General features: G+C 40.4%; 2 protein-coding genes across 6 annotated transcripts; one reads left to right on the top strand and one right to left on the bottom strand.

Moving 5' to 3' along the window:
• The first annotated feature begins 10,502 nt into the window (after window positions 1-10,502).
• On the top strand, window positions 10,503-159,934 carry ADCYAP1R1 (ADCYAP receptor type I). Of its 5 annotated transcripts, none has more exons than XM_067292001.1 (17): window positions 10,503-10,657; window positions 11,429-11,536; window positions 44,016-44,173; window positions 69,608-69,713; window positions 106,652-106,759; window positions 119,220-119,255; window positions 119,913-119,954; window positions 121,699-121,802; window positions 122,376-122,473; window positions 122,925-123,057; window positions 124,867-125,020; window positions 128,487-128,547; window positions 132,781-132,850; window positions 134,710-134,801; window positions 155,244-155,373; window positions 155,589-155,630; window positions 159,649-159,934. In XM_067292001.1, exons 3-17 carry the CDS (start codon window positions 44,123-44,125, stop codon window positions 159,835-159,837), a joined length of 1,416 nt encoding a protein of 471 aa, XP_067148102.1. In that variant the 5' UTR covers window positions 10,503-10,657; window positions 11,429-11,536; window positions 44,016-44,122; the 3' UTR covers window positions 159,838-159,934. The 5 variants fall into 5 exon arrangements, with proteins under 5 accessions (XP_067148102.1, XP_067148098.1, XP_067148100.1 ...); XM_067291997.1 differs by lacking the exon at window positions 11,429-11,536 and adding an exon at window positions 31,682-31,952; XM_067291998.1 differs by lacking the exons at window positions 10,503-10,657; window positions 11,429-11,536 and adding exons at window positions 11,226-11,300; window positions 31,682-31,952.
• A 15,702-nt stretch (window positions 159,935-175,636) lies between these two features.
• On the bottom strand, window positions 175,637-205,185 carry LOC106500110 (vasoactive intestinal polypeptide receptor 1-like). Its single transcript, XM_013961783.2, has 13 exons — window positions 205,153-205,185; window positions 196,000-196,099; window positions 192,155-192,262; window positions 191,300-191,409; window positions 188,069-188,166; window positions 186,854-186,986; window positions 186,244-186,397; window positions 184,267-184,327; window positions 182,138-182,207; window positions 181,213-181,304; window positions 180,098-180,227; window positions 178,634-178,675; window positions 175,637-175,825 (listed from the first exon to the last, which is right to left on the bottom strand). The coding sequence occupies exons 1-13, from the start codon at window positions 205,183-205,185 to the stop codon at window positions 175,637-175,639; spliced, it is 1,320 nt and encodes a 439-aa protein (XP_013817237.2).
• Window positions 205,186-288,358: the final 83,173 nt, after the last annotated feature.

Here is a 288,358-nt window from a genome sequence, read left to right on the forward strand (position 1 = left end):
ATTGTGTATTCTGTGTTAGTCTTGCCCTCATCTTTAATAATTAGGGACTGATTAAAGCTTTCAAGTAATAGCTTTAATATCTCCTATTAAATTTATTTCATCATTATTAATGTTTTCTCTGGATGCTTGTGATATTTTCATTATTTTCCAATTTCATCTATTCTGAATTGTACTCTCGGTCTCTATGATTTCTTATGGCAAGGTATTCCACCACTGTAATCGTGTCTTACAAAGAAGTATTTCCTTTCATTAGGGTAGAGTTCCCCAAATGTTTATTTATCTGACCATCATAAGCTACTAAATTTAATTAGATCACTGAGATCAATGATTTATGTTTGGGTAAAGCACCTCCTCAGAGTGACAACTGGACTTGTTTTGTAGACAATTAGAGTGGGATTCATCTTACCTGTCTTTAGATGATGACTACATAATTAATTACCTAAGTCTGACCCAAGGATCCTTCACAGTTAATGGAGAGAAATGACACTTTTAGGGTGTGATTTTCTCATTTATTTTACATGTCTCCTCGAGGTTGAGATGAATCATACACTGATTCTGCTGACTGTATGGACTAGACTTCCATCAGATGGAAAGGGAGCCAAGGATTAGTTCAGCTACAGACATTGCAGGTGTTCATCTAACTTTTGATTAGATTAATCCCTTAGAGATAAAGAATCTTCCCCTTCCTCTGGTATCTTATTCCAGTGGTTAATTTTCTTCCCTATTTAAGAAAGTACTTCTTATGTCTTAAGTGAATTTGTCTGGCTTTTGCTTCCAACCACTAGCTTTAGTTTTTCTTTTCTCTCCTAGATTTGATAGACCTTTAGGAGCAAGTATATTCTTGCTGTGAAGATTTAATCTAATTTAATATTTTCTTGTATTCATGTTAAAAGAAAGGAGGACAGAAGTTTCTTATGAATCTGCCGTGATTGTTTGCATTGTATTGTCATGGTCAGAGAAGGGAAGTGATTTATCTGGGATAATGGAATAGCCAAAGAGGCTATATTCTCCTGTAGGTGATCAGATTTCCTATCAATGTCTACTGGACTACAGAGAATGTCATGAAATGTGTGGACAGCAGACGAGAAAACTTCTAGAAGTGGAGAGAAGAATTTTATCTTTGTGATATTTGACAAAGACAGTTGGCTTTCAGTCAGAAGTAGAACGAAATAATTTAAGTAGAAAAAGAAAAAAAAACAGTGAAAAGGCAGGGAAGAAAATAACATATCCGAATACAATTGCCATTGATAGTCCAGCAACAAAGTATATTTGTCATTACAGAGTCTGTCTTACTAAAGTGTGGCAATCTACCACTAGCAACACATACAGCTGTTCCGTTGATGCAAGTGCAAGTGGGAGAGATTTTGTAATGGTTGAAGTCCCATCTTTGTCCGCTGCTAATGACTTACACTGGAAGGTATTATTTCACATAATAAACACTGTATAGCACCTAGGATCTGAGGTAACATAACAGGAAAAGCAAATATATGTAATAAAAGAAGTAGGGAAATGAGGCGGTGAAGATGTTCTGAAAGAAATATGAAAGGATCAAACTTTATTCTTTAGATAAGTGATGGTTTGTTTGTGCCAAAAAAAGAATTTTATCAGTTAAAACAACAAAAAAAAAGGCATAAAAATGGCCTCAGATGAGAAAACCTTATGAACTGCATTTGTAGATGTAGTAGTGAGCTGCTTCTACTACCACCTTTTCATTATGGCTTGTCTAACATGAATTTGCTGCTCACACTAATCATACACCTTCTGTAGCCCACATTACAGTGGTATTTCCTTCCAGATTATCCTATTCTGAAGGAAAAGAGATGCATTGGTCTTCTTCTATAGCTGGATTTTCTTTTTCCAGCTGTCTTCCTTCAGCAGTAGAGAAGAATCTGCTTCCAAAAGTCTTTCATGCAAAAAATGAACTCCAGATGTCAGACTTAAGTCATTTTGAGTGCCAGAATCAGGGACTATGACCATAACATTGGGATGATCTTCACCTTGCAAGGAGGAGGGCAGTAAGGATTTTAACTCAAAACATCCTGTCAGACAAATTAGTAGAAAATCATTTGAGTGCAGGGTTAGGAGAGCCATCTATACTTACAGATGAAAGAAGACAGAATGATCCAAAGTGACAAAAACACCTTATAAATCAAGATAATTCAGATGGGAAGTGGGATCTTTGAATTTAACGACAAGCTGGTCATTAATAACTCTAGCTGTCTAGGGCATCTTCCAGCCACTGCAAGAGAAGACCCAGTCTGAAAGATGAAGGAAGCTCAGTGTCAGCTGAAGATGGAAGCTGGATAGATCAGTGACTTCTTCCCCAAATCTGCTTCACTAGTGTCTTTCTTGTGTTTCAATAAAGGAGAAATTGTCTGGATCAGGGCTTACGCCATAAGTCCTCAAGCCATCATTTGCGAGATGAGAATTTTCTTCTGTACTCACCTTAAACCATCTTTCAGGTTTGAAGATTGAGGTGAAAACTTTCTAGAGTGGGTTTGATTTTAAGAAAAACTTTAAAAAGTATTGATATCCACAGTGTGGATATCCAAATGTGGAGGTATCCACACTTTTCATCCTGATAAAAGTCCATGAAAGTTTGCATATTTGTGGGGGTTCTTTCCATTTGTTGGAAAACATGAATAACTGACAACATTTCATCTCCAGGGGACACCTATTTCTTCTAACAGCTTATGGACTTTATCCCACTATGATACCCACTGCCCTAAGGTAAATATTGATAGAGAATACTCCTTACACTTGTTCAGTTGTGGGTACTACTTTTCTTATTTATAGTTGCCTAGCTTCCTCTGAAACAACCACTTTTTTATTAAAAAATACTATCAGTAAAAGCTTTGCATATGTTGAGCTTCTTTAAATAAATTTTAGAGTTGGAAACACAGAGTTATCAACGAATCTTTCTGCAGACCACTAGCTACTTATATCTAGATTATCAGTAGAGACAATTGTATACTTTTGCTTTGCTGTACTAATGTTGCTTTGTCTGACTCTTTTAGTGGATAGTCCAAATACTTGGCTGCCAAATCTTTTATGATAAATTTATATATTTTTTATTTTCTCTTTGAGAAATAGCACACTCTCTCCCCATTTCTCCAATGCCATACTAAAAAAAACCCCAAAAAACAGAAAAAACAATTCCCTTCTCAATAAATAAAACAAGCCAAAAGAAACCCAAGAATATATCTTTGAAAATTGCAATCTTCTGCTCCTCTAGAAAACCTGTTGACACTTATGAGTAGTACATAGCTCTACTGCTCTGAGCAGACTCACTAAATTGGTGGGATGATTCATGACACCCTACCAAAGTAAAGGACGTGAGCAAGTGTTCTCAGGACTGTGACCCTAACAAAAGTCTTTATAGTCACGGTGATCCCCTTTTTGTCTCCACGTAACACCTTTTGTGCTGCAAGCCAGCCTGCCTTGTGTGCTCTGAGATGTGCTTGAGCAGGACGTGAGTCACAGCGCAGAGTCTGTCCCTAAGAGCTTCTCAGCGCTTGGTTGCTGACTCCCAGGTCTGACCAGAGCTAGCAATGCACAATGCATTTTCTTTCCTGACTTCCTAGAAGGCAGAAGACTTAATTCATCTATGATTATATATTCTTGGCTGCAAATGGTCTGAGAACCAGACTTCCAGGAACAAAGAAAATGAAATCAGTAGACTGACTCTCATCTCAGCTGAGCAGTGCTAATGTCAGCCATTGCCTTCTATTTGAAACTGGAGTCTGACTTCACATATGACAACAGCAGGTTCACAGGCTCATCAAGACAAAATCCAGAGCCCCAGCCAGAGCTTAACACACAGTTTGAACACAGCCTCTCTCTGCATCCTCCCTGTTGTGTTGGAGGTGCTCCTCCTTAACCAGTATCAGCTTTGCATCCTGTACAAAGTAATACAACTTTTTGTGTCCTGTGCTTTCTGAGTCATTATGTATCTATTCCTCCTGCCCTCTGATAAGGAAAACGGTGCTGTCAGAACATGATATCTGTTTCCTTTGCCAGATATGGAAAGTGAGTGCCAGATATGGAGATGAAGTGTAATCATTACTGGTGTCTTCTCCAATTCCAGTCATATCTAGGTCTGGGAAGGAAAGAAGCTCCCAGCTGTTTCTTCAAGGACCTGGGAAAATGTCCTCATGGAGAGCTGAGTGGTAGAAGGTGGATATCATCTCTTCAGATTGTTCATTTCAACTTCAACTCCCTTTAGCACCATCTGAGCCAATGTTCCTTCTCACATCAGCATAGTGTGATCACATCTGCATGATTAGGCAGCTCTTACTATTTAGAACAAGAATGCATCCCCATCTGGTTGTTTTTTATTTATTACACACGTTTCTCATTCATACATTCCCCCCTGAAAAAATCAACACAAGAAAATCAGTAAGGAGGAGGAGGAGGAGGTAAAGCAGAATTTAGCAAGCCCTCAATATAATTGTTAGCAAATAATTTATCTAGACAGCTTGCATTTTGCTTTTCCAAAGCTCAAAACTTTTTTGCTTTCTTCAGACTTTCTGCAGACTTTTGGTGGGTCAAATTTCAAGATTGTTTTGCAAGTCAGCATAGAAATTGAACCTTAAATACGTAATCAATGTTTGGTTATCCAACCAAGGAGCAGAAACATTATTGCATAATTCAACTAAAAATCAAACAAAGTTTTCTTATGAATGTCTATTGACTGAACATAGACATCTGAAGGCCTTCCACTCACAGAATACTTTAGAAAACATAATTATAAAACTGGGTAAAATAATGGACTACATTCAAGGAACTGACTTTGAGAGAGGCATATATCTGAGAAGGGGATAGCCCAGCTACCAAGAATGCCACCAGTAGAACTATTACTTGACATTTATTTGTTCAGGTTTTAAATAGTAAGTAAGACCATCTTTTAGAGATGATACTTTTGCAAATCATTTTCTCCTAAATAGCAATATCTTAGGTCTTTATACTATAAAACTGAAAATACTAATTAGGTTGCATATGTGATATACATGTATTACACATTCATCTCACATAACTAGAGGTACTTTAATGACATTAAGATTATAGCCACTGTGGGCTCCTTCTTATAGTCAGGGGACAGACGCTGATATCTCAGAGGTATCCCAACACTCACCTGAGGGGATCTGTCTATAGAACCAAGGTGCCAGGAAAAGTTAAAGCAAGGAAAGTCCTAAAAAAATTCACTTATCTAAGTGCCTGAAATGAGATAGGATATATCTTGGCCACATAACAATAGAGAGGTTGCAAGTAGGGTGTGAGAGTGCTGGAGGTTTTCAGTTTAGGTCTGAACAGTAATTGAAAAAAATATATATATATTTTTTTCTCTCTCTCTCTATAGATATATATTTAAAAATCAATTTGTGTCAGTCCAAAGCATCTTTTACCCCACACTATCCGAAAAAAGTACAAAACTTCTTTCCAGATTGCCTCAAATATTTTGCTAAACATGTCAAAAAGGAAACCAAACTGTCAAAACACTTTGTTGAGAAAGCACTGAAATGAAACCTCTCCATCCTTTTTTTCCCTTACTCATCATACCCAACCTGATCCCACTACAGATTTGTTCCTTGAGACTGCTTAAAAAAAAAAAAAAAAAATCATTGCCCCAGTTGTGAGGGAAACTCCTGAACAGAGAAAAGTTGAATGTCAAGGTACTTTGCGTGAGGACATCAATGGCATTATATATTTCTGAAAGATGTCTAATGAAGCCTGTGCTTTACGTATCCTCTAAAAATAAAATGGCTGATGCATAAAGTGTCTCTTGGTAGGCTGTGGCTGGTCACTGTATGGAGAGGTAAGAAGTTACTACCTTGCAGTTGTCTACCTGGGTCTTCTGTTAGAGGTAACTGCCCTTATAGATAAGTCATTCCGTATATTTGATCATCTTGATGACCTCCTACTGTGTCTTGTTCATTTTGCCCATTTCCTCTATATCAGAGAAGCTGATGCACATTCTCTTCCCCGCAGTGGGAATGCAACTTCCAATGGAGGGGTGATTCACCCAATGTAATTTCTTTAATCATCCGACTGTGAATCACAAGAGCTTGTCAGAGGACATCTTTAACAAACAGATTCTGCCCCTCTGTCAAGAGAGGCTGGGACTCCAGAGAGAGGGAAAATTTCGGATAGGAAAGATAATTTTGACTTTAATGAAAACTGACTTCAGGAAGGGTAGAATTTCACACCGGCACAGGAACCTTGCATTTGTCACCTTAACTGTACTCTGCGTTAGCAGACCTAGTGCAGCTAAGACATCCCCTTGGGACTGTCAGATATAATACAGGAGCTACCAGAGACCCATGACCCTCCTAGACCTGCAGCTGGGGACAGGAAAGATCCTCCAGCGCATCTCAAAAAGCGCTGGCTTAGGCAACTGATTGCTCCCTAAATCTTACCTAAGTCATAGATACGCAGTGAGCCAAAAGAGTACAAGGAGCTGCTGACCACATGGAAGTATCTATTTTAAAGTGAGCTGAATATAACTCTAGGGTTCACTGACTATCCTGACTAGATCTCCATTGACTATAATGGGAGTGCAACTGCTTAGCTCACATGTGGACACCTACATTTACCTTTCTTAATCTGCAAGCTGAATGCCACCTTTTGCCCTTGAGATGTTATGCGTTGTTGTGTGGCGGTCTGCGAAGGCAGATCAAGGTAAGGTGTGTCTGCCACAATTCAGATAAGTACGTTCTTCTTTATAGCTGACCTGCAAACTAGCTAGCAGAGCGTGTTTTTCTATCGTGCCTATCTTCTGGTGGGTGATCTCTGCCTTTGGAGAAGCTGGAGTCAGAGGCAGGTTAGCCTAACATGCACGCACTGTAAACCAAGCTTAATATATATCTTCTCCCATTGATTTTTCAGTGTGGCCAGCTGCAGTATCTCCTGCAGCAGCATGTGTGTGAGGAAAAAGCGAGGAACTGATGTGAGAAGGTGCAGTTGTTCTCCAGTAAACCTCCTTGCAGGGCCAGGGGAGGGAGACAAACGGAAGAAGACCAGACACCAGGACTGAGGGCTTTGATTCAGTTAGATTCCCCTTGAGGATGGCCATATAATCAGCCTCCTGTCCAGTCAGGAGCGAGTTTACAGCACCTCAACTCCTCAGCGATGTCTGCTCTCATGCCCACCGCTACTTCCAAGCCTCCTAAGGTGAACATCACTGTGGGCTAAGCTTCCTTATATTTACTACAGAGTAGAGTACACACACAACAAGATACATAACGCTCTTTAACTTCAGACCTTGAAAAACCTCATCTAATGCCCTATTTAATCAAACCAGGATATTTAGCATTATGCATTTTCCCTTTCTGTGGGCATGGTTCTACTAGTAGAAATGTCTCAAACTACTACAGATCACTTCTGTAGCCAGAAAGGGAATAAATAACTGCCTTTGGTTGCATAATAGTTGCGTTTTCTCCCACTCTCTACCTCCACCAGATCTTACCCTTGGAACTAGGTGGGATCTACTGCTGACTGTCAGTCCCTCATGCTGGCCATGATAATGGCTGTCATACTTCACACACACTTAAATAATGAAGATTTATTTAATAGACTGCTAGTGAGCATAAAAATAAAGCACCACAGTCTTAAAATGGCTTAATTGTTTTATCCTAAAGAAATTCATATTCTCCGGAGAGCAAAGTTCTTAGACAGACTCTCCTGCCTATTTCGGTAGGAAACCTGAAAAGGATATCAGCTGAGATCATCTAAGGCAGTGCAGTCCAACTGCAGCTGGATTCGAGCCACTAGATGATTCTCTTGGCCCATTGCCCCTCTCCTGGGAAAGACAGGGAGCAGATGTTGGAGCAACACATAATAATTGAACAGCTGGGAGCCTTCTTCCATGCTTAGCATCCCAGGGGAAAATTCCGTAGTGGGGCTCCTGGTTTTTGAGGTAGCACTGCCATAAATTCTGGAAGTCTGGAGGGAACATAGCTGAGAGTTTTGTTTTGTTTTGTTTATATATATATATATATATATCTCTACGGGGTGAGCATAGGTGCTCTTCTTGGGAAGATCAATCGCTTTGCTATGGAGGTTTCTTTGTCCTGCATCTTACCCTTTAGGATGTAGTAAAATAAAACTTGTTGTGATACATCTGAGTAAGTGATAGATGTCTACATCTGATTTAGTTGGCTCTTGGCTCCCTTTATAGTTTTTGGAAATCTGGTCCTTAAATTAAATGGGATCTTATCCTAAGGTAGACATATAAAGTAGGTTTGATAGATAACAAATTTCTCTCTCTCTGCTGTCTCTAAAGACTGCAGAGGGTTTTTATCTCAGCTGTTTGATGTAGACATCTAACTCTTTTTTTTTTCTTTCATTCAGCAAAGTTGCTAAAAACCGTGAGATGTGACTGGAGAAGCTGGCATAACCGGAGAAGGAGAAAGTGCGAAGGAAAGCTTTGAAAAGTCCAGCTGATTCTCTGGCCTGCTCCATGATGCTGGAATAAAAAAGCAGAGCTGGATGCATCCACACTGTGTCTGCGCATGCATTTCTCAGGAGAAGGTGGCTATGCAGCCACGGGGCTTTTACTGTGCCAGGGCACCGGGAACATGCATGCTGCCTTGTCCAGTTGTTCTGCTGTGGAGCTGCATCCCCCTCAGGCTCCTGCACCTGCCCTGGGAGTAACATGCAAGTGACCACTGGACTGGTAACCATTTTGGTTGCTCTTGTGACCGAATTAATTTGGTTTTCCTTTGTTTAATCTGAAAACAAGGTAAAGGCAAGGAGAATGTGAAATGTGAATGAGAAATGGAAGGTGGAGGATACTTGGAAGGGAGATGCAGAAAATGAAGGGGAAGGGGTGAAAGACAAGTGAAGGGAAGGGCCTCCACATTGGGAAGAGCCACAGTATTGGTATCTGCGGGGCTGTGAAATTTCAGGGTGAAGCAGGCAGGTGCTCATGCAGCACAGGTCTCAGGGAATTTGGATAGGGATGCAGGCTTTCAGCATCTTCAGTTTCTGACATGGATCTGCAGGACCTGGGAGCAGTATGGTTGTAGCGGCAGAGGGCTCCTCTAGGCCTGGATCACTGTCCCTGCTGAAGATTTTTAGACTCTTCGACTGATCAGTTCCCTGGGTCTGAGAGAGGGTTTTACTCTCTGCCGAAGGGAGAGGAGACTGGATGCTTTTGAGAGATTCCCTCGCGGGGGCATGAGCCTCCTTGCCACTATCCAAACACCAGGCAAAGGACCCAGCTGGACAGCCCTTCTCTCACCAGCCACTTCGGTCCTCTCTACAGCTCCGCTCCTGTTCCAGCTACAGGTAGCCCTCTTGCACCACTTGTTGAGGGGGAACCTCGTGCTGTGCAGCCGCGAGATGAAGTTCATGCGGCTGCTGTTGCTCCTGTGCAGTCGCTTCCTTTCCTGGATGTGTATGTCTCTGGTATAGGAGGGGAAGAGATGTTTGCCACAAGCTCAGAGAGCTCATCCTGGACACAGGCCACCTGCTCACCTGCAAATACCATCTGCAAAATAATGCTTCTAGGTGAAATTCCTGCTCCGCTTCCCCTCACTTCTCCTCCCTGCCAACTTGAGCTACTTTGTCGCTTTTCTTTGCCACCAACTCTTCTGCAGCTCCAGGGAGAAACTGCCTCCCCTCCTCCCTCCCACACCCCCTTCCTCCTTCCAGCAGTGATGCCATCCTCCCTCCATCATCTTGCTTTGCTGACTCTGTCTCACCAATTGAAAAATCTGTGGGGCAGCAGAGATAGTGTTTAGGGGACAGGGGGAACGGGCAGTTGGGGGGGGGCAAAGGGGGGGAAAAAAAAGAAAAAAAAAGAGTTTGATTTAAGCAACTTCATTTGCATAACCCCCTCCTCCCCCTCGTCCTCATTGGGTTCTTTCTCCCTCCTCCATATTAATGAGACTAGCCAAGGAGAAGCGATTGGCTCCGTGTTGCCTTTCCTTTCCTCAGGCACTCGGGGGAGGAGGTGTTTGCATTTCTCCGCAGGACTAGCTCGCTTTGCAGAGCATTGTCTGGGTATGGGAATCACACACGCGCACAGAAATACAGAGGCGAGCGCACCATCGCCCTGACTCGCGGGCGGAGCGGCTGATCCAGCCCGAGCCCCCTTTCTCCTCCAGCCTCTTCTCCTCCCCACCCCCGCCACTTCCGAAGCCGCAACAATTTCCAAAAAAGAAAAGAAAAAAAAAAAAAACAGAGAGAGAGGGGAGGGAAAAAAAGTTTGCAAATCTCCTACCCCCCTTCTTTGCTGCTTTTTTTTTTTTTTTTTTGGATTTCGCGATGGCACATTCCTTCACGGCCAGGACGTGGCCCATCATCCCCCGTGCACGGGCAGCCTGGACATGAGCGGCGGGCGAGGGAGGAGGAATTTTGCTTTCCCTCGGAGGCGCCGACCCCTCCTCCGCCCGGTGTGAGCGAGGAGGAGGAGGGGGAGGAGGAAGAGGGGAGGAGGGGGGGGAGGAAGGAGCCGGCCTCTCTCTCCTGGTCAGTTTCACCTCGGGACCAGCTGGTCAGTTTCTCCGAGGGGAGGGGGGGGTGTCGGGGGGGAGCTGGTCAGTTTCAGCTCCCGCCCGGCCGCGGCTCGGAGCCCATCACCGCCCCGCCTCGCCCCGCCGCCTAACGCAGCATCTCCGGCGCCGCGACGGAGCCTCCCCGGCCCGCAGCCGCGGTAAGTGCCGCTCCTCTGCCCTCCGCGCCCCGCCGCCCCGCTCCGCTCCGCTCCGCTCCGCCGCCGCCGCCCCCGGCAGCGCCGAGCATCCCCCCGCCGTGCCCCGCTCTTGCCCAGCGCGAGGAGGGCAGTCTCCTGCAGAGCGGGCTCCGAAGATGCGGCCGCGCCATGCGTTCTTTTTCCTTTTTTTTTTCTTTTTTCCCCTCTGTTCCAAGAAATACATCTCCCCTCCCGCGCGGTGACAGGTTAACGCGCTTGGTATGGGAAGCACGTCTGTTTTTAACACAATATGGCTGGTAAATAAAACCTGATTGCTAACAGACCCGGTGCTGCTGTTGGCATTCTCAGGCTCCAGGCTCCCTTTGCAGCTCTGCATCTTCACCTGCCGCAGAAACTCTGATTCACCCTTCCGACCGGTGCACCAAGGCAGGACTTCTCTATTTTTACTGTAGGGTAGTAGTCAAAATTGACGTTAACGTGCCTTTGACCTCTGCTTGCACGCCTCTGTGCACTTCTCATCAGTATTTGAACAGCTGGCTCTAATATTACCGTCCCTATGCAAAGCACATCTCAGTCAGAGGGCTAGCATACAGGACAGACTCTTCACCGCTATGCTGTGAATTTAACATATGAATGGGTCCAGGTATGTACTGGAATCTTAACAGCACTGCCAGCATGAGAAAGATGATGCAGCGTGGTGTTCAGGAGCGGAAAAGGCACGGAAAAAAGCGAAGCAGATTTGTTTAGTGACATAGCGGTGTTTATGGCTAGATGATCATCCCACTTACAGAGAAGTTCATCTGCAAGAACTCCCTGGAAGTCGGTGGCTTTCCTCTGCGTTGAATCTGCTGGTAAACAGAATCTGGCCGTTAGCTTGAGGTAGCACTGTAAGTAATTATAATAATGATAATTTAAAAAATGTTAACTGAAATGGATAGGGCAGCAGAGTGACTTGGTTCTTTCCTAGGGAATTATGGATTACCATCCATCTCATTTGTGTATGTTAATTAGAGTGCATGTGTTGGACTGATATTGCAATGTGCGATGTGACTGAAGTAGTTGTTTGTTTTTTTTTAATCTGCTGGGATCAACAAAAATACAAATAGTTTTTCATTTGATGTTGTTTGGGTACACAGGCATCTCCCTTCTGTATTCTTTCTATGCAACACCGGTGAGGTACAGTGGGGAAACGTTTCCATGGCTAATACATTCTAATCAAAGGGAATATATGATTTGCTTAAGGTTACTGTCAATGATAGCAGGAAGGCAAACTGCTTAAAATGATGCAGGTATAGCTGCAGAAAAAGAACGCATTATGCAAGCATCCTTGCTTGGCTAATGCAAAACACACTGGGACTGTCTCGAAAGAAGTTGTCCTAAAGGATGAGTAAAACAACACTGCTCCAGTCTAATGAACAGCTAAGCAGTGCTGCTCGGTGCAGTAATGGGAGCTGGATTAAAGTTGGTGACTCCATTTATAACTCAGTCTTAGTTCCGGATTTTATATATTATGTATTTTAAATATATAGATATATATTTTGGTCCTGTTTTTATGTGCTGGGGGCAGCAGTTGCTGCTTCGTTGTCCGTTCAGGGCAATGACAATTGATCTGTTATTGTAATCTATCCTGGACGTTGGGGAGTGGAAAGCTTCTCTTGTTTTGTTTTCTCAAACCGAAGGCATGTGTGCGGTGACTGGAAAGATAACCGTTGGCACCAAACTGACTCAGAGGTCATGGGGGCTCCTCGGGAAGTCGGAAGGAAAGCCCACCAGCCCAGCGCATTGATCTTTAAGTAGGCAACTAGCGTTGCAGTCGCTCCTTGGCTTGAGCCCTCCGGCTTTCGTTGGTGTCCCCACAAGTAAACAAGAGTGCTCCTTCCTCCCTGTACATTTAAGATGTCTGCTGTTCGCGCGGTGGTGTCACAGCCGTATACAGCGCTGTAGATCCCCCGTTGTCTGTGTATACATGAACCTCATAAACACGGAGGCAGAAGCTTTGTTGTAGCTCTGTTTCTACCAGGGAGAAAAGAAACAGAGATGTCTGAGATTGTGGGCTGTGCCGCTGATCACGTTCAAACCTTTGTTCATCACATCTCTCTTGATTTGGCTGACTGAGCCGGCGTCCCCGAGATATATATATTTATTTTTTCTGGGGTTGAGTTCCATATGTGCCTACGCCTTTAATCAGTTGGGACCTCTGTCCCCAAGCTGATTCATTTGAATAGAGCAGATTTTGTTTTTCTTTCCTTCCTTCTGAGCACACTTAGTACAAACACTCTAATTCCTAAATTAGCTCAGATTATCTTCTGATGAAACCAGCAGTATTCAAATTAAGAATCACAGAGGGAAAAAAAAAAGAAAAAGAAAAAGTAAACTCAGGGCAGGATCATGCTGCAACTTAGATCAGGGTGAAAGACTTGCAGGAATAAATCAGATCTTACAGTTTCTCTCGATTTAACAGAAGAGACATTTACTTACCGGGAGGCTCAGGGGAGTTAAGCTGATATCAGGATATAGAGGACAGTGGAGATATTCAATTTTACATCACCCTGCTACCTGGCCCAGAGACAACAGCCTCAGCCTTTAAGTCAGCAACGCGCGTTCTCCTGTCGGTTTGTGTCCCCTTGTTTTCTCCTTTCGTGTCTGAGATCCGGTCGTCCTGTGTCACCTGTGAGGACAGCAGGGGCTGGACTCGGTGCACACCGCGTTCCCCAGGACTTTGGAGTGAGCCTTGGCGCCAGTGCAAAACTGGAACAACCCTATCGAAAGGCGCATAAACACACCGGCGAGGGGCTTTCTCTTTTGCGCCATCCGCAACTTTTAAGCCGTCTTTAGTGGTAACGTGTTGGCAGGGACAACTTTAACACCACCGTGGTTCGGAGTACTCCTACTACCCGCTATATACGGCATCCCACGGTGAGCTACTTTTCCAGTTCCCTCTGTGCTGAATTCTTAAGAAAGGCTTTGCATGCAAAAAAAGTATTTGGTAGTTGTCCCCAATCAGTAATAAATGCTAAAATTCATAGGCGTGTGGTGGCTATTGGAAACTCTGTTTGGGTACCAATTGTACGTACATGGCAAGAACGGCAGACTTTTCTGCAAAACGTTTTGCGTTTTTTGTTTTGCCTGTCTTTTATTCTCTGACCACCTTTTGCAAATTTGCTCTCTCAGTTTAATGACCTGTTTTCTTTGGCTTGAACTTTTATCTCCGAAAGGCAAGCAAAGCGACTCCTGTAAAACAGGCCAGATTCTTAGAGTCTTGTTTAGGTAATTCACTGTAATTTGTTGATTGTACCTCTGTACAAACTGATGGGCTGATCTGTAGAGTAATCTGTCTAATAATTTCAGGGTATAGCTCCTGAGGAGGCACCAAATCGTTCCAACTCCCAAAGAAAAATAGGAGTATCATCACACAGAGCATTCAGAGCTAACATGGCTTTTGTGCTGGGGAATATTCCCTCAAAAAGAATTCTGCACCAATACGCGGACGCAGCTGCTGGGACTCATTTGCTGCTTTAATTCTGTGCTGCTGCTGTATCCAAATTCTTCCAGCGTAACTGTCCCAGGAAATGAGCTGATTTGCATTTGACATCCAAGTTTGTCTGCGCTGGAGTCATTCTGGCAGTCTCCTTCCCATTCATTCAGGTGTCAGCCTTTATCCTTGGATGGGGTGAAGTATTGCTACTTGAACCGTTTTAATGCTTTGTTTTCAAACTGTAGGACCATGATCTTAAACTGCTCTGATTTATACATTTAACATATTTTTAAAATGTTTTAAAAAGTGTGAAAACCTCTACTTAAAACCATTGAAATATTTTATGTATAAAAAAAGCAAATCAATAATTCCAGTTTGTGCTAACGTAACTCATAATTACCCTAAAGATGGCAGAAAAGGGAGCAAATACTTATATGGCCTAATTCCTTTTCTTCTTAACAGTAATGATGATAATAATGATAATAACAATGTCTGTTTATAACATGCCGGAACCTTTAAAGTCCAACAGCTCCTTCCTGACCGTACACCATTACACTTCTGCCGTATCCGTTGGGAGGTTTGTCTGTCTGTTGTTGAGGTATTTCACAAAATATCTAAATCACAATGGTATTTGCTTTCCATTTGGGATTCTTGGGTCACAACTGCTCAATAGCTGCGAATGGAAGGATGATTATAGTCCCTTATCTGGGATTCATTGGGCCTGCTAAGTGGAGCTGAGGGTTAGGACAGCAAAAGCTCTTTTGATCTGCATGCTGGGTCAATAGCATAGATTTTTATTGCTCAGTTCCTCCAAATCCTGCTATTTTTTTCCTACGAGGGACCGCGTACTGTCCTATCTGATTGAGTGGGAATTCTGACGGGAAATTTTCTTATTTAAAGGATATGTGGCAGAATTGTGCTTTTTTTTGTCATAGGTAGCAGACATATCATAAGGTCCTGCAGCAGCTGGGGGAGGTGTGAATTGCCCTGTTCTCAAGGTGAAATCTTGACTCCGAGGAATCCCCTGGCAAAACCCTCATTCATTTCACCTGGAAGAAGGTTTTCATTCAGGAGGGGTGTTTGGCATACTAGAGTGACCTGCGTGTACTCCCACTTAGGCATCTGAAAACTAGATGGACACCTCTGGGCAAATCCTCCCTGAATCCCTGTATTATCCAAGCGGAGGGTGGTTCATCTCATCCTGAAGTGGGTCAGATGAATGGCTCTACGGGGGTTCCTACAGTAACTGGTGCAAACCTTCGCATCTGAGTTTGGTGAGATGAATCCTGAGAAGCATAATCCCTCCCTTGCTCCCATCTTTGCTCAGGGGAAGACTAGTAATTTTGTGCTAGTTCATAGCGATGGCAAACCATGATAGGTATCCAGTTTTCTAAACTGCCTAAGCCTGCTGTGATGGCTCCACAGCTTCATCACTGCCTTCTTCCATTTACCCAACCAGCAGCAGACTCGGCCTGTCCCTCACAGGGAACATTCATGCCACATGTCCCAGGCAACACCCTATATATTTGTGTATTTTATTCCTTGATCACTTTGGATCTCAGAGGCTTCCTCACTGTATCAACACTTCCCGTCTTCAGAGCACGTTCGATTCCTTTGAGGGATTTGCCAGCTGAAGCCTGTTTGTCATTCTGCGACCGGGTGGGGACACATCCACACGAGAGCACGTCTAGGACAGAGACATGATTTTCCGCAGGCACACGCAAGCTCGCCGTGCCTGTTCCCTGAGCCAGCCAGAAGCTGTGCAACGCTCCAAGCCTGATCTAATACGCCCGACTTGTGAATAGCTACACTGTACGTTGCGAGAAGATGCAAATGAATGCTGACCAGATCGCATTAGCTTAGGGTTGGCACCCTGTGAAATACGTTTTGGCCAGCTTGGAGCACTTGACATGCCTAGAATTAGGTGACCTGAAAGCCAGCTTTTTGCCATAAATCAATAGCTCAACGCTTTCTTATTATAATGCACCCTCTGTCCTAAGCTAACAAAATCCAACTGTCAGTTGATAAATGGATTTAACTAACACCTTTCTCCTTAACTATGGCTTTTAAAAATATTTACTGAAATCCGAATAATGAAAAGGAAATAGAGACAAACCTCTCACAACACAATTATATGTAGACTGGAATTAAAGTTGCAGAAGTAAAAGTTATACCTCTCTACAGCTGAAAGAAATTATATTTATTTAGAAAGGCAATTTGAAATAGGTGAGATATTCTTAACTGTTAATTCATTTTTCTGGAATGCTTTATTAGACTTTAATAAATCATAACATTTCTGTTTCTGCTTTTGCTGACACTTTTTTGAAGTAGGTTTATAAAAAGACTTTTCATTTTTTGGAAAAATATAAAATGAGACATTTGTACTTATAAGTAAAATAATTTATTTTAAAAAATCCTGTAATAATGATATTTATAGCCACATATAAATATTTAAATAGGTACAACTTGTGTAGCAAAATCCAAATATAAGCATGGACTTAGTACAGTGTATTCACATTTCAAAAACGCTGGACAGACAGCAGCACGTTCTCTCGCAAAACTGGCCTAGAAACAAATTGTATGAAGAAGCCAGTACAAGTGCATTATATAAAGGCCCAAGTTAAAGTTAGTAAAGTTACTCATTTCCTGTCTTTTAGAGAACTGGATCTTTGGATTCTTTCCATCCTAAGATGCAGAGGAGATGAGAGAGCATCAGAAATACGGCAGATGCTTAAGCTCATCATGACTAAGGCTGTGAATGTGTCACAGCTGTCACCGGAGCCTTGAATTCCACAATCCACATTCATTCATTCGAGTTGCATTAGGTTTGACAGCTTGGATGGTGTTTTTGTGCTAGTGAATGGGTTAGTTAGCCGAGATGATTATGTACAGTGGGCGAACAGCTGGAACAAACTTTATTTGGGAAAATAGTACTTGGTGATTGCGGAGGAGAGACCAGCATGAAAAGCCATTATTAGCTGTGTTCAAGCTGCTTCTCCACAGCATTCAAGCCCCTAGACATCGCTACGTATTCTTTAGCTTTTTCTTCTCTGACTTGCCTTTTACACCACAGCTGGATGCAGTAATGATGGTGATGCAAAAGAGCTTTCAGAGGAGACTACCAAAGCCTGAAAGTTACTCGGGAGAGGAGAAGAAATGAATATCACAACCTTTTCGGTTCCCCCAGCAAGTGCAGCCCCGACATTTTCCTCTCCGGTCTTCATCTCCTTTTCTTTCCTCTGCATGGAAGTCTTCCAGGTCCCTTTTGTTAAGATAGTTTCTATCCTAGTGACCAGAAATGGGATTCAGCTCACAGGTTAAGACATTGAAGGAGAGCTGTGAGCTAAGTGCCTAAGCTCCTCTCATTGTCAAAGGAGATTTAGGACAGCTTCAGTCACCTAAACACAGGTATCAAGTGCCATCTGAGATCCCCTAGGACATCTAACATCCACTTGGGGCTAGGAGGTATGATGCTGATCTACACCAGATTTTTTCCCTTCTATATGAGAGTAGGTAGGTACCCTGGGGCATTAGTGACACTGAATACCAATGCGTAGGCTACTGACTTTGGCCCCAGACAAAGCTCAGAGGGAGAGGTTCATCTAAGCAAATATAGGTATCCACTTTAGAGTGAGCTGCCTTACTCTTTAGTCTGAAGAGTCCTGAACAAACACTACTGAGATGATTTAATTTAATCCTGCCCTGGGTTTTCGACCCCTCCTGATGATGCAGAATGAAATTCTGATAGAATCTTGGAGAACGTCAGGTATGCATCGGCTTTGGCGAAGGCTTCTGTTGCTTTTCTTTGCTTTTTTTTCAGGCAAGTTCTCTGTGTCCAGAAGAAACGGAGGTGGGTCTGAGATAATTAAAGCAAAGCATGACCTGTTTAGAACACAAACACTTCAAAGCACCAGTCCTTAATACTATTCTGAGAGGCCCAGCTCCTTCAAGCTCTTTTGGGTAGTTTATCTTTGTGTATCAGTTTGGAGAACCTCTGACATAACTCTTCCTTGAAGAAAGTGATTTAATTTTTAAAAATCCATTTGATCTATAGCTTCCTGATCTGGGAAAGCAAGTCTCGCATCTTCCTAGCAGGCAAAATAAAGGATGCCCCAAACTAAGTGCCTCTCTATTGATTCTATTGTCTTGATTTTTTTTTTTCTGATATACTGACCTTTTTCTCATATATTGACCTCTTGCTTTTCTTCCTGCTATCCTCACTGGGTTAGAGTAACAAGGGCATATTTTAAATTCTCTACTCTTCACAAACAGATTCTGAGACAGACCTCAATAGTTATGTATATGCTTAAGTTATTATACAGAAGTTCCATGAGCACCGTGGCTTCATTGTATACCCCGACCCGTTGTCAGAGCTGTTCACAGACACAGGAAGTTTAGTGGGTGAAATATGGATAAGATGCTTATGAAAGCAACAGTGTGATAGCTTAAGCATGTGACTTAGTTCAGATAATTTGTACAACAGGGCCATTTTCTTAAAAGATGAAAAGGAAGCTCACTTGAATGTTAACATGAGCTCCATTCCTTTGGTAGCTGTCTGGAGAAACTCTTACCTGATATTTCTACCTGACAGACTATCCCACACTGTACTTCCTACAACGAAATGTTATAATTTCATTATCTTTTTATTTAAATCAGAAAAATAAGATTCTGAATTTTTAGACAATGGTAACATATGTAATTTTATGTAACTTGGCTTTTGCTTCTCTTATAGTTATTTGCTCTAAACATAAATCATTTTTGAGTTTGCAGATTCCGGAGATGGACTAACTGGCTATTCATTATATGCTCTCTTTGTAGGTAGTGGAGTCCAGATTGCAATTCTTTCCATCACAGAGTAGGTTTCTAAAATAATCCAGGTGAATTGGACTTTTTTTTTTCTTTTTTTTTTTCCTTTCTCTCCGTTAAATCTAAGGAGACACTGGGCAGGGAGTCCTGTTGAAGAGCTAGGAAAGATAGGCAAGATAATTTAAAAAAGTGAAATTTGATCTAACCATTTCATCTAAACTGACCAGATTCAAAAGAATATGCAGGCACTTCTTTCTGCATGTCCAAGATGATCCATATCACCATCTTCAAAAGCATGTTCAAACTTGCACTTTATATATCAGCTTTGAGAACTTTAAGCCAAAATCTCACAACTTGTGGTTCATGGGCTGGTTCCAGCCTGCCAGGTATTTCTACACTTCCTGCTGTGCCCTGCCATTTCCAAAGTGCATCACCCCAATATGCTACCACTTCTATATGACTCTGAAAAAGAACCGGCTTTAGTACCTCAGTAGTCACACTCAGACTACAACAGGTAAAAAGATCAGACCCCAGATCATGACCTATATATAATACAGAAAATTTAATATACATGTACATCAGGACTGGCAAAGGCAAAGAAGATAAACTCTGAAAAGGCTGAACCTATCTTATTGTTTCACATCTGTACAAGTTTTCACAATGTATAATAATCTCCATCTTTCCTTACAATGCATTTCAAGACCTGGCTTCCTAGGCTGGCGGAGCAACTTAGCGCAGAATGTGATCCCATCATCCTCCTAACTTGACTTCCAACATTTGTAAACATCGTACTAGCCTTTGTGCCAAATTATTCCTTTCTAAAATCAAAAAGACTAAGAGAAATGATTCATGCAAGAGAACATGAAGAGGAAAAAAAGCCTTTCATGCTCTAAACTGAATGGGTAGTAGTGGTGTCTCCTGAAGCTGACCTTAGCCGTCAAGGAAGAGCTAATCTCTAAAAAGAGAAAAATTCCTTCCTACCCAGCAAAATGAACCATACTGATCTGCCAGCCTATGAAATAATCAAATGAGCAAAAGAGTAAACAAATATGCATTCTTCCAATGACATTCTGCTTCCCCATGTGCTATGAATTGTTCAGTACCGTTTTTGCTATGTGTCCTCTTTGCTCAAAGGGATTCAGGATCTTCTTACCAATATCATGACTTCGGCTGACATTAGGAAGATCAGCTCCTTGACTAGCGGTTGTATATTTTCATGTCTGGGTTTACAGACTGTCCTTTATGATTCCACCTCTTATTCTTTATTGTCTGTATCAGTAGACTGCTATCTTTAGTGATCATAAGTAACAATACATAGTAGGTCAATACAGCAGGACTTTGCTCTACCTGTTGCTTTGAGTTTTCCCTTCTTAGTTTCCTGTTAGCAGTTTTAGAGGAGCTTCTAAACGATGCTTTGCAATGAGCTAAGGGAAGGAACCACCATCATTAATGTGGGCAAGGCTGAAATGTTTGTCAGATAGATTCTTCCTGCTTGTTGCAGCCTGACCTTCCTGCAGTACCATTGAATCAGTAAGAGGTGATCCTGCTTTCTTAATATATCTCTTAGCAAATATCTTATCAATGTTCTTTGATTTATTTTAAAATAAACCATTTAAATGAATCAGCCAATATGCTTAAACTTGTTTGTTTATTTGGTAATTTCTTCAGCATGCCACTCCAGAAGAGACCAGAGCTCGATTGTGAAAGCACAACAAACACTCTTCCCATGAGACACTTGGAGAGCTTATAGTTTTAAAAGATTTCTGGAAGATATCTAGGCATAGATCTGGGCATAATAATGTAGAGTGCAATTCATTTTATCCTGAAGCAGGAATACAAAATAAATCAGATGAACGGTGCCCCCGTATTGCCTGTTCCCTCCACTGGCCATCAAGAGAGCCTGGGATGACTTACTTATCTGTAGACATCTACAAACTATATGCCTGAAGTTACTGGAAGGAAAACCACTCAGATTTGCCCAAAGATGTATAGAAAATCTGAAGTTGCTATCATAACGTCATCACAACTCTCCTCACAGAGTTACAGAATAATACCTTCCAAGCACATAGTAGGGTTAATAGATTTAAAAGAAAAAAAAATCAAAATATTTCCTTTTTTAGATTCATAGAATTTAAGAGTGAATACTTACTCTTCTTCTCCCAAAGGATTTCTTTCAAGGATTGTTGCCATTATCCTAAATTGATAGTTAGTAAGGAATGATCTGTTGAAAACGCAGAACCTTAGAGCTCTTATATGCTCAGAGAATCAAAGTATTATCCTCCAACATTTATCAGCTGCTTAGGTTTTTCCATATGTCAGCTTATTTTTACAGTATGCGGCGAATGAAATTTCTGTTCTCTTTTCAAGGTAAAATACATCTCCCATGATGTGGAAGAGACTACTTTCAGTAAGATCTGTTTAGCAATAGTACGACTGCTTGACTCAGCATTGCATGAATGTTAATTAGACTAGAAATAGTTGGGAAAATAGATAATCATTTACACTGCTGAAATAGGTGGAAAAAAAAAGACAAGAAGGATCTGCTGTAGCCTGGAAGAATATGATTTCCAAGTGAATTGCCCTCTATACAACTTTTAATAAATAACATCTTTGACAAATAAGAGCTGACAGCACCCTTTTAGAGAAGGGTGGTTCATGAAATACCGTGACTCAGAGATTGTTCCCAAATGCAGTTTGGATGAGGCCATTCCCATTTGGGGCAAAGCAGTTTAGGAGAGTGGATACATGTGGTGCCACATCACTTGGCCTCAAGGCCAAAGAAGGATCCCTGACCTGTTTTATTTTGCAATATAGGTGTAATGTTAATGTCCATTTCTTTTTCATGACCCTGCAACGAAACCTCCATTGGTGGTTGTTGGCTACTCAGTTGCTTCCTCATGCTCCTTTTCGATCGCAAGCAAGTAGCTGACAAAACAGTTCAAATACCAAGGTGATGAATTTAGCATAAAAGCAGAGGCTCCTGGCTGGCTGGACAGATAGATTTTTTACTTTGGTAGAGGATTGCTCAGTGGTTATTGAATTGCTGCCATTGACAGATGGATTCACTGTGGTCCAGCTGTTTACTTGGACAGAACGGCTTTGCTTTTAGACCTTTTAAGCATTTTTGGTCTAGAAGCTGCACAAAGATGATTTATAGAGAGTCAGATTATGTTTGTACATGAGGGGAAGGCAGATAGAAGACTAGAGCTAGGGACACATCAGAGACAACCCTGTCTACAGGGAGATGTTGTTGGCTCTTGTATAAACATCGCAGCACATAAGTTCTCTTCACAAATGCCAAGGAACGTCAGGAGGCAGAATCTGACACGGACACCTGTCAGTGGTAACGATAGAGAATTTGCAAAGCTCAAACGTTCTGAGATTATTTTATATTAGTGGAGTCTTTCCATGTATTCCATTTGGCCCCTTGTCTGCAAGACTTGGCTGAGTCCCCACTGGTTAAAATAAATCATTCTTTTCCATAGTTGCAGCCCATTATAAGTTGTATCTCTTTTAAAATAATTCAGCCCCAACAATTATTGCTAACATGTTTGTGACTCTGCAGCAGAACTGGTGATAGGGGATATCTGCATGCACACCACTATCCGAATTTGTTTCAGCAGAACACGTTGTTTATCAAGTCCTTTGGGGTACAAGGGACTCTACAACTGTGGAACACACTATTTGTGCCTATACTGGCAAATTGAAGTGCATCAGGGAACATCCTGCATCACTGGAATTTGATCATTAAATTGTTAATAAATTATTATTAAATTAATGTGAAATTATTGTCATGGCATGTCGCATGGGTTTGGGGACAGGCCAGCTAGCATCCTTCTTTACAGTGCCTGGGCACGGTTCAGAAATTATCAAAAGGCATGCATCATTGCCAACAGGCAGTTCACAGGTGGCCACCCTATTTGAAAGGCTAAAAAAGTTCAAGAGTCTATAGGTAGCCTGTTCTGTGCCAGCTGGTGTCAGTGCCAAGAAAAATTGCAAACACCTTATTAGTATGCATCTAAATTATAGGGGAAAAAAGTACGGCTGAAAACAGCAAAACAACTGAATAAACAAAAAAATGGTCCATCTTGTACCTCCCATATTCCTTAGCTCTACGTTATTCTAGGTTTCTGGGCACTGCCGTTGAACCCTAGAGGGGGGAATCCTAAGGCAAAAACCCTTGGCTTAGTCATGACTCTGTGCTTTGATATCTCGTGTTGTGGCAAGTTTGGAGTGTGGCTTTTCCAGAGCATCAGAGTTCAGCTTCCACGTGAAGCAAGGATGCTGCTGGGATGGAGCAGGAGAGCTCCCACTTGGAGGCAGACCAGATTTCCCGGAGAGCCAGAAAGTGTGTTGGAAGAGGGAGCTGGCTGCACATCAGAGAGTTTGTGTACTAAATTTGCAGATTCCTAGGGAGTCGTTTCCTTAGTGACAATGACAACATGAACAATTTTAACATATTTTCTTCATATCTGTTTTCAGTGGCTTGGATATATTCAGAAGTCAGAGTACAATTGGCATTTCCCAGCAGAAAAGTTTTTTTTTTTCTTTTTTTTTTCCCTTCTGTCTTTGGGAGCTCACACGGGCACAGAGATCATGTTCATAACAGTCTGTCTTAATATTGTTGGCATTTCTAAATCCACACAGTGATAGCTGAAAGAACAGATCCTCCAGAATTCTTAACACATCTTGTAAATGGTAATGAGTTGGGAGGTTATCTCTACACAGCGAGTGCTGTGGGGCTAGCAGGTAGATATACTTTAAAGCCTACCCAGCTCCAGTGAGGAGACACCAACTGTCAAAACCAGGCTCATAATGGGAAAGAGTAGGCAAATAAAATGGAAAAAAACAGCAGAAAACTGTGTTTAAGAAACAAATCTTGACATAAACCAGGGCCCTCCATATTTGCCACTATACACAGCAGGTTTGGAAAACAAATTACAGACCTAGATTTAGGGGGAGAAAGATGTCTTATTAGCTGCAGAATTGGCTACTTAGCAGTGAGAGTAATTTTTTGTTTTAGTGTTTGCTGAAGAAACCTTGCAGAATGAACACCCACTCTATCTCCTGACCCTGAGTACAACCAGAGGAGCAAAGCTTTGATTTCCAGGAAAACATGATTTTGACTGAAACTGGCACACAAGTGTGCAGTCTGGAAGCTTGGAGAGCTTTTAGAGGTCACCAGGCACAAAGGAAACAGAGGAATAACTAGGAAAAAAGTGAAAGGGCTTACAAGCTGTGACAAGAGGAAGTCCTAAGAAGTGAAGCCCTGAAGTTAATACTGAAGAGCAAATTCCATTACCATGCCTGAATTAGGCGTGCAGTCAATACAGGCTTCCTCCATAACCTGTGAAGAGAGCTAGGCAACTCCAAAGACTTTCTGAAGTCAAAAAATATGGTTCATGCTGTGTAGGTGCTTAGCTCTCTTCATTAGCTATAGAAGGAGATTAAAATAGCTGGGCTTACAATTTAGAAGCTAATAATTAAGTGGGGAAACCCAAGTCCTGGTTACCAGGAACAGTCCAATCAGTTCACTAATACCACGTAAAACTTCCCTTGTTCAGGACATCACATAATTATAAATAAAATTCAGTGTCCTGAGGAACCTTATTTTTCCTTCTATAGTCAGGGTAGTGGGTGTTAAACATGGTGGGGGGGAGCGTATGTTCAAATGAGTCAGTGCTGCCACAGTAAATCATGATTAAAATGTGATTGTCATAAAGTAAATCATAATGCGTCATATGACAGTCTAATATAGCAAAACATATTAAAGTAATAACTAAAATAGATGCCTACTTAAAATCTTGTTTACATATATTCCCCAGTTATCAAAAGAATTTCACAACTGTGTCCCAAATCAATTTGCAGCAGCCCTTCTTTTGGGAAAAAAGCTAAAAATATATATGCTGAATGGAAATGGCACTTATGACTAAAATGCAGATTTCCCATTTGCTATTTTAATGTTTTGATTCAAACCGTTAATTTAAAAGGAAATCACTGATAACTATTCAGCAAGGTTAATTAAACTTAAAGTCCTGCTTTGGATCACTTCTGCTGATATTTACTTTCCACATCAGTGGTTTTGGATGTTACTTCAATCTATCCAGTAAACTGTTCTTGCTCTTATGCAACTACTTTTTTCAGTAACTCACCATTGTGGTGAGTGGTTCCAGTCTGGCCCTGAATCTTTAGTCTTTCATCAAAAAGCTGATCAGGATTGAATCAGCTCTGTCATGAGTGGATGATAAAATCGGGGATCACAAACTGTGCACTGCATGTGTATTTTACATTAAATCACCCAGCAGTATCCAAGAAAATGAAAGTGATTTTTCTAAGCTTCAGCCTTCTGGTTCTTTCGTGGGAGAATGTATCAGAGCAGAATACCAAATTAGGAATTAAAAGATTTACTAGGTTAAATCAGAGAAATTCCACATGGGATGCAAAATGATATGTTGGTTATGCATTGAGGGAGGGGGAAGTCAAGGGGAGGAAAAAGGAACCAAAATAAGAGTTTAATGAATTAAACTGACAATGCACCATTTAATGTGCATGATAGGAATACATGGATTAAGTGGCAAAGGAAATGGCAGGAGAATTTACTGTATATTTTCTTCCTGAAAAGTGTTTCTAGTCACAAAATTAGGATAGGTGCATTACGACGACCCTTTTTCACCTGCTCTGTCAAGAGTGGCAGAACGAATGTACCAGTAGGTAGTTGAAGCAACGAGCACCAGCAGTGAGGAACAGTAGATATAAAAATATCAGCAATTGTGTCATATGACTACTAGTGGTTTAGGAGCTCTGTAGCCCGAAGTATATCCAGCTGCTGCAAAGGACCCTGACCAGCAACCCAGCTGGTCACCAACCGGGCTCAGCCCATAACTGAGGGCATCACCACCTCCAGCCCACCCCACTGTCCTGTCACCGTCCCGTGAATCTGCCAGTTGAGCTGCTCGCAAGAGTGCTCCCAAACATGATTGAATCAGATTGACCTTGGTTAGTAAAGTCTTATTATTTAAGCTAACCCAATTTATCTGGAGTGAATTGGGTTAGGCAAGGCTCATGCGATCCGCTCAGCTGGCAGATCGGAGGCGGTGCAGCACGGATTAGCAGCTTTAAGCTGACTGGGAGTAATGTTCTTTTCAGCATGGCTACAGCTGGAAAGAGATATGTCCACAGCCTAATGCAGATGTCAAGAGCTGACAGTCGCTTGAAGCATTCATATGGGATTTATACAGGATGATGGGTATCTCATTTCTAGAGAGGGCCAGCAGAAGAAAAGAAATGACAGTGTTTTCATGAAGAAATCTCAACTACTTTTCAGCTAAAACAAAATCAAACAAAACATCCTGACCATCTGTATTAACTATCTGGAAAATTGTTAAAAAGGAAAGCACTGTGAGTGAATAATAAAGCATATTTTTTGTTACCACCCACATTGGCCATCAGAGGAGATGCAATTGGTTGTCTGGGTAAATTAATCTCAGGTATATCTGTAATACTGAAGTTATGTGGATATGAAGTACTGAATGCCCTCATTTCCCACTCAGGTCACTAAGGGCAGAAGTTGCTACTCCTCTCTAGAAATACGGGACATTCATTTGCTTTATGGATTCATTGCTGTGCAAACTATGAGGGGTAATCCTAGGGCAAATATGCATTATATCTTCAACAACAGTGTATATTTCTTTGTAGGTGAAATAACTTTGAAGACTAGCATTGCCTGTCGAGTGTGTTTATTTGTGTGAGCCCACTGGGGTGTTTGGCTTGCTTTGAAAAGCAGATACACACCAAAAAAAAAGAAAAAGAAAAGAAAAAAGACATGCTTTCCCAATTTAGAGACGTTTTGATCTGTTTTAGAATACAAGGAGGATTCTGGCCTCTTGGATTTGGGTTGGATGACTGACACTGAATAACAGATTGCTGGATTTAGGTTTTATTCACCTACATATTTATGACCTCTGAGCCTTAACTTCTAGTCTTTTTTTTTATTATTTTGTAGAGTTGTTTTATTGTAACTCTGCATTTTTTTTTAATTATGATTATTATTTTCATGACTGGCTTGAAGATAACACAGAATACATCCACTCCCTCGCAGAAGATGAGCCAGAACAATTTCTGTAAAGTTTATGATTATTGCCCATCAAGGAAGCAGAAATTGCACCCTGCAGATTTTGTGACCAGTTGCAGCCAAGCTATGCTGGATGAAATTAAACGATCAAAAGGACAGCTAAAAATATGTCACAAAATTTTGGTTTCTTCTAAGTGGGAGACATGCACACGCACAAACTGTATAAAATATTATAAGAAAAATTATTCTCTTCCTCTCATACCTTTTTCATTTCATGGCCGTTTCCTAAATAATCCTCGATAAAATACCTAATTCTTTGGACAGGTCTAACTGCAACGAAGACGTGCTTTGGAGAAGCCAGTAGTTCTTTGTACAGTGACTGTGTACCATCCTACGCAGACCCCATCACACAGTTTATCCTGCTTATCCAAAACAGCTTCACGTTGCATTGACTTCAGGCTATTAGACATTCAATTTTATCTACTGAGATGCAATTCTTCCCACCCTTTCCCTTATGTGCCTGTACCCTGATCTCCCCAGTGAGCGATGCATTTCAACACAACATACAAATTCATCTCATACTTCATTTATTCCAGCTGGCTACAAACTCTAGGGACAGAAGTGAACTCTGGGACACCTTTTCTACTGTGTGTGGAGGATTATTTCATGTTGTTTTTCGTCTGCCTGGTGCCTCAACTGAAGCGCTGCTTGCAGCAGAATACATGCCCAGAGCGCAGCACCAAAAGGCTCTAGACTGCCCCTTCAAGGGGATTTCATATCAATGAGTCAAATGTAGAGAGAACTCAGAGTTATCCAGTTCGTGAGATTGCTTTCACGTTGAAGGTTGTCAGGCTGTTAGCCTATGCATAGATGCGCCATTAAACTTTGGCCTGTGTTTTGCTAGCTGACCCTCACATAACGCTAGTGGTGTCTCCTTCTTTGCTTTGCTCTCCTGGCCCAACTTTAATTCTCCACCTTACTGGGGAAGGGAAAAGCCAGAAAGGCTACTTGGATACAGCTCTTCACCATCTGCAGGCTGCGAGGACCATTAATAATGCAGTGGGTGGAAACTAGGGCTTTGGGATGTGTATATTCCTCATCTTAATAAATTGCATCCTTTGGAGACTGCTGAAGTGGATCTCCCAGTGCTGGAGATCAATAATGTTTTCTCTGTCTTAGGTTGCTTTTCCTTTTAAAATGTTTTTGTCAGATGCTGACTAGGATGGGCAGGTGCTGTGTTTCTGTGTGAAGGCTACCAACCTGTGAAGCAATGCCTGCCCACAGCGATGTTACTGTAGTTGCTTGAAAAGATTAGTGGGAAACCTCTTTATGGAGCATACGAGAAAAGAGGGGAAGAATGGAGAACTGCTGTGTTATACACTATGGTAAAATCACAAAATCTTTGGGAAAAGTCCCTTGACCTAATGGGTTTCTGAAGGGCCAAGGTTTCACCCCCAAAGAGTTTGAAAGGCACAGGTTGATCATCTATTCCCTGAGCTCAAACACTTGGCAGACATTGGGTAATGCTGAAGGTTCAGGATAGTTGTGGCTCTTGAGATCTTTGAACAGTACTACTGGAAAGCAGGCTGCAGACCCTTGTGGACCATGTCAGCACTTTTAAGTCTTACTAGGGGAGTTTTCTTTTTCAGAACAATTAACCTAAATAATCTTTGCCTTACATGACTGTTCTATCTCCTTCTTAAGCCAGTGTTTCTTTGGTGTCATTTCTGCTGAGCTGGAATTACATATTAAACTCAGAAGGCAGGCAAATGCAAACCTGGACAGGATTTAGGCTTGACCTAAAGTGAGGAGAACAAAGGAAGGTTGCAGTAAAAAGAGAAAATTTCTATTACTAGGCACTTCATATTATTAGACTTTAATATGTTTCCCATTATAAGATGCTACTAGTCAATTGAGTGTATCTTTGGTAAACTTTGTTTGGGCTGAATTTGTATCCTGAGTGTCTGTCTCAGGTCCCTCTCTTCCTGTCCTCCCTCCCTTCCTCCCACCCTCTAAATCAGTTGAGTCTAGGATCAAAGCAAAGCCAAATGCTTTGCACATTCTGGTGACTCTTTTAATTAAGATTTTCTAATACCTTCAGGATTTGGAACTGGAATTGAAATTTCACAGGACGGAAAGGATAGCTTTGGGGATCAGTGATATGTCTTTTCTTATCTGTCTCAGGTCAGTATTTTTCTAAATTGAAAGTCTTTGGAAATGCTCAGAAAATGTTCAGTCTTGCTAGAATATGGGAGCTGCAGTCTCTGAACTTTCAATGTGGACAGAGTATGCCTCAGCTTGGGTGTGAGCTGTTTGTCTGAACACAAAGGCATGCTGAACGCCCTGAAAAAAATCAGCTTGTGTTTTATATTTTCTGCCCAAAATGAGTGAACCCTTTTGACATGAATATTACTGTATTGGATTAAACTTGCCTGCCTTCATCTGTGTATGGTGTAGACCTCTTCGGTCAAACTTGTCAATTTAGGGTCTTTTTTTGTAGTCAATAGACAGAAACAGACAAACTTAAAATATGAGCAATCAATCCTGAAAAAGATAAGCTGCATTTCTTATCCATACCGTCATAGTACACAGGAAGCACAGCCTTGGTCTGTAACCTATCACGATGGTGTTCTACAGGTAGAAGAGAAAGACAGTCTCTGTCACGAAAATTGTATGATTTAAGAACATATTCTCTGCCCTTAGCTATGATTGTGTGCTCTATCATAAAGATGAATTTAACTGTAGGCTGCATTTTCAGCAAACATAAACCATTGGCTTAAGTGGTCCTATGCCCTTAAAGAATTTTCTCTTCCATGTTTTATTGACTGTGAGTGTGAAATACAGAAAGTAGCTTACCTAAAGTTGTGTGTGCTAGGATAAAATTGCAGTATGTCAGAGAGATCTCTTATCTTCCTTGATTAGCACTTGTGAATTGCACAAGGCAAGTATTTAAACTAATAGCTGGGCTGAACGGGTGGGATTAATTTTATTTAACTGTAAATGTTTCTAATAAAAAAACAAACCCTACTACCAATCTATTCACTCAAGCCTTCCTTTAAGCAAATGGAGAGAAATAGGGAAAAATTTATCTGATGTTTTAAGACACACAATTTAGGATGATCTGGCCTGTGCTCTGAACTCTGCTGGCTCTGCTGGCTACGAATCAGTGACTACAAGAGAAGTCTGCAGAAATTAGCTCAGTTTTAGGTGTATACATTTAGCAGAACGACTCTCACCCAAGGACCTGAAAGAATAGCAATGGAGGACAGTCATTTTCACCATGGCTTTGCAACAACTACTTCAAACTGAGCAGTGGGCATTTCGAAGACAGGGAAGTTCCAGCCTGATTGAATTTACATCCTTGTATCCCAGGCTTTGCTGGAATGAATGAATCTCAAAGCAATCCAGTGGAAAGCAATAACATTTTAGTTGTCTTCCAGACCACATTGAATATCCAGATTTCACGTGATTTCTAAAGGAAAATGTGAATCATAGCAAGTTCATTTGCATCTGGTCTCAGGAACAGCCTGTCAGTTTGTAAACTTCAGTGTCACACACCTCAATATTCATAATCAGAGTTTTTAGCCCTCAGCACAGCAGCTGCACTCAATACAGCAGAATAACAGTTTTATAGAACCCATTGACTCCTGTTCTCATGGCTTTTAAGCTTCTGTATATCAGAATTCCACTGTAATAAATTGGAGTTCCACTGACATTAAAAAAAAAAGCAATAATGGAAACAGCTGATCTCTGCTAATTTTCTTTCTTTTTTTTTTTTTGACTCCTGCTGCAGAAATTAAAGGAGAGAGTATATCATATCTCAGCCAACAAATTTTGCATTTCTTCGTGTTTGTTTATATGTATTTATATTAACCTGTTTTGATCCTGCATTGTTTAAACCTTCCCAGGTGTTCACTTAGGGCCAGATTCTGCTGCTGTGTCAGTTAGAATTGTCCCATGGAAATCCATGAGCAGATCATGAAGATGCATACAGAAATCATTGAGTTTTACAGGCTAATTACAGGCTGAAGGGTTGATTATGTGGGAATGAATCACTCCCGTTTGCTTTTACATTTACGTGTTTTGTAAAAGGACAGCGGTAGTCCTTCTCTGTTCAGAAATGGTGGTGCCTTTTGGAGGATATAGAAGCACTTCCATGGGACTGGTTCTTCTGTCAAAAATAACTAGCCAACTGAGGGTGAAGTTTCAAGGCTGATCCAAGTCTGGGATGATTAAAGAATGGCTTTTCCTCACCCCTCCAGCCCCTCTACCCCTCATATTTTCCCTGTGAACAAAGCAAATTTGATGAATGTGTTGGGTCACACGTGCTAGGGCAAGTGCATAGGAGGAGAAAAGAAGTTGAAGTCAAGGGTGTGAGCGTGGGACTACTTCGTTCAGTGACCTCTCAGGCTTCATCCAATTCCAACTCATGAAAAAATCACAGCTTGAGTTATTTTGCAGATGTGTAGCCATTGGTATTCTTCCAGCTTTGCTACAGAATACGGGGAAGAAGAGTAAGCACCATGGCTTGGGAAATGATTTTCATAGCATTGAATAATTGTGCAGTGCTACTCAGGACAGTAGGGTTCTCAGCTTCTTCTAGAAGTATTTGCGGTGGCTGCTTTATTTATTTATTTATTATTAATTTCTTTTTTCCCCACATACAATCTAGAGACAAGCTAAGAGAAGAAAATAGCTCCAAGACACTTCTCTCAAATGGCTGGGATTGCATGCAACATTATCCTTGTGTCATCGGATGTGTCCTTGCTTTGTGAGCGAGAGTGAAAAGGCCTTTTTAACTTGCTGAAGTCAAAAAAAAAAAAAAAAAGGCGAAAAAGAAAAAGAGAAAGAAAAAGAAAAAGAATCCCACAACACTTTCTCTAGACTCAATTTCATTTCTCGCTATGTCAGACTGAAGGAAAGACTCTTGGACTGCCCTTTATGTGAGTAGGAACATTTCTGCCAAGGCCTGAATGTCTCCTGTCTGTCCGTCTGTCTAAGCTATAATCACACTCATCACCCATTACCAAGAAAAGCTCAGCAGCCTTGACTGCCTCTAAACTGGTGGAAACAGAAAAGGCTAAGAACACATTTCGGTCTTTCTCCTAAAACACAAGTTCACCCAGTGCTTTAAGGTGGCTGGATGGGAGCCAGCTGAGTCAGAGGCCATGTGACTGGGAACCTATGTGCATTAGCACTGCTAATAATCCAGATGTCAGAGAAAGTGGTTTACAAAATATTCACATTATATCAAATCCTCTTACAATTGTAACCTTGTTTGCCTCCCCCTCCTCCTTCTGGAAAGCAGTTCTAGGGCCTCTCTCTGCTGATGGTTAGAAGTTTTCCTCTAATTCCCAGCTTAAACATATTTTTCTGCCAACAGTGACTTTAATTTCAATTGCTTTTCTAACCTCCTTTGTTTATACTTCTGCTATACTCAGGGATCTCCCTGTTCAACACACATTCTTCTAAGGTAATCAAACTGGGTTTACTACTTTATTAGCTCTCTGCTTACCAAGATGAGTAGCACGTTGTTCCAGTGCGATAATAACCCATGTGATGCTGAGGGGAATTGCCCATCCTTTATTCACCAAAAAGAGAGACTAGCTTGGATGTAGACATTTCACTTCTAGACGGATAAATTCATGTGACATGAATTTCATCCCTGGTTTTGCAAGAACACATGCTGTGGAAGGTCATAATACTGTTGAACTAGGGTATGCAAATAATGAGATAATTAACTGCAAGTTGGGATATAACTGGGCCAAACTTAGACCTTTCGAGGTGCAATAGAAATAGGTGGCAACAGGAAATGTGGGTGGAAAAAAATGAATTAAGCAACTTGCCAGTTCTCCTGCAGTGACTTAACCTTATCATTCAGTGTAGGAATTAAACTCTTATAATAAAGCATTTTTTTCATCTCTATAGAGACAGAAGTGACAGCATTGCAGTCCCAGGCCTGCTCTGGGATACGTTTCTCTGACAGCTGAACATTCTGTACTTGAGGGATCTCAGGACTGGGGGGAATCATTTTCTCTACCCGTTGAGGAATCAGGAAAAATATTATATCTATTTTTCTTCATCAAGGTAATCTGAACTTTGGCCCATGTTGTTCAGATCTGTGGAGGAGGCCAACGGATAGTCACCTGGGACATCGGTGTAGATTGCCAAGTCAGAGTGCTTACTGAAGTATAAGATATTATACTCAGAATGGCTCTGCTGTCTGCGTGGGAAAATAACAACAAGGAATTGTACATATAAGGCAAGGAAAGATCATTTGGTTGCCCTTTCTGAACACCCTGGCAATTTTGCCAGAGTTCCAACATCCCCGGAGTGCCAAAGTTGTATTAAACTGCTTTCTGCACACCAAAGTCACATATTTACTTTTTTGGTATGAGGCAATTGCTCACTGTATTTACTGCTTCCTGAGGCAACAGATAACTCCCTTCCTTTGTTTATTTTCTTACTTTGATCCTCTTTTGAGATGGGAAAGGCATATTCCCCTGTTTCCCAGAGACAGCATGAGCTGAGCATGCTCTTGCTGGATCTGAGAGACTGGTTTCTGCCCATGGGTCCATTACCAACTGCACAATCACTCCTTTGGAGTGTGTCAGTGATTTACAGTGCAGTGCCATATTAAAGACACCCATGATATTTCCTCACAGCTGATAGCGTGCAACACCTTGAACAGAGACTAGCTTGGGTCTTTGGAGCATGAGATCTTCATAATGTTAACTTTGTGCTCGAGGTAATCACTTCAGCTAATTAGCCTAAATGTGAATACACTCAAGTGAATATTCACTCAAGTGAATACACTATTTTCAGTTCAGGAGTTTGCACGTACCGCAGAAAAGCTACACATGGAATGATCTTCAGACACAATGGGAACAATGGTCTCTCTTCCAGAGCTTCATTTTTCCACTCCTAGTCTTTCCTCTGGTCTCTTCTTTATTTTAGGTGTTCAGGACTGGAGTTAGATGTAATATTCCAGATACATTGACAAATGGATAAGCCAAATCAGATTTTGCTTGCAAATCAGGTAGAGCTTTGGTTTATAAATATATCATTTTCTTCACCTTTTATGTCATAGGGGAGCACGGAAAAGTCATCTGATTTGTCTGATTGCATTCTTATGTGAGGTCCTTAATTCTTCACAGTTTTTCTATTTTATCAATCAACAATACATGAAAGAGAATCTCTCTAGTGGCTAACCAAAAAAAAAAAAAAAAAAAAAAAACCAAAAAAACTGACTAACAGAAGTGGGTAAATGCTTCTTAAAATATAGGTTCAGGAGGATTCTCTTCTTACACCTTAAGGTGTGCAGTCACATGTAATAATGATGAGCACATTGGATTACGGCTGGGGCATGCGGCAATTTGGATCTCCTGGTTTCCTGTAGGGAGATTGTAAGCACTGCATTGGTCTTCATGTTGTAGACTGTGAATAGGTGTGGCTGAGAAAATCAGAAATTTCTCATCAAAGATTTTTAAATGTCATCAAACTTCCCATGAGAAATGTGAGGCTCCTCAAGCTATGGATGGCAGCCTTGTTAGGACTCAGTTCCTGACCAGTCCTGAGCTGTATTTGTCTTCTTGACCAATTCCCTTACGACATACTCAGCTCTAAAGTTGTCAGACACAGAGAGAAGGAAACTAAAAACATAAGAAATGAAGTAAGTCAAGTAACTGATGCAGTTGAGCAGACATCTAGCCAAACCAAACGTGTTCAAAGAGGAGACGGATGGCAATGTGGACTGACAGTTAACAGTCCTTGCAAGCTCCTATGTAGTACTGCAAAACAGTGCGGCTACACCTATGACCAGGGCAGGAAGTACAGGTGACCACTCAAGGAAAGGAAATTAATCAAGTAGCTGTTGCAAAACTTAGATATGAAACTTTGATATGCCAGCTGGAAAACACATTTTACTTGTTGGTGAGTAGTATTTTCACAGGATCTTGCCAACAAGCACTTACAGTTATGCTGGAATGGAGCAGAATGTAGTTACCTTTATGATCTCGTATTAGATGCATATTAGCTATAAAGTGCTGCATACATTATAGATGTTTGAAAAGGGTAATGAACCTGCCTAAAAAGATAAAAAGAAAAATTTTCATACCATGTTTTACTTTGCCTACTAATGCTTCTTAAATACACTGTAGTTTATAGATATTTCCTTGCAACTGACTGTTCATGATCTTTAGTTAAAGAAGTCATGCCATTTTGTCAGTCCTCTGAGGAAGTCAACAAAATAAGGGCAGAGGAGAGAATTGATCGATAATACAATAGGGAAAGCAATCCCTGTCAAGGCAAGAACTGATGGATAAATTTTATGCGTGATGTTATATGGGACCCTGTCAAGAACGGCTATCCTAGCAGCCTATATACATACAGTTATCAATTATATTCCACACACACTGCTTTCATAAGTCTCTAGCTGCTATAGTTGCAAAGGTAAGCTAGAAAAACTTGACCTATGGGTAAATGATCCACCCATGCCCATCGGAGGTTGCAGAAGGCCTGAAGCAATGGTCACAATAGACTTCCAAAGTTATAATGTCTGCATACTCAGATATCCAGAACAATCCTTTAGACATCAATATCTTTTGATATTTTATTGTTAATTCATGCATGTATGGGTGAAACACCATAATATGAAGAATAAGAATTACCGTATCATGAAGATATCTTTCACTCATAAAAGCCAGGCTTTTTAACTAGAGTTTCTCAAAAGAGTTGAGGATCGCTTAGTTTTATACTTCATCTCCTGAAAGGGCATAAATTTTCAAAGCTCAAGAAAGGCTGTGCTTTATGAATACGGATATGAATGTGCAAAATATACTGGATCTGGATTTTCAAAAAGTTTTTGATAATATCCTTATTGAAGAAGGAAAGCAGCCATCGGCTGAGGTCAGAAGAGCTGAGCAGCTCAGGCATATGATTGAGTTACCTTAACTTAAAAGGTTCCTGCACATCAATTGCCCTGTGGTAACTTCCTATGTGATCTTGCCTATGATAAATGCAAGACAGTGAAACTTAGCTTATTGACAATGAAAGAGGACTAAAATTAAATTGCACTGCCTTTAATTTGATGTGAACCAAGAGGCATATGTAACCTTACTGCATATCAGCTGAGAGATAATTACTGGGTAAGTTGTAAAAATCTAACTGTATATCTGAGCCTTAAACAAAGAGAAAACAAAGCAGCAGGAATATATGACCATTTCTCAGCCCGATAGAGAATTAATAACGAGCGTCACAAGGAGATATGCTAAAGTATCCTATGGAAGGTCTGAAAAACAGTGAACAATATATTAGAAAAAATTACAGATGATCAAAATTTGATTCAGATCTTCAGAAGGTGTAAATTGGCATGTCTTTCTTGAATTGGCTGAGTGACACTTATTAAAATCTGTTCCAGATCTGGCCTATTTAGAAGAGTTTTGAGAGGATTCTTTGAAATGTTAGGAAAATTCTGTGAAGTTAGAGGACTAGGAAATACAAGAGCTGACAGGTTATATAGAAATGATAAGGGGTGTACTTTGTAAGGACCAATTATAATACTCTTACGTCTTCAACGGATTTCAAGTTAATTGAAAACACTCAAAGGAAAAGAAAAAAAAATCCCATAATTATAATCAGGAACAGCTGAAATAAAGTATGCACGGAACTTATTAGGCTGTGTTAAAAAAAGGATTGGAGATAGTACTGAAAGTATGAAAAGGCTATGACATAAGTGGAATTCAGTGCTCGGTGTTGCTTACTATCAGCTCTTAGGAGGCGTCTTAAATTTAGGAGATGGAATTTTCTCTGCTCACCCTAGTCTGCCTCAGTAGACAATGGAAAAAAGTTGACACTTTCAAAGAAGTAACTCACTTTGTCTAAAATTAAACACCTAGCATTAGGACAGAGAAATTGCTCCCTGGAGATACTTACGTCTTCTCCATTGCCTATAAAGGGAGCCTAGATAGACTGTGTTGAACTGTAAATGTCTAACATTTGGATGTCTAAAGTCAGGTGAGATCCTGAAAACAATTTCCAAATATATTAAGGACAAGAAGGTAGTCAGCATGGATCATCCTGATAACTTTATAAGAGAAGATGACCGGCTTGGTGGATGAGGTTAGAACAGGGGAGTTATTTATCTTGACTGCAGTAAGGCTTTTGACAGTGTCTGCCATAATATCCTCATAGTCAAACTGAGGAAATACAGTCTAGATAAGAGGGTGGTGAGGGGGACTGAAAACTGGCTGAACTGCTGTGCTCAAATGGTTGTGATCAGCAGCATGAAGTCCAGCTGGAGGCCAGTCACTGGTCATGTACTACAGGCATTGATAAGGGGACCAATACTGGTTAACATCATCATTAATGACCTGGACGATGGCACCAAATGCAGTCTTAGCAAGTCTGCTGATGATACAAACTGGGAGGAGTGGCTGATACACCAAATGGTTGCTCTGCCATTAAAAGGGACCTCAACAGTCTGGAGAAATGGGCAAAGAGGAATCTCATGAAGTTCAACAAAGGGAAATGCAAAGTCCTGCACCTGGGGAGGAATGACCCCATGCACCAGTACAGGCTGAAGGCTGACCACCTGGAAAGCACCTTTGCAGAGAAGGATGTGGGAGTCCTGGTGGACAAGTTGAACATGAGCCAGCTGTGTGCCTTTGCAGCAAATAAGGCCAACAGTATCATGGACTGCATTAAGAAGAGTGTTGCCAGCAGGCTGAGTGAGGTGATCCTTCCCTCTACTCTGTGCTGGTGAGGCCACACCTGAAGTGCTGTGTCCAGTTCTGGGCTCCCCAGTACAAGAAAGACATGGGCATACTGGAGTGATTCCAGTGAAGGGCCACAAAGATGATTAAGGGGTTGGAGCATCTCATACAAGGAGATGCTGAAAGAGCTGGGACTTTTTAGCCTGGAGAAGAGAAGGCTAAGGGGGATCTCGTGAGTATAAATACCTGATGAGAGGGGTAAAGAAGACAGAGCCAGACGCTTTTCAGTGGAATCAGTGAAAGGATGGGATGAAAGGATGGTCACAAACTGAAATACAATTTTTTTACTGTAAGGGTGATCAAACATTGGAACAGATTGCCCAAAGCCATCATGGACTCTCGATCCTTGGAGATATTCAGAAGCTGACTAGACACACCCTTGAGCAACCTGCTTTGGTTGACCCTGCTCTGAGCAGCGGGTTGGACTAGAAAATCTTCAGAGGTGCCTTCAAACATCAGTCAGTCTGTGATTCTATGAATCTCCCTTATCAGTTATTCTTTTTTCTTGCAAAACCTCATTGCTATGATTTCTTTCTTCCATAACCTAGGGATACAAGTCCTCCAGACTTTCATCTGCATATGGGAGTCACAGCATCAGAAATTTACCATTTTCTGTTTTTGTAATTACATCTTTATCTTTACTTTTTTAAAAAAAGTGTGCTAGTAGAATTCATAGGTGTTTCCTGCATTCGAAGCATGCAAAAAGAAGTCAAAGCATAACATACATCTATTCCTCTAGTTAGAAGAAGGACTGCTACTGACAGTTTTTTTTTTTTTTTCCATATCAAAATGCCTAAGCCAGGCAGCAACATGAATATATTACTTTCAACTATTTCCATGCACAATGACTGTCAGAGTTGTGTCAGCTCCTTGTTTTAGTTCTGTTCTCTGAAACTGAAAGCAACCATTCTCCTGAACAGTGAAGACATTGGATGTTAGAAGAGACTACATGACTGCATCCGTAAGTGACCTTTACCTCAGTCCAAATGTTAGAATGATAGCTAGATGTCCTACAGGCTGCATCCTTCTTTGGGCACAATCCTGTTACAAAATCCATGTTGCTCCTTGCCAAGTCTTTCAGACAAAGCTGTGACATTTCTTCTTGAGGCCCCAAAGACATTCATGAATAGCTGGAAAGGACTGACCTGTACCTTGTAGCAGTAAATCCTTTCTGAAAATCTACCTCTCTCATTAGAGCTCCTGATGCAATTTCCCTTCAAAGCCTATTCTTCTGTCACTGACAACAGACATGGTGAGTGGAAACAAGAACATCAGAGACGTTTCCGGTTAAGCGTGCAAGGGGGAATAGGTGAATAAATGTCGTCTTGGTGTTTAAGGGAAAGATAGGGCCAGATTCACAGCTGCTGTGAATCCACATGGACCCTTTAAATTCAGTGAATTTGCAAAGATTAAAGCAAGTAAACCAAAATAACTTAAAATAGTTAAAGCCCACGAAATAATAAGTGGTATATCAGATATACTAGAAAAGTCATGATGTTGTCATTTGTGACTGTCGGTGTAGGATTGCTCCTTACTGACTACTTTCTATGAGAGAGTTTAGAGCTCTTGCTGCCTGAAAGAGTCACTTGATATTCAGCTAAATTTCCTTTTAGTTTTTTTCAGTTACCTAAATATTTCAGTATCAACATACTGACACCCTAAACAATCTTACTCTTTCTCAGGCCTTTGTGGTAGGCCAGACTTTGCTGTTTTGGGTTTCATATTGCTGATCCACATACTTCCAAAGAGATTGAGGGTGGATTATTCTGTCCAAATTTAGATATCCACAATATAGATGTCAACGTATGAGCTAGCTGTTAAGAATTCCTTTACACTCAAGGGAGAGAAGTAGGAATGTTTAAAGTAGACAGCTAAAATAGGTCAGACAAATTGCTTTCTACGTATGTCTCCTTCTTTCCATTGATTGTATAAAAAGAGACTTGACAACAAGCTCATATGTGAAGATCTGTCTTCCAGGTTTCTAAAATTAGGTGACATGTCCTAGGTCACTGACTCGCTGCTTCCCCAACCTTGCTTATTTCTTGCTACTAAGACTCTCAGTTGATGTGGGAGAGGTACACCGTGCCCTCTAATATAAATTGTGAAGTTGGTATGCTTCATTCAGGATGTTTTGGGAGGGAAATAATGAAAGGCGCTGGATTCCACACCCTCTATTGAGATCCTAAAGAAGATGAACAGATTATCAATTACATAACTCCTGTTGCTATATAAGTCAAAGACATCCAGCTGGCAAACTTTGTGCCTGTGGAGTTCCCTTTCCTGGGGAGAACTTGGAAATGCAGAGGGACTGGTCTGTGAACCAGGCGGATTGGTGACAGCTGGAGTGTACTCCTTGGCACTTTCTGTCTTTTGCACCCCTTCATTCTCCATCCATATTTATTCTGCATAAGGGAATATATTTAGTTCTACTAGGAAGCACTGGAAAATTGTGCATGGACTAGAAGACTTTGCTACAACTCAGAGTATTCAGCCTGCACATGCTCAGTTGGTCCTGCACGTTCTCAAAAGCCTTTGGATTTCTGCGCTTGTGCAGTAGTTCAGTCATGATGCAGGAAAAGGATGTGGTGGGAAGCTCTGGCTAGACACTGAATTAAGATTAATTAATTAATTAATTCAAATTTGGTCAACACTGATCTAAGCCACTAAAAATCCTTTTTCACTCATCCTACACAAGTTCCACTTAGTTCTAGATATTGTATGTATGGTGAGGAGTGAATCTTTTAGGCAGTGATTCTTTCATCCCTCCCTGAGAGTAGGAACACCCATCTTGGAAAGGTCTCACTATCTTTCTGTTGATTAGTGACATCATATTTCACTTACTAAAAAGATGCTCTTACCATACGCACTTGGCACTGACTGCCTTCTCCTGGTGGGATTCTTCTCACCAGCTGCCAGGCCTCTACAACATATAGTCCACAGATGAGCTAAGCACTCCAGACTCCCTTTATACAGAGGGGAAAGAAGCAGGAACCAAGAGCAAAACATATTTTATCAGAGCTGCTCCAGCCTGCTCATGAAGGGCCTATTATTCTCCACTGAGTGATATAAAGAACCTGCTCTGCCATGGAAGATGTCTACAGTGGAAAGATGAATCTTCCTTTATAGATGATACATGTTTTTCTTAAGTCACCAGGTGGCCAAAACAAGCTTTTTTCTTTTTCTTCCTATATTTCAGCCATGCTTGAAGCAATGCCCTGAAGACCTTGTAGGATGTCCCACTCCATTTCAATAATAACTGGTTTTCAGATTCTTAGCCACTTCAGCAACCTTCCTGTTTTACCAGAGATATTTGAGGATCTTGTTATTTTGGGCGGCTGTGTTTTTCTCCTTGAAGGGTGCAACCCCTGTGCTGCTGACTATTCTGGCTGTACTAATTTTAATTACTGTAGCCGATGCAGATACAACAAAAGGATGAAGCATCAACATCTCTAATTTACTAATGAAATTGTGGGATTTGGCTATCAGTGGCATCAGGAGTCTATTCAATAATCCAATTGTACCTTCCAAATCCTGTATCCATATTTTTATTTCTTTTCCCAGTATTGAAATGGAAGTGCTTTATAAATATTGCCCTTATTTTAAAAAGTCCATCTTTTTTGTAAAACATATTTGACTGTACCTACTTGTGAGATAATTAGCCATTTATTGGTAAAAGGAGGACTCTGCACCTGTTCAGAACATACATGTTAGGAGTGACCGTGAAATACGTGCAGATTCCTCTGCAGGTCCAGGGAGCAGGATCTTCAAGACTGGTAGCTGTTATTACCTAATAAGCACTTGGGCCTCTGTGGATGATGTGAAAGCCTCAGTCCAGTTTGTGATTCGGGTTTCCATGACTACCTTGAAAGCAAAAATGAAGTTGATTCTTTTACTTTCTCTGGAAAATGTCAAAGAAAGGCAGCAAAATAGTTAGCAGATGTTCTCCTTGTCTGTTTAGAAGTTCCTCTGAAACTAAAGTAAAAGGGAAAAACTTCCATTCTCTGTTCTTCAAGCCTGGTGCATGCTAGGTTAAACCAAAGCAGGGTCTTCAAATACTGGAAAGAATGTATTCTAAAAGTTACCATTTTCCCACAGGATATTTGTCCATTCATTTAGTCAGTCATCTCCCATCCTTCCATTGCATTTATATTGTATTTCTGAAGCATAATAGTGGCAGAAGCTGAGGACACAATTCAATCTCCACACTACTCTTTGGCCTTTCTGGCCAGGCCTGTGCATGGGAGTGCCAATTATCAAGAAATAATTTTAAATCCAATGTCTGCTGATGTGTCTGTCTGGTTTTCTGTTCCTTCTGCTAATGGAGTGACTTTCCTTTTCCATCTCTCTGCTGCTGAATGTCACCATGGATGTTTTCTGTCCTCCTCAGCTGAGATCTTATCAGTCCCTCATTATTTGATAAACCATCAGAAATACAGTTAAGTAATTAAATTCAGTACCAGAGCAGAGCGAGAGTGAATGATCGAGTAAGGATAGAAAAAGGCAGACCAGTTCAGAGGGAAATTTATGAATCATTGTCCTTCATTTAGTCAGGGTCTGGATAGAGAGAACAGAAATCTAGAGATGGCTTAATATTCCTTTTTTATTTTTTAACTGAAAGACTCTCTCCTTTCTAAATGCTGATGTCTTGGCAGTACCCTGCAGTCTGTATAAAAATTGAGTGTCCCCTGATCGTAACGTTCCTTTATATTTCCCTTTGTCATTCCTTTATTTACCTTCTGCCTTTAGTCTGTTTTCTTTTTAGTTCTTCCTCCTTTGTTGTATTTCCTCACATTTTCTCTGATTTTTGTTTTGCCATATTTTCCCAATATACATATTCTCATTATTTTATTTGTTCTTTAATTTTCTTCATTGTTTCTGTATCCTTTATTTCTCTTTTGTTATTAACTGTGATCACTTTTTTTTCCTTTCATATATTTATTTATCTGTTTAAACATTTCTCTAGTTGTGAAGATACATGTCAGTCATATTTATGCCCACAGAGATGATAGGTGGTGGAATGCAGAAATCCTACATCAGACAAGAAGTTTTTAATAAATAAATAAATAATAGTAAATATATAAAATGGATGAAGGACAGTTCTCTGGCTCTGAGACAAGCTGGTGTGGCAGAGTTTATGTCCATGGGGTTAAACTTCCCTAGGCAGAGAGGTCACATCTTCACTACTATAAATATAACCAAAGGACCTTTGCCTGACCTCATTTTGGAGGAATAAGGTCTAGCAGGCAGAGACAAGATGAAGGGGAGCCATCTCAGGTGAGGGGTGATTAGGGAAAGAAAACAAATCTGAAAGTATACCTCAGGGATAGTAGCCTGCCTGTAGGTAAGAGGTCAAGTGAGACCTCTGTGTCACCAAGGTATGAATATCTTAGGCAAGATAATGTTTAAAAAGGTGACACTGAGTAATGTGGTTTGCATCCAGCCGGAAACTGAGACAGAGAGGTTCTCTTGAATATTATATAACTATTTTGGGATCATCATGACCCGGACTGGGTGGGAATTTTGAAATACTAGGTCATGGCAGGAGGTGTTTGGACGGAACTAAAGTCAGGGGTGTAGTTCTGTTGACGTCCTGATCACCTGTTTAACCCCTTGGCTGAAACCAAGCAGTAAAAGTCACATATATGCATGACATTGTCACCAAGGTAAATCAATCCTGATTTATGTCATAGATGAATCTTCAGGCTTTCTGAGGGCACATTTCATTCCTTTGTGCCTCTATTGTTAAGTGCCTAAAAAGCTATTAGATTAACAGCTCTGAACATGGATTTTGGTATCTGGACAAGTGATCTCAGGGAGTAAATCATCAAGTCATACAATCTCTTAAAAAGCCTTCAGATAGTCACAATTTTAAGCCTCTGCTGAAAATCATGAAGGTCAAATCATGGCTTCAGAAGGGAAGCAGACATTCAGGTCCTTTTTTCTGGTTAAAAATGCTTTATCCTGCCTTTCCTTTGGATACAATTTAGATCTTTGCTATTACAAAATCTGTTTCAGTAGTTTCTATGATCCAAGTTATTGATCACACAGCCATGTCCTTGGGCTTTAAATTAAGTATCCAAGATCAGCTATAATAGCTGCAAAACAGACAAATATGGTTGATGTCTAATATATACAACTCACAGCTGAAGTGCTGTATTCTCTGTTTTATGTCCACTTCTTTCTCATTCTCTTCATGTTTTCTATATTTATAATCATTATCCTGTTTCATTGCAGAGATCTGAGCCTTGACGTGAAGACATTGACAATAGCATCTGCAGAGAGTGTGTGCTTCGGCCCTAATAAAAAAAGCAGAATTTGACTAAAGATCAAAATCAAGAGAGATGGCCATCAATTGGAAGACCTGCTTCTTCAGTCTTGTGTTGCTTCCTCTGGTAAGGAAAGATGACTTTGTTTATGTTATGGTCATTTAAATGCATGTTCTCAAGGCCAGCATTTGCTTAGGGTGAACGATCTGTCGTTGACACTGATTCTAGCTTTTTTCTGTGTGGCTCCATACCTTTGGTTAGGTCTTTTCCAGCTTTCTTCATGGATGCAGTAGAACTGTGATCATGTGGCTGGGGAGGGGCCATGTAACTTCATTCTTGCCCGTTGTCCCCATCTACATTGTGGCTGCACCTAGCCTCACACAAAAGCCGTAGCACCACTGAAAAAAAGAACACTTTTTCCCTCTGTAACCATAGGCAATAGTATACAACCCCTGTAATTAAATCATCTTGCATTTCAGCTCAGTTCTTGCTAAACCATTGTTCATAACTGCTTTTCACCACTTCTGAATAAGCATTTTACTGAGGAATATTGTGAGAAATAGCACTCTAAAATCGTCTGTCTTGTTCTTATTAATAGCTGTCTATAACTTTGACAAAAATACTTTACAATTGTTCAATATACAGACATTTGCATGTTTCTACACTTAAAAAGCCAGGAATTTTAAAGGATTCTTAACATATATTTTATTTTTATTGTTAAATTAAAACTATTTAATATGAGTGACGTGTTCAGAGTATTTTTTAGTATTTTTTAGAGTTGCTTGCTGATGTATATTGACTGTGAAACATGTCTTTTACAATGCATAGCAGTCAGTATATAGTGCTCTTCGTTATTTTGACTCACATAAATACTCATTCTTTCCTCTTAGCTCTTATTTAGAGACCACTTTAATTAACAGCATGTCAAAAATGTAGCATTAGTCAGCTAAATTCTGTAGAATGGGAGTGGAACTGGCAGTATATTTCTGTTAATCCATATAATATAGCCTATCTCTTACCATACAAATACATGGTCTTTGGATTCATTTCTAGTTCATGATGATTGTGACTATTACCTAGCTTTTCTGGTCAGGTAGAAAATATTATTTATAAACAAAGTGGGTATGTTTAACTTGTATATTGTATGTCTGAGCTAGTCACACTAGACTTCCTCTAAGCTAAAGGCTGTTGGTAGGGAATGACCCATCAGTGAACATATTTTAGACGCTTATGTTAATACGAGGTGTTCCCTCGGCTGGAGGTGCATATATCTCTCCATTAACAATAAAGGGAGGTTAGCTCACATTTGGATGTTGTGTTTTTAGACATAAATTTGATTACATAACCCCACCTTGTCATTTCTGGTTTGAGACCCAGATATGACAACAGTGCTCTTAGGAATTACCATCAGTCTCACTGACACTGCTACTGGATGCTTATCTTTCGGGTGGATAGTACCCGTGAGTCTCATGGTACACTAGGTGAAACTGGAAAGCATATTGGTAGAACAGTTGAATTCCTGGGTATGAAAGCATGTTTTTCATACTGGAAAAAAAAATAATTACATGATCATATGAAGGGAAGAGCAAAAGATATTTTTAAGTGACCAGCGAACTTGAACATTTCAGAATTTTTGGTGTTCAGCTTAAGACATCCAAAAGGTGTCTTCTTTTTTAGAGGTGAACTGCTTTTAATTAAAGAATATAAATGTGACTTAACACATCTCTTGAGCTTTCAGATGACCTTCCTGGCAAATGTAAAAGGACAGCAAGTCACAGTTTCCAAGTCGTAGCATTTCAGGACATAGCTGTGATCACTGAGCTGGATAATTAGTGATCAGCTCTAGCTTTTGGAAAGAACAGCTCTCTAATGAAATACTGTGAAGCAAACCAGAGTTAATAAGAACAAATATGCTTTTATCTGTGTTGTTTTTGCAATGGTTATGAGCTTGTTTATGAGTGCAAGATTTTATTATAGTCTCCTGCAGGAATACAGGCAATAAAATTAGCTTTTTTACACACATGAGCTTTTTTGTATAAGCACACATACTTTGGTCAGTAAAGAGACTTAGGCCCATGACAGCGATTGTACTGTAAATTGTATACACTGAATTATTCATTCTTTATTTCCTCCCTAAAGTTTCTTCTCATGGACTGGAGCTCAAGGAATAGTATTCTATTTACAGTCCTCCCCTTGCTGGGACTGTTTTGTAATGCTTATGGTAACAGATTCTCTCTCCACTGGGACAGACTTGCTCTTCAAACCACCTCTTACATGCTGTGTTGATGTTCTCAGATTGATACTTTCCTGTCATGTAGACATTCAGACTTTCTTCCAAGGGAGTGGATGTGACACTCCAAAATACTTAGAGTAAGTTTAATTGTTCTGCTAGATTCTAAAAGGTCCCTGAAAAATTCTTCTTCTACATTGCTTTTCTCTAAACACAGCTGGTACTGTTCAAGAAATTCCCATTTGCTTTCAAGGAGAGCTACTGTTTTCAGCTGTGAAAACCACATGCCCGTTTTGTGGAGCACTTCTCCATCCTTCACAGTCATTGTGGAAGCATTAGCTCCTGAATCCGTACACCTGCATGGATGTGCACCTTTTTGGCTTAACAGTCCTCTGTGATTAGGCACCAGTCCTTCCTCTTCCAATTGTGTGGATGCACCAGGATTGGCTCCTGATCCTAAGCTCTTCTCATGTGCAGCAATGATAGAAGTTATCTAGATATTGAATATGAGATAGGAAGGAGCTAATAGTCCTGTTTTATACACAGAAGACCAGAGCGTCCAGACTAAGGTCCAGATCCACAAATGGCTCAAAAAAAGGCAAAGAGAGGACAGAGGATTCACTTTCCTAACCCCTTGGATTATGGACATTTTTAATCTGGCCTGCAATGTAATTTATTTTTGACAATCCAATCACAGAAGTGCTTTTCTACACCTTCTCTACTCGCGCCATCAGGATCCTATTGCTGTTGGCACTGTATGGCTCCCATACCCTAAATCAACTGTTGGTGGAACTTGGGTTGAAAACACTTGCGTTCTCAAAAAGACTAGGACAAAACACCAAGTTTTTGCAACTGTCATCCTCAGAATATGCCTTTGTAATAAGCTGGTAATGTACCTGAGAGCATGGGTTTAACATGATATATTAGTGAATGATTTTTATAATAGGTGATTGATAGAAAAACCTTGTGTTAGTCCGTCTTGGAGAAGATAGCTGGAGCTAAATTTCCTGCAAAGGAAAAAAAAGCAAAAAAGTGCAGTGGGAGGACAGTAAAACTCATAAAATATGTTGAATAGAAAAGGTAGAAACTCCCTGGATAAACTATTAATATATTGTTTGCATATAATCAAAGACTGTGTCTGAGTTGTAAGGGAAAAACACATGAACCATTAGCCTGCAAAGACTGATCAACCTCTGCAAGAACTGAAATCTTCTTGAGTTAACAAAGCACAGAGAAGGAATGCTATTATTAAGTATAGGCTAGCTGTATGTTATTTTCTCTTGTAGTCTTGTGCTTCCAAACCTTGAGCCTCCATCAGTAAATGTTGTCTTTGTCCCACTGCTAAATCCGTCTGGGTTTGGGAGGCAGTAAAAAAGGGAACAAAACTGATGAAGAAGCCTAGGTGTGTCATCTTCGGTGAGCTGAGAGATTAGTATAGCTCTGTGTGCAGGGGTGGGACCCAGCCGTTCTCAGACACGTAGTGTGAGGGGTTGTGCTGCCAGCTGTAGTGTCGTGCGGAGAGGTCACTCTCAGGGGACATGAATGAGTTCACCTTCTACAAGATGGCAAAGAGAGACCAAAGGTTCTGAGTAAATTCTGTGGTGCCATCCGTTTGTTGCAGAAGCTCCACCTTGACTGGAAGGGGCATTACTTTGAGACACATCTTCTAGGAATTGGAGTTCACAGCTGAATTTTGACATCCATATGGAACATGCTGAACCAATCTCAAGACACTCATATATGTGCATTCATGGAAAATTCTAGGTGGCCTCAAACCTAAGTGTCTATGTTGCTATTTTAGCTGTTTAATCTATTTGTTGTTATCTAGACCATTTGTTTTCAGTCTCTCTCATTTTTTTTGTCTTGTCTGAACATCCCCTGCTTTCATTTGCACATCAGTTCTCTTTACCCTACCCACTTTTCCATTCTGAATTCACTTACACTGCCATTTGCTTGATTTCTTATTCCATTCATCCGTGATAGCAATAGACTTTTTTTTTTTTTAATTGGAAATATTAACAAAAGTCATCATAAAATTATTGAGGAGATAGGATCCTGAAACATGGTTCCTTTGTCTGGTTCCAAATGTACTTGAGAAACAATGAAATTCATGACTCACAAAGTTGGCTTAGTGTATGTACTGAATTTAAATGTAACTGCAATGCAGGTGTTCTAACTGTCTGTAATAATTCAATCAGATGTATTTCTTGAGCTAATGCTTGGAATGTCTTGTGGATGCATATTTAATATTGCTAAGCTTAAATGTTTCAGATGGTAAAATATTCTTTGTAGTGTTTCATTAGCCAGGCAACTTATGTTCAGCAACGTTCTTAAAGAAAAAAAAAAGAGAGAGAGAGAGAGAGAGATGAAAATGAAAGGTGAAACTGATGTCTCTTGTATACTAACATCGAGGTGTGATTACTGAGTGAGGGTCAGGTAAGTAAATACAAATTTGGATATGCTGGCAGCGTCTCACAGATCAGAGAACCAGATCTCTGCCTGGCTGCGTTCAAGTTTCTATTCATTAAGAGATGAGGAGAGAAAATAGATCTGTTTGCTCAGATCCTGTTTGCTGAATGGGAAAATATTTCTCAGTCTGTTAAGTGTATATCTCTGTTGAGCAGAGAGGTATCTGTATTCTCTGTTATTCATGTGTAGCTGTCATTGCCAGTACCAGGGCACATTCAAATAAGATCATCTATGTTTCAGTCTCTGTCGGTTTTTAAAGACAAGAGACAGTATTTTCAGATGCATTGTTCCACTAGTTTCTCCCCTTCCCTGCTATATTTATGAGGGTATCCATTTTCTGTTGCAGCCCAAATGTGATGGTCCTCAGCCACAAACATAAATGGTCATGTTATTCCCTGAATTTTAAATAAACTATTTTTTTCCCTGTAGGACTTAATGAACCGATTTTTAATGAGTTTTTCTGCCTTATGGTTCATAAGATCTCATAACTTGACTAGAAAAGTCAAGTTCTCTTTAGAATTACAATAGTCTTTAACACAATACAAACTTATATGGGATTGCCTGTTATTTGTGCAACACCACAGAAGTTCCTGTACAAATATGACTAGGGACCTCCTCCAGAAGAGAAAAACCTCAGCAAGCCAAGATGTTGCTGTTGCTGCAGCTTTTCTTTTTTAGCATAAGGAGATGGTGCTGGGGAAAACCAGCAGAACATAAAGTTGACTTAAAAGCCTATGCCTTGTTTAAATATATATATATATATATATATGTATAAGGATGTGTAATATTGGGTAGTTTCAAAGAGAAGGTTAAGAATTTCTGGTAAGGTCTACCACAAAGACCATCTGAGGCAATCTGTGTTGCAAAATAATTCCAGTGCCCCTTGATACTGCCCAACCTCAAGTGCCTTTCTGAGGCACAAAAATTAGGATCCCCATTTCCAGATGATACTTAGGCTCTCAGCAAGGTGATATGGGCACTTCCAGAGGGTGACTGAGTCCAGCTGAGATCTCTGCAAGTCCCGGTGTTTCTCAGAGAAAGCCTAGTATGTTGACATGTCTGTCTAAGATGTTCAAAGCTGGTGGGAGACCCTGGTGTTGTGTTGGTGCTCTGTCTAGTGCACTGGCATATGTAATCTCAGCCTGGGGACTTCAGGTGTCAGTTATGATTACAGTGGAAGCCGCAGAAAGACACACACTCAGTTAAGATCTTATTAAGCTTTTTTTTTTAAAAAAAATACTTTTACATGAATTGCAACCAAAAAAGAAACTCTATAAATAAACACGTTCTACCAACACTTGGTTCACAATGCTACGCACACACATAGGTATCTGCATGTAACTTCCCTTATTTAGACCGGCAAGGTATCCAGGTCTTAGAAATGCATGGTAGCAGATTACAAAGCAGGAAATGGTTGCCCTGCATTAATGTCTTCACTTTTTTACCCTCCGGTAGTAGTAATAATTTCTGTGTCAGACAAATAATATGATGACAACACTGATTTATGGACATTAATATGATTCTTTTCTCTGCTGGTTTTGTATTCATGAGCATGGAGGAGCATTGGATGAGCAGTCAAATAACAAATTAGGAAATAAAAAAGATCTCTTAGAAAATGAGCCTGTAAAAAAACTCAGAATCAGTGATTTTTCATGTTGCTCAGCTATTAATATCCAGCACCTGGAGGGATATTATTCTAGTCTATAGCAAGTGTGCTGCTGGCCTCTTCTTCCTTGGGTTTGCTGAGTCAGCAGCCTAGGAAGATTTACTGTAGAGTCAGCTTGAAATGAGCTAGCTGGGATGCAGAACCAAAGCTGCATTAAAGGGAAGTGGGGAAAGGAAGCAGAAGAGTACGAAGAGAGGAAAAAAATATGAAACATTTGCATCACTGCCATGTTAGGGTCTGGTCTTTTATATGTCCTCCTGCCCCTCTCTCCATAGCTTATAATAAATAGCTAAATCTTTATTTTTGCTTCTCAATCTGTAAAATAAATGATTCCCTGCTTCTCCTATAGCGACAGCTGGGGCCTCCCTGAGGACCAAGTAGCTACTCCATAAACTACCCTTGTGGAGCATGCAGGATCAGCGCTTGCCCAAGGGTTACACACCTTAAGGCCTTCCAGATGAGCGGTCTGCAGGTTGTCTATGAATTAGCCATAGGGAAAGGAAGTAGATGAGAGGCAGAGTGCTGCTTCCAGGGCTTCTTCTTCAAAGTAGTAGAGACATGGCTATTTAATCAAAAACTGTGAGGCCCATTAAGGAGAAAACCACTGCCAACCATGAAGCCTAAGTGTTGCTACCACTGCAGTCCGCAAGGGCAAAGTCCCCAACTCAACAAAGTCCTCTTTGTTCCTCTGGGCAAGGGGTGAACAGTTCTCTCCAGGCTACCTTGTGCTCATGTTCCTGAAAAGAAAACAGTTTTTCTCAGAACTTTTTTTTTTTTTTCCCCCGATGTGGATATTGCTTAGAAGAGAAGATTTGGGAGATATGGATCCCCTTCAACTCTAAAACATGTTGATCTCTGTAGTATGATTATTCCGTGCTATATAATGCTAATAATGTGATTGAAACAGCAAATACCACCTTCCTAACGAATGGAACCTGCCTCTGCACTTCTCTGTACCTGTTAGAGCTGAGCCGTGTACATAAATGGTGTCAGCAAATGCACTTAGGCTAATATATAACCACTTAAAAGCTGGATGTCTAATCTAGGATATCTATTAATATTAGTATCTACCAAAAACTCTGCTATAGTCAATGGAAATGGACAGGCACTTCCAGACAATGGTATATCCCATCTTAAACATCCCTAGTGTTCTTCTCACTGCAGAGTCAGTAGAAAATTAGCTTAGACTAGGCTTTATTTTCTTTAGCTTTTAGGCATCTCATCTTTATTGAGTAGTAAGTTACCTTTTATGGATGTCACGTTGATGTTGATGAAGGTAAGTCCACCTTGCCCAGTGATTCAGCTGTTGATTGAGTTGTGTTTTCGGTATTCTAGAACCCACCATCACAGGGTGGTTTCTCACGGTGTCACACAAAAGCTGTTTATTACCTTTCCTGGTATAATCAAGTTCTGAATGTGTGTACTTGTTTGCAGGAGGGCAGGTGCCAATGGATTATTGGGTCTCTAGTCAAGAAAAAGAAAATAAAATCCATTCTGTTAAATATTTCAGCATCTTTAGAAAAAGAAAGATCAATTTTAGAGAAAATAGGAAAATGTTTTTTCCCCCAAAATAATATTTAAAAAAATATTTTTAGTAGGATGATCAGAATTTTTCTTTCTACAAAAGTTTGAAGCATTTCATTTCAATTTCAACCCCTTTTTCTCTCTTTTTTTTTTTTGTACCGAACAAAATAAATTTTCAAATAAATATCCTTTTCAAACAAGGCATTTACAGAATGGAAAAGAAATATTTTCTACCCCCTCTCCCCTTTCTAAAAATGAACAAATGGCAACATTTTTTTTTGTCATTGATACGGCTTAGACTATAGGCTTAGTCAATATGTTGTTTCCTAAGGGAAAATGGTCTCAATGAGCATCTTTCGGTCAGATTTTGTTGTGTCAGTTGGTGGGTTTAACGGCTTGTCAGCCTTTGTATGCCCTCAGTGGCTGTGTTCACTGTTCAAATATACTTAATATATATGTACGCTTGCTCTAAACTGCTAAAAAGTTCTGCTGGAGATTGCAAAGTGACAAAGTTTTTACCGTGCCTGGCCTTTCCAATAACGTATTTGTGCAATGTTCTTTTCCATCAAACATTGCTCTGCAGGCTCCTTTAGGAGACTGAGATTCTTATTAAGTCTCCAAGAGCTTTACACAGAAAAAGAAAACGCTTTAACTTCTGTGTACTCTTTTCAAAGGCTTCGGGTCTCTCAGTCTCTGACTCAGCATCTGTGGCCAAAATGTGTTATTTAGGCTAAATACAGGCTGGTGATTTGGTCTTCTGAAGACTCTTAAAACAGTTTGTAAATAATCTGAGCTGCTGGTGTTTGCAGACTTGGGGAGGGAAAGTACAGAGGGTTTTTGTTTGTTTGTTTTGTCTTAGATGATAGCCGCACCTGAGCATTTTACATATTTTAGCTTAAAACTGTTCTGACCATTACTTTGGCTTTGTCATTTGTTAAGTGCTTGCCAGATAATTGATAATGCAAAACACAGGTTGGATGAGATTGGAGATCTACTGAAGCTCAAGGGTATAGGTTTGTGTTTACTCCTTCACAAATATTAAAATGTATTTTTTCTTGCTGCCCTCTGGCTGAGCTCTTTTTATTTGTTTTATCTCTGTTAGCCAGTTTTCTGATAATATGCTCCATTACTTAAAAGCATAACAGAATGCATGACATGTTTGCACTGTGACATATACAAAATTTGGAAGTAATTACAGGCTAAGACGCTCCATTTTAGTATCTCTTCCAGCACTGTAGATGTGCAAATTCTAAACATTTTTGCCCATCACATGTTGCCTAATACGTCTGAACTAATGACAGGAAAACCAGATGAATGTATTGTGTGCTAATTTAAAATAACTGTTGAATCTGACTGCATGTTTGCAGCCATCTCTGACATCAAACATGATTAAATTACTTCTCCCCACATAACCTAGTTTATCTTACCTGTGCCATTTGCAGAGCAACTGTGGTAGAGCCGGGAAGTTCATAGAGGGAGGCAACATCAGTGGGAACGTGCAGTAAGATGGTGAAGGGCCTTTGATATACTAAGGAAGGCAGACTTATGTGATCACATCTATGCATATGTATTTTTTTCTATTTTCCCTCTCTCTAGGGCATCTCCCCCAAAATTCTGAATGTGGTGGGTGGTTTGAACTATATTTGACAGAAGAGCTGAGGTCTCAAATAGTTTAAGTTTCTAAAAGTTTCAAGCGAATAAACTACTTGGGTAAAGACAGAGATTTTGTTAATTCCCCAGGGAAAAATGAACTTCAGTATAAACCCAAACCTTGTTAGACATCAGAGTATCCAAACAGGAGCCCGCTCAGGAGACACTAATCCATGAGATCAGTGAGTAAAGCCTTGTGCTACTGCTCACGAAATGAGTTAGCTTTGTTTTTCAGAACATCTTACAGCCAATTCACGTATCTCTGGATAAAAGGCAATTAGAGCAATAACCTAAGACAGGAGAGCTTAAAGTTCAAAACCCCTCTGTGCCCCAGATTTAGTGCTTGATTTGAGCAATGCCACAGCTTCTTGTTCCTCAGTTCTCTACATGTCAAACGAGGTCAGCTGCACTGCCCTGTCTCTGAGGTGTGGACAAGATAAATCCACTTAAGGCTAAGGTGTGATCAAGTATTAGAGTGGTGGTGCCAAAGAGAGATGTTTGGAGATATCAGATGGTTTGTTAATCTCAACGCTAGGCTACTAATGAGCTGCCTGGAAATCTGCATATAAATACAGGGCTTGGGAGCTCTGTGAAAGATCTGGCTTTCAGACTGCTGAGCCCTAGACCTTCAACTAACCCCCCAAAATGTTGGGTTCTGCATTAGGTCTATTTTGCTGGTCAAATTGTAAGCAAAGACAGCAGTCACATCTGAGTGAAGCATGATGACATTATTTCATCAATGCAATATATTTCCCTCTTCTTTCATTTTCTGCGGTATTTTACACTTTTTTGTACCTTACCTGCTATCTAGCTTAGTTTCACCCATAAAATCCATGTACTTGGAACCAGAAGTTTGTCTGCAGTGGCATCCTTGTTGTGGACTGAGAGTACCTGGCATGGCAGTGAAGGTAGTGCTGGGATCTCTGGAAAACCAGAAATGGGGATAGTCAGTGCACACTGGAGGACACTGCAAAGCAAGCTGTGACACCAGTTTGCTAACATTAATATGAAGCCTCAAGTAGATCTGCCTTCATCTTGGAGTTGACCTACTTATTCTGTCCCAACTCCACAGGAGTTTATTTGTTCTGATTATTTAATCGTGTTTACACCCTGCATTGGAAATTTTTAGGAATTTTTCTGCGAGTCAAAGGAATAGATGGAGACCAGAAATAAGGTTGAGTCTGCTTTGGTGTTCTCGCTGTTAACTAGTGGTTAAAGTAGATCATTAATTCTACAGATATTTAATTATAGGAAATAAAGATGGAAATTCTAATTTTTTTCCCTTTTGTGTCCATGGATTTTTCCTCTATCCCTGCTAACACAAGCCAAAATAGCTTGTTGTGGACCATGAGTAATATTAGAGGGGCAGGTCATGTTGTATGGAGGTCAGCTCCTACCACATAGCACAGCTTACAACTGGAGGCCCTTGGATGTTGAGCAATTTAATGCTACCACTTCAAGGGCTTCAGATCTACATCTCTTTTCCATATAAGCCACATTGCAATTCAGAAATAAGTGGATTTATGAGACTCTAGAACATTTACATTTGAAAAAAAAGCTTTGTACTCTTGCACCTGTAAGGATATAGGAATGGCATTAAGAGGCCAGAGTCCCTGAGAACTGAAAATAGGATACATCATGGGACTGAGTTTTCTCCTATAACTGGGAATACATTAGCAGAGGAGAAATGAACTTTTGGGGAGGACAGGATAAGATTAGGGAGTTGTAAATGAAAGTAATAAGGTCAGCATTTGAGAAATGCTGGTCACTTCAGGTTCTGGGCAGGCTTTCATGTTGGGGTATCCATCTGAACCTGAGCACCAACGTCCTCTGAGACTCTTCTGTTACTAAAAGGAACCACCAAGAGAAAGTGATAGCCATGAACTCCTGGCAGGCAGGCAAACCAAGGTCTCTCTCCTGAGGTCATCTGCAAGTATCATGTGACTCTCACACCAGCTAGCAATGTTAACTTTAGAGGTGAGATTTGCCTTGCACTGCTGGGAAGTGTACTACATCAGGACTGTGGGGATCCAGGATGGCTGAAGACTTCAGAAACCAGTATCAGCGGGGCTACGATGTAGTCAGAGTCACTGAGGAAATCAGCATTTTCAAGCCCAGAAAAATTAAGGTAGGCTCTCTTAGTCAATAAGGACAATATAAGGACACTATTAAAGGTGGCATACATAAATACCCTAGCAGAACCCTTCCCTCTTTCTCTGGGATGCCAATTTCCATTGATTTAGCAAACTATGTTTGGGAAGAGAGGATTTCTTGACACAGGTGGTGGAGGAGCCAACAAGGAGAGGTGTGCTGCTGGACCTCGTACTAACAAACAAAGAAGGACTGGTGGAAGATGTGAAGGTTGGGGGCTGCCTTGGCTGCAGTGACCATGAGATGGTGGAGTTCAGGATCCTGCGAGGAGGCAGCAGGGCACCAAGTAGGATCGCAACCCTGGACTTCAGGAGAGCAAACTTTGGCCTCTTCAGGGACCTACTTGGAGGAATCCCATGGGTGAGGGCCCTAGAAGGAAGGAGTGTTCAAGAGAGCTGGTTAATATTCAAACATCACTTCCTCCAGGCTCAAGAGCGGTGCATCCCTATGAGTAGGAAGTCAAGCAAAGGAGGCAGGAGACCTGCATGGATGAGCAAGGAGCTCCTGGCAAAACTCAACCAGAAGAAGGAAGTATACAGAAAGTGGAAAGGGGGACAGGCCACTTGGGAGGAATATAGGAATGTTGTCAGAGCATGCAGGGATGCAACGAGGAAGGCTAAGGCCCGTTTGGAATTAAATCTGGCTAGAGATGTCAAGGACAGCAAGAAGGGCTTCTTCAAATACATCAGCAGTAAGAGGAAGACTAGGGAAAATGTGGGCCCTTTGCTGAATGGGGTGGATGCCCTGGTGACGAAGGATGCAGAGGAGGCAGAGTTACTGAATGCCGCCTTTGCTTCAGTCTTTACTGGTCAGGCCAGCCCTCAGGAACCCCAGACCCTGGAGGCAAGAGAGAAAGTCTGGAGAGAGGAAGACTTTCCCTTGGTGGAGGAGGAGTGGGTTAGAGATCATTTAAGCAAACTTGACACCCACAAATCCGTGGGCCCTGATGGGATGCACCCACGAGTGCTGAGGGAGCTGGTGGATGTCATTGCTAAGCCACTCTCCATCATCTTTGAAAGGTCATGGAGAACAGGAGAGGTGCCCGAGGACTGGAAGAAAGCCAATGTCACCCCAGTCTTCAAAAAGGGCAAGAAGGAGGACCCAGGGAGCTGCAGGCCAGTCAGCCTCACCTGCATCCCTGGAAAGGTGATGGAGCAGCTCATCCTGGAGGCCATCTCCAAGCATGTGGAGGACAAGAAGGTGATCAGGAGTAGTCAGCATGGCTTCACCAAGGGGAAATCATGCCTAACCAATCTGATAGCCTTCTATGATGGAATGACTGGCTGGGTAGATGAGGGGAGTGCAGTGGATGTTGTCTACCTAGACTTCAGCAAGGCTTTTGACACTGTCTCCCATAGCATCCTCATAGACAAGCTCAGGAAGTGTGGGTTAGATGAGTGGACAGTGAGGTGGATTGAGAACTGGCTGAATGGCAGAGCTCAGAGAGTTGTGATCAGTGGCGCAGAGTCTAGTTGGAGGCCTGTAGCTAGCGGTGTCCCCCAGGGGTCAGGACTGGGTCCAGTCTTGTTCAACTTCTTCATCAATGACCTGGATGAAGGCACAGAGTGCACCCTCAGCAAGTTTGCTGACGATACAAAACTGGGAGGAATGGCTGATACACCAGAGGGCTGTGCTGCCATTCAAAGAGACTTGGACAGGCTGGAGAGGTGGGCAGAGAGGAACCTCATGAAGTTCAACAAAGGCAAGTGCAGGGTCCTGCACCTGGGGAGGAATAACCCCATGCACCAGTACAGGTTGGGGGTTGACCTGCTGGAAAGCAGCTCTGCCGAGAAGGACCTGGGAGTGCTGGTGGACACCAAGTTAAGCATGAGGCAGCAATGTGCCCTTGTGGCCAAGAAGGCCAATGGTATCCTGGGCTGCATCAGAAAGAGTGTTGCCAGCAGGTCAAGGGAGGTGATTCTCCCCCTCTACTCAGCCCTGGTGAGGCCACATCTGGAGTACTGTGTCCAGTTCTGGGCTCTCCAGTACAAGAGGGATGTGGCACTACTGGAGCAAGTCCAGCGAAGGGCTACAAAGATGATTAGGGGACTGGAGCATCTCTCTTATGAGGAAAGGCTGAGAGAGCTGGGCCTGTTTAGCTTGGAGAAGAGAAGGCTGAGAGGAGATCTTATCAATGTGTACAAGTATCTGAAGGGAGGGTGTCGAGAGGATGGGACCAGACTCTTTTCAGTGGTGCCGAGCGACAGGACGTGAGGCAATGGGCACAAACTGAAACACAGACACTTCCATCTTAACATGAGGAAAAACTTTTTCACTGTGAGGGTGACAGAGCACTGGAACAGGTTGCCCCGAGAGGTGGTGGAGTCTCCTTCTCTGGAGATATTCAAAACGCGCCTGGATGCAATCCTGTGCAGTGTGCTCTAGGTGACCCTGCTTGAGCAGGGGGGTTGGACTAGATGATCTCCAGAGGTCCCTTCCAACCTCAGTGATTCTGTGATTCTGTGATTAAAAATATTGGCCAACATAAGTTTTTTAGTGCATAGTAGTATCTGTGCACACTGGAGCTTTAAAGTTATTTTTCTTTTCCCCCCCCCTTTTTTTTTTTGGACACTGAAAAATTGTCTCTTACTTAAATACGCAAAAGATTCTGAATCCTAAATGTCTGTGCATTGCAGTCAGCTGCAAACAGGACAGCTGAAGCATCTGTTATCTGTGGAGAGAGCCCCTGTGCCACCGTGTTCTGCATTAAAAATGTCCTTGTACCTGCCAGCCGGCATGGTTGGTTTAACACTTTAGATGTCTGCTGTATGTTGTTGGGGCTGAACACAACATGGGATGTACCACGGGGGAAATAAAATGCCTCCCGATTCTGTCCTTATCCAGTAAGGTCTCGCTTCAGCTATCTGAGCAAATTTCTTTATTGTGATAGAGCAGAAAATGCTGGAGCAGAATCTGGGTCAGAACAGGATTCTGCAAGCGAGACCTGTGGCTTGGTTGTCAGGGTCTGAAAAGGATCCAAGTCCTGCAGGGTTTTTTGGAATAAAATCATTCTTTGAAGGGGAGATCTGCTCTTAGAAGATGACCATCTCTCTCCCTGCATACTGTCCCTCCTTGGAGTAAATCATGTCCTGTAATGATAAAAGAGCAAGATAGGAATCTGAGATGATGATATGCAACCTGGAACTTTGTGGATTTTTTTTTAGTAACTTTGCAACTGTATTTTGTAATGCATCGTATATCAGAACTTCTTGAAGCCTGCTTGAGGATCTGCTCATGTAGTATAGTGGAGTTACAGGTAACATTTTATAAGAACACCTCACAAGTAGGTCATAGCACAGCATGTTAGAAAAAAACAATAATATTAAAACAGGAGGTTTCAGGGCTGGTTTCTAGGATTTACTGAGTGTTAGAAGATTATAGCTGCCCCAGTGGTACTGCGTAGCACACAGTGTACCCTGCCTAGTGTGTGATGTGGGACTGGCCAGGACACTTCATCCCCCACTGCTAGTCCATCTCTCTGCTCCCTATCCATAGTGTTGTTGCTCCCAGCTCTTCAGAAAACGGATTTAGATTGGTGGGTCAGGATTTTTTTTCTTTTTCAGTGTATAAAAAGAAAATGCTACTATGCGTCACACTGAATCCCATCTAAGATGTTTTGGAGTTCAACTCCTGTGATTAAGAAAAGAATTGGGTGGATTTTTTTATTTGTGTGGAGTACAGATCTGATTGCACACTGGTGGGATTGTGTTCCTGTATCACTTAAGCGCCTTTGAAAATCCCAGTTATTGCTGTCTGCCCATTGTGTTTTTATTGTGGCTAATACATGGGCCACAACTGATAGTGAGTCTGGGCATATGCTTCTATTTAATGGAATATGTGAAAGCCATATTTTTTACTGTTCTGTTGTGATATCAGGAATCAGAAACTGAGGTCCAATATTGCACTCTGTCACCTGTTCACTGCATGTGCGTGAGTGGGGCACACTCGAATTGCATTCAGATCACAAGGCATGAGCCTATTTCAAAGCTGCATGTTCTCAGGTTCTGAAAATATAGGTAATGGGATTAAACGCAAATCCACATCTCCCAGGACAAAGCTTTATTTGTCAATATACATTAGCTGAAGTGCTGGTTCCTTTACTTTAACGAGATAAATACTAGACCACAGGTAACATGACTGCTTACTTTCAGTGATGTCTAGGGCATCTTTAAAAATGTATCATTTTTGAGTTTACAAATGCCCAAGACAGAAATGTTGCATGTGGCTAAATTACTATGAATCACAAACATACTGACTACTGGCTGCTGCGTCAGTGCAGGGAATTGTGTTGGTGGAGCTGATCATGCCTTTGGCAATGGTTTGCCTACCCAGAACTTGGTAATTCTCTATCATGACATAACGGCATATCACCAGAGATTATGTTTTCTGAGAATTAAATTTAAATGTAACTGTCAAAGAGCTCTTGCTGATCAGGTATGATTAAATCCCATACGCAATGAAAGTTTAATACTTCTGATGGCCAATAAAAATCTGAGATGTTGAAGGTGGAAAAACAGCACACAAATAACGGCTTCCAAAAAGAAGGATGGGTATGAGATTCATCTCATAAAGTTTTCAGCAGCTATAGTACAATGCCCAGGCCTGCACAAGTCACCCTGGGATCTCATTTTGATCATTAGCGAGAAACAAGCACTGATGCTGCACGTCTGTTTCCATACCAAGTTTTTCACCCAGATAGCTTAGGCCAGAAATATTCTTCAGCACTGAGTGCCCAAACCATTCACTGGCTGTGAGAGGAGTTTCTTCTGATGCTTCTCAGCAGCATGGCAATGAAGCAATCCTAAATGTGGAGATAAGGTAGTGATTATTCAGGCAGTCATGACAATAGTATCCCTATTATATTAGGTCATCTGATTCATCTCTGTAGTAGCATTCTCCGTGGTACAAATCCGGACAGAAGGCTTATAGTGGTTGATAACTTTATATAGGCAAAATTTGGAATTTTCTATCATGTGGAAAATTCGGTTGTTTCAATATTTTTTTCATCCTGATCCGACAGGGATATATTCATATATCTAGACTTTTTTTTTTTCACAAAGTAAATTTCATCACCTTTGAAAACTTTAGTTCCAAAACGGTATAATGTTTCATTATTGACACCTGTAAGCAGAGTAAAAGCTTTCATTAGTCCTGAATGAACTAGACCACCTGAGTGACACGTCTGCTCCTCAACTGATTGGTGCAACATCTTGTATTGCTGGTAGCTGTCTTTGAACCTCATCAATGCTAAATGAGTGTGAATGTAACAGATGCACGGGAAAGCATAATTATGTCATATTCTTCACAGTCATAACTTGGGACTGCAGAGGAACAAGGTAGATCACGTTCCACAGCTTTACCAGCAATATCCTGCAGCCACCACTGTGCATTCCTCCATGGAAGTGCTTACAGCCCAAGGGCAACCAAAGCCCCATCTTCATGTTTCTTCCTTATTTGTTCGTAAAAGACACTTAAGCCGACTCTTCTCTTTCCCTGAGAAATGGTAAAGTGTTGTTAGTGATGTTGCTTTTCCTGCGTATGGTCTCGCTGTTTATCATTAGGAAGTTTTTCTATACTGTTTCTCTTCCTTTCTAATACTCTCTGCTCAGCAAAATGCCGACTCGTTTCACTGTGTTGGTGCTCTGACACAACATTCAGTCTGCTCCTTCATTTCCTTCATGAATAGGTACTTTATTTCCCCCCTTGAGTGTTTGCAGTGGAACCGCAGAGAAACCTTCCAGAGACAGGAACACGAAAGAAGGGCTTACTGAGAAAGATAGTCTAGGCTCATTTTTTTGTGTAAAGATTTGATTCCCTGTGGGATTTGAGTTTTTTCTTTGTTCTTTTGTTCCCCCCCCCCCCACCATGACCACTTTGGCACAATATCTGAGCCAGCATCTCTTAGGGATGAAAGGAGGAGTGAATTTGAGAATGAGCTTGAGTACTTCACATTACCATCGTTGTAATGAGCTCTTTGCCTCCGTTCTTCAGTGTTCTTCCCCAGTCCCAAAGCCCCTTTTGGGAATATTAGAGTGAGAGCTACAGCAAGATGCACTTGTTGGAACTGTTTGTAGGGAGGAGTGAAAGGAAGGAATGTGTGTGATAGTCGAGGGCAAATAGCTTTAATTTAATTAGTGGATTAATTAAAGCTTTCTCCCTTGGGTAGGATATATGTGTGTGTGTGGAGAAAGTGTTTCTGCAGCCTCCTGTAGCTGTTCATCACACATCTCTGTTCCAAGTGTGACTCAGATGAGGTTTCTATTGAACTTGCTGGGAGCCTGCACAAAACAAATTTCCTGTCTAAGATCTTTTCTCCCTGGGCTTTTGTTTAAATGTAATGAAGTATAAATGGGCAAATAATAATGAGTAATAACAATAACTTGCCTTTCAAACGAATGTGGCATCCGGTAGCATGACAAATGAAGGACTCCTAAAAGCCTCTCTGTTTCCCAATGTCCTCACAGTGAAAGAAGTCTTACATTAGCAGAGATTCCCTCTGCCTTAGCCAAGTGAAACTCATCAAGAGTTCTTCACTGTGATAATCCCTTCAGCTATTTGGTTGCCTTGATTCTGGGACATGTTACAGAACGGGAAGCTGTGTAGATCCTGAGGAAGTCAGATGAAGGCCAACAGCGTCCTGGGCTGTATTAACAGGACAATAGCTGGTAGATCAATGGAAGTGATTATTTCCCTCTGCTCAGCACTTGTTAGACCATATCTAGATTGTTGCAGCCAGTTTTAGGTCCCTCAATACAAAAAAGGTGATGATCAGCTGAAACAAGTTCAGTGGAGAGCCACCAAGACAGCCTATGAGGACAGGCTAAGGAAACTGGGCTTGTTTAGCTTGAAGAAGGAAGGGCTTTTGGAGGGACCTAACAGCAGCATTCCAAAAGCTATGAGAAGGTCATCAAGAAGATGGAGCCAGGCTCTTCAAAGTGGTGTGTGGCAGAAGGATAAGAGACTATGGGCATAGGCTGAAACAAGAGAGGATCAGAGTGGATACAAGAAGAAACCCTTTTCCCATGAGGACAGTTAAACGTTGAAGCAGGCTGCCCAGAGCAGTTGTGCAGTCTCCATCCTCGGAGGCTTTCAAAGCCCTGAGCAATCTGTTCTGACCCCACTGCTGACCCTGCTTTGAGCAGGAGGTTGGACCAGAGACCTCCTGAGGTCCCTTCCAACCTGAATTATCCTGTGATTATATGATTCTGTCTAAAAAGTAAATGTCATATACGTAGCTAGAAAATAGCTTTGGGTTATCCTGATCTCACAGCCTCCAGATGAAAGCAGAGGTGTATGAGGGCCTGGAGCTCTAAACACAAAATCAGGACAACACAGAAAAAGAAGGTTAACAGCTTCAGACTATCTTTTATGCCCTCCTGGTTTTGGGTTGCTCTGACACCAAATGCAGCCTTCAAAGGCTATTTTTAATAGGGGACATTTCTGTATTACCAGCACTGTCTGATGAGTGAAATAAAAGGTGTGCTTCTCCCAAGAATCCTCTGGAGGGAACAGGAGAGGGGAACAAGCCCTTCTGTCTGTTGCTACTGCTCTCAGAGAGGACAGCTCTAAGGATGTGGCAGGACTATGGCCAGAGCCCTTCTTATGGACCAGCTGGCAGCAATAAAACCCCTTATTTAGAGTTCAGCTAGGAGCCTTTATGCTCCAAAAGAGACCAGACTACAACCTTCCTGCAAAGATGGGGGACTGATTTAGCACAGCACATCTGGGAGCTGGACAAGCAAAATCATTGTCACCTAAATGATTATTCCGTTGGATCAGCAGTTCCCCAGATGAGGTGAGCAGTGTGCCCTGGAGTGGTCAGAGATGAAACAGTTAATCTCTTTCTGTCCCTTGCTTGCAGGTGTTCATTTGACTCTGAACACTTTATCCCAGATTTCTTTAAATATGACTCTCATTTTTCAGCAGGACACAATACTTTAACAAAGATAAAGCCTACCCTCCAACTTTCACTCTAGTCATTTCCATTTATTGATCTATCTGAACTCTTCTGCTGAATCCGCATAAAATATGGCTGTGTGGGTCTGAAGCAGAGTAACCACAGAGTCCAGAAAAAGAAAACTTATTGTTTTCCTCTGCCAAATACAAATTTCACCAATTTACACATGCATTATTTTCCTGCAACTCCCATTAAATGCATTTTTGCTTGTTAAGACAGACACTTTTGGAGGTTTGGATAAAGTTTGTATTTACACGGGATTGCTCTGCACCTAACGGCTCTGCCCAGAATCTGAGCCGTGTTCCAGGACTGCCCTGCCATGGCCTGTACCAAAACTTGGAGAGTGTCCAGGGAGCAATCTGTGGTGGTCTGCACAAGGCTCGCACCTCCAATAGGCTGCAGTTAGGTCATTCCACTCATGTTTGCTCAAGGAGAGGCGAGAATCTTCCCATGAAGGTTTAGTCAGATTTACAAAGGGCTAGACACTTCAGACACTTAAATCCCATTGTTATTGATTACTTTTGAAAACCAGTGGGAATTACAATGTTGGTAGGTGACTGTCATCTTTTCAGGCCTAGGCTGACCTCCAAGGAATGAGGGAGGAAGGCATCTAGCATGTGTTATTGGGAGCTGAACTTTTAGAAGCTGAATCTTTAGAGGAGAAAGTCTGAGGAACAACAGAAGAAACCCATTTTACATAGTGCAGTTGCAACCAGAACTGGTCACTGAACTTTGAAAATTTACTTCAAGTACATTGGGTCTAACAGGATTTCTAAATACTTTTCCAGCGAGTGGTTCTTCCCCTCCAGTAAAAGGCTTCATGAGCCTCTCATTTGGGATTGCCCGCTCTTAGAGATAGGATAAAGGAACGTATTGGTTTAACTCAAGATGTCAACTCCTGCAGAAGCCAGAAACTGTACGGAGAATGCCTTATCATGTTCAAAGAGAGGTTTTACTGCTGATCTCCAGGATGAAAAGCCAGTTAAGGCAAACTCAGAAATAGCCCATGTTGTCAGAAGTACCCCATGTTGCACAACACATCTTTTGTCCAGACCCACCAGTTGAGAAGGTATCCATCAAGTGAAGGGAACTGCTGACTGCACTGCAGCTATTTTCTAATCTGCCGTGAGACATGCATCTCTCGGGGAGCCATATCTTAAATTCATGTAAACCAGCTTGAAAGGCATCAGTGCCCTAATTTGGCAGTTTGCTCTGTCTTTTTGTGTAGAATTTGCTTAAAGCATCATGTCAAAACTAAGCTGCAGACTGTACAATTGTGCCTCAGTTTGAATAAGTTTCTAATCACTTTACCCTTTCACTTAGTCTGGAGTGCTTCGAAATTACAGTAGTTTGGGTGCCATTTAGACAGGCAGACAAAGATGCAATCAAGTAGCAACGTAAGGCCTTCCTGGAGACAACAATTTATTTAATGCCAAGCCAGTGCTGTGGGGACCAGCAATGATGTAAATCAGTTCTGAAAAAATCCAGACAATCAGAGCTCCTTCCCAAGCACCTATATTTTTAACATCATGATTTACAAGCCTTGGCCCTGGTTTGACCTGTTGAATCACTGCTTGGTAGGAATAGGGCTAAAATCCAGTAATGTTGTTCCCATTGCAAAGTAGGCTTCCTTTCTGTAATCCCCACATGCTAATGGATTTTATTTTATTTTTTTTTAGCTAACTTTTTAAAACTGATAGTCATAATGGAATTAGTACCAAGTGTAATTCAGTACGAAGTGGGTGATCTGATAAGCCTAGTGGATTAAACTCCTCTCTCATATTACTTTAGAGACAACACATAGACAACAGATGAATCAGAATCTGTTTATCTTTATAGCTTATGTTGATGCAAAAGACTGTCCACGAAGGACTTAGTGAAGGGGTTTTTTTGTTTGCTTGTTTTTCCCCTGTTTTTCTTTGTGTTTTTCGTTATTAACATGGTGCCTGAACAGACACATCCTGAATGGAATGGAAATATTCATTTTGCAGAACTCTGAATAAGGCCTTTACAGGTAGAATACAGAAACATGACAGATGAAAGAACAATTAACAGTATCGAAATGCTATATTTGATCAGGTCTTTGTAGAAATGAAAATGGTTTTACACGAGGAGACCTGTGTCCACTGGATGTAACTGAAGAAATGACTCAAGTGCCAAAATTTAAGTGCCTTTTGCCATTGAAGATGCCATGCAGTGTCCAGGACATCCTGACAGGGGAAAATTCCCCCCACCTGATTCCTTCCCTGGAGCATCTGTATGTTTGAGCAACATCTTGCTCAAACTGGTGACTCTTAAATCTGCTAATCCAATTTACGTGTCTGGCTAGGTCAGGTCTGGAAGCAGCACAGGTGCATTAACCTGGTGCTCTGCTCAGGTTTATGGACTAGCAATGACTTTCTTAATGGAACAGTTCACAATAAAGCAGCACCTTGAGACTATGTGTGAGAGAATTTATTTAGGTGTAAACATGATTACTATTAATATTGCTATAATGCCAAGGGAACCACAAAGAGTTAGGTACCATAAGCTATGCACAGCACATGTCAGTTTATTTCTAAAATAACCACCTTAATAAAAATAAATGAAGAAAAAGAAAAGCCATCAATTTGTTGCACAGAGTGTCTTTACTAGCTGCTTTTGTCTTTTTGTATATTCTCACAGCTGAAAAGAAACATTGATTGCATTTATCGTTTTAAAGCATTCATCTGAATATGTTTGTCAGAATTTGATTCTTCAGTGTTTTTAAGTAAAATCTTTTGATTGATTTTGTGTTATCTGTAAGAATACTAGCTTTTCAAAATTGCTGTGAGTCAAAGTCCTTCACTCCTTTGGGAGTAATAATAACCAAAAAATATGAATTTCATACAATTTCCACCTGGTTTCTTGATTTTTCTAGTATGTGTCAAAGTATTCCTTAACTGCACATGTCACTGATATCTTCTGGGAAACTGAAACCAGACTGTCTCTGCTGAATTCAGGAAATTGCAAATGTCCTTGAGGCAAAAGAAGCAAAATCAGGAGGCCATGAAGGATCATGCTTACACTTCCATTTGAACTGTGCTCTGCTGTTCAGTTGTTAGAGACCGACTCAAGAGTTAAAGGCACAAGCTCTGTGTTCAGTCCATAATGAAGGAGAAACATTAAAAATATGGATCCTTTGAGGAAATCATGACAACCTTATTACAGCTCTGCATTCAACGGAGAAACCTTTTTCTCTAAACAATCTGACTGAGATTTTCTCAGGTAAAAGGCACTGATAATTAGTGCAGAAGGCAGGTAGCTCCTATTCTTTCCTCCGATGCTGAGGCTACGGTTTCCTGTCTGTCCTTGCCTTCTGTCTCAGCATCCTCATTCCTTGATAATTTTTTTTTGAAGACTGTTGATGGAAAGTGCTATGCAACAACATAAAGAAGGTTATAGCGGGTCACATTCTGCCAATAGCGATAGCTTGGGGAAGGCTACAGGGGCAGGTGAAGCATATCACTCCAGTGCTCTCTCCCTGCCTCCGGCAGTCTGCATCTTAAATACTTCCTGGACCAGACTTATTCATCTGACTAAACACAGCTGTCTATGATGAAAACAATAAAATCTGAGCTATTCAGCTTAGGCTCTCTTTATAGTCAGGCAAGTCCTGGCTGTGATTTACCTTGCACTAATGAAGATGACAAAAATAGAATATAAATCACTTTCTTTTGTCCTTTGACTATAAACTGAATCTAAATTGAGTATCTTAAAGGTCTATGACTATCTCACAGGATGTCAACAGTTAGGCAAGGTGGATTTCTTTTTTTTAAATATCCTTTGATGGACTTTATATCCGTAAAAGTCCTATAAGCATCTAACATCCACAATATCAAGCTTCAAAGAGTTCCACAGGTAAACAATAAGCATGTGAAGAAACATTTCCTCTTGTTTATTTTTAACCTGCCTGCTTAGACCTGGCAAATATAAAAGGACAACTTTTGTAATCTGCACATGCTGAACAATATAGAAACTGCTATACTCATATACTCAGACGGTCCGCAGAAGACACCCCTTTCGGGACTGGGCAAGTGTGAAGAGTGAGCCAGTATTTGCAGCACAAGCCTTGTTTATTTGCTATTTCTCTTTTCTCTCTCTCTCTCTTTTTTTTTTTTTTAAGATATTCTCAGAATTTGAATGTTGGCCAACACAATTTTCCCAGTCTTCCATGAGATTTAGGGGATAATGTAGCAAAAGCCTTTATGTTCTTGGGAGATCCCAGAGATTTGTGACAATATACATTTTCCAAGCCCTTGAGAGCCCTTAGGATGGAACATGGTTTGTTTTGAAGACAAACAAACCTAATATGGTTATGCCTGACGTATCCCACTGAGAAAACTGCTGAAATTTATTCCTGGGAAAAACAGCATTTAAAAATGGCTCTGGATCTTTGAGATGAAGCTGTGTAGCATTACTGGTTCCTGCAGATGGAGAATGAAGCTTTCCTGGAGAGACTCATTCAGAAATCCTCTCTGTGTTTGAAATACTGTTAGGGATGGCATCTCATAGCTGTCATAATGTCAAACGTGTGCAAATGGCTCCCTCCCTCCTAGCATGCACAACACAAGCATCACCAAACTAGGATGATGCGTGCCTTGGCGTCTGTTCTAAGTGGATATGAAGTGTGTTGTGGCAGGTCAACGGATTAGCAACCCAAACTGTTCCCCCCATCATCTGCTAGAGACTATCACCCTTTCCTGAGAAGTAAAGTTGACCTATGTGCATGAAGCCCCCAAAATAACCTGAAGTACTAGTAGATCAAGTTCAGGTATTGCTTATTCTATTTATTTGCTCACACTTAACCAGTGAGGGAAAACAGACCACTTGGCAGGTACGTTCTGCTACCGCTGTAGTTCTCCATCCTTAACAGTGATGATCCTCAACAAAAAGATCTTCTCTCTATACTGGGTATGGGAAATATGCAACAGGGGAAGATTACTTGTGGCGAGCAAGGATGACCTATCCCACCTTCAACAAGTGCACTGATTTTCTTTGTGTTTTCCACGGAGTACAATTTGGACCTTAGCATTGTCCCTTTAAATTGATCTAGCGAAATCTGAGATTGTATTTCCCTTAAACTGATATCCCCTGGACATTCGCTGCAGTGGGAATAAAATCTTGTATTGTTTTCTGGGAACAGGTCCCATTCTTATTTTGTTGCTGCTTTGAGATTGCTTGCATGCTGTTGGCCACAACATTCCTCTTATAGACTCATTTTTCTTTTCTTTTTTCTTTTCTTTTCTTTTCTTTTCTTTTCTTTTCTTTTTTTCTTCACTTTTTTTTCTTGTAGTGGACTACCTTAAAGCTGTAAAGATAAAAAAAAAAAAGAGAGAGAGAGAGAGATTTGAATCAAGTCATCTCAGTTTAATTGGCATTGCATTCTCTTTTGGCAAGAAAGCTGCCTTGTATTCACTGGGAAGAAAGGAAGAAAGAACCATTAAGGAATAGACAGGGTGAAAGACTGCGAGAAAGAGCTTTTAATTTAGCTTTGAGTCCTGAGTGAGGTTAAAGTAATGCCTAAGACTCATTAGAAATTGATGGAAGTTCAAACTGAGTCTCAATTGATTTCTGATTCCCCTTTGAATGATTTCCTTATTTAGAGGTCCTTTCCTTTCCGCCTTATATGAGGAAGAACTATAATAAAAGAAAGCAAACACACTAGAAATTACACTTTTACAGGTAGAGCAACGTGAAAAACCTTATGAGCACTCTAATTCCACAGTTTAGCCTGAAGCCTTCTGAAAAAGATAAGGAGTCCTTTGTAGTTTCCTCTTGCCTCCTAAGGATGTTTTGTTTCTTTTCTTTTCGGGGACCTCAAAGCTTACTAATATTTCCTCACAAGCTCCCCAGCTATTTTAAATTTGTAATTGTTCTTTCTTCACATTTCAGGTCACAGCAACACACTCCAACTGCATCATTAAAAAGGAGCAAGAGACTTGTCTGGAGAAGATACGAAGGGCAGCTGCCCTGAACCCTCTCAATGACTCTTCTCCTGGTGAGTGTCAGCCTGGGCCAGCACGTGCACTTTGAACTGATGGTTTCTAAACTTATCCTGTTATGCGAGCACAGGATTCAACTACTATCAGTGCAAAAAGCTTATTGTAATATGTAATGTTGCAGTTAATTTAACTTAGAGAGACATTATAAGGACAGTGAATCAATCCATGGGGATGTACCAGTGCAATTGCCGGTTACTATCTAAGGTCAGGAGCTGGCTTCCTTATATGAGGTGATACAGTAAGGTGCATTAGTAAGACTAATCCAAAAAATACAGATGTGTCTGGGAAGGTCTTGATAGGGTTTATGCTTTCTTCTGGTCCAGCTGGCAGCAGCTGTTGGGGACTGGACATAAGACCAAGTGCATCATTTTTCTGTTCTGTAACAGCAATTGCTCTATCCCTTTCACCATCTCAGCAATGATTTGTGCCACTCTCTCACATGGTCTGAAGACCTTTACAGGGTTTAACATTGTGGTGACTGTAATCTTGATAAGGAATAGCTGTGCTATTGCTGAGATAAGAAACTGAGGCAGCAAGCAAAGAAGAAATTAATAGTTTAATATCCTGTCTCATTTTCTACTGACTGCAGCAGGACCTGCATGTGGTCAACAGTAAATGAGAGAAGGGCAAAGAATGACAAAGAAATTAATTGGAAATCAAGGTCCATTTTCTGAATCTTGTCCAAACCGCTTGTACTGTGACTTTAATTGGTAAAACTTCAGAAAGCTGCAGATAAAATGCAGTAGGTGTGTGATAAAATAGTAGAGGCATCTGTCCCCCTTTCCGGGCTGTATATTCTAATCTGGAAGCAAGGGAGGGAAAGGTGCAGAAATCTATGCTACCAGAGCATCCTCTACAGCAAGCCATTTCTTCATTTCAACTGTCAGAAATATTCCCATCAGAGTCCTGTTGTTCAGCTCACACATCAGCTCATCTTTGCTCTGCTTCCCAGCTTCTAGCAAATGAACCTTGTGGTCTGGTAGAACCGAGGAAAACATGTACTTCAGGCAGTTCATTTCAGCCCCAGGGATGCTCCTGTGTGTTTGAGAACCTCTTTGTTCGTTACGGAAGAGCTTCCCGATTCTTCCTCCGCTCAAAAGTGTCATAAGCAAGGACAGAAGGAGAAAAACAGTTTCTCCCCCACAGAATGATGTCAGAATCTGATCATGATCCATGTTTCTAAGGATTATGTCATGATTATTATTTTGACTCAAGAATTCAAAGATTTTCCAAGGTCAAAAGAGACCATTCTATCAGCTGGTTTGTTTTTTATGAGTCAGATCCAGAGTATCCCACTTTATTTTGATAGTTGGGGGACTATTCAGAGACACTCTTTCCTCTCGTCTGTTCCAAATTCAAAGAACACAGCTCAGACGTAGAGGAAGTCCAGAGCCATTGGGAGATAAGGATTTCTAGCATATTTCTTGTATTCTTGTATAAAAGCCATTTCATTCCTTTGATCCTCTTCGTTGCTCTTTCTCCATACTTTTATTTTCTTTTTTTTTTTTCACATTATGTAAACATGTTTTACATGTATTGGCCATCATCTCTAATAGACTAATAGACCCATCTCCTGGGTCTGTTAGTGGAATGGAGCACTATTCACCATGGCTGAACCTGACTCTTAAATTAACAGTTACCAAGCACTGTTTGGAGAAGTTTGCTTCTGAAACTCCCAAAAGAAGTGGTAACTGCCCAAAGGTTAAGGCAGTCATATCTGCGATGTGTTGATCCCTCTCAGTTTCCACCTGCTCCAGAAAAGTTACTTTTCACTTGGGAGAAGTGAAAATTGCCAATATTTTGGATTTTTTTTGTTATTCATCTGAAACAATAAAACTTATTAAAGATGACAGGTACTGGAGAAATATACTCTCAGTTTGTTTCCCTTCAAAGAAAGCGTAGCATAGGAAATAACTCCCCTGCTGGTCAGACACAGCTGGGAGAAAAAAGACATGCCTTCTGGCTGGTGAGTAAACTTCTGTTTATGCAAGAGCAAGGAGGAGCATAAAACTATGTCTTCCTCCTTTTGACTACCTCTCTGTGCAAAATTCCATAGATAATTTCATATGTAAATTCACTGAGGATTTATTTCTCCTCAGAGGGGCTGCAGAACACAAAATGGGATGAAGTTTTAGGGAGTATAAGGAGGCTCAGGCACATGTGCAAGTTACTGTGGCTTAAAAACTTCTTGCACATCAGCTGAACTACAGTAACCTCTGTAGGCAAGGCAACTACTTTCTTTTGTTTCAGGTGACACCAAGTCAAATAACCCTGTATGAAACTTGAGTCTAGGACATGGACAGTCTTTCTGGTCTGTTTTTCTACAGTACCTAGCACAATAACGTTGCAGATCATGAATCCTACACCGAGGTACCCCCATGGCGCAAAAAGTAATACTAGTAATAGTAGGTTCTCTGGTCCTGTTTAGAGACCTGGTCTTCTGCACTGATATTTCTTCCAGCTAAAAGTACTTTACAGAGAGCATTGCACTTTGAAATTAAAAGTGGAGGAACATCTTATGGGTGCCCATTTTCTGCATTAACTCAGCTGTCCTCCCTTTGCTTTGCCCCCTTGCTGTGTTCAGCATCTGTGAACACAAACATGAACTAAATGGTTTCCTAGAGCTCCTCTGGGTGAGGTCCAACGCAAGCACAATGTTGATGCTGGAACTCTAACTGCAGGTCTTGAAGAGCAGGGCTAGCACTGTATTATGGAAAGCAAACAGCCCACTGAAGTGTTGGGGCTCTGACATTTTCCCCTTTCCTTCCCCCTCAGGCTCTCATCCCCAGATGTTATGTTCATTACTGTTTTATTCTTCACAGCAGTTTTCTCTTCCTCTGCTGCTGTGCAATACCTATAATGCTTCAGAAACAATGATTGCCTTGAGATTTTCTATTTGTTTTATGTGAGCTTCATCCTGACTTCTTCCTCTTAAATGCTTTAAACTTCTTCAGGAGCATTTATAAGAAAAGAAATAAGGGGCATATGCTGACCCGATGTCTCCATCCCCTCCCAAACATCACCTACAAAGTCTGGATAGAAAAGAGAATTTGAAGAAAATGAAATCTCAGTAGGACCCAGAATCTGACTCTTTTGCTCTGGAGAGGGAATTAAAGTGACAAAAGAAAATAATGAAAGCTGAAGACAGAAGAGAAAGAAAGGAAGGGAATGATTACTTCAAGCTCAACTCTTATCAAGACAGGGGGACCGGGTTATTTCTTGCAATAGTATCTCTTTGTTTCAGTTTTTGTCCCTATTCCAATGTAAATCTGCACTGAGTTCCTGCTGGAATGTCTTCTAACTGTCAGTTGTCCTCTTCTGGCTGTCAACTGTCCTTGAGGGTTTTTCTGCCACCGTACAATCATTAAAGCACACTGCTGATCTGTACGCACCCTTCTTTTTTTTTTTTTTTCCTTTTTTTTCTATCCAGCTTCTCTTGACCTTTTTCCAGCCCTGTGGCTGGGAAAGAATGGCACAGGAGTACTCAGATGCTGACTGAGAGTTTTTTGGGCTGTGTACACTTATGGGACTCATCTAATTAAATGTGGATATCCACAAATGTATCTACTACAACTGAGCAATTCAGCATGTTCGTTCTGTAGGTCTGGATATCTAATAAGTGGAGTCTGGGGCATCATTCTTCTCACCCTCAAAGTAGATTAGATGGGTTGTGCCCTAAACATGCTACTTTTCTCTAGGGATGTACATGGAAGTGAGGGTGACCACCTCAGCTATAGATGTTTACATTGTGTATGTCTACATTTTTTCAGATGAATCCTTTAGCGTTTGGCTGTATAATACTGACTAGGTCATGCTAGAGGTCTAAATTACTTGAGAGAATCTGGACCATGATTCTTACCATGGAATATTTTTAAATGTAGATGTCAAATGCTGGATATCTCATGTCATCCACCTATTTAACTGCAGTAGAGATACTCACGCTTGTGTGACCAGTTTTTGCAGTTAATTATTCCTTAAGCAATGACCTCAAAAGACAGGCTGGTGCTTAGCACCCTGCAGATTCACACCTAGTTAGCTAGTCCCATTCCTCCAGCCCTTCCTCTGAAATATTTTGAAGGAAAGTAACATGTTGCCAGCCAAGAAAAGAAATTCAAATGAAATAAGTATTTGGAGGGATAAAGTGCCTACATCCTTCTTAAGAGGGGAACTCTATCAGGAAGTACCCACCTGATGTGGGTGCCAGCAGGGTAGGAGGTGGTATTTAGAAGGTAATGATGGTAATGCAGGGAGAGAGAAAATCACAGCAGGACTTTGAAAAGTGTTTTCTTCTTCCTGTGATGATGAAACACAGTTTCTTTGTTTTAGATTTTTATGGAGTCCCTCATCAGCCTCCTGTTATTTCATAGCCTTTTAGTTATGTTCTTATTTCCCTTGGCAGCATTGGGAAGAATTTATGTCATTATATGCCTCTGTATGCATGCTTGTGCCTCCCATGTTGATGCAGCTGTACATGGGAACAATAGGACTATGATCATTCTTCTCACGCTCATCTTTTAAAGCTATTTAATCGCTAGGAGCTGGGAAGGTATAGCTCATGGAATATGTCTCTATACCTAAATCTTCTCTGCTTGGCTCCTATTCGAGACAGGATACTGATCTAGATGACTCTGGGCTGACTGAATATGTCTACCTTAGGTCACAGATGCTTTTTTGTGCTGCTGGATTTGTCTACATAACACTGCATAGATTGTCTTCTGCTAACTTAACGTTAGGGATGGTAGAAACAAGCAAGAATTTCAAGATAGAATTGAGGGACCACAAAAACCCAGAGTTAGGATACATGTTCATTTCAGATATCTTTATCATAGAGATCTCCATCTGAACAAGACACCTGAGTAAAGCTCAATAACTGAGCTATGATCAAGTTTTACTCCTTCTTGGGCAAATGAAACAAAAAGAACTTCCCTGATTTCTGTTTTCCAGGCATTGACTCTTTCTTTAGCTCTTTTCTGAATGCCTCATGTCAATAGGCTTTTTAGAAGTCTGATCATCAGATACGATGGATGGCTTCATGTCACCTAATTCTGGTTGTGTATAGTATAGAGGCTTTAATGATAGTTATTTAGAGTGTGTTTATGGTCAAAGGAAGGAAATAAATACTTACAAGTGATTCCCTTGTCCTATTTTAGCATCCAACTTGTATTGATGAGACTCTAGAAGTGCATATTTCTCTCCATTATACACAAAGGCAGTTTAAATGTAGGTCAGATGTAGAAGTCTACCTCACGGATGGCTGAAGCAGTGGGTGTGAATCCTACTGATAATAGCGCAGTAGTACTGGAATGAATAAAACCTTCACAATTCGGGCCTAAACCAAGCTGTAGGTGCTGGGAAATGGTATTCAAAAAAAAAAAAAAAAAGTTCTCAAATGGAGTGACATGGAGGTAAAAGGGTTGTTGCAAACCCACCGTAAATTCAGTCACAGTAGGGAAGTTGAAAGTCTGGTAGTGGGATCAGCTTTGGTAGGGGAAAGAAAGGGCTTTGTGTCACGCATAAACTGGTTTGGAATGACCTACAGAAAAGTTTCTTGCCAGCCTCTGCTGGAGGCTGGGCAAACCTCCACTGGGTGAACCACCAGGAAACTACCAGTTTGTTCCTGTCTCTCAGAAAAGCCTCTAACATCCCCATTCATGATCATAAGTGCTTTTTTTTTTTAATTCCTTTACAGCCAAGCTGTACTTACAGGGTCATGGCCTGCCCAGGAAAAGAAATAGTATGGTAACAATCATTTTGCAAGTGAAGGATTGATAGTAACAGGGATTAAAAGCACATCCAAGTTGTATCCTAGACAAAATATGGAGAAGTAAATATTAGTGCCAGTCGAGCTGGAAGAGTCCATTGCAGCTCCAAAGTGAGATCATAGCTCTGGTCCTGGGAACAGAGGAGTTGGCTGCAGGGCGGTGCTGTGCTAGTGCAAATCTACAAGTTTTGCTTCCAGATCTAGCTGGGTTGCCATTAATCTGGGCATCTCTGTACTATACTTCACTAGAGTCTTTGGTAATCCCACAAATTCTAGTGTCAAGAAAATCCATCCTCAATGTACTGCCTCTTTTGCTTCAGTATCACATGCTACCCACATTATAGTGCCAAGCCATGGCAAATTGGTGGAGTGTGTAGGGCCATAGGTGCATCACGCAGAAGAGAAATATTCACACAAGAGAAATATTTTGGCATGGATTTTCTGCAGCAGATATACTTTGGTGTCTTTCCTAAGAGTTCCAGCCCCAAATCCTACTAGTATTTCTTTTTATCCACTGTTTTGTCTGCAGGGATGTGATTTGTCTTACTTGATTTTAGTAACTAAAAAGTCAGATGTCTAGTCTAAACTAAGACTAACTACCTAGTGAAGGACTGTGGGTCCTTGCTCAGGACTATTCCTCTCAAACTGGCATGGGTTCCGGACATATGTGGGATAAATTGTTCTCTGGAATAGCCTTTTTCTCTCTGCTGACTCTAGAGGAAAGCAGAAGAACAAGTTTAAAATGCATGGTACGTCTAAGATGTTTAAAACTTAGGTGAGGTGATCACCAACCTGGGAAGGGTCAGTTAAGATGACTCAGAGAAAGGATGCAAGAATTGCTGTAATGGAGCAGAAATTTCTATTAGCTCCTTGGGCAGCAAAAACACGTTTTGCCAACACGATCAGCAGTGTTGTAGTAGTTTAAGTGAGGACTCTCTCCTTTGCGAGCCTTGCAAAGGTTCAGTCATCTTCTCAGTATTTGCTGGACTTCCACGGAGATGGGTAGAGAAGAAAACAAAAGGTATTAGATTTTAATACCCGCAGCTCTGAAGATAACATTCAGCTAAGCCTGTGTATGAGCTAGACTATTCCCATTCCATAATACACTTAAAATAATTTCTAGCTGGCTCTGTCAAAGATATTACTTAAGTAATCCCCAGAACTACTGGGGAGTTCTTCTTCAGTAATGGAGGAACATGATTTAAAAGAAAATAAAAGATGCAATGGGTTTTGTCCACGCAACTTGGTAAGATATTGGCTCATATAATATTAGTTTCTGGGAGTGGGACTGAATAAAAGTATTTTTATGCAAACAGTTTATTTACTGAAAAATGCAGCTTCATGTTGAGAAATAATATTCATTAACAAATTTGGAAAAAAAAATGTATTGGCATTTCACTAGGGAACATTGTTTCCCTTCAGAAGTATTACTAATTAAATTTAATTGGAGCTAAAAATAAAAGAAATGTTGCAAATAGAAATAAAAAGCTAAAAATAAAACTTCCTGTCTATCCGTCCAACCCTCTATAATTCATGTCAGCCAAAAAGAATGAAAAAAATCTTACTAAATTGAATGGATTTTTTCCCCCTTTTTTTTATTTTTGGTTTAGCCATTGAAACAAAATATCAATTATTTACACAGCTCCACTTGTGAGTTCCTTGTTTCTATGGTGACAGTTAGTTCATTAAACCACACCACGTCTCTTTTTTTGTCCAGGGTTAAATAGAATCAAGAAGCCTTGTCTTACCTTCTGCTGTATGGCATACACGATGGGCAAAGAGAAGCTGATCTGGGGTAAATAGGGGCAGCTTCTTTAGAGTACACTCGCAGGCCACCAATAAGTGAGGGTTTTCCCCCTATACTTTTTTTTCTTTTTAAGGACTATATCCATTTTCAAATGCAAAGTGGAGTAGAATCATTTGGGATGGTTTTTACCTGTGAGCTGGCTAGACGGGGGGGGACTGTTTGCATTCATGTTGCCCTGAGCCATAATTGTGAGCGTAGTATTCTTGAAAGATATACTGGGTCACTGCAGTTAAAAAATGAATGATGAGTGTCAGCAAAAATTACGCAAAGAAGTGAGTGACGGTCATATCTGTGCTTCTCTGAGCTATCACTACTCTCCGGTTCGCTAGAAGATGGAAGCTGTGGCTGCTTATGGTCATTTAGGTTTTTTTTAAGTCTACAATGCTGTGTCAGAAAAAAATAATAAAAAAAAGATTATTAACATTTCATCACTATAGCTGTGTGATCATATGTCATTTCAGTACGATTTTAATCAGATCTTTGCAGCCCCTTCTCAACTACGTGCTTGTGCTGTCTCCTGTAAGGCAGCTGCTGCATCTGCTCCGGAATTAGATTTATTTCAGTGCTGAATTCAAGTGTTCCTAATCATGCAAACTGTGTTTTCATGAAGGTCCTGAAAAACAGCTTATATTTCTGTAAAACAGGTGAGTCAGTTGTCAGATAACTGGATATTCTTTTAAAGGGCCATCTTCCCCCCCCCTCCCCCCCAGTATGTTCTGTGGCTCTCTGCTTTATTTTCTAACAAAAGTGAGTCTTTATTGCTCCTTTAGCCTGTTAGTCTCACTGAGATAAACACAGCAGTGAGAGAGTGAGTTCGATTCTTGCTAGAATCAATGGCACAGCTGACTGGTTTCTAGGATCTTTATTTCTGCTGATAGAACACACGCTAAGAGAACACTGATTGACTTTGAATTTCTCTGCACTGGCAGCGACTACATTTCAGAGAAATCCTAAATGAACCCTAGAATTTGCTTGTAAACTGCGTTCTAGTATCCAATAAGTTCTTAAACCAAGGACTTTTTTTTTTTTTCCTTTTGTTCCATACTTATAGAGAAAATAGCTTGGCTGATGATTGAGGCTTCTAACACAGGGCAAACAGTAAGGACAATAAGTTGGAGTCCAGCTGTTCTTTTAGAGAATAACCTTGGAGAGATTTAGGGCTTGATCCAGATGCACACGGTGACGGGCGAGTGAAGAGTTAACAGGACTGAAGTTTGTCAATTGATATGCAGAAGAACTGATAGCACAAGAGCTGACGTGCACAAAGCTGCTGAACAGAGGACTTAACAGGACTAAAGAAGTCTACCAACCGATATGCGCAAGGACTGATATGCGCAAGGCTGCGGAATGATTAACAAGACTGGAGAAGTGAAGTCTGCCACCTGGAATCTGCACGGACCCCCGGGGAGGGAAGAAGCAATACGGAGGTGTTGTGGTCTTGCCTCGCTAGCAGGGTCCTCCCAAGCAGACAAACAGACAGTCCTGTGACTGCGAAACTCGCAAAAGTCAGCAAAAGCAGTGTTTGCCCAGAGCCCCAGCCGTATAAAAAGAGACTTGGGAGCTAGGAGAGTTTGAGCAGGGACGGGAACGTGACCTGATCATCCTCTCCGGCTGGACCGTGAGTATTCCCCCCCCTCCCCTTTTCCTGGGACGCTGGGTTAAGGTAACTCCTCGAGGTTGAGAGCCCTCTCACTAGGAGAGTGAACAAGAAAGCTTTCAAGTAGGGATAAGCAGTCCTTCCAATTAATAACGCAGTAATCGACGGTTTCAGGTTATCCTTTCTAAATTAGTAACTGATGGTTTTGTGTTATCCTTCCTAAATTAGTAATCGCATTATTTTAATGGATGTTACTAATCCAAGAACTTGTGTGAGGAAATAAACATCTTTTTTATTATTATTATATTACTGTCTCAGTCGTTGCTATCGAACCTTCATAGCATGACAGCGTGACAGTTTTTGGCGTAGTCGGCAGGATAGGATAAGGATAGGATAGGACACAGACTTAGTGGATACATAAGCTGGGGTAACCAGATAGAAATATTTTTGAACTATGTCGCTGCGTGAGTTATTGAGAAGGCACGGAAGCGGACCCTCAAGCCCTGGGATTGACTGGGCAAATGATAATTGGGAAAATGAAGCCTCTGTTGTGTGTAGGATAGAGGAAGTCAGAGGTAACCAAAGAGATGGGAAAGGAAAAGGTGGTATATGTGCCATCTTAGGGGCCTGTTTACTGGCAGCCCAACAAGCCAATCGGACCCATCAAAAAACTAAGGAACAGTTACAAGAAAAGGTGCAGGAGTGTGTAGATCTTGAAAGAAAATTGAAATTAGAGAAAGAGCGAAATCAGAAATTACAAAACAAGTTAGAACTCGTCCTTTCAACAGCAAGGAAGCCCCCCACAGCAGCTCAGATTAGAAAAATGCTGGTGGAGGACCCGGACGACTGGGACGGAGATATATGGGGAAACAGCAGTAGTTCAGAGGACGATGGTGATTTGTACCCTCCAGAACCCTCACCTCTGGATGTGCGGCCAGTTGTAAAAACCGAAACCGCAACAGGACCCCATGGGGGTAATGCTAGAACCACAGTTAGAACTACCCCTTACTCAGGAGACGAGATGGGAAAACTGCAAGAGAAATACTGCAGGCAACCTACAGAAACAGAAACTGAGTATTTGTGGCGGGTATCCTTAACAGGAGGTGATCGCATAATACTAAGTGAAGAGGAGGCATCAGGATATTGGGGACCAGGAGTTTTCCTGACGGGTAGAGTTGGGAATCGCTCCCTCACCTCCCGAGTAGCCTACTGGGCAGGGGGACAGGACCCGAGGAACAGAGGAGAACCTTTGAGAATAGGTATAAATACCCACAGTGAGCTTACAGAAGCCATACAAAAGGCAGCTTGCGTACAGCAGATATATGAAAGGGGAGCCTATGACGTCCCCATGCAAGCCCCAGTAAGCCCAAACAGCCTAACGCCTTTAATACGGGGATTGCCTACAGTGTTAAAGCTGAAGCTACAAGCAATACGAGATCGCATTGTAGCTGCAGAGGCACACAATCATAATAACCTCAATGCCCCCCCCATGCCAATACCGACATGGGCGGATACCTTGTTAGAAGTGCATCGAACTGCGCAAGAGATGGGGATGGATACCAAACCACGGGAAAAGCGCATTAGACAGGCTACTGCCTCATATGCCCCGAGGAGAGGACATTCCCCCCCCAGGCGGCACAACAAGGAAATGGGAACTAAACAAGAAGACAGGGAGAAAAGAAATAGACTGTGGCGGCATGCCCTGGCATTAGGTGTCCCACGATCCATGCTACATAATCAGAAAACAGAGGACATAGAACAGATAGTGAGCAAGCTGGAACAAGCGAAAGGGGTGACTCTGCCATCCGCCCCACCTGGCTCACAAGATAGTAAACAAGAATCTAAACCTAGTAACCCTTTCTCAGAGTTACGAGAAGAGTTGCATGATCTAAAAAACTAGGTAGCGCTGGTCGAAAATCAGGCCAACCGACCCGAGTACTATCAATAGCGCAGCGGCCTGAAAGTTTAGAACCCCGGATTGTGATTCCGGTAGGACCTAGAAAACACAAAGTTTCTTTTTTAATTGATACTGGTGCACAGATAAGTGTTTTGGACAAACAGACAGCCAATAGGTTAAATATCAAACCATCTAGACGATCAATTTTTATAAAGGGAGTTACAGGAATTGCTGAATCTTGTCCTTTGGCAAAACTTTGTGCCTGGCTCCCGGGAGACAAACGTCTTACCAAATTTGAGGTAGTAATAAACCCAAAGGGAAATGACAACATTTTAGGGTTTGATGTTTTACGAGGAAGAAACTGGATACTCCCAAACGGTACCCGGTGGAGCTTTGGAACAGCTAACATCAAGCTTTTGCAAACCTCCCCCGCGCTGCCGCCTAGTAAAATAACTAATGTTAAACAATACCCTTTAGCATCTGCTGCACGATCCGGGATAAGCAAAGTCATTAGAGACCTAGAAGAGCAAGGGATTATAGAACGCACCCACTCCCCCTATAACTCCCCGGTGTGGCCTGTCAAAAAACCAAATGGAGAATGGCGATTAACAGTAGATTATCGCCGATTGAATGCTAATACTGCTCCCCTCACGGCTGCGGTCCCCAATATAGCAGAACTGGTGAGTCAGCTTAGGACTGCAGCCCACCCCTGGATGGCCACACTAGATGTAAAAGATATGTTCTTCATGGTCCCGCTAATAAAAGAAGATAAAGACAAATTTGCTTTCACCTGGGAAGGCATTCAATATACCTTCACTCGGCTGCCCCAGGGATACAAACACTCCCCCACCATCGCTCATAATGCATTAGCAAAAGTCTTAGATTCGCTTGGTACAACCCCTGGAGTAAAAGTCTATCAATATATAGATGATATACTAATAGGGGGACCTGAAAAGGAGGCAGTGCGACAAGAAGCCCACTTAATTTGGGAAAAACTGACTGAGATAGGGCTAAAGATACCACAAGAGAAATGTCAAGGACCTGCCCAAACAGTGACCTTCCTAGGTGCCAAATGGATAGCAGGAGCAGAAGCAATCCCTGAAAGGGTGCTCGAGACTTTAGAAAAATCCAAAAACCCAACTTGTAAAAAGGAGTTGCAACAAATTATGGGTACGTTGGGATATTGGAGAAAGCATGTCCCAGGATTCTCGATAATCGCCAGACCTCTTTATAACCTTATGCGAAAGAATAGCAAATGGGAATGGGACAACACCCATGAACAAGCATTAATGCAAATAATGCAAGCAATGAATCAGTATCAAAGACTAGGTCCCGTGCATCCCAGTAACCCTCTTGATGTAGAGTGGGGGTTTAGCACACATGCAACTTATTGTGCCATCTTCCAATCACCAACAAGTGAACCTAAACGGCCAATTTTATTTGAATCCACTGCTTTCAAGGAGGCAGAACAAAGATATAGTGAATGGGAAAAAGGAATCTTAGCCATGGTAAGGGCTGTGAAGGCCACCGAAAAAATAGCGACCCAACAGAAAGTAATCTTAAGAGGGCCCTTCCACATTTTAGATGCTGTGAAACGAGGAACACCACCCCCTGAAGGTATAGCCCAGAGACAAACAGTTCGTAAATGGTATGCATATCTATCAGGAATCCAAGATAGCCTGGAAATAGAGGAGGGACCAGTAAAGATAACCAAATACCAATTACCCCTAACTAGCCTTGTACCAGAAACAGTACCAAGCTACCCAAGATCTCCCATTGCAGTAGCTGAACCACTCACTGAAAAGTCTGACCTAAATGGGGTATGGTTCACCGATGCCTCCTCACATAGGATAGCCACGGGGTGGCAATACAAAGCAGTTGCCTTAGAAATAAGCACAGGCCATACGATAATAGAAGAAGGCGATGGCAGCGCCCAAGTAGGAGAACTCAAGGCTGTCCGACTTGCCATAAGAAATGGAGCAACAACAGTGTATACCGATTCGTATGCAGTATTCAAGGGGGCCACAGACTGGATAGGATTCTGGGAATGTAATAAATGGCAAATAAATAGGTGCCCAGTATGGCAGCAAGCAGACTGGGAAGAGTTGTTGGAAGAAGGAAGGAAACGGTCTATTGCAATAGGGTGGGTGAAAGCCCACAGCTCAGACGGAAGTCTGGCAGCTAAATGGAACGGGATAGTTGACAAGTTGTCGAGGGTAAGAGGAGTAACAGTAAGCGAAGTAGAGTGGGACAGAATAGGAGAATGGCTACATATACAGCGAGGACATTCAGGGGAAAAGGATTTAGTAAAAGAAAGTATAGCTCGAGGATGGCCCATAGATATAACAACTGCACGACGAATCATAACAGCCTGTCCTCAGTGCCAACTAAGATTAAAAAGGGATCATCCAGAACAGCAAGCTCCACTACATATCAGTAATAAAAAAACAATTATGGCAAACCTGGCAGATTGATTATATAGGGCCTCTTAAACCATCAAGTGGGAGAAAATATATATTAGTGGGAGTCGAGGTGGTCTCCCGTCTCCTCCGAGCGACAGCTGTCAGAACTGCGAATGGAGAAACTACCATTAAGGTATTACAAGAATGGTTCAGTGTATTACCGGTACCAAAGGAAATACAAAGCGATAATGGGACTCACTTTACAGCCCACGTAGTCCAGGACTGGGCGACACAAGAAGGGATTAGTTGGACATTCCACACCCCCTACTATCCCCAAGCAAACGGGATGGTGGAAAGGGCCAATGGCTTACTTAAAAGATATGCTCAAGTAGAAAAAGCGAGTTGGGACCTACGCATTAACCATGCTGTGCATCTACTTAATAATCGATGGGGAACATTTGGTAGTCCCAGAACCCAGGCCTTTTGCCCTATCGATACGGGCATCGTTAAGGATAATCCTGACATTGATCCTGCACGTGGTAAACCAGGACAGCCTGTGATGGTAAAACTACCACAAATTGGAGTAGTCCCGTTAACATTGTCTAAACCCCGAGGACCCCTTGCATGGGAAGCACTTGATGCCACAGAAAAAACCCATCGAATCAGTTCTCGGTGGATAATTCCTGATTATTAACCACTTATTCCGAGGCACCCTGCCTCGAGGAAAACCTAAATGTGTTCTCTTACAGGATACCATGTGGAGACTTGTGCTCCTACTCCAGACGGCCCGGGTGACAACATTGATCTCAAACCCATGGGGCAGCAATGTCAATATTTGGGAAAAGTTAGCTAGGGAAATACTAAATACCACTCACTTTTGTCTAGAAGGAGGAACTTCGGCGGCCCAAATTTACACCACTTGCACTATTGGGTTCCCTACACCCCTAGAGACAGTGCAAAACAAGGCAATACTAGCAAATTTCAAAGTAACTAATACGTTTAATCAGATGTCTTGATGGGGTTCCGCCACAACACAGTATAACAAAGCAATGATAGAAATTAAGGTGAAAGGAATGTTTCCTGCGGTTGAGTGTGCTATGATGGTAAATTGTACCAGCAAAACCCGACCGTGCCACAATTTTACGGAAGATGGGCCTCCTCTTAAATGTAATCAGACAACCAGTGTAACCTTTAACTATGCACATATTGTGCTCCCTACAGGAATGTTTTGGCTATGTGGGGTAAAAGCTTACTCCTACATTCCAGCCAATGCTACTGGTGGCCCCTGTACCATAGGTCGCTTGAGCATCTATATGCCAAGCAAACAAGAGATTGAGGAAATAGCTGGGAATCAAACACGAAAGAGGAGGGAGGCCTCATCCCTCAACCCTGAATGTAATTCAGAAGTAATCTTATTCTCAGCATCACAAATCTCAGCTGCAGCATTCCTTACACCTGGGGTGGGAGTTGCTATGAACTATCAAGCTATAAAAAAGATTGCATGTTCTTTAGCTAAAACTATCAACACCACTTCTGCTGCCTTATCAGCAATGCTTAGAGATGTGCAAGCCTTGCGTGCCGGTGTATTAGAAAACAGAGCGGCAGTTGACTATCTTCTTTTACGACACAACCATGGATGTGAAGAATTCAAAGGCATGTGCTGCTTCAATCTGAGTGACCATTCGACCCTGATTGAAGGGGAGATCACAAACCTTAAACACCTAGCTTTGGACATTAAACAGCATAATGATAACGGGTTTAATTGGCTGCAAAAATTGTTCCAAAATTTCGGACTGTCTGTATCAGCTTGGCTCGCGTCGGGCTTACAAACTGTCATAATAATTGTACTCATGATAATCATTATATGTATTGCTTTTGTCTGCTTGAAAGCTTTAATATTACGCACAATCTTTGCTAAGGTAAATGCTTTAAACACAGGCTACTTGCCTTTGCAACAAGATCAAACCCATGATTGTCCTTGAGGGGCAAAAAAGGGGGGGGTGTACGGCTGTGACTCTGGTCACGGGGTGGACTGACGGGCGAGTGAAGAGTTAACAGGACTGAAGTTTGTCAATTGATATGCAGAAGAACTGATAGCACAAGAGCTGACGTGCACAAAGCTGCTGAACAGAGGACTTAACAGGACTAAAGAAGTCTACCAACCGATATGCGCAAGGACTGATATGCGCAAGGCTGCGGAATGATTAACAAGACTGGAGAAGTGAAGTCTGCCACCTGGAATCTGCACGGACCCCCGGGGAGGGAAGAAGCAATACGGAGGTGTTGTGGTCTTGCCTCGCTAGCAGGGTCCTCCCAAGCAGACAAACAGACAGTCCTGTGACTGCGAAACTCGCAAAAGTCAGCAAAAGCAGTGTTTGCCCAGAGCCCCAGCCGTATAAAAAGAGACTTGGGAGCTAGGAGAGTTTGAGCAGGGACGGGAACGTGACCTGATCATCCTCTCCGGCTGGACCGTGAGTATTCCCCCCCCTCCCCTTTTCCTGGGACGCTGGGTTAAGGTAACTCCTCGAGGTTGAGAGCCCTCTCACTAGGAGAGTGAACAAGAAAGCTTTCAAGTAGGGATAAGCAGTCCTTCCAATTAATAACGCAGTAATCGACGGTTTCAGGTTATCCTTTCTAAATTAGTAACTGATGGTTTTGTGTTATCCTTCCTAAATTAGTAATCGCATTATTTTAATGGATGTTACTAATCCAAGAACTTGTGTGAGGAAATAAACATCTTTTTTATTATTATTATATTACTGTCTCAGTCGTTGCTATCGAACCTTCATAGCATGACAGCGTGACACACGGATAAACAGACCATGCCTTTTAAGCCTCCTAAACTCCTTAGGGTATGGAGACACCCTGACAAAGGACCTGCAGAAGATCTGGGCCTATCTGTAGTGGCAAGTGGAAAACAGTTAGGATTCCCTACAGCATCTCAGGTGGCACCAAACGCCTATCTTTGTGCAAATAAATCCTTACAGAGGATGTTTTTAGCAGAGAAACTACTGGATTACTATACACACACACAAACATACCCCTCCACAAGGCTATAAGCTAGTTTGGTTATATTAGTAGAATTATCCAAAGGACAGCACATCAATAGTTTGTGATCTCTGAATGAACCTATAGAAGCCTAGAAGGATGGAGAAGATACTGATGCATATGCTAAATAGTTCAAAGACAAAATATAAATGTTGATCCCGTCTGTGATATCTCAGGTTTGGTATCTTCTGTTGTTAATGAATTCACAAAGTACTGGCACTGAATATAACAGGATCTACCAATACAGACAGAAAGGCAGATTCTTGGCTGTGTTGAGGATATGTTTTATCACTCCGGTGCTATGAAGGATCTGTAAAATATCTGCTGATTCCCATTCCATCCCACAGTAGTTCCCCACATGTAATGACGTGTCCTGTTGATGGTCATGACAGTCTGGACCTTTGCTCCTTCTTCTGACTCCATGTTGGGAAGAAGCACAGAAGGGACTAGAGACGGTGTAGCAGAGACCCAATGTGTGACACCAGTTTTCATCAGCTGACAGGACTATGGACTTGGGGACTGCACAAGACTGTTCAAAGCAGTGTGTGGGGGGGAGCAGGGCTCCACTCGCTGAACTGCTCCGGGAAACCATGATCATACACGTGGTCATTAATTTACATGGCGACTGCTCGCCTTGTCAGCCATCTACACCACATGACAAGGAGAGTCATCAAGCATCATGCAGTGACCTTCCACTTCCGCCTTGTCTCTGTTTGATCCTTAATCTAGTCTATCGTTAGAGATAGCTTTAATAGACTTAGCAATGGCACAGCCCAGGAAGTGAGCTGGTTGGACCTCGTTGTCCAGGGTACTATGTGACTATTGTGACCCTGCCATAAAGGTGACACTGTTTGAACTTCCTTGGTTATTTTTCTATAGCTTGATGAGATGATGAGAAATATATAAATAATAAAATATAAATAATATATGTTATATATAAAAAAATATATAACATATATAAATAATAAAATATATATATTTTTTTTCAGAGAGACAGGATGGAGTTTATCTCATGGAACTTTAGATTTCTATGACAAAGACATTTTTATCTGGGCTACTCTTCCCAGGCTGCCTTCACAATCAATGGACAGAAATTTTTTGAGGGAATGAGTCATCAGAGCTATTTCAGATGTCTGCTTTCAGATGAGAAACATTATTCTCTAGGATTGCCTATTTCTATTTATTGCTACAAAAGTTTTGAGGACTATTCAAACATAGATGTTGGCAGTTGGTCAGATGAATAGCGCTCCGGCAAACACATTTCTCGGTTACTGGTTGCTTTGTTAATGGGAGTGGTTACCTCTACTTAGACCACGGGTGGGAGATCACTAAATGCGGTGGGAACAAGAAAGTGTTACCATCAAGCTCAGTGGCTTTACTTCATTTCAAACTTCAGTTGGAAGATTTTCTGCACGCTGTTAAGAACTACTTCATTTCCACCAGTGTATGGGCTTCTGGAGGAACTTGCTGACGTGCTGGTTTGGGATATTTGGAATCTTTCCTCTCCTTATTAATGTATACTGTAGGATTACTTGGGAAGCTGTAGTCATGTATAAGATGTTAGACCAAAGACCCAAGAGATAGTTTGCAGCCTACTCTTTACCTTGAATTTTTTTGTTGTTGTTTTTTGGTTTTTTTTTTCCCCTGACAAGTGTTCACCAAGCACTGATATTCTCACACAGGTGACCTGGGACTAAAATTGCCCAACTGTACAATTTCATTTTTTGTTTCAACTCATTCTGAGCTACATCCACTACTTCTTAATATACCTCCCTTACAAACTTAAGCCAAGAGCTTCATTATATGAAACTGCCTACTCAATAATATATGTAATTGAATAAGTGTAATAATTTGGACTCCTGACAGATTTTGCATATTGATTTTTCCTCAGCAAAATAAGACTGAAGAGCAGTAAGTTAAATCATCTTCAGACAGATGAGCAAGCTACAGCAGTATAACAAGTTATTAACAACTCAGTCTGCTAAGCAGCAGAAAAATATCTGCATGCACTCTTCTCAGCATGGCAAAAATGAGATAATTCAGTCTTACTTCCCTTCAAGAGCAGAGAGGCAAAGAAGCTTGCATGCATAATAATACCTTATACACCAGTATCTCCAGCCCTTTCTCTGTATCTCAGCCCTGCTTTTCCACAATGTTGTTTGTATTCTACATCACTGGGAACTTAAGCTATCCTTTCTTTTTTTTGGAAATGACTATGGGTCAGATGGCATTCTCCTCTACATGACTCTGAAGAGATGTAAGAAGTGGACACAACCAATATCTGCTGAACTTCAGGGCCTCTTCTGTCACTGGATGAGCAAGGCATCAGGAACTACATACATGTCCAGTATTCATTATATGTTTTTTAGCTTCTGGGCAAGGGAGGAGGTGGGTGGGGAGAAGGAGATCTTTGGCTTTGCCCAGGAGCCGCTAGCTAGCACTGCTAACTCAGAGCGTGCATGGCAATTTGCTCCTCTCAAAAATGTAGAAAAGAAAACGTGCAATTCCTTCCCCAAATTTCTCAACTGAACAGAGAGGTTTGTGGCCTGCTGGGGGCTCGTGTGAGAGATGTCATGCAAAGACTGCCAAGGCTCGTCCATTCTTCGGACTATTACCCACTGCTGCTCTTCCATGTGGGCGCCAATGACACCAAGGGCAAACTGGAGACCATCAAGCAGGATTTCAGAGCTCTGGGGATGGTGGTCAAGGGTCTGGGAGCCCAGGTCATCTTCTCCTCAATCCTGCCAGTGAGGGGGATGGATGAGAGGAGGAGGAGACGGACTTTCCAGGTTAACGACTGGCTGCGCCGCTGGTGTTGGCAACAGGGTTTTGGTTTCTACGACCATGGGACTCTGTTTGAAGATCGACAACTGATGGCGAGAGATGGGATCCACCTCACGAGGCGGGGCACGCGGGTCTTTGCCAACAGGTTGGCCAACCTGGTAAGGAGGGCTTTAAACTAGGAAAGATGGGGGAAGGGGAGAGTTATAGTGCCAGGGTAGTTGGCAAAAGACTGCTCAAGTCAGGATGCCTCCAACAGGTGAATGCAGCCAGGGAAGTGCGCATGGGATGTGGCTATGGGGGATCCTCTTGTATCCCTCCTGGGAAACCTGCATGCTCGATCACCTCCCTGAAATGCCTGTACACCAATGCACGCAGCTTGGGGAACAAACAGGAAGAACTAGAGATGTGTGTGCGGTCGCAGGGCCATGATCTCATTGCCATTACAGAGACATGGTGGGATAGCTCGCATGACTGGAGTGCTGTCATGGATGGCTACGTGCTTTTTAGGAAAGACAGGCCAGGAAAGCGAGGTGGTGGAGTTGCTCTTTATGTGAGAGAGCAACTGGAATGTATTGAGCTGTGCCTAGGGGTGGATGAAGAGCGAGTCGAGAGCTTATGGGTAAGGATCAAAGGGCAGGCTAATAGAGGTGACACTGTTGTGGGTGTTTACTACAGGCCACCTGATCAGGATGAGGAAGTGGATGAGGCCTTCTACAGACAGCTGGAAGTAGCCTCACAATCCCAGGCCCTGGTTCTCATGGGGGACTTCAACCACCCCGATATCTGCTGGAAAGACAACACAGCTAGGCACAAACAGTCCTGGAGATTCCTGCAGAGCATTGGTGACAACTTCTTGACCCAGGTGGTGGAGGAGCCAACAAGGAGAGGTGTGCTGCTGGACCTCGTACTAAGAAACCAAGAAGGACTGGTGGAAGATGTGAAGGTTGGGGGCTGCCTTGGCTGCAGTGACCATGAGATGGTGGAGTTCAGGATCCTGCGAGGAGGCAGCAGGGCACCAAGTAGGATCGCAACCCTGGACTTCAGGAGAGCAAACTTTGGCCTCTTCAGGGACCTACTTGGAGGAATCCCATGGGTGAGGGCCCTGGAAGGAAGGAGTGTTCAAGAGAGTTGGTTAATATTCAAACATCACTTCCTCCAGGCTCAAGAGCGGTGCATCCCTATGAGTAGGAAGTCAAGCAAAGGAGGTAGGAGACCTGCATGGATGAGCAAGGAGCTCCTGGCAAAACTCAACCAGAAGAAGGAAGTCTACAGAAAGTGGAAAGGGGGACAGGCCACTTGGGAGGAATATAGGAGTGTTGTCAGAGTATGCAGGGATGCGACGAGGAAGGCTAAGGCCCGTTTGGAATTAAATCTGGCTAGAGATGTCAAGGACAACAAGAAGGGCTTCTTCAAATACATCAGCAGTAAGAGGAAGACTAGGGAAAATGTGGGCCCTTTGCTGAATGGAGTGGGTGCCCTGGTGACGAAGGATGCAGAGAAGGCAGAGTTACTGAATGCCTTCTTTGCTTCAGTCTTTACTGGTCAGGCCAGCCCTCAGGAACCCCAGACCCTGGAGGCAAGAGAGAAAGTCTGGAGAGAGGAAGACTTTCCCTTGGTGGAGGAGGAGTGGGTTAGAGATCATTTAAGCAAACTTGACACCCACAAATCCGTGGGCCCTGATGGGATGCACCCACGAGTGCTGAGGGAGCTGGCGGATGTTATTGCTAAGCCACTCTCCATCATCTTTGAAAGGTCATGGAGAACAGGAGAGGTGCCCGAGGACTGGAAGAAAGCCAATGTCACCCCAGTCTTCAAAAAGGGCAAGAAGGAGGACCCAGGGAACTACAGGCCAGTCAGCCTCACCTGCATCCCTGGAAAGGTGATGGAGCAGCTCATCCTGGAAGCCATCTCCACGCATGTGGAGGAAAAGAAGGTGATCAGGAGTAGTCAGCATGGCTTCACCAAGGGGAAATCATGCCTAACCAATCTGATAGCCTTCTCTGATGGAATGACTGGCTGGGTAGATGAGGGGAGAGCAGTGGATGTTGTCTACCTAGACTTCAGCAAGGCTTTTGACACTGTCTCCCATAGCATCCTCATAGACAAGCTCAGGAAGTGTGGGTTAGATGAGTGGACAGTGAGGTGGATTGAGAACTGGCTGAATGGCAGAGCTCAGAGAGTTGTGATCAGTGGCGCAGAGTCTAGTTGGAGGCCTGTAGCTAGCGGTGTCCCCCAGGGGTCAGGACTGGGTCCAGTCTTGTTCAACTTCTTCATCAATGACCTGGATGAAGGCACAGAGTGCACCCTCAGCAAGTTTGCTGACGATACAAAACTGGGAGGAATGGCTGATACACCAGAGGGCTGTGCTGCCATTCAAAGAGACTTGGACAGGCTGGAGGGGTGGGCAGAGAGGAACCTCATGAAGTTCAACAAAGGCAAGTGCAGGGTCCTGCACCTGGGGAGGAATAACCCCATGCACCAGTACAGGTTGGGGGTTGACCTGCTGGAAAGCAGCTCTGTGGAGAAGGACCTGGGAGTGCTGGTGGACACCAAGTTAAGCATGAGGCAGCAATGTGCCCTTGTGGCCAAGAAGGCCAATGGTATCCTGGGCTGCATCAGAAAGAGTGTTGCCAGCAGGTCGAGGGAGGTGATCCTGCCCCTCTACTCAGCCCTGGTGAGGCCACATCTGGAGTACTGCGTCCAGTTCTGGGCTCCCCAGTACAAGAGGGATGTGGCACTACTGGAGCAAGTCCAGCGAAGGGCCACAAAGATGGTTAGGGGACTGGAGCATCTCTCTTATGAGGAAAGGCTGAGAGAGCTTGGCCTGTTTAGCTTGGAGAAGAGAAGGCTGAGAGGAGATCTTATCAATGTGTACAAGTATCTGAAGGGAGGGTGTCGAGAGGATGGCTCCAGACTCTTTTCAGTGGTGCCGAGCGACAGGACGCGAGGCAATGGGCACAAACTGAAACACAGACACTTCCATCTTAACATGAGGAAAAACTTTTTCACTGTGAGGGTGACAGAGCACTGGAACAGGTTGCCCCGAGAGGTGGTGGAGTCTCCTTCTCTGGAGATATTCAAAAGCCGCCTGGATGCAATCCTGTGCAATGTGCTCTAGGTGACCCTGCTTGAGCAGGGGGGTTGGACTAGATGATCTCCAGAGGTCCCTTCCAACCTCAGTGATTCTGTGATTCTGTGATTCTGTGAAATAGAACAAATAGGAGAAGAAAAATGGAAAGATCTCTCAATTTCACACAGTTTTACAGCCTTTTGTTTAAGAGTAGAATTTACATTAAAGAATGTGATGTTTTATTTCTTGGGTCATATAGCTTGGTGTCCTGAAGTACTACATCCTAGACAGAAGAATTTTAAATATTATACTAGAAAAAAATGGACTTGGCCTATGGATCTCAGCTGTTATGCTTCAGAGCATGGCTCTGGATTTCACTTTCTAATAGAAATCCCACCACAGAAATGCATTATTCTTTGGTGCAGCAATACTTTAGTCTGAAGGTGGTACTCATCTCAACACACATTAGCAGCCTGAAAACAGAATATCTAGTTAAAGCTCTTCATGTAGGCTCATGTAGCCAAAAAAGAAAGGTGATTCAACCAATGTATCTCTGACATGTATTTAAGGTAATCTGATGATTTCACGCACTTTATTAGTAGGATATCTATATCTGATGTCCTACTGATGTGGAATTCCTGATATGCAATTTCTCGCATTTCACAGCTAAGGGAATATTGAATGTTTTACAAGTTATTTTTTGCTTTTGTTTTCAACTACATGCATTGTTCCTGCCAGATAGTAGGAAAACAGTAGAATTTAGGAAAAGGATTTAATAACTAGCCATCCAGACTTCAGAGTGATCAGGACTGAGTTAAAATAAATGCTTTATCTGCTTCTTTTCATGTCTGCATTTTGTTTCTGGATGCCATGATGGCTCGTGATTTTGACAGCTTGTTGAATCTATGGTGCCTTATATATTTAATGATGAATTAAAGTAATTACCTGCCTCTTGCACCATAACGTAGATGTGTGTTTTAGATGCACTTTCCCTTTTAGCACAAGTAATTGTGAGCCTGCAGCCATGTGGAAGTGTCCAAACAGACTTGCCTCCCAGCCCATAGTATATTTATAGCTATAGCCAGCTTGTTTTTCCCAAAAGATCAATTACACTTACAAGATTTTGATAATTCTTAAACGTTCCTTTTACCAAAATAACTGCAGCAAACGAACAGGCCCTGTGACAGTTGTGTGGTCAGCACCAGGAACAGCTCTTGTTACCTTCCAGATTTAATTCTGTTCCTGTCAGCTTGCAACCTAAAACTCCCACTGATTTCAACAGGCATTTTCAATACGTGTTCCAGCAAAGAAAACTGTGTTAGGCTTTGTATTTAGGAGAAAATGGCCTTCTTGGGGAACAATTGCATCACCAGATGTTAGACATCTAATTTATTGACTGAGTTAGCTGACTAGTCCTCCTAGACTCTTTATACAGTTGATGGACAGATACTGAGATTCATCTTGCATGTTAAGACACTTAATTTAAGGTGTCATGATCTGCAAGCTGAGTCCTACCCAAGGTGTATCCACAATATCAGACAGCTTAGCTTCCTATTTTACTTCCAGGGCCTTGGTTCCCTGTTTCTACACAATTCACATATATCCACTTCTTCTCTACCTACCATCTAGTTTTGCCAGGTAAAGGCACATGTCTGGAGTTTGATGGTGCAATTTTCACCCTTCAGGAACAGATTGCTGAGTCTTGTGGACAAGCACCTGGAGGTGCTCCGTTCAATAATCCTTTCCTCTGCCTTTCTGATTGCATTAAGGGTCTGATTTTCAGACTTCCTGAATGCCTGCCTCTCCCACAGTAGCAGCTTGACATCTTTGATAATCAAGCCATGCATTTCGTGCTCACACAGTTGCTAGAGTTGATTGATTCACTTTCTTTACAGAAAAGCAAATCAAAGCATGCACAGTGAAACAAAGCAACTAGAGATCACAACCAAAACAAAAGGCAGTGTTAGAATAATTTTTAATTTATGAATGAGGGAAAAGCTGCAGGTAGTATGATTTAGTGAATAGCCAGGCCCAGTATGAGAAATTACTGGCAACAGAAGTCAACACACAATGAAGTTCTTTAGAACAGAAAAATGATCGTTAGGGTATGTAACGAGACTACCAAACCATGTGACAACAGCAAAGCCAAACAGGAATAATGACCACAAACAATTAATTAAAATGTACTGAAAGACTGTTGCATATATTTTGAGAACATGTCTGAATTTTGTTCCCAAGACATAAAAGCACTTGAATCCACTCCAGCTTTTTGGTCATACAGCCAAATGACTAATATAATTCTACCCCTTTTCTGCAAACCTGCAAACTACTTTAAAACAGAACCCATTGTTATTGTAACTGAATAAGCTGGAACAAAATTAAATACAGTACTCTCAGGGAGTAGAACTATTTCTTAATCATCCTTATACAGGATATATCAGAATCTCTCATTTGTGTCCTTCAAGGACCAAGAACTGATAAAGAAAAGTTCAAATGGTATAATTACAACAGCTAATCACTCCTGTACGCATGGAAATGATTTCTTGCTTGGGTTACAAATGATGCAATTTCTGTGCACTTTCTAAGTTTTTTTTTTCTTATGTGTACTCTAAAGGGTTAATCCTTGGACAGTGACTAACCTATCTGAGGGTATATGTAAATATATATCTGTACCCTATACCTATATAAATATATACCTATATCTATAAATACTTCCTAAACTCTAGCTTGGTTTTTCAACAGGGGTGAGTTTTTTGTCTGCTTAGTAATTCGACACCTGTTCATGCTCAGAACACCATGAAGAAATTTATCATTTTTATATATAACATTGAAATTACCACAGTCCCTGCAAATCAAAATCCATCCAATGGGTGAAATAGAAAGAAGTATCTGGACCATTGCTATATATCTCACGAATGCAGGCTTGTGCCTTATAGCATGCTTTTCTAATTCTTTGTCCAGATAATAATATCATAGACAAAGAGAATTCCTAAACTTTAGATTTTAGTTATAGTTTATCCTGCCTGTGTGTAGGAAACGATTTTGACCTCCGCTGGTCCCTCTAGTGTTGTTTTCTATTTTTCCATGATTATTCCAAAGTTCAAGAAATATCACCAGGAGGACAGTATTAATGATATGAATGCAAAATTTCATAGTAATTTATTATTTCATATGTAAGTGTAATTCCCTGCCCACACACTTTTGCAAGCAGCATCACAAAACAATTTCTTTTCCTACTAGGACTTTAACCTCCTCTAGTGAGAAGGGAGGGAGAGGGATTAGCATACTCAGCTGTCTTAGTTCTCCTTCATATTTCCTTTTTAATTCATCTTTCTAGCACTGCAGCAATTTTTCTTTCTAAACCTCTAAATTTTCCAAAATGATTACTCCTCAGCTTGTAAGAGGTTCATACATGGAGAATCTCATTGACTTTTGTTAGAATTAAGTCCTCATTTACAGAAGTAGACAAAGGAAAAGGAGGATCTTCAGACACTTTTTTCTCAAATATGATTAAGATACGCATTCTTCCCAAAATATCATTTCTCGCCATGACTGCTGATACAAAACTACCATCTTCAATACTGGTTTGATGGAGACAGTGAGTAAACCAGCAGTCTTGGAGTTTTGATGCATTTCTATATGTGTGGAAACTGAAGCTGATGTTATCATTCCTCTGCCATAAATGGTCTAGTAGTGATGGCAGCTTCAGTGCTCTTTAATCACTGTCTCCCATTTCTTTCTCTATCTCCCACTCCTTAGACAAGGAAAGATAAATCCACCAGGCTTGTTCACAAAGGACCTGATCCAAAAGCTGTCACAATCAGGGGAGTCATCTTGCCTCTAGCAGTTCAGCTTTGGGGGCTTTCCTGTGTCCACTTCCTACGGGCATTTGCATCTAACACATTCCTCAGTTTCAGGGATCTAAGCCACTGAAAGTGTCTTTGATCTCTTTTGCTCTTCCTGGGTCTCATTATTTTTATTATTATTTTTTTAATATACTTTACTACAAGTTGATGGGAGAGCAATATATTTTAGCTTACTTAATATACAGTTGCAAGCACCATGTACACTTTTTTTTTTTTTCTTCTTCTAGATTAAACATATATGACCTGAGTTTGCTGGTGATAGAGCTGGTCTGGATGTGAGGGTGGTTGTCTCTCAATATATGTCCCGTTCCAACTCTTCCTAACCTCTCTATGCAGAAAACCTTTCCATCATACTGTCTGTGAGAAGCTAATGTACAAAATGTGAAATGTGTTAATGTAAAAAAGTGAAAGCATCCACTCCTCATCACCAGGGTAATGAGAATGATATATCTTCAAGTTTTAATAAACATCTCCTTTGTCCTTCTTGGTCATGCACTCCCCCCTCCATTTTCACCTATTGACACCCATCACATTGCCTTTTCAGTGACTTCAGGTGTAACCTGGTTAGATCATGATGTTAAGCTTCACTTTTGACTGGAAGACATCTAGTAACTGGGAACTTAATGAAAACTAGTATCATTTCCATTAGTCTCTTTCATATTGACCAAAATTTCCTAGGTGCACGTAAATCTTTATAAGGCGGGATTGGATTTATTTTTCAGTATTGTTTTTCATTGTTCACTGAATCCCTTGTGGGCGCAGTCAGAGAAGGTCAGTATGAGACAGGAGAGAGTCTTCCTTAAACTCTGCCACTGTGACTGAATCAGGCCCTTGCTTTGAGATTTCTTTCTCAGTTGCTCCAAAGGCTTCAACAAAACGCAGCTTCTCTCTTCCTGTTCAGGAGTATGAAATGGAATGTGTCAACATGCCTCTTAAATACTTTCAAAAAAGCCAGTTCATACTCTCTGTTATTTCCTTTGTTTCCTCCACCAGATCACTGAGTCCCATGGGTTCTAACAAGGAATTGCTTGACTCACCACTAGAACAATTTCCAGGGGAGATTATGGAATTTGCACACTGAAAGAAATTAAGTTATTTAATTCAGTCATTTCTCATTCTCAGAAGATTTGACGGAGTAAACAAGGAATAAATGCCTCTCAAGTGTATCCACATTGGCGTCACTGTAGTTACATCAGGAATGAATTTGGCCCAAGATCTGTTATAAGTTATCGTCTACTACAGAAATGGCTTTTCCATTGAGATAACTCTATTTATAAATAGTATAAAAGCAAGAAAATGGGGTGGAGAGGTGCCTGAATATGAAGGGGCAGCTTCCTTCTGAGCTGTGTTACAAGTCTTGCTCTGGAGAGTGTTTAGCATTTGACGTCACCATTTATTTTGTTTGTTTTGTTTTGATTTTTCCAGCTGTAAAAAGAGCAAAAAATTTTCTTACCCTTTGAGCTACCATAAAACCTAAATAACAATCATCTGTAAAAGCCTTTGAGCGAAGTTAATTTATGTGCAATAGAATTTAATATAAATTCTGAAATTATAAGTTATATAGCCCTTAATGTCATTTGTTATTTTCAGTTGTTCAATGTCTGCCTGTTTTGCTTTGTCTATTTATCCTTTAAGAAACAAGTCCAAATTCTTGACAAATGTCTGTGACTAGGCAACTGTCAACCTCAGGCTTTGTCTGAGTAAGTTCCATTAGAAATCTTGTTTTACTATGGCTGGGATTTTTTAGATTGAAGCACAACCCCATACTGAGACATTCTTCCAAGAACTGCGTCCTATTTTAGCTCCACTTCAGCATTATTGTGAGACTTCTTAAAAATTTGCAAAAAAGAGGAATGAGTTATCTTTTTTCTCCATTAGTGACAGAACAGATTTTAAGCCCTGACTTCATTACCAGGAGACCTCAGTACTGAAGAGACCTGCTGCCAGATCCTCTCCTCATTCTCTTCCATACAACCAAATCCGCTTCCTATGTTCAAAGGAACAGAGACTCTAAAAAGACCATAAAAACATGCTGATGATATTTCTACTTTCTCTGTATCCATGGCAACTAGTAATCCTACTGATCTTTACAGATGTCTTCTTCACAGATCCATAAGTCTCATAATGGGCCAAATATCAGCTACACCTCATGGGTTGCAAATGTGGCAATGAAGAGATTAGCTACATAGGTTAGAAAAATCCCTTGCCTACAGTCCTAATTCAAAGAAAGGATTGGCTGCGAGCTACATTAACTCTTGTGAAAATTTTACATGCATGTCAGTTTTACTTAAAAAATAAAAAATAAAAAAAACGAACATAGAGATGTATATTTCTATCCAGCTCTTCTGCAAATAGTCAAAAATAGGTATAGGGAATGTTTGTAATTGAAACTTTTAAAGGCAGGACACAGCTGATAGCACTCCACCCTGTCATCCTCAGTCAATCACTCTTTATGGGCAGATTGTGTCTGTGGAGGGCAAGATCTTTTGGGGCAGGATCTGGCAGAGGAACACAGGGCTTTATGAAAAAAGAACATGTCTTTGTTCCTTATTCCATTGTTTTCTTCTCAGACTCTGTGGAGCTCTGCAAATTTCAGTCAGTAAGTATTTTTACCACACTCTTTCCATAAATGAATTTGATCCCAATGACGTAAGTTTTAAGATTTCTACCACTATGATATATGCAAAGCCTTCTAGAGAAAGGTGGAATATCCTGTCTTTTCACATCTCGCTCTCAGGGTGGAGAGGTAAAAGAAGATAGGGTGAATCAAGAAAAGTGCATTACCTCTGCTTCTCCTAGGAAAGGAGAAGCTCAAGCCAGAATGGCCTGGTGATGGGAGAGGAGGGCAATAGCCTAGGCTGCTTTGGCTGCCACCAGCAGTAAAAGGAGTGAGGGATATCAGCTGCTGCCAGGCCAGGCTGCCTGCAGCAGTACCCCATGATCACACATAACCCATGCCCTGAGTGATGCCAGATCATCTGCAGCTGGCAAGCTTGGCACTGTGTCTGGTTTTGGCAGCTCGTCAGTGGCGTTCTGTCCTCCAGCAGCGTTGCAATAAAATCCCCCAATTTTTGGTGCGGGTTCACAAAGTATTTCTGACTCCAGTCTTGCAAAGTGGGGACTTTCTCATAGATAAATGACCAATCCTTTTTGTTATATTTAAAGAAACTTAAAACAAAACAAAAAAACCTCTTAATTTCCCAGATTATTGGCATTTTACTCTTTTGTGTAATTAGATGAAGAAATGTTCCCAAGATTTTGCCAAACTGCTGTTTCCCTTTAAAACTCTCCAAAGCTCACCTAAGGCCAATTGGTTGGCAGCACTTAAAGGATTGTGGAGATTTTCTTGGATGATGTTTTCTTGGCAGGTAACAATGCAAGAACAGCAGTAAGCATGAGCTTAGAATAAATATCCAGTGACTGTAAAAAATTAAATAGCTTTAAGAGAAGAAAAAAGGTTTGTACCTCTCTAATTATAGATAACAGCTTCTGTCATCTAAAAGCTGATCCTTCCCATATGTAAAATGCTCAAGGAAAGAAAAATGGTATTGGCCATTCCTTCTGAAGCGTGTTTAATACAAGAAGTAGACAAGAACCTTTCACCCTTGTGAGGAGAGATGTCCTGGTGGTTGACTTGCCAGACAAATGAGAAGACCTAGGTTCTTTTCCCAACTCTGAGACAGACTATGGGCAGACAGTGATTTGTGTTTGTGTGTGTGTACTTATTTCCCTGTCTAAGCAATAGGCATAATGATAGACATCTATTTTATAATTGGTGAGGTTAGCTCCTTAAGTAGCTGGAAGGTGAACCAAAGCACTTGAGTGACACAGAACACCGAAAATGGATGAGATTCTCTGCTGAACAATGAAATAAACCAGTTCCCAGTTCTAAAAAATACAATTTACTTTTGGTAAATGCAAAGCATACGTACTTCAGCTCTTGAAGGATAAAGCCTACTATCTTCAGCTCATCTTTTTCTGCTGATATGCTATAAAACCCATTATTATATTCAAACAAAACCCAGAGTGTTTGTTTCCTTCACTTCTAATTTTTTGTACAGCCCAGGATTAGTTTGGTAGATAAGAGCTAAAATATCTCAATCTATTTTTCCAATAATTTCATTCAAAAATTAGGCTGATATTTTTAATAGTTCTTTGAAAATATTGTTGCACTTAAGTCTCAAATCTCTGAAAATAACATCCTATAAAATAATTAACTTACTGATAATGAAGTATCAGTAGAAAATACTATCATAGTTTTAATTATCATTATATAAACAATACATTTTAAGTGGTCACAATACAGTGCTGGATGATTTCATACCAAGGGACCAGCAGTTATCTAGAGAAAGCCGACAGAAAACATTAATATGGGCCAACTGCTGGTAAGCTTGACCAGTTTATTTTTTTTTCACATAAAGCCCTAGTCGAGTCACTTGGAATGTACATGTGGAATTCCTCTGTTCCAAATCCAGAGAAGCCTAAGCTTAATCCCTCTTGGTGCCTTTTCTAATCAGTGGAAGAAAATAAGGATCTCCAGAGAATAATTTGTGTTAGAAACCCTCTAGCAAGGCCCTCTGGAGGTGTCCATTCCTCTTCATGTGCTGTAAAAGAAGGCTAGAAGAATTTAGCTCAGATTTTGATATCTAAATTATAGATTCTCAAGGTGAAAGAATACCTGATTAGACAAAACAAGAAGCTACTTGGTGCAACAGTAGCAGAGTTTTACAGTAACAAATTCCTGTTATAATAGCTGGTCTGGATGGCATATGCTGAATGAATATCTAGACTTTGTTCAAATAATACAAAAACTATGAGGAATGAGTAAAAGGTGGTAGGGGAAACAAAAGATTATTATTTTTCTTCTTCTCTACTCCTAGCTTCCACCTGTACTTGGTCTTTTAGGTCTCTCTTGTATTTAAGGATGATTTTTTCTTTTTTTTCCCCTTGGAAATAATAACGTATTCTCTTCTTCTACCTAGAATGTCTTCCTTCAGTTGTTTTATTTATTTGGTTGTTTTTTTTTATAATATATTTTGGATTTTTAGTTGTTTTTTTGGGGGGGGATTTTTAGTTGTTTTTTATTTACTTAGATTTATGAAAGAACAGGAAGCACCTATCTCATATTCTCCCTCTCTGTGAAAGCCTTTATATGTTGTATGCCCTTTAAAAGTTATTGTGCATCACATAATTCAGTTTAATATGCTGGCTTGTAACATTACATTTCCTTTGATATTACTCTCCTGAAGGCAATATGACCTTGAAGGTGATATTTTAAACTAATAAATGAGGAGAGAAGCTGAAAATCAAACTGAACGTTGTAAGTCAAATGGATTGATTTTTACCTCAAGCCTTTATTTCCATACATGAAAAACACGGAAGTATCCTATTTATGTATTTGCACTTGTTTCTTAATTTCCCAAGGAATTTTTTTTTTCAGATGTATTATCTACTCCCTTTTGCTTCTGTATCAGTCCATAAATCTTTTTCTCTATTTTTCGATCACTCTTCTCTTCACTCCTCCCTTCACTCATTAATTTTGAGTTGCATGTTGTGCTAGGAGTGGGATTAGGACTTGGGAGGATGTTATGGATACTGCAAGGGGGATCTAAATATATAGAGTGTAAATGAGGGTATTACAGTAGAAACACCATGGGAAAACAAGACACACACCTAGAAAGAACAGTGCATACATAGTTCTGGTGACATAATGACTCCGTCTTGGTTGAAGATAGGCTCTATATTCAGCAGATTTAAAGTGAGGTCCATTCCTTGAGCTCGGGGGACTTCATCCGTGGACCTGCCTGAGATCTGGCTTTATATCTGCCACTATCAAAACTGGGACTCTTAAGACAGCCCTTTGACAGAGGCAAAAAAGAAGATAAGGAAATTTAAACTATTTCAGAAGAGCTCTTTGTCACTGTGGAGTCTTTGGCTTTTATACTGTTTTCTCTTGGGGCTTGCCCAGACGTTTCAGGTGGGAAGAAAGCCTTTCAGCTCCCAGGAACAGCGGAGCAGAGAGGAGGCATTTTGCTCTGAGAGGCTTCATTTGGAGCTAAAGGCAGGAACAAAGCCTGTCTGAGCCTCCGTGGAGGGGGAGGACTAGAATAGTTTTAATGCTGTACCTTGGGTTTAATTTTAAAGAATATCAGAAGACTTTACAATGATAAATATCCATAGTTTTCTCCTTGTCATGAAGTTAGGCCTGTCTCCAAGAGAGAGCTGTTTTTCCAGTAGCTGTCAAGTCAGATTCATCGTTGGTGTAGCCCCCTCAGATTCAATGGTATTGAATTTAAACTTATTTGTCACAACCTTCAAAGGAAATTCATATAAAAATGCATATTGTACTTCAGATAAAATCAGGACTCTGCTTTTTTTGGGTAAATTTCATAAGAACACTACAAGGTGGACCCAGCCATGGGGAGCTTACAGTCTGAACAAGAGTTTTATCTCACTTTTACGCAAAGCAGCTGGAGACAGAGATTGACCACGTGGCTTTTTATATGCAGCCACTGCGGTTTGCCAGTGGTTTGGGTTGCACAGGAGCTGCATGGTTGTGCTGGCACCGCTCACAGCCTGGGGTAAAATGCCTTGGTCCTCAGCGGGACTCCTTCAGTCTAGGTGAGAAGATGGTTAACTGAGGCTGCATAGCCACCGGTCAGAGGGTAGAGTTGATTTGTGTCTACACCAAAAGACCACACAGATCCTAAGGGGAAAGCACATCATCTAGCTTCAGCCATTTAAAGTGCAACTGTCTCAGCTAAGCTAGTTTTTGGCCTCTTTCTATTCACTGTAGTCGATGGAGAGATGGAAGTACACTAAGAGGGTAATTCACCCCCACTGCCAGCTTAAAATGGGATAATCACCATCTGGAAGGTCTCTCTCCGTGGACTACAAAGCAATCTTCATTTAGCTGAGTGAGGGTAAATGGGTAAGTTTTAGCCGTCTAAGGTTAAACAATCCTGACTATACACTAATCAACCACTTCACGTTTCCTCAAAAGGCAGTTTCAAGGGATGTAGGCCCTCAGAGGGTCATCCATCCCATCAAAAGGGAGGTGACTAGCTGAAGAAGATGAAGCACACTTCTGCTCATACTGTAAAGAGGGCACAGGTGGCTAACTAAGACCACACGCAAAGCTTTTACACCACTTAACATTACCTGACATGAGTCCCAGCCTCCATTTCTGACAGAGAAGTTTAGCAAACATGATTTTCAGTCTGCAGGTTGTGGTAGTCATGGGAAGGGATGGCATGGCTTGTACTCCTCATGAGGTGCCTCGGTTGCAAGTCGATCCTTCTTGGATTTTTTTTTTTTTTCACTCTGGCCCACACAAAAACTTATGTTTTAAAGCTGTGTTTATTCATTTATTTATAACATGCTAAGAAGCAGATAAATTAGCTCACAAGGAGCTGCACCTTGCTGCTTGAAGTGTCTGAGCTACCTCTTTCAAAGCGAGCTTGGGTATCCCTGCCTCGCTGCAGTGGAGACATGCCGTCAGTGCCGGAGGAGAACCCCACTGGGCAGTTTCACACTCAAGTCACGTTGGTTTCCGTGGGCAGATTTTACCCAGCAGGAGTTCCTGGCTGTATTGTGGTTTACAAGCGCATGCAAGGAATTTGCACACTCTGGCCTTTACCACGTTTAATCTTTTGGTAATTGTTTGCTTTGCTCTTCTCAATTTTTTTAGTTCAAACATACTTTTCCAGATGGGATCAGGCAACATTCTCATTGATGGTGAATTCTTTTCTGTCTCCATTCCTCACCTATTTTAGTAACTTGGGGGAATTACTTGGCTCTCTGCTTCTCTGTCTTTCTGTTCCAATGTCAGCTCATCAGGGTAAGGATGCTTTCAAGCACTATGATCTTGCAGTGCCTTTAAATGGGGTTATTTTTCAGCTGTGCATGGTACTATCACAGTATAAAAACAGACCTCTGGTATCACCGAATTTCATACACAGTGCTGCAAAGTATTTATTTCACTTTTTCTTTTTTCATTTCTTTTCTGCAGTATAAGGATTTTCTCACTTTTTTTTTTAGGTTCTTTGCTATTCTATTGCTGTCTCAGTGTTTGCAAGACAACCGATGCTCAAGTAGTGATAAGAAATAAGAAAGCTTTCCTTACTTCTACCAAAGGCATTTAATTTAAAGGAGCAAGACTAGCAGGTGGTTTTCAGAAGATCTCATTACCCACTTTGATTGTTTATGACACTTATTGGAAACAAATGTCTCATTACCTTGGATATTTACATATACTTTGCTTTTGTACAGAGTGCCGTATATCCGTGAACTATAAACCTATTACTAAATGTCTTCAGATTTAAAAGGTAAATACATTTCCTACTAGGCGGACAGACACTATCTATCAAGGACAATAAAAGCTATTAGTGCTCAATTTGATCTGTGTTTCCATCTTCAGTATGCTGATTGGATCATTAAACTTTTCAAATCGTGTTTTTTGAACCTTTTGGAGATGTTTTAGTGAATCACAATATTCATACAGTGAGATCCTCATCTGGTAAAGTAATCAGCCTAGGGTAGGAGTGCAAGAAAGAGAGGAGAAGAGAGAAACATAAAGGATTCTTTTTCTTCCATCTCCTGCAGTGATTTAACAAGCATTTTTGCAGTAATATTTGAATTTGTTGTGGACTGGCAAAGCTGATGGATTTTTAACTAAGAGGATCAGGATTTTTATTATTTTATTTTAGTAATCTGATGCTGCATCCTTTAATTTGAAAGGATGATTATCACCAGCTTATCATATGCCATCAATATAACTAGTGTTGTTTGACACTGACCCAGTACTTCAAACACTGCACCACTCAGAACTGTCCTTGGTTACCCATCCACCGTCTGTGCTAATATCTGGTTTGTATTTTGTGAGAAAACGTCAGGCTTGATTCTCTGTCATTGAAGCTGGTGGAAAGAGTGCACAAAGCCCAGTCCTGTGAGCATATATTCTCCAGTGATGGAAATCTTTTACCATCACCAAAGTTAATAAAGCTTCCACTTTTTCTACCGGTTGATCACCTGGCCCATATTATGTTGTACTTGTCCCAATCTGAAAATGACATTCTGAAGAATTATCTGCTTTTACTGAAGATCTTATTTTCTCTGGCACATACTCAAAGAGAGAGAGAGAGAGAATATCAACATAAAGCCACTTACGAAAGCGTGGAGCTTGCTGCTCTTAACAGTTGATAAGATAACGTGCTTGATCTCAGCATCAAATGCAAAGGAACAGTGGAGATATTTAGATTTAGTATCTCTTTCTCTTCCTGCTGAGGTAGAAGATGATTCTCTTTTAAGAATCCTTTGCTAAGTCATTTTGTGGATGTTATTGGGAAACTTGAAGGATTTCTCTGAGTTTTTTTACTACACTGGTAAAGCCTTCTAGATTTATGAGCTAGTAACGTGGTGACTTCTGGTTTGCAGAATTGCAGGAGGGGTCATGCATAGAGAGTTGCTTCTTCAAAAGCAGTTATGGTTTGTCATGTTTCTGATGTCAGTGCTCAGAAAGAAGCAGAAAGTGACCTCCTGCACTTCATTTACAATAGCAGATGGGACTTTTTCCTCTACCTAAGAAAAGAAACCTCCCCTCACCAGTCTCATCATCACCTGGTTCTGCATGCTTCTGGTTCTGGAAGTGTTTTGACTCCGTATCACGTAAGGCATGGACAAGCACCATTCACCTGCGTGCTTTGTTTCCCACAAGAATAAAACCCACATGTGTGGGCTGGAAGGGAACGGTGGTATGCTATTACTTCCTGACCTGAAGAACTGAGAGCCAAAATAGAGCCAGATCTATACAACAATGACTGGAAATTGGAACTACAAAATATCAGGTTAGAAATAAAAGCCACAGTTTTGTAAGAGGAGATTGGTTCTCTGCCACATCAAATCTTTAATTCAAGGCTTGCTGCCTGAAACCTAGTCTATGAAACAGTTGTTAAGGGCCTGATATTGCATGTGCAAGATTAGATTCTGTCTTTAGCTTATGCAAGAGAACGTTAGAGGTCTAAATCATCCTTTTGACATTATGAGTTTATATTCTTTAGAGTAAAGACCACAGTAAATGTAGTGAAAGATATTATGATGGTTCCATTGCTAATGGGCAACTCTTCTATGCTTAATATTTTCCCAAGAAAATAAGCAAGGTGAAAAAGAAGAGCTTCCCTCAAACATCTGCAAAGTTGGATATAGGACCAAACTGAATCTCTTCTTTTGTTTCCATTCATCTCCCTGGGTGAAATTCCAATATGTGCCAGTAACCCCTCTTTGACAAGGACTGGAATCATCAGAAATTCGCAGAATTTAAATCAAAGATGTGATCCATAAATAAAATGCCTAAAGATTTGACCAAGCACTGCTGAATTCCATGTGCAATGAGAAAAGTAATTTCTGATGTATATTGGAGTGATTTAACTGTGACTAAGTAATGTTAGTTTCTGCCAGAAGAGAGTTTGGCCGCTACTGCACCACGTAACTGCTTAGTTTTTTATGCTATTACTATCAATGTGTTGTGTGTTTTTTGTTTTTTTTTTAATTCCAGGAAAGTTTATCAGAAAATGATATGATTAATCATTTTAAATAAGCACACATTTAAGGATAAAAGAAAGGGCCAACTATAAAGCACTACAGCAGTGTGAAAAAAGAACTGGGTTTACATCACAATTCTATTTTTCTTTCTTGTCTTCTATAGGTTGCCCAGGAATGTGGGATAACATCACATGCTGGAAACCTGCAAGTGTGGGTGAAATCGTCTTTGTCAAGTGCCCTGCACTGTTCAGATTTATCATCTCTGAAGACGGTAAAGTACTTTTTCTTTCCTTGCATCCATCTGCTACATAGCTACAAACACCTCCTGCTGCAAGGCCAGCAGGAATATTCAGCCTGATTGAGGTGCCCACTATAAGAGGGAAATCAAAAACTCCTCAGTGGTCCGGGGTTGGTTGAGCTTCAGTTTAAAAAAACATAGTAGAAAACCAGGACGTTTGTGGGTATGTGTGGGTGTAGGGAATGGAGATGTGTGAAGAAAACCTTCACAGACTGAACAATGTGAAAACATCACCAAGTCTAATTGCTACAGGAAATGTTCTGCCCTTGGGTCTCCACCGAAATCAATGAGAACTAAGATTGTGCAAGGGTCAATGCAATTCAAACCTGCTTTACTAAGAAAGCATCAGGTCCTGATGCTAAAACTCAGGGCTTGGTTCTGCTCATGTCTAAGGTGAACATAGGCACGAGATGACCAATGTGAGGAACTCCCCTGTTGAGGGGCCCTGGGAAAGGTCAGTGGCAATCACAGACTCCTGGAGGGATGCAGAAGCTCCAGCATCGCTCTTTGTGGTCAAAGAAATGAGAAACCAGCATCCTGGCACTATAACCAGCACCGAGCAAACAAAAATTTGCAAAGCTGCCCAGGGAATGATTTAGTCAAATGGACGGTTTCTACTTCCAGCATGCATCACTGCCTAACAGAGTTGTCCCTTTTCTTGCAAAACACACTGCGTATGGTCAGCTAGGCTGGCTGACGTGTTCTCCCCTTTTCTCTTTCCCCCCTAATTCAGGCTTGGGCCAAAAGTCCTATCACTTGCCATAATGGATAACCAATCCCTATCAGACCCCTGGCTTCAACTCTTCTACTCCATAGTCCTTGCTCTCAAACCAGATGTTAATAAAAGAGCAGCCTACCTTGTTAATAATAGTGCTAAATATTTGACTTAGTTGTTAATGCTACCTAGTGCTTTTTTATGGGAAGTGTCTCTATGCAAGTTGCTGTTTGCATGTTACCAAAAAGCCCCTAACCTTTCTCAAATTTTTTTTTTGTTTAAAATCAAATGGGAATTTGCCAGGTAAAAATGAGAGGATGCGGACAAGAGGAAATAATTACTAAGTTATTCACAGCCTGAACGTAGAGTGATTAAATGACCTCTTGAAGACCCTTAATTTTTTCATGATTCAATGAAATGAGCTTCCCAGGTGAATGCCTGAGATGGGCTACGTTCTCCTGCCAGTGTCAGTCTTTGGTGATAAATAACACAGTTTTGTCCAGCTTCTCTCAACACCCACTCAGGCTAGTGTGAATCATTTAAATAGCACTTTCCCCTGAGGAGGAAGCTCACCAGCTTCCATTTGGGGTCCTTTTTTCCCAAAGACTGTTTTGCGAGTGAATTTCTCATTGGTGATCTCAAATCACAAAGTCCACCTTCTTTCTCAATGTTGCCACACACACAGCACAATGTGGGTGAGACAGTAAGAACCTCGTGTATGGCTCCAGCTGTGCCGAAATCCTCACCTTCAAATGCATCCATTTTAACTGACCCAGACGCTGAAGCCGGCAGCAATGATCTTGTGAAACAGAAGGGAACTTATGGGTGATCATTACCTCACCTAGATTTACCCATAAAAAAACACAAGGGTCTTCCCTATAACTAGTCCTCTAGACTCCATCTGTAATCAGTGGAGAGAGGCTAAGAGAAAAAGACCCGCCAAAGGCAATTTATGTTCCTGCAAAAGGCTTGAGGTGAATCATCCTTTAGAGATACCTCTTTTTTTCCAGTAAGTGCTAAGGACAGTTTGTTTAAACTAGGCACCTTATTTTGGATGGGGAAAGATGAGTCCCTCCTTCAGTTATTAGATATAAAAAAGCAATTACTAATGTAATTATATGTGCTTTAATTATAGCCACTATAATTAAACATAATCATTACTGCTGTAATATTGGTTCAGTATTGACTCAGTGGGAGGAATGACACTTACTGAACCATCCAAGTTTAGGGATAGTAGGAAAAACAACATGCCAGCATCCAGTGGGGTTTGTATCTAGCATGGACAAGGAAATACTCTTCCCTTCTATCAATTTTGTTGTGGGGGTTCTTTTTTTGTTTTTGTTTTTGTTTTAATACTCCAAGACTTTATCGCCAATTTTCACTGGCTGCTTGTCATTCAGCCTGACCGATGCACCAGTTCTGATGGTCCTCTGTGCAGCAAATCCACCAAACCAGAAGTTTTGAAATCCAGTCATCAGTGATGCTCATAGTCTGCAGGCAGAATACTTTTATGTTATTTACTGTGCATCAGCATATGGTTGATTTATCGTTATCTTCTGATATAATTACAGGAGGCCTGCTTCTCAACACGGGGCCTGTCAGCGTTTCCATTAGGAGCCCTCCTTTTCACTGGCTTGTAATCTGCTTCCCTTAAACGTCCTCAAGATGGGCAGTACTTTTCTCCCCCTTTCTTTCTCTCTTTCTCTTTCTTCCTGCCTTTTTTAACGTGGAGGCAATGCTCAGAGATACTGCTAGCTTGATAATATGGAGAATGGTGCCATGTACATCTACAGCCTGTCAAAACACCTCAGCCACAGACCTCTTAACTGTTCTTCATTTCAAGGGATGTCACCGAGTTAGTCCTGCTTCTGTTCGTATCCCACGTGAATATGGTGCTTTCTCACTTTTACTGATGGCATTTCTTTTCTATGGTGCCATCATTTCTGGAGTAATTAAGGCTGGGAGGGCTCTTGAAACCATCTAGTCCGTCTCCCTCCTCAAAGTCAAGATTAACTCAATGTGATCTATTCCAGTGCTTAACTAATCTTTCAGTTAGAAAGACTATATTGCTCTTTATTTAAATAATATTTGCATTTTAGAAAAATAAAAATGTTTCTTTATATAAAAATGAAGAGTTCTACCTTAACTACAGCTATGTAAATTAAAGGGCTGAAATCCGTAGCATTTATAAACGATTTGCCCAGAATTTCCAATCTTGTTCACGTATTTTACTTCACATTTGGCCTTTAGCAGGGTGACCATGTGATCCCAAGGGAGGAGTTGTCAGTCCAGTGTAAATATATGTACTGCTATCCTCATCTCCTTACAGGATCACTAACAAAAGTGACAGCTGTTACCACTTGTAGTGCTGGGTTTGAGGGGGTTTTTGGACATCTGTTCAGTAGGAACAAAACCAAGATTCATAATTCATTAGATAAACAAATAAACATTTAATCTGGAGTAGTTTGAAATCTCTACAGATCCAGGCTGGATTGGCACTAGTGACCCCAAGGTGGAAATATCTGCATCCATAATCACTCTCCTGAGTGAATTAACATGAGTTTTCAGCAACATTGCTGCTAATTTTAATTAACTAAGTATATTTGCTTCAATGAGGGCTTAATGAAAAAAGTCGCATTTTATGAAGGTTCCTTAAATAAAGGCTTATTAGATAGCTAAAAGGTTTCTAAGACATGGGCTAATCGCATATTTTAGATTGTTATAGTATTCTCTTGCTGCTGCTATATTTCCAGAATATGCAAATAGGCTAGACATTGACACTAATATCTATTAATAGAATATTCACTCTAAATAAAACAAAATTTTCATATGATCTAAAATGATTTTTACAAACAGCGGCAATAACTTTAATTTACATTTTAAAATAGTTCATCTCATGCAAAACGGAACAACCTGTAGGTATAGCTGTTTGGATAGAAACAGGCAAATCATATGGGGATGAGTTTATCTTAAAGAGGGGGTGGAACTTATCTCTCTTGGCTTTAGATAGCTAAAAGTTATATGTTTACATTTGAACTGATCGCATGTTCTCGTTGTCCCATGAAAGGAAAGAAATAGGTACTTGCAGAGGATATTTCGTCTAACCTATCTCTAAACCACAGTGAAGTATGGCAAACTGTGATGTTGCAGTGCAGTATGATGTAGCTAGACATGCAGATGGCCCCAACACAGTGAGCTGCAATCCCAGATGGAAAATTTAATTCGTTTTGTTATTTTTCCCTTTTTTTCAGGCAGTGGTCATACTGCCTGGGAGAGGAAATCTGCAGATGCCGAGACTGTGCTCTTCTTTCTTTGTCCTGCACAGCAGAGATATTCTGGAGTGATAAAACCTATAAAGCCAGATTGCTCAAATGGGCCATTGAAGGAAATGCAATAGCCAGATCAGAAATGAGCATATTCTTTGGCCTTTGGTTTGCAGTAAAAACTAATACAGATGATAATAGGCAGTTTCTGAGCATTGCCATATGCTCCACATTGAGAAACTGCCTTTATTCACAAATCCAAATAATAAATATGATTAGCTCTCACTGAATCTTCCAGCTATTCAGCATGTTTTTCCAGTGCTCAGTCTAAGAGACTACCTGCTATATTCAAAAGAGCATAAGTACAGAGAATGGTTTACGCCGTAAAGCAGAGAAAGCGTGTATAGTTTTTACTGAACACATAAAGCACAGCCTGTGCTGATACTAGGATTGAGGTGCCTAATTAAAATTCAGTAGAATAAAGAATGCATCCAGGTTTTGTAAAGTTTAAGAGGGAATGGTATCCCATCGTCACATTTTTTGAACCAAAATGTTTGAGGGTTTGCCTTGCTGCTGCTCTGGCAGTCCTTGTATGACTCCTGCACTCATCCACCAAGCTTTGCTGTCCCAGAGAACAAGAAACTGGAAATACTCTGTTACTGATCCCATTCAAACCACTAGGAAACACTCGAGCACTTTGTTGCAAGAACACCAAGCCTCATATATTCTGCATTACAGAGATCACTGGTGGATGATGGGATTCATGAATTCAGGGTTAACTGGATTTGAGAAGCCATCCATGGCTTTTCTCTCCCTTCTGAGTTTGGATATTATTCCTGATCAAACTAAACAGGATGACAAGAGAGGGGTTAATGAGAGGGTAAGCTGTATTACATATATGCATGCGGAATACCCTTCTGTGTTGCTTATGGGGAAATAGTCCTGGGAAAATCTTCAAATCCTGACTACATACTACTGTGAAAATGGCACATAACTCTCAGATTGAATGAAGAGACATTAAGATCCTTTGTCTTCCCAAGGCAAAAGCTTTTCAGAATATCTCCAAGTTAGAGTTTCTCTTAGTTTGGCTTATTTGTTGATATTTTTTGATATAGAGAAAAAGAAAAGATGACTGTTAAAGATCAGAGACTCTCTAAGCAATAAAATGCATCTGGAAGATTGTGCACTTATTTTCTACTGAAGTAGAAGATGCAGGCTTTCTTTGCTACTAGCTGAAATTAAGGTTAGCATTACAGCAGCCTGAAATTGGAAATTGTGTTTGCCTGTCAAATAGGCAAGGCAAAAGATCAGTGCAAAGGTCTAGATTTTCTGTTCAAATATATCTCACCCCTGGTGGGTATTTCAGCTTCCTGCAAGAAAAACTGAGAAGGAAGAAAAACACTGGAAGCAAGAAGCATTCCCTGAAAAACAGATGTGGCCCATCCCATGGAGTTCCCATCATGGGAATAATAATGAGTCATCAAAGCTTAATTATCCTTTGGAGCATCCCAGACTGCGCGTACTGTAGTTTCATCCTTTGCTTCATGTAACATCCTACATAGCATTCAGAAGCCAAGTCCACTGCAAGGGTTCAGCTAAAGGCTTTGGACAGCTTTCAAAGCCATCGGCAGGTTGAATACGGGTTATCGTTGCTTAGTTTTCAGCAAGTCCCAGAAAGGACCCCAACACAAGAGGGTTACAAGGGACCTACCAAGTGGAGAGGTTGCATATGTCAAGTCTTGCCAATCACCAAGGACTTGAGATTCAATAACTGTGCTTACCAGATAGCAAGACCCTTCCTGCTGGTTTTCATCCTTTTCATCCATTCCACAGGCAGCAAACTCATGGAATTGCCTCAGCTTTTCCAAAGCAAGCAGGACAAGTTTAATCAGCATGCCTCCCCTGCCACAGCATCACAAAGTCTATCTGCATTGCAGAGGAAAATTGGAGGAAAATATTGCCATCAAAGACTAGTAACTCTATCTACATTTCCAATCAACTGTTTGAGACTTTATAGATACTTTTTAGAGGAAAAGGATATTTTTGGCCTTTCTCACCACGCAACGGGAATATAAGAGATCTGTGCTTTGTTTGATATCAAACATACAGCTTGACAAAAAGGGGCAGTGGTGCCCTGGTGTGGGAGGACATCCTGCAGTGGCCAGGAGAAAGCTGTAACATAGCTCAAGGCCCTTGACAATGTGTTTTAAAAAATAATTTGGCCTTGGAGAATTCAAAAATTGTGCTCCTCTGGGAAGTTTCCGAGGGCTTCAACCTTTACTAGCTGCCTTTATTCTCATTTCTCCTCCTACTCTAATAACTGAAAAAGGGATTCCAGCTGATTGCAAGCTTTAAGGTATGGCAAGCGCACACTCACACTTACCTTTAGGTAAGTGTGCTCATATGCTATTGGCTGTGGGACTTTGGGACTTCACAACTGATAATCTGCTTTGGACAGGATTTCTTATTTTCTTTTCTTTTCTTTTCTTTTTTTTTTTTTTTTGCTTTTGCTTTTATCTGAAGTATGACCCCCCCCTGCTCCCTTCTCTGAGCTAGGAGCCTCTTGGACTGTACTGTCGTTTATCCTGCACTTTGATGGATGCTCCTGTGACAGTCGGCTTCATAGGAAGGATACAAATAATGCTTAAATGATGTCTAGCAGTTGCTATGGTGACCTCAGTCCACTGATAGTTTCACAGCCTTTGATAAGGAAGAGGAAAAAAAGAAGAAAGGCATAAGCTCCCTTACATGTTATTGATCACATCATTACATCAGTCCTGCCTCCCCCAGTCCTATGTATACAGCCTTTATGGTCTCCCTATGGGACCTCACTGATATTCTCCCATGATCTCCAGGAATTTTTCCCTGGGTCTTCTTGCCACCTTGTCATGCAGCCACATGCCCTGAATTACTTGCAGGGCATGGGAAATAAAGGTTTATACATCAGCTCCATCACTATCCCTACTGCAATGTTTTGCACAAGCTGCTGGGTAGCAAAGCACTTGCAGAAGGCAGTTCATCTCATCCCATGGTAGATGTCTAAAACAGATCACCCTCTGGAAGTGCTCATCTCTTTGCTCTTTACAGAAGGAAACTAAAGACCAGGTTAACTTGATACTTATCTTCTGGGAGCTAAGTTAGATGGGATGAATCTGTCCCACTGGATCAGATCTACAGATATGCTTAGGCACCAGTTCTTATCCAAACACCTAAATATGAGTCATGCTTCCTAATGTGATGCTTAAGTTTCCTCTGCCTCAGTTTCCCTGTTTGTAAAGCACAGTGAACAATATCATTTTATTTTGCACTATCACAGTGTGAGCACTATGTTTAAAAACCCCTTTGACCACTTAAATGACAATATACGGTAAACTCATGATCATGACTCAATATGTAATTTAAAGTATTGTCTATGGGGCATGAGGCTGGGGAGACCAACAACCCCGGACACACTTGAAGGAAGTTCTTAGCACGGGGAAAGATGTGGGATCCTTTAAGTCCACATACCCTATGACCTTGTCCGGCTGACACTTTCTACAGATGTATTAATGAGATTGTAAAGGTCTAGCAGCTGTATCTGGATCACTTTTCCATGAAAAATGAGAGTGGAAAAGTGAAGGAACAGGGATGGTTAGCTTGTGTGTGTGTATGAGATTGTGTACGTCCACATACATGAGTGGGCAGAGGACATTAGAGGCAGCTGGCGGAGTGCACGAGCTTTAGCAGCGCGGGGAGCTCAGGAAGCCCCAGAAAAGCTGCTGTTGAAGTAGACTGCTGTTGCCGACTGCAGCTCTGCCAGCCGGCTGAACAGATTGCCTGGTGCATACGAGCAGCACGCAGCCACGGGAACGGGAGGGGAACGGCGCTGCGGGGTGCTTGCTGCAGAGTCGGGCAGGAGAGCGAGCAGGGTTATTTAATAGATATTTATCAGTTAAATGTTAATCTTCTAACCCGTGCTATAGAAAACAGGGAGAGGTAGGATTCCTGCCTAACCACCTCACCATCCGCATCTCCGACAGCACAGTAGTAGGTGATTGTAGGAAATGTTTTCCATATTCTGTCTCTACCCCAACCTCTACCTTTCCGAAGGGACTGAATCTACATGCAGTGAAAGCAGGCAGAGCTTTGCGCATTGATCTCAATGCTGCCAAAATCCAACCTTTCAGAGGATGACCTGTGTGGACCTCCAACCAAAAATACCGAGAAGGGGACAACAGGAATAAGGGAGAAGCGCGAGCAAGTCATTTTAGGTCGGAATAGTTTTTGAAGCCTTTCATTCTCCTCCCCGGCCACTAACAAGGCACAAATATTGGAACCAAAGGGTTAAACGCAAGTCGTGCTCAGATAAACAAATCTATGGGAGATAAATCAGTTGCCGTGCCAGCTGACACCAAAAGCAGCCAGCACCGACTTGGCACGTAGGAGACGATCTAAAAGGCTGCACCGAGCTCCGAGGCTCAGCGTACACAGACTGTTTCCTGGCTCTCGCTTGGCCAGTCCTGCTCACTTTAAAGCAGAAGCAACAACCACTTGCATTAAATTTCTCATCCAGTGGCAGATAATGAGAAGGTAGTTGTGTATTCTAGGGCTCAGCAATTAAAAACCAAGGAAAGAAGTGTAATAAGCGGGCAAGAAAAGGGCATAAATGATCTCAGTCTCTGCCACTAACTCTATGTGTAGCCCTTGACAAGTCCTTTAATTTTTGTTTCGTTTTGTTTTCTTGAACCTCTTCATCTAGAATAGAAATAAGCAACATTTCTTACATTTGATTTTTTCATTTGGTCTTTCTGACCGGCCGTTCAGCATTCTGGTGGATCTTATTTTAGGGCCTTTAAGTAGTACTGCACATAACATCTAATTAATAATGACAGTTATAGCTCTAAGGGAAGATTTGCTTTACTTCTGAAAGAGTGACGCTTACCTATTCAAGCTGGTCAAATAGTGGATAACGCTATCTGTCAATATACTGGACAAATCATCCTGTGTCAAGAATACCATTAGCTGCCTCCGGAGCTTATTGACTGTTGCAGGCAATTATTGATTTAAAAAACAGTGACATTGTTTAATAGCTGCCCTTGGCTCCACCTTTCTATAGTTTGGGCTGTGCTTTATTGCTGTTATAGCAGCACATTTGTTAAGTGCTGCTATATATGTGAGGAGCACAGACATTGATGTAATTCTGGAGTGTAACCCTTGAATTAAAATCCTACTCTTCTTTAAAAAGGTGCATTTAGAGAGGATACTGAGAGTTTGACTCCTGTGTCAGGGTATGCTGTTGAATTGGTATGGGGGAACTCACATCAATAACTACTTCTTACAGTACAGTACAATTTAAGGGCGATATGCTGAAAAATGAGACATCTACACTTGCTACGACCCCAAACTTCCTAGCTCAAATGCAAATTAAGGCCTTGTCCCTATATAGGTCAATGTGTTAAATGTTAGGCACAGAAATAACCCAACGGAACTTCATCACACTCTGAGACACGAGTAAACAGACCCATTAGCGTAGTATTCTGTCATATAAGCATCCTTAAAACCATATTCTGGTTTAGGATACATAAAAGTAAAGGCATCAGAGAGCAGGGCAGCTGCAGCACTCAGGAATTTAAAGCCAGATGGTGACTGTACATTCTCTCACACTATATATGTTTGTGTTTGTGTGTGTATGCATAAAAATAAATAAATAAATAAATAAATAAATAAATAAATTTTTCCTCACACTCATTAGATGGACTTTGACTTTTAGTTTTAATTCAGAGCATAATGTTCAGTATAAATCTAATTGACTTTCCAGTGGCTTAACTTATTAGTGAAAATGAGGTCGATGGATCAAATCTAAAAGCCTGTATAATAAAAGGTTCTGCAGGACTTTTCTTAAGTACATTAGCAAAGTCTCAGCTATAGAAAACGTATGTTAGTAAAATGGAAGTTTGGTCTTACAGCACTCAGAAAATTAACATTGTTGAAAATGTGAATCTTTTCATAATGTCTAAACACAATAAAATGCAATAATTATTTGGCCATATATAAAAATGATCATTTTATATAATGAATATAAAAATGAATGTAAATATTTATATAATGAATATGAAAAACAGTATAAAATGATATTAAAAATCTCTATTGCACAAAGCTACATTAATATTATGTTCTAGCTATTATTATAGATATCATGAAATTCAAAATCAACTAAAATTCTAACACAACTAAAACTATCTACAACCAGTATTTAGACTGAAACAGTGGTATTTTTTCTTTCTTCTTTTTTAGATTATAGGAAAGAATAGCTAAATCTGCATTTGAATCTTAAATAGAACTTCTGTCTTTTTGAGCAATCAATGCACATGCCAGGATGCCAAAAATACCAAAATTCCATCAAATATTTCATACTGCCCTGATCTTCTCCCAACAAGAATTCTGGACTTCAGGATTTAAGCCACACTTAAGGATTTAAGCTGCCACTCTCTACAACTGATAAACTAAGACTGAATTTTTCATGAGTCAAATCGTTCTTTGGGGTCTGTTTTTGCATCTTCCTCTAACTTTTCTCCCATGAGTCACTGTAAGATGTAGGATACTGAATGAGGTGGTGTCATGTGAGGAACCAGTTCCTTTATGAGCTGTTGGTTTGAAGAATAGGAGGCTATGGACTTTGTGAAAGACCGGGATCGAGCAACACTGGCTTGCTTTCTCATCCTGTGCCTAATAAAGCCACAGGCAAAACTCCCACAAGATGTCCTCATATTGGTATTCTGAATTCAGATGTTAGCAATGTAGGCATCTATGTCTGTGGTTTCCCTTCCTATTCCATGGACATCTCCTCAGAGGAGCTTTAGATGATGGGAAAAAGCGCAGGGGAATGACACCATCAGAAATGGTTAACAATAATGGAGTCCACAGTGGCTAGCGCAGCTGCAGATATATACTGCTAAAGCTAGGCGAGATGAACGCGATGACGTTTGGTAAACCTGCTTTTCGGTGGGCTCGGGAGGCACTCGTGTCTGCCCAAAGCACTCGGCAGAGCCGCTCCTGTTATTCTCATGGGAACCTGGAGCACAGTCTTAGCGCTTCTGCTCTGCCTGGTTCTTCAGACTGATGCAACAGGTTGAACGACCTTTGTCAGAAGGAGCTTGCCTAGAGCATTGCCAACGTGTCTGCGTGTCTTCGGTGTTAGCAAATTAATACGGTATTTGAAAATAGGACATCTCCCATGTGAAATCTTGAAAGTGCCTGGAGTTGTGTAGAGAAGCCAGGACACCACGGGTGTTCGGCATAACTTTCAAGATTAGTCCTCCAAAGTCATTAATGGCTTGAGTATGCAGGTCTGATGTCGAAGACACCACCCATTTGAACGGCTCAGTGCAGCCCACCCGAAAGGGAGGATGCTGAAAAAGAGTGAAGGGCTTTGAACAAAAGTTTCAGCTTAGTTCTCCTGGTTTTCTAGACTCCCACCGTCATCTTCACACTAAATCCTTCGATTTCAAATTTAGAAGATCAGAAAGCACATTTGATTTATTTTAAGTGTGTGTGTGTGGGGAAGGACTGAATTTAAAATTATTTCATGGTAAGGGTTTTGAAAAAGGACAAAGCACAAAATACATTTGATGTTGTACTGAAAAGACTCCCTTCATTATTTTGTTTTCTTAGATGCTGCCTTTCCCCTTTCCTGTCGTATCAAACATAATATTTTTGTAGAAGTTAACTTTTTAATGAATAATAAAATCATACAAATTGATGTATAACTTTTCTAACACCTAGTTGAGAGGTGATTGTATGTTCAGGGTTGAAGAAGAAAAATGTCAAGTCCTGTGGTTATTCCAGAGGATACAGAACTAAGCTAATCTAAACTTTTAACCTATTAGCAGCAGTTAAGATATTAGCAACACTTTTTTTTTTGGTTGTATTTATTCGGTGGACACTGGCAGAGCTATCACAGCCTTGTCCAGCTCCTTTGTGCTTCCCTGCATCTAACGCAGCAGCACCACTCAGTGGCTTAAGGTTTCCCTTTTATGCGTTCCCCAGCTTTTTATTTTGGAATTTTTATTGTTTGTTTTGCACATCCGAACTTTTGAGATTTTCTATTGTAATGAATGTCTAATTTCTAAAATATGAATTGGCATGCATTTTGGGTGCCATATCCTGGAAATGGGCAGGCCTTTCTTAATCCCTCCCAGAAAAAAAATCAGAAAAAAAAAAAATCCCACCTGTGTTTCTCATATCTTTTCTAGAATTCAAAAACCATCCATGATAACCAGCGACTGAATAATACAATGCAATGAACCATCTTATCGTTTCCACTTTCCAGTCAGAAATGTACATTACCTATCTTGAAAAAATAATTTAAACAGAATTCTCTTGCAGTTATTCTCTGGGCTTTGATACATCCGTTTCTCTTGTGGGAAGCAAACTATTACCTGGATCAAATAAATTATTTTTATTCTCCTAATTTCAGGTTGGGAAGTAGATAACTTGGGACAAACTCATGCAGGTAAGAACCAGTCCTGCTCACCATCTCCTTCAATATATCTCTGTTCTCAAAAATTGTCTGTAGAGCACATTATAATCTGAGATTATTAGTTTATGTACCACCTGCTGTGATAACCAATATATGTAGTTCTCATGGTAGCATTCTGACAAAAAATAAAGGTAAAAATCTGTTATGTTTCTAGAAATCAGTATGAGCTAACCTAGAAACACCAAATTAAGCTATCTTGTTTAAAACCAATTAGTTATTATTTGTTATTGATGGACGGAACTCAGTTTCCATGAATTCTGTGGTAAGTGTTCATACTTAAATAGTTATGGAGTTTGTTAATCCTAAAAGTAAATTTCTAGAAACATAATGTTTTATTTTTATATTTTTATAATAAAATGGGTCCTAATGTGATTATATGTCTTTTTAGCTAAGTGCTGGCTGTTTGCACTTGTGAATGCTTAACTTTATAGGTTCAGCCTTGATTTAAACTCACAAGTAAAACTATGTTTACTTCTCCAAAAGAGAAAATCAAGAATTTATTGATATTGGGCTTGATCCAAGCAAATAAAATTCAGTTGGATTCTTCTCACTGACTTCCACAGAGACCCCTTCTGGTTCTAATAGCAAACACAAGCAAAACGATTTCATGCGAAATTTCTATTTTTATAGGTGATTATGACCTGCTGGAAAGTGCAGCCCAGTCTCCCATAGGTAAGAAATAGAATCAAGGAATCTTTCCCCTTTTCATTTTAACTCTTCTAAAAAGGAAGTTCCAAGCTTTTTCTCCTGCCAGCTGGGTATTATTTTCTAATCAGTTCTAATTATGGTGACACATTTCCTAGTGTGTTACTTTTAGCTGTATTATGAAAATTTATTCATCAACTATTGAGCACTGTGATCTAGCAAGTATATTGTTATAAATTATATCTACCTGCTTAATAATAATTGCTAAATGGTGTTAAGGTAACTCAGCGCTGTGATTCAGTGCTTATTTTCCATAGAAAACTGGGGATGAATGTGCAAAAGTAATTTACCAAAATTTGCCTAGTGCAACGTTCTTAAATGAATGCTGTGATTAAATAGATATATTCTGTCTCATGGATGGCAAACAGATTCTCTAAAAATAAGGTCACTGCCACTTTTATGAGCTACTTGACTAAAACTGCTTTAAGAATGTGAAGCAGCACAACCTTAATAAAAGAAAAAAATTGAAATTTCTATCAATTCTAATCAAGGTACAGCCCAAACTCCATAACCTGTAGCATTTCAATAAAAAAATAGTTCATTGTGCTCAAGACAAATAAGCTCTAATGTTTCAACCAGGTCACTGAGCTCTGATAAGAGTAATGCTGGTTAAAAAGACCACTGAGGGTGCCATCCCACCTTAGACAGCCTCAGTAACAAAGCTAGTCTCAACAGGCATTTTCCCTCTTCTGTTCCCACCAATATAGTTCTAAGCCCCTTGACTGTGTCAGTGAAAGGTATTTAGGAGCTATTCTTTAAATGAGATTAGCCAAATCATTAGGCTAAAAAGAGAAAAAAAGAAAGAGGTTTTCTATGAGCCAGCTTGGAGGTTCCTCACAAGCACTTGGTTTAGCATAAGCTTATGAATTGGGATTGGCACAAATAATAGGAAGCAGAGGAATGTGAGAAGCTCTGAAGTAGGTTTGTTCTCAGAGAATTTGTAAGTGAAGCCACTCAGGACATCTGGAGATGTAAACGAACGTGTCGCTGTCAGAGATTCCCACCCTTTCTTTCCTTTCCTATGGACCCTTCTCCCAAGGTCACTCTCAGAGCAGAGCCTAGTCTTCAAGACATATGGGTGGCGTACATTGTCCTCTCACTGTAGGGGAGCAATGCAGCTGCTTCAGTATAGACCTATAAGGCTGTTTTAGATATCCTACAGCATCCTGCCTGGCCTCCAGCTGCTGCTCCAAAAAAATCATGCTGGACTTGCATTTAACTTGCCAGCCTTATGCAGACACCTCAGATACAAATAGTCTGGGTCATCTCAAATGGCACAATGTACCTATGTTTAGACACTGGGCTCACCTTCTAGCCATCTGAAGTGTAGATGTCTACATCAAAACTATATTCTTTAGAAAACTTTCAGAGTCAATGGAGAGACATGGGCACACAGGGTGCCTTTTTTTAGATATCCACTTGAGAATGAGATCTTTGGTGCTCTAGAAACACTGTCTATATTGATTAGATCCCTTTTGCTGTCTGGTGAACAGCTGTAGAAAGACATCCATTGGCACCTACTGGAGAAGTAGGTCATTAAAGATGTCATTAAAAATTAAAGATGTCATTAAAGCCTTCTATGTATAGTCAGATAAGTTGTACCCACATTTGTAGTGAGGTTTTCTTTGGTCACATGCCAAGGGGAAGGGAGGGTATGCCCTGTGGTTTGCTTCAATAACTTCATTTCAGCTCTACCTAACATTTGACATAGGGGACATCAGCAGAAATTGCACTGAAGATGGCTGGTCTGAACCTTTTCCTCACTATTATGATGCCTGTGGCTTTGATGAAAATGAAACAGAGTCTGATAACCAGGTGACAATTAATTTTACAATTAAAAACAGGTTAATGAGTGTGGGGGGAAGTAGTCTGGTTTTTTTGCTTTTTGCCCAGTCTCTGATCATGTCCTGATTTGATGGTGATTAGAATGAAACAATCATATATATAAAATGATATAAATATGTAAGAAGAAAGCTTTTAATCTTTCCTATCCTAATACCAAATACTTCCAGAATATGAGTGTTTACTGATGATATGGCTTGTAACTCTTAGAAGCACGGATTGGACCCCATTTCTTCCCTATTGACTAGGGAACTCTTTAGCCATCTACTTTCTACTGCAGATACCTGCACAGTGGTCACAGAAATTATAGATACCCTTTGCTAGGCGACTGACAAATAAACTTTACACAATGTGGATCCAAGAGTACGCCAAACATACAGCAACCTGTGTGGATAATATACAGTGAGATATCAGGGGAACCAAAAGAAGAAGACAACCAGGCTGTTTAAGAAACAACCTTGTTTATGTATCTCCCTACACTTTGACAGGGTAAAAAAGATGTGACTGTAGGTGAAGCTTCTAACATTGTATTTTTTGTCTCCCAAGGATTATTACTATCTATCCGTGAAGGCTCTGTACACGGTGGGATACAGCACTTCCCTCGTTTCCCTCACCACCGCGATGGTCATCCTGTGCCGTTTCCGGTGAGTCACGATGTGAGCGGAGAGTTGTTCAGTCACTGGAGAAAAGAGACCAGACGTAGTTCATTGGCCCAAAACATTTAGGTTTTTACCTCAACAACTGCAAAATAAGAGGGAGAAGCCCTTTACTGTGGGTGTTCCCTCAGGAGGCAGCCACTCTGGTAGTCACATTTCAGTAGATCGCAGATGGGCTTGGGTCTATTTTATACTACCCTGCCTGCTTTCTGTTCTGCTGGAAAATCCCCCAGATCCACTTCTGCTGGAAAATCCCCCAGATTAGATAGGTTTGGGGTCAGTATTATCCACACACCTGTCTTTTAGACATTGGGATGCTTAGCACCAGGGTGCTAGGAGCTCTGGTCACGCAATAGCTATGCCCAGTGTGCTATTTCCAAGAGAGAAAAGTCTCTTTTTTTTCTCTCTCTTTTCCTCTCCTTTGTTCTTTCCTCTCCAGGAAGCTTCACTGCACTCGGAACTTTATCCACATGAACCTCTTTGTTTCATTCATCCTGCGAGCAATATCCGTGTTCATTAAAGATGGGGTTCTTTATGCCGAACAGGATGGTAACCATTGTTTTATCTCAACCGTAAGTAAAACTGAATTCTTTTCCTTTATCTTTTCAGTATGAAATAACAAAAATAGTGAGTCAGGCAGCAGTCCATAGGGTATCAGAGGCTGAGAACCTGTTGGGAGAGAAGGCGCTTTGTGGTAAACTTCCCTCCCAGTTCACAGTGAAACAGTGGATGGCATAGTCTGATGATGTAATTAGTGTCCAGGGGTCTGTGCTTTAGGACAAATCAACAAGTTTCAGTTTCTGACTCTATTCAGGTAGTTTCTCCCTTTCACAGGTCTGCATAACTATAGGTTGGATGGGAGCACAATTTCCTTCATCTAGGGTCTAGATTTTCTCCAGGGACTTATTTTCTCTAGATAGTGGGAGGTCAGGTGTAAAGAAAGGGACCGTTCAGGCATAGGAAATACCCCTGATGGTCATACCTACCTTTGCCAGTCTCAGAAAATCATCAGCATTAGCTGTGTGTTTGTCTCTGAAGTCTTCTCAGTGTGTAGTTTCATGGAAAGCAGTCACTTTCACTGATGCACTTAACTATGTATTGCATGTAAATCCTAACTTGGTTCACATTTAAGGGTAGTATTTGATCTAATAAATCAGCTCACTTAGAACAATTATGATGGAATTATAGTGACTTCCCAAACTGAGATCTTCTTTATCCATCCAGTATGAACTAAATTCCCTAGGAGTCACTTCCATAAGAAAAGTGCATCTGTCTAATTTTTTAGTCAGTCTTTTTTTTGGTCATTTAAACAAGTTTTCGCTGTTAATTCTCCTCAGTGGTAAAACTGAACTCATATTAGAGCTGAAGTTTGTTCAAATCTCTCTTCTAACAAGGGCACCTGCCTTGTTGTTTTGAACCACCTGAAGCACAAAACACATTAAAATCAGTGATCTAATCGTCAGATCTTCAGCTGGCATAAACTGTAGGAGCTTCTTCGAAGCAGCTCAAGTTCTGATGGTTTATATTGGCTGTAGACTTGTCCCAGAGGATGGGGTACAATTGGGAACTAGACAAAATTGTCGACCTCCCACTGGCTCAGGAAGGATCCTCCAGGTCGCAGGCTGCTTCTGCTGCGACATGTTGAAAAGACAGTTTTGTAGGCCTCATGATATCTCCCTGGGATGCAACACTGGAAAGACAAGTGTGTCCTACTCTTGCAGCTTCGGGGTAGAGTGTGGTTTCCACCTGAGGCTTTTAAAGTGTTTTTTTCTTTTTTTTTTCCTTTGGTCTGCTGCTTTTCCCCCCACTAAATGAATGAAAGTTTCTATCCTTCTGTACAGTGAATCACTCTGCTTTCTTTACACTTAACGCTCACTTTCATTTTCTGTCCCTGAGGGACAATTCCTGCAAATTGCACGGAAGCACAATTATGAACTCCACGCAGGAGGGGGCATCCTTTGTGCTCCCACTCTCAGGGCTTCCCACAATCATCTTGCCATTTCAAATCCTTCCTTAGGTTTGCTCGATAAACAACTGGGTGCTTTTCTTGTCTGCACTTAATTCCTAGAAGAGGGCTTAAATCTAGCAATTAGTGTCCATTGTCGATGTGAACTCCCACTAATGCAAGAAGTTCTCAAGCTCTCTGCAGGCACTTGTCGACCACCTCCCGTGGATAAAATTGGTTACCTGCCCTTTAAAGCTTCAGCGTCTAAGTGGCCCCTCACATTCTTCTCATGCTTTTAAAACTTTACTATTGAAAGTGTATAATACAAGTCCCAACTGTGCTCCTCTCCACTGATGGATTTGGAGAGGTTGAAAGCATTTCCTCTCTCTGACAAAACAACATGGAAATAACTTTGTTTTTGCTTGGTTCTCTGCAGGTGGAATGTAAAGCTGTGATGGTCTTTTTTCACTACTGTGTCATGTCCAACTACTTCTGGCTTTTCATTGAGGGACTGTACCTTTTCACTTTACTCGTGGAAACCTTTTTCCCAGAGAGGAGATATTTCTACTGGTACACCATTATTGGCTGGGGTACGTGACACTTCTTATGTATAATGTGTCTCGCTGTGCAAGAAACTTTCTTCCTTCTCTTGAAAGTTTCACTGCAGGCAGAAGAATGAATTGCTGGATATTTCCACATACCAGCTTGAAGTACAGTTTTAGTCTTTGTATAGAAGGGTCATTGCAGACCAGACTGTGTTGTGTTTCTTCGTCTGGGTATATTTGAACTGAAATCCAGAGCACGTTGCATCTCTTGCTGAGATGTAGTCAACAGCTGAGAATTGCCTTCTATAAGAGGCCTTCTTAATGCAAGTTCTGTTTAATCGAATCCGAAAAACTAAGTCTAGTCCATTTTCTAAGACTTCATTTGTGACTTTCTTCCAGCTAATATCTAAACTGAAAACATATCCAAAGAGTATCTGTGTATGCTTATCATACCTGGGTAGAAATGGGAACTGGTTATGTTGGGAAGAAACAAGGTTTGTTTCAGAAAGTCCAGTTCTGCAGTGATAACCAGTCTAATTGTTTTTCATGATGGACTAAAGTGATGCCTGTAACATGATAATTCAAACTATACTTTGCTGACAGGTTTGTTTGTTTGTTTGTTTGTTTGTTTGTTTGTTTTTGGTGGTTTTTTTTGTTTTTTTTTGTGCAGTAGTCAGATGGTGGCTGCAGAAGAATCAATTCATTTTAAATGCATCCTAAGACACCTAAGCTCGATATTTATACTTTAACAAAACTTACTTCAGAAATAATCTGGAAATAGAAATATCTTCTTATAATCCTGTATATTCGTGCATAAAACCTACAGATAACCCATATCCCTTAAACTGTTCTCCTTTGAATACAAATCCTCATGCAGCCTGAACCTTCAAGTAATCCACAGCCAGGTTTTTTTCTCAGCTCCTGGCAAAGACTCCCTGCAAAGGGGGAAAGGGATAGAGAAGAAAGAGACTGTGGATCAGAAATAGCCTATGGCATATCAGAGGCCGGGAAACTATTAGAAAAGTCATTCAAACTTCCCCTTGTACTAACCACATACAGATGTATAATCACACTATTGCTCAAATATAAGACCATTTTCGTAGAGAACTTGTGGGTCACATCTATGACAATGTGAAAAATAGAAAATAAAACATTACAGAAATCTTTGCAATCCAAACACAAGCCAGGGATTGGGTTCCTTTAGCTGAGTTTGCACAAATTTCGTATCTCGAGACGCATGTGAATGTGAGAATATTGCAACACAGAATATCAACTGACAAAAGGATTTTTCAGTCTCTGTAATGAAAGAACTGCTTGGATAGACTTATTCTATAATGCAGCCTCAACATTTTTGTTCTTGAGTTGAATACTGCAAATAAGATCAAGATCTTCAGTTTATAGTAATCACCTTGTGTTCAAAGCGGTATCAATAGTACCCATTAGTAGCGCTAAGGGAATCTCCAAAAGTTTTTTCTTTTTTTTTTTTCTTTTTTTTGAGTCCTCAATTCTCTCAGTTCCTGCATATTTCAATTTGTATTGAAGTTCCCCAGACTTGGTAAGAGCAATTGGCACTTTACATGGACAGGAACTCTTCCGGAGTTTGCATTCAAGTTCTCAAGTTATTCAGGGCAAAAGCAGCCCCTCGGCTCTGAGCTGAGGGAGAGTTGAGTTGGAGCAGCAAGAAGCGCAAGCTCAGCATTTTTCAGGAGCTGGATGTTTATCTGTTTCTTGAATTGTGCTGAGCACATCAGTGTCCACGACTGATTAATGAGAATTACATATAGCTATGTTGATCCAGATCATTTTGAACTCTTAAATGCGCAATAGGTTGGTAATTCCACGAGGTAGACTGCTTGTTTTCTGGGATCTTTCATAATGCCTGTTCTTTACTTAGGACAGAAATAAAGCCAGCAAAAAATAGCACTTTTCTGCCACCTTTAGGGTTTATATGTTTTTTAGTGTTACTCAGAAGCTGGAAAGAAAGTGATAAAGTCATATATTTCTTTCTGGTGTAAAAAAGGCAATGTGGGTATGTTCAAATAGCAGATGGTCCAAAACTCCAAGTTGATATGAAATGCACGTTTTGAATGATATCATGACACACTGAGTCTAATTCTGCCTTCCTACCCTGTTTCATATTTGGAACTCCACTACTGTCAGAATTTCTACGGTGGAAACCACTGCAAGCTAGAGGGCACGTCAGACCCATGACTCATATTTAAACATTATTTTTATTATTTTGCATCTATTGAGTGCACAAAGATCTTGGTGTTTTTTTAGATATTCTCATATGAGAGTGGCAGACTTCATTAAATTAAACACGCACAATTCTTTCTCCCAGAAGCCTGTCATTTTATTTCTTTCTGTCATTTCTCTTTCAAACATACCTGTGTGTGCTTTTTTAAAGGAGCAGGGCTTCATCAGTCATCTAGGTCTAAGAGCGATATTTTTATTTCTGATAGTGGGGAGATGAGATTTGACAGAGACTCACTTAAGTGGATTCAGGCCAATGCCTAATTAATGTGACATCAACACAGCCTTGCAAAAATGTATGAAACATAATTGTGCCTGTCAACTTATAACAGTCTCATTCACGGCTGCAAGCTGAGGTTATCAAGGCCCATGTTTGTTTGTTTTTTAGCACCTTCATCTTTCCAGTGGTGCTTGAGTAGACACAGGCAGTTTTCTAGTCAAAGACTTTATTTGCTGTAAAATGTAGTCTCAACTTATCCAGAATTTACTTGCAAGAGCCCATTAATTTTTTTTTGAAATTTTCTACAGAAAAGAACACCCTACTGGTGCTTCCAGAAAGGAAAATCAATCCAGTTTTCTGAGTGGATTATTTTATTTTGACTTTATTTGTATTCTATTCTACTTGTAAATTTTAAAGGTTAAAGAAATTTCTGAAATGGAAATAAAACAGTCTTGTGCCCAATATTCTTTTTTTTATTTTTTTTTTTCAGGAAAAATTAAACAATCTTGTGATTGATGGAAAACTATTCTCTATTGGTTTGTTCTGGTTCAATAAGCAAAGCAAAAATCACTTGTTTACACAATAGCAGATTTAATGTAATATATGCAAATCATTTACAACAAAAACACGTAAGAATACAAAAAATACAATAATGCCATTACAGCTCTACATCTGCCACTCTGCAATCATTGCATAATTACAGTAGATCTAGACAAAGAAACTGATTTTATTTTGTACAGAGTACATTTTACTGTTAATACAACAAGACATAATACAACAGCTTTGAGCAATAATGATCTGAAACACCATTATTATTTTCTGCTATCAGTTTTAGTTATGCAGTCCCACCAAGATTAACCCATCCTCTCACTGAGACATGTTTCTAGACGCGTGAATTAATCTAATGGATTGAATTGTTTGGAGCACGAGCGGTAGCAGAAAATAAAACCTCAGTGGAGAAGTTGTAAAGACATACTCGTTGCTGAGCAGGTAAATAGGTCTAGATTGATAACGACATCACCATCTTATCTTCTGCAGGCACCCCAACAATTTGTGTCACTGTCTGGGCAGTGCTGAGACTTCACTTTGATGATACTGGGTACGTACCACCACGTGAGAAATCGTTTCACGGGCGTTCAGCACGATGGCAAGGATGGAAGAGAAATCTAGTGATCAGAGCACAGGACTGAGATTAATTTCTCAGCCCACTTCTGACACTGTTTTGGATATGCACATAGCTTAGGCCCGTATTCAGTCCAGAGTGCTTTCTTGTGCAGCTGCATAAATAGCCATAATCCAGTGTTTATGTTCTTATGCCACCAGTGACCTCGTTGAAGCAGATATAGGCATCTACAATGCAAACACGCAGCTGGCCCTCAGCTCCCTGCTCAGTGAAGTTAGTGGAGTCCACCACAAGGTTCATCTCATCCTAAAATAGCTGTCAGGTGAATCACACCTGTGTTTGCCTCCTTCTCTCCAACTGAGAATGAAGGAAGGTGACGGTGACAAGCTCAGTTGTAGAAATCACTGAAGATAGCTCTGAGGAGGTGAGTGAATTCCACACGAGGAGCTGCTGAGCTTAGATTTACAAAGGCAGCTAGGAGTTTAGTCTGCAGGTCTGCAAAGATCCTGTATCCTTTTCTGAAAGACCTGAAGGAAAGACTGCTACCAAGATGGTCACACACATCCCAGTAGTCAGTAGACTGACTGGTATGACAGAACAGCAGACACAGCTGGTAGGAATGAATGTGTAAATAAACTCTGAACATCAGCCAAACTTAGCAATGTTTGCTCTCGAGAGATTATGTCTGAAACTGCTCAAATCATAGAAAAATTGATGAGGAATAAGGGGGGTTGAATAAAATTTGGAAAATTTGGCAGTGGTCGTTGGAAAACCTTGATCTGAGTGAAAGGTAGCATTATGTACCCAAGTCGCATTTCCATGGGACTTCAGCTCACATTTTAACTTCCCCTTATATTAGAGATCTGGGGATCCAAAATTTGCAAAAGGCTCACAGTTCTGTTAGGTTTTCTTCATCCTCTTTCTTTTATGGTCTTTTTGGAAGGTACATAAAACCCTTCCTCCACAGAGGATTCCATTACTTTGACCCAATGTTCTATTTTGACATTAAAACAAATTAAAGCACTTATTTCCATGCAAAACAAGCCAGAAACCCCTGTTGTGTCATTATTATGATTACAACACTGGTCCTCAATGCATTAATTTCTCTGAGGAGTCCAAACAGTCCTTGTGCTTTGCGGGTAGGGGGAATATCTCACAGAAGGAAAAAGGGGGGGGAAAAAAAAACAAAAAAACCCTCTCCTTTCTTTTAGAAGAGCTATTTAGCATGCAACACATTTAGGCAGATTCTAGCTGAGCGTCTCAGTGGTTACTTTTTAAAAATCAGTGAGCATTGTTCTGGGGGTGGAGGAGAAGCCAGCATGAGCCTGAAAACATTGCAGAAATTACAGAACTGGGAAACCACAGTCACAAAGGGATGGACTAAAATATAGACTCTGCGTCTGAGTCGCCTCTTGCTCACTCCTTAAAAAGCTGGCAGAGCTCCCTTGACTTCAGCTCCTGATTCATATCGCTGCAAGCGACAGGTCTGGGGAGATAAATGCAACTGTCTGTTTACCCGGAGCTGTGCTGCTGAATTAAATGGAGTTATTCCAGACGTCCACCAGAGAGGTAACAGAGATCAGACTCTGTCCTTTTCAAATGGAAATGACATGCGTCCTCCCTCCCCCATCTCACTGGCTTCCTGCCCTTCGCCCCTCCTGAAAAAGCATCCTATGCTCCTGACCTCCACCATAGCAAGACATCGGTAATGAAATTAGAGAGCCTGTTTACGTAGTGCAGCTTGTTGGCTGATCTTACAGACTGCTTTGTTTTGCACTGCTTATTTTTATTTTTCCTCCTGATCATGTTTGTCTAAGGAGAAGGTGGTGTTTCTTCCACCGCATCCATCCAGTAGACCTCACAGGGCCCGGACCAAAGAAGTCCTTAAAAAAGGCTTTGTGTGGCTTCACTTGACTCAGTGTTGACATCTACAAGGCTGAAACTGTCAGCTGAGCTTTTTGGGAAGGCACCCTGTAAAAGGACAGGAATAGGTCAAAGAAGAGGAATAGGTATTTCTGGGGAATGATTTGTCTCTTCCTAAAGTACTCATTTAAAATGCGGAAAAACATCTGCACGTGCTGATTTGTCCTCATTGGGGTCCAGGGTAACTAGCTGAGTTGTAGATGTCTTCAACATAGATGACTGAAATTATAGCAGGTAGATTCCACCCCTTTTAATTTCACATTTTGACATGGACAGATTGTTGTATAATGGTGCCTATTTATATGGCTAAACTAATATTAACGTTTGCCCAGATTCTTCTCAGGAATGGTCAACTTGCTAAAGAATTTCAGGGTAGGATTAATGTGTGTCTTAAGCCAACAGGCTGAGCTTTGCAAATGATGGGGAATTTTCAGCAGTAGCCACCTGATTTAGAAATGTGCACCAAGATTTTCAAAAATAATTGGTGATTTTAGGTGCTTTTGTTTTGTGTCATACAACTGTAGATGACTGAAAAGAGCCTGATTTCCAGACAAGGGGTAAGAAGGGAGGTACCCTGCCTCTGAACTTTTGTCCCCTTTCAAATATTTCAAGTTGGGCATCCAAAATGAGGTAACTCAAAAATGTTACTTTACATTTGAAAATCTCATCCATCAGTCCAATAGATTTTGGCGGGGAGGTGAGGGGCTAAGTGTCTAGGATTTGCAGATAGAAGGAAAAATATGTGATTTTGTGTGGTTTTGACCTCCCATCTCTAAATTTCCTCTCTTCTCACTTACGCCACCACACATACACTTACTGTTTGTTTTATCGGAATCCAATAAGATATTGCATTTATAAGTGCAGAGGAAACTGTTAAACCAGACCTCACTCAGCTGCTTGGGATTTCTCTTACACGTGCTCAGGTGCTGGAACTTTAGCTCTGAATCCTCACACTTATACATGTATATAGTCTTTTTTAAAGTTAGGGGTTTTCACTTTTCCATGAAATACTGCCAGACTGCCATTTAAATGACATAAAATTTGCATTAAGCTCTCATAAGATCAGCAGTGCTTTATTCCCATATGTTCTTTCAAACTGTTATTTGGCACCTAACAATGCACCATGACAACTACTGCTAGGATTTCTGGCTGTTGTCCCAGTGGGAGGGAAACCCTCCTTCTCAAAATTTCAGGTACAAAGTAGACATTTTTATGGGATTTCATGTTTTCTAGAAGGGAAGAAAGTGGGGATGAATGAAAGAAAATTTGTAGCTGGCAAATGTTTTAATTACTCAAGAGTCGTAATGAAAATACTGTGTGGGGCAGCGAATAAGATTTTTTTCATCATTACTATTTGTCTAGCTTTAAAAATATACTAAGGCTGAAAACATATATATGTATATATATTTACATACATATATATGTATAACTTCCTCTCATTTGCTTTCTCTACAAATGAATGTCCAAATGAACCTATATAAAATAAACTTCAACAGAAGCCTCTAGTGAATCTGAAGGAAGATTTTAAATGCACAGGTAGAAATGCTATTTGAGTTATGATCAGTTGCTACTGACAATTTGAAAGCTGACACAGGAGCTAACTCCATCTTCTCTACAGGACTTGAACTTTCTCAGATGAATCCCTGTTCTTTGGTATGACTTCCCACCCAAAGACTGGCAAACCATTGCTATACGTAAATACGATCAGCTTCTAGTCCATCCTGGTGTATTAGATATGTACTGGAGTCCTTACATCAGAGACAGAAACCTGCATTTGTATCTGTTAATCTTGGGCATGTGATTTGGACATCAAACTTAGGAATATCCAGTTCTTACCCTCTGAGGCATCCCTGTCTTTTTATCCCCTCCACAGAGCTGCTTGGGTTGCCAGATTCTTAACTAAAGTGTCTCAAATAAAAGTCTGAGATCATCTGGGCCTAAAGGACAGATTTTCAAATATAGTGTCTGAAGATACAGAAGCATGCACAGGGTTTTTTTCCAAAATGTCTAAACTGTTTAGCAACTTAAGACACAGAAGTAGTGCTGAAATTGCCATTTTTAGATGTTTGGGGTTTTTTTAGATAAAGGCTGTAAAAGAAAGCTACACCAGGGAGAGACTAAGGAGTTACTACCTTTTGAATCCAAATAAAGTAGTTTAGGTACAAGATCAGCCTCCCTCTCTCTTCCTCCTCAGAAATTGTGGTAATTTTATTAATTTCCTTGTCATAGCTTCATCTTTTTCTTTCCCTCTCTTTCCCCACCCCATTCTTTCATTCGTAATTGCAGCTGCTGGGACATGAATGACAACACTGCCTTATGGTGGGTGATCAAAGGTCCTGTGGTTGGATCAATCATGGTAAGTAGCACTCGGAGGAGACATTTCTTCAGTGCTTCTGAGGGGGAAGGTAGGATCAACTTCTAACAGCTTTACAACTATGCTGCATCAGCTGTGCTGCACTAATCAACAGCTTGTCTGAATGTCCACGATTTCCCATGCAAAATGCCAGGCAATTCCATTCCTATAAAGAAGGTTAAAATACCAGCTAAATGGTGTTGCATTAGTGGCAAGCAAAGAGTACTCAAACAAGGAGTTATTCAGCTGCTTAAACATAGACACCAAATGCCATAAATAAGGCCATAGGCATTTGCATGGGGTTGGCAGATATGACACGGGATATATGGGAGTCCTGTGTCGTTTGGAATGGCAGCTGAAGGCCAAATGGGATACCTCAGGGCATTTGAAATGACACTAGATGCCATGGTCTAGGAAACCGAATTGCATCTTTAAGATGGAATTCATTTTGCAGCTAAATTTATTTTAGGTTGTATTAGGTTTATATTAGTATTGTGGACACAGTAGAAGGTGTCCAACTGTCAGCAAGTATCTAAGCTTTCTTCAGTTGATGGAAGCCTTGGGTTTGACTCAAATGACTCTCAATGCCTATGTATGGACAACTGAGATGCTCTGAGATATCCTGCTTGGCCTTAAGCTGCTGTCCCAAAAGAATATGGGAATTTCAAATGGTATTGGATTCCTCCATTTAGGAAATTAAATTTGTCCCTTAGTCAAAATGGTTAGTGCCAATCTAAAAAGTTCTTTGGATTACTACATATAGAGGTCTACTTTTGGGCACACTGAATTGCTCTCTAGACTCCGGTGAAAGTATTGGCCAGGTTTCCATTCACTGTTGAGAGAATTAGACACGCAGATGACAGATAGCTATATACATGTAGGTGCCTTCATCAGGTGTGCTGCTTCTCCACTTAAGGACTTGGGCATCTCTTTAAAGAACAGCTACCTTCACAGGCATCAAACATTAGAGCAATCTAGCAAGGGAGTCATGGGCTTCTCCATCCGTTTGTAGTCTTCAGATCCAGAAGAAAAATGCTTCTGATAGAGATGGTGACTCTGACAGAGATGCTTTAGTTTATTGGCCTCTTTACAGGATTAAAAGGTTGCATATCTGTGTTTTGTAAGAGACCAGCTTAAATTTTATAGTGTTTTCTTCTAGCCTTAAGAAATTATGGAGTCAGTGACAGCCAAATCTGAAGCCAAAATATCAAAATAAATTGTTTTTACTCTTCACCTCTAAAGCTTTAAAACTGTACCTATAATGAGATGATGTTATGAAGGAGCAGATGCCCAGGATGAGACAAAACAAGAAGACATGTAGAAGATCATAAAAACAAGACATTAGAGTCCATGCCATCTTGGGACAGATTCAGCCAAGAAAAGGAAAAGTGGCAAAACATGGGATTTTCAGCCAAGGGAAGACAATAAATTGTCGCTGAAGCAACCGCTAATGGCTGTTGTTAGGCTGCGAGATGCCTTAGTTCAGAGTATGAGAATTAAAGATACTCAATACCTCCTACTACTGAGATCTTTGTTGCATGGTTTTGATGTGCAGGGATCTTTCTTTTTCTTCCTTGTAATGGTTGGCAATAACAAATGTTGAAACCTTTTGGTTTATGTTTGTCTTACCTGGTGCTTGCAACCAGACACGTTCTTCCTTATTTTGGCTTGTATTTTTGCCTGGAAAGGGGGCAATATGCCCTTTGTAAAGTTATCCCATTACTCCTGACCCTATAGAGCTCCTAGGGTGAAGTCTGGAGAAGAATAAGGCCATAGAGACATGAAGTCACCATGAATGTCTCATTCTCATACTTTAAAAAAATATAGCATTGTCATCATTTTTTCCTTTCTTTTTCCCCTAGATAAACTTTGTGCTTTTTATTGGCATAATTGTGATACTTGTACAGAAACTCCAGTCACCTGATATTGGGGGCAATGAATCCAGCATTTACTTGTAAGTACGAAAAAAACAGTGATCAATTCAGATCTCTAATATACACATAGGAAAAAAAAATCCAAAAAAGACAACTTGGCTGAGTTCATTTGACTTTTGGAAGAGTCACAGGACTTATTAACATGCTTTGATTGATTTTTACTTTTTTTTTTTTTCTTTCAAATTCAAAAGCCACTAAAATGCATTTTAGTGTCGGCTTTTATCTTTCTTTAAAGAGCCTGGAAAAAAAAAGGATAAATATGAATGCTAATTCACAGGTCAGTTGTCTGGAAATTAACATACTGACCAGGCTTAAATATTATTATATTCATAGGACAGTCTGCTGTGCTTCATACGTACGAAGGGCATGATCCAAAGTTCACTGAAAGCTATAAGATTTGATGAAAGGATTTCATGAACTTTGGACCAGACTCCAATTTAGGAAGATCTCCTGAAGTTACATATGTTCCTATTGCTGGTAATTTTGAATCCATTCAACATAAGCTACATAAGTCCCCCACATACCCAGAATTGCTTAAAACCTTACAACAGATCTTTAAATTTTCCATTTTAAAGGTTTTAAAGCTTTGTTTGTGGTTTACTTCACCATTTTTTTAAAGCTGATGATGTTTTAGTTAGTTTCCACCTCATTATAGGACCGAGGTTGGCAGCTTGAGAAGGTTGTCATTCACACCTGTTTTGAATGTAAGCATTCATTCTGCATATAACAATAATTTTATCATTATTTTTTATAACTATGGAAAGCTGCAGCACATTTTGGTGTTTTCTTGTCTTTGCAGCCTAAACACCACACACATTTGCTTTAGCAATTTTTTATAGGCTGTAGCAATTTCTAGCACTGGTAAACATAGCTAAGACTATGTTTTTTTGATTTAGCACTGGCTTCCCTCCCTAGTAAAGAAAAATCCAAGGTACAAAAACGTTAATTAAAAATAAAATATATCAAGGTAAAGTAGAAGGCCCTTATTATGCAGGGCTAGTTTTTGAAATGATATGTCTGGGGATCAATTTCACTCTATTATACCCATAGTATAATTGTGTGATCATTCTAAATGACCATTTTCAGGTAAAAAACTGTCCTCCAGCTGCCTATTTTTCCCTCCCTTTCTTGCTAGTGTCTCATTTATATTTGCATGAAACAATAACATTTTTCTGCATCACCGTTTTCCTCTCCGCAGTCAGACATCCACTCCCTGAAAGTATTTCCCTTGAAGCTTGCTCTAAACTGTGTTTCCACAGACATAGATAATTCTGTAAATTCATTCTGCAGGTGGACATTTCTCGGAAATATAGCTCAGGAGAAAGCGTAGTGAATAGGTTAACTGTCTCCCCTGCATGGTTTGCCTATGGTTTGCATGAAGACTTCCCATGTATGTGCTTCTGGGAAGTCGTCCCCTGGGTCTTAGATTGTGATTAACCCCCAAGATGTGCAGAGCTAGTTCTTATTACAGCCTGCTAAGAGCATGTTTGGTGTCTGCTGCACATCTGTCACATATGAAGCAAAGCATGCCTTAAATTCCAATGATCTGACGAGGCTATAAAACATCCTTGCCATTTTCTGATCAATATGGTGACTGGGTTTTACTGATATTTTTCCTATGTGTATAGTTAGCAACCAAAACCAAGAGAAAACATCATATTTTCTGTTTCATTCGCTGCCATTATTTTTCATATTTCTTTGCAACTTTATAAATGGGTGTGTATAAATTGATCTTGCATTTATGTATGTGTTACGAAGTGGAGTGTTGTTTATCCAAACAGTTTCAGCAACAGAAATGTCACACTGAAACGACAAAAATAAATGAAAAGAATAAGTCTGTACAGACATACACCAGGCATAGGAAGTATTTATGCACACATATTCTGTAAAAAGAGAGCTGTTGTAACAGAGGAAAAAGATAGATCATAGCGTGGTTATGTCACCATATTGAAGTCTCTGTGGCACTTAGACTGTGGTCCATATTAAGCATTTTCCATGTCCCGTTTTGCTGTTTCTAACTATTAAATGCTTAAAACTCATTTCTTTATCACACAAATATGCAAAATACAGATCAAATAGTCCTTGCTTAGTAGACTGATAAACCCCAAACAAGATGCATGCTCATAACTACTTGTTTGAGCCTTATCTCTTTATGCTAACGGACTGTTTTGAGAATCCCGTTGTTAAATTCAAACATGCCAAGTTAAATGAGAATGCCTCCCCGTTCTCAGCCTGAAACCACAGACATTATTGGCATGAAGAAAAAGAAAAAAACAAAGAAAGCATTGTAGCAAAGTGCTTGTCCCAGCGGTATCCAGCTGGACACTATAGAATTCAACAGTATCACAGTCTTTATAATTAAAAAAAAAAACAATGCAGTTTGATCCCACTCAAGTCATGCCATTAGACCAAGCTCTTCATCCAGGTCTTTATTCCACAACAAATTTAAATACTTCACCATTAGTATATGAGACGAACCAGTCACGGTTCAGAAAAGATGCTCAGCCCATTTCCAGATGTAATAGCATATGATCTCTGCAGCTGTGACTGTGGTTTACACTGGTGTCACTCTCTGGAACCACCCTTTATCTGGAAGTTTCATCGCCTTGTCTGAGCCTCCACCATCAGATGAGTGCTTGTCACTGAATCCACTTCAGTACAAAGTCATAGAGGATAACTTAAAATTTCCGCAGTTGTTTAATTTACACCAACTGTCTTTTTACTCATGGAGATAAAAGATATTCACACAATCCCTTGCTGCTTCTTCAGCGTGAGGGTAATACCTGCAAATCAGGTGGTAAGAAACTGGAATGGGAGTTTTGCGACTTTTGTAGTGATTAGATGCCTGTGTGTCCATTGGACTAGAAGGAGGCACATGATGAAATGCTTTGTTGCCTCAGAGTCTTCAAACACTAGAAATTCATAAGATTATGTTGAAATTTGACTCCTCACTCCAGATAAATTGCCTATACAAAGCCTACAACCAGGTTCTGAATTAATGTAGCAATGGTTAGAAACCACTTGTGTTGTTTGCTATACCAGCAATACTCTTTCCACACTTGTGCAAACCACCTGTAACTCAAAAATTCCAGTTAAAAAAAAAAACAAAAAAAAACACAAAAAACCCAAGGAAACAAATAAAAAAACCACAAGCTCAGACACAAAAACTTGGTTATTGACTTTGAAGAGGATTTATTTTCTCCGTATCTGTATGATACGCTGTTAGGTACAGGCCCTTTTATTGACGAATTTCGTTAGGAAAATCTGTACATAGTTCTGTTTTGTAGACAGTACGGTCATGATTCTGCAACTCGCTTAAGCCTGTATGTTACTTTACAAGCCTTAGGGATGTGCTTAAATCCAAAGATTCATTATATATCGTTACCACAGTGCATTCATCATTAACAATCCCCTCTACCAAAGTTAGCTGCAAGCTATGACAGGAACACTGCAGAAGAGTGCACTACCGGGGAGCTGATGCTTAATTAATATAGGGTAGCCACTAGAGATTGCAAGATTTGATTTTTTTTTAAATAAAAATAATGTGTACAATCAGCAGCACAATGTTGAGTGCTTTACTCCCATTAAAATATATATATTTATATATATCAGGCATTCTCCCTAAATAACCTTCTTGATGATCATTATAGGTAATAGCCTTTGCCTTTAGGCTGACACAATCTTGGAAACGTTTAGCTAATTCCTAACGATTGTCTACAGCAGTCAAATGCTTTAGTGATTGTTACTTTCCATTTTACCAGCCTGTATGTTCAGTCATTCGTTACCAGTCTCATGCCTAAGCAATCTTTCATCCCACATTGAGTTCCCCTTTGAAACTGCCTGCATGCTGCCGATCCCATTTCAGATTGAATGGCTCAAAATGTGTCAGATCCTGAGAGAACAATAACTCTGTAGTGATTTTAGTGATGGTTTAGATAGAAACTCCCCCTTATGGTTGAAATGCCTAGGTTTAGATTCATCAAAAATGTCTAAGAAGTCAAGGTAGGAATTAAAGAGAAGAAAAAGAAAATAAAAGCCATCTTTGCTAAAGTTCTTTTTAATTTTAAGAGTCTTTTTTCGTTTCTATTTATTTTTTCCCTGAGAACCTTTAACAGCTTTCATATTTCCTCCCAGTAATCATCACAATCATTATTTACTTCTTAGAGTTGGCAGTGAATGGCCAAAGGTGCACATTGCATACTTTTTTTTCTTGGACCATGTTCTGTTTTCAGTTAATCTTGTGTCAGTCCTGAATAGTTCCGCTGAGTTAAGCATCAGCCCAAAGCAAACCCAGCAATGCAAATGCAACAGATTTTAATCTGAATGAGAAGTTCCAGACAGATTTTACTTAACATGCTTCCAGATCGAATGCATGCTCTGCCTCACTCTTGGAAATCTCTAGTTGTGCAGTTTGTAAACACTTTGAACAAGCAGTAGGTTATTCAGGGCCACTGTTACACCATAGGGTGAAAGCCGAGAAGCACCTAGCAGAAGTCCCTAAATCCAAAGTGCACTCACACTTCTGTGGATATTCACAACCCTACCATGGATGGCTCAGCACAAAGCAGGTCACGTCGAGCCCACATTATTTGCACATGCTTTCATGCATCAGTCCCTGAACTGGAGTTGAAGTTAATACTAATAACTAATAAAACAGTTAGTAAGTTTATCCTCCAAGATATCATTACATTTCTTGTGAGAAACCCAGCCAATAGTGTGTAACATGACATGTCGGAATCTGCTTTCAGGCACCCTGGTTTTGGTTCAGATGTTGTAGAGGGAGTACATTCACTCAAAAAAGTCATATTCCTATAGAAATGCTTACACAAAGTTAACCTCCAGGCTATTATTTTCACAAGCACTGTTGCTTTGCTGAAAGCCTCATTGCAGAGAGAAGAGCATCTAAGGTTGTCACTACCATAAATCACTATAGTAAATATGTCCGTAGGTATGCATGATGTAGATGCATGCTGGAATAATCCTTAAAACTAAAAAGACGCACACGTCTCCATCAAGCCTTTGCTTATTCATCCATTAGCAAGGATCAAAGCATATTTGACTGAAAAAGCTTTTTCTTTTTTTTTCTTCAACTTAACGCGCATAGTGTAACTTGGGAGGGGAAGGCTTGTTTCTGCTTTTGCTTTAACAGATTCTTCATCCTTAATCTTGTATCACATGTTGAAAACTCAAAGAAAAGAAAACAAACCCCACATATATCTAGCTAATTCAGGTCTACGTCATTCCTCCAATCAGCATCTTGCTGGAAAGAAAGGAGAAACATGGCATATATCATAGGTAGGTATGATTTTACATATGGTGCAACCTAGAGGGTTAGGGCAGCAGAAGCAATGTTCTAACACAAGTGTTTTGGTAAACAACACTCCTCTGCAGTTCACCTACAAAGTCACTGGACACGCAGTGATTCATTCTGCTACCGCTTTGTCTTGCTGCAAGTGCTCAGACTACCGGCATTAATAAGTATCGCCAGGGTCTTCACGGCAAAAGTCTCATTTCCGACAAGAAAATGGCAGATGTTTGATGAATGGTGTATTCGTTAGCACGGCATTTTGACTTCTTAACCCCAGGTGTTACGTTGTATGAGGTACTATCAGAGTGCTGGAATGTCCACTAATCCAGCAATGAAAGGGACTCGTGTCCCCAGTCTAATCCTTTTCTATCACAAGAAAAGACAACGGAAAACATAGGCAATGAACATCTGGCATCAATGCATGATCAGCAAGGTCCTAGTTCTCATTCCTAAGAAATACTAGGAAAGCAGATGCTTGTTACTTTGATTATTTTTAAGATTAACCATTGCTGAATTTATATAATAGTCTAGAGAATATGTTCTCACTCACAACTACTATACTTCCCATTTACATTTCCCAAGACAAATTATTATTTTTTTGGATGGGTTTGGGTGTGGGTTTGATTCTTCTTTTTTTTTTAGTTTTGGGGGCTGGGAGGGGGAAGTTTAGTTTTAATTTGTGCCAAATCTTTTCAATTAGGGATTGGGGGGAAAAAAAGTATGTCTTAGGAATGTAAGATCATGTAGGCTGTAGTATCATAATTAACAAGAATATAATTACACAGGGATTTATTTATTTTCAGAGAAAGTGCCTGAAAACCCTAGCCTGCTTTGATTACTTATCTATAGAATTGCTGTGGTCTCACTTACTGTAAATCGCATCGACTCACAATATTTAGTGTTTTTATAGTGCTCCTCTGAGCTCTTATTCCCAATGAACAGCTGATGGTCTGATGTACCAGACGGGGGCTACACAAAATCACCGCAGGTGCCTGCAGCAAGTACAGGAACTTGAACTTACATTTTCTAATGTCAAATCTAGCTTCCTAACTTCAAGGTTGTCCTTTCATCTGGTATGCATCTTTTTTATTCTTATAATGATGGTGGGAACATGCCTAAAACTATGTCCACCTTGAATGTGGTTTTGTCATTTCATGGTTAACTTGCTAGAGGGATATTCCAGAAGAGGGGATCTATATTTTTAAAGGAAATTCCATGCATTTACAATGACATACCAGTGCTTTACTAGAGCTTTGGCAGGCTCTGATCTTTAAATCATTGATCACAGCACATAACTTCTTTCTTGTAGTTACAGGATCAGCTGTGATGTATGCAATGTTAACAGGTGTTCTGCTTCTGTTATTTCAAAAACCTTAGAAAGTGGTTAGCCTGTAAGTCTCTTGTCATAGCCTTAACCTGAACAGGAGATACCTGTACAACGGAGACTGATTGCTGTTATTTTCTATTTTGAAATAGTAATGAAAAATAAGATGACCCTGTCTTTAAACACTATTTGTGCACATTGCTGTAAAGTATCTTTATGGGCAATTTCATGGTTTCAATGAATGTATGGAGAGAGAAAAGGATATAACTGTGATTTATATGTGATATGTGAATCAGTTCACTTTTTTTTAAAATGAAGGATTTAAAACCTAGTATTCATAATTAAGAGTTCTCTAACGGTGACTCAGATCTTCCACTTGAATCCATTACAATCTGCGTCAGCCTTAAAGAATGAAATTCTCCGTCCACAGACTATGTACCAAATTAGCAAAAGCCACAGATTTTTTTTTTTTCATCTGTTAGAAAAGCAAGCCATGAACTGGAAAAGAACATGTTTGCATTAAAAGAGAAGCCACTAACAGACTTAGTTAGACTTTGGTCCTTTTCAAGAAAAATTAAGCAGATGTGCCAGTCAGTGAGGGAGAAGACATTGCCATGTCAGATTCAACAGTGAGCTGCTCTTTATAGGAATGTTCCTCCTGGATTTTTAAGAACAAACAGTAAGGTGAAGTTCAATACACTTTTAACATTTCCAGCAGGGGTTGGATTAGTCCTAACAGCTCTGTTTCAAAGGAGGTTTAGGCACCAAAAATCTAAGCAGTGTCTTCTAAATTCCTGTTGAAATATTAGTAGCATACGTCTGGATATTTAGGACCCAAATATCTTTGAAAGTCTGTACCTAAAAGCTTCTGTCTTGACTCCCATCATTGGTAAGGAACAGCTGAAGGCTCAAGCCAGTGTGATTTGTATGTGTGTTTTGTGTCCCATGCCTGGGCACCTGTGTAAATATAGGTTTATACATACATGTCCAATGTTTGAAGTGGTATACATACATAAAGTTATTCTATCATTGCTTTTTAAAGCACCTCACATACTTTAGCAATGTGCACAATAGAAAGGTTCTTACTTTAATTAGCAATCAACTTAAACTTAACCAAATTCTCTGTAATATTATAACTTGTCAAACCCTTGACTTTCATAATTAGCAAAAATGAAGTAGGATTCCTAAATAAAATGGAGAACAGATCTCCTAAATATATTCCTGAAGTCACTGCACTTCACCTAAGTAAATAATCCAATTTTGATCTACATTGGTAAACTTCAGCTGCCATTGAGATCAGCAGAACTAGAAAATGTTCCATGCTAAAGACCTTGTAACTTCATGAGTTATGATTTGGGTGCCAAGATTTCCAAAAGTAAGTAGAGATGGTATATCCTTTATCAGGACAGCTTACTCACTATGGAAGATAATCTCTGCAGTTTCTGAGATTCAGATCATTTTTCAGAAATCTCAAACTGAGAGCTAACTTGGGAGCATCCAAGTTGTCCATTCTGGCTGTTCTCCCTTTCCTTCCTGCATTGCTCATAACTATGTTAGTTGTTTTGCATGTATTGTTAGGCTGAAAGGGAGAGATTTTGAATTTTACTTGTCCCAGAACAGTTTCCCCTCTCATTTCCTGGAATCAGTTACTTAGTGTAAAGGTAAAAACGGAGTCAAAGCAATCGGTCATGCAGCAGTTGCTACTAGACTGCAGAGAATGGGGAATAATTCTGACATCTCTGATCTTAAACGTGCTTTGAATTTCCTTCAGAGCTTGCTGCACAGCAGTATTCATGGTCTTCCATTTCCTTTTTGCTACCATTCACATTTTGCATCTACCATACCGAGAACAAGAGGAGTTTAATTTCCCCTTAGTGTCTCTGCTTCTCCTTGTCATTGACTTCTTGTGCCTCACTTCAGCAACTAACATGCATCACATCCAGTGGTTTTGGTTTTATGTCTGAAGATTATTTGGAGGCGCTCTAAACAAGCACATATTCGTTAGAGGAATGGATGGGCCGAGAAAGATGGTGCTGTTGCAGTGCGGAAGGTTTTTTGATCTGGAAGGCTGAACTTCTTGCGAGGCTCTCACTAATGATATGCATGAAAGGAACTGTGTGATGTTGACTGGATAATTGGTAATTGCCTAAGAATAAATTCATTCTGCTGTGGAGATCATGGACACAAACTCAAAGGCCGCCAAATCACAGTGGTTTAATACTGAACTCAGCCTCAATGATGATGGTTTAAGCAAATGTGTTCTACCTCGTGTTTGGGACAATCTAAGACTGTGCATACAGCTCATATAATAGTCTAGTAATCCAATTGCTATGCATCTGTACCATTACTGAGAAATATTCCAAACCATAATTCCCCTCAGTATTTCCAGTGAAATCACTGGGATTGTTCATATGGTCGTAAGTCCGCAAGCCCAGGCCTTTGCAACTGAGGCAGCAATCTCATTTTTCATCAGAGAGGGTTAGAGAGGTGGGATGAAACTTGGACCACAGTCTGCAGGGATACCATGTAAAGTGTAAGGCAGGTGAGGCAAAACAAGCTAACTGAAGCCTCGGAGCTCCAAATTATATAAACACGGTGTAGCTACACCAATGGTGAGCTCTGCTGACTGACAGGGCTAAGACCTGTCTATAACATTTGAATGTCTACTTCTTGTGCCAGGCTGGGACAATAAATTCTCTGTGGGTTTTGTTTGTTTGTTTGTTTTAAGGACAGTGAGGCATAAGTTAATCACATTCTCTGATTTTTATGGCTGGATTTGAACATGCGTATTCTCCATTTCAAACAGCAAACCTAAATTCAAACTCATTTAAGAATATCACTTGGTGTAGTACATTTTTTCTCACTAAACATGCTACTGTCCTTTACCCAAAAGTTATGTTAATATACCTCCATCAGAATTATTCCATTATGCATGACAATAGACTATGCTCTGGGGTATGTGATAATAATCTAGTTTGTTAGAATAGGTTCTCCGGTGTTAATATATAGGAAAGGTAAGTATATGTAACATCGATGTTACAGCTCATTAAAAGTAGATCTTTGCTTGAATTATTTTTCTTTCTACCAACAGTTTTCTTCTCTAGAGTACAACTAAATATTAATCTTTACCTTTTCATTCTTTCATCCCTGCACACAGCAATTGCTTTCTCCTTCTTTGTCTGCCCATTCTATAGATGCCAACAAAACTGAAAATGACCAGTGTAGAGCTGATTTTTTGGCTTTGCTTGACCACTCATCTTCAAGCCTCAGTTCTGAGCAAAACTCAGGATTTTTGGACAAATAATTCCAGTTTTAATACATATTTATTAAATATTCATTTTCAAATGCAGCTATAGTCTGCAAGTGATAAGCCAGCCTCAGCCTCTGTGTAGGTGATGGTGGTTTCCTCACAGACACAGTTTCCATGTCAAATTCTAGCTATAACTATCATGCTAGATTTCAGTTATAATGGATTATATCTAAGTTTGGTGGAATTAAGATGTGCGCTTATGTAGAGTATTATACTGTACATCTTCTATAACATGGGAGCTTTGAAAAATCACAAAAGAACCTCATGAGATTTCCCACATGCCTTTCAGCTTTCAGCTTGAAGATGTTCTTTGACTTTGCCAGTACATAGATACCGAAAGTACAAATCTTCTTTGTGTTCCTCCAAATCACTGAAAAAAAAAAATCCACTGATCTGTGTAAGACACATCTACTCAGAACAAAGAAGAGAAAAACAAAACTGACCTCACATGTTAAACCAATAGAAGAGACCTTAAAGACCACAAATTCAGATGATAAATGACCTCTACTACCCATTAAAGTTAAGTGATTTTAATGGGTTTTGGAAAAGGGCTGTAAAGGAGATTTCACATGTGGTTTGTCTTGTTGTTCTAAACTTGTTTTCAGGTTATTCCTAGGTGTGAGAAGAGGGTCTTGGAATACCTCAAATCTCTCAAGGCTTTTGGATTGGTAGGTTGTAGTGGGAAAAGTAGGGCTATAGGTAAATAGACTAGGACTTTGACAACAGCTAGTGTGTCTGGGACTCTTGGACATGTTTTCAAGGGAACAGCAGAGAAACAGAGTTGCCGTTTTTATGAAGTGCAAAAAAAAGTGGTTGTACTTTTAGCAAGACAGAGTGGGATGCGCCTACCTAAATAAGCTAATCATATTGGACTCCTTCTACTGTCAGTAGAGGTCTACCCAGTCTACCCAGAATAAAATCCTTGGTACAACTCATTTCATTCTAAAGAAGATGTTTAAGGTCAGATGAATCTTGCTTTTTTGTTTGTTTATATCCACTGACTGCAAAGGGAGCATGGGGTGACAGATAAGAGGTAGATATCGATATTGTAGACTTCCACAGTCAGATGAGATGCCGTTAAATAAATATTTTGGAGGGACGCACACATGCTTTTTATTCTGTGTCTGAAAGAGCTGGGTGACAGGAGCGTAGTTGCATGCGTTGCATCAGTGCCCACAGTCAAGCCTGGGGCAGGATGGACTTCTGTAATCATCATCAACTCTTTTTTCTTCTCATAAAATGAGTTCAATTTTGTGGACTGGTTATATCTGATCTGCAAGTCCAGTGTTTTTGAAAAAGTAGTTTGCATTTTCACCGGGAAACTAGCCTAGCTTCAGGAAATCCTTAGGAATTGGATATCAAGGAAAATAATTCCCCTGCCCATAGCAATACCAGCCATAGGTAAGGAGGTACGTAGCATAAATAACAGATGGTATAACTGCATTTTTCAAAATTTTCTCTCTCCTGTACAGACTTCCTACTTTCACCTTGGTTAACATTTTACTGTATCTTCAGCATTTTATTTCAATATGTTTTCTCTACATTCCTTCTCCTACTGCCATGTGTTTATGAATGACAAGTTGCCAATGCTATTTGCAGTGAGGTTACAGGGAATTGTTTGAGCAGGGTGCACAAAGATTCTTAACAAGGCACAATTTTAACTTGTACAAACCAAATTCTACCTTTGTTGTGTTTTCCCTAAGGCTCCACCTTCAGCATATTCTGAGACAACCCACAAACTCTGCCATTCCCTGTGTGCTATTAATGACCTAAATGCAGAACCTTGATCTTTTTCATTGTGGATCTACATGGCCTTGGTAACAAAGCATAACTTCATTCCTGTGAATTGGCATACTCATTTTACTGCCCTTAAGCACCTATGAAAAGCCTACAAAAGCTATACAATTGAATTGCAACTACCTTTGCCTCATATTTTTTACTTTCTCATTTGCATTATCTTGCCGGACGTCTAGGTGTTCAACCTGACAAGATGGTCTTCAGCCGCATCAAACATCCCTCATTTCATCCTGGGACTATTTAACTTTCTCTTTCCCCTTCCACCCTAGCACCCTCCCTCTTCCTCCCAGAGGCAGCTGCAGTCCATGCACAGGACACATGCGGTGAGACTCAGCTTGTTTGCCTTTAGCTGTCTAAAGTCTCGTATTGAATCTAAATAGTCTAATAGTCTAGTCGTCGTCTATTGGTCAAACCTAGAGACCTGGGCACCTCCATTAGACTACGCATCCCATATGTCTTAGACACCTCTGTTACATAGGTCAACTCAGCCTCTGGAAATGCCCATTTCTTTCCATGATTGAGTGAGCTAAAGGTGAGAGCTCAGTTTAGGTTCCTCTTAGATGGATATAGTTAGATGTCACCAGTTCCATTCTGTGTGTGCCTACAGAGGTCTGAGGATCCTGCCCTAATTCATGTAATGTCTTGACATCCATGATCTCATTTATATAATTTTTCTCTTATTCAGCTATTTTTCTCTCATTCCCATTCTTTCTAGTTCCCGCCTTCTCTGCCTCTGCTCTCTTTCTTCATTATCTTCCTCCAGTGTTTCTGCTTTGATGAAAAAAAACATTTCAAACATTTTGGGTCACCTTACAGTGTCCAACATCAGGAAAATAAGTCTATTTAAATTAAATAGGATGGTGGAAAAAAACTCAACAAACTAACAGCAGTGAAATAGTAACATTTTCCTATGAAATGCTACAGAAGTTTTTCACCAAAAAACAATATGTGAACCTCCCCACACTGGCTGTAGAATAGCAGTTAACTCTCAGATATTATTTTCAGAATCAAGTCTGATCTTTTTGATAATTCTAGCAAACAAACAAACAAGGACATGTTAGTTCTGCTCACTAGAAATACCTATAAAGGAAAATCGATCCCTACCACAAAAGAAACAGAACATAATCGATAGAGGAAATGTGGGTGAGAATTTTTTTTTCCACATTGCTACCACAACGTTAAGCATGCCAGGGAAGAAAACGACCCCCTACAACACTGCATGACTAATATTTTTCAAAGCAATTATTGTTTTTTAGGTGTTTCAGGTTATGTAACTTAAAATACCTTAATAAGCACTGTTTTTCAGCGCATGCTGAGCATCAGTCTTGTGGTAGAAATTGGTCTGATAAAATGTGTTTCAACTCAGGTGATCAAAAAATGAGTGAGATATTCAAACTCTATTGATCCTTTTGAAAATCTCAGTCAAAGTAAAAAGAAAATGTCTCTAAAACTTGAATCCTTGTTCTTGATCAGTCTTAATTCACAGCTCAGCTCTGCGAAATCAGACATGTTATATGAGGCAGTGCAAAAATTTATCAGAGCAGTGATTCTGTAAAAGTAACACCATCATTTTCATATTTACTTCCTCAGCATCACCCTGAAGAAGCGAGGTTCAATTCACAAGTTGAAAGATGATTATTTCTTCTATTTGCTGGATGTGTACATCCCACAATATTGTATTCTTCCCAGCTCTTATGCTACCATCTCTAATAAATATTTTACATTCAGAACATAACTGTCAGCTTTTGATTACCCAAAAGGGAAAGAGAAACTCTAGTGAATGGGATTGGCTTAAGAGAGTTAACAGCAGAGAGAAGTATAATCTGTTTCTTCAATTCATTCTACTTTATTGTTCGGTTTATAAAATACATCTTCTGTCTATGGCTAGGTGAACACAAGTCATATACTGTGCAACAGAAAGAGAGTATAACTTGTTTGAATAAATATAGACATTTGCCTTGTAGGCAATTCCGTTAAAAAAAAAAATCCTAGTCTCCTTTATATTCAGTGGAGATCTAGTCAAGGTACTCAAAGGAGTTTGGTGTGCTGTTCATCCCGTCCTAAAGTAGATATTTAAAATACCCTGCCCCAAAAGTGTCTGTTTCTCTCTTGACTACGCATTCTCTCTGATGGTTTTAAAGGTAGCCAAGGACGTCCAGCCCAGATAGAAATCTATACTGTAAATATCTAACTTTCCCTAAGGTGAATCCTACCAAAAAAACCCACATGTTCAAAAAGCAAATAGAAATCTTCCCACAAACTTCAACAAGAAAGTAGTATTTTCAATTTCCATGTGGTTTTCAGCCTGGCAAAACATGTACAAAGCCTCTAGCCTTCTGTCCCTCAGATCTCTTGAAAAACCTTACCAAATCGTTACAAGACTACCCTTCTCAACAGATAACTGTAAATGTAAAGACCCCATTCTCCATAGCAGCTCTTGCTATAACACAACACGCAGAGGTTATGGTCTTGGGCTACAGTATATGTGCCTGCTGCTTTTAGAGGCATACACCTGTCTTACTGAGTGTGACATAAAATAGGAAGTACCTCTGGACTGGCAGTTGCACATGCATTTTTCATACTGAACTCCCATCCCCTTATATGAAGGAAGCTGGGCTGAGAATCACTCTTGGTGTCCATACTAGCACTCTCCACTAAAAAGAAGTTATTCACATGTTGGGTATTTAGATATGAAAATGAGGAACATCTAATCCAACTCCATCTTAGATTAATTTCCATTCTACAAGTTTATGTTACTAGTTAATTGTTCTCCACAAGCGTGCAGTCAATTTTCATTTAATATATTGTTCTGTTACACTCTGTACACTATCAGGCTGCAAAGGTCACGTGTATTTTTGATGACTAAAGCTGACCACCTGCCTCCAGGTTGTTCGATCTCTGGCTTATCTGTGAATCAACACATCACAATTGCCAGCAACATCCAGTGCTTTTTATTTATTTATTATTTTTGCTTCAATTAAGCAGCTGGTTTGTGCTATAATTTCATTCCGTCATGTCCGCTTTCCATCTTTGTGACGTGTCTCATAAATGTGTTGAAACTGTCATACCTTGGCCTGTTCACAATATGCTGAAAAAAATGCTAATCTTGTCATATTTAGCAGCTGCGTTCAGAAATGCTACTGTAAGCCTAAGAGGGCTAACCAGCATTCTTGCAAGATGTCAGAACTATCAACCATTACCCTGTAAGTGTACGCAATCCTGTGACATTACTGTGTTTGTATGACGCATGTTGCAAAGAAATGATTTAATACTAGCAGAGGGGTAGTAATTGGAGAGCAAGCGCTCATTTGGTTCTTGTTGCATGTAGAATTTTTTGTTGTTCTGTGCTTTTGCTGATGCGCCACGATCAAGGATTTTAAGGTTATTTGTGTGAAATTTCGTAAATTATTGCTGATGCTATTTATGGTTTTGGACAGTAGTTTCCAGCTCTGATCCAAATCTCTTCTGTAACTGGGTGTCTTTCAATGACTTGTATAGATTTTTTAATCACTTATATCCTTGAATGTGTGTATAGCAATTGTTAACAATTACTCCTAATTATACATTAACGAGGTGAGCTCTGGTCACACGGAGAGGAAATGTTTGACTAGAAAGTTTCCTAGAACAACTGTGATAGGGCAGGAGTGAGCGAATCAGACTATCATCTGGTGTAGAACAACTCATATCCATATCCAGGGGTGAGGAGATCATCAGGGCCAGTTCTATCTAAGGTTAGCCTAATATCTAAATATTAGGTACCTAGTTTGAAATCATTATCAAAGCTCCATCATTTGCCCATGGAGAGTGAAGCATCAAAAAAAGTGAACTAATGCCATTTAGTTGAGACATTTATGAATTAATCACTTTACCATAGTGCATCTCACTCGGTTACTTGTACAAGAAGTCCACAGGATTAGGTTAGACGAGACATGTACCTTTCAGAAATCTCTTAGATTCTATGTTCTCTGCTGAAATTTCTCTTGCATTTTATGGCAGTCTTCTGAGTGAAAATCAATATTTTCAAAGACGTCCTGCTGCACTGATCCACAAGTATAGCGTTTTGCTGGAGAGTAGTCAATAGTTACCTTTGTCACCATTAAAGAACAGAAGAAGATGTGGTCATAACTCATAGCTGCGTATTTTATTATGTTTGGTAGCCATCAAGACCCATTTTAAGCATGAAAAAAATCTTTCTTGTTCTGTGTTTTTGTCACTACAGAGTAGTGAAGCTGTCAGAAGATTGACATTGTCAGACTGACATTGTACAATAGCAGATGGAGGAAACACACAATAGGAGACAAGAGTAGCCAGAAAGTCAATTTTCTAAGCCCAGAGAAGCTCAAAGACCAAAAGCATTTTACCAGTCAGGAAAAATTGGACCTACATTTAGGAGGAGACGGTTTTAAATATGAAGCTTACCACTTAATCTACATCCTGATGCAGCAGAAGCTTCTTACAGTGCCTTTGCAGAAAAACAAATTTCCCACTAAGTAAATTCAATATTTTAGAAAGATGTCAGACTGAAAACTCTCCAAAGTGAAATCTTCTATCGAGCCAATGGCAAGATGTATTCAACACAGCCAGGAAGCCAGAAAAAAACTGCCTGCATACTATCCCATAAACGTAATTAAACCTTATTTTTTGTGTCAAAGTATGAAGATCTCAATACACCTCCACAGCTTTTAAAGTCTTTAGTCTGAAAATGTGATTTACACAGGAGAAAAGCTGTAATCAATTACTGTGCTTAGGTGTTACCTCAAGTCTTCAAAAGTGATCCTACACACCTAATTAATCTTTTAGATAGGAGAAGTACCTGTCAGGGAGACAACTGAGTTTCTTGAAAGTCACATATTAACTATGTTTAACATCATCTAGATAAAATAGATACGTTTATTAAATCCCAACCTTACCAAGCATTTTACTACTAATGGCATCCTGCATCTTCATGGTTTGCTCTTTATTCTTCTATTTAAAATATTGTCGCTATTAATTTTCTACATATTCCTCACCAAGTTTGGGGCAAGATGTGGGATTCCTCTAATCTGAGTTTTAGAAGTCAACAGTGCAGCTTTCCGTAGGACAAACTCAGCCTAAATTCCTTTTGTAGTCAATGAAGAGACTGTTAGGCTTCTGATGAGGTGTGATATAGCTGACCCATTTAAAAGCTCCTTAGGAAGAAATGATTCATCCTTATGAATGCCTATTACTCTTCATTGACAATAAAGCAAGTGTAGGTGTGGAATTAATTTAAATAAAAAATGATGTCTACTTTGTAGGTATCTAATTACTTTAAACTAGTCAATATATATCAAAGGATGCAATCAGTAGGTATCTGATGGAGTCTACAGCAGGATTCACCTTAAAGAGATAACACATCCACATCAGGCCAGAATTCTTCTGTAAAAGTGGCTGTTTCTCTGCATTGGCTTTAAAGACATTACGTTAATAATTTAAATATAGATATCTACGGCATGTATGTCCAAACTTAGGTGAGATGAATCTTGTTCTACATGACTAGTTCAGACCTTGATGTCTTCACTGTAAAAGTCTGTATTTGATCAGATTAATTCCAGTTAAGGCTCAGCATTTAAACTGACCTGTTCTCTTACTTCAAAGAAGCAGACCCGGATAGCATAACAACAATTACATAATCCTTCAAAGGCTATAGCTTTGCAGATCTTTTGCAGCCTTTGACAGTCTATGGTATTTTGTCTCAAAGATATTGATAGGTGAGACCCTCTAAGCCCAAGGTGAAAAACTGTTGAGAGAGTAAAAGTTACTGTGTATTTTATCTTTATTTTAATAGCATCCATCAAATCTTATATATAAGTTACAACAGCTTTTGTTAAGCTACATGATTTTCTGATTAGTCCAATAGAAGCAGCCACAGTCCCGGGAGAAATAGCACAAGACACATCTTCAGTGCAGAGGGGTTAGCTGGAACTGAAGGAAGAGTAAGCTCTAAGTCTTTCACACTCTCCTTTTCACCTCTATCTCAGAGACAGGAAGAAGAATGACAAGCAAAAATGTCCTCATACAATAACTTCCTTAGCTTCGGGTCCCCTGATGTAGGGGACCTATTTTTCAAAGTCAGAGGACTCTCCTATTTTCTATTCCCTTTTACTGTAAAGGTGTTTTTCCGTATCCTCAAAACAAAAGTGAGGAAAAACAGAGGACACCATTATCTGTGTCTTTTTGGACTAATACCTTCTGGAAGGTCCACTTTCATAGTCATTCTATTGGAGAGAATTTCATTTTTAAGTCATTTTAGAGGAAAACAGCAGGAGAACAATTGAATGTCACCTTCAATAAATGTTGGAAAATGCCTTACTTTTTTAAAGTAACCTTGAGACATTTCTCTCCCTGGTGGAATGTAAATATGTTTTTTGCTACCTCTCTTGGAGAACATGTCTCTTCTAAACAGCCATTTTAAGCCCAGTTGAGTGATTATTGTCCTCAGAGCTCTTGGATCTGAGTTCCTTGCTTGTCCCGGAGAATGTGTAAAGAAAAGAGGATGAGTATCTGTGGCTGCTCCTCAGCTGAGAATTTCAATGCATTCTTATCTTTAACATCTTCATTTCGCCACTGCACATAATCTTTCTTGTCTCACAGCTGCTCCTTTAAGTCCTATTTCTTCCTAATATTCTTGAAAAAAACACAATTCATCATCATCCACACAACCCTTAATAACCTCTAAGGTTATTCTTGCCATTCTTACCAAGATCTTTTTCCTCTTCATAGAACTTAATCATCTATAATGTTCAGGATGTGCTATTTTTTACTTTTCTGTATTTTCTTGATGACTTTTATGACAATACTGAAGACAATATCTCAAATAAGTTGAGGATGACATTGTATTTAAAGATCCTTCAAGCTAATTGCATGAATAAGCAGATATGATTAATGCCAGAAAACTGGTCATAGAAAAAGTCTTCCTCTGTATTTTTCTAAACCTAATCCCCTATGAATGAGGTGAAATACACGATATTAATAGGCAAATACATTCAGACTTTTCAATCAAAATGTTATCTCTTTTTTTTTTTATTAATTCTGTATATACAGGATCGCTGATTTTGAGAAATGATATTTCTTTGTCCAGTTTACTATCTCATTTGATTTCTTTGTAATCCATGGCTAGTTTAAGACACCGTTATATGCCTTGCATACTTTTTTGTTTATGGAGATAGTATTGTTTTATAATCTTTTCCACAACTTTTCTGTTCTTTTTCATTCATCTGGTTACACGTCCATGGAGAAAAAGGACTAAAAGGGACTTTGAAAGGTCTTTAGGTCAGTCCTGTATCACTTCCTTTTTCTAGAAATCACCGAAGTTGGAGATTCTGTATGCTCCTTATCAACCTGTTCCAAGGTTTTCTCTCTCTCGTGTTTAAAAAAAGCAAATAAAAAACAGAAAAAACCCTTTTGGTTAATGACTAACTTGATAATTCACAAGAACTATGTCCTCTGGTTTGTGACTTGAGATTTGAGAGTTGGTGTGCACATCACAAATGAATCTCATGATATTTAGTATCTTCTAAGGGCAAGGGTTGTTGTGTGTTTATCACCATCAGTGCGCAAAGCATAACTGAGGGTCACCAACAAGGATCTAATATCCCATTTCTAGTTTAGTGTTGGATATGCTCAAAGACTTGGAGGTGTATTAGTTAAACCTTCACTTTCAGTGACTTGCAGTTGCATATGTAATGAGCAAATTCAAACTTCCATGCAATCTATCATATAAATATAACCAGATTGAAAATTTAAAATTGAAATAGTAGGGAGCTTTTCCAGAAGGCTTTACGGCTTTTTGGCTTTCTCTTTCCTCCATCTATCTCCTTAACTTACCCGAAGGGTCTCAGTCACTTTTTGTTCCCCTTTGAAAATGGCCAAGAGGTTACTTTGGGCCACTTTGTTTTAATAAAACACTTTCCTCATTCAGCGGTTCCTTTTTCTTGGGTCTTTTCTGCTGCCCAGTCAGCAAATGACGCTGACCAAAGCTGATGTGCAGGTCCTTTGCTGGACCCCTACATTTGTTGAATGTCGTCCATATTCAGATACTGCTCAAAGGTACTTTCCAGCCCTTTTGTCTAGACCGATGGGATCTGATTTCCCTACCAACCCCCTTTATTCTGATGCAATGGAAATTAATTACACAATGGAGTTACACTTAAATTTCCAGCTGTATAAATGAAACCAAAATCACAACCTTGAGGAATAATCATGAATTTAAGAGCATGTGAGTTTTTTGGCTTTATTTTTGCTGTTGTTCTTGGTTTTTTGGTCAATAGGGAAATAGATTCACAAAAAAAGTAACTCCACACACTCCACTGGGACAAAGCAATTAGGCGAGAGGGTTATTATTGTGTTCTGGTAGCAGTTTGAATCCCATACCGAGATTACCTTCCTCATGTCTGGCACTGTAGAAAAAAATCCTGGTTTATAATAATGCAAACCAAAACACCAATACAGAGTATTAAGTGTTATTAATGTTCTGCTTCATATTATTATTGTACCAGTATGAAAAAGTGGGTGAAAACTACAGTGTGTGTAAAATCACTGTTTGGGAACACATGGGAATGTTGTAAATGTGTATGCATAATTATATAATGTATATATTTACCAAAAGGGAGGTGAGAAAACATTTGCTGGGTTTTCTTCTTTGATTAAAGCACAGGTTGTTTATTACAAGGCTGCATTAAAGTTCTTTCACTCTATTATAACAGGAGACTGGCTCGCTCTACGCTACTGCTTATCCCTTTGTTTGGAATTCACTACACGGTGTTTGCTTTTTCTCCTGAAAATGTCAGTAAGCGGGAGAGACTAGTGTTTGAATTGGGACTGGGATCTTTCCAGGTGATTATACAGTGAATTCTGCTTTTGTTAAAAAATAAATCTGTATTCATTATGACCACTTTGCATGCATAGTTCTCAGACTGTGTGTTTATTCACATATGCATATGCTTTGTAGACTAGGATTTTGTTTTTTGTTTTTGTTTTTTAAACTCCGGCTATTTTCTGGCATTTCCTGAAGGACCTGAATTACAGTTTTTTCTCTCCCATTTATCCAGGGTTTTGTTGTTGCTGTTCTCTATTGTTTCTTGAATGGGGAGGTAAGATTTTTAATATTTGACCTCTCCCACCCTCACCATCCCCATCACATTTCCTTGTGGGACTAACTGTCATTCTAATCCTTAGCTGTAACTCATCATCTACCATATTCCCTGATACCTTAGACCGAACCTCACAGTGTCTCAGCAAAAGAAAGAGCAAGTGCAATTTCTTCACTAAAGCAAAGCATGTTCTTGCCAGAGATGATGGCCCAGATTAATGCTCCCTAACAGAGGTAGTTAAATGACGGGTTTCCCAGGACTCCTTGATTCAACAGAGAGACAAACAACTTCAAGGAGAAGCTAAGATCTTAAATGGGCTGAAACACTCTCTGGAGGTTCCTGTATCTTTCCATTGACTACAGAAATAACCATGAGCAAGGTTCTAATTTAGGAATCTTACTTACGTGTCTAGGGCTGTGAGGAATGGACCCCAAGCACTCTGACTAATATCATTAAGTCACTTGGACCTCTTTGCATGACATGAAGATTGGGCACTTTGTGTCACTTGACAAAACTCTTATCTGCAAATACAGGATAGTGCAGTTGCTAAAGTAGTTGCTGTTACTGCTAATGAATGTTTTGCTAGAACTAGCTGGGTAAATTCAAAAGAATATTCTATATAGAACATTGTTATTTTAATGACTGGTTTTCTCCATAACATAAGAACATTTTTGTCTCTGAAAGACACAGCAAAAATTTAAAAGTGATCTTCATTGTTTTACTATACACTCTTTTTGCTGGTTCTTTACATTTTATAGCCTACTTCAGACATTTTTAAAGGATACTTTCCTGAACATCAGGCTTGTCACTGTAAATAAAGAATTATGAATTACATTTGTGACAGCTACACTTATGAGTGTTGCCTTTTGGTTGCTGTAGCTTTGGTCTTGCATTTAAGAGCAATTTTGATAATCGTCCAGTTAGGGCTTTGGAAATTGAGATCCCTGTGATCTTTAATACAGTTCTACTAAGTAACAAAGGCAGAGGAAAGATTAAAGTTGTAGAAGGGCTTCCATCTGCACTTAGGTGTTGAAGTATTCAACATCTAAGGCTAGGGTAACCATCCTAGGCTCCCTTAATGTCTGTATAGAGAAAGAATAACTTCTGGAAGGTGCTTGTTCTCACCCTATGGTAGATATTTAAGACAGGGCAAATGAATTGTCTTTCAGAGGTGCCTGTTAAACTGACTTTAAAGCAACTGGTTCCAAGTTTAAACTTGTAATTTCTGAGTATTTAAAGGAGAAGATAAACCATACCCCAGACACCCGATCTTGTCTTCGTTCAGTGGGGTGACCCCAGTTTATGTTGGCTGACCTCATTCTACAGTATATAATACACAGAGTACTATACCTGTAGAGGTGTTAATGGGGAAAATGATTTTCATATCATATCACATTTTCTAAAATTGATCACCTTATCATGGCAATTGTAAGCAGTATCCTGAACAGTTTGACAAAGATGAATTTATCATACTGGATAGCAATATAAAAACTTCTCCTTCATGCAACAGTACTATGTTATATCTTTGCCTACTTATTCAGCCCAACTATTAAGCTCAGGAATACACTATATAATTGGGATACGGTATAAACTAGCATTTATAAAGAGTTTTCCCTCTCTTCAGTTTTGAAAACCTGAAATTGTTTCCTGTTAAACTTTTTCTGTAGGTGTTTATATATGTGTGTTTGTGTATGCTTATACGGAAGTGCTAATCAAGCTTAATTTTGATTCACCTGTTCTGATCTGCAAATTTGTTGTTCCCCTGACTGCATTCACTGGACTGAATATCTGAGATAAAGGTTTTCTGAATTAGTGGAAAATTACTCCCCACCCAGTGTTGCTTTAAAGGGAATATATACAGTTCATCCCTTTTCTTTTCCGTTGATTCACTTCTATTGTGCAGTCTAATAGGAAAAAAGACTTTTCCTAAAATCACCTTCTTTTTTTTCTTTTCAGGGAGGTTGAAACCATTTATTATTACCAGCTTTAGGGCAATAGACATTCCATGCTTGTTTGCACATACAATGCAATAGTGGTCCCTACTTCAGTAGGAGCTTAGCTCATTTTTCAAAGTGATTCCTTCTTGAAAAAAAAAAACAAAAAATCAAAAAACAACAACAACCTGCTCAAGGTGATCAAGCAAACTTATGAGTTATCTTTGCTGATGGGCTTAGTCAGGGTGCCTTGCAGGTGACTGCTAAGGTAGGATTCCTTCATGACATAATCCCATGTAGCTCAGAAGGTCAGTTCTAGATCACACCTTGCTGGAGTTCGTGGCTGTGTTCATATTCCACCAATTAGTGTTACTGGATATCCATTTCTTCCACCTAGAGCTGTTGTTTCATCTGTTGCCTTTCTGAGAGTGTTAAAAGAATAAACAGAAGGTCTTGTCTAAAGCTAATGTGGAGATGAGTACTTTCCAAGATATCCTACATGGTGTGTCAGAGTTCCTATAAGCCTTTTTCTCAGATCTTAGCCAAACTAATATGGCCAGAGGAATTAAAACCTCCCTCCCCCCAAAAATTGAGAATGACTTGTGTCTATAGCTGTTCAAACCTCTGCCTTGGTATTCCACTCCTTCCTGTTTATAAATTGTTTACCTAGGGTAAGAAAGGGTTTACCCTGGCTATATTACACTGTCATAGATGCAAATGCTATTTTCTTCTGACAGAGGTAATATATCTCCATGCCTCTATCTAATCAATACCTATTTATACACTAATCAAAATGGAAATTTAGAGGTATTAGAAGGAGAATGTAAATTGTCCATTTTCCACCCTGTGGTTAGGATCCATATAGTTAAAGCACTTGTTTAGCATTTTGGCCTATGCTGATCCACTTTGACAACTGTATTAGTCTAGGAAAATCTATCAATGACTACTAAAGACAAGCAGAGCACCTTTGATACAGCAGTTTATTACAGGCTGGAAAAGGATATTGGGGAACTATCACTACATGTTTGCCTGTTCTTATGCTATTTTACTCAGAAATATGATATAAGCCACTGTCAGTAATGGATAATAGACTGGGCTAGTATGAATTTATGTTATATCCTTAAAATCTTATGTATCTATGTACACACGCACATGCATACACCTATCAAGTGATGTATGAAAAGTAGCAAAGCTGTAGAATTATTCCTCTTTTTCTAATTGGACCTCTGACCAGTCATTGTTTTACCATAGATTTACTCTGCCCATGTAAAAAGTTCAAGGGAAAGGAGAGTATTATAGAAGTACATGCATACAAGAGCTGGCATCTACTTAGAAGAGATCTGAAAGGAAAAGGCAGAGTTTTCAGTAGACATGCACCCATTAATGACAGGTGGTTTTCCATCTAGCGTATTTCTCCCAGAGCCTTCTTCAGACCCAAATGAAGTCAAAAAGAAGAGTTTCCATGAATGTATTTGTATTGAGGATGTAGGTCCTGAGGAACTGTTTAACAGAGAGACCTCCAAAAATGTGGAGCAAGAAATGCAAGTACAATGAATCAATTTATTTTGATACATGTGGGAGAGATTCAGGCATTACCTGAAGATGGTCTCCATCTATTGAAAGCACTAGGATTTTACTTGCGGTATCCAAAGCAATTCCTGGCAAAAGACAAGCTACCTTTGTGAGCAGGTTATTTCATTACTGTCCAGAATCTTTTGGGTGCTGGTTTCCTTGGCTCCTTTTTATGTGTTTGGTAGTGGTCACTGGTGAAAACACGATATTTTTTTCCAAGAGGCTAACACAATGTTTCTGTTGAAGTTAGTGTTGAACAGGTCTTCCATGAACCTATGGGCTGATTCATTATGGATTCCCAAATTATCTGAGGTCAGACACAGATTCCAGGCAGTTGTTTCCATGGCATGCCTTGCCCTCCTTGAACATAGAGAAATCACCTCATATTTCACTGATATGAAGAATTTAACAATAACTTTAAACAATTTTTTTTTCTGAACTTGATGATTTGTCAGCATGTCCTCGAGCGGCTAAGTACATAAAAAATGACCTTTTGAAGTTTCTCCCTAAAGGTGCAATCAGAAATAAAGAGAAAATGGAGGAGCTGGAAAGTCAACCGGTATTTTGCTGTGGATTTCAAACATCGTCATCCTTCTCTAGCGAGCAGCGGAGTGAACGGGGGGACACAACTCTCCATTCTGAGCAAGAGCAGCTCTCAGATTCGGATGTCCAGCATAAATGCGGAGAATCTAGCGACATGAGCAGCTAAGGAAAACAAATCAGTCAACAAAGAAACCAAAAAAAATCCCCTTAAAAAGAAAATAAAATCATAGTTGTCATGGTGGTGAGGGTTTATTTTCCCTTCCTCTCCTCTCCTCTCCTCTCCTCTCCTCTCCTCTCCTCTCCTCTCCTCTCCTCTCCTCTCCTCTCCTCTCCTCTCCTCTCCTCTCCTCATCTCCGAAATACCCTTGATGTTTGCAGAGGTGAAACAGCAAAGGAAATGTATATATATATATCTTTTTAACAGTCACTGTAAATACACAACTGTAATCAAGGCCATTGGTGGAAAAATATTTACAAGATAAACAACAGGCCAAGCCCACCCACTCAATGATTTACATTTCCGAGCATCTGCAAGTAATCCGTTGTCAGTCAAAAGTAACAAGTGATTGCTGTGCAGTTGTGATCCTTGGTTGCCAAACTGATACTAATCTGTGAATGGACATGAACATTGTTATTTTTCAAGTTGGTTTTCATTTTGTTTTTGGATTTGGCTCTGTTTTTTTCTATTCACACATATCTTAGCCTGTCCCAGTCTTTCGGCATGTGAATCTCTGTAGTGTTTCTCTTTTGAGTCTTAGAATAGAGTCAGCACGCTTGGGTTAGTCACACCAGCCAGTTCAGGAAGGACTCCAGAAAATCGGTATCGTGGCTGGATTTAGTCAGATGTACTCAGTGGACTTAAAGAAACTGCTGTGCCAATATGAAGCTGCATAGCTGTCATCAATCAGCGGGGGGACTCCAGGCAAGAAAGATGAGATCAGCTAACTTTTTCCATACCCAGGGACATTTCAGAGAATGCTATATGTTCTAGCTAAGCTGTGAATTTTTTAAAAGCGCCATGAAGTTGAGAGATATCTATATTTTTGGCATTGACTGATTGCTAAGTCGATTGATAGATTGATCGATTGGATTATCTGAGTAATAAAAATAATTGTCCCCTCACTCCCACCTTAAAAGCAGAAGTCAGTTCCAGGATGGTCTTTCCCTCCAGATAACCTTGAACCCTCTGCATCTGTGTCCAACACATGGCATGTTTTGGGGTAGTGGTGTCACACAGCGTGTGGTGCCTTTGCGACCTGGTTGACATCTGTGTGTTATGACTCTTCTTTGCCAGAGCAAGAGGCACAAGAGCGACCTGGCATGATCGTCTTGAAAGGTAACAGTCATCAGCATTTGGTGAGCATCTAAACTGAATAATAAGACGTTCTAGAAGGAAAAGATAAAGACTTTGGATGACTTCCCACACCTGGCAGTTTTCCTTCTCTTTGGATATTCCGTTTGCTTAACCACAGATGTTCTTACTGCTTTTGTTTGAGAGAAACTAAAACATTCTTTCCAATTTTGCCTTGTAGTTAAAGCCACGACTGGTACCTATCTACTTCAGTCAAATGTTGATGATGTCAATTCTTAAAAGTCTTTATACGGTGCATAAAGACTTTGAGGACAGCACTAGCTCTCACTTCATTGTGGATTTATGAACTGATATATATATATATTATATAAATATATATATATATGTGTGTGTACGTGTGTGCGTATATTAAAAAACAAAAATGAAAATGACATTTCAAATGTGAAATTATGAACTCAAACTAATAGTAACCAGGAAATTCAAAATTCAGGTTTGTTCTTTAGTGTTAGTTGACCTGACCTTGAAAGAAAGTGAAAGACTCAGAATTTCAGTGTCAGCTGAGCTTTTAATTTCACTGGTTTTTGTTAGTTTAGGTTAAAAACTTTTAATGTCATTTTAAGCATAGATTTTTTTAAATAATGTTAGTTTCCTTGTTTTTAAAAGGAAAAAAAAAAGGGTCACGGAAAGTTGTGAAAGAAGTATTAATACTTAACACTTATATAGTGCTTTATGGGACATAATCTGCTCTCAGATACAGCAGTGTAAATGAAAGTTATTTCAAGATCATTAAAGGAGTCGCTCCTGAACTTGTTTAAAATAGAAATGTTGCGATTGACTTCATATTGGTACAGGATCATGCTCTTATGAAACACTTACCCCCCAGTCCGGTGAAATCTACCCTTGCGCAGAGGACCAGCAAAAAGGTTTAAGTCACTTAAATATACTCTGGTATCATAAGTGAGAGTTACATGGCCCAGGCACCTTTTTTTCAAGTCTTCAGCATCAGTTTGCTGCTTTGAGAGCAGAATTTGTCCCCATGTGTTCCAGACTATGTGCAAAAATCACTGAAGTATTTTTAGCTGATAGATTGGATCTTCCTCTCTCATTAGACGCAGCTAATAGCTATTTTAGAAAGTTTCCCAAGGAAGCACTTTGCAGACCAGAAAGACACAGTAGAGGGAGATGGGGAAGGTCAGATTTATCAGGTAAATGTATACTTATACGTTTTTTTAAACAAAACTATCTAATATTAGATGAACAGATAACATTTAGTTTTGTATTTTCTGTAGTATGGGCTTTCACAAGGTATTATATTGACAATACTATAAGTGTATTATTACAAAAATCAAAAAGTATATTTTGCATGAATGACTGATAGCCAATTTTCAAGCATTAATAAATTAGAACTTTCGAGAAAAAAAAAAGTTAAATAATTGCATCTGGTTGGAGACTTTTTGTGCCATGTTTCAGTCCAGAGCAAGAAGGTGTTTGGATCTTTTTGTTTTGTTTTGTTGTTGTTGTTGTTGTCGAGGCTTTTCTGAGCTTACTTTTGGCTTCTGTTGTTCTCCTGGCTGTCCTACAGTACTCTGCAATTCGAGTTGGTGGATCTCAGTCCAGTGCCTCGTGGGCTAGTGTCCACATCACCAAAACCACCCTCCAGTCATACACACTGCAGACCAGGTCCTCAGCTAAATTAAAATCAGTGTGGAACACCTCTGCTGTTGTTAGAACAAAGGTACTTGACTTCAGCTTGGGATTTGGTCTCAGTACATTATTGTTACTACTATTTTTTGGCAGTCTCAGCAAGAGAGGCCAAGGACTGAATAGTCATGAAGACTTGAACTTGCTTCTTAAATTCCTAGAGCCAATGCTCAGGAGCAAGGCAAGTTGGAAGGCAGTGGGTCAGAAATTTCTGCTATTGCTGTACCTGTGTTTCATATTTAGTGGACGGATTGAAGTCTTCGGTACCTTTCACCAGCACTGAATTTACTAGAAGAAATGGTATCTCTCTATATATTTAATATACACTATGTTCTATAAGCCAGCCCCTTCTCATATGATTTTTTATTGGAAGTTCTGACACACTTGCAAGGGTGGCTTTCCTTAGTCACTCTAACTTCCTCAGTGTTATTGGAAAGATCATATTTTAGATGTATATAGTTATCTAAACCAGATTCTTATGCCATCGCACAAATTACGCTCAGAAATCTTTATGTTGAATGTAAGCTGAAGATGCTGGACGTGCATGGCCACCATTCACTGGGGCCACCATTTCTATTTGTTTCATGATGGAAGAAACCAAAAGGTGGTTTTGCTTCTAAGTGTGTGTAAATATTGACCGAGTGTAACAGTGCATTGTTTGATTTTTCACTGTGAAATATATTTTGGAGTCAGAAAGGCTATGTTATTAAAAACAAAACATAATTAAAAGAAAAAAAAAGTGTGCAGTGCTCCTTGAGCCATTTTTTTCTACCATGCCCATAATTATTTCTTGTCTATTTTTTTTCTTTTTTTTTTGTAAATGTACAAAACCCTTCTGTACTGCAGCTTTTGTGAATATTGACTGTATCTAACCACCTTTTGATGTGGAGTACTGGTACTAGAGGTTAATTAATATCCCAAAATGAAAACCAAGACCTATATTTCAGAAGGAAAAGGTTTGTTTCATTGCTGCATGGTGACCTCGGTTCCTTTTACCTTCAGCTGTTTATGCATTTAGTATATATGATACTCAGGGCCCGGGTACTAAAACTTCAATACTTAGTTGTGGGAGGATTTAGTTCGTAGACTAAAAATGCCAAGTTCCTCTGCCTCATTTAAGTATTTGTATTTGAAAACCTGGTATTAAGATGGGGTGGCAGGAGAAGGGAGAGAGATAATGGCAAGTGAATCCACAGTGGACTACAAAAAAGGTGCAATGTGGAAGTTACTTTCCGATGCTGTTTTGGGTGTCTAGCTCTTCCTCTTTAGCAGCTGTCCATCCTTTCAACAGAAGAACTGATCCTTGAAACCACAAGGCTAAACAACAACCAGAAGGGGGCAGGAACTGCCCGTGTGGATAGTTCAAGATTGCATTTGTAAAGATGAGCTCTCCCTGGACTCTCTCCATCATCAAAGGCAAGAGGGAGGGGCCTTCCCAGTGGTGATGTAGAGCAGTTGTTGAGACTTCTGCTCAGCATCAGGCCTGGGGGAATCTTGGTTCTCTTCGTCAGTGATGAAAGGAATCTGGGGAAATCGGCCCTTGAGAATGGACTTCTTTGGCCCTGAGCCTGCAGAGTTTTCCTGATGACTATGATAACTTTAAATGAAATATCTGTGGTGAGGAATGGGACTCTAAATGCTCCACAACCCCTGGGTGCTGACTTCAGCAAGCTTTGTGCAGGCCAATTTCTGTTTCCATATTAACTTGTGTCAATTTTGGAACAATTTTGTATTGGCCAATATAAGTGAGATCTGAGTTGTGACACAGCTTCCATGAAACTACGTATGTTTTAATCATACTTGCTTAGTTTTAATTGATGAAGGAGTATTATGAATGCAACCATAGTACCTGACCCTGCAGACCCTGCTTCCTGGGAATGGGCTCTGCTATTCCTTGCTTTTCTGCTTTCTTGACAGCTGTGTGATTGGTCATGTGAGAATGGATCAGGACTCATTTTCTACGATTACACCTCCTGACTGAGCCTTCCAGAGTGAACAGTTGTCATCATTTGCCTTGTCCATGGCCCTAAATAATATTGTGTCATTTTATAGAACCATCATACCAACGATGTATGAAATTCTGTTTCTGCAATTATAATTGCTTCTACCCTTGAATACGAAAGGCTGTGAAGGGACTCTGGTTAACTCACAGATTCAGTTTTCTTCATAAATCTCACAGATAAAAGAAAACTATGATGACAAAATGCAAAGCCAAAAGGAACAAGAATGAGAAATATTTGATGGAGTTAGAGCTGTTGGTTCTCCAACCCTCAGGTTGCAGAGTGGCACAGTGCCTTAAGGACACTGAATCTGAAGGAAACTGTGATCACCTTTGTTTTCATATCATATTACTCCCACTCCTAAACTGATCAAACCCCATTTTAAAATTTAATGGGCTTTTCTTTTTTGTACCTTGTCCTCCCATTCAAAAGCTACTGTAAAACTTCAGACTTCTCGAAGTTAAAAACCTTTTGCTAATTTCCAAATTAAAATAACTCACAGCTAATTTATGCTCCTTGCCATTGAGCTAATCTTGCCTCCAGTTCCTTTCTTCCTTCCTGAAAACAACTGCATTTCAGATAAAATATATTGTCTTGTCAATTATTGTCAATTTATCTTTGATTACGTAGCAGAAAGACTAAAAATAATGACGTTATTAAGCTATATCCGTTTCAACTCCAGTCTTAACTTCAGCAGCAAAAACAGTGCAAAGGAATAAATACAAAGGTATGCAAATCTGCTGAGATGAGCAGGAAACTTAACCAGAAGCATCATGCAAAGCAGCCTGCAAAGAAAAAAGGAACAATACAAACTAGGAGAAGTAATTCTAAATCCTGAAAGTGTACAAATGAAATTCAGTTTCTGAGCAGCTTTCCTTGTTTCAGGTCAGATCTAAAGCCAAAACGGATCCCAATCTTCTTTTTTTCAAGCTTCAGTTATAAACTTGCAAGAGATTGTATTGTTGTTTCCAACCAAGGGATGGGAAAGGGACAGGAAACTTATTCAGTCAGCATATTGCAGGAAACCTTCACCGTTCAAATGGACAAAAATATACTGACTGTATCAGCTTGTGAGGTTTTACCACTCGTGTTGGGCACTGCTACTAAACCTTGACCACGACTCAAAGTTCAAAACTCTGCCTGTGACTCATACAGACATCTAACTTTACATTACCACTCTGGCCCAGACCTACAAAAAACTAGATGTAGAAATTTCAAGGTGTGCACCAAAGAAAAGTCTTTCTGTAGTGATTTCAAATAAGCAGTGACTGACAATAAAAGAAATGCAACAACATTAATTTAATTTGCTTTAGTTGCCTTGTTGTTTTAAATTATTTTTCACTAGTAACAGACAATGGCTTACAGCAGAGGTTTCCAACCTGCAGTCTGCGGAGACTTTAGAGCCCACAGGCTACTTCTGAAGTGTGCATGGAAGATGATTAAGGGAAATAAGTTTATACATTGTAAATAGCAATATACACTTGTAAGGCTTATGAAGGGCTTTTATCTTGCCTGGAATTATGTGAAGGCTCCACAGATCAAAAAGGTTGAAAAGTACTAATGGAAGAAGATAAGGATGAGTTGTTATAAGCTATTTTCCTGGGAGACTCTAGATGACTGTCTTTGGTTCCTCAGCTGTTTTCATATAGCTTCATCCAGTCTCTGACGAACCCCTCAAAGCCCCACATCCAACCTCCACTGTGACAAACAGTGGTGGAGAGGAGGTGGTCAAGAAAGCAGAACCCCTGTTAGTCAGGTCTAATCACAAGGAAGATCTATAACTCAGCATCCCAGAAGGGCCAGGATGAAAGGGAAACATAACCAGGTCTCTTTCTAGCCTTTTCACAGTGGGTGACAGGTTTGAGAAGATGCAGGTGGAAGAGATGCTGTACCCTAGGTGAAGCTGCATACTTTCCCCTTTGTGTCCTCAACACCGAAAGAAACATGCAAGCTCTGATTTCATAGCTACCATGGAGTCCTCTTACATGACAAAGTACAGGATCCAAATGCTAAAGATAATATTTCTACTTTCCACATTCAGTGTGAATTAAGTTTTTCCTCTGTTTTGATTATGTGGTTTCATGGGATTAAGACTTTATTTTTCTTCCTGAGAGTTGCTCATATGAACAAGGCCTCCAGAGAAATGTTTGATATTTAAAATCTTCTGTTGTATGACACTGCAGAGCAATGAATGTGACCTTAGCAGAGCTGTTATAGCCCAGAAGGTCTAAAGGGAAGCAAGACATGGTAATACAGACAGATAGAGCAGGATAAACAGGGCACCCCATGAGATCCTGCTTGGCCTCCTGCTGCCAGACCAGACTGGGGTCTCCTACAGTTCCCATGTCATATCTCTGAGCTCTGTGTGGATATCTAGAAAACTCTAAGGTATCTCAAAAGTCCCCTCTATTCAGGCAGCTGAATTAAACTCACTGAGTGGGATTCAGCTCCAAGTTCAGACACCTACATTTGGGTAGCTACACTTAGGTGTCTATCTGAGAACAGTGTCTGTCAGTCTCCTCTGAGTGTGCAACTATAGATGTGTACGTAATGCAAAAATACAACCAAGTGTCCGGTTCTACTTGATATCCAAAGTATGTCCTAAAATCTAGATCATGAGTAAAAGTCCTGCCTGGTCTTGAGCAGCTTCTATAGGAGACTACATGAAAGAAAAGCCTGTATCTCAACAACTATATTTGCAAAGCTGCTCAGACAGGCTCTAGAGGTGCAAAAATCTCTCAGAGTGTCACCTCTCAAGGGCTGTAGTTAGATTTCTTTGTCCCTTTCAACATCAGGCATTTTCAGTACTAGGCATCCTGGCTTATAGGCAAAGTCCTGGGGAAGATCCTACGCCACCAAGCAAGCATCTCAGGAAGCATCCACATCACCTAACTTCAGACGTTCAACAAAGAAACAGCCTTCCTTTGATCTAATTGTTCCACTTTACCTTTGTAGTCACAGGAGAAAAATGAACAGTTTCAGCATATGAGCCATCAGACATATTCTAGATGTCTACTGAAGAGTAAGAAGTTTCATACTTTGCAAGTGTCTGCTTCTTTTCACAAAGAAGTCTACCTGGCCTGGTCATAGACAGGTGTCTACACTGTGGAAGTCTACATGTAGGTAGACAAATTCCACCCCCTGGGGCATTTGCTCAGTCACTATTGTTCTGTTTCACACATGGTGAGAAAAAAATGCTCTTAAAAAGCTTAGGGGTGGCTTCTGTTGGAGCTACCAACCAGATCTGGGAGAGGTGAGTGCCCGATAAAGGCTTAATAGTTCTCACCAAGCACAGTTTTCAGGAAGTCTTGTTCTTTAAGTTTGGTTGTGCTCCATGTGCTCAGTATTTCTGTGTCCAGAAATAAACCATGGCATATAGTGCATGTAAAGTGAAATAAATTAGGGTTTTATCTTCTGCTTTTATCAGTCAGGCACATGCAAACAGTTTGGAATTGCATTTATGAATAATGCTGTGAAGGAGCATGCAGTAATAGTTAATGATGCTCTGATGTTAAGCTCCGTTTATGTCTGTATTAGAGAGCTAAGTTAAGCTACATTTGCATTGTACTTTATGTGTGGAAACACATCAGCAGAGCTTGAACAATGTTTTGAACCTTGTGATCCTTTCACTTTCTTTGATTAATATCACAGTTTCCCATTGGCTTGTTTTTGGGGGATTCATCCATGTGGAGAGTTACTGTGTGATATGACACTCTTCAGTGTCTGAAGTGGCTTAGGCTTCTGGATGTGCCTGTTCGAGTGGACTTTGTCCTTGCAGAGGAATCTCAAGAGGCCTTTGTGTACCCCTATAATCTGTAAAAAACCAAGTGTTTATTATCTTCATTGTCTCTTCCTTCTTCTTGTCAATTTAGTGGCAATGCAACATGCTATAGCTCTGAGAAGAGTTGTGCCAAGCTATTGTATGTAAAGCTGTATTTTGGCTTTTGAATGTGCCAAGGTACACACTTACTGGCCTGTTGGGTCTAATACTGACCTTTTTTGGTCAAAACAGGTTTAATTGATAATGGCATCGGGGTTTATTCAGCTTTGTTATGAGGTGGAAACACAAATATCAGTTGCTGCTTTCTAACCTTTTTTGTGTTCCAAGAAATTGTTTTTTACATGTATACTGCTGTAGATGACTCAATAAATGTATTATCATTTTGTATAAGTCTGTTCTGACATAAAATTGAACCAAAGAGAACTTTTCTGTCTGTGAAATTACAAGGTAGTGTATCTCCTCCTAAACCTGCAGGATGGAGCTTTTTGGCCAAAAAAGAAAAAAATTAGCTCCCTTGTCATGGGAAGGAGACCCTGGATTCTGCTTGGCAAACCCAGCCCTGGAGCAACCAGGCACAAAACCTTTGCTTTGTTGGCCATGCACATTCTGGCTTCATCCTCAGGCAGTGAAGTTATGTTAGGAAGGTGTTTAGCGCACTGCGTCTGTATTGAGGATGAATAAGGTCTAATATTGCCAATAAACGTGCAACACACTCTCCTTTGTAACTAATAGCACAAATGGTTCTCAACTTTGATCCACAGGTCCTTTGAGGATTGTGTATTATTTCTAAGGGACCTAAACAAGAAAAGAAAGTCCACTGTCCTCAAATAAAGCATTGCCAATTGGAAAAGGTGGGAAAAAACATTGCTCTATTACACATCTGCTATGCTTTGAGGCTTCATTTCTTTTCTAGTCAAAGTAAATTTTTTTCAGGTTCATTTTTAAAAGGTGAGGGGCATTCACCCTATTGTAATCAGATTTTATGACAGATGAACTATTTCTGAGTTACTTTCTCCTGCCTCTTGTTCTCAGCTTCAGCTGCTAGTGGTAATCCTTTGTTTTACCCTTGTGGTTGTCTGATTCCTTGGCAAAGGCTACATCTTTCAATTGATTTTCTCAATCATTTGTTTAGCCAAGGTACTGACCAGGTACTCAACCAGGTACTTTTGGGCCTGGTCCTTTGATGGGGCAGAGGATATATTGGAATTGAAGCTAGAGACGTGTCAGGGAGCAGTGAGCCTCAGCTGCTCCCTAATGGACGGGGTGCCCGGAGCTGAGGGCAATCACACAGTGAGGCGAGCAAGACAGACTCGGAGATGGTGACCAGGCCCAAACCAGAGGCCAGATCATCAGGCAAGTCCACAATGACCAGACAGCTCCAACGTCAGCCCGGGAAGTCAGTTCACAGGTCAATGTCTGGGTCAAGATGGTCCACAGCTGGGCGCAGCTGTAGCTGAGCTGGAGACCGGCACTCCTATGGCAGGAATGGGGCCTTGGGCTGAGCCGAAGGGTGATGAGGCCAGGTGGTTGCCCACGGTCAGGTTGGGATAGAGCAGGGGTATGACCGTGGTGGGGCTGAGATGGGGCTTGGGCAGTATGAGGGGACACCATGGGGGGCCAGGGAGATCTGTCAGTGCCCTCAGGACCTTGACCAGATGAGCCTGATTGCACCCACTAGTTACACAGCTTTTCATTTTTACTATACCTTGAACAATTTTACTTGCTTTATGGGCATTGATTTACTCAGTGAGCCGAGTCACAGCCCTTTCTATGAATGTTGGACCATGCAGTGCAGGTTGTGTCTCCCCTTTCTCCCCTTTCACCGCTCACAGAAGGGCTGCACCAGTCCCCACCTAACTAAACAGGAATTTCAGCAAATGTGGAATAGGGAATGTGGGAAAGGGCTTGTACCTAAACCGTAACTTACAGGAAGTTACACAAGATGACTGAGATCAAAGAAAAGCACATGGATGGGCATCTGGGATGGGATTTATCTCCCCCGAGTGTGTACATCTAAAGGTTACACATGTAATCTGAATAAGGATTTCTTGCGCTCCTGTTATGGGTAAAAGGCAGGGAAAAAAAGGCAACTCCAAAGTGCATTTTAGCCCGCTCTAAAACTTCTTTGGTAACTATCTATAATTTTAAAGAAACAGTGCCACATTGTAGCACATTCGTTCCAAGAACCTGACACCAGGAAATCCTCATTTACTGGGCCTGTCAACACATGAAGGGGAATGCTGCCTTGAATCTCACTGTATTTTCTGAAACTGAATATTTCTTGCTCAGTCACTTAAAACTTGTCTTTCTTGTAAAATTTCAAGACAGGAGCCATTTTGCACAGCAGTATAGCAGGTGACAAGAAAGTCATACTGTGCTGGTGACCACTTGGTGAACACTTAGAGCAGTCCAGGCAGCCCAGATCCAAAGAATTCAAGCTATGGCCCCCTTTAATATCCTTAACATATAAGGTAGAATTTAGCTTACAGAGTAAGACTAAGGGAATAGGTAGGTATGTACATGTGGGCTAGGTGTCTAAGCTTCCATTACAGATAACGGAGACCAAGGGCAGGAACTGGTTTCCTAAAAGTAAGTAGTTGGCATAATTTTAGGCAGGGTGGGGTAGCCTGTCTGACTTTCAGGTGCTTTTCCAGGAGAGTACAAACTTCTAAAAATCTGTATCATATCTCCATGACAGTGCAGGTATCTTGGATGCCTCCAAGACATCTCAAATGGCATTAGATATGTACATTTATGCAACTGAATCCAACTCCAAATCAATAAAATCAGTGATCTCTAGAAAGCTATATATGGCCAAAGGTAGGTTCTTACTTTAGAGAGAACTGAGCAACTCATGGATTCCACTAATTGTACTGCTTATACCTCCACTGGCTTAGATATCCAGCTCATATATACACTGCAACATACAGATGCCTAAATTTAGCTATCTTGTGAGCTGAACGCCACCCTTTCCTTTACAGACATAGTGTTGTATTAGGCATTTCTCATCACAACAATTCATTTTCCAGAAGATAATTTTCTCTCATGCAGCATATTCTTAAACTGATTAGCTGTTTTATCCCTTCATTTGATATGCGCAGAAATTTCAGACATGAGAAGCGCAAGGATGGGATTCGTCTCATCTAGCTTTAGAAATCTACAGCTGCTTTGGCCACCATCCAATGAGGGGCAATGCCCAATGAGGGGCAATGCAAATCTGCTTGAGGATGAGATGAACCAAGGCCTAGACTCCACCAGTTATACCAGATATCCACTAAATTTAGATAGCATAAGGAAAATAGCTCAGATGGAGGCACTGCAGACATGGCTGTTTAGTCCAGAGGTATCTCTCCTCACGTGCTCAGTTCAAACCAAACACTTTTAAATGACACATTTGGACAATCTCCAGTCTGTATTTCCTTCTCGTATGATGTTGGAGCTGCCTCTGATCCCTTGATGGGTTACAGACAGCCTCATAAATAGCCTAGTACCATGTGCTTGTTGGTTACAGTCTCCAGCTCCTCAATTAGTTCAGCTTTTCTGGGACAATAATCAGACCTCATGTTTTTCAGACCACCTTTTTTTCAATAGCTTCTACTATCTCTCTGCACCCCTCTGGAAATCCAGCCCTGGGTGGATTAGTCAACCTTGGGGTAGCTCAGCAGAGTGGGTAAAGTTGCCTGCTGCAGGGATTTCTTCTAATTTGGAGTTCTAGTACACCACACAATTAAGCTTTCAAGAAAAAAAAAAGATGCTGACACTGTAAAACTTAGAAATCTGCTCTCAGTACGAAGTTTCAGTCATTTCAAGAAGCTAGTCTCTGCTGCAGCACCAAGAACAACATCTGCACTCGTTGTTTTTAGCCTTTCCAGGTTGCCATGCAGTTTGTAAAGGGATTTAAAGAGAATGCCTGAAGACTTAGATTGTGTAAAAGATTCTTGGGGATTGAAGGAAAATGTTTTTCCTAGTTGTTACATTTAAAGATATATATTGCAACCATTCTTTGGGAAAAAAAAATTAGCTTAAGTAGTCATTTAAATCCCATTTGGGAAAGGACATATCTTTGATCCGGTTTTAGGCATACTTTTTGTGAACGGCAGGCAAAGCCTTGGTGCACTGCCTCGAATTTCTGGACTGCGAGTGTTAGGATAGCAGTGTGTCCAGCACACACCGCACACCACGAGATGGCAGTACCTCCACACAGACCAGATCAGCATTTCTAGACTCCAGTTATGACAACACCTTTGCTGCCTTCACAGGCCTGCTATGAAGCAATATATCCCTGAAACATTTCCCACTCCTGCACACATGATCAAGTCCTTACATATGTCATCAGAAAGGAATCAGCAGCCTTTTCAGAGCCCAAACAAAACCTTTATCCAAGGAGCTATTGCACTCCCCAGGATTATTAACCTCATCACCAGCTTGTTCCAAGTATGGGCTTCATGTAAATTATGCAACTGATGGTTTGAATATATGAATAGATTCATATAGTCCTCAGTTCTAACTTAATTGTTTACACATCCTGCCCCAAAGTGATGGAAAAATAAAGGACTTGGAAATGCCAAAGGAGGGATAAGGATGGATGAAGGGACACTCTGGACAAGGTTGCAGAGCAGGGTGTTGCTAAGGTTGCAGGAGAACATTTGAGGGATTGGGTTAGATCTGAGTGAGATGAGCGGTGAGGGTGACCAGAAAGAGCTTGAGGCAAGAAAGGATATCTGGGGAGTTCGTGAAAGCTGAATTAATATGGTGACTGTAGATGGACAAAATTAAGTTGTGATGTCTGTCTGGAATGGCAGGAGAGCTGGAGTTGTTGAACTGGTTAAGGAGACTGAACACTGGATGACTCATGTAAAGATCCTTCATGACATAATGGGACCCATCACCTTTGCTTGCCATCATTTCTCCTTTTACTAGAGAAATTTACTTTTATCCTTGGATCTAGTAAAGGAGCTTACCAGTAATAAAAGCAGAGAACATGTAGTGAGATAGGCGGTCATAATATGAAATGCAGGCCGTCCTGGGAGCTCAGCTGTGAAGCGGGAATGTCCGTGTGTCGCAGACGATGGACTGAATAAACCAGAAAGTTGGGTGGGAGAGAAAATAAAGGGGAGATTGTACTAGGAAGAGAAGCTTCCAAAACTTAAAGCCTCAGGCCAGGAATTTTTGGAAGGAACATTCCCAGGTCAGCTGAAAGCAGAAGCATAATTCACTCCAACTCTGTTGCCCTTCCAAGACAAAATAGGGGATATGGGTCACTTCCTTCGCATAGAAAACTCAATAGCCTCTAATACAGCTATTTCCTCAAGAAAACATTCAGTGCTCAAACACTGAAATTAATGGCCTCACCTAATAAATGGATAGAAGCAGGGTATGACAGAACTGTGTCGCAGTGATGGTGCCTTGGAAGGGGTGTGGAGCATCAAGTCAGGCTGCAGGATCAAGGCACTGTAATGTAAATCTTTTCTTAGGTGAAGAGGTCATAACTGTACATGTTCATTAGCTTCAAAACTGTATCCATAGTAAACACAATTATGTGACTCTCCTTTTCTATAAAGTCTCAAATGAAACATCCAAATTGGCATAAGATAAAGAATTAAAAATTAAGAAGCCACAACAGCTGCAATTATCACTTGCATTTTATAGGTGTGTATCATATGAGTGTATCCAAATCACTGTGATAGGTAACAGAGCTTAAACAATGTAGGCGTGAGTATTACATTTACAATGAACTAATAAGGTGGTCATAATAAAAAAGATGACACCTTATAGAGGATATCTGAGTCTTTGGGACAGAGCGGGTAAGTGCCTAATTAATAAAGGAGTGATCAGAATGATAGGAATAGAAATCTGGACAATTCAGCTTGCTCTAATAAGAAGACTAGAAATGAAGTACCTAAGATCACTGAAGAGGTTCCCACAAGGCCAAATGTCTTCTGGCCTAAGTAATTAAACAAGAGCACAGCAAAATGAGGGACTTGAGCACTAGTTTTCTTTTAGGCTAGATGGATATTCCAGTTCACAGAACCCCACGGTTGTACTTGCATGGCCACAGTTTCTAGCAGCACTTTCAAGTCTGGATGCAGGTCCTCCTGGGAATGGTCCTACCTTGAAAGAAACTATGGCTGTATCGAGTGAACCCTTTATGCCCTTTCTTTGCTTTTGGAGAGTTTGATGTGGAATCCAAGTCAGCCTTGAAGAAAGAGCAAGGTCACTCAGAAAAGTGATGCAAGGACTGGCTTGGTTCATTCTGTGGTTCATATTCTGCTTTACTGGACCATAGTGCTTCTTTGATAATTCTGGCTCCTGAAACATCTTTCACCTGAGACACAGTAAGTTGAGATACAGTTGATAGCACTGAGATAAGAGCAGTCACAACAGATTAGTCCATCCTCAAATAGAGGCCCCCAAATAGCTCAAAAGCACAGTTTAACTGTGGATTTCACTGACTGATCCAGTTGACCTTCAAGATTATGGTGGCAGATTGTCTATTCCAGCAACATGTCTTTCCATAAACAAGAAAGGGCTCGGGGTTCTTTGGCCTAATTTAATCTTTCTTGCAGAAGACATGGAAGAAAAACACCAAGTAGATAATAATACCCATTCTTTTTTATGTCCCTCTTGAGATGCCTTGAGACTCCTTTTAAAGGAGGTTGCTGCTCTATAGGTAGGTGCTTAGCACTTTTCGGAGTGTAATTCCCATTAAATTGTCACAAGCTGTCTCAGAACAACTAGTACAAAAATCACTAATCATTGTTGCAAACCTTTGCCACTGTGTCTAAAAGTAGCTGTTTCAAACAGAGATTAGGAATAGTTCTCATGTGAACTGGGAATTCTGGGAAACACTAGCAAAGGTATAATATACATATGCTGGGCCCCAGAGGAATTTAGTGTAGTCCCTTTGATTTGGGTGCTAACCTGTTAATTCACACCAGCTGCATATTTGGCTTTTTATTACAAATTAAGTGGATTTTGTGTGCTTGAGGAGAGAAAGGACCAGGGTTGTGGTACTGATCTGTATGAGGTGAGAAAAGCAGCTTATTTGGGACAAGAAATTCTCAGAAGTCTGCTGACAATATGGAAATCCATAAAAAATCCAGACTGGCCTTCTCTTAGGTAGTATGTTACAACATCACAGTGACTCAGCCTGCTAGATAAGCTCAGACAGAAGTCACACCATTCTGGTACGCGGATATTTTCCTTTTCGGACTGATTTTTTCAAGCAGTGATAACTGAGTGACGTAGTTAACTGGACTGTTTTCTCTGGACAAAGTCCCATGTTTGTGTGTGAAGTTAAGGTATTCTTGATACTGCCATTTACACAGTTGTTTCTTGAGCTCACTTTGAACCTACAGAAAAGAAATTTAAAAACAAAGAATCAGAAAATTGAGACTTAGAAGGTAATGAGGATAAAAGATGCAAAAATGTTTGCTTGAATTTAGATTACTATGGCCCAGATGCATGAAGGCCCCTAAATCAGTCAGGATTAAGCCTTAACACATTTTTAGAAGGATTTAATATGTCCTTATTTGTGTTGCTAAACAAACAGACTTTATTTCCCAAATCCAGAGTACAAAAGGGAGGTCGTTCATAGTAGTTGCTTTCTCTACTGCTCCAGACCTGCTTCATAAATATTTCCACCTTTCTGTGTAATTTTTACCTTTCCTCATACTGAATCTCCTGTGCCTCCTTGCCATGGCCTGCTACTTGCAATAAGTCCTCATGTGTCCCTCTCCAGGCTTTCAGCCTATTCAAATTGAATTCCCCTCTTAGAGATCCCTTACTGACTCTGAAAGATTTTGAATCAACTTGAATGTGTATTACATTTCAGAGAGGTCTCAGGGATCCTCAAAAGCATAGATAAAACTGAAATTTTTAACCATCCAACATGTAAGAGGTTGGTCAAGAGACAGGTAGGGCGAAGAACCGTGGGAGGAGGTCCCAGGACCACTGTTGACACTTTGGGGAATGGAGTGAGAGGACTAGGGGAAAGTAGCCTCTGTTGCCCCGTATAAACCAGCTTGCACTTAAAGCCACAGCAAAGGGAGTGCAAGTAGGTGCAGGAAGCAGCCAGTCCTTTCCTCTCCTCCCATGGGATAGGGAGGCAGTCTGCTCCCCTAGACAACTGCTCACTGTGCCCTGTTACCTCTGTTCGCATTCAGCCTCATCGCTGTCTGCTTCCGCAGCAAGTGACTGTCTCAGATGTCTGCAATGCACCTTGCAGATGCCATCACAAACAAAGAATATATGGCAAATGCTTGTATCTGCATAGCTACCATCTTCCCTGGTTGGCATTAACAATGAAAATCTATGACGGTGTTACAGTTTTAGCAGCATTAGCACAAAACCACTTGAAATTAAATGCAGAAATAAACTATTAAGTGAAGCTATTAAGTGATACAGGGGGGTTAGAATGGACAAATCTGATTTATCTACTCTGACCTTGGATCATCTGGTAATTCTGTTATCTAACCTTTTGCTGTGCAGACACACTAGACTGGCATATAGAAAGGAGGGTGGGACATTTGGAAGTACTTATTTTGGACTTCAGGGCCTCCTGAAAGTAACTGGCAATATCTTCTATGGAGATGTCCCTGATTCTGCCTTTAGCATGAAATCTGTTAGTGACACAGACATGCCAGCCTCTATGTGCAACTTCAGGCGTGGGCAGAACATGTCTTCTGGAGCTTTCAGGACTCTAATAAATAAAAAGGGGGCTTCCTCCACCAATCCAGTGCTCCGGTATCCCAGAGACCTCAGGACCCTTCAACATTCCTATGTACACCATTCCACAAAACAGGACGCAGAATACTAGCCCTCAATTTCATCCCCTACAGACACCAGCCTTCTTGCCAGCAGCACAGTCTCTCACATTGCTATACATACTTAAAACTGAAGAAGCACACACAGAAAATAATTATTATGTTTTAAGATTGCAGTGAACCATACAAGATCCGGTAAAGATACAGCGGTAAATTACAAGGATTGGCCAATCTGCTGTGGAAGCAGTCATTCTTAAGCATGGACATAAGCCAATCCATACCACTTGACCTTGGGGCCAGGGATCACTCACTCCTTGTCCCTTTTTTAACACCCACTAGATTAGCATGCTGCCAGATATAATATGCAAGCAATTTAAAAGCTGTCGGCATGGAGTCTATGCAGACAAAAGGCAGGTGGGACGTATAGCATCCTGTGTTTAGTTAGTCCTGAAGACTCTCTCTAAGGGCAGTATTGGCATGGGAGCAGCATTAGCATGGCCATTGTGAGTTATTTTCCTAAGTAGCAAACATATTTTGGCCATCACTCCTCCCTAGGTAGGATTCCTCTTGCCTACCTTTAGCCTCTCTCTGAGAGGTGCCCAGTCTAAGCTAGTCACCTAAGCACACTCTACGGTGAGTGGAGAGAGAGAAGCACCTTCAGCAGGTCATTCCTCCCACCTAACCTACTCACTCTTCTGATGATGAGATGAATCATCTCATGGAGGTGTGTTTTTACATTTTCTCTGGGCTTTTGGTTAATTCTGCTCTTTTGGGGAAAGTGCAAGCAAATTCTGCCACTCCAGACAGTGTTTACACAAGGAAATCCAGATAACTCTCCTCTTTTCCGTGGGAAGCTGTTAGTTTTTAAAAAGGTAGGCACTCTAAAATGTGCTATAGGGACTTTGTCTGAGAGTTCTAATAATGTCACAAAAACAAGAAAGGAAAGGATTTATAACAAGACTACTGAAAACACACAAGTTGCCTTGGAGAAGAAAGGAAAAGGGAAAAGGAAACAGAAAGGGAAAGGACATAAACTCACTAGGAGAAAATAGAATGAAAGGAAATACAGACTGGTGCAAGATTTCCATTGAGACATCATCATGATAGCTATCAGACATAAAGCGGAAAGAACCTCCCCTGACAGCAAAGTCACCAACCACTTGTAAAGGGTCACTGCTTCAAAGCTTATTTTGTGTCCTCCTGTCGGAATTATATGAATACAGATAAAGTCAGCAAAGGCACCAGGGGAAAAAAAGATATGTGTATTTCACGCTTTCAGGAGCAGATCAAAGCACAATTCACTTCTGGGAACAGGAAAAGTAAAAAAAAGCAGGAAAAACAAGGGGAGACTGTGAGTTTCAAAGGTTTTGATAATCTTATGTACTTGCTACTCACCTCTGCATTTGAGAAGCAATATAGGAGAGCAACGACAAAACCCTAGGACAGGCAGAGCAGGGAGAAAAAAAAGTCAGCAGTCAGGATTTGAAGCAGAGAATCAGAGAAAGACATCAGCTTTCATTTTTAATTCAATTAACACAGTAAATACATATATATACACACATATACATGTGCGTGCATGTATGTATACACACACACACTCACATACACACACACACACACACACGTATATATATACGTATAAAAAACTTTTGTTCCAGTGGGATTTAGGTGATGTGGCACTATTTATTGGATTTTAACATGCAGACAAAATATCTCCACATGCTGGATATTTATACTTTTGTCCTTTTATGCAGACACTTGGGTTTAATTCATTGTTTACCATATCCTCTTCTTTAGATAAAGTGGCACTGCCCTCTATCTTATTCTAGTCTAGTGGGTGAGGACCAGTTCTTGGTTTGCATCTTTACTGCTAAATTATCCTCCTTCATTTAAAAGAGAATATCTATGTTCAGACAACCTGTTGGGAATGGTCTTCGGTTCATATGCATCCAGAACTATGATCAGGTATTGTCTGGGAGAGTGTTAATCAGCCCGGACCCAAACTATTTCACAGACTGTGGGCAATCACTGGACAGTGCTAGACGACAGTTTACTGTACCATATACTACTGTACACTGTACTGTATGTATTAGAAAACTGAACAAGACTGCCCTGAACATTGGCCCACAATTCTCCATGTTGTTAAAATGTCAACATGGTCTATGGTGGAGCTTTGGCTTGGGCCAATACATGCTTTCCCAAACAGTGTGCAGTCATGGCTGAGAGGTAAGTGGGGAAGAGGGATCATTTCCAGCGTGCATGAACATGGATATGTTGTTGTGGGGTACAGGAGAAAGGGGAAGGAAAAAGACCTCCTTAGCTATTTGGTGCAACTTGTGCCATACCCAGGGAGTTGCCTCTGGCCCTCCCAAATCCGAGATACTGCTCTGAACAGTGATATAGCAAAATAAGAGAAACAAAAAAAAGTATTAGGAACTCCTAACAGCTGAACAGCTGAAGGATTATTATATATTTTCATTATTTCTCCAGTCCTCTTATCGTCACTTTTATTTTATCCAGAATTAGTTTCAATCAGTTCACCTTAATCCATACCTTTATCTTCATGGCATCGTATAAGGCACCCAGACATTGCTGTTCAATAAAGGTAGATGTTGTATTCTTTTGTGATTAGCAATATGGAGTCTGAGTCAGAACTCATAACTAGCATGAGATTTTAAATAACAATAAGATAGGGGAACAAACAAGAGAAAGAGCTTGTGAAGGAGTAAGATGAATGTGTGTGTTGAATTTAGACATGTTATTAACACCTGCTTTAATAACCAGTCTGAAATATAAAACTCCTCAGTGTGGTGTTTCAGTCCAAGCCCCTTAAGACTGATAAATTTTTGTCCAGCTTACCTGAAAGGAACCCAAGCCCAGCTCAATATAAAGTCGAGCTTCCAGACCAGTGCTTTCTGGGAAAAATGCAAATACAATATAGTGCACTCCAAAGAGAGGGATCAAGAGTAATGTGGATTTAGCAAGTCTCCTGGCAAACCAAGAACAAAATAACAAGGCACTGTTAGCAGCATGCAATTAGTGACAGCAATTATTGGAACAAATTCTATTACAGAGGATCAACTTCAGAGTGGGGGCAACTATGTCCAAAAAAGTTCTGGAAAGATTACTTTCTGCCACTCCCACCATTAACATCTGGTGAACAAAGATGAACAAATCAGCTTACCAGTTTTCTGGAATGACCTTCAGTGGCTCTGTTCCCTGCTAAAAATGCAAAGGTGGAGTCACCCACTAAGTGCTCTGATCTGTCCTTCTGAGATTAATCTCAGTCAGATGGAGGTATCTACCATGTAAGTGTCTAAACTTCAACATCTATCAAAGGCTACCCAACCATTAACCATCCATGGGACTTGATTCAGTTGCGTAAACATGGGTGCCAGGTCCATTTAAGATGTCCTAGGGTATTCTGCTTGGCCTTCAGCTCACTCCAGAAGGCCACTGTAGCCCCTGCGTCATGACTAACAGGCATTCATGGATGTCTTAGGATGAGTCAAATATTTCGCTAGAGTCCTCTGACTGTATTGATGACATCTCCATTGAATATGCTGGAGATTGCAAACATCAAGGACTAGATTCAGTTAGCAGACTATAAGCATCATGTTATAGCTGAGAATTTAAAGTAGAGTGTCTGTAGTTATCTTTTTGTGGCCATTTGTGTGGAAAGGTCTGGATGCAGGATGGATACATTACCTGAATACATTTAGCATTTAGTCTTTCAAGCTGGGTCATTTGAAGCCTTAGTACTTTATATTAGATTTTTCATTTCTTCTCTCCCCCCTTCACAAGAAAAAGAGAGGTGTGTGATATTTGGGATGAAAAGGGAAGTCTACTTTTTTATTTGTTCTGGGAACTTCCCTTTCCCCTAGTAAGGAGTAGAACATTTTGCGCTCTTGCTCATAAAACATCTCTTAGAACAGCTAAAACAGGTCATCACCAAAAGACGCAGCAATACTTACACAAAGTGACTTGAATGGCTCCCTCCTCCCTCTTGAGATTTCAATTTATGGACTAGAATTCTGATCACATTAATAAATATAATAAAGTTAATCTGAAAAGACAAGACAGGACCTGTAAACTTATTACAACATGAGAACATATCCTCTGCTGGTACAAATTACATTAAAAAACAGTCACAGGAATTACACTGATATAAACCAGTGAAGATCTGACCTCAGATCAAATCAATAGCATTTGAAATATTATTTATTTTTCCCACCAAAATGCAGTTATATGCAAACATTTGCTCAATGTTGAATAGGCCTACATATCTCAGCGCTGTTATGTATCTGGTATTAATTCCTTGTGTTCCACTTTCAGCGCTTAGAAGGTCTTATGTGGTCTAAATATCCCCTCCTATTCCCTTCATTGATTATGAAAGGGATGATAATAATTGCCATTTGAAATGACATGATGTTTGCTTCCTAAACTTAGATGGAATGAATCTGTGCCTAAGAAGTAATTTTTGTCTTAAGTTTGCATGCTAAGAACTTGTTTTAAAAATGCACTAGATAAAGCAACCTACATGTATTTCTTGTATTAAAGTAGCTTCATGTGATCTAGAAGTCTTGCCAGTATGGATTGTCTTTCTTCAGAAATGGCTTACAAAGGTACAGACACCACTGTGCTCTCTGGAATGGAGGAGGCAATGTGACTCCATAACCTCCTAGCATGACTCTAGAAGACGTATGATTTGCCCTTCAGATTGTGATTTAAGTTGTAAAGGGGCAGGAGGAGGATGCTGTACAATACTTTCTAGTTGTTAAAAATGCAAAAAAAATCAAACATGGCACATGATAGTGCACTTTTCCAATTTACAGGAAGGAGACACAAACTTAGCTTTACGATTTCCAAAGATGCTCAAGACAACATGCAAAAACATACTAATACAGTTAGCAGAATGGGGCCTTTGATGATCCATAACACTACTCCATTTTCATCATCATCCCAACATCTGAAACAGTAGACAAAAGACAGTTAAGTTATCTATTCCATGTGACCTTTTTGGAACACAAGAAACTATTTCTCTCTCAGGATAGGAAAGCGATGGACATCAAGTTTTCAAAGGCTTCTCCCAGTCCTCCCACTCCCATGCCTCCCAAAAAGTTTCTGTACGGCCCAGTTAAAAGGATGCTTATTCATCAAGAGGCAAGGGTTGAGGAACCAAAGCAAAGTCAAAAAATACAGACTTATATTTTCAGGCTTCTTTCCTACTCTCCTGTTGAAAAGTTGATTATTTTACAGGGTACAGATCAGAGATTGAACTACTGTGCAGCCAGGAATGCAATGATTTGTGGCTTGTAAGGTAAATGGGTAAGAGAAGTCCAGGCTTCTAGTAAAGGTACCATGAAGGGAGAGAGCAGATTAGGCTTTTGGTCCTTACATCAAGGCTGTTCATGCATTTAACGCTAATAACATTCCAACTTTTCCTTCTTCCAGTCAAATGTCTTACATGCTAGGTTATATCAGGCTCCCTCTTTCTGAACTTTCTCTTCCAGTTTTGTGACACAGGATGCTTGGCTGCACAGTGATAAAGTGCCCAGATAGTGGCTTATGTCAGCATGTCAAACTTTAGGGTGTCTTTGACCTGTGAGCTATGTGAGTTCGAAACAGCTCTGGCTGAAGAACTTGGATTTTCCATTTACTAGGTTATTAGGTAAAAGATGAGTGGTGCTGATACTGTGACTTCTTTATATACCTAATATCAGAAGAGCAACCAAGTGAATGGAGATATCTGCAATGGGATTCATCTCACTGTGTGTTGATGCCTTCATCAGAGCTATTCAGTTACATTTCCTTTGCAGTCAAAGGAGATCAACACAGCAGAGGAGCCTACGGCATCTTGCATCTCATCTTAAAGTGGGCATCTAAAATATATGAGAGGAACAAAGCCCTAAGAAAGTCTATTTCTTTCCACGGACTGAAAAGGGAGAACACAGTGACTAGATCAGATATAGACATCTAAGACTCAGTTTGGTTGCCCACACATAGCCATCAAGAGCCATTGGCTAAACTCTAGTGTATCCCACCTGTTCTTCACATACTGCTACAGAAGGGCACAAGCTCACAGAAACTGTCTGTCTGTTAGCCATATGTCTTGGACATCTTAGGGAGTCTCAAACTAGCTGCCTATGAGCAACTAGTAGAACCCCTACATTATAGTGCAACTAGAATCTAGAACCCCACTTCTAATGTGTAGGCTATGGGTAGGCTATGCTGGAAGAGTACCCAAAGTTCAGACACTAAAGTCTTCAGTCCCTTTTTTAACCCTGTGAGAACTTGTCTGAGCTCTTGCTTATTCTTTCCACCTTTTGCTGAACTCTCTTCATAACTAAGTATCTTGTGCCAGATTCTTCCACTACTGATTCAACAAATCAGCCCACCAATCTGGCTTTTTTTTTTTTCTTGGAAGAGGAGCGGCAGAACAGGACAAGAGTTAAAATCTTCCTCAGACCTCTCCTGACTACAAAGGGAAGCACATGCTGTGGAAAGATAGACAGGTTCTATTTATGAAACACTAAAATAGAGAACAGATCTACTGCTGACATAGTGAAGTAATATAAAGAAAGGAAAACAGGCTGTGCCAAATGGGGTGGACTACAGGACTTACTGCTTCTACATCATTAGCCTGAGTCCTGAGCAGGTAGGTATGAAATAGCATCTTTTTCAATTGATCATCCATATAAAATGACCTGAAAGCCTTCAGGGTACCTCTTAGTAAGCAAGCTTTGGCTTTATAAGTGGATCCCATATTAAAAGATATAAAAGACAAAATGTCCATACTTACAATGACAATTACAGATTTTAGTACTGTCCCTATATACATCAAAATCAGAACACTGAAAATTATTTTCTCATTTATTTGCTTTCAAAATTTAAAGAGTAGAGGCACAAATTTTGGGGGACAAATTTTTTGCTCATCTGTTGTTAATCTCGAACATTTCCATGTTAGCAAATCAAAATGCAATACAAAATAGGTTGCCCTCAGGTTCCTTACCCAAACTGTAACTCACCCCGTATTTTGGTGATGGATTCTTGTGAGGACCCAAGCAGACATCACAAGAGTGGGAGCTCCTGGACAAATCAACATGGAAGACAATTTAATTTTTGTTTGCTTACCATGTCCCATGGAAACTTTATTGCAAGAACCTTCACAGTGTATACGCATTAAAGTTCAGACAATGGGCCAAACATTCTCAGTTCAGGGGGAAAAAAATAAAAAACCCTCTCCTCTCCACCCCTCAGGAGAATTAAATCAAAATGAGGGAGAATAGGGGGATACTTTGGAAGTAGGTTTTCAAAAATAACATTTGAGTATTACGGGAAGGTTTGCATATGAGTTATGAGCACCTGTGGAGTTTGAGGGATCACCCATTTAACTAGAGCTATTTTATCCTGTGAATTGTGGCCAGCACGCAACTCTCTACCCTGGAGAATTTATCTTTGTCCTGAAGCGTCTCTACTGTTCACTGTAGACCAGTCAGCTGATGAACAGTCCATGAAAATTTGTTCTAATGACCTCATTATCTAAGATGCAGGAATCGGTGATTTCTTGTCTCTCTCCATCACCGCTTATCCTTCTGCATTTGTGGTTAAATAGCTATTTACAAGATTTTTAAAATAGTCCTATAAACTAGGTAATTAACTTTTGCTCTCCTTTTCTGGAATTGAATTTCCAAACGCTAAGTGACTTTCAGATCTTCCTAAAAAAAGGACTCTGAAGTAGGTCAAATTTTCACCAATAAATCAATAGAAATTTAGGTAATATCTGCCTAAATGTCATTTAGGATCTAGAAAGATCTAGAAAGAAAGGCACAGAAGTCTTCCTTCCTCATTTTAGGCCTTTCTTTGAGGTCTCTAAGCTGGGACCGTATTCAGTCCCAGCTGCCTTTTTAATTAATGAATAGAAATAGTTACATCCATGCCACCTAAAATCTGAGTTGCCCCAGAGATGCCTCTCATTCCTCATTGACTATAGGAGGAGACGAGGATTATTACACTCTTAACTGAGGTGTTTTCTTTATTGTGTGAAGTTATTTGTGATTAACCAAGTCCTAAGTCTCTAGTTCCAGGCAGTCAAAATTGGAATAGCTCTAAATTAAAATCCCCTTTTGAAAATTCATCCTTTTTAAAATTTTGGTACCTAAATAAAATCTAAAAATCTGAACATGAAAGCAAAATTCCTGTTCACCTCAGAAGAACTTGGATTTCAATCCTAAGCCAAAAATGTCATATACCCACTCATTTTGGGTGCCTCCACTTTAGAATGATCAAGGTGACGTACAAGAACATCTAGAGCTACAATAAACAATTCTCTGCAGTGAAAGAAATGCTATTTTTCTATTCTGTGCACATACTCTGACAATTTGCCAATTCTGACAATTTTAATTGCTATATAAACTCAAAAGGTTCTTTAAAGCCAGGCCTCTGCAAAAACTACAGTTTTTGCTTCCTAGACCTGAACTCACTCGAACTAAGATTAATATATCGAATTCTGACTACTAAAAGCAAAATGCCAACTTAAAGTTAGTCATCTAAGCTTCTTTAGTCAGTGGAGGAAGAAAAGATGTTTCCAGGAGGTTATCCAGCCACATTAGTCATCTGTTTGAAAACTGGACTAATTACCACCATAGCATGCCTACCTAACTCTACTGACTACAGGAGAAACTTGGAGAGAGAGTTTAGATTAGATGACTTTTAAATGACTGTAGTTGCAAGAAATGAATCCCAACCATAAAGATGAATGCTGTAGTCTTTCAAGCGGACACACTGTGCTTCTAGAAATCCATTATATCCTCTCCTTCAAAGTTTAAAAATGTGAAACATTTCATAAAATAAAAAGAAAGGCAGAATTACCCTGTGGTTTTGATGTGGCACTACTGCATGAATAGGTACCCTTTACTGAAAGAAATCACCTCAGAACAAATATTTTATCTAGTTCTAAAGTGAATGGAAATACTAAACAACACAGAGTGGAAAAGAGTACTAACCCCAGCCAGCAAATATGAACCACCATACATACTGCTTATCAGAAACAAAGGTCAGCAAAAGCAGTGTTTGCAGGTATATCCCTTCTATAAGAAGCCAGAAGAAGTTGGCTAAAATGCTGAACTGAAAGAATGCCACGGCAGCCTTACAAGCAACCTGGAAATGCGGAGGAAAAAAAAAAAAAAAATTAGATCTTCTTTCAGCTGAGTTTAGTTCTTTTTTCTTCACAAGTATAAGCAAAATTCAATGTTGCCACACAAAAATGAAGGAACAAACACAAGATTTCAGTAGGTTTGGCATTCCATCATTTCAGTTGACTTTACCTCAGTTTTTCAAAAGGGAGAGCTTGGCCCTCTTTTATAGGTGAAATTCTTTCCTGATAGAAATGGATATAGCTCTATCAGAGTCAACAGAGCTGTACCTCATATATCAGAGCTGAATGTGACCCATAGCACTAGTTTTTTTGGTCTGTGCAGTTTACTGTGTAGGTTATTTGTTTTATGATTTCAGTTCCAGTAAACTAACAAAGAATGGGATAAAGAAATCTCCATGTTTCCTTCACATCAAGGATTAAACACTAAATCAAGGAAAGAGAGAGGGGAAGATTAGTACCGTTGACATTAGGCAGTGGTCCATGGTTTCATCAGCAAACAAAACAGCATCTTTGGTGAAAACAGCAATTGCTCTCAGGATAAAGGAGACAAACAGGTGCATATGGATGTAATTCCGTGTACAGTGGAATTTTCTGACATGGAAAAAAAAAAAAAGAAAAATTGTTCTTCAGGAGAAATTTCTTGGGGTCTTATCAAAACCCAAACAGGAATATGCAGTGACTTCAGACTTTCCAAAGCAAATACATGATCTATCACTACTTGAGAGGGAGCTAGGCACAAGGGGGCAGAGCAACTATGATCTGTTGAGGCTAATAAAAGTGCTAGAATAGCTCTCCTTGAATCACCACACATTTGAAGGAGTTATCAGCAACAGGGATTAACTCTGGGACTCTTGGGCTGTTTTGCAAAAACACCTTTTAATTATCCTAAATAGCAGTTTTTGTTAAGCCTGCAACAGGCTCTTCAGCCCCTTTCTGGCTAGAACAGAACCGAGCATTGAATGGGTGTGCATTGCATGGGACGGCTACCGGAGGAGTAGCTGCCTTTTTCTAGACTTCCCTGTCCACACAGTCTGACCTTGAGCTGAAGGAAACTCCTTCAAGGTTTGGACAGATCAAGGTGTGTCCTGGGTTCTTCTATAGATATGACCTCTGAGACTGTCAATACATGCCTCCTAGGAAGCTGTTTCTGTGCTCTGCACTCTCATCTGCAGAGAAAATTCAGGACTTTTGTTCAAGTGCATTGGAGCTAATAAGAAATAGACTCCTTTTCCTAACAACCAAAGTTATCAAACATGACATTAAAATTTCTTTAAACCTCTTCCACAGCTCCCATTTATGGAAGCAATGGTCTTTCACAGAGGGAATGGGCAATTTAGAGTGATTACAGGTTCAAGGCACGAGACATACTGAGTTTCTGCACAGTATGTCCCTGTTAAGCACTGGAAGAATAGTTACCTTATGTTAATGGTGATAACAGCCTGGGGCATTTATACTGCATGGACAGATTGCCCAGTCAGCTTTATTGTTTTAGCATCTGCAGGTAAATGCCGCAACATGAGCAGAGAAGAACCCATTGCCATCAACAGAATGTAATGTCTCAGAAAGGTTTGGAAATAATAATAAAAAAAAGGGAAAAACAAAAACACAGAGGGCTTGAAAGGAATAAGTATGAGGCTGTCTTGAGACACCCTGAAAAAAGACCAAATTTTTACCTGAAGGCAGCAAAGACAATTAGAGCTGTAATGAGTGAAGTCACTGATGCTGCATAGCCAGCAGTGTAGACACGCCAAAATGCAGAATAATATGATTTCTATGAGAAAGAGAAAACACAGACCAGTGCTGGTGGTTATGCAGCATGCATTCTGGTGTGCTCATTTCACTAAGATGCGACTTCCCTTAGTTAGGCCTTCCCATCACCTTGTGCTGCTTTGGGAACTTAAGATCTGCATCAGCGTTTTTCCCTTCATCACTAACATGCCTCATTTTTTGAATCCTACACAAGCTTAAGCATGAGACCAGTTCCACAGCCCACTGCTCTCCTGAAACAGTGACTTCTTTGAGTACATTCAATAGGAAAATGTTAACTTTGTACATAACTACATTTTCCCCTATAGGCATGTAGGGGACTATAGGAACTCTTGGGCACGGAAGCCTTCAGATGGGCGATTTGTGAATCAGTAACTTTGGAACAGGGCCGGACTCTACTCCATTCAGGTCAAAAGGATGTTTCCCACTGAATTGAAAAGTGTTGTTTTCCATAAACAGAAATAGCCAAGCCGCAGTAGCTAATAGAGAAATAAAACTTGCATTTTGCATGTGAGGAAACCAAGACACTGTGAAGAAGTCACTTCACAATGTGGAGATGGGAAAGTTACGGCTAAGATAACAACCTCTCCGTCTTTAATTCCTTGGTCAAACACAGTTCATTCAGTGGCCCTATACTGTAACACTGCAAAATTCATCACAGGTTTTTGTTTGTTTGTTTGTTTTTTATTGAAATATCTTGTATCCCAAGAAAAAAGGAGCATGTTTATAGAGCTTTAGCTATGCAAATTTTATTCTGTTTCACTACAAGATCACCTAATTGTTCAAAATCCCAGGAAACCAAATTCTCTGAATCCAGGTAAATTTCCTCCTTGTAAATGCAATGGACACTTTGTTCTCTAATTGATCCAAACTCTATTTATCCAAAAGGCAGCAACTCTGCATTGAGACAGCCATTAGCAATTTTAAGTAGATCCATAAATAAATCAGGTAACCCTGACAACCTAAGAATCATCCTGGTGTTTCTGAAATACTCCTAGTGTTTTATACAGTATTTTTAAAACAAAGCTGCAAGTTAGAAAACACCTTCTTCAGCTGAAGAAGGAAGCATTTGGATGTCTTTTGTATTTTATTGCAGGGTATCTAAAAAAAACAGCTCAGTATGCAGAATACATCATGTGCTCTCACGGCAGATACACAGTACGAAACTAGTGGTTCTCTTGCAATATAAGTGGGATTCTTTTCACCTTTTTCCCTATATTTACAATGCAGTAGAGTTTATTCACCTTGTCTTCCCTTTATATACCCCATGGATATGAGTAGGATAACAAACTAAACAGCCACAGCACAGACATGAGCTCTGCCCTGAAAACCTCCCCAGTGTTAAAATATAAATACAGTCCCTTGCTTGATTTCAGCCTAGACCATATAGGACAGACTATATCTGTGCATGATTCACTAATTAGCGCAAACCAGGGACTGCTACCAGTACACAGCTTGGAGAAAGCTGCCCTGATCTGGAGAGTAAGAGAGTTTAGCTGTGTGGAGGACAGCACTGCGTGCCAGCTGGCCCCAGAGCTGGAGAACACTGTGTGCTAGAAGATACAGCGCCTGGAGAGCTTGTATCCCTTCTGAAGTGATTGCAGGGTTTCCAGAAATGGTCCAGAATTGTTTAATGCATTTATCTTTATAGCCTCCCTTCAGGGTAAAGAAGTGCAAATACCTTTATTTTACAGGTGGGGAATTGAGCCTGTACTTCTTATTACAGCCATGCTCAGGTTATTAGGTTCATGGAGCCAAATGGATTAAGCCAATTGCGTCTACACTTCCTAAAGATTTAGATACTTGAACTAGTGCTTTTGCGCTTGAGCTTTCATGCTTGGAGAGACAAATGGTTTAATCCAGATAACAGCCAGAGTGTTAGTGATACGTAGACAGTGTAGGCAATCAACTGAGGGCTTCAAAGTTTGAGGTCAAGACTGACATGATAGTAAAGTTGTAGTGGAAAGCCAAAACCCATCTTCTAATGGCACTTGGTGTCAATTGGCCCAAGAGAATTAGTTGTTGAAGGGAAGGGTGTCTGTCAAATCGCAACCCTCTCCAACTTTACATGTCTTATCCTGGCCTGCAGCAAATCACCTTCTTCCACTGTGAATTCACAACTCTGAACACTCACAGGGAGTTATATAAGTTAGACTTTTCTTTCATAGATTCGGGGGGGGGGGGTTAGTTGCTTCTGTCAAAATACCACAAGAAGAGGAGAAGGCAGTGGTGGTACCCCAGTGGTCACTGCCTTCATGTGAGATGTATGAGCCTTGCTGGATACAGAGTGGAGACGAGGGCATGGAGACACTCTTATTCCCTTGCGCTGAAACCATCCAATTTAGCAAATGTTTGAACTTGAGACAGAGGCAGAGAGCACAACTCTGTAAATCAGCGCTGTTCAGCTGTGAGGCAGAGGTTACCACTGAGACACTAACTCCACCAGTGCAGTGGGAGGCATTCCCTTCCTGGGGCCTTGGATGATGATGAGGAAGGCAGAAATTTAAATCGTATGAAGATGTGAGCGAAAAAGTAGTGCTGCTGGAGCCTAATGGAGCACCTAATGATGCTCTTTAGACAGGAAAAAATGGGAGTTCATTTCTACTCCTCTGAGGGGCTAATTTAAAGTGCAGAAATACTCAGTGGCATCCAAGAGTTCCTTCCGAAATAAGTGCCTTGACCACTGTGCTACAAAAATATGGACTTTTTTTTCCCCTCTCTTTGACTCAAAGAAAATCTGAAAAAACAACAGGAGGGATTCGAAGGGGTCTTCCCTGAAAAATTCCCCACAGACTGTTAGAGCATCCTTAGGAGGTGCATGATATGAATTCAAATCCCCTCTGTCAGTGAACCATGACCTTTGTTACCCAGAACAAGCAACCTAAGCACTGCTGAGTGACACTGAGAGGAGAGAAGGGATGGAGAGGAAAGTGGCCCTGCTACCTGCTTCTTCCATGCTTTGCACTGAGCCTCATTTGTTAAACAGGCTCTAAATGCACCTAAAATTTTGGAGCTTAGCATTGAAGAAGGTTGATAACTGGATTCTGATGGGACTTGGATGTGAGGGAGCATTCAACATCAGCACATTCAAGAAAGGATGCTCTGGACATGCCCACAAACAGGAAATAAAAACTCACCTGATCTTCAGGCCCTTTACTGGAACCTTCATCAAAACCACATGCAATGGTGTAAGGTGGGAATGGTTCTGACCAGTATGCCTCCTCTGTACAGTTTCTCTGAAGGGTGCCTTTAACGGTGAAGTATATTAAAGAATGAGCTGTGGATTTTTTTAATTTAATTTTTGACAAGAAACAACATATTTCTATTCCTACTTCAGTTCTTAAGTTAGATACTTACAGGTCTAGTCATGCTCAACAAGATTATCTGTAGAGAATTAATACTATTCTATATACCGATCATTTGAGAAGTTGAGACAGATGTTCCCATTCATTTCAAGATGCAATGGAGCATCTACATTTCATATAGGATATTCATTCAGTGAATTCAGTCTTTATACAGAGGAAACTAAACTAGGCAATCTATCCTGCAGTTACAACACAGTTTGTGCCTGTGGACAAAGCCCTGAGCCACCTGATCTAGCTTTGAAGTTAGACCTAATATTTGAACTTGGCCCTGCTCTGACTGGATGGTAGGACTAGATGGCCTCCAAGGGTCCCTTCCAATATTAATTATTCTATGACTTTATAAGTCAGCGATTCCATGATGTACAAATAGACAGTTTATAACCTCAGCAACCTAGTGTGATCACATGTCTTTTTAGTCCACCAGAGAGACTAGATAATTTCACGCAGCATAACACACAAGAGTGCCAACCTTGCATTGACCATAAGCCAAGATGCGTATCTGGATAATTACTGTATGTTGGCTGACATAAGATAGCATGGTGAGTCATGAAAATATAGGTATTGGTGAATCTTTAACTGTTATAATTTATTTCAAAAATATCTACAGATGAAAAGAATAAGTCTTGCCATGGATATTGGTGATTTCTTCAAAAAATCCTGGACAGGGAACTTTAACCACTTCCCCAAAAGGGGTTCTGGGCCAGCAACTTAGACCATCCCAGTCTCTGGGGCATCCTGAAAACAAACAAACAAACAAACAGACAGACAAACAAACAAACAAAAAAACCCTCCTCTAAATAAGGAAACAGAAACAGAACACCACACAGCGGATTTTCAATAGCGACATGTTTTGTGGCTTTCCCACTAACTCACATGCATGAAGAAGAGTCGCAACAGCGCCTGCAGCTCTGCAAATGAAGGACTGCATTGTTTTCCTCTTTGCCTTGAATGCATCGTCTCTCACACACACGCTTAGCATTCCCCCACCTTCTCTTATGAGACAATGTACATGAAATTAAAGCAGGCACAATCTGAAAGTCAAATCAACTGGAGCTCTTTCCGTTGTCAAAACAGAACATAAATGACCAAAATAAAAAATACAGAATAATTGTTAGTGCTTGAGATTTCTCATTACTGGATTCAGAGTCTGGATGAAAAGCATCAGGCTTAAAAACTCAGCCTTAGCCTCTTAATTCCATGCTGATGGTCTATGAATTCCACCTGGCTTAAAGGAAATAATAAAGAGGCTGAAATCCTGGTCTCACCCAATCAACAGGATTTTTTGCAGTGGACTTCAACAGGGATTAGATTCACCCCGACGTGAAAGAACATCTCTCAGCATCCTCTGAAATAACCATCACCAGGAGTATGTCTGGCTGGTTGGTATTCATGAGGTTCCCTAAAACCAGAGGTTGCTGGTTGATGAGACAGGGCACACTACTAGCTATGAGTCTGACAACAAGTGTTTTCAGAAGAGAGAGTTAATCACAGCTTTGTCGCTGATGCATCACATCGAGACTCAAGCTGCGGTCACGCAGTGTCTGTTGGTAAGTAGGTGTGGGTGCTGCACAGAGAAATTATCAGTATGTAAAGGTGCCTGAATCAATAAAAAAAGCACTGTGCTGTAAGAGAAACTAATCTCTAGGTAGTCGTAAGGCAGATATAAAACAGTGCATGGGTTTCATTTGGGAGATGTTATTTTGTTTCAGATTCTTTTTTGTTTCCTCTGTGACTGATGACAAGGCAAATCTAAAATTGTCAAGAGTTGAAATGTGGAAGTAATATTACTGTTCTGTAGCTAAACAAAGTTACTCTCTGGCTTCCGAAACGATAGTACTGAGACTCTCCTATAGGAATATGTTCACATCACCCTTGGGAGGATGAAATTCCTGGTATCCCCAATTTGCCAGATGGGAAAAAAGGAGCCTAGATTCCTTATCCTTAATTTTAATTGTCTAAAATGAGTTACCTAATCTAAGCTATGTTCCTTGTTTAATCAGTAGAAAAAGACGTGGACTTCCAGCAGATGATTCATCCCATATATTGGCTGTTCCTTTCTGAGGATGGGATGAATCACTCACTGCATGTAGTAGGTGATTATAGCCTGAACTAGGCTGCTAATTCTTAAATGACTGCAGTTAGGTAATGTGAGTCCCACCAGCTATGCAGTGGCCCACTCTTAAGAGACTTGGATACCTAAAGGGACCCTCTTACAGGGACTAAAACATCTCAGAAGAACTGGGCCTGAAAAAACTAACCTATTTGAGAACATGGGGTTGAAAAAACAGAATCAGGTAACATTATGTGGGAGTTGTACCTAGATGTTTTAAGTCCCAGATCTGTCTTCATTTCCAGCGACTGCTCAAGTTAATAGCAGGGAAACCACTGAGTGCAGAGGCAGCAAGAGCATCTTACCCACTGAGATATTCAAGAGACTAATGATTGGGACATGCCACCTGAGATGCCATAAAGACAGCTGCGGTAGGATTTGTATCAAGTAGTGTTGACATTGCAGATATTGAAGTCTGCTTCGGTCACCTAGGGCTCTTTTTTTTTTTTTTTTTTCCAGACAATGGAGAAAAATAAGCATTTTTAGAACCTGATTCAATTGACCTGTTTTACAGTTCTACTTCAAGATGAGAGGAATTGCACCCTGGACTCTGCTGATGGCACTCATTACACAACGCTCTGCACAAAGACAGTAATGAGGAACTAGTTTGGATTAAAAAGTCTGCAACATAGACGAATTCCACCTCCAATTCTCTGCAGCTGCTGGGAAGTAACTCTTTACAAATCATAATCTTTCATAGTGTCTCATGTACAATTCCTGAAAACTGAACCACAAGCCAGGGACTCTTTTAAAGTCTTAGTCTATTTTAAAAATACATTAAACTTAATTGTTGGTATGAATTGTTTTTCCAGATCTAATGATTGTTTTTTAAATGTTCTGAGATAGGCTGTAAATACAGCAGGTTTCTGTTAAAGTCTTTCCATCTCTATCAGATAAATGTAGAAAGGAGAACCTTGAAAAGATCAGAGTTGGCAAGGCTCAAGATTTTTAAATATTTAACAGAAGTGTGAGGATTTTTTTTTTTACTTTGAATAGCTTTTGCTACAAAGAAGTTTCCAAAATCATATAATTATCTTTCTGGTAAAAAAGAAAACATTTGGAATGTTACACTATACTTTTCAAACAGAAAATGCACCTGATAAATCATTATGGAAAATGCCTGAATTTTGCCAGAACTTTTTTGGGGGGTTAATGAGTGCAGAATCTCTTCAAGAGGCATTCTGGACTTGACAAGATTAGGGAAAAAACACTAAAATAGAATAGACAGCCATAAGATGGAGACTAGGCATTAGAGTACTCGGTTAGCCCACAGAGAAATAAATAGGAAAACAAAGGACATATGCTGGGGCTGATCTCTAAATTTCTATAGGTTGCTAAAAGTAGACTTTCAGATGGTCTAAGGTGGTTGCAATGTTTCTATTCACACCAAATGTATGAGGCATCTTCATCTCATAACTCCTCAGTAGAAAATGACCATCTGATAATTCATGCCAATTGAAAATTTCAATGAGATGGATTAATATTTCCTAACAAAAGCTGGCCAGAAAAGTATAACTGAACTTTGGAAAGGATTTGGACATTTTGAAATTTCACTTCGAATCAATTCACAACAAGCCTCCCAAATGCATAAATCCTAGCAAAGAGAACTTACCTCCACACACCATTTCTTAAATATTTTATAGACTTTCTGAAATATTCTTTATAATTTTCAAATTTTATATTTGAGCATATAGTATATTTCAAAATACCACCACAATAAATCATTAGAAAAAAAACTCTGCAAATGTTGAAATAGAATATTTTGAAGTAGACAGGATTTTTTTTTTTTTTTAAGAACGTTTTCAAAAAACTGGATTGATTTGCAAAGCAATACAACTACAGGGTGCTGTTTAATTTCTTATGTGGAAGTTTCTTTGTAGCTTTGAATATAAGTAAAGAACACACAAAATACTTCATCAGTTTAAGACATTACAAAAAGGATTTTTCTGCCCTAATTCAAGTATCTAAAGTTGTTAAAGTCTGAATGAGTTGCCTTAGTCTCATTCTGTAGTTAGTAAAGAGAAATATGCCCCCACAGAATGATTCATCTCATCCTAAAGTAAGCATCTATGACAAATGCTATGAAGCATGTTCTAGAGTCACCCATCTTCCTCCATTTACTATAGAGGGGAACCCTAGAAGACTAGTCCAGACTTAGACACCGAGCTTTTAAAGAAGTCTGAAATTAGATAATGTGAGGCCTCAGCCTGTAAAAGCAAAACAGCTATTCAGAGATGATATAAAATAAGAATGTGGAATCAAAGCTTCGCTCAAGAGAACAAATAGTACCCTCACACTGTGCCCCTGAAGTGATATGAGATATATTCTTATCAATCAGAGGCTTTCAGGACTGTTATTTTACCTTTAAAATCAGGCGAAATGGATTCATTCTTTTCTAAGCAGAGAGCCTCCTCTTTCATCACCTGTTGGAATATCTTGCATTCTGGATGGATTCCCGCAACCTCAATAAAAAAAGGACAAAACAAGCCAAGAAGTTCGGTGATTATCACAATGAATAGATCCAAGTTTCCTTCCAGTTTGTACCTCATGGACGATGCTTTATCCAAGAATGTGAAAACTACACCTGAAGATTTTTCTGCAAATAGGGTATGTAAAGGAGGAGGACAGACAAAGAGAAGAAGAGAATGCTAGCTTGCATGTGTATCAATTTGCATACACATGTGGGCATGGATACTCTCATGGATTTTTGGCATATCATAAGAGTTGAGCTCATGCAGCACCTTTTCTCAAAGTTGAACATTTATACAATCTCCCATTTCCACCTACCTTTTTCACAAAATTTAAATGGATTTCATAATCTTTGGATCTTCACCTCTTTGTCAACTGGCCAAAATTGGACAAAGAGTTCATCAGCTACTGGAATGGTCACATTGAGTTCCCCAAACATACATGCAGCCTGACCACACACACTTTGTTTCTTCCCTTAAAAAGACAAATAAAAAGATAAATAAAAATAATTTTCTTTAATCATAAAGAGGATTTCTTTAGTTAATCAGTTTGGGTGTTCAGAAGTACTATTGTCAAAATATTTCTATTCACTCTTGGGAGCACCCAAGAATCAGTTTTTCTCTATCAAATGAATTAGCCGCAAGCCTGACAATATAGATTTAATTACTCTTCTGGAGGGAGTACCTACTCTGCCTTGATGTTGAGACTAACAGAATGGTCTCTCAGTCTTCTCTGAGACTTGTAGGCATCTACATGTGACCTAGTTATCTGGGCTTCTTTTACAGGCAATGGAGATCTAAGGCATGTTTAACTCACCCAGAGATGGTTAGTGCTGTTTGGGATGCTATAAGGTATCCCACCTGTCCTTCAGCTGCTACTGCAGAAAAACACTTGTCTCGTGTAGCTCATGTGACAACTTTGTCAGCCCCTGGTGGAAGTCTCAGTCACTCCAGGATGTCTTAAATAATTCTATACACCCATGTTTAGGCAACTGAGTTGCACCCATAATCAATAGAGTCCATAGTCTAGAAAGCAACTAAACTGTGTTCGGACAACTGAGTCCTGCCCTAAATCTCCATTGGTTATAAAAGGATCTTCTACGCATAGAGTCTTACACAGAGTAGAGCAGCGGGTTTGCTCCTTTGCAAGCTATGCTATTCAAAGCAAAACCAGCTCTGGGGATAGTGATTTTAATTGAAATGATGGATTGAAGGCTTTCTGAGACATTTCTGAGGAAGACTGAAGGCCATTCTAAGCCTCTAATGACTTTGAAAATACAGTACAGATGAAAACATCACTGCTATATTGCCTTTTCAGTCACAGGAAGCTGATTTATTGGCCTTCAGAATGTTTTTAGTGAGAAGTGCAACAAGGACTTCTTTTAGCCTCAACAGAAACTTTGCTGGCAGTCATGTAGACTATTGCTATTTTGCAACAATATCTGCCTGGGGGAAAAAAAAAAGAACACAACTTTATCTTTAAAAAACCTTAAAAATTCTTCTAGAACCCTACATCTGGGTTCTGAAGTAGCAGGACAAACTGTTTTTAAATATGTAGCCCTAGAGATCATTCATACATCCTAATATCAGAACAGAAAAAGGATTAAGGACACTGTATGAAAAGAAAATTAAAATATGGCTTTTTTCATACATTATTCTCCTCCAGTGGGTAATTTTAAATACATTTTATAAATCAGCATGAGTAACTCTTAAAATAGTACCTCTTGCTGTTCAACTATATTAACACAATTCTGGAATACAATTTTTCAGATTTTAATAGGATCCCTATGTATCACTTTATCTTTTAAAATACAGTTCAATTTCCATTCTGCCTACACAACAAAAAAAACAATCTGAGTAGCAGTGACAAAGTGAGTGCTACATAAATCCCTTACCATTTAAATTTATAAACATGGATTCAGCTGCACAGGAAACAAGTCATTTCTTCACTTTCTATAATTTCTGGACTCTGTTGCTGCTGATGAGAAACCGTATTTGGAATATTCTTAGGCTTGATGGTTAAAAGTCTTAACAGCTCAACACAATGCTATACAATTTACCATCTATACTGGGTCCTCTATCCAGCAAAAGGCTTGAAGGCAATGGCCAACCAGTACCCAAAATGAAATCAAAACCATGAAAGGGGAAGTGATTTAAAAGGTCTTTGAGAAACAAGCATTTGGGACAGATGGGCTAACTCAAGCTCCCTGCTCATACCAGAAATGCTGGGAAAAGTGCAGGCAGACTTGTAATTTATTATGAAAAGTTTCAGGGGAAGAAGTGTTATCTTTTTCTAAAGGCCAACTTAAGCAAGGCACAGGTGGAGCACAAATGAGGGAGCTAAGTAGCTGTGGTCTCCCAAGTGCATTTTCTAAGGAAGAATATGTATGCCAGGCTGCCTGCTGCTCTGAAGGAGGCTGCATCTCTTTTTTTTTTTTTTTTTTTCCCCTTCCTTTAGCAAATCCACACTGTCTGAACCAGACCCCCAGTCACCATAACTCAGCACAGCTCTGCTGAAATCAGTGCAATCCATGTGCAATACCTGGGGAACCATGCATTAGCCAGACCCTTCCTGTAGGGAAGCTGTGCGTTGATTTTACGCAGGACATAGGAACTGCCATAGCAGGTCAGGTCCCTAATCAGTGTAGTCCTGTCTTCTGCCTCTGAGAGCAGACATGCATCACAAACAATAATGATTTTAGGATTTCTGACAGAAATTTGCTGCTTATACTCAACAATGGTGAGATTGTAGTCAGTCTCACTACCCCGATAGCTTAGCAATTAAACAGAATGCACACATCTTGTTTGCTTTTGGGGAACTGGATTTGGGGTGGGAGGTGAGTGTGGCTAAAACAGAGCCCTGAGTTTTTGTCATAGGTTAAGCATTATGGACACTTCAGTGTCCATATCAACATCAAATGCAGTTACAGATGTAACCTACAACCTATCCTATAAGAAACAAAAATGAGACTGGTGGTGTTAACTAAGAATCTTGCAGCCTTACTGGAAGTAATCCCACTGCTATTAAAAAAAAAAAAAAAAAAAAGGAAAAAATGACACACAAATACAAGAAATTGAAAACCGTAATGATGCTTCAATTTGTTGGTTTTCCTCAGGCTTTAAGAAAAAGAGAGGCATTAAACCATTTTACAGTTAAAGAATAGCCTTCTGGCCAGAACATTATTTGTGATTTGTTGACTGTGGCTTACTTATGTTTCATTATTAATCTCACAGTGCCTTGAGATAACAGTGCAGATTTTTCCTCTAACCTGCCTGGAATAGACTTTCTAGAAATCAGTGTCCCAGTATTTGTTGCTTCTCCATGTGGTGGACAAAGTATTGCATATTGGGAGGCATCTGCTGTTAACCATTGAGCCCTTGTAGGAAAAGAGTTATCCCTGTTGACCATATGGATGGATAATTTAGGAACCAAAGCAAAGCAGAGATTTGAGGGGCTGGGGAGTTCAATCTGACACAGAGGCGGCTTTAAAACGATACTCCTTGGCTCAGCATTTGCTAGTAGCTAGACAGCTTTAAAACAGTAAGCTGGCATGGACCTTGCTGAAAATCACATTACGGGGTGCCTTCGCCCCAAGGTTTATACAGAAACTTTAGAGGTTTCACACAGTGTTGTGGACAGCACTCCAGGAACTGGGCTTTGCATTGCTGAGCATCGCAACGCTACAGCCTCTTTGCTGGCTTGAGCACTAGTGACCAGCCAAAAGTCACAGTGCTGTCTTAAATCTAAGGCCTAACCACTGAAACAATCTTGCCTGGAACAAAGCAATCACAAGCGAACATGAAGAAGTTGCCTACAAGAAGACTGGGCCTGCTAAAAACCTGAGACAGAGTTTACAGAGCCAGATTTTGGACTTGTAATTGGATTTTGGACTTTCCTTTACTTAATATCCATAAGGTTAGAGCATTGACCTGAGTGGTACTAATAGGAGGAGGCATAACATTGCTTTTTTTATTCCCTCTATAACATGCTAGTTCATCTATTTGCCCACATATGAACAGTGAAATCAAAGCTCATGGCAATTTGCATTGTGATTTTCTCAGGCGTCATGGATTGGACAATGCCAGACTCAGCAAGCACTGGGAACAGAGTACCTTCTAGCAGCGTTCCCATGCCATAGTGCAACTCAGTAAAGAGCAGTCTTTTTTGAGAGCTCTTCCAAAGATGGTGCCCCTGGGTTGCTATGATGGTAGAAGAACTGTAATTTAGATGCCACATAAAAGAGAGATCTTCACTCATTAGAAAGTCCATTAGCAAGCACACTTGGGGAAAAGTAGGGACATTTTCTATGCTCTCTGAAAACAAGGGCCTCTTAAGTGTTTCAAAGCTGGGCACCTAATATATTAGTCACTTTTGAAAAAGCAATTCAATGGGATCAAAGAGTCAGGAATAAATTGGTAATACGTAGTATTTTTGAAAATTAATCAAAAATGGAAGAAGCAACTGAATTTGCTGGCAAGATGGGAAGGTTTCAAGAACTTGAGGGGTCTTTCCAGTGATGTGATTTAGTTTCCAATGCAATGCAAGCCAAAAAAATCACCAATAGGTTCTGCATCAAATGCATAAATCATTTACTATGAATATTTGTCACTGCTCTTTTTGCCTCTGTCTCTATAGCTTGCATTCATCTCTCAGATTTCATCTCAGATTTCCTGTGAAATCATCTCTGTACTCACTGTTCTCCCTGTCTCTGCTTCATCAGTTCAGTTTTTCCGATATGACTCTGATGGCTGCATATTTTAGTTCTCCCCTGTATACAAAACCATAGCTGTCTGCAATTCACGTCACACTGACTCCCAGCTTGGAGGATTAAATTTCACCTGGTATTTTGGGATATGGAAAGGCATACCAAGAACATCCAAAAATCCTTCACCCCCTGTCCTTTCTCTGTTGTGGAATGATGTGTTCAGCCACTCCTGCAAGCTGGCCCATGGTACCGAAAGGCGCAGTCCAGACAACTGCTGAATGTGCTCTGAAATGTATACTTTTTTCAACTGAAATTTTGATGAAATGGACAGTGTCACAGGATGAAGAACTGGAAAATGAAAAATTTTGAACACAGGTCTAATTACTGAACAAGTCAAAGAAATCCTCGGCCTTTCATAAATTCTCATCAAGATCTTCCATAAAGCCTAGCTCTCTCCATCTGCTAACTCCTCTCTGAAAAAGCCAAGTACTAATTAGAAAGCTTTGAGACTGCGAATGACAGAGCACCGAAGTCAGGGCCAATGTTTCCACTGACTTTGAAGGGAGTCGAGTCAAACCTTGAGCTCCGTAAAATCCTGTCCATTTCTATGCAACTACATTGGCAATCACCACAGTAAAGATCTTCCAATCCTTTGAGCCCTAGGAGTGATAGTGAGATATTGATAATGTGATTTAAGCAGTAGTAGGTATCACCAGAAATTAGAAGAAACTATAAAAGCTAATCAAAGATTTCTGATGTAGCAAAAAAGTTCGCTGCTCAAATGCACTTGAAAAAAATAGGAGGATTGATTCTGATTAACTGTAAAGCATGAGGTCACCATGGCAGTGACATGACACCAGTCACAGGCAATGTGTTTAGTTATCAAAGTCCTGCCCTTAACTTGAAGTCTTGTACCCAAAACTTTTTACCCCAAATGTGAAGCCCTATTTCCAATCTTTTTCTTCAGTCAGTTAAATAGATTATTTCTGGAGGCTTTTTGGCTGAAAATGACTACCTAGAGGACATTTTCAGTGTTTGTTTCCTCTCTCTAACTTGATTACCTACAGAACAAGAGAAGCTGAGACACTGATTGCCTTACAGTCTTCATTTAGAGGAATATATTTTCAAGATTGTTTTTAAGGCTTTGGAGTAATACTTGAATGCTCTTCTGTGTATTGGATTGCATTTATCTGACTATATTTCATTGCACAGCTTTATACTAAACAATATCTATTATACATACATATCTGTGTATATCTGTATATATTTACTCGTAGGTACTCTGTATGTGACAATATAGGCATACTAATATACTGTGTTGATAAATCACATGTAATTAGTGTTATCTTGAGAAAAATGAAAACAAAATGCATTAGCTTTATACTAGACTTGGTAGAACATTTGATTACCACTAATACTTAAAAAACAAAGCACACCAAAACCCAAAGATCCTTACTGTCCATTTTCACAAGTATTCCCCCATACTAAAGAGAACTTTCTCTCTTTCTGTGTGTGTAGCTTGTTTGCCTAAAAGTGGGGCTTCATGTCGCTTAAGTCAAGCCAGCTGGAACTTAGATGCCTGAGTCTGTCCGCAAGCTCGCTCAGCCAAAGTCCTAGTTATTGTTCTTGTGGTGCTTCCACCTCTTCCCAGTGGTATTAAAGGAGTCTAAATGAGTAGCTTTACACAAGATTCTTAATTTAGGTAGATAATTTTAGATGATTTATATAAGTTCCCCCATCAAGCCTCCTTTAATAATCAATGAAGGCAGACAGGCAATTCCAGGGAAAGATTCCTCCTGCCTCTCTCAGACATCTCTATGAGGATACAGCGACGCACCCACTATACAGGAACCTGTCTCTCTCCATTAACTTCCTCTGGGCTAACTAACTGCCCAAACAAACTGATCCTTCCACACTTCCAATTCCATATGAAGGGGATTTCAGGTGTGCTGGGCCTGGTAGGTAGTGTTCCTCCAAAGCAGATTGGCAAACTGTAGCTATACTAGCAATTTAGGCACCCACCTCTGTTTTTTTGGGGGGAATTAAGCACCTAGCCACGGATTTGGATCCATGTTTCTACAACCACAAGAAATGCTGTGTTAAAGCAACTGTATAGCTCAGTGATAGCCCATTAATGTTTCCATTCCTGCCTCCATTCCTTAGCTTAGACAGAACCCCTTCCCCAGAATTGTGAAAAGCTATTAAATGATCAGAGAAGAAGACAGTTTAGCTTAGTGGGAAGGATAGTGAATGCACAGTCTCTTTTGTTCCCCACCCTTGGTTTCTTGAGACTTCAAACTCTTTAAGACAGGAAATGTCTTTTTTATGCATTTCAGCACCCACTTCTCCATTTCTTGTCACTTACAAGCAAATGGTAATTTTTAATGTCAAGGGCTTTATTCTGCAAAGGCACAAAGTATATCCTGAAACATACAGCTCCCCGTGGAGCTGATAGGAGTTAAAAGTGCCTGATTACACAGAAGAAGTTTTCATGATGACTCTTCTGGTTTATTTTCACATCAGAATAAAGAATTATTTGGAGAATCTGCGTTAGAATTCTTCCTCCACTCTGATGCGCTCCCTTGACACATGAAAGGACTATTTACTCAGTACGTCCTGTGTGGGTCACTGGCCCTCCCTGACTTTCTGACCTAGAGTACAAAGCTTCTCATCAAACCTGGCTGGAGACATTAAAACCACCAATGCTTAGAGCACTGACTCTTACCAGACAAGCAGTTGGAGTTCATATGTAAGCAACAGCTTGATGCTGAAAGCTATGTGGATCATGCATTTTGAAAAGCAGGAATTTCTCTTCTCTCATCCCATCTGAAAAGTATTTCATTATGGACATGATCTGTGGCAGTATGCTAAAATGTTAAAACGGTGCCCAGCAGCCCACAGTTGTGTATGATACATCACCTCAGGTTAGCTCCACTCTGCAGACAGCTGCAAGCATGGATATGGCTATGCCTCTGTAAGGAGGTTGGTCCACATGCCAAAGTCACTCTACCTGTAGCAGCCTAAGACTCCAGCCTGACTAGTTTTCCCTGGAAAAAGGGGATTAGTCATGACAATAATTGTATATATCAAGGTTTATATGGCAGAGATTTATATCCTATCACTTGCAGATAAAGTTGTATAAATACAGAAGAAATCCAGAAGTCTCAGAGGTAGAAAGCCAGATTCCCAGAGGATGCGAGAATTCACATCTCCTATCTTTCAACTTCTAAAAGTTAAGGATCAAACCTATTCTGTTATCATTTACACTTTTGTTATCACCAACACTGGAAAACAGGCCCTAGAGGAATATTCATCCCATCTATCTTTCTTAGGACAAGGCAAAATGCTTCCCTAGAGGTGACTTTCCCCATTTCCTACAGACGGTATCTGAATTCCAGCCTACACGAAACACTTAACTGTGAAATCACTAAAGTTAGAATTATGAGTCCCCAGAAATCACACCCATAGGAAGGTTTCCAAACAGTTCTCTAAAGCTGAAGATTAGGGGAAAGAGGAGCTATGACTCTACTTATACCTACACTACCTTTTGCTATCCAGCCCAGGCAGCACTAGCAGTGGATCGTGGGGCTTGGATTGCCTGTCTGGGCTGATACATCTCCCCTAATCTTTAATGTTACAATCTCACCTGCTGCCTCCAGTGCATAGCAGACATAAGACAGTTCATGCTTCTGCTTGGTGACATTGAAGGCAGCTACCTTCAGCAAGTAAAAATATCAGTGCCTTCTCGAAGAGGCAAAATGTCCCAAATCCATCTGGAGAAACGATTCCCTTCCAGATATCCTCCTTCTTCAGCAAAGTTGCCTTTCTCAGGACAATGAGGGCAACAAGCCATCCCCTTCTGTCCCTCTAAATCCGTACTACGGCTACTCAGTCTAGGGATGCTTTTCTGCCCATTGAAAACTGCAGTCCTAACGAATGGAATGACATTTATTAATAGCATCTGAGGGCTGGAAAAATAATAAAAATAAATAAATAATAAAAAAAAGAAAAAGATCTCGGTCAAACCTCTAACTCAGAAATTTTTCTTCTTTCATTTTTTTTTCCCTCTTTTTTTTTTTCTCTTTCCTTATCTTTCTTTCTGCCAGTCTGCCCCCTGCTCTGGTGGGGCTAAGAAAAGTTGCCGTGCCTCCGCGATCCCCCACTCCCCCGGACCCTTGCGGGCAGCCCCCGCGGGGCAGCGCAAGGACCAGCCAGCTGTGGCGAGCCAGATGTGCGCGTCGCCTTCTCCCTCCCCACCCCAGACCCAGGGGTGGCCCCTTCCCCCCTTCTCCCCCTCCCTCCCCCCCCAAAAAAAGCCGGAGGCAGCTGCCGGGCACTCACCAGCGGCAGCAGCAGCCAGCGCAAACTTAGCATCCTCCGCAGCAGCCGCCGGGTCCTCCCCGCTCCCGCTGCCTGTTGTGAAGCTGCCAAAAAGCCGAGGCTCAGCCCGCCCCCACCTGCCCAAGACCCGCCCCGCAGGAGCGCCTTGCACCTCCCTTCCCGGACGCCTGGGTCCCTCCTGAGGGAGCCCGGCAATTCCTGCTCTCCTCCCGCCACCTTCCCGTCCCTCAGGGCCAGGCTCGCAGTGGAGGGAGGGAGACGCTCCAACATCTCCCACCCCAAGCCAGGGGGTTTTGAACCCACCTCGGAGAACCTGGCTGTCCTCCGGTCGCCCGCCTCCAAAACTGCAGGGAGCCAGAGCGCTGGCTGGTCTTTGTAGGGGGTGTTTGGAGGCAGATGCTCTCTGTGTAGGAAGAGATGCTGGATTCATCTCTCCCTCTGCTTATGGTCCCGTGCTTGTGGCCCGTGTCAGCAGGTTTGCAAAGGATCTGGGTTTCCCCTGGGTCTGGGAATGGTATTCCTTGGGGACTCTCGGAGATGGAGTTTCTGGGCTTTGGCATCCGCTTCCCCTCAGCTGGAAAACTTAAAGCAGCAACCCTTAGAGCATCTCTTCTCCAACCCACATAAGGTCTTTCTGGCCCTAGTGTTATGAAGATGCCTCAAATGTCGCTTTATTTCTTTGACAGTTGTTTTGGTGCAACAGGTAAAGGCTGAAACCTTTCTTTGCTATGGCCTGGATTTTGTGGAAAAAAGGCACTCGCTCCAGCAGGTCCATGCCTTTCTTGTACTGGGGAGCCCAGCACTGGACACAGCACTCCAGATGTGGCCTCACCAGTGCAGAGTAGAGGGGAAGGATCACCTCCCTCCACCTGCTGGCAATGCTTTTCCTAATGCAGCCCCGGAAACCATTGGCCTTCTTTGCCATGAGGGCTCATTGCTGGCCCATGTTCAACTTGTTGTCCACCGGGACCCCCAGGTCCTTCTCTGCAAAGCTGCTCTCGAGCTGGTCGGCCCCCAGCCTGCAGTGGTGCATGGGGTTATTCCTCCCCAGGTGCAGGACTCGGCACTTGCCTTTGTTGAACTTCATGAGGTTCCTCTCTCCCATTTCTCCAGCCTGTCAAGGTCCCTCTGAACAGCAGTTCAACCAGCTGGTGTATCAGCCACTCCTCCCAATTTTGTATTGTCTTCATATATCAATCTGTCTTCAAAGATCTTCAAATATCAACTTTTTCCTTCTTCTGTATTCCCTCATCTTTCTAAAAAAGTGTGTAGATCTCCTGTAATTCCTGTGTTGTATTTGCCAGCTCCATGAAGATATTTCAGATATACAAGGGCATCTTGAGTGACGCTCTGTATCTATGTTTAAGCAACTGAATCATGCCAATGATATGCATAAATTTCTCTCTCAGCTCCCTGACTGTGCTGACTAGATCACTGTCTTTTATAATGGGAGTTTAGACACCTACAGCACACATGGGCAGCAGTATCAAGATGCTGAAATTTGGGTGTTTTATCTCAAGATGTACTCTACCTTAGACTTGCAAATCGAAGGAGTTTGGATCTAAAATTAGATAGTAGCCCCAGGCTCATGCTAGAGAGACAATCAGTTCTACAACTTGTGCAGAATAGAGGGGAATGAAGGCAGGGATTTGTGGGATAACATCTGTAAAATAATTCTCATTTAATGCCTCTTTTCTAAACGCTTGTTTTCCATTAGTCCATAACTGCATCTGACTACTTACCTGTACAGAGTAGCCTCAGACACTTCTCCAGAAAGTATATTTATCATAAAATCCAGATGAAAGCAAATATATATATATATGTTTTATTTATTTGTGTGTATATATATATATGTATATATACATATAAATTGGATTTTGACTTTTTTCCTCCTCTCTAATGGATGAGTTAAAGTTGTTGCCAGCTCTCACAAGTCAGTAAGGTGGTTCTGGCCACACTGACACAACTTTCAGGATCCCACTGCACAAAGCAGACATCACACGGTATCGGGCAGTTCCTAACTCTAAGAGCTGCAAAGGAAAATGGAAAGTCAAGACCTACCAAATATCCTCAAGATAAGGACAAATTCTAATTCCTGCCGAACAGTATTCGACCAGCTTAAGTATACAAGATCAAAGAATACTACAACAATTTAATTTGGAAGGGACCTATGGAGGTACGGCCCGCCCACTCCCCCATAACAGGGCAAATTTCAAAGTCAGGTCATGTTGTTCAGGGCCCTGGTTGTATTTCAAGAAATATCTCTCAAAAATCAAAATGTAAACATGAAAATACAATAAAGTGAATATTAATATGACATTCCAGTCCACAAATTTTCAAAAACATTCCAATAATTAAGGCCCCTCATGTCACCTTGATCTTTTAGGTCATCATAACCAGTCTCTCAGTTTGGACCAGGACCAAGAGAGAATCTGGTTTTCCTTTGTGTAGTTTCTTGACATACATGGTCATATGCAGCCCTTAGGAGAAGGCATTGACTCTTTGAGCAGAGGTGGTCTGTCAGTGCTTCCTGTCTTCAAGATTTTCTCTCCTCTGCCTGTTTTTCTTATCTGATCAACAGATGACCTAAAAAATGGGCCACTTTCCAGTCCTTGAGCTTTAAAAGCAGCTAGCTGGAAACTCCTTTTGTAAGAGTTTTTTATGCGTGCTAAGAAAGAAAACAAAGTTTAGCCTTGTTGGATTTGTATAGTATCTTTGTGTAACTAATGTGGTAAACCTCACCTACATTCAAGTCTTTGAATTTCTTAATCTATTTATTGCTCTTCATTCCTCAAAACAGATCTTTCTGTAAGCCAAAACTTTATTTAGAAATCTAATTTGGTTATCGTATTTATTAACTGTAATCATTCCACTCTGTTATTTCTGTGTAAGTATCCAAAGAAGATCCAATAATGGAATAATGTAGGAAAGTAACTATGCTTCTACTAATCTCGTGTCTGCTGTGATGGATTTTGTTATATTTTGTCACAAAATAGTTCCTCCTTTGATAAACTGACGATAACTAAACAATTTCTCCCTAAGCAGCTATAGGATAACTAATCTGAGATAAGGACTGCCTCTATTTTCCTACTGCTCTACAGAACCAACCTGGGCCCAATATATAACACTGAAAATAAATGTTCTCGTATTAGCATTAATGAGCAATCTAACCATTACGACCATGTGAAACTTAATCAATGAGGCAATGGACCTGGGATTCTTGCTAATCCCTGTCATGGATGCTCTGAATCAATTGATGCCATTTAATGAAAACGACTTGACATTTACTGAGCTGCTTAGAACCTTTGTAGGAGCTGGAGAATGGTTTGGGTTTTTTTCTTTTTTTCTTTGATACCATATGCTACCTGTATAAGACTTTTCCATAACAAAAATCTTTCTGAAATGCAACTGCATTTCCTCTGAGTGCATATACAGCACCTTAGACAGAAATATAGTGCTCAAGCACCACACTGCAATATGAGCTGTCAGCCAGAGAATAATGGTGAATTTACTGACATTTCTAAACAATCTTTTGAGGAATTTGACTAAAGGCACAAAACAAAAAGCCCTGGATGGTTGGAAAGAAGGCTGCAATTACTGAAAGCACATAACCCAATGGTTAGGCAGAACATGACATTACAGAGCAACATATTGCATCTATAATTAAAAAGAAAGCTCCACTGTATTTTAGAAATGGAGTGTTTATAAAAAGGATGAAAGCTTTATTCCTGTTGGTGATCTCTGTGTGATGTTGTTGCGAATGGGGAGAAAGCGGGACATGAGACAGCCGAAAAAATGGATTGCTGTGGAGATGCTAAAGAGTTATGGCACTGTATATTGGAAAACAACTACTTAGAGCTGCATGAGGATAATTTGTCCAATTCATTTTCTGCTTATACTCTAGCTGTGTTACCTACTTCCTATTTTTCTTGGGTAAAATTGACTTCTGTTGTGTACTGGGGCTCTGGCTCACCCATATTCCATTACCTCTGCCTGGCCTGACTCCACAGACACCAGAGAAATATAGGTAGAGATGAGGTCCAGTTTTGTTCTCTCTGCTTATAATTAGGGCTTAAAGAGTGACTATTGCTTGCCACCCTGAATTGTGATTTCTCTTTGTTTTCCCCTGCCCTATTCTTTCCATCTGCATTGGAGCTTGGCTTGCTCTTAGAGTATAAGCTTTTGGAGGCAGGGGATCAACTGCCCTTCGGCTGCAGGAAGAAATTCCTGTGCTGACAGATCCTGGTATATGAATGAGGCAGGAGTGCTAAGTATTATTATAATATAATCTACTACTAATATATTATCACAATAGGGAGAAACAAAAGCAAAAGACAAAATAAAGAAAAAAAAAAAAGAGGGAGTATTGCATCCTGACTATAGGACCCAGTTTGGTGTACATGAAAGCCTGCACTGATGTTAAAAATAGCAGTACTCACATATCCTTTCTTATTCCCACTGTTGTCCTCCCTTTTTTTATGTCATGGCTGAGCCATTTCTGCAGCCATGAAGTGAACTAGATTTTGGAAGAAGCCCTGCAGAAAAGAGGTTTTCCTTTCTAGCATGGGATTTTTCAGTCACATCAGTTAGTCTGGTTCCCCACATAGTCCTACAAACACCTATTCTGGCCAAACACAGTGGTGATTTGAAGATAGAAATGAGTGACTGAAAGGAAGGGAATTGTTTCCTTTGACGATGGCACTAATTTAAATGAGCACTCAACCACAACATCAGAGGGCTAAAAGAGGAGCTGCCAAAACTTAGACAAATGACCAACACCAAGTATTGTGTAGCTTTATTTAGACACCCAGCTCTGGATGTGGAGTTCACAAGCCCAAAGCGGGTGTCTAATGGAGCCCGAATTTGTGTCCATTCCCAGCGAATGAGCAGAGCTCAGTACTTCAGCCCTGGCCAGCAGCCAACTTTTGAGCAGGAGGACACATAACCAACCACAAAAAAATGCCAGACCAGGCCACGATACCAGTGTAAGTGTTATGGTTAGTTATGACAAGACTCATTGTGTCCTGAGCTTTGGGAACAGTTGTGTCATGTTCCTGTACATCGTTGTATTAGAATAGGCCCTCCCCTGCTTCCATTTAAGATTCTCTAGGATTTGCATCCGTCCCTCACTTGCTGGCCCAGAAAAACTCAGGCAGCCATATATCTTCTACTGTATCTGCAAGATCCATGTGAATGTCTTGGGTTCCTGAAGGTGTGTGAAATGGTATTAATCATTTATATCTGTAGCAACTGTCATAGAAGCGGGTCACTTGGCTCATGTGAGTTCCATCCCATATGTTTTAATGTGTAAACTTAATTCCATCCCAAGTATCTAAGATGCTTTCTGAATTTGAAAAATATATCCTATGTGTATCTATCTACTACAAAACTACTATTTAAATTCTTTTATAAATAAAGTCATTTAATCTCTCCAGTATCTCTTTTTTTAAAAAAAATCTATCAATAACCACTATTTCTATGATATCTTATTTGTTGAATAGACAAGTCATTTTTTCAAACCTAAGGGAAGTTACTTTTCCCAGTGACACACACTGCAATCTTCATTCCTATTAATAGTCTCTAAAGAGTTGACAACCCAGCTGTTCCTGTCCTCAGAAATAGTTGTATGCATTATATTATTCATTTGTTTTCTTGCTTTCCTCTGGCTGTTTCTACCCAAATTCATTTCTGGTTTTTTTTTGTTTGTTTGTTTTTTTCAAGATAAGTAGAATGACACTGATTTTTATTCCCTAAAATCTGGCTTTAAGACTAAACTCACTCCTTTCATGGAGGCCAAGAAAAGATTTATGCTCCTATTAGTTATTGGCTGAGTCTACAAAATAGCAGATAGGTAAACACGAGTGACATAATTTTAACAACACAGGAGTTAGGCAACTAGTCTAAACTTCTTGTCTCAGTTCCCCTTATGTTTAACAGAGAGAGAGAGAGAGAGAGAGAGAGAGAACATCTTGTGTCCAGGCATTTCTCTCTGATGCCTATTTCTCCATTGACTGTAGAGGGAGCTCAGACAACTATCTTATCTTAGACCTTTACAGTAATGCTCTTGTCATCTAACTTCAGACATTAATAGTGTAAATGTGAACTGACTATTCAAGGCACCTTCCGAGTCACAGACACTTTTAAATGCAATTTGTCTGACATAATTTAGATGTCTACAAAGGACGAGATAAATCATTTCGCAGAGCCTGCTCCTCTCCACTGTTTCTAAAAGGGGGATAGGATGATCACTCAAATATGCTTGTGTACTTTAGGGGTGGGATTCCACATGCAGGTTTGGACATCTAATATGAGTGTCATCTGCTTGAGTGAGCTGGAAAAGTGAGCTCCCACTGTGGTCAATAGCTAGTCTAAGCTAATCACCTAGGCTTGCTTTACAGTTAAGGGGAGGAGATGGGATGTTCCTGCTCAAAACTCATTCCTCCTATGTAGTGCTAGGAGGAACTGACTCCTAGAGCATACTGTCTCTCTGAATGACTTTAAAGGGAGATGAGAGGGGGAGCTCATTTCAGACACTGAAAAGTTTAGGTATCAGCATGTAGGTTTCTAAATGGGGGTTAAGTGCTTAAACTTCCATTAGGGTCAATAATCATCTAAAAGCAGGCACCTTAATTTAGTCAGTTAAACAGTTTTTTAGACTCCGTTGGCTGTATTGAATAGGTTCCCATTCACTATATTTTGACTTTAGACACCTTAAAGCTCAGTTAAGTTTCCCAATAATAGGTGTCTAATGCCAATTTAGATGCCTTGGTACATTTAAGATATTCACAGGAGGCTGGCAGATATGAAATAGGCCCTTTTGGTGACATGGACACTGAAGGCATGGCAGCTTGAGGCTAGCTAGGTAAATGTCCCTAGATTCCTATGGGTGGGCAAATGAATCGAGCCCTGAGATAAAATAAGATACATCCCAGCCAGACTAGACATCTGATTTAGGGTGATTTTTAACTTTCATCTTAGGTAAGATGAATCCCACACCACATGCTTCTCAAAGATAACTTGAACTAGAACAATGCCTGACCACACTCCCTTGCTTAAACCTGATTTTCATTTTGTCATGGTTTTGTTCCACTGTTTCTCCTTAGGATGCTAAGCTTCTTGCATGGATGTATCATCCGGTCGCAGTACACCTACAGATGTGATTTTTACTTCCATTATTTAAAGCAGCTCCTTCAATCTCATATACAAACATATATAAAGTCTGAGGGTACATGATCATTAGATTTTTATTTCAATTTATTTCAATTTATTTCTGTTCTTTCAATGAGACATGCCACTACATATGCCTAATTATTCCAGTACATTAAGGCTTATTGAAACTAGCTTTGGAAGAAGAGATGAAAAGGAGAGCAGACCTGTCACATGAGCCATAGCAGGAGGTCTGTGGGCTCTACAATACTTTCCCGGCAGTGGCAGACCAGAGTGCTCTGCCATCAAAAACTCTAGCAGAATGCTTGTTGCTGTATCTTCCTGTGTTATTCTTCACATTAAACAACAGGCAATGTAGTCAGCTGCTTTGTGCATATACAGCAAAGACACAATCCTTCTTCTGAGCTATGCACAGAAGACGCTGCATCCACTACTAATTTTTCTAAAAAAATGACAATCCCCCCCCCCCCAAACCTTGTGTTCTAGTTCGTCCTGTCCTTCTTAGAGTTCTCCTTCTAGCTTCCCAGCTTTGTGGAGATACTGTATCTCACTCAGCTCAAAACACGCGTCAATGGAGAGGGCTTTATGAGGGTTGGATCAGGTCTGAAGCTTACATCTGTCCTAGCAAATCAAAAGGGACAAGGGTCCATTCTGTGGCTGCACGAGCAAGTCGTAGATATAGTTCTTGTCCATATGGCTAGCCTCTCTTTCCCTCCAGCCTCATCCGTACTGTCTATTGGAATCAGTCTCTGGTGTGCTGCCACCTGAATTGTGCCCAGGCATAATCTGGAAGAGTGCTAGATTGAAACCCATGTGAGACAGTATGCAAATAATGAAACAATATAGACCTGCACAAAAACACCAGGGTTTGTCCATCCCTGGCCCTCCCTAGTTTACTGTATTCACACCATGCAGATAGCCTTGCTCTGAAGAAAATGCCTTTCCAACCAGACTTGGGCAGAACTGAGGGCAAAGATTCAATGAAGTGAGGGTGAATCAAATGTGGAAGTGAATCAAAAGCTCCTTCAAAGCCCATGGATGTGCAGAGAAGACGACAGAGCAAGCACCAGAGCCAATGGTATGTGCTGTTTTTACCCAGCCAGTTAACTCAAGAGATACAAACCCATGAATTTTCAGGACTAAAACGGGTAGTATGTGATATGGGTGCAAATAAATTTATGGCAGATTTTTAGTGTCTGGAAGAAGCATTACTTCTGGGAGGGACAATATAAAATAAGGTGATACATGGTTGTGACACAAACACCTTATGCATGAGTGTGATGAGCTGGCCAATTTCTTAATGGATGATGTAAGGAATAATGGTTCCTTGGTAGGATGAATGATGAATGATGAATGATGAAAGTAAGAACCGCACACTTAGAACAAGATCACTGTCTGTAAACACACTGATTTTATCTAATTATTGGTTATTAGATAAATAATATAAAATAACTAAATAGCAATAGATGCTAGGACAAAACTCTGATACATATTCAGCCACCATTCCTAGCTAATGAATTTATCTCTGATTCTAGAAAGTATGAGATTCTTCTCCCCTTCTTTAAGTTTCTACACTGTAGATGTCTACAGCTCCCTTTATACTAAAAGGAGAAAAGCAGGCCCTCTTAAGCATCAATCTGATCTTTTTCTTGTATTTTTATTTTGAGATTAGACCAATCGGATCCTGCGTGCCCCTGATTGTACTGATTAAATGTATCCCACACAGAAATCTTTATGTGATCTATCCCCTAGAGACTCATTAATCTGGAAGCTGGCATTTCAGAAAAGAAAACTAAAGAAATATTAAATCATAACAGGAACTAGAAGCTTTCCTGAGAAGGAAACTTTTTGTGCCCAAGGCCAAGCACTGCAAGCTATGTGCAGGGGGAAATTGGTTGACTTAATTTCTGGGAGTGCAAAATATTCTAGTTAAAGATTTCTGAGTCACAACCCTCAGATGGGACAGAATCAAACCTTATAGAGGTGAAACTTTCTTGTAGGTCTCCCAGCTGAAGCTGTAGTCAAAGAGCACTAGTATTTGGCCAAGTTTTTTTTTTTTTTTTAAGTAGGGTGCCTAGAAAGCAACTACCACACGAAAGCAGGAGGGCCATCAATTTCTAGGGTTAAATAAAATATTCTTTCTGCATCTATCGAAAACATGCAAATAACAGCCTACCCTCTTCTGCATACATATCTGTTTATGGAAGGAGAACTTTCGAATACTAAAACAGAAAAAGTTACAAGTGCTTTTAGCTAGTTTTATAAAATGACCGAAGTCATAAGTATGCTCATTTTTTTTGCATGTTACTCCATGTAAATTATGGCCTTTAAGGGATCTGCAACGTGAAAGGTGGGTAGCACCTGAATTCTTGGACTCCAAAAATATTTGGTTCTTCTCCAGGCCCTTCATGTAATTGCTTCCTGGGTCCTGGACAAGTCACACGGGGTAAGATTTTCAGACATGCTTTTGTGACATGGGCATGGGCCTGAGTACTGTATATATATATAAGTAAATCTCAGAGGCAGAATTCCTGCCTCTGTGGTTGCTGGATGTGCTCCATGGTGTGGCTCAAAGCCTTGGTACCCTGATGACCTTGGTATCAAAATTATATTCTTGAGATTTCGTCTCGCCTAACTTCAATATTGGGGCTATCTCTTGTGATGTGGTTGGACACTGGAGCCCGGATTATAGAAGGCTTTAATCAGAGGCAATCATACCTCTAAATTTTCACAGAATCATAGTATTGTTGAGGTTGAAAAGGACCTACAGAGATTGTCCAGTTCAACCCCCCCCTACTCAAAGCAAGGTCAGTTACAGCAGGTTGCCCAGGACTGTGTCCAGTTGTGTTTTGAATATCTCCAAGGATGGGGACTCCATAGATTCTCTGGGTGACCTATTCCGGTGTCTGACCATCCTCAGGGTAAAAAACTGTTTTTGTTTTTATGTTGAAATGGAATTTTACATATTTCAGTTTATGCCCATTGTGTCTTCTCCTTTCACAGAATGCCACAGAGAAGAGTCTGGCTCTGTCTTTTTTACTCCTCCCGTCAAGTATTTATACACATAGTTAAGATCCCCCTGAGCCTTCTCTTCCCCGAGCTGAACCATCCTGGCTGTCTCAGCCTCTTTTTGTATGTCAGGTGCTCCAATCGCTTAATCATCTTCACGGCCCTTTTTGTTGGACTGTGATTTTCCATCTACATCAGCTGGCGGATGCAAGATACTACTTCTCTTTATGCACTTCCATTTTTAATGATCTCGGATGAAAGTCTTATATTAGTTTCTTCTAAAGAGATCCAGTCCCCCAAAATGCCAAAGTTAGGTTTTGCCTCTGGAAGGGCATTTCTCTCTCTCTTTCTCTTTTTCTACTGACTACCGGGGTACCTAGGGAGAATGACCACTTATTTAGCGTATCCAAGGACTGACAAAGTGAATATCCCCTAGAAGCTGCCTTGAGAAGTACATCTAAGTAACTGCTCAATCTAAGGTACCAAACATTTAAGAAACAGAAATTCTTGCAAACTCTTAGGAGTTGAAGTGTTTTCTGTTTCATTAATATTATCTGACAGGCTAATAATGAGAATGAATCCAATATCAACAAAAAAAAGCTATCAGCTTTGACTGTGAAAGCTACTACAGGGAGCTCGCTCTTTCTTTATTCCTCTCTTACTTATTCCCCTTTCCCTCCCTGCCTTTCTTTCTCTTTCCTTTTCTAGTATCATTTTTTTTCCCCCAGAAGAGATTAAATATAAAAGAAAATCTTATGGCTGTCAAAGGGTTTTCAAATACCTCCTCTTAGATATTTGATGAAAAAAACACCTTCCAAATAACAACAAGTAACAACGAATAGTAATAACAACAGATAATTAATGAACAGGCCATGTTAGAGACAAAACATCTCTTTATGAAAATTCTGTTACAAAAATATTATAGAATCCTGTTATTCTTGGAGCTAAGCTTTTATTCAATGTTAACACATGTGTGGTGGCACCAGGTAATTATCACTTTACCCTCTGATTCATAAATGCAGGAAGTAAAATCCACAAACCTCCTTCAGGAATAGACCAATGCAACAAAGAGGAGTTTTTTATCCTGCAACATTTGTGAGCATACAACAGCTTAAGTAATTTACAGAAAAACAGTAAAAATTAGATTTTTTCACTATCCTGGCATTTCCAATGAAATTAAAAAGACATCCTGGTTTGACTCAAAGTGAAAATATTGTTTAAACTTTTGGCAAATCAGTAAGTCAAAATACCATCTGGGATGTATGGGGAGGTGGTCAATTTTAAGGCTGTTGTCATTGCTTAAGTGAGATTCTATTTTGAGCAAACTTAGCATTTCAGCTGTACATTTCAGAAGAACAGACTGTGCATTTTATTGTTCTATCATCTGCTACATTTTTTGCTGTTAAACATTTTTTTGCAGCAGCACAGCCATATGACATGTTGAGGGTAAGCGAATGCCATTGTGAGTGCTACTTGAACATCCTGGATATGTTTTATTAAGAAAACAGAAGTAGCAGAAGCAGAATGCCATTCGATCTAATTCTGTAACGCGGGCGACATTACCTGAATCCTGTCTAATAAATCAACCATTACTCGATTTAGTAATTTCAAATGATAAGAAAACTAACTACATTATTTTCATGGGGAAGTATGTGGCAAAGATGCTGTTTTCTGATTATGCTTCTGGGCAGTGCTTGCCCGTTGTTACTTTTATTTTTCTAGGAACCATCACACATAACAAAATAAAACTGCGTGAGGAAAGGATTCAAACATCATTTTCTTTCCATTACAAATTTCATGTAATTCAACTGTAAGGTTTTCTGGAGAGAACTGCACAATAGTTAGTGCAATGCACAATTATTTTCTGAGAATTAAGTTTTTTTTCCCCCACAGCATTAGCTGAATAATGCAAGAAAATTCTTACAGTCAATACATATGAAACATAACTACCTGAAAACCAAGTCGGCATTAGGATTGATCTATGCCCAGGAAAGCAGTAATAGAAACTACATAAAAAACAAGCCAGCGTTATGATTGATTTGCACCCAGGAGAACAGTAATAGAAAGCACTATATGCATGCAATGCAGCACAGGCAAGCTCACATTTTGGAACTGTGAGTCTTTAGTTTTTCAAACTTCATGCTGTATGAACTCATTTATTTGCCCAAAATGTCATTTCTTTTAAAGGCAATTGTAATTGCCTTCCTCTGCCTTCTCCCAGAATGTTTCAAAGCTAGTAAAAAATCATGAACTTATAGTAGTTGGTCCAGAGAATATAAAACTATCAGGTTCCTCTTAAACAGGGATAATTCCATTTATATTGGTAACAGCTATTTTTTACTGCTGAAGAAGGTGAACAGTTTGTCGTTTATACATATTCACTGAACCTTTTTTCTTGCTACTTAATTGTTCATAAAAAGATTTTAATTCTCCCTGATTAATTATTCAAAAGCTAGTGAATAATTCTTGCATTCTGACCAAATGATTTTGACTGGAAGCTTAAGGCAAATGACATGTCTCTGTTCTCAGATCAGACTAGCTTAGCTTCTGGTCTTAGTTTGCTGACATAAAGAATTATAGTGATTATTTCAATATTTGCTTTTTTGTGTAATATGTAACATTCACTTGATGATATTTTGAAGGTGATTGTTTCCCCACTTTTTCTTACTCTCCCAGGGAAATACATTTGCGGAGTGTGATAATAGAAAGCAAGTCCATCACAAAAGCTTTAAAATAGTGTTGGAGAAAAAATCTTCAGTGTTACTCTGATCTGTAGGAAGAATTAACATTTACACACGAGCCAGCTGAAATACCAGAGTTGCTTCCAATGACACAAAGAGATGAAAAAAATGCCATTGTGCATATCACCCTTGACAAATACCTGTTTTTACTGCCAGCCACTTGTCAATTTTTAGGGGCAAAAATGTCCAGCAGTCATTCAGATGTTACCAGCTGAGCCTAATAACTTGTGCTTGAAGTGATCGATTTGTGTAACGAATAATTAAGCCATTGACCCCCTTGACCCAGAACATTTTGCAGAAGTCGCTGAGCTGCAAATTGCTGGAAGTCGGCCAAGTATTCCTGGAAGAGTCACTGCACAGTTGCTTTCTTCTTATGCTTTTCCTGAACTTTCTGCTATGGCCAGTGTCAAAAAAAAGAAAGACAGTCAGCTATACATGCATTTGCTCTGAACTATACCGCTGTTTTTTTATGTTCTTAAGCTTTAAAATATATATATATATTTTTTTTTTCAAATTAAATATTTCAGCGCTGGAAGGTTGATTCCCCCATTTAAATTGAAGCTCCTTGTACAATCGTGTTTTAGTATAATGCTCGCCATTAAGAGGCCCTGAATTTTCTCTGAGAAATTCTTAAGCAAATAATGACACAACAGTCCCATTTACACGCGCTACTAAATCTGCAACTCGTGATGCAAATGTTCTCCTGCAAATCAAATGAAGTAGAAGTAGAAGGTAAGTGAAGGAGAAGGTCCTGAGCAGTCCAAGCCCTTCTGTAGTGCATTGTTAGTTTATTCTTAGCACTGCTTTTCAGGCAGACATATGCATCCTGAAAAGATAAATGATTACATCCTTGAGTACAGGTCTGGCCCAGGAACTCAATCCTCAGATCTTTTCTTGGAAACATCACCACCTTAATTCAGGTTGAAATGATCAGGTGATTAGTAGGTTAGTTCTGCAGCCTCCCATTACAATGGATATAAATATCACTTGTAACTACAATTCTAATTTGAGAACAATGATAACAGCTCCTGTGGCCTCTGCTAATTAATAGATGGCAGCGAGCTTTGTATCAAGGACTGAAATGTTTCCTCCTAATGCCGGGTTTGTTGTTATTATTGTTTCTCCTCTGGCAATGGAGGGCTTATTACAGGGGAAAAGCAACTGAGATAGAATCACCATAATTAAAAAGACATTTCAATAAAGCATGAAGCTGCAACAAGAAGACTGTCCTCTTTTGTGTTGGCTAAATATAAGACTACTTAGTGGCTTAGGGAGTCTGAAGGGCTGGTGGTATGTGACCAAGCACTGTTTGTTGTGGTTTTCTAGTTGCAACGGTGAATTAAACAAAAAGAGCTTTATGTGGCAGAGAATCCACAGTTCTAGTGGGGAAAAAGAAGGCAAAAATTAACTGGCGACCTTTAAAAAAGTTGGGTATACAGGCAGCCCATACATCCTCCCTCGATGCTCCTCAGTGTACTTCCTTCCCCATGCATTGTCTTCTGCTGTGAGACCTGACAGTAGGTGGGCCAGCCTCACCTCTCATTAACAGCTTTGTGCAGTTTTGCACTGATCTGTTTGTTCAGAGATAAAGGTCTTGCCTCTGACAGGTAGCTGACACATGAATTTCATTCTGGAAGCGAGCAAGTGCTGTGGGTTAGGAAGAAAAAGGAAAAGAGTGCATGTCAGGGAATTACTGAACTGAGATTTTGTAACAGAGGAGCGGGAGTAATAGACTTTTCAGCTTGCCATTAATTCTTATAAATGGAAAAGACTGACTGCTTTGTTTTCCCCCCCCCCCCCTCTTTGAAGTATATCAGCAAAGCAAAAAATTACAGGTTAAAAAAAAAAAATTATGAGTAGCAATAGTTTGTTTAGGTTTCATTAATTTTTTTATTTTTTAAGTAAAGTTCATGGAAAAATCTCAATCCATTTGGATACAGATGGAAGAGCGATATGTTGGCATTAAAAGATACTGAAATGGAAAATTTAACTTCCTGAGAATTTTTAAAGTTGTTTTTGATATTTAAAACAACTTGGCAAAATCGATATGGATTTGCAGGAAATCTTGGCTGATATGAACCTGTACGTTCTAGTGAGCACTTTCACGCTAGAAATATTTCAATCCCTAAGTGGTAAACAGTGATGTACCATGACTGCAAAGCCAGACAAAAGAACCTCTTTAATATATTTATCACCTTGGTTTATCTCTTCATATCTTTGTAAAACGAGAACAAGAAAGTATGGAGCAAATACTTTGAGGCGTTAGAAAGTAAATGCTACATGTACATGCAAAACTGAGGGAAGTCAAGCACATGGAGAGGTGCAAGCTTGGGATGCTGCAAGGAAAGATGCTACGTGTAAGGGATAGTTAAACAATTTCTTAACATGCACTTGCTAACTGAAATCACATGGAGTAATTTTAAAACCAATAAACAATCATCCTCATTATGGACCCCCTTAGGGAAATCTTAGTTACATCAGCAAAAGGTGTACAAATCACCAGGAGAAACAATTAAGTCTCACACATTTATAAACCTGGTCAAGGTTGGTACAAGCCCAACTCTCTAAGGAACTGCTGGCACATAAATACACCTGCTAATTAAAGACAGTCCTGTGATCAAGGGAAAAAAAGAGCAGACAAAGTTAAATCAGAGATATAAACATTCTAGATGTTGACTTTTTTGAGCAGCGCCAAGCAACAAGCAGCCTGATAACAACAACAAAAAAAAGTCATCAGATTTTATTGTTGTCTGGGCAGTTGGTTTTCGGAAAAGTTGTAGGAATCCCATCCAAGAAAAGCATTCACTCAGACTTTGAATCCTGCATTGGTAAACAGACCTACAAGGCAATATCTGGGGAGATGGTCCACAGACTATTTCTTGCTCAAAATTGTACTTTAAAATACAGACTTGATTCTACAGCAGAATCTGAAACTACATCCAAAGACAGAGGAGGCTGGTTATTTTTTCACTGAACCCAACAGAATGCCACCATGGCAAGGCAATGAGATATTTTGCCTGTAACTTAAATTAAGCGTCCCTTCCTCCCCTGCCCATGTCCACACAATCCTGAGCCAAGAACTGTGTTTTAAAATAAAGTTAGGGATTTTCCAGCTAAATACAACTTCCCCTTTTTCTTTTCTTTTTTTTTCTTTTCTTTTTTTTTTCCAAAATAATGTTTATTTGGTTTTGGTTTTGGTTATGTGATTGCTGTAAAAATACGGTTCTTTCTTTGAAGGGAGATCTGTACCCTCTCTCCCCCTCTGCATCCTGAACCATTAGGTGACCTCAGAGAACATCTACAGGCTGATTAGAGACCTCAGGAAAGGAATCAAATAAATGTCAGTCAAGGAGCTTTCACGTTTGGGGTCTTGATTGGACATTACTGTGAGGAAGGCTAAAACTCCCTCAGCATGTGAAGACGAAGGGCTTCAAAGAACCAGCAGAATAATTTAATGTCAGAAACTCTGGTGTTTATGGAGTTCAGGCACATTCTGCACAACAATTTTTAGAATTGTAATTTGGACTTTGGTGCCCGTATTTTTACAGTTCTGTTTTGAAATGCAGCTTTGAGTAACAAACCCAAGCCCGGAGAGGGAAAACCCAAGCGCTGAACCTTGCTCCCACTGAATTCGCATGCTGCGCACTCCACCAAAGGACCACGGGCGGCCCCTCAGCTCAGAACGGCTCAGCCCCCGTGCGCACAATCCTCTGCAAGTTACTCAGCATCTCCAGTTCCCGGAGACATCGATCATCACTTGCAAAGATGTGAGAAAAAAAAAAAAGAAAGAAAGACGTGCAACTGCAATGTGCTAACATGCCAACCCTTTCTGAAAGAGCGAACACCTTTCTATTCCTGCGAGCGTGTCTTGGGGAGCTGCTAGCAAGCGCGTTACTAGCCGAAGAGTTTCCCTCCGGTATTTTCCCTTGCTTTCTGTGTATTTGATAAATCGCTGGCCGTTTGGCTGTGCGACACTAGATGGAGCTGCGTATCTGCTAAAGGCACCGGCCCGTCTCTGCTTCTGTCCGCAGAGGGCAGCCGAGCTCTTCGCAGGTCTGGTCATCCTCTCACCGTGGGACCGCGAAAAGGTGAACACAGCTCTCTGGAAAACTAGTCAGGGATTTATAAGAGTTGTGCAGGGGCATCTGGAGGGTTTTGGAGGCAGCTACGGGCAGCAAGTCTGAGATGATGGGAATTTATTTTAAACTGTCTTGAGCAATCCAGGGTCTTGAGCAACCCAGATTTTTGGAAGCAGGCAGAGAGGGGTACGGTCGGCAAAGCACACAGCAATGAGTCTGTGAATGAAATGTGTTTTTGATAAGCATGGCCTTATGGTGTTTTCCCAAGTTCAAGAAGTCAAGATGGGAAAGCAAAGACGGGGGGTCACAAAAAGCAGAGCTTTTGAGAAGCTGCATCTTTGCAGAATCATGGAAGGCAGATTAATGTCACCTCCCTGCTTCCTACCTTCAGCAGACAGTGCGGCCACTGGGTGAATGGGGCAGCATGACCTGCCATGCTGACCTGCCTGCTTCTCTCTTGTGCACTTATTTCTCCCACCTGCAAGGAGCTGAGGAGAAGGCAGGAAACACAGAGAAGCTCCTGCTTGAACCTTGAGGTTCCCATCCAATCTCTTCTCTTTGTCACTGGCCACCAAACTACAGAGACAACTCATGCAGCTGTGTGGTCTAGTGTTCCACCACAGCTCCATGACCTGTGCACAAAGTCTCCAGAAGTCCCAAGTGATCACCTGAAGATCTCCTAGCCAAATATTGAGCGAGTCCAGAGCTGCTCAGCTTCCAAAAGCAAGTGCGTTTGGCTGACCATAGTCGCTCTATCACTCAGCTCCACTTCTAGCCTTCCTGCCCTATTGTTAATGGAATGGGATAAAAGATAGAGCTGCTTCAACAAAGGGACCACGAGACGGTCAAAGCTTCAAGGCACTGCCATAATAACATCCCAGATGAGGATGATAATATGCAAAATGGCAATTCTTCGACAACATTTAAAGTTTATTCCCCATCTCAGAAGCAAATTAGAGGTATTTTCTCTCTCTCAGATACTAGAAACACTGCGAAAAGATTTAATGGTAACTTAGTAGTTCGTATACTTTGTGTAAATATACTATATACATTATATATAATATATATGTGTCTGTGTGTTTATGTACATCTATATATATGTATTTGTATGCATTTGCCTTCCATTGATTATTTCTATGTTTATTGGTTATTCACTCTAGGAACAGCAGCCACTGTCATAGAAGGTATATTTGTGGGAGAGAATTAATTGTCTTTTTACTGTTCTGCCTGTCACAATAAAAAAGCTAGACAAATATGAGACCTGTTAGGGATTTTTTTTTTCTTCTGATCTTTGTTGTAGTATGATTCTAATTTAATTTTTGGAATAATATGTAGGAACAGTCCGTATGTAGCAGTGAGGACAATTTTTTTCCAGTGACTTCATATACAATAAACTTCTGTCTTAATGAGATACATGGGCCACACTTTGAAAAGGTCATATTTGTGAATAACTTTGGTTCACATGTCCATAATCTGCTTCATGTGTGATGGCAACATCAAAAATCTGACCTTGTTCCCAGCAAGTCAACAACAAGATTGCTTCCAGCTTTAATGAAGCAAAGTCTGGAAACAGAAGTGATATATATATTTTTTTATTAAAATGACAGACACAACTGGAAAAAGCAAAAAAGGTTTTGAGCATCCTTTCTTTTATTCAAATCTGAAACAGCAGTAATAACAAAGAGTTTGGGAACAATTGGGCTGTTTGGGTTTTTTTTTTTTAACCTTAGTTGTGCTACTCAGTCTTAACATGAGCAGAAACAGGCCCTGAAAAAAGTGAAAAAACATAATTCTATGCCTAAAACTGTAGCTAATTATTTACCTGCTTGCAGATAAATTAGATGCCTGGGAAGTTTTTGCTAAAGTATGCTCATTTTCATTTTGCACCTGGGAGAGATAATGCCATTAATCTTTTTAAATTGACTCAGGCCAGGTAAATTGGATGCCAGGCCAGTAGAGCTGGTTTGTGCTAACCAAAGTTATATTTACCTTTCCATTATGTAAAGTCCTTTGAACAAGGAAACAATGAGTCATAGAAAGAAAGTCCATATAGAAAAAGGGGGAGAGAGAGAGAGAGAGAGAGAGAAAGAGGCAGAATGCTTTTAAGTAGAGACTCCAACAAGCTATTAGGCTAATTAGTTATGTTTAACTCTCCCGCTCCCTTATTTTTTCTTGCTGTTTGTTTATTTTGCTTTGTTTTGTTTAAAACTTCAGATGCAACATAGAAAAGTCCCATGCATTGCCAAAGGCACCTCAGCAGTGCAACCAAAATTGGATATCCCGTCCCTGAAGCAGTGATGCCAGATGACTCTTTCTAGGGGAAAGTAGAGTAGGAAAGTCAAGAATCAGGGTGAGGGAGCTTCAAAAAAACCAAGTTTTTTATTCCTCTTGCTCCTGGGGAGTAGGAAAGGTGCTTCTGAGCAGGGCTGTTGAAACGGGCCACCTCGCTGCAGTAGAGCCTGTCCTGTACCTCCAGCTTCTGCCCTTCTGGGGCACACTAGGTAGCAGAGCCTTAGCTTTTTTTTTTTCCTTCTTTTAGACATTGTCTGTCTCCTGGCCACTTTCCCTATGTCTTTCAGGTAATAACCTTCAATAATGTTTGGAGACTGTTTGATCCTCCCTAAACATCACAGATTTTTATTATTTTTTTTTTCCTTTTCCCCAGTGAACAGCTTTATTCTTGTAATTGGCTGAACATAAAACATGAAATCCAGCTCTGACCAGCAAGTCCAAATGTGAATTCATGCTATCAAGTTAATGAGAGAAATGATTTCAGAAGCTTATGACATGTTCTAAATACAAGGATGCTAGAGACTTTGGGGAAAAAAAGTCCATCAAAGAAGTTATGCATCAGGGAAGATGATTTGGCTTATTGTGCTTCTAATGGGCACATTACTGCTTTGAGCTCTGTGAAGTGACTCTTTTTTAAACCTTCTGTCTGATTGCTTTGAATATCTTTTATACACCTGCTAGCTGGTGAAGTAGGAAAATGCATTGTTTTAAGTGTTGTGTTTCCTTGCATTAAAAAGTCATTTCTGTTCTAATCTAGGATGACCACTGATGGCAGAAAGAGTTGAATTAAGCCTGTAATTAGAAGAACCCCATGCTGTTACAGGCACTAATTTCACTTGCAAACATGTTTCTCTGTTTTATCAGTGTTATTATTATCATTTTTTTATAGAACTTGCTATGAAGTGTTTCTATTTAATCATAATTATTTTAAAGGATCTTTTATAAACACAAGCAATTTTTCCATCTTGCTGATTTTTTTTTCTTCACATCTGCCCTGCACTTTCAGGATTTTTAGGGAGAGGTAACATATATTACTGTAGATGTTGATATAGAAGGAAAAAAACCCTTCTGTCATATCCCAAGACCGTCATGGCTACAACACTATACTACAAAAATGGGTCATCCCAGCATATTATGTCTCCTGCTTTAGTGCAGTCCCCTTCAAGGTGCTGCCTGGACATTGCAGGACCTTAAGATCCCATTGATATCGAAGAGAGAGTCCCAGGTCCAGACTTGTCTTCCACATCTTTATTTCTCACTGAACTGAGGCCAAAGGAACCTAAATGTGTCCATACAGCCCATATTTTGCAATGATACAGGGATTTTTTTTTCCAGAAACGAGCCTACATCTTTTGTTTTTTTGAGTAGAAGAATGGAAAAGCAAAATTAATACATATGGCAGCCCTTTCTAAAAGACAGAGGAGTTCATCTTCTCCTTAGCACCAGGCAGAGGAGATCTCAGAGTATTCTTTTATCTCAATGTTTTGGTTTGGTTTCCAGTTGTCCTACTTTCATATGTACTGTCTCTCTTGTGGATAGTTATTGTATCTCCTGCTTAACATGACTCAGATGTTTGAAGAACATGAAAGTCCACATTCATGATTCATACCAAGTCCACCATGTGAAATGACCATCAAGCAGCTGCTGCTGTTTCAATACAAGTATGAGTTCCTTCAGTCCTGGAGAGTCAACATCAAAGACAGACAGGAAGCTGCATCAGAGTTGTCACCAAAAATAACCCAGACACCTCCCACACAAGAAAACTTGGGAGTGGGAAGGGTGGGAGATCACTCCCAGTCAATGTCTTTTTTTATTTTTAGCAGATTTTGATTTTGTTTTGTTTAAATATTGTTTTTGATGAAGCCTAAAAAAGTAGGATTGCAAAAAAAGAAGGCATTTTCCATCCAAAAATCACCAAGGAAAAATGTCACCTGCATCTACTCCCATATGAATGGAATGAATGAGGAATATTGAAGGACATACTTCAGCTCTTTGCTTTACACAGTAATAATAGTTTCGGAGCAGGGATAATATCTGGATAAAAGCAGACAAGGTATTTAGGGAAAAGTAGTGTCATTTTTTATCCCAGTTGTCTATTTTTTTTCCAGCTACATCAGCTGAAAATACTGAATTCTGGAAGGGTCCTTGTCCAGTTTTCATACCCTTTCCCTATATAGCTGCTGTTGGAAACAGGCTACTGTGTTAAATGAATTCTTGGTCTTACTGTAGTACAGACATTTTATGTTCTTATGGTCCTTCTTGCATGTTTTATTTTACATAAGGACCACTAAATTCTGCAGACGGACAAATCCAAGTGCCCTTGAAATCAAGCATGTCCAAGAGCACCAGTGTGTTTCCAGTAGCTTCCAATTCCACACTGCACCAAACATCCTTGCAGATCTCCGTTTTGAAACCTAAGTGAGATCCTTCTCATTGCTTTGTTAAATCCAAGAACAAGTGTCCAGAGAGGATTCCTGCAGGAATTTATTAGTCTTACCTTCCTCTTCCACTGACTGCAGACACCACATGTCCTTGAACCAAGCACAGTGACACAACACACCAGAACTGGAAGTATTAGGTGCCTGCTCAGTAGCCATCACTGGGGATGGATTTTCCCCAGTTACAGAAACAGACATTCAGCAGCTCAGGGTGAGTGTGGAAATCAAAGCACCTTAGGACAAAATCAGAAGGTCTTAAACCCCATCTGTCCTATGATTTATTTGTTTAGTTTTTTTAATGAGGTGAGGGGAGAATTTACTGTGTAACTGTGTGGTTTCAACTCTCCTTTTGAAGATGAAGTTGAATGAAGAAGATTTGGGGGGCTGAAAAAACAAGTTGCTCAGATGCATTACAGAGTCCTCATGCTTTTGTGTGCCTGGACAGTAATCCTCAGTGGGGGGTTTGCTGGCTATCCCCAAATTTGGCATGTGGGCTGAATGCGAAAATGGGCAGGTAGGAGAAAATTACAAGATCGTTTGAAAAGTAGTAGGTGATTTATTTATTTATTTTTTTGGTTACCAGCTTCTAACAACTAAACATTCTTGTCTTGCTAGTATTATCTTGATATTAAATAGCCTACAATGTTTCTGTTTGGTACAGTATTGTTCTCTTAAATATCTGTTGCATTATATTCGCACACACACACGTCTACTACAGATTTTTCTGCTGAGATCCCCACTAGCTGAAAAGCAGTGGAGCCACTGAAAACGGCTATGTCCGTTTTTGTTGTTGTTCTCATTCAGATAATTCCTGCTCCTGTGCCTTTTGCTCTACAGCATCCCATCTGGTGACCCACATTAGCTGGCTTTCTCCCAGGCTTATCTCACTTCTGCCTCACTTGCCTAAAATATCCGGTTGTGCTAAGAGCATCTTCTTTTTCTCCAAGCGCACACAGAAGGCTTTTGCTGAGGGTTGCAGTAACTTTCCAAGATTAGCCGCGTTTTTCTCCCCAGACCAATTCTCGAAGCCTTTCTATCTAACCCAGCAGAAGGGGCAGTAAAAAATGAGGAATAAACATCAGGGTGCCTATTGATACAAGACTCTACACACACATGTACGACTTCATTTATGCTCAGTGCAAGAATAAAAATATACATGGGTCTGTCTCAGCTGGGTCTGTCCTGGGGTCCTGTCCTGGGTCTGCCACTGGCTGGGTCTATCGTAAATGCTAGCGCCTTCCTCAACATCAAACATACCAGCCATTCACATGAGAAAACCTGTTAATGAAGCCACTAGTACGGGCAGAGCACACTCTCACGACTTGTGGGACTTCAAATCCCTGGGTGCATGGATGGGTTAGCACAGTCAGCCCGTAAGGCAGGTTGCTCTGGAGCTCTTGGGCAGACACAAGAAAGGAGGAAGCATGGTCAGCTTATGACTGCTTTTAGAGCCATATAGCTGTGGTCCCTGAGAGAAAATCATCCAGGAATCCTTTGGAGGAGCCACTAGAGGGAGAAATCAAGACTTATTAGGACTGGTTGAAAGTCATGTTGGTGCAGGAAAAGTTTTATTCAGCACCTACCTTGCTTCACACTGATCTCCACGGTGCTTTAGCATGTAAATAACGATATTAAGGAAACATTAGACCTGGTCATCTGCACCTGTCTCCTAGTGAGATGGAGGGAAGGATGGTAATGGATTTACACCATACCACTGCAATTTGGATATTCCTTCAATTCCGTACATGGCTTCCAAGCAAGCAGAGTTTCCAAGAAGACGTCCACTGTTCTATGCCAGGTTAAAGGTCGGCTCCCCACATCCATCTTTTGGCATTTAGATCTCAGCCTTTGCCTGCCGCGTGCTGCCATTAATGTTCCTTTAACCCTGCCGTTCTCATTGCCACCCACGGCCATCCCCTGGCAGCTGTTAATAGGAATCTCGGCTGTGGGGGGAGGCAGGGGGTGATTTATCAGGCCATTAAGCTTCTGTTAGTGAAGCTGTTTTGGCTATGGGATCTGCTGTATTTACTGAATTATCTCCAGGCTTTTGGTCCTACTGGGTTAAGGCACTCAATATTTTAGGGAGAGGAGGAACATGCTGAGCTAGGAGACAGATGTAATTACCACCATCGACACACAAAATCTTGCTGGAGGGTTTTATGGTGGGGAGGAGGAGGAGGAACCATCAGCTACATATTATCATAATCACAGTTTCCTTAGCCAGCTCATTTAGCCTATGAAGTGGTCTTTGCTGTCCAGGGGATCTTAATAACGTACTTAATATCTGTTCCTCCTTTTTTTTTTTTTTTAATTAACTTGCTGCATTTCCAGCTATTTATGATGTTTCTTTCCTTCAGCTGCAAATTGTCTTTGCATCTCTGATCTAAGAATCTTCCAGTTGCCTCTCTCCTTTTTTAATCTCAAAAGTTTATATTCTGCCCTAGCCAAAAGTTGAGCTAGTTTCCTTCCTTTCAGATTTGGCCATGATTCATAGTTGCTTAGCACATTGCAGAAACAAAAATGGATTAATCATTGTATTTTCCTATTTACTTCTTGAGGCACTGTACAAGGAGCATATTTACCAACAGATATTTACTGCAGTTGGGTTTTTTGGGGTTTTTTTGTTTTTCTGTAGTAGCTCCCGGTGTGTGTATTAAATGTGAGGGCAAAACCTCATATCAATCGCATTAAGATCCCCAAGGATACAGAGGGTCAGACCATGGCCAGGAAGAGTAAAAAGTACCAGTCTGGGGCATTGGCTTAACTTTTGCTTCCCACCTAAAAAACTTTTCTGGTCAAGGTTCCTAATAAGTTTACAATATAGCATTAAGTTACCTTATTCCAGATTTTTCATCTTATTGGGGAAGAGCACTTATTTTTCTGGAATAAAAATGGCATTAACTCAAGAACTTAAATGCTCATAAGGAGACCTACTCCAAATAAAGTGTTCTGGCCAGTGTCACGGGGCATAGACAAGACGAGACTAAGCAAGGTGGTATTTTCAGCAAATAGTGTTCTCCTGTCAACTTCTGCAGAGAAAAATAAGCCTGCAACAAGCTCTCCCGAAGCTGAGACCCATTGATAAGAAAGCTATTATTAAATTCACTGGACCTATAGGCACAGGTGCACTCATCAGCACTTTAAATGATTTACTTTGCAATCTAGCTCGGCCAAGTGGGGGCCTCACTCGGCCTGCTAGTCCTGGTGGCTTGCCTCTAAAACAGCTCTTTTGAATTTTATTTTACACTTTTATTTCCCCTGCTGAGACAGTGACCTGCTTGGGAAAGAGCTCCCAAGTCTCTGCTCAGCATTTTTGTTTGTTTGTTTGTTTCTGATTTGCCATCCCTTAACATTCACTCTAATTAGTGAATTTTAGCTAGTTTGCTATGCTTGGCTTTTTGTAGAGCCTTTAGAAATATTTTAAGATTTTCACAGATCTGTGGACTGCAGATTGAAAGTCACTGCTGCGTGTACTTATAGCTTGATGGACTGTTCCATGACACTGTAATACAAATGTTGAAAGAAAATTCACTAATTATTAATGAATATGGCAACAGAATTGAGAGCATGGAGTGTCAACTCTTCTTTGATAATGTCTCAGTTGAGTGCTTTCACCCTGATCCAAACACAAACAAGTTAAGATGTGAGCAAAATTCTGACCAAGGTAGTCATACATGCCCCAAAGGGTTCTTCATCTGTGCCATATTGCATGGAAGGATGGAGGAAGGACATGAAGAGTAGTAGTTAATAGTAGCAGGAGATGAAGTGTGGTAGTACTGAGTGATGTGCAATGTGCTTAAAAACAATTTTAAGAAGTACTAACTCCTTTGCCCTTCTCCAGTGGTTTCCATTTGAGGAACTCAAAGCAATTATTCTCCACGTTTCATTACTGGGAAAATCTACAGGTTTTTTTTGACCTTTCGCTAATCAGGCATTCGAATTTGTTTGGGTTAGAAACATTGATCTGCCTTGGATGATCCACACAAGAGTGCTGAAATGCATGCCAAACTTTATATGCTGATACACAGAAACCCATTTCAAATCAGACATTTAGACATTTAAAAGTACAGGAGATTTTTCCAAAGCACTCCCAGCCACCAAATTTCTATCACAATTTGGGCATTTATAGGTAGATACATAAAGGATTGAGGTGCCTATACACGCTGGGAATCAATGGGAGCCAAACATTACATGTTGAGAGGGGGGAGAATTTTCTATTCTCAAACAGAAAATTTATTTAGAAGTCATAGTGTCTATGGTGTTACACCTGTGGTTTGTAGGCAGAAGGTTTATTTTAGGCAGCAGTAAAATTTTAGTAGACTAGATAGTACAATAAGGCAAAAATAGAGATGCTCTTCAGGGCTTGTATGCTTTGGTCTAATAAAAAAATATTAGCTCTATAAACAAACTCCTCTTGCTTTAGAAGTCATGGTTTCTACCTCTTCACTCTAATCATGAGAAGATTTTTATTTCATTTTATTTTATTTTATGCTATTATCCAAAATCACGCTATGTTATGCCATCAAAGAAGGAATGAAAGAGGATGTCATTGGTAGGTACGTGTGAAAGTGTTTTATGTAAGAGCTTAGTGCACTGATCCAGGAACCGGGACACATAGGTTCAATTCTTTCCCCCTCTGAAGGGGTTCAGACCCAGAAGATGACATGGATCTCCAGGCAATAGGTAATTGTATGTGAGCATCCCCTCTCCAGCTGAATCCCAGTCACTCTGTAGGAAGGAGTGGAAGGGTTGTGCAGCAAGGAATACGAGCACTGTATCTTCTGCTCCAAGTTCCCAAGTCTTATTGATTTCATTTTGTTCAGAATCTTTATAGAATTTCTTCATTGTTACATCAGTTAAGTCACAAAGACGGGATTTAGACCAAAGCATAGTAAGACTGTGGACAAACTGCCTAAAAGGTAAAGTAAGAGAAAAATAGAAACCTTAACCGTGTGAAAGAATCTGTGGTATTGAGCAAATAACATGCTTTTTGATTTGTTTGCCTCTAGGCCACTGTCAAAATTTCTAAGACAATTATATTCCTTCCTGCTGGTGTTTTATGTCTAGTCAACTGTGCCTAATTAGTGCTTTGCTGAAAACACCAGTAGCCTTTTGCAGATATACAGTTTTCTAGCCACCGTTGTAAGGATCGTAGTAAGAAACCGAACAGCTCTGCGAGGGAACCATTTCAGCCCCTGACTGATGCAAATTAAAGACAACAGGATTGATTGTGCTTCCAGACATAACTGCAAAGATCAAAGGACCTTTCAGAAACTTGTGCTGCCTGCCTTGAATAAATCTAGTGTTGCAACTCTGGCCCCATTCACAGGGGGAATGTTACACTGTCTTATGCAAGGAAAAGTTTGGATGGTGATATATTCGCTTTTTATTGGACCATCCGAGATACTTGGGGAATACAGACAAGGTGTTTGACACTCCTGCTTTTCTCCAGGTCTCAGAAGCAGCAAACTTCAAGCTAAGCAATTACTCTGAGTTTAAATTGGCTGTGTTAGTCCATCAGACATGCTGAGGTGAAATAGTGGTTGATATCTAGGGGCAGAGGTATAACACCCAAGGCAGAATTAAACTGTGGAAAGAGACAACTAAGTAACTGTCACCTCCATAAAAGCATTTCTGTGCTCTTTCTTCTACAAAAGGTGGGAAAAAACAGTTACGTAGGTTCAGTCCTGTCAGAAATCAAGCGTGGCATAAATTGTTTGTGGTCATGTGGGCAATACCCATGATTATTTTTAGGCATGTGATCAGTGAGGACTACTAATATGCTTTTGCCCTTTCGCAAAGTTATGTAAGACTCAAGGGACGGCTCCAGAATAGGACCTGAGTAGAACCTGGGCGCCTGCATTTAAAACTGGCATCCTCAAAACACCTGCACAGCTGCCACTTAACCTTAATCTACTTTTCAATGCTGAAATGCACGGACACCTAAACTTGTGGGCTGTCTGTCTCTGAGCATCTCAGTCTTGACAGTGCTAAGGTGCCTGTCTTATATGTTTCCAACATTTTTCTTCAGGGTGTACTGAGCCTTCCTCTCCTTCCCTGAGCAGCTCTTCCTGGCACGAGCCAGACTTGCCACTAGTGGAGGAAACACAAGGCTGTGAGAAGGAAACAACAGGCATCGTGCAAATATATATATGCAACTTTGCCTTGTTAAGGGAATGTAAGAGCTTTATTTCCAAAATTCAGCTAATTTTCAAAATGATCTGACTGATGAAAAAGGAATGGGGAACAATTCATTGCAGAGATGTCTCCAGTGCATCTCCTCCCCCTGCCATCCACATAAAGCCTTCCTCGGAGAGGAGCAGCAATAACTGCCTTTAATTGCTGAACTCAATTCCTAGGCCCTGGAAGAGGGCTGAGTACAAAACCTATAGAGAGAGGGAGGGAAGTGCTTTATGCAGCGACACAGCCATTCTCCACACCCTTGCTTCCCCTCTTGACTAACCTGTCCCCATTTAGAGCTGGTTTGAAAACACTGAATTCATATCGCTCCCAATTTCCACTGCAAGAGCAGAAAAGAAGTTTCCAAAATCCCAGCGCTACCTGAAAATGGCTTTAATTCTGAACAATGTAATGGTGCATAATTTAAACTATTTTGCAATGAGCCTTAACAGGGTGACTTCCATAGGAAGTGGGCACCCGTTCTTCTGCAAGGCAGGCCAGGCTGGAGCCCCCAGTCTGGAGCACGGCTGGAAAATCTGGGCCTCCCCTCTCATAGCCAAGCGCTTGGAAGGCCATGGGCCAGACACCTGTTTGCATTGGTGTACTCCTCGTGACCAGTGTGTCTCAGCAGCTCCTCCACTGTCCTGTGCATATCCTCACAGCAATCCTGGATCTCGGTCTCTATCCCACAGTGTCTCTTTTGGCCAGTTCTATGCACAAAGCTGCAGTGAACTGGGAACCGAACCACAGTCATAGCTGTAAAGTTTTACAGTGCTATTACACTAAGTTGTCTACAGTAGAGATAAATGTATGCCATAAAGCCAAAATCAACAGATTTTAGGAGGCGAGATTAAGGTGGGGAAACAGTAGGAATTGCCTCCAAACTCTTACCCCTCCATGGAAGGGAAGAATTAAGGGTCAAAACATAGTTTCCTTACCTGAAGTAATCAGAATGGCCGCTGAATTATTCACTACTCCTTGACATGATTGCTCTTCTACTTGGAAAAGTGTTCCCTTTGTGGTAGCTTTGAACTGACCCTATATCAAAGATGATTCCTGGTTTTGCTTACCCAGAAGCAGATCATGTTCAGGACACCTATATGTTGCTGTAACTCCATTGGTTCCAATGGGAAACAGATCTTAGCTCAAGGCTTATGTTGCTTTGCAATACAAATCCCCTTTGCATTTTCCTCTAGTATTAAGGACACTAGTTCCTTGTTATGTAGCTCTAGCACTGTAGACAAATTTGGAATTAAGCTTTCAGAGTGGCTTAATATAGCTCAAACATTTCAGCCCTGAAATACCTTGTGGTTCTTCTTTTTGCTCTTAAGGGACACCTCCATCTTGCCATGAGGCTAAACCCTGACTAAGCAATTTGATTCTTCTTTTAATAACTTTTTTCGCTCTACCTGTCTTCCCAGACACTCTCCTTCTTTGCCTAAAATAATTTCCTTCCTAAATAACAGAGCTAACAAAGCCCAGGGTATCATGATTCTGTCTCCTAATCCCAACTACCTACAATTGTAATAATACCTACTTCTCCTCTCTATATGTGCCTATAGGCAAGATTATAGGAAGACCTACCCTCTGCTTCCTAAACACTAGCAAAGGGCAATACACACTCTGCTTCATTCCAAGTTACATATGTACTGATTAGCCTGCTAGCACCTGCAAATTGTTTGATTAGATCAAGCAAAATAAATAACAGCTGATCACACAGGCTTTTTGTTTGGTTGGTTGATTGGGGTTTTTTGTTTGTTTTTGGCTGTAAGAGGTTAATTTGAGCTTTTGTTCTTTACTCAGTTTTTTTATGGTAGTATAATTATCTTTAAGACTACAGGAAATAGGGTGAGGTTTCTGAGTCCTCTGAATGGATTTAGTGGTGTTTGGGAGGTGGTGCAGCATATTACAGACTGAGTGTGACTTATAGTAACTGTTTGTCCTGTAGGTGCACTCTGGCCTTTATATTTTCTATATAGCTTTGTTTGCACGTTACCCTTTTGGATGTTGCTTGTGGCATGTAAAAAGCTGATATGGTCTAAGAGTTTGGGGGTGTGCATGTTGCTGTCTTTGACTGTAGATTTAGTAAGGAACTTCAGGTTTTCAGCCTAACTTATAAACCTAGGTTCTTCAGTACAGCTAAATACATCTATTAGCATTAATAAAGCATGGTACAGTTATTTCATATCTTTTTCCTCTGGAAGCTTGCAGAAATATTTATGTATTGTTGGATCTTCTGGGCCCTGCGGGTGAAAATGCTGGCTGTCAAAGCTGAGGCTGCTCTTGGTGGAGATGAACTGAATGAACTTGACAGTACAAAAGGCTCAGAGATCTGAGTGCTGCTCTTGTTCTTACAGGACTTAGTTTATTGCTCTCACTACCCCACTTCCCTCTCGCTCCACTGGAGCTAACAACCTCAGACTTTCCTGTATTACTACAGCCCCAGAGGTACCAGGCACTTTTTTTTTTCTTTTGAATCAACTAGTTAGAATAACTGAATTGTACCTCCAGCAACTGTTCTCAGCATCTATTAAGCTTGAAGTGTGTTACTCCTGTTTCAGACCGACTTCACTTTATAAAAAGTGAGGATACATAAGTCATTAAATTTTTAAGTTTAACTTTTTAAACAAGGTTTGGCTGGTTTTTCCCTTTTGTGAACTTTGTAATGTTGCAAAGGAGAAGTTACTTTTTTTTTCTTCTTCCTCTCTCTCTCTTCTGTTTTCTCTTTTATTTTAATGTTGCTACTGACACTGGCATTTAGTCAAGGCATCTAAACTCAATTTGGTCTAGCTAGATTGATTTCTCTATTTATTGAAAGTAAATATCTGTGTAGCTTAAATGGATCTGTAGGGACATGCTGGAATATCCATACAATCTTTATACAGTTTATCAACATCATCTGTTCTTCTATACAGTTCTGACACTTTTACAACCCCATTATTGAAAGATCTGAGCATTTCAGTCTTTTATCTTGCCAGCTCCCTTAAGAGATAGGGACATATTATCATCCCTCTGTTACAGCTGGCTGAAGCCCAGAGGATAAAGCCCAAATTTATTTCTTTCTTTTAAGTGATGTTCTGTCTGTTCTGTTTCTCTGACTCAGCCATTCACTCATTTAGGGACCATAGCTCAACCAAGAATTATTAAAGGTAAGTAGATTTGTAAAGATGCAATACTGAAATCCTGTTTTAATCCTGTTTAAAAAAAATCAAGTGTATTTGGGAAATGGTATTTAAGCATCATGATTACTCTGATCTTTTGATACTGTATGAAGATGTATCCTATATTCTCTTAAGTCTGGCCCAAAGTGACTTGCGCAAAATAATGTTGGGAACTGCATTAAAAGCAACTGAACTTGAACTTTCAGGTTAACCACTGTCCCAATCTCTATTCATATGCATCTATCAAATTGTCCTTGGTGTGTGTGTGTGTTTGGTGTGTGGGGTTTTTTTTTGTTTGTTTGTTTATTTGTTTTTAAACATATGGTACAACATTCCCCCTTCAAAAATAGGGAGAGTAGAGAAGAATATCAGGCTTTCCTAGTCGCTTGTTCTTTTTGTGCCTTCAGGAAAAGTTTTTCTTGTCCCAGCCGCTTCTTTCCTTTAGAAATCTGCATGGGCTGGAGAAACTTTCTCACCTGTCCTTGTGTCTCCTGGTCTTTGATCTCATACAATGAAGTGATGCAATAGGGGAATATGGAATATTCCTGGTCACTTTTGTTCTTTGACTTATAACTTCTCTATCTAACTGTGCATGCAGAATAAAAGACCCACTCTCTTCTGCGAGACTTCTGCTAGCACTTTGGTACCATAGGCTTGTTAAGATCATTACCCTCCTTGATACTAGACAACTGGTTTCGGCTATACTTTTTGGGTGATGGAACTTAGGTGAGATGAATCCTGCCCTAAGAATGAAGGGAAGCAAGATATAGTAATTATAACAGACTGTACTGGTGGTTGTGTAGATGTTTTTTTACCTCATAACTTCTGCTGAGACTTCAATTTTGGTTCCATAAAAATTCTGCAAAATGATCAGAAGACCTGAAATACAATGTTTGGACACCCTCTCCTGAACAAGCAATCTTTTTCTCATTATTAAAAAATAAATAAAAAATATGGGGGGGGGGGGGGAAATCACCTCAGATGTTCTGCTAAGCCGTGTGATTTGTGGACTTCCCTCTGAAGCGGCAGCAGCATTTGGTGCACCAGTATCAGGGTCAGCCCTGTGCCTGCCTTTGCTGAGGCCATGCACCCCTTGTTGTGGAGAATAAATGTAGTACCTCAGAGGAATTGAAGGAGTCAAGTCACTCCTAAAATCAAATGAGTGTATGAGGTACAACTTAAGCTTCTCATGTGAGAAATTTGGTTCAGAGGAGAGCCTTCGTCACCACTTGTATTTCGGCAGATGCGAACATCAAAAACTGCTTTCTCTGCCTTGCTACACCAGTGCGCAACCACTGCTACTCAGTCCCTTGATAAACAAGATCAGGATTTACCAACTACATCTCATCTTGCTCAAACAGTAGTTACTAACAACTTAAACCAGTTGGCCATTGACCTGACTGTAGTGAGTACACATTTCTTTTTCTTCTACAGCCTTGTCTCAACTAATATCTTTAGGCTGCAAACTTCTGCATTAAGAAATGCTTCTTGCCGCCTGTCTGCAGTACTTTGCGTAGTGGAGTTCCAATCAAGGCTGGATACCTCCTGCAAATCATCATCATTGTGGTGTTAACAGTGGAGATTTGATTGGATCTTTTATTTCTGGTGAGGAACTTTCACTTTTCTCCATATTACTCTTTTCATTCTCCATGTTACAAAATGTACTTAAACCCAACCTTATAATTTTGAGTAAATTGAGATTATGCAGCTGCTGGAGCTGACACAGTGTCTGACAAATTCTTCTCCTTCGGGGTTATGTCAATTATGTTGTTACAGAACATGCTGAGATTTTTTTTTTTGATGTGTCACTAGGAATTGTCATTTGCAATGATGGATGAAATGGTTACATTCACGGCAGAACTTTCTAAAGAAAATAGTCCTTCCTGGAGAAAGATAAGTGTTTGATAGTAGATTGGAACCATTTTAACTTTTTTCTGCTAAGCAATCTGATCATTGAATAAACATGCCTCTTAAAGAACACCTAGGACAGTAGGTTGTTGTAGCAGGCTGGATGCCACAAATCACATCGCAGAAGCTTATTTCTTGCCACCATTTGTAAAGGGAGTCAGGTGACTTCCTCTCATGTTGCCTTCTATTTGGAATTGGAGCCATGGACCTTTAGGAGTATGTACCTTGGTGGCAGGTTAACCACTTTGTTGCAAAAAATCCTGTTAGCTTGGATTCCAAAAAAAAAAAAAAAGGATACGTACCTGAAGGAGTCTCTTAGAGTCTTTGTGCATTCAGTTTAGAAAAAGGCTTAAATATTTTATTCCTTCTGGGCCTCTGATACCATTCTTAAAAAAAATAAATAAATAAAAAATAAAAAAAGTAGACCCACACCACCAGAGTGCGAAGACAATTCACCAACACATCCAGTGAGAGTAAAAGAATAATTTTTGCAAAATGGACAGATATTGGATTCAATCTTATACTACAGTTATTAGTCAACTCCACACGTAAGAGCTTATAGGTAATTGTATTATTCCTGTGCCCTCTTTAGATCTTCACCAGATGTTAAGGTTATCTTAGGTTCCTGCATTTTAAATTCCTGCTGAAATACATTGAATCCAAAACCAATGCTGTATCCATCCATTCCTTAGCACTTCTTTTCCAAGTGTGAGGTATAAGGGTTCTACAACTTCTCATGACACTAAAAGCATATTATTTAATGTCTCTGTTTATCTGATCTTTCCTATTTGTTTGTTCATTTGCTTTGTGACCTATATGATGGCATTTAACCCTTCTTGGAACATTAAGAGTCTGATGAGATGAATGGCTCTGCTTTGGTTTTGGTTTGGTAGCATAAAACTGGCTCCTGATCTAGGCAAATGTCATAGTCATTTTGGATGTATAACTTCTCCTTCCTTGTTACAAGAAATAATCTCAAAATGTGGTGTTCCTGCTGAAAATTAATATTTGGGATGGTACAGTGACAAATCTGTGAGAACACTCTGAATCTCACATCAATCTGACATTCAGTCAATCGGACAAAAAGGCAGATATGTCTAAGCAGCACAATTTTCAGGTCCTGTTCCTGTGGAGCAGAGAACATTTGTCCTTTACATAATCTGGGACTTTTAAAAAGCTTCATATCAACTTCTTTAGGCTTAAACTAGTTTTTGCTACTGTATTCCTCTTTCATCCTTCCTGTGACACCTGACACTACCAATACCGTAAGCCTGACTCATTGTTTTCCTTCTCTTTTTATATTACCTTCTTCAGATGGAAAACCTTTTAACACATAGACAATTCCAATTACTCTATGCTACCTCAACAGGAATACTAGCTTCATCATAAGTGCCCCCAGGAGTTTCATAAAAGACTTTGCCCCATTACACATCCCAGTGTAAATCAGGATAAATGACTGGGAAGGCCTAATTAAAGAAGAAGAACATGGGTCTTTAATCATCCACACATACGCACTTCTGATCTTTGGGGCAACCCATAAAGGCTGGTTTATTCAGGCTGGATTATTCACGAAAACCTGTACGTGGTGATACATATAGCCTCTCCTGTTGCTCTTGGATTTGTACGTGCTGGAAGCCTGAAACACAAGCTATTATTGCAAAGAAGGAACAAGAAGAGAAGTGGTGGTTCTTGGAGCAGAATTTGTTGTAATGATGGAACCAAGCAGGATTTAAAGAAGTATAGCAGAGTAGATGCTTTATAACTCTTTAGCAACCAATCTGTGAGGACTGGCTTGGAATGTGGCATCTTACTCTGCCAGGCTGAAATAGTGTGTATTTAAGTACTGTCCCAAAGGTGGGACAACTGGGAGTGATGACTGGCTGTTGGAAGAAACTGCCACTCCATGTACCCCAGCACCTATCTCAGCAGTGGAAATAACCCTATTTTGCTTTTTCACAAGCAAAGCTGGTAATTGGGCCATGAGCATTTTACTGACACTATCTATTCTCTTAGGCAACAGTCTGCTTTGCCTGTGCCTGCAGGCTTTTTTGGTTTGCTGCTATGCCCAAATTAGTGAGGCCTGATGATCAGGAGAGTATATTAATCTGGCCATGGGGCTGTGGTCCAAAATAGAGCTAATTCATGTCTGACCAGCTCAGAGTGCAAGCGGAGGTGCTCACATCCCTCTGCTCCTGCCTATTAAGACCTATCCAAAGGCTAGCCCGGGGACATTGTACCGCTTACAAAGTGCAAGTGCAGTTTGAAACTCGATTAAGCTTTGTTATCTGACACAGTTGCTGTATTCATCAGCTTGATTAACATAAAGATAGAACCTGAAAATTAAGCTACTAACAAAGGCTGTTGTTGTTGGTTTTTTTTTTCCCCAGTCATTACTATTCCAGATAACTAGATGAGAGTTGTCCAATGATTTCCACTTATCTATATTCATAGAAAACTGGCACCTGCAGAGAAATCGCTTTGTAGTATCTATATCTGACAACTTTTCTAGCAGAGTACAAATCCAAGCTTTGCATAATGAAGCCACTATTATGAGATAGCAGACTGCATACGACTTGAATGGGCCATTTCAAGTAAAACTGTATGATTGCCTTAAATATGTGGCATGCAGATGTCCTCAAATGGACTCTGAGGCTACAGATATGTATTAGAAATTGGCCCAGGGTAAACCCATGCTTAGCTTGCGCTGACACTGATCCTGGTAAGCAAGTCGAAACATTGGTGAGAAAAGCTACCGTTTTCTTCCAGCCTAAGTGGAGCCAGAATTAAGATCCTATCTCTTCCTTGTGACATGGTGTCCTCAGTAAATCCTAGAAAATGTTCATGAACTGCTTCATCTCCCTGGTATCCTTGTCCTTGCTCCTTCAGGTATAAGCTGTCCTAAGCATAATTTTAGGAAGAGGTAGTTGGAGACTGTGGCATACTATATAAATGTCTGTTATGCCAAGGGCTGTTCAGGAAAGCTCATTGACAATGTAAATTTTGAGGTTTAAACGTTGTGGGTAGAATTTGTCTCACTTAGCTTTAGACACCTACAGCTGGTAGCTCGGCTGGTCCGCTTGGGAGTCTCTCTGTTGGCAGAAAGGAATGAGCACTTCCAGCATGCTTCATGGTGCCTTTCCAGATGTGCGTATTATGGTGAGGTGAACAGTACTCCAGATTTTGCTGATGATGCTGATTATATCTCCATTGAAGAGAGCCCAGGATCCAAACTTAATTTTAGAGCTACATAGGCACCTGTTTAGTCCAATGTCTTTATCTGTTAATTCTCTGTCTATTGAAATGTAGAACATACAAGTGAGAAGGAAAGACGGTACTGCTTCATGTTTTCATGGGTGAGTTAGGTCAATTACCTCTGAGATCAGAGAACCAAATTGCAGTTTATTTTAGCAGGTATTTGACTTTGGTTTTCCCTCATAGTTAAATGCTATGATTATTCAACTGTAGGCTAGTCTTGAGGATGAGCTTTTGACCAGAAAAATCCATCCTACGTACCAAAACTTATTATAATAAAATTTTTGAGATGGAAATGGTTTCACACAAGTCTGCCTTTAGCAAAACAGATGTTTATGAAGGAGGTGGGGGACCTATTTGTGGTGCTCTCTAGTTGCTTCTCTAAAGTGCCCAATACAGATATGCTATGATATTCTGAGTACATATCTATGCATTAGCACTGGAATATCTATATACGCAAAAAAACCCTTACAGTTGACCCATTTAAGATTTTGATTTTACTTCAGTCTTACTCAAGCTCGGTGCTATTAGAAGACTTGAGGATGTTTATTGTTTTATAGCACAGAAATAATGAATGCTTGTGAAGGAAAAAGTGCTCAGCTGAGCCCATCAGTTTCTACTTTGATGCTTACAGCTTTCAGTCCATGTTGCAACATCTTATTCTAGTTCACCTGTGGAAAATTACAGTGAAGGAAGGAACTATTCCACAGTTATAACTGTGTTGATATTTGTTTAGCTGATATTTGCTCTGTAGAAAACTTTCAGCCAGATCCTTATCAAGTACAACTAAGCATATCTCCAGTTCATTCGTTTTTCTTGTCAAGTTGACATGATGTCTGAATCTGCTCTAGTGTTAATTGACTCTTTCCTACATCAGCATCAGTTATTGCTTAAACCCATGCTTTCTTAGCAAAGACTAGTTAACCAGTCTTCAGGTGTATCTGGGATGTTTGCTTAACAGAAGGTCTTCTATAGGTTTTCAGTGTCATATATTACATCTTTAAAGAAAGAAAAACAGCCCTGTGTGGTAGTAAAGGAAAAGGTCTGTTCTCTATCAGGTCTAACTTGATTCAGAAAAACATTCTACAGCAAGAGAGGTGTGTCTGCTTCCTTAGAAAGCCAAATTAATCCCTATAAACACAACAGAAGGTGATAGAAATCTGTTTATTCTTTATAAGCCCCTTCAAAAATGTTGCTTGCCTAGATCTCAGGCAATGACTGCCCAGTTAACTAACTGAAACACAAAATTAATTCCTATAAGTAATTTACTCAGTAACAAGTTGACTTTTCAGATGAGCCACATGAGTTTGATTAGCAGAGATCCAATAATTCAGCTTTTTGAACAGAAAGAAAAGGGGGCTTATCAAGCTTGAAGCATAGTTTTCCTGTTCGTTGTGTGATGTGGCAATCCAGCAGTTTCCAGTTTCTGCTCCTAAATGAGTGCTAGATACTGGAAACTTATTACAGCAACATGCTTCTGTGTAGCTGAGACTAGAAAATTTTCCCATAAATTACCATGACGGTAATCTGAAAGAAAAGATTCATGGCTCAGTCTGCTATGGCTTTTGCGTCATTCCTGACGTAGAAAAATAGAACAGAGTTTTTTGGAGACTTGGTCAAAAACGTAGCACAACTGCTTATAAAGTATATATATGCTCTAATTATAGTTATATCTATGCTCTAGTTGTGCGTAACGAGAGCCTTGATCTGTACTGCCACTGTTCACCATGCTTATAGGATATGTCATGCATAATGAATGAGCGTAGGGACCTTTTTACTTTCACATGCTGTATATAGGCATATACTGGGGCAATGAAAGCTAGAGTTAGGCATTTACCTCCTCATGCTCATCCTCACGGATAGCTGACCATAACCCCCCCCCTCACAGCCTACAGCAATGGGGAAACAGGGCGTCACAAGACAGCCCAAGGGGACCACAAGTCTGCTGAGCCCAACACAGTCAAACGGCTGCGTGCTGTAACCTGCCCTGTCTCCCAGGGGCTGTACTGAGTCGCTAACGCACCCCATACCTGGAAATCCCAACCTGCGATTTTCTTTGGTACTGAAGGTTTGCTAGGTAGCTACTCAGCTCACTTGCCCATTCAAGGGGAAGTGACTTTAAAAACCCCTCAGCGAGTATTTTGGGACTCCCGGCTCTTTTGGCCATGTGCCCATAGTGTATCAAATGAGCCATTTCCATTCTGCTGCGCAATCAGCCTGGAGAGAGAAAAATCCATTGGGGATAAGCTACCTCCTGATTTTTCTGAGCTGCCCCATCACAGAAACAAACTTGGCAATCGCCTAGCTTTAAAGACAGATTGCTAGAGTCAGTGCTGTCTGGGGAAAAAGACAACATCATTTTCCAAACAATGAAACACTCGTGAGATGTGGAAATGAAGCTGTGTAGCCAATTTAAAGTTTGCAGAGCTCTTGCTTTATCAGCCTCCACACTATTATCCTTTTCACCGCCGGCTAGAGCCTGCATTATAGACTCGTCGCTCCTGCGAGGACCTGGAGGGATTATATTAACTCCTGGGCTGCTGCCAGGCTTCCCACTGCAGAACTCCTGTTGCCCGAGCAAGACAGAACCAACCTGGCTTTTCAGCTGCCTTTTGCAGTTGTAAAGGCAGGCTCTGCTGTAGCTAAAGAGATCTGCCTTGTCCCGTGTGTACCACCTTTGTGAGAAAAGCAGAATCAAAAATCAGATTCTAACTTAATCTGTATTGATGTGTTGGTGTGATTTGCTGCTATAAGCCATTCCCACTCCTCTAGCTTTTCTTGTCTGCCGTGCGTTACACTGCTCCTTGCTCCTACCTATGTCTGCTCAAACATCTCTTATGTGGACCTACCTCTATGGTTTCGATTGCTACTCTAGCTCCAGAAATGTCACTTACCATTAATAATATTTCAGGTGATAAAAAGAAATTAAACTCTCAGGCCATGGGAAACTCTCGAGCCCCCAATTTTTGTGCTACTTATCTTGAAAAATCTGCTTATACAAATCGATCTGTTTTATTCTATATTTTATAACCTTTGAATCTAACCTTTACATCCCTGTGTTGGCCTCATAGAGTGAGTGAACAGTCATCTCATGCACATTTAGACAGTGAAAATTCGTCCAGACTTCTAAAAGTTATTGTAATTACATAATAGTTAACACACTTAAACAGAAATACCTTTCCAAACTAATAACACTGCACATGTGAAAAAAAGTTTCTTTTTTTCTTTCTTTTTCTCCACTTATTTCCCTTTCAATGTACCAGATGTCAACAGAATATTCCTCTTTGCATGCTCCCAACCTGTAGCTCTTAGGTCTGCTTTCTCTTTCGGCATCAGGCTTGCGGATGGCTATCTGCTCCAAAAGATGCCTACAGATTAGATCTATTGCCAAGTCAAGCTCCAGCACAAGATTTGTAAAACTGCCTTGGCTGTAACATTTGGTCCCCAAGCCTGGTTAAAGGGTTGAGGAAAGGGAGATGGAGGAAGATGCACGCTTGAAAGCTGACCGGGAGCAAACAAGGTCTGTGTGCATGGAGAAGGCTGGAAAGATGCATTAGCATTGGTCTGCAGAGATGGGTAGTGGCTGACATGAGCAAAGCATTGCTTTTCTTTTATGAATTCAAAAACAGTCTCTTGGATCTGAAAGGATCTTGGCAAAATATCTTAATATGCAGTATAAATGACAGATAAAATATCACTGCAGTTGGCACATTGGTGGCTGTATTTCCTGGTCCTTCTGGAAAATTTTTGTCTTCCTGGGAAGATGCTTGACTTCCCCATGGAGTATAGCAAGTCTTTAGAGCAAATGCAGATGGTAATGACGCCCATTAGGAGACTCCACTGTATGGTTGGGGTGCAGAGAGGTAGCCAAGGTGGTGTGTAAGAGCAAGGGTATAAATTAAAATAAGGGGTTTTGTTCAAAAATGCCATTTGAAAGGGTGATTCTTTCAATTATGATTAATCCCATTTTTTTTAAGTTGAAAACTTTCTTTTTAACGTTTAGCTCATTCATAATATGTTGCGCTATATAGACCATTATCTGTCTCCTTTCACTGATGTTCAGGACAAAGTGCTTGGAAACCCAAAGCACTTATCAGCCTCTGCAGACATGTCTGTTCTTAGTAAAGGGAACTGATTTTAAAGTGAAGCATTTCATTAGCTGATTCTTTTTATTATTTTTGTAGATGACACAATCACTTATTTTTCTCTTGTTTGTGTTTCATTCCTCTTCTTCTGCTTGCAGAACCTAGGACTAGGATTGGCAGTGAGCGGAAAATGCTCACAAATGCAACAGCTTGATACCATTAGAATCTGTTGTCTATATATAGACAGGTATTCAAGACCCTGTCATTTCCATGCCCTGTCCCCAGTGAAATGTCATTTTGAAGTAGCTTGTTAGTGCTTTACTGCAGAGCAAGAAGAATTATTACCACCAGACCATTACTTTCCTTATGCTGGGCTTAGTAGTCTGATCGTAGGTGTGGTTTGAATGAAAATTTGTAAAACTTTTGATCCCACAACTTGAGTTTGATTGTATAAAGATACTATAGGGTATGTCTACAGTATGTAATTCAAAGTCATGCAGAGATATCCTTTGGGCAGACGAAGATGACGAGCTCAGAGGAAGACACCTGGTCAGATGACCCCAGCCTTGACAAGTTTGGCTTCCCCCCCACCCTTTGGCTGCTTCAGATGAACAGAATGTAGCCCTTTTCCTGTGGCACCGTTTCATTGCAAATTTGGTCATCCTTCCAAACTGGAAATGCAGTTCCCCACTGGTGCAAATCATTACAGAGTCACTCAAGCAAGCAGGGCTCTAGATCAGTGTCAGCTAAGGACATGACTATTTTCCTTCTGAGCCTTTATATTTATCTCCTCTCTCATTCAGACCACTTTAAACCAGTGCTGATCTATCAGTGTTAACAGTTGTGCCTGATTTATAGTGTTGACACTAAAATCAAGCCAAAAGCCCATGAAACCTTTAATCATTTTAACATGCAGTAATCAATGTAACCTACTTTCATGACAATTATTTTACTTAGAGAAATAGATCATCGTGAATTCTAATTTTTTCTTAAAGATAAAAATGACTGTAAGCTATTTACTGTGTGCCCACAGCACTGCAGGACTCTGCAACATGCCTGTATATTCCTTATTTGCTACAACTGCTTGTATTCAGACTTTTTGTACTTTCCACAACCTAAAACTGTTCATCAGAACAATGTCATCAACCTGAATAATTTTAACTCCATGTATCAGCCTCCATGGTGTTAAGCTTTCAGTCCCACTACTGACTCCAGTGTCCCTGAGCTTCTCAAACGGAGCACCCTGCTCCCAGGGAGAATATTGCCTGCCTTTTGCTTGCTTATCTTCCTCTTCCTTGTCTCCTAAATCTTCCATCCTTTGCTGCACCACACCACAGCTTCAACATGAGAGGTGGTAGCTCCTTCACTCACAAAACCCTATAGCTGAGAGTTAAAACAGTCTCCTGGGGGTGGAAAGCACGGGTTTGTGTCTCTTCAGGCTAACTAAGGAGCTGAACCTCAAGCGTATGACTTCCTAGGCAAGCGCTCTACCCACTCAGCTATTAGGCAAAAGGCCTTGTCTGGAGTCAAGTTGTAAAAATAAAGGTGTGAGCATGTTTTACGAAGAATGATTCTGCTAGGACATAGGAGGATGCTTACTGGGCCAGATTTTCCGGCTATTTTTTGCACCCTTGTAGAATTTAGGCAGGATCTAGATGCCTATCTGATGACTGTGTATGAGGAAGAGGAGATCTGAGTGTTATAGCAGAGCTCACAGCCCACAGCTGAAGGCTCCTATGTGTAGATATCTTGGTGATCTGGGTACCTAGGCTCCTTTTATTCGGTTGGGAGAAAAAATAAATAAACGCTGGCTTATTCTAGACTGAAGAGCTTGTTTCTCCCCTTTGGCTAAAAAGGGAGGCAAGGGCTACCAGTTCACCAGCATCTCTGTCTCATCAGAGACATCTTTTGGAGGTCAGCCCTCACATCTGGATTAGGCTGTAGATGTTTTATAAAACCTCCATCTAAAAGAAGCACATGGCTGAGCAAGAAGTCAGGGTCATCCTTTGTCTCATACCCACCAGATCACTTTTTCCACTTACAGCTGATGCTGAATGGGCTCAAGTCTCCCAATCTCTAAGTACACCCAGTCTCTTAAATCACAAAAATAATCCAGATAAGCTCAGCTACTGAGCTTATTATGCCATAAATTAGTTCTCTATCTTTAGGGATCTTTTTCCCTCACACATGAAGGATTGTTTTTCCTCAGTAGCACCTCTGTATTGCTTCACCTTAGCTAGTGAAGCAAAGCCATTCATTTTGAGCAACTAAAAATATCCTAATAGATCAGTTCAGAAAAATGTGCATTATTAAACTATGACAACTGGACAAACTCTCCCTAACCTCTTAGGGAGAAAAGCCAGGAAAGACATGAATTCCTACCTCTTCTTCACAATTACAATTAGATTGGATGCTTTATTTTGCTTCCTCAAAAAAAGAAGCTTGCAAGTTGCCTTGCCATATATAAATTGCTGCTGTTAGAGTGACTGCTGCAATTTTTCCTCCATTAATTCCACTCTGCAAATCCCTGCTGTAATTTTTGTTATTACTGTAATTTTTTTCACCAGCAGGCAATTTTATTTTCTCCTTGCCCTGTATGCACAGACTGTGGGAAAACATAAATAATTGTTCTGGAGAGTCTTCTCAAGCCATGACACTGCATAAATGTCATTAAAGAATGTCACCTTTCTAGTGCTTATGCAAAAATTAGGGTCTGGCATAGAAAGAGAGAAGCAGAAGATAGCAAAGCAATAATCCAGAAGAAACTCTGCTTATCACACTGGAGTTATCTAAACCCACCAGCACCTTGTTTGGCTCTAAAATTTCCCATGTACCTAGACTTCTGCTTCCAGCTGAAACCATCAGTGCTTCACATGCTTGGCACATATCTCCTGCCTAAGTACAAGGGGGATTGCAAAGCTACATGTCCTTCTGCCCCTGTCATAGCCCAATCCCCTCGTTATGCATAAAGCACATCTAAAACCAATCTTTCAAAATTGGACTGCCCTCAGATAAATTTATGGCCATTTTATTTTAAAATATATTCAGACTGGCATATGTGCTTACAGCTTAATGGCTAGCAAAAATGATTAAAAATGGGAAAGATTAAAGCTCAAGTCTCTTCTCTCTCTGAGATAGACAGATTTGGGTCAGGCTGCAATTACTAGGCTATGCTTATATTGCATCTAAGGTAGAGCCTTCCTAGCCTTTGGGGACAGACCCTCAGTCACACTACACCTTAGCGGTGGCTAAGGAGCCTTTTCAACGTGGCACCATCACCCACTGCCAGCTGAAGATTTTCTGCAAAAGAGGTGGTGTGATAAAAAGTCTCATCTCCACAAAGACGAAGGAGTACAGAGGCACAATGACAGGTGGAGGAGCCCCAAGAACCTCATCAGAGAAACGAGCACCCTGTCCTGGCTGCTCCCAGGGCTCTCACAGGAGAGCCACCAGCACCATGGGCCGGGTGTAACACCCACCAGGAGGAGTCAAAGGGAGAGGCTCTCTGGGTCACCCTTCAGACTGACAGGTACAGGGTTACAGGACTCATCATGGGATGCAGGGGACGAGCATCTTGGGATGACGCGAAGCTTTTATTATGAGGTGTTTAGAGGAAGGACCAAAAGCAGGGAAGGATATGGACTGAGGTGGTTTGGGGAAGAAGAACAATTGTGAGGAAAATAGAGGGAAAAGGTGATAAAAGGTGACACTAGTGTGTAAACAGGTTGCTTGGTCAGTACACTTGCCTGGCCATGCCCTGTATCTGATCAGCGCAGTCTGTCCTGTCTCCTCATTAAACTCCATTTCTAACTATTTTCCTGGATGAGGGGTTCTCTATTTTGCACTGTGTGTGTGTACAAGAAGATCCGAGTACCAGCAACTGGGATGGGGCTGTGGGTCTCGGGGACTCATATATGCAGGTGCCAGCAGCTGTGGAGACCAGGAGGGATCCACGGCCAGCCACTGGGTAGGTTGCACCTCTTAGCCCAGCTACCAGAGGGATCCAAAGTGCATATACATATATATATATATATATATTTCACACTGATAGACCTTCATCCTGATCAGCCAGAGAGGGGAACAGGTTGAGGCCGTTGGTGGTGTTTGTGTTTGCATGAGCATTGCATCGTGTTTTGTGCATTGCGTGAGCATTTGCATTGTGCGTGCGCATTGCGCTGTATAAGCATTTGCATTGTGTTTTCTGTCTGCGTGGATCTTTGCAGCCAGCTGCATGTATACGTGTACAGTATATATATATGTGTGTGTGTGTGTTTGCCTGCCTATTGGCAGCACATGCTCAGCCTCGCCACTGCCTGGACCTGGGGACATGGGGCTGCAGCAGCCTTGCCTCTGTTGTGCACCAGATTTAGCTGCTCCCCAGCAGGTGATACAGCTGTAGTCAGTCGTACTTATGGAGCGGTCCACAGGAGGCTGTTGCATATACTAGCAAGTAGTAGCAGGCAGAAGGCAGTCTTAGTTTGGACCAGATTATTAAATTTGAGGGATGCAAATATTGAGAGAAATCAAAATGCAAATGAGCCTTGATATATTCTTTTGCCCTTCTTCTGTGTCACCTGGTATTTTTTTCCTGTGAAAACAGTCAGAAAATTAATGTCCCAATGAATAACAAAAGGTCATTTCATAACTATTAAGAACATTTTCATTAAACTGCCCCTGTCTAAACAACCCTGATGTGATTGCTCCAAAGTGAATTACCTTTTCTAAATTAGTTCTGCCAAAAGCTATATAGACTCATTTAAAGCCAGAATGAAAATTAATATTAGCAGAGATTTTATATGGATTCAATACTGTTGTGATCAACAGTTTGGGACAATAAGTTCCATTTGGACCTGTAATATAATTGTAAATGCAAGTTTTATTAAAAAAACAGGTAAACAACTGGCAGTCCAGGGAAGCACTTCTCCATCCTCTTCTTAAATCCACCCCTTATAAGATGCAGTGCTGTTCTGCATTAATTTACACTTTACTGGGAGAGAAAGAAGGAAAGCTGCATAAGTGGCAAACTTTTGGATGAGTGTATTCTTGCAAAGTGTAGCTAAATTCAGATGTTGTAGTAAACAGGAGGTAATAAATCTATAAACCATATGGGAACTAGGGACCAGGAACCATGATGAGAGCCCTGTTATTGTTATTACTTTTTCTAGCTGTAAGAGATCACAAGCATTTACAATTTGGGCTAGAAGAAACATTTACAAGCTTACGCACAATAGATGTGGCTTATTCCCCATGTTCCAGAAGTAATTTTCCCTCACACAGGCACTCCTTGAAAGTACCTATATTGCTATAAGGTGAATAATGCAGTTATATGCTGGTGAGCTGAGACACAGAAACTAAGCCTACAATAGGCAGTTTCCAAAAAATATTCCTACTAGTGAATTCAACAAATGTCTTTAAACAAATCTCACATAATTCCATCTGTTCAGTAGTGGATGCCCAGGTAATTAATTATTTTCACGAACACTGGTGGAAAATGTCAGCAAACTATGATAAATCCCAGCTGACTAGTGTTTTTTGACAGTGGTCTTCATCAAGGTTCTTTCTTCAGATTCCCATGCAGCAGACTCCAGCAGTAATCACCAGGATGTGTTGTGGAGCCAGTTAATCTGTTGTCTCCTGAAGTAGGTGAGGATGCTTCTCCATGTTTTCTGAGCTCCCTTACTCTTTATGGCCCCTGTTCTTCTGTTGGCTAGGATGGCATCACTGGAGTTGGTCCCCTGAAGTGGACAATTTATCCCAGTCTTTCTCACCAGCTGGGTTCACTTCTCATTCTCCTGCCACGCCTGCTCTTCAACAGTTTTTCAGGTTCCCAATAACTGTTAGGGTTTCCTCATCATTGCGCCAACCTTCCTTAGAGAAATGTTTGAAGCTAATGAAAAAAAAAGCAAACCAAAATGTTTTGGTTTTAGTGCATTCCTGCAAACTCTCTACCTTTGTCTTCAAAATGCCAAGACAGTGCTACCACTTGTGTGTGTGGGGGGGGAACTGCTCTTTTTTACCATCCCATTTCTTACCATTATGCTTATATTAGCTCTTTACTTTTCATATTCTGCATCTGTTTCTAAGTCTTTTTCTTTTCTCTGTCATTCTCATACAGCATAGCTTGCACTTTTTGTTTGATAACTTTATAATCCCAGTGTTATTTTTCATAAGAGACATGATCATGTACCTAATCCTTAATTGCTGAATTTTTGACTTCTGTGAAGATACAGCTTAGTTATTGACTTCTGTATTAGGGTGATGCCCTCTGTTACGTTCCTGTTCTGCCAGAAGGCAAACCATTTGCCATGCATTGGATTCAGGCATTTGCAATGGAAGTATAAAATTGATTATGCTGCACCATAAAAAGATATTAATTATCTGCAAAGAGTTTTCACTACATATTACTGATGACCTGACTGTCGCATTTTCTAAAAGCATTATGCAATGCTGCAACTTCTTTATCTCTCTCTCTCTCTTTAAGAAGTATCTGAGAACTCAGATGAGTGAGAGAAGTAACACTTCAGCAGCTTTTTGCTGGGGTGTCCTATATATATGTAACTGGAGAGGTGGACAGATTTCAGAGGTTCTCAGCTTGTACCTCAACATGGTAGATCTGTTTGAGATCTCCTTGAAAATACCTCTATAAGATATTGGTTTCCATGGCTATTGACCCCTTGTGGGGGAAAAAAGAAAAGGTTTTCTCATGGTGAGAAAACCACTGCATTTTACCTATTACAGGTTAATGTCCAAGTGGGACCAAGACATCTGTGGAAGATAAAGATAACCCATGTGAGGCAATCCTTTGCTTAAAAGTTTGATTCCTCTGCTCTAGTAAGGAGACCAAAGACATCCCATCGATATTCATAGGCTTTTATTTTGTAAGAGGGGAAAGAAGAAATGAGTCTGAAGGATGTCCAAGAGGGATTTGGGAGTCAGATGTCTCTGCTGAAGATAGGCATTGAAAAGAACAGACTCTTCCAAAACTGGGCAGGTGGCAGACCAAGGTTTAACTTTTACTTAGTGGTGCAGCAATAACAGTATTTGTCCATCAGTCGGCACGTCCAGTTCATAGGCATGTCATTAGTGTTATCTACATCCAAACGGAGCTAGGGAAGCCCTTCTGTACAGCTTTTCAGTCATATTGAAAATAGCTTATTTTGAGAACTAAACAGCAGAGAAGAGCAGATTTTGGACTCAAGGCGGGGATATATACTGATTGCAAAAGCTGGGTATATTTCATATAGGTGAAAATTGCTGTTCAACACAGATCCTATCTGTAAATTACTCTGGGTCTCTATTGAGCTGGTTGTTTGGCCTGACTCCTTCAGCAAGGCAATAGAAAAGAGCACGCGAATAAGCACTGCATTCTCCTGCAATGCATTGCCAAGTCATTTCACTTCACGCCGGTGGCTCCGTCGTGCACTTTCGAACCACAGCACATAAGCCACTGAGTAAATCTGAATCACCGGGGTTCAAAGAGCCAATTCTGAGTCAGTTAAGAGTGGGAGTTTTAGAGGACCATAAATAGATGAAGAAGCCAACTTCTGTGGCTATTTCAGGGGATTTTGAGACTCTGAAATTTCCAGACTGGGTAAATGAACACAGATATGCTCCAGCACACCTCCTGTACTTCAGCAGAAAGCTGGAATCATCTGTAGTGTAATAAAATGCTATGAAATGTAATAACAGCATTCCCATCTCCTGCAAAGCAATCTGCTATGCTGCGGCTGTTCTTGTTGAGCAAATTCTCTCTCACTGGACTGTTTAATTGTCTTAAAGCCATAGACAAGGATAATGCCCTTGCCCTAAAATAACGGAAGGAAGACTTTCATTATGGTCTTAAATAAATGTATATCTCATACTGGCTGGCAATTAATTCTCCTGAGATTTTCCTACAGGCAGATGACTTTACAGTCCTATGAGTCTTCAGTTTTTGAAACAGGTTTCCCAGCTCTAAGGGTGACAGAGGATGAAGCCAGCTAAAATAGTGCGTGTTTAATAACAATGTTTAATTTCCACAAAGGTATATACTTTGTATTCTACAGCTCCCTGAATATTTCCTTTAATTGATTCCATATCATCCACAGAGGTCAGAATATTAATTTTTGATGACCTACTATAATACTCCTGGCTGAATAAAGTAATGGTGCTTTGGTACTTTAGTACTATGTTTGTGTTGTAAAATTTCAGTCATCCTTTTCAGTTTTTAGGTGAACTGCTTGGCTGGAGGAGGACTAATTTCTCTAAATCCAATCATTTTCTAGTAAAATCTATAGAAACAGTTAGGGATGTGTACACTTATAAAAGGATTTCTTTTTCTTTTTTTTCTAGCAATACACAGTGACAGCAGGATTTCATTTGAACCCTAGAATGCAGCAGAGAAAGAATGAAAATATCAATAATACATAGAATTTATATTGCACTTGTTGTATCCAAAGTGCTTGGCAAATTTTGCAGCTAATTAAATTCATAATACTCTTGTGGGGTTAGGGAGTAACAACCGTTGTTCTGAGGATGTGTGTGGGTACCTGAAGGAAAGATTAGGGGAATGTTGCTGGAGGAGGTCTGCGCCCCAAGCCTGAAATCACAGCACTAATGTGTCCTTCTTCCAGTCAGGAGCAAGTCTCGGGAAAATAATTTCACAGTTCAGTGTATAGAGCCTAGTTAAACCTGGATAATAACTGCATTTCATTAGAGATGCTCGGCAGCAGCTGAAAGGAGGAGGAGGAAGCAGTAGACCCCTGCAGGTAATGAAAACTGAACTCCTTCCAGAGCCCGGCTATCAACCCAGAGCAAGCTCATTTGTGGGATAACCTGGTCGTCTCAGGAAGCCAAAGACCTCAAGGTGGTGATAGAGCTCAGTGCTCAGCGTTGGAACGAGGTCTGCAGTGAGCATCAGTGCAAAAGTGGCTAAGGGGAGAAAAATCATTCAAGATCGTATTTGCCTTGGAAACGTTAAGGCAAAAACTTACCCTAAAGTTAGCAGAAATGACAGCACTCCTAAAATGACAGCTGCAGAGACTTCTTGGAGATTCCTTTTATTTGGTATGTTCACAAATTTTATTCAGTTACGACTGCTAACTTTGGCCAGAACTCCCTGTCTATCCTCCCTGTACGTGAAGCATGGGTTTGCAGTAGATACGTGATTCACGCATGGTCTGCAGACTTCACTTGATCCTGGGCTTCTGTCGACCCTCCACAGTATCAACTGATGCCTACGCAGCATTATAGTTCCTTCCCAATGTGGTCCAGTGTTTCCGACAAGCAGCCACACACTAAACTCAGTTCTGCAACTTCTTTCCTAGTTCAACTCTGGGAAAATTTGGCCTAAGGTTTTCTCTGAGCTTGCAGACAAAGCTCTCACTAAGCCAAGGATGTGTTGTCAGAGATTAAGCATTTCATCTTCACATCCTACGTATTTTCTGCAGAATTAGATTTTCCCCCTTTTTCACCCAACCCAGTTCTATGGGAATGATATATTTATTTATTTATTTATTTTCTGGAGAGGCTTGGAGATCTAAAGATAGCATAAAACTTTTTTCTTTTTCTGTTTTCAGGTGCTTTTTCATCGTATCTTATGCTTTCTTCCCCTTTGTCCCTGTTTTTGGTTTGTTTTCAAGACCTTTCTAGACATGTATTGAATTAGTGTGTTGCATGATTTCCCAGGTGTAATTCTGCAAGGCTTTTAATTACTCCTTGCCACAGCTTTCAGATATTCTTTATGTAGGTACACCTATCTCTGCTAAACACTATCATTAAGCTCACTGCTAAAGCATGTTCCTGTAGCGAATTTAGTTCAGTCCACTGCAATGAAAACTGTTAGCTCTCTGTATGACACTTTTCCAGTAGCACCAATATCCCACTAAAAAAACAAGAAACTAATACAGCACAAACCCAGCAACCTTCAAGCTTAATATATAAATTTCCAAAGCCTTCAAAAAACTGCATTTATACTAACACATTTGAGGGAATTTCTGCTGTCTTCATTTGAGATCAGTTTTAAAGAACATTATTCCCAAGATCTAGTTGACCTGGAGATTGATCATATCAAGGGACCCTGCGAGCTGTAAATGTTATAGTACTGTTACTGCTTCAACGCATAGGTGGAGGGGGAAGCAGGGAAAGCTGCAGACAGGGAATCTTCTTGCACAGTTAAGAAATAGGACTGCTGGCACATTAGACTTTCATACAGTTCAGGGCTGATTTTTTCAAGCATTCAGAGCCCTTTATGTAGCCTGGAGAAGCAAAACAAATTTGCAGACCTAGGTTGCTGTGAAATGTATATATGCTCATTTACCGTTGCTATATATTACTGGAAAACACACAGAAAAATATTGACAAATACTTATATACAGTTTGGTCACTTCTTCAGCAGGAACTGCCTGAAAATCTCTGGACCACTTTACCCAGGATGTTAAGCATACAAATTGGACTAGGCTCAGCAGGACCTGCCTTAAGGGAATCTCTAGAGCTGTATAAAATTCCCACCTGCAGAGCTTCTGTAATAATCAGTCAAATAGTTAATCATGAGGGTGGCCAAGAGTTCAGTCAAACTCCCAGTTTCAGTTCTGTCCGTTGTCTTAAACCAGTCTGTTATCTCATCCGTGCAGACTAGCCGGGGAGTTCCTGGACCACCCAAGGAGTTAATGACTTAAGTGCACAGTGCGAGCAGAGGCACAACCCTGATACCCAGCTATGCTACAATTGAAAATGAAGGACAAATTTAATTTTCATCCTTACAAGTCACTTATAACTAAAGTCCCATAGCTCTTGGCACATTGCCAAAACCAAAGCAGGTGAATTGCATTCAGAAAGCCCTTCTTTTTCACCACATCTGCTAGGGAGTCCAGAATGACTGCATAGCTGCAGGCATTTCCACTGTGTGTGTCTCCACTTAGTCTGAGTCCCAGACACTGTGACTTTCAGATGTGACTCACTGTTATCTTGTGACAACTCTGAACCATATGCTAACGTCAGCTGGAAATTAAGATGAAAGTATGAAAGTTTTAAACAAACACAGAATGAAATTTTTTGGAACAGCCTTGTGATCAGAACTGTGCAAACTAAAGAGCTGACTAAATTCTCATTCTTATTATGTGATGGATTTTTATTCATTTTTAAGGCATGGTTGCCTATGGTAGGAGGAGACAGAATGTAATTATTACATCTATCCAAGTAAAAAACTGTTTTGAGCCACGGGGACATGATCATCTGTGTTGCTAAACTGCCAGAATGATTTCTGCCATGCTTTCCTCCTGGGCCAACTAGCACTCTCTTAAACAGTCCCCAGGCACAAGACTCAAAATCTGTGTCTACATTGGCAAGTTGTGCCTCTCAATAGAAGTGGTTACGTAAACAGAAGCAGTTGGTGATGGGATTCAACAACCAAACCCTTACACATTTCAAGGGGGTTGCATTAGACTAACTCTAGTCTGATTGCATTTACTGAACTGCCATTTAGCAATGGCAGCACATTAGTTGTGCTCTTGGAGTCTTCCAGTTTAGCTTCATTTCTAAGGAGCGCTGTTCATGGGTTTCAAGACCACTCCACAATGGAAAACAAAGCACAGCAAATGGGGTGATCAGAAAATTTGCTTCTAAAGTAAATACCCAATCTGAACTAAAATATTAATGTGGACACAGCCATAGAGTTCCATGAACCATTACTAAAAAGCAGTCTGGAAGAAATCACCCTATTTTGGAAGCTAAGAGTATCTACCAACATAGATGCAAGCACTGCTGTGCCAGGTGATGATGATTTGCAAGGACTTTTCTCAGGCAAATTCAGTATAGTAGCATAGATTCAGCCACTGCTTTCCAGTTTCAAATTTCAGATTGATATAGGCTGAAAACTTGTCTTTTGACTTCTTAATTTCCATTATAGAAAGTATCAACTCACATACGAACTTCTGGAGGCTCTCAAAATGATCCAGGGTAGATTTTTGGTTGAAATCCATTTTAATTTTGGCTTATTCTCCTCATTTAATTCTCTGGAGGGAAAAGAGAATAACAATATTCCATGTGTTCTCCATTTGAGAAAAGAGAATCACAGAATCACAGAATAGTTGGGGTTGGAAGGGACCTCTGGAGGTCATCTGGTCTAACCCCACTGCTCAAGCAGGGTCATCTAGAGCACGTTGCACAGGATCATGTCCTGGTTCTGAATATCTCCAAGGAAGGAGACTCCACAACCTCTCTGGGCAACCTGTTCCAGTGCTCTGTCACCCTCACAGCAAAGAAGTTTTTCTCATGTTCACACAAAACTTCCTGTGTCTCAGTTTATGCCCGTTGCCTCTCGTCCTATCGCTGGGCACCACTGAAAAGAGTCTGGCCCCATCCTCTTGACACCCTCCCTTCAGATATTTGTACACATTGATAAGATCCCCCCTCAGCCTTCTCTTCTCCAGGCTAGAGCAGTCCCAGCTCTCTCAGCCTTTCCTCGTATGAGAGATGCTCCAGTCCCTTAATCATCTTGGTGGCCCTTCGCTGGACTTGCTCCAGTAGCTCAAAGTCTCTCTTGTACTGGGGAGCCCAGAGCTGGTCCCCGCACTCCAGATGTGGCCTCATCAGGGCTGAGTAGAGGGGGAGAATCACCTCCCTCGACCTGTTGGCAATGTTCTTTCTAATGTACCCCAGGATACCATTGTCCTTCTTGGCCACAAGGGCACATTGCTGGCTCATGGTCAACTTGTTGTCTACAAAAAGACCTCAGGGAGTACAATATCGAGGCGGTATTGAGAAAAGACAAGGAAGAAAAAGGGAAAAAGTGTCTCTGATGATAGTTTTATTTGTAACTCAGAAGAATGCAACAAGAAGCAGAGCTATGAAGGCTTTCAGGACCTAGACACAAAGAGGATAGAGAGAAGGAAAGCAGAAACATGACTAATGATGTCTAATTAAATATTCAGAACGAACTGAGTAGTCCTAGACTGATAAACTCACAAAGTTATCAGCTCAGATTCTCTATTGTGCAAGTAATGTTTTATCAAAAGCCTTGATAGGGTCTTGATATTGCAATCTCTATTATTAGAAAACAGACTTAACTTGATGGATGTTGGCTGCCTTTCATTCTGTCCAGGCATCCTTTCACCCCCCAGGGGGATCAGTGATAAATAACTTTCTACAATATAGTGGAATGAAAACACCTTACTTTTTCACACTCCAATTTTCTCTGCCTTGTCATTCATGTATTGCATGACATCCAACGAAACAGCCACTGTATTATTGGTTTTTTTTGTTTCTTTTTTAACAAGGTTTTATTGTTTTGCCCTAAGGTCCAACAGGACCAGAAATAAGTATAGAAAAAGACTAAAAATCATCCAAGTTTGACAAAGACAAGGAATATATAAAAGTGCTGATCAGAGAAAGTCAGGTCTCAGTCTTCGATGATGACAATGAAATAATAGTGAATCTCATTCTCTCTGGGGTTACATTCATCATTTTAATTCACGTTAAAGGAAGATACATGGAGATGTATTATGTCTGGATTTGCCAATTCAGATACCCGAAGCTGAACAACAATGCCAACACTCTCCCGAGACTAACGGGGTTAATGCTTCTTGAATTTAGTCCAGAGACATTAGAGGAAAGTTTGAGCCACATTATGTATGAGTATTTTGTATCCCCTAGATTTGTACTTCCTAGTTTTAGGCATGACCCCAAAATTCAAAGCAAACTCCAAGTAAAGCTACCAAGGTTTACCTCATTTCTTCTTCAAACCATAAAGAAATCTTGAGGTTCTCACTGTATCCTTAAAGATAAATCAGTTTTTCTTCATATTAAGATTCTTTTATAAATCCTTATTAGGCATGAATGCATATTTTAGTATATGATTAGCCTTTACAAGCCATAGCTGGCTAATAGGCCATGTCATAAGATGGCCTATTATCAGCAGGGATGGCCATATATCACCATGTTATAAGAAAGGCTACTGAGAAGGGAGAATAAGCAGAAGCTCTCCAAGGATCCAAAAATAGTGACAGATCCAGAAAACCTAAAGTGGACTGCTTGCTGCCTTCAAAAATGTTCTGCGGTAAATGGCACAAGTTCTCTAACCTCAAGCATTTCTCCAGATCTATCAAGGAATGATTTGTACTTATCAGTAATACAACTATAACGCTCATTTACTTCAAGAGACAGCGGTTTTCTCAGATCAACGCTTTGAAAATGTGAAAAGCAAGGTGAACTATGAATTATATCAGAAAAGTATAGACAGCCAAATATGCTATGGCTGGGTATAGATTTTCAGTGCATCGTTGCCTCCAGGCTAACTATTGGTGCACGTGCTCTTTATCCGACATCAAATATGAAGTTGCTTCCGACCAGTGAAAGAAAGAAAACTTACTTTTCACTCCAACCCAAATACCGTAAGAGTGAGCAAATCACTTCTGCCAAGTAGCTTATGGGCTTTACATTCACCTCTGAACTGGTCTTGCAGCAAATTGTTTGGGGGGACCCAGACTCTTATGTTATTGGTACAATGTTTTCAGACCTCGCTGTGGAATCACTGAGTGTGTTTTGGTTTTGTCTATTTTTATAAGGTTAAGAAAGAAGCAGAAGGCCACAGGCAATGCAACTGAGGGTGGTTATGTTTCCTAGCGTGCTGATTAATGGCCTGTCCAAATAGTACTGGTCAAGTTAACCTTCCTCCTTCATTCCCTTGCTGGTTTCTTAAGAAAAAGTGTTAGTCAGGTATGGCTGAAGTGACTCTCATGTGATATCTTCCAGAAATCCTCTCCTTTAGTTTGCTCCACCCACAAACTAGAGTCTTCAAACAAGGTTCAAATCAGAAGCAAGAAATGCAGATTTCCAGTGGATATCTCTGAATTAGCAGAAAACTTTCCAAAATTTCTAGGAAAAGCAGCACCTGACTGGAAAGTGGGGTAGGTATTTCATGCAGTCCTACTGTTTTTTGACTCAGAGCAATGCACTGTTCATTTTCCCTTGTCACCAAATTTTTGAAAGAAGAAAAAATGAAAAAGAAAGGCTTGAGAGCTTTGCCTTTCCCTCGAATTCCAGATAATGATTTCAGTAGAATCATGAGTAATGCTTGTAAAAAAGCGGAGCAGAAGTGTCAACATCTCTAATGCTAGTACTGTGATAAGCGTTATCACGAGGCGTTTTTCTGCTTTTGTAGCAATATTTTGTACTCTGAGATGATGCCACGATGCCAAGTGAGGTGGAGCGGGGAGCTTTCTAGTGAACTGCTTGTGGATTACATTATATGTACTTGGGAAAACCTAATTATGTTTTAGGCAAACAACACGAGGTGAGGTGCCTCTGTAAAGCGAATGGCACAACACTTACCTCTTCCATAACACGGCTTGGTCTTTGCCCCCAAAGATGACGTACATTGCATCAGTGTCTTTTCATCCGTCAGTCCATGGGATGACAAAGCTCACATACTTAGTCTCTCATTCACGATTTCTCTTCCAGTGCAAGCACAAAAGTGATGTAATAATGATAAGTTACATTACAGGAAAATAAGATCCCCTATGGGTTAAACTGAATTATTTCAGCTCATTCCCTTTCTTTCTTTACTGAGATCATACTTATTCAGGCATGGAACAGAGATATCAGATGACTGGAGCTAGCTGAAGATATTTAATTGAAATCACTGTACTGTGGAAAACTTTTCTTTTTTATAGTGATACAGTATCATTCTAAAAAAATGAATACATAGACCGCTGTCTTCAGAAGTGAAACTTCAGACTTCATCCAAGAAGAAGAAAAAAAGTCTGAAAACTATACTATTTCTGTTATGTTTTTGGTAGGTCTCAGGTAAGGCAAAACAGTGAGGAGAAATGAGTTTTATTCTGAGGTAGCCTGGCCTGAATCAGCTTTGGTCCTAAAGTCGTGTAGCCATGTCAGCTGTGCTTCCGCTGAGCTATTACACACTGTCCCTCAGCAGCATGCAATAATGTTCTTCTGGTGAGACTCCAAGTCCTTTGATTTATCATGGTCAGAGACAGTTTAGCTGCATCCCCACTTCATAAGAAAGAAAAAATAAATGTTGTACCACAGAAGATACAACATGCAGGAAGTAATCTTGCCTGTTACAGAAAAAAATCAATTTTGGCTCCCATGAGGCAGCAAATGCTAACTTGAATGCTGATTTGGCTCTCAGAAAATATTTTAATTCAATATTTAAGCAAGAAGTCAGTAATTTCTCTCACAAAGAAATGCCAGCTTCTTACCAGCTTTTCCCATGACAAAGATAACCACATGCAGAGCCACTGATGATTAAAGGCTACATTTAGCCAGCTCACGTCATCTTCTGAGCTAGTCATTTTTTGGAAGATGCTTTCCTCAAATGTTTGTAAGAGGTTTTTGAAAGAGGATACAAATTAATTGCAGATGGATCAAATGAATCTGTACCATGTCCAAGAAAAAAAAGGGGCGGGGGAGGTGAAGGTAAAGAACATGCCATTTTCTCATCTCTGCTGGGTCTTAGATTCTGAGCAGAAAATAAGTATTGGCGATTTTTGATGAATTTTCTCATTTTGGAAATTTTAAAACAAATTTATGTCCATGGCCTGTAGAAGAATTACAGGATGACTCTTACACTGGGTGTCATCCTGCTTTTCATAGATTGATCCTAATCTAACAGATTTTTTTTTTAAAGTTTTCTTTTACCTCTGCTTATCTACTGGTATCTTTCACTCTTCCTGTCATCAGATTGTCGTCAGACTTTACAGCCATCCTGCATTTCTTCAGCCTATATTATTCCTTTTTACAAATGGCAAAGCATGCTCTCACCTTTCTCACATGCTTCTTACCGTAACATTAAATTTCTGCATTCTATATTTCAGCAAATCAAAAGGCTTTAACTATTTTTTGTTATACCTGAATAAACTTGTCTTCCTGGGCTCTTTATTGCTCATTTTATTCATTCAGAACTATGTGTTTCAAACTAGTTTATTTTTATCACACTCAAGTACATGTGCATTTAATCTTAAAAAAAGAGCAATTACAGCTCCACAGTTCAAGTTTCAAAAAAGTTTTTGTTCAGATTCTGACACATTAGTCTTCCCTTTATAAAATGCCACTCACATTAACAATTGACTTTTGCTCATTCTGCTTTAATACGTCTTCATTCCTACCAATAAACCCCTGTTCACTTTCGTTAGAGACGGGCTGTCACATGCACTGGTAATTCAGCTAATGTTGACATTGGCAATCTGTTGACTAGCAAAAGATGAACTTTAGGTGACTGCATTAATAGAATGGGAGCATAAAACTTATAAAGAAACAGCGTTACTTAATAGGATACAACTGGGGTTTGCTAACTGTTCAGACAGGAACTGGAGTTATTCAAAGGCCAGTAACGTCCCTGAGGTGTGTTATACTGGGTAAGCGATAGCTCTGTTTCCGATCTCTGCACGAATACTGTTTCCATTCTGCAGACCTCCCAAACACAAATGGGACCTCATACCTAATATTATATGGTATTAAAAGTTCAAGTAATTTGCAGTGTTCTGTAATACGGGAAAATATCCTTAAATAAATTGCTGAGAAATCTGCATAAGTATAATATGGCACTGTCGTACATAACACATATTCTCATCCTCCTTTCCAGAGCCACCTAACCTAGGCTCCAGCAATACCCAGATGGGAAACCATCTCTGAGTCTTGAATGCTGCAGATACAAAACAAGAAATTCCAGTCAAGCGGCCGGCAAATATCAATTGCTGGAGTCAAATGACTGTAAAAATTTAATTTCACATTATCATTGCTATTCAGCTGATGGAGAAGAAGAAAAATGTGGATTATATATATGGAACTAGTCACCCTTGGCTCCCATTACAATCAGTGGAGATCTAATCAACAGCGAAGCACAGGGAGCAATACATCTCATCCTAAAGCAGTGCCTAAGACATTGAGTAGTATGCTGAAACAGACTGTTTTTTCTCCATTAATTGCAAAGGGACACCTGAACAGCTAGTTCAGCTGGAGATGTCCACACCGGGATGGTCTAGCATTGGATGAGGAAAACGTCACACCCAATTTAATAAAGCAACTATTCAATATACAACCTCTACCTACGTTCAAACCCGGCCCAGACTGGTTTTCTACATAGCAGTTTCTGCGGCCACAGTGGATGTGTCTAAAATTAAACATCCTAATTAATAGTTACTTATTAACTATTCATTGCTTGGATGCCAGATAGTGACAGACACAAGAAGAAAAGAAAAAGAAAATATCTGTATGTTACACCTTTTCTTTGCCTGTGCTTTACAAGTCTTATACTTCAAAATCTCCTCCACATGCTCAGCGTTGCTCTGTCTTGGGTAGAAAATTCTTTATTCCTCATCGGTTGAACCCTGACGTGTCTGCCTGAAATAATATATTTCTTTTTCCCTTGTTAAAACCCTTTCATATTCAGAATGTGCTTGGCATAATCTCACCAAAAATTCTAATGAAAATAACAAAAACAACAGTAAATGTCCTTTTCTTTTTACAGTGGTTCATCTTAATCACCCATCACTTACCACTCTAAACCCAGTTTCTTAAGATGAGCCCAATATTCTTAGCTCAGTATTCATCTGACATGAAATGTAAACTCACAGTCTTGAGCTAAAAACATAGCAGCATGTGACCATTGCCATGAAATATTAATCAGGGATATTTACTTGCTCCTCTGGACATTTTGACTGTGCCTGAGGTTACAGGCCAAACTGGAATAACTGACAGCAAAGACTTCCAGCTTGGTCGGAGGAACAGACAACTTGTCCGAAGTGAGAGTGCATAACAGCTTGACTTGTTTAGCTTTGCAGAATGAAGGCTGAGAGGGAACAGGCTGGGGTGAAAGCAGGGAGGAGTGTGATTTGGGGGTTGGGACTAGATGATCTCCAGAGGTTCCTTGCGACCTCAACCGTTCTGTGATTCTGTGATTTATTTGGGGTATGAATACATATAAAGGTAATTACATAGCACTGAGGCTTTGATAACCAGACATGGAACTGGATTACTTAGAAATTGCCTATTCTTATCTTCCCATGCCTTCAGACCAGGCCATCCCAGAATCATTTAACTGCAACTAAGCCACTGGACCTCAAGGATAAATATATGCTTATATAGAGAGTGCCTAGCACATGTCTTATTAAAAAAAAAAAAATCAACAGAAAAATGTCTTAAACACTACGGAAAAGTAAGATGTTATCCTGTCATGTCATATATCAGATCATTGTGCTTACTTTCTAGTTCATGTGCACATATAGTTAAAGTATTCACAATATACAGATGGAAAGATAGAATTTCTGGTGATGATACAGGGCTTCTAACTTCATAAGATTTTTTTAAAAATTCACATACTCTGAAAAAGAGACCTGGTAATGGCCACACTTCCCTCCTATTTCTGCTAAGGAGACGTTAAAGGACTCACTATTCAGTTTTAAAGCAAAGCATTAGAACCTGTAGTAGGCCCAGAACTGTGAATAAGTAGAAAGAGATGAATTAAGGAACGACAAATTGATTTCATTGTAAGGAAGGTCCTAGATGTACACCACAAGAAACCTTTGAACAGATGTGTTTTAACCACACTTTGACACATTCTAGCCTGAAATGTTAACCATCTACAGCGTAATGATGTTTGATAACAGTGATACTGTGTTTTGACATAACATATCTCATCTAACAATTGGAGAACGTTTCATGCACAGTTGAATGGGACTCACCATATACCTAAGAGGTGGGAAAATATTTTCAACTTGTTCATAAAATGTGGGATCTCATATGTATGTGCATAGTATTCAAATAAAAACGGAGTCAAAAGTAAGGAGACAGATTCAACCACAATACTGCTATGGAGTCCGGATTTAATCTGTGAACTGTTCCAGTCTCACTAAGGCAAAACCTAACATGAATATGCACCGGGCAGAAGATGGTGCAAGGCTGACAGTTTATAATTCACAAATGAACAGCAGGAAAGGAGAGTTGGCGTCCAGTAGTCAAGTTGGAGTACAAACATAATTATTAAAAACATCTTGCTGTTTGCAGGAAATGTAAATACTTCAATTTAGAATTGCTCTCATAGTGTCTTCTTGAGGATTGCAATTTAGAGGTGTCATGCCACTGTTCTTCTCAATATGCCAGACTACATCTTCCCTGACCCATAAAAATACTTAGTCTTGAAGAGTCCATCATCCAGGGAAAACCTGGGCAGCCAAGATGCACTAGGGGAAGGAGAAGTGAGGACAAGAGCAAGCGTTAGTGGAGAATGAAGTCTTGAGGCAACGGATCTACACCTTCCATGTGGCATCAAGGTAGTATTTCATATGGAAGTTTGTTGATGTGAAATAATGATTTAAAAAATAAAAGTAATCATGACCTTAATTTGAAGTGCCTATTTTGTTTTTAACACACAATTTCAATAGGAGGGTTTTTTTATATGGTCCTACAAAGGAGTTTACCTATCAGTTCTGGGTGGAACAATGTTCAAAACACAAGGAAAAAGTGACTTAAATATAAATTGTCCAGCAGCACTTCTTGCTACATATTCATCTTTCCCAAAATGAATTAAGGATTGTCACAGTAAATGTACTGCAGCTGAAAACAGCTCAAAGCAAATCTCGGTCACTGATTTATGGAAAGATCTGTTTTGTGTCTGCAGGTTTTTCTGGTATTTTTATAAATAACTAAGACTACAATATTAAAAATTGCATATAGATGAATAGCTTATAGATGAAAGCTTCAGAAATCAGGACTAGCCAGATGAAGGGACAATTTAAATACAAGATTAATGCTATAGGTAGAAATGAGATCTAATTTAGATAAATGTAAAATATTCAGCTTTGGAGCAAACACTGACAAAGAGAATATATTAAACAAAAGAAGATGCTGAAAAAAATGATTACAGAGTGCTATAGAAATAAAATAAAATAAAATACAAAACAAGAACAAAACAAGACACTGCATGGATGGCTGCAGAAAAAAATATAAAGTAAAAGGTAAATACACTTCTATATGAAGAGAACTGAGATGGAAAATCATGAAATATATTAGAACTATATTCTGCTTCTGTAGAAATCAAGGTCAAAACTAGTTGACTGGGCCAAGAATAAACTATATAAAAAAAAGGCTATTTATAAATAATTTATGTGCTTAATAAATATAGAGTAATTTCAAGAGGAGTTTTGATGGGAGATGAGGGAGTTGCGTAGGAGCATATATTTCAATTAAAGGCAGTAACAATCCTTACCATATCAATCACTTTTGCAAGAAAATGTTCTGCTGCCAGCACCGACTTTCAGCTATTTTAGCTGAGACTAAAAATATCCCTGTAAGACAATATTCATTATAGCTCTGATGTATGTAGTTTCAAGTTGTCAAACATTTGTTTTCTGTATATTAAACAGCTAAAGTTGCTGTGAACTCGGGGAGAGAGCTGCCATTTTGCTTTGAGCCTGCTGCAGCCTGCTATAAGAGCAGCCACGCGCACATGCTGTGCTCCTGAATGGTCACCTGAGTTTTGGTTTTTTTCTCACGTTGCTCCCTTCAACCTTGAATATCTCATTTTAAACTTAAAATGGGTCTTTCTCTGTTGGTCTCTATCAGACCAGGGATATTCAGAGGCCCAGTTTTGTACAGAGGGTCATCACCAACAACTCATGGTCAGGCATTCTCATGGCTACACTTCAAATAAACGTCATGGGCCATTTAAGTCTACCGAATGAGGTACAAATAGGTATAACACAGGATATAGTAAATTTTCCTTTTATCATAATAATATCTTTGTGCTCAGCACCCTTTTTTAACTCTATCATGGATCTTCTTTTTTCCAAATCTGAATGAGATCCTCACACACACCTGAGAAATAAATTAATGCTCCTCTCTCCATTTTGCATGTAGGTAAACTGAGGCAGAGCCAGATTAGACAATTTATCTGTCTTTGCAAAGGCAGTGCCTAAAGCTGTGAATCTCAAAAACAGTTCTCTCCTGGGGTTAGGTGCATTCCCCGGCTGCATCCTATCCTCAAATCTGGAACCTGGCGCTCACCATCCTTGCCTCCAGTCCTACTCCCTTCTCGTGAAAACGTAATATAGACCAGAAGGAAATCATGGGATGCCAAAATCCTGGTTTGCCCTGTGGTTTGAACATATCCGCAGAAATGCAGACACAGCTCCTTGGGGTTTTCACTTATCTCTCACCTTTCATAGTAGACCTTTAAGAATAGATGCACAGAGAAAACTGAGTTTGGGACAGCATGATTTTGACTCCTGCCTGAGACCCAGCCTCTGTACTCAGCATGCCAGTTTAAGTGCAGCATAGCAGCACTGAAACTGGAGTTACTTCAGATCTGCAGAGTTTAAGAGTGTCAGGAACAGACAGGAAGTCTAGCAAAGTAAATCAGGTTATTCTCTCCTGTGCATAAGAGCTGAGAGTCTGCCTACAGCAATATCCAGTTCTGAAAAGGATCAGAAAAAGATGCTTTGTATATGAAGCAGGGCTGCTTGGATCAAAATACATTGGGAGGCAAAGTGACAAGGTGTTTTCTCCTCTACCTTTGTTTTCTTCATATCCTGTGGTTTTTTCCTTTCCTTCTGTGCATCTTGGTCAGGACAGGCCTAGGTGCTGACCCAGAGACGTTGGTGCCAGGTGATGCATTTCAGATTGCTACGGATAACAGACAGGAATGGAGAACTTATTTTGATATTTTTGAGACTACAGATAGGAAAACCACCCATTAGCTGTGTCCTATTAAGTGTATACCCTCTTATGTGGTGGGGGATGGACAAATTCACCACCTCTACATATTAGTACCTTAGCACCCATACAGCCCCTACCTAGGTGTGCCTCATGAATGACTACTTTGAGTTACACCTTTTATATTCCTGAGCAGGTTTAAAGTTATAAACATTGACTAATTTAGGCTGAAAGGGACCTCTGGAAATCATCTGGTCCAGCATACCACTTAAAGCAGAGCCAAGCCCCAATGCAGTTCCTAACACAGACCCAGGATAAAGATTCCCTACAAAAGGTAGGAGAAAACAGTAATAATAAAGTAGCCTACTAGATAAGGGTGCGGTCTAGCCTGAAATGTGCAGTGGAGTTCCTTTCACTGTCTGCAGCAGAGAGAGGTGAACGAGGATGATGGCATCTCCTTCACTCATGCTCTTCATCTCATGGCCCCAGCTGAAGCCAGTGGCACTATATCTTGTGAGCAGGGATATGCAGAAACTGTCAAAGAAAAGAACTAGTCCCAAACAGTGGGAGATGAAGGATCTGTCACTCAGTCTAGCCTGAGCTTTTGCATTATTAGGCCAAACAGACCCCATAAAACCCGTCTGTCCAAATCCCCTTCAGTAGGATACGTTCTTGTGCAGTTTCATAGGCCAAGAGAGCTTTGCCCCTGCTCGCTTGGAACAGAACCTGCTCCACAAACAGTTCCTCTGGTTCCTGTGGGGTTGCTCACGGAATAAGCTGTCACTCAGTTTGCAAAGGGTGACAAATGCTGGTTCAGACTCTACAAGGAAAACAGCTGAAAATGAGGAGATCCATTATCTGAACGTCTCGATCCCAGCCTTGTGCAATACCTCTCTGCCTCTGTGCAACACTGGTGCATTATATGTGGCTGGGAACAGTGTTCTGCTTTTCTTTGAATCCAATAAGAGATGATGTGAAAGTTCATACTGAAGGTGAAACTCATTTAGGTATGAAAAATAAAAGAAAAAGGTGTGTCTCTGTGCTTTGAAAAGCAAAATGGCTTAAGCACACACATGCATCCAGAATAAGCAGTTCTGGTCAAAAAAACACCACTAAAAACCAGAATAGCCCCTTGTGAGGAATGCACGGAGGAGGTTTTTAATTTCTTAGAAATTTAACCTTGTTGCATTAAATAACAAAGGCAGTGGGAGGGGGAGTTAGTGCACCCCTCTTTTGTGTCTCTCCCTAGATTTGAATTCAGTGATGATCCATTCAGTTGTTTGCAGAATAGAACAATTTTCTTCCAAGATTAAAATAGCTTGAAGCAAATGGTAGTGTCAAAAGTGAGTCTGATGTTATGTAAAACGGAATGGATCGGGATGCTCTTAAGACTCAGGTAATTTTGAGAAACAGAGCAGGGATAATCTAATCGCTATGGGGAGGACCGAAGGTCATTTCTTTGCCTTCCTACATGTTCTCACTGATTTCTCACAGACCGCTTAGTTCCGGTTCCTGAAAGGCATTTAAGCGCTTGCTTCCTGTTGGAGTACGTTAAAGCCAAGCGGAATTAGACACATAAATTCTCTTGAAGAGCTGGGACTTTTCTCCATTTGAATAGAAGGATAAGAACTCCCAGCCTCTCTGAGATATGTCAGACTGTGACGTGATTAAGTGTCACAGGGGTTTTGCAGAATCCCAGGTTGACAGGTGGGCAACATACAGAAGGATGTGTGGGTTGGGCGAAGCTAAGTTCAAGAGATGAAAGGATGCCCACCAGCGCATGCGTGTGTTCAGCATTTTCTGTTTCAACATTTTGTGCAGAGACAGCAGTTGAAAGGGAGAGACTACCATTTTCCAAGTACCTCCCTCTTCAGACAAGCAGCACTCCTTTATAAGGGAATGAAATGAATTTTAGTATTTAGAATCATAAAATAATTCAGGGGAAGGGACCTCTGGAGGTCTCTAGTCCAACCTCCCGCTCAAAGCAGGGTCAACTATGAGGTCCAAACAGGTTGCTCAAGGTTTTATCCAGTCAGGTCCTGAAAACCTCCAAGGATGGAGACTGCACAACCTCTGGGCAACCTGTTCCATTGCTTGATTCTCCTCATGGGGAGAAAGGTTTTCCTTATATCCAGCTGGAACTTCTCTTGTTTCAATTTATGCTGGTTGTCTCTTGTCCTACCTCCATATACCTCTGTGAAGAGCCTGTCTCCATATTCTGGATAACTTCCATGTAGGTACTTGTGGGCTGCTATTTGGTCCTCCATCCCCCCAAAAGCCTTCCCTTCTCGAGGCTGTTCCCTCAGCTGCTCTGCACAGGGCAAGTGCTCAAGCTCATGCCTGTCATGGTGGACCTCCATTAAACTCACTCCAGTTTATCAATGTTTTTCTTCTACTGAGAGGCCCAAACTGAATGTAGTATTCCAGATGTGGTCTTAGAGCTGAGTAAAGAGATCCTTTTCACAGAGTTGCCCCTCAGTCAGTCAGTCCCCAGCCTGTACTACTGAAGGAGGTTAGTCCACCTTGGGTGCAGGACTTTGCATTTTACTTTTTTTTGAATTCTTCTAGCCTGTCCAGGTCCCTTTGAGTGACAGCCCTGCCCTTAAGCACATAGATTGCACCCCTCAATTTGTTGTCATCCACAAAACTTGATTTCAGAAATTCAGTCTTTAAATTAAGCCATGTCTACAGCAGGCTTGAGTCATGTAACCTGCATATATGTAGCCTTGCATAATCCTTTCATTTTACAGATTTTCTTTCCAGGGATTGATTAAGTTGTAAAAACAGTGGAATATTTTCATATTGTTGCCTCAGGCAAGTCTCCACTTGCAACAACCCATTCCTCTGTAGTTTAGAGAACCTTGTGATTTATTTTTGCTTTTATATTACTTCTGAGAAAGTACCCACAATTTTTTTTAATCATATTCTTCTAGTCTAATTTTAACAAGATTGTTGAAAAATTAACTCATTGACATGCCAAAAGAAAAATAGATGGAAGAAGAATTTCAGATATTTCACTGAGTGGTGCCATTTGGTTAGGTAAGGATGAACCATATTTTAAGAAAGGGAGGTGTTACAGAGACAGTTTTCATGGCCCAGAGTCTGAATGAAGTTTAGAGAACACGAAATCATAGATGCCACCTATTTCCAACACAGTTTCCTCCTACCAGTTGAACAATGCTGTTTTCTGGGGGGAAAAAAAGAGGAAGAGCAAGAAGAAAGAACAAGGCCTTTTGGAGGCGGTTCAATCTCTGTCAACACATTTTTCTGAATATTTAGCTGTGTCAGTGAGGGCACCATTTTTTACGATGCTATACACATACATTACAATGAGAAGATTTCATCTAAACTTGTTTAAAATTTTTATGTTTACATGTAAGCAAGGTCTTCATGTCTCTTTTTAATCCCTGAAGAGAAATAGACACCTCCGAAATGAAAGTCATCTTACCCTAGAAGAACTCATGGACTGAGTTAAGTCCTGATAGAGGTGATTGAAGAGCTGACAAGGGGAGATACTCTGCTGGACCTGATACTTACAAACAAATAAGAACTGGTTGGGAGTGGGAAGATCAAGGGCAGCCTTGGCTGCAGCAACCATGAGACAGTAAAGTTCAGGACCTTAAGAGGTGACAACAAGGCAAAAAGCCCTGAGGCAAAAAGTCCCTGGACTTCAGGAGAGCAGGCTTTGGTCTGTTCAGGGACCTGCTTGGAAGGACCCCGTGCAATACAGCCCTGGAGAGAAGAGAGGTCCAGGGGAGCTGGTTTATTTGCAAGGATCATCTCCTTCAAGCTCAAGAATAGTCCATCCTGACAAGCAGGAGAACAAGCAAAGGCAGCAGGAGGCCTGCATGGATGAGCAAGGAGCTCCTGACAAAACTCAAACATAAAAATGAAGTGTACAGGTGGTAGAAGGAGAGAAAAGTGATGTGGGAGGAATATAAACACACTGCCTGAGCATGCAGGAATGGGGTTAGGAAAGCCAAAGACCGTTTGGAGAAGTCATTGATTATCTTGGTCTATGGGTATGATTCACCTCAGTTAACTTAAGGCTTAGGAAAACTAGATGTCCAATTCTGGGCTAAGTTTCCAACCCTGAGCCAAGTCTCCCTTAGGTTCCTTTTAGAGTAAATGAGGAAAATAAATACTTCTCCCAGCTGACTCTGACTGATAACTTTGACATCCACATTATGCTGAGATGACTCTCCCTCCAGTCATGATAGAAGGGATCCTGTCTCAGCATCACACCTGCAGACATCTAAAGTAGGGGTAGGCAAACCTCACTTTATGTCCCCGTTCTAGAGTGGAAGAGCCATAGCTGCTGACACAACAGCAGGCCATTAGGAAAAGAATGCATAGATAAGTCAGAATTCCAGAAAGACATTCTGGGGGAAAACATGTCAAGAAGAGGAATGGAAAACTTTTTTTTTTTTTTTTAAGAGATTTTATAAAGGTCAGCAAGCAAGGTCTTCTTGGTCATTTCTGTTCTTCAGATCAAATAGAGGTGTTGTTTTGCATTACCATTTGACATAGGACAAAAGCCATTCACTATCTTTCCTTTGCTCTCAACAGCTTACCACGTCCTCTTTCAGTACAGAGAACATACAGGAAATACTATAATAAATCATACTGATAACAGCAATCCAACCTAAAATTGGTAAGTTGAGAAATACAAGCATTTTTCTCTGCATTCCCCTTAGCTGTCTATCAACATCATTTCTCATGCAATATTTTGGTTCATGAAGCTTTATGTTCCAGAAAAAGATGAATCTTCATAAGTAAAGAAATTTAAAATTACATCTTACCTTCTTTAAAAAAAAAGACTGTGTCTTTTCTTTTATTTTTCCCCCCAAAGCAACTAAGGGTATATTGGAATTTGCCTCCTAGCAGCAGAGGCTGGACTCTAAGTCTGAACTCTAAGGGTGAAATTCATTTCACCTTACTTAGTCATCTAAAAGTTAGATGCCTTGCCCATGTTACATACCTATGCCTCCTGTACAGTTAGTGGAAAGAAGTGGATATCTCTTGCAGTTCTGTGCTCATCCATTATCAGTGATAAAACACCTTCTGCAGATATTTATCTTACTTTTTTAGCCATTTTTGCCATTATTATAAATGATTAATCAGTGTTTCTGAAAGTTGGGCTTCATAAGGGGTTGAAAATCTAACAAAAGCTCTGAATCTATGAAGGACTCAGTCCCCAAATCATGATCTGCTTCCACAAAGCAGGATGTTATGTCAGAGGGGTACTGAGCAAAAGGAAGAGGGGCTATAAAAGACACTGAGACCCCTGACCAGAGGGCCAGGTGGAAGTTCCAGCTGATACAGATCTGAATAAATAGCCAAGTATTAAAAAAATCCTTTCTTTTCCATCTAAAAGGGATGTTCGTCCTGCCAACATCTCTGGAAAACATGCGGTAAAACAATATTTCATCAAAAATTTGAATTAAATCCAAACATTTCATGGAATCACACAGATCTGAGAAAAGTGAAGTGTGAGGAGAAAATGCTAAAGGCAATCATTCTGGATTGACTGTTTCTATAATGTCAAAACATTTATGTTTCATTTTAACTGTTACCTTTTGGATATTTTATATAAACTTACACACTGTATGTTATACCTTTTATACGTATCTGTATATCATTTTATGTCATAAATTGACATACATAATGTTTCGAACATTATAGTACTTCTGAATCAAAATGTTATGGAATTAGTTTTCTATTCAAAATCCATAATAATCACCTTTATATTTTTGTTCAAAACTCATCTTGCTCTCAGAAATTCCAAAGAAAAGAGATTTCTGCTTCCAGCTAGTCCTTATGTAAAACCTCAGCTATGACTTCAGGGTGCTAAGTACAGAGCACTTTAAAGCACAGACAAAAATGGATTGCATGGCATTTCATTCCATTACTGCTGAAGTAAAATCTTTATTTTTAGCAGCCACAGAGACCTTCCCGCATCCTTAGCAAACACTAAAAGCAGCTGTGATAGCAGACAGTTAGGCTGAAGACACTTTAACCTGAAAATAAGTGTAGCTACCTCACAGGCTTATTCTTATTTCCCTAAGATACTTGCTTTCTTTTAGTTCCTAAAAACTGTGTATTGAGTACATAGCTCATGTGCTCAGGCAGTCACTGAGGACAGCACAGAGATGTGCGGTGTTGGATGCAGGCATAAATACTCATGAAGTATAACATCCCAAGCAGCGATACTGTTGGTTATTTACCTTAGAAGACCCATTTTTCTGCTTTTTTTTTTTTTTAGAATTTTTATGGACTTATTAAAAAAGACATCTGAAATGCCTTTTCTCTTAAAAATTATATTAAAACTAATTATTTCTGTGTCTACCTTCCCTTTTTGCTTCCTACCACTTTGGCAGTTCACTCTTGCTTGTTTAATATAAATTTTTAAATAGTTTCCATTCCAGCATGCCTCAATTAAAAAAAAATCACCCGGTTCTACCTGCAGTTCTTCAGTTAAAAAATAGCAAAGAGAAAATGGCTCAAGAAACACAGCTCTTATTTAGACCGACATGCTTTTCTTATTTTCATGGCCACATTGCCCAGGGTGAATACATCAGGTTTGATTTACTGTCTGCTGCGAAGTAGTGAATCAGTCTCAGAGGAATTGTTCTCGTAGCTTCTGGTCTCCTACAAAAGCGTTTCTAAGTTTGTGGTAGTGGCGTGGGGAGTTTGGCGACTCTGGGAGCGTATGTGTTCAGAAGAAATGGCATCCAGCTCCCCAGATTAAATACCTTTCACTTGGTTGTGTGACTGACAGGTAGCAGACACAGATGACACCTCCAAGTCTGATATTCCTGTCATATCTAATACCATTAGGTTATGTGATATAAGGTTCATCTCCATCATGACAAAGAAGCATCGCCCAACATTTGTAGAAAGGGCTGCAGTTGCCTCAGCTCACCTAGTAAACCCAAGCCCATAAGGTAATTAAAATTGTTCAAAGTATAGTAAGAATGAAAAACCATGTGAGCAGTAGGTGATCTCAGGCTGCCTGGAGCTAAACCTTTTTTTTTTTTTTTTTCACATTTGCTAAACTCCCTGTTTCATACAGCAGGGACCAATGCAGCCCTTCACCGGTGGCTGCTCCCAGGGCTGTCATGGGAGGGTCCACCCATGGGACGGGGGTGACACCATTCACCAAGAGTCAACGGGAGAGGTTCCCCAGATCGCCTTTCTTTAAAAATTCATTGAATGACAGTTTCTCTGTGTTTGACGCAGAAACAGTTGAAGACTGTATAACATGAAGAAGTTGCACCCGGTGAAGCCAACTGGACATGCTCACAGTACATGGAGCTTGGTCTCTGTTTCTTTGGGGTATATGCATCACCTTTACGCAGTGTAGAAGAGTTTGACTCCTACTGACAGAACAGGAAGCAAGGCAAAAGGATAGTGTCGACCAATCCATGTAATTTTCTATAGGTTGACTGGAAATAATAATAAAAAAAAGGAATTGAATGGGGAGGGATGCAAAATATATGCTGTCATAATAACCACTGAAAAGTCTTGTTATTTACTGCAGATGTCTGAACTGATTCTAAATCATGGTTTTAATCACCACACATATAAATGATTCACTGCAATATGACAATGTTTTATATTAAGTCATGACAGGAGGATTTTTATATCTCTTTGATTTTATTTACAAGTCACAAAAGCACAGAACTCAAATTTATTGGCAGCTTATACACAACTTTCCTGTTTATTGGCTTTCCTGGAAATTCAGAACATTTAACAGTCTCAGAAAATGTCTTTGGGACTGTATTGGATTGAGATGTTAGATTTTTGAAGGGGAAGTCCTACTAGTTGTTGTGTGGACAAGAAATGTTCCTCTGAACGATTGACCCTTCCAGGGAACTGATAATGAATTAAGTTCTAGGAAAGAATTCAGATCTGTCCTGCAGCTGTGAATAACGTATTTCTATAACCAAGATTTGGTTTTGATGACTTCTGTGGAAAGAACTGATGAGGTCAGCAGAAAACTATTCAAAAGACCTGCAAAATGCAAGAGTCCACATTAATTTAACTCCATTGCAATGTAAGCTAACTGCTATTTTTTTCTCTCCATGCTAAGGAATTAAGAGTTACTGGGGCTAAGCTATCCTCCCTCTCTCCTTCAGAGTGAAAACCACAGAAAACAGTGAGTCTAGATCCGCTCAGAGAACTAAAACCAGTCCCATAAATCAGCAGTACGAGCACAAAGGCTCATGTAGTTCCTTGGGATAACAAATGCAATAGGCAGAGGACAGGGGAGATAAAGAGTTAAAACAACATCCCTGGAGGTGAGTACTGGACGAGACCTTCACGTACGATGTCCACAACACTTCATAACTGACTCCCTTATAAGACTGGATTGAAAGGGGTGATATAAGGTAATGACGAAGAAAAAAAAAAATGTTGAAGTTTCTGGGAGAAAGGACTGGACTTTGCAGATTTTGAGGGAAGAGAAGTGATAAGGCAATACCGAGAAGCTCTGGAGTCCTGAAGGGACAAGGGACCAGAAATAGGCCTTGCTTTCTCTATGTAGAGGTCAAGGTTTTAGCTGCTTTATTAAGCTTGTTTGAAGAGTGCTTATAATACAGGGTGAAATTCTGGCCTGCTGAAGTCATCTGTAAAATTTTCTGTGACTATAATAGAAAAGGGTCTCATTTCACCTTTTTTTTTTTTTTAAGGGTTATTCAAGAACTTTGAGTGTCAGAAGTCATTAATCTGCCAACCCTGTAAACAAATCATATTAACAAAGAGTCACTGTTGTAATTTTGCTCTCTCTCTGCAGATAAAGGCAATAAAGAAACAGAATGCTAAAATAGCAATATATGTTTGGTTCTTGACCTCTGATTTCCTTTTTTTATTAACTATGTGAAAAAAATATTTTTGTATCTGAAAAATAAAAATACTCAAGAGGTTGCTAGGTACAGATACTACCTTCTCTGTGCATGGGGTACTATTTGTTCCTTATCTTAAAACAAATGAACAAACCAAAAAAATCCCTTCATTTCTTTTGGGACAAATTGATGGTGAAGGGTTTAAGAAGTCATACAGAAGTCTTGCTGTGTGAAATTTCTGTCCCCCCATGGGTGGTAAACCAGGTCATCAGTTAAAATGTATTGTAGGAAAATACTGTGAGAATAGCAAGCTTCTAAGCCCCTACACACAAGGCTTATTTCATGCTTTCGAGGCTGTAAAACCTACTTCTTATTGCAAGGTATTATCAGTTTGGGGAAGAGCACTATGGTGTTGCTAAATATGTTGATTAGGATTTATAAAGCTTTGTATAGCTTTTTGGTAGTTATTGGATGGGAACCCCAAAAAACGTAGGGAACAGAGTGCAGGGGAATGGGTTTGAATGGAGACAGACCAAGAATGAACTGAGAGGGCAGTGGGGTCAGGGTGAGGTGGAAAGAAATGTTGGAGCTACTGGAAGAGACCTTGTCCTCAGGATTTTGTGGTGAGGGAAATGATGATACAAATATGGAAGAAAAGGAGAGAAGGAAGCCTTAGAAAAAAGGCTGAAAGCCTGGATAAGGTGAGATGGATCTGTCAAAGTAAGGTTGCCTCCATAAAGAGCAATCCCACCTGATATGGCAAATTTGGATTAAAGATGGAGCAAAGCAGAAATGTGGTGGTAGAGTTGGTTAAAACTCCCTTATGCTACATATGATACTGAGCAGCTGGCTGGGCACAAGTAGTAGCTGGCAGACAGTTAGCTGCATCTGCATTTGAGCCAGCCGTGAAGAGTTATATACATATTATAACATCTAGTCCATGTTTCAAGCACTTTCTCTGGTATGAATCAAACTTCAAGTTTGAGGCCACTTCCCGCCTTGTGTGAAGGACAAACATAGAGCACTTCTGTCCATTTTGGGCTTGTTATGGTCTCACAGGGGAGTATCCTGAGCAGAATTAAGTCTCACTTCACTTGCACTGCTCTCTACCAGCTGAGGCTCTGGGGCTGTCTCCTCATGACAGCGGCATTAATTTCAGTCCTAACCACATTTGCTTATGTCCTGGTAGAGCACTGATGTTTTAATCTTGTGAAATGTAAATAAGCACATGCAGCAGAATTATTATTTGTGTCTAGTGCAGCTCTTCATGGTTTTCATTCACTTTCACCTCTCGTATTCCTGCTATTCAAAAGTTGTATTTGCCTTGTTATAATTGAAGGGCCTCAGTAAATAAGTAGAAAGAACTGGGGAATGGCAGGGAGCCTTGGTCTCTTCTTGAGAGACTATGAAGGGGAACTAATTTGTTTCTATCATGGAGGCATCCAGACAATTCTGCCATGTCTTGATCCAATTATGAAAGAAAAATGAGAACTAAATCCACATTTACTCAGAATCAGAGATGTGTGCTGTAATTCTGACTAATTCTGCCAAGTGCCTTTTGACAGCTAGTGAAATTATTGCATTTTGTTCAGTTTTATGTTGGATGATACTCAGTTCTCTAGAAAAATGTTGTACTGTTCACTTGGACAAAATTCTTGAGTCTTTAGGAAATGGAATAGTTCCTAGCTATCTGTTTCATAGGCTATGTCTCTAGTAATAATTTAAATGAGGCCATGGCACAAGATCAAGAACTAATCTGTGATAGTCTATACTGCCTATATGTTAGCATCCTTCTTGGCCTCTTTTCTGCTCTGTGCCCACCAATGTCCCAGACCAAATGGTCAGTTTGCATGTAACCATCCTGTTTACAAGGAGGGAAGAATTTAGTCAAACGAATGCCTGGATGTACACATACAGAACTGATTATATTCTAACTGCAGCCTGCAGAGAAATTGTTTGCTTTTTTTTTTTTTTTTTACTTTCCCCTTCATAGACTTCTCACACTCCTGAATCCTTTTTCTGGCAAGGTCAAACTTATTTTCTCCTGATTCTCATGGCAACCAGAGGAATTATTTTCTCTCTGAGATCAAGAGACAGGGAGTAGGATATTGCTCTAATATATTTTCAGTGTGTTTAATTGGAAAAGGAAAGATTAGTATGCAAATGTCATTAAGTTTGACCTTCCTTAATAGGTCAAATGGTAGGTATCTTTTGCATATTCATGCTGTTTAATATTCTAAATTACTTTCACTTCCTTGTCTCAAGAAAGTGTTTGCACATGGCTCATTGTTGCAATACCCAGAATGCATTTTACCCTTTTTGACAGTGACATCCAAGTTTACTAAAGTGAATGTTTCTTTCATTATTTAGAATACCTTGGTTGATAAAGAAACCCTTCACCTCTATAGCATAAATACCTGTCTCTCAGCAAGTCATTCCAATGGATCTTTATAGCCAAGAGTTCTAGCCCATACAAGCAATGGAGATCAAGCTGTGATACATCTTACCTTTAAGTAAATATCTACCATAGATCAACTGAAATAGGTCTAAAAGTGCCCATTTCTGCCTTCTGGTGGCAAAACAAACTTAAGAGTTTCTAATCAGTTGCAGATGCCAAATTTTGAGTCCTGATTCTCACCACGTGAATACTTATATCTTGGCTTACTAGCTCCAGCTCAGTGTAGCTCTGCTGAAACTGAGATACTTCATGCATGTTGATTTCGGTTTGTCTTGCATCACCCAGTTCTCCAGGATCAAGATAAACGTAGTACTTGGGATAGCCATTGCGCAGTCAACTTCGATTCAGTTTTGCAGCCAATTTCACAAGCCCTAATGAACTTAAGAAGGCTCAGCTTGGATGTCTCTGCATCCCTGACACCATTAACCTACCATTTGGATAATCAACCCACAGATAATGGAGAAATGACTGTAGAAAATTATGTTTCAGATTGCAGGGCTTGTAATAACAGACTTTTGTTCATTTGCCTTTAAACAAGGGAATGGTGCTCTTTATGAAGAGAAGAAATATATCAAAATGAACAAGTAATTGTCATTTTGAACAAGATGGTATTAATATTAGTAATTCCAAGTATCTTCTCCTTTAGCTGGATGTGAATTTGGCATGAGGAGGGTGGGTCAAAATTTGAGTAGATTATGAAGCACAAATCAAAATTGCATATTTGTGTAGAAGTCAGAGAAGTAACTCTTTGAAGAAAATGTTGCAACTAATAGTGTCAACTTAACTTAGTTTAACATGCTGATATCACAACCTTCATCCATCTAAGTCCTGGAAAAAAAAACAAAAATGACCTGATGAATATTCTTTGAAAGTACTTTGCTTTTATTAGAAGTGGCAACATTCATTACTGCTCCTCATATACATCACTTTACACATTAACATTGTACAACCAAATTGCTGCTCATTCTCTCGGAAAATCATTAGGAACTCTCTAGATAATGATGTCTTCGTTCTTTGAAACAACACCTGTGTCACTTGTAAAGCTTTCTAGAAACTGTTGAAAGAAAAAAAGACAACTTTTCAACTCTTATTTGCATACAATTTCCATAAGATAACTTGTTCTGCAGGAATTCAGTTGAAATATAGCAAGAGAATGCCTTAGCTCACAAAGCTTTATTGGAACTCTCTTTCCAGTTGTAGGAGTAATAACACCATCCATATTGCACTGCTGAATACTAAAGATTTCCTTCCACCATCCTTTATTTTGTTTTGTTTTATTCAAGTTTTGCGGTAGAAAGAAATCTTTCCACAGAACATCAACATGCATATCTCTGCTTTAAAGTTCTCTTGGCTTCTAAACTGAAGTCCTCAATCTGGCTTCTATTTCTGAAAACTTTGAAGAACCTGACTACAGAGCTCATACAATAAGTATAAGCTTATAGCTAATTACCAGCATATGGAAATGGTGTTAGGCCATCTTCTAATTTCCTGGTTGGCTTTGATCAGACTAAGTTGTGAACAAAGCTAAGTTCTGCTTGTATTTTTCTTCAGAGATGAAGACTTCTTACTTCTTCTGCTTACAGACCCATGAGTGTAAATATCTGTATAATCACGCTCAAGCCTCACAGTCAAAATGAATTAGGTTGTAAACAACAACATGTTATTGAAAAATGTTAACGCTAATGGAACCATTGTGAATGAAATTGTTTAAGGAACAACCACATGATCAGTGGAAAGGGCAAAAAACTTTTGGCCAAAGGTGCTGAGTGGCAGCTGGAATCAGGATGGGGGTAACAACATGGATGAGCTGCAGCCTCTCTGATTCCAGCCTCGCTTAATCCTCTGATAATTCAAGGAGCTATAAAAGAGACTTTAAATTAATATGAGTCAAAAAACAACAGTTATATTTCACACGGGTCACAGGTATAAAAATACTCATTCTCATCCCAGCAGCCTTTTCCTTAGGTATTTCCAACCAAATATCCCCCTTACATGCATAAACATACAAGAAAATATAATTTCAAAAAAAAAAAAAAGAAAGAAACTTTCATTCAGTTTTTCTTTTTCATCAGATATAAACAAAATGCAGAAAGTATTCTTTCCATTGCAGCTGCTTTTCACCACTTACATTATGATGGGAAAATAATCAATATCTTTGAGATGCTTTGAAACACTTGGATGAAAGGTGCTATAAAACTAAAAAATATTCTTACAGGTATCCCGACACTAAAACTTACCCTTAAGCTTGGACTTTTGGCACAGTTTTCAAACTCTGTTTCCGTTTAAGGAAAGCAATAATACACAACTTTCTGGCAGGAAAGGAACTGAGTGAGTGTTCTCCATTCAGCATTCTTGTTAGTTATACATTGTTCCCTATTAACATCTTGACCTTCTGAAGAGAGCCACAGAGACATAATACATTAGAATAATATTTCATACGCTTCCGTATAATTAAGATTATTGTAAGAGGGAATAAACACTTTCAAGAGAGAAAAAGCAGATGCTTAAATGGCCTGAAGAACATATCACTAAACATCATAACATTTTCTTCTTATCCCTTTCAACCTACCCACAGAAAAAAAAAAAGAAAGGTATTTTATACACACGCGCAATGTACAAGTTAAAAATAAAGACAGAGATTTTTTACAGCCGCTGATCACTCCTGAGTATATGGAAGAAACAGGTCTAGTGGTGAGAATAAATAGCTCAGCTGGGATTTCTGATTTCTGCCACTGTTTTCTTACAGAATTATTTAACTTCTCTGTGCTCCAGCTTTCCCATCTGAAGAACAGTGAAATGAGTCTTCACCACTTGGCACTGGTTTTATGAGGCTGGTTTAGCATTTCCACGGTGCCCATCTATGGCAGGCTCTTTATATGCAGAATGTTTTCTCTTGTTTCTGACTCATTTTGTTAATACGTTACTGTTTCACCTCTTGATTCTGTGTTTTAACTAAACTAAACTTGCATCAATTTGAAATCTAATACGGTTTTAAGTACGCTAGTTTTCAAGCTGCTTGAAGCACGCACGTGGGTTTATCAGGATTCAAAACTCATCCTACTAGCGGGAGCCAAGCTGAACTCCTTTGTGGTTCAGTATCACTGCCCCAGTTAAACATAATCTTGTCTAAGACCCCATGTTTTGTCCTTAACTTTGTCACACAGACTCAGTCAAGATGAACCCTCCTCTGATAATCTGCCACTTCACAGAGACACTCGCCAACCCCATTGCTTCTTCCCTCCTCAAAAATTTCTCAAATCCATCCATCTCCACAGCTTTGCTAAGCCCAGATGTGGGTTTGTTGTCCTTCATCACTGCTGTCTCAGGCCCTGCTTTAATTATGTTTAATTGTACTCGCTGTCATACCAGTTTCAGAGTATTTGACTGCTAGTAAAATACTGCAGCATTGTTTCTCACCCTCTGGCCTGAAGAAGTGCAAATGGAGGTGATCAAACACCACAGTGATGGATTGCACAGCGATAACGGGAGGAGAAAAATGGGTGGGTGATGGGGAAAAGCACCCATGTGCAGCAGTGTCGCTCCCTTCATTCAAGCCCCTTCCTTTCGCCCTTTGCTTTGAATTCAAAGCATGGTAGCTGCACCTCCAAATCTCACAGCCTTTCCTCCCGCTCCTTTCTCTCCGTTTCTCTTCTTTCCCCTGCTCTTTGCTCACATACCTCTCAGAACTCCCATGTGGAAAACTTCCCTGGTAGCTTCCTCCTGCCTCCCGTCTTCAGGCCTTCTGCTCTGGGAATGTCCCCATGTTCCAGCTGACTCCTGTGTGCTTCATGTCTCAAGCAGAAACTTTAAGTTAAATGAGGTTGGAAGGAAATAGAGAGAAGTGGGGGAGGGAAAAGGGGCTGAACAACCATGCTACTCCAGGGTACGAGTGTGCTGCACATTGGATAATGCTAACACCCTTCTAAGTCCACCATTGAGTCATGTTTGTCCCCAGGTGACTACACACTCTTCATTCAAGCTATGACTGAGACATGAAAAGCAATCAAGTCCATATTATCAGCTAACCTCTCAATGCAAATTCTCTTTGCAGTATTTTCCTCTGGCCCCAGCAATTATGCCCCAGTTTTGATCACTACTATCTTTAGCTTCTCTACCCAGGCAGGGAAAGGAAATGCAATTTTACAGCCAGCAAAAGAAGGCAGAGAGGGGCACCTTGAATCCTGGCTGTAAGGAACTGATAAGGCATTCATAAAAAAGTTTCAGGGCTGTAGTCTATTTGCTAACTCCAAATACTTAACATATCCAAAAGAAATGCAAAAGACTGTTTTAAAACTGATCTGGTTTATGGCAAGCGGGTAAGTCAAACTGAATGTGATGCTTCTTGGGTGGCTTCCACAGTGGTGAGTTTTTCAAAACTTTAAAGTACGTGAGTGAATATGACTTTTCCTCCCTTAACTGGCAATTAGGGATGCAGCTATAGAGTGATCAGAACAGTCGCTGCTCCAGGGAAAGCTTCCGAGGGACAGTGAACAGGTTGATGGGCGTTTAAAAGAAATAACAATGTAAAGGGCGAATCTTTTTAAGCAGGGAATCTGGCAGACCTTTCGCTGGTGAAAGCATATGAGGCTTTCACTGAGAAACACAAAATCAGAAATGCAAACCTTTTCTCCCTCTCCTTGTCAACTGCTTTGTTCTGCCGAGCTTATGCTACGGATATCGTACAAGATGCTCTTCATTATGAAGGAACAAAGCAGCAGAGCATGGCTCTGGACACCGGGCGAGGTGCTGCTTTTGCTGCTGTTTGTGGCCTCAGATGCTTGCAGCGAACGAGCTGCTTCGCCATTATTTGCCGTATAAATTCACAGCTTTCCTCTGCATATCACGGTAGAGCCATGCTTGTTGTAAGCATGCCTTCGAGCATCCTGGGACATAACAAATATCCGGAACGCTTGCAAATTCATACATGTTAAATGCCCCACAGGTTGAGTTGAAGTTAATACGCACAGTGGGGGAGGCATATAAACGGTGGGGTTAATATTTTGTGAGACTTAGATTGCCACACTGTGACACTGGCCTTGCAATAACATACCAAACCATTCACAACCGGACGCGAGTGAAGGATCCATAGACTATATCTACAGAAGTAAATTAAACAGGCCAGAGCCCATTCTATGGCCTTGAGAGCAAGGAGCACATCATGGCCAGTAACACATATGCGTGGCTAAGCTCATTCTGCCCCAGAACTGGATATGTTCATATCCAACTCGCCTACCAGGAGCAGTTCCTGGGCAGTCCTATTCCTCATGCTGTGCCTGGGTATTGCCTGGGAAAGAGCTTGTTTCTATGGGAGAGAACCATGCTGGAAAGCAGGATGGGAAATTAATATTATTGACTATCCTGTGACAGTGCTGAAGCCTAATGCTATTTAGTTTGCTAGCTTTGCAGTAGCGTAAAAAACAGAATCTCCTTCAGCGCACACCCCTCTGCCCGTGCATAAATATGATCACACTAATCTTTGCCAGCGTGTCATACAGATTTCTCTGCCATGTCTCCATCAATCATGTTCTAATTGTTTTGCTAATTAGCCTGCACCAGCTCCTAAATGCATTGGTATTGTATTTCTCAGTCATACTTGTTTTCACATAGTAGAGAAGACTAATTCTACCCACCCCAGGAGTTACTGTGCAAAATGCTTCAGCTTGGACTCAGCCAGAGTTCAGACTATAAGATTGCAGCGGTCCACTGTGAGCCTGCAAATACAAAAAATCGTCACCTCTTGAAATGGCCCTGCAGAGTCTTTCTAATTTACAATCTATTGTAACTCTATTTTGTTACTTTACCATCTCCGAATTTTATTCTTCAGGATAAATTTCCTTTATAGTAATAGGGGCCAATGGTCAATGATAGAACTATTTACAAAATAGTTTTTTGTGAAGAATATCAGTAAAAATGTCCTTGGGTTAAAATGGATACTTGTTTATTATCACCCAGAATGTTTTCATCTGACATATTAGGGTGAAAAGCAGAATGATTTATGGTATATAATCACTAGGTACAGTAGATTATCTCAATTTGGAATAATAACAATAAAAAATGAATAAATATATGCAATATTTTGCAGCATAATAAGCGTAATAATACTATTTAAATACCTTGATTTAATCAGGCGTAGGCTATCCTGGTTGCAGATGAACACTATGTTCTTTCCTGAGGCACGTTTAAAAACAAACAAAAAAAAAAAGTCATGTAAAAAAATGAAACAGTAAAAGCAAATCTCTCTCCTTAAGCAAGCAATTTTACTGTCTCTGTATTACTTACAGTCAATTTCACATTTAGAATTATACTTAGCCATTTTATTTTGGAAAAAAAAAAGCTGAAATTATCAGAGCAAAATATTTAGGTTAACCTGAATGCTTTTTTTTTTCTTTCTTTTTAAGATTTCGCAGATGAGAACCAGCAAAATGTCACCTTTTTTTGTCCAGATTTGAGCTGAGAAATGTGTAACACTTCCAAATTTTGTGCAGAGAGAAAGTTATTTTCCATAGAATTAGGCGAAAGACTGCTTTGCATTATAGATGCAATGGAAATAGTCTGTTAGCTATAGCAAAGGTAACTTCAAAACCTGCAACAGTTTGCAGTAGCTGTGCAGATTTTCTTGAGGTGCTAGTTATCATTAGTAGAGCACCTGAGGTGAAAAAAGGGTGATGTTTATCTCACTAAAGCTTGTCACCTAAATTAGAGCTAGTGACCCCAAAGGAGAGAACGAGGACCCTCCATAGGGCGCTCCACTCAACCCATCTCAGATGCCCATTTTAGGTGAATGTGAAGAGATGTCACCTCTGGAGGTGTTTCTTCCTCTGCTTCAGGAGAAAGACTCCAGGGGTGACTATATCAGATTGCAGAGCTTCTTTTAGACACCTATATTATTAATGCAGCCCATAAGGAAAAAGTAGCAGCCTCTATGTGCTTGAAGCATGAGTGTAATTTCTCTTCCTTCATGGTGTATTGGATATTTCACACATATATAATTGCTTATATGGGAGGAAATAATATGTAGGGGGAAGAAATAAAAAAGCTGTTATTCCAAGGTTTTTCTGCTGTTGAGATGCATCTGTCAGCAGAATATTCACCTTGAAGAAGTAGGAGTCCACTTTTTCTTCAGAACATTTAAAACCGGACCAAAAGTAAACGTTGAATCATACTGGAAGATACAATCAAGCGGCTGAGAAGCTGTGGTGTAGATTGCGAGCAGATTATTTGGAGGTCACCAGCAATCTATTTCAATGCCAGCAGTAGGACCGCTATGTTACATAAAATGCAAAATGCCTGAAATAGCACTAACACAAGGACTCCGCGAAGCTGTTGTATGGAGAAAGCTATATAAAGGCAAAGCACCATCTATTTAATATGCTGATTCCACTTGTTTGGTTGGTTCCCCCCCCCCCCAATTTCTTTTCAAAATTAGGACAAGAAGGTCGATTCAAGAAAAAAAAGCAATTCAAGATATTTACTCTGAAGTCCTCTACAGTAAGCTGTTTGTCTCCCATGCCAAAAGTGCTGATTTGTGCTTGTTCTTCATTATACAGAAAGTCTTAATGAGATTTAAAGCATCTAACCCAGTAGCATTAGCATATAGTGCTGAGATGGGCGTAAGTGTACTTGAATGTCTTTGCGACTAGTGTGGCTTTCACTAAAAAGCAGCAGCTGTTTTGTAAATAGCAAGCTGAAGATGAGCTACAGTATCACACTTATGGGGGGGTGGGGGGAAAGACAGAATGGGGTGAATAAACCAGACTGTGACCTGCAAAACATATGAAATAATCTTTCCGCTCTTCTCAGCTTGGGGCAAGACCTCTGCTATAGCGTGGGGTTCAGTTCCCAGCATTGGTCTTCCAGAAGGACATAGACTGAGTCCAGAGAAAGGGAATGGGAATGCTTAAAAATCTGGACAATACATCCTGCTTGGGAAGATTGCCCAAATTGGGGTCATTTAGACTGAGAAAAAAAAAGTGGCGGAGAGGACAAGAGAGGGCAAAGAGTAATGGACTTGAGTTGAATCGACGATTTAGGTCAGCTGTTAGGTAGGTCTCCCACACTGTAAGGAGAGTTAAGCACACATAGATATTACTTAAGGATGTGGTAAGATTTACGCTACCAGGTATGATGAAGAGTAAGTCAAAAAAAAGTGTCAGGAATGACACATAGTTTATTTGATCCATCCTCGGGTGAAGAGGATGGAGTAGACAATCGCACCGTCTTGCTTAAAGTATATTAAGTGTACCCTGAATGTGTCTGATCCGCTACACAAGCCCAGGATATGTGCAGAGCACACACAGAGGAGGAGAGCTGGGCAGGAACATCACAACCGGCAAAGTCGCAGCAATCTGCCGTGCTCCGTGAGATGAACCGACGCTGCTGCTAGGAAGCCAGCCTCTTCTCAGAGAGTCAGCCATCTCGATAGCCTCATACTCTCCTTTTGTTCTTCCTCCTGTTGCGCTTTGGCCCTCTCTACCAGCATCATCACAAGATTCAGATCGTGATCAGTTTAAGGGGATCTAAATGTGTTCTGTTCCCCTCTCCACCCGTCTCTGCTCTCTCCCTGTGCTAACAGAAGTGCTTTTGCTTCTGGGAGGGATATGCCAAGGAAAAGGCAAGCTCGGAGCATTTTTGAACAGTGCCAAAGGCAAGCAAGAAGTCCAGCGAGCAGCAGCACCAGAAGAAGAAGATGATCTGTGAACTTCTGCCTTGAAGTAAAACCCCAGTGTGGATTCTCTTCTACTTTCTGTTCATGGGCTGTGCTCATGCAGCAATCCTACTCCCAACGAGGGCATTAGTGGGGTCTTTATCTCACCTCTACCCACATGCAATTGCAGTTATTATTGTAGGAATTCACTGGTGTTTAATTCCTTGTCAAACCTAGTGGAAATTAGCCAACAGGTTCAAAAGGAGGAGCTGCAGCCTTGCCCGTGCAGGACCCATGAGAAA

Source organism: Apteryx mantelli, chromosome 2 (genome assembly GCF_036417845.1).
Source record: "Apteryx mantelli isolate bAptMan1 chromosome 2, bAptMan1.hap1, whole genome shotgun sequence".
Taxonomy (NCBI): domain Eukaryota; kingdom Metazoa; phylum Chordata; class Aves; order Apterygiformes; family Apterygidae; genus Apteryx; species Apteryx mantelli.

What these genes read in the sequence shown, in the direction of transcription:
- ADCYAP1R1 (XM_067292001.1), top strand. Translation starts at nt 44,123, where the DNA reads ATGGCCATCAATTGGAAGACCTGCTTCTTCAGTCTTGTGTTGCTTCCT. An exon ending in CTTGGGACAAACTCATGCAG is followed by an intron (nt 119,256 to 119,912) that starts GTAAGAACCAGT and finishes CTATTTTTATAG; the next exon opens with GTGATTATGACCTGCTGGAA. An exon ending in ATTGTTTCTTGAATGGGGAG is followed by an intron (nt 155,631 to 159,648) that starts GTAAGATTTTTA and finishes TTCTCCCTAAAG; the next exon opens with GTGCAATCAGAAATAAAGAG.
- LOC106500110 (XM_013961783.2), bottom strand. Translation starts at nt 205,185, where the DNA reads ATGCTAAGTTTGCGCTGGCTGCTGCTGCCGCTG. An exon ending in ATTGTCTTTGCTGCCTTCAG is followed by an intron (nt 186,987 to 188,068) that starts GTAAAAATTTGG and finishes TTTCCATGTCAG; the next exon opens with AAAATTCCACTGTACACGGA. An exon ending in AGCCATTCAAGTCACTTTGT is followed by an intron (nt 180,228 to 181,212) that starts GTAAGTATTGCT and finishes TTGGTTTGCCAG; the next exon opens with GAGACTTGCTAAATCCACAT.